The sequence below is a fragment of the Anguilla rostrata genome, chromosome 10, assembly GCF_018555375.3.
Source record: "Anguilla rostrata isolate EN2019 chromosome 10, ASM1855537v3, whole genome shotgun sequence".
In the NCBI taxonomy this organism is placed as follows: domain Eukaryota; kingdom Metazoa; phylum Chordata; class Actinopteri; order Anguilliformes; family Anguillidae; genus Anguilla; species Anguilla rostrata.
In genome coordinates this window covers 37254172-37524335 of record NC_057942.1, presented here as the reverse complement: position 1 = coordinate 37524335, position 270164 = coordinate 37254172, and the positions used below count along the sequence as shown (strand labels likewise).

General features: G+C 46.4%; 5 protein-coding genes and 1 long non-coding RNA gene across 8 annotated transcripts; 2 read left to right on the top strand and 4 right to left on the bottom strand.

Annotated features, from left to right (window-relative positions):
- Positions 1–5383: 5383 nt before the first annotated feature.
- Positions 5384–14889, bottom strand: ptar1 (protein prenyltransferase alpha subunit repeat containing 1). Its single transcript, XM_064353223.1, has 7 exons — positions 14740–14889; positions 12730–12899; positions 10980–11046; positions 9109–9233; positions 7510–7610; positions 6757–7091; positions 5384–6482 (listed from the first exon to the last, which is right to left on the bottom strand). The coding sequence occupies exons 1-7, from the start codon at positions 14823–14825 to the stop codon at positions 6083–6085; spliced, it is 1284 nt and encodes a 427-aa protein (XP_064209293.1). The 5' UTR covers positions 14826–14889; the 3' UTR covers positions 5384–6082.
- A 497-nt stretch (positions 14890–15386) lies between these two features.
- Positions 15387–21253, top strand: LOC135233400 (cilia- and flagella-associated protein 95-like). The gene is made up of 6 exons (XM_064296890.1): positions 15387–15793; positions 15926–16037; positions 16320–16441; positions 16920–16988; positions 20158–20221; positions 20908–21253. Exons 1-6 carry the CDS (start codon positions 15759–15761, stop codon positions 21070–21072), a joined length of 567 nt encoding a protein of 188 aa, XP_064152960.1. The 5' UTR covers positions 15387–15758; the 3' UTR covers positions 21073–21253.
- A 16875-nt stretch (positions 21254–38128) lies between these two features.
- mamdc2a (MAM domain containing 2a) lies at positions 38129–63336 on the top strand. Of its 2 annotated transcripts, XM_064296882.1 has the most exons (14): positions 38129–38418; positions 38721–38834; positions 45632–45864; positions 47791–47875; positions 48367–48504; positions 48777–49033; positions 52045–52138; positions 52234–52380; positions 53114–53379; positions 55556–55652; positions 58052–58207; positions 58919–59187; positions 59682–59766; positions 61116–63336. In XM_064296882.1, exons 1-14 carry the CDS (start codon positions 38388–38390, stop codon positions 61175–61177), a joined length of 2034 nt encoding a protein of 677 aa, XP_064152952.1. In that variant the 5' UTR covers positions 38129–38387; the 3' UTR covers positions 61178–63336. The 2 variants fall into 2 exon arrangements, with proteins under 2 accessions (XP_064152952.1, XP_064152953.1); XM_064296883.1 differs by lacking the exons at positions 59682–59766; positions 61116–63336 and having other exon boundaries at positions 58052–58203; positions 58919–59126.
- A 1729-nt stretch (positions 63337–65065) lies between these two features.
- On the bottom strand, positions 65066–70765 carry klf9 (Kruppel like factor 9). The gene is made up of 2 exons (XM_064296887.1): positions 69880–70765; positions 65066–68544 (listed from the first exon to the last, which is right to left on the bottom strand). The coding sequence occupies exons 1-2, from the start codon at positions 70301–70303 to the stop codon at positions 68264–68266; spliced, it is 705 nt and encodes a 234-aa protein (XP_064152957.1). The 5' UTR covers positions 70304–70765; the 3' UTR covers positions 65066–68263.
- A 6716-nt stretch (positions 70766–77481) lies between these two features.
- Positions 77482–239354, bottom strand: trpm3 (transient receptor potential cation channel, subfamily M, member 3). The gene is made up of 25 exons (XM_064353222.1): positions 239163–239354; positions 144060–144139; positions 141610–141811; positions 140840–141053; positions 139483–139607; positions 136570–136869; positions 126586–126747; positions 113934–114006; positions 111722–111822; positions 110551–110685; positions 109925–109975; positions 105907–105942; positions 105564–105704; positions 104486–104515; positions 102017–102309; positions 101080–101308; positions 98525–98692; positions 95045–95185; positions 94534–94662; positions 92788–93039; positions 92146–92320; positions 89840–89990; positions 87020–87213; positions 86347–86479; positions 77482–85506 (listed from the first exon to the last, which is right to left on the bottom strand). The coding sequence occupies exons 1-25, from the start codon at positions 239337–239339 to the stop codon at positions 83982–83984; spliced, it is 5217 nt and encodes a 1738-aa protein (XP_064209292.1). The 5' UTR covers positions 239340–239354; the 3' UTR covers positions 77482–83981.
- Positions 239355–241560: 2206 nt separating this feature from the next.
- Positions 241561–268047, bottom strand: LOC135233401 (uncharacterized). 2 transcript variants are annotated; one of them, XR_010323822.1, is made up of 4 exons: positions 267623–268047; positions 260926–260986; positions 246915–246977; positions 241561–242673 (listed from the first exon to the last, which is right to left on the bottom strand). It is a non-coding gene; the product is annotated as an uncharacterized LOC135233401 (long non-coding RNA). The 2 variants fall into 2 exon arrangements; XR_010323821.1 differs by lacking the exon at positions 241561–242673 and adding an exon at positions 244824–246159.
- Positions 268048–270164: the final 2117 nt, after the last annotated feature.

Here is a 270164-nt window from a genome sequence, read left to right as displayed (position 1 = left end):
CTAATGAAAACCTCCAAAGGTTTCTCCTCAATTTCTTAAAATCAATTCATAAAATTGCCTGTTCGTGTTAGGGTGAAACCTATAGATAATTGAACTACATGCATATTAAATGTATCATTTAAATAAATAAAAAATGCAATTAGTGGCAACAAATGAACGATAACATGATGCCATCAAATAATATTCCTTAATATTTACCTTGGGAATGTGCACGAGCTTAGAAAAGACTCAACAAGCAGGGGAACCATGGGGACCTCTACTGAATACTAATGGGATGGCATTTCCGTTATTAATGCCACCGCTTCATTGTTACCATCTTTTCATCTTTATATATGCATACATACCTACCGTTTCGCGAGTATTTTTTATAATTATACAATTTGCGGTTTCCGTGTGGTTCCATAACATTATAAGTGCGACATTCGAATAAGACAAGCAAAGTGAAACTAATATATCCAGGAAAGAAACCGAAAATCAAAACTTCTTAATGAGATTCTTAAGGAATAATTTGGGAAAGAGTCTGGCCGAGGTGAACGACAGAGTGAGAAATAGAGAGGGAGCGAGGGACGGAGGGAGATACAGATAAACTACAGAGACATACAGAGCAGAGGGAGAAAGCAAAGGGGAGTTGCACAGTAAAATGTCCCCCGTTAATTCAACTCCAACAGAGTACAAATGAGTCCAATAGGACCCATATGTACTCAGGAAGAGCTGATTTAACACTGAACATTTTTACCGTGTGAGAGGGCGCTTGGGATAACTACCAGTAAGAAACGTACACACACAAGACAGAGAACACACACGATTACTTAATCAGAGCTTTATTTTACTTGTTAGGCAGCTGGTATTTGACAAACTGTAAAGGTGAAAACGGTCTTAAAATTTATTACTCTATAAATAAATACATCATTAATTACAGATGAGATGTTGTGGATAAAACACAAAAAACTGCTGTATCTTCACACTAGATCTGAATAAATAAAAAAAATAAAAATACAACGTAATGTCTACGAGGAAAGACCCCACCAAAGCTACATATTTTAAAAGCTCGTTTGAACCTTCATAAAAAAGTTCTCTGCATAGATTTACAGTTCGTATCGTATTCTAGGACAGTGTGTATTCTACATCTATGGTATGCGCGAAGGCATCCTCGCTCCTCGATGGTATTTGATGGGACACGCTTGAATTAATTCAACAATGTTCAAAGCATTTCTGTTTGCACCTGGAAAACAACCCAATACTGGAAAAATAAATAAAAATGACTTCGTTCTATGATTAAAGACCACCTCTTCACAAAAAAAAAAAAAATGTATGTGCACATGTATGCATGTGTGTGTGTGCGTACATATGTATGTATGTAGGTATATATATGATTCACAAAAATAATCAAATAAAGTGGTTTTAATTATCTCTCCTATATGTTCTAAACAAAGCATCTTATTGTTTTATGTGGAAGCACATGAAACACTAGCGACAGCACAGTGAGCTAGCTGCATTCAAATGAACGGACTAGATAAGACTGCGTCTGAATTGGGCCCTTCTGCCAGACCGTCTCGCCTGCGAATGCCTCTTCCTGAAGGTCAACACTGAGAGCCGGACTGAGTCAGCACCCAGGACCCTGAACACAGTTTCCCAGAGGCCTTTGCTGGAGTCTTGATCTGTATTTAACATCGCCCTATTTTTTAATTGGCCGATAATTCCTTTGTGAAAGAAATGTTTTTGTGTTGTTTGGGGGGTGGGGTGCATTTGTACTGTATAAACATACAAGTACAAAAAAGGTTAATCATATATATATATTTTTTTTTTTCCTAAGAATCAGCTCTATAAACTTTGACTACAGCTGTCCTGGAAAAAAAAGAGTAGTTCTACATCTAGAACAGTTACTTGAATGGCTAATTAATCATATTCAATTAAGCGGAATACAAATCTGTCCTGGTAATTTGTTTAATGGGCACAAACGAGGAAGAAATAAAAGTGGTGGCAGAACACATTCAGGAAGAGCGCAGAGTCAACAGAGGATGCTGCAGTGATGGGACAGGCCTGTGAAAACGATCATCCAAAAACGGAAATCATCATTCAAGTAACAGTTAATCAAACCCTGCTTCGACAAGAAACGGATGAGTCGCCGTAACCAGGGCAGCCAAACGCAAGCTGCCCCATAACCAGGGCAGCCAAACGCAAGCTGCCCCATAACCAGGGCAGCCAAACGCAAGCTGCCCCATAACCAGGGCTGGGAAATGGAAGTTGCCCCATAACCAGGGCTGGGAAACGCAAATTGCCCAACACAGCGGCCCTTGTAACCAGGGCGGGGAAACACAAGCTGCCCGACACAGCGGCAGCTTCACAGCGCTCAACGCCAGCGCTCCTGTGCGCTCCTGACAGCGGGTGCAAACGCGCCCTCTCGACTGTGCTTAGTGTTACGGACGCTAGCGAACGCCTGTGCCGAGGGCTGGCGGGCCTATGCCACTGGTCACGTGGCCTCCCTGCGTAAGACGTGTACGACAGCACCCTTCACTCCTAGTACCGCCTGTATCCCGTTTCTTTGAGTTACGCGTCAGTTTGAGCCTTAATGTTCATCTGGTCAGTGAGCGCTGGTCTCATTACAATCACACAGCACAGTGAAAGAGACAGAAATGTCCGTAGGGATGAAAAGAAGAGAACGAGTGTGAGAAGAGAAGTGGAGAAGCATCAAGCCGGCCTCAGAGGCCCCCCCCCCCCAAACAGAGATCACCACAGGTGGGGAGATGGAAGAGGAAAGAGAGGCCTCTCCACCATTTTAGAATGGGTCACATGACCAGACAGGACAGCACTGTGTGCGCGTGATACTTTACGCAATATGTCGTGTCCTGAGAAAGGTCATAAGGTCATTTTTTCCTGTGGCGTTTTACATTTCAGTGACTTCAAAAATATGTGCCAGCCACCCCTTCCACCCCCCTCCACCCCCCTTCCACCCCCCACCCCCGTTCAAAGTGACACGCGTTTGATTACACACTTAAGAAACAAATCAAAGCTTAATGTCCTGAAACCCGCTTATGAGACAACTCAAAAAGGCCTGCACGCTAGGATAATGTACCATATGGTACTGCTAAACTGCCCCACTCATACTGATTAATCTTCATTACACAGAGTCACTTAGAATGCTAACGAACATACACAGTGTCGGTAGTGTACAGTCACCGCAGACATCGCCGAGAACTGCCAACTCAACAAGCTCCTAAACGCAGGAAGGGCTTGCTTTAGTTCAAGTTAAAACATTTTAGTCTTATTATATACAGATACAGAAAAAAAAATAAACGTCTTAACACATTAGTGGGTGTGGCTGCCATTTCAAGAGTACCTACACGAGCACAGCAACCTCAAGGCCCTGCTTCCTCCTCATTTGTTCATAAAATGGCTGCCCCTCATCTTCAATAAATAGTCATCCAGCTATGTACACGGTGGCGCCTAACATCGGCGAGCCTCGGTGCGACGGAGTGCAAGGTCCCCTGCGGCTCAAACGCACACGCTGACCTCACGACTGCAAATTCGCTTCAGAGCGAGACGAGAAGAGAGACAGTAACAGATGCATGTTCCTTTAAGTGACACCCCCCCCCACCCCTCTTCCCTCAGGCTCAGCTCAGAGCAAAATGCGACCCAAGGTGTCTGTTCTGGGCTCCTAATCAAGAAAACAAAGCATTTAAATATAAATTGCCTTGGCAGGAGACGGGCCCCTCCCTCGAGGCTGTCGGGGTTCGAGCCACTGTGGCCCTGCGACTGGACGAGCGTGGGCTCGGGTCCAGGATCCCTCTCGGGCGGGACACCGACGCTGCTGCCGAAACCGATCAGTGAGAACCGCGAAATGGAGGCCGTCACCAAAGCTCTAAAGCCACGCCCTTCCCTCCTTCCTTTGCCTGTCAAGCACCGAGAGGTAGAAGCACTAATAGAGCACTGACAGGTAGAAGCACTGACAGGAAGAATCACTGACAGGCAGAAGCACTAATAGAATCACTGACAGGTAGAAGCACTAACAGAGCACTGACAGGTGGAAGCCCTGACAGGAAGAATCACTGACAGGTAGAAGCACTAGCAGAATCACTGACAGGTAGAAGCACTGACAGGTGGAAGCACTAATAGAGTGAAACTAGAGCAAATCCAGGTCTGACTCTGTCAGGAGCATCAGTTTGACCAGAAACAACCACCGCTAGGCTAACTCCCCACAGGTTTCACATAGAGACCTGAGAAAACCACCACTATGATGAATAAGAACGCCCCAAACTGATAATACGATACTGTAACAAGAATGAGCACAACGTAGCTTAGCACTTTCTTTTTCTTTTTGAAAGCCAATGCTGGTGATAATCAGCATTACTACAGTAAGACCGCGGAGTGAAATCGGAAAGTAGGCCCTAACGTACACAAGATTCCTATTCCTATTTTTGTTTCCCCAAGGCATGGAACTTTAGCCTAACGCACGGAGAGGGTGTTCCCCGAGCCAGAGGAACAGGGGAACGAAAAGACCTGCTGGAGTAAAATTCACCTGTGATGTGTGTGTGTGTGTGTGTGTGTATGAATAAAGCAGTTAAATACAAGTGCACAGCCAGCAGTGGGGGTAGAAGCTTGGCACTGATAAGTGTGCCACTTGACTGGAAATCGGAAACAAAAGAGTCAAAGGAGATCTGAAGCTCCTAATTTCCCCTTCAAAATGGACCCCCTCCCTACTGGTGAGATGAGATGCCTGGGGGGGGTGGTTTAAATAAATACAGGAAATAAAAAATGACCGTGAAGTACAGACTGTGCTTAAATGTCAAGCTCTTTTCATGAGGTCTTATTACTCCAATCAGTCACACACACTTCCCAAAATCGCCCCTCCCCCTTGGACACCCCGACCCCACCCGCTGCCGCCAAATCAGCAGAGCTTTTACTAGTGTTTTAATTACTTTCCTAACACATTTCATCGCTAAAAGAGTGTGCTTTTAGTCCTCTTACTGTCTTTTAACGGAACACCTGGACGTCGAGCGCTGCTTGCTCGCGGAAACGCCCAAGTTGGCCCTAAAGGATCGAACACGGCAGCTAGGATTTTTACCCTTGTCCTACGGAAGAGGAGAAAGGCTCTCGTTTCCTCCATTTCATGTCACAGGAGGACAAAAAAAAACACTTTGGCAAAAGTTAAAATCACAACGCTAAATAAGTTGTTGTGGTTCATCCGTGTTTTAAGTTTCTGTTTCGATAAGGCCTCATGGCCTGTAATGGATTGTGCTCACTTGTATTTTCATACATTTGTTGGTTTCTAGGTGGTGGTAAGTATCTTTTTCCCCTCCAAACAAACAAAAACAAAAAGTCCATTATTGTGAGACTGACTTTACGAAGACTAAAAAGCTGGTTTCGACCAAGAAGAAATTCGAAGCATGTAGACATACATTTATTTACATGAACACAGAGCTACAGACTCTAGAGTTAAGCAGGACACCTTTTCAGAAAGGCTTTTCGGACGATGCCCGAAGCTGATTGGTTAACACTCGAGGGGGCCCGCAGCCCAGTTAGCGTTAGCGCCGTTCATCTATCACGCAGCGGCTGCGTTTTATGGAAGACTTCAAAAGGAGGAAAAGGGGGGAAAAAAAACCCCCAAAACGAACAGCGAAAGATTTAAAAGCATACTGAAGAACAGACTGAAAATAGGCGGAGAGAAAGCGGGTAAAACTGCTCTTCACAGACAGCGAGAGAGAGAGAGAGAGAGAGAAAAACCTGAGGTATTGAAGTACCTTGTAAAAAGGCCAACTGCCTTTCTCGAGAGGAGAGGGGAAGGGATGTTCCATCGCGGAGGGGAATTTGGCCCCGGCAGACCATCGCTGGCCAATGACAATGGAGGGGTGGGACAGGAGCATTACGGACCTGGCCAATCACAGAGTCTGGCTGTAGGGTTGGGGGGTGGAAGGGTGGGGGGGCAATAAGGACCTGACCTATCAGGGATCCAGCTGCTCACTTTGCAGGCGGGAAAAAACGCCGCTCGTCACTGACCTACCAGGGGTAAGAGTCCAGTCACTTCCTGTTTCCTGCTTCCTGTGTGGAGAAGCTGGATGGGGGGGGGGGTGGAGCGTTTGTTGCGTTACTGACCTATCACGGAGTCCAGCCACTTCCTGTAGGCGGTGGCGAAGCGGCTCTGCTCGGGGGAGCGGCAGCCGCTCAGGGTTTTGGCGACAAAGCTGTACTCGGAGTGCAGGGCCGGGGGGCCGGGCTGGAGGGGGCCCCTCTTCAGCCGCTTGCTGTCCTGTGTGTAGCCCCCGGCCCCGGCCCCGCCCACGCCCCCGACCCCGGCCCCAGCCCCGCCCCCCGACGACGGCCCGTCCACGTCCATCGCCTGGGCGCTCTTGGCCCCGCCCTCCCCGGCTCCTGACCCCGCCCCCGCAGGGCGGAGGGGGGAACGGCCGGGAGACTCGTCGCCGCGGCAACCGCCGGTTTGGGAAAGCTCCGACCGCCAGTGGTGCCAGAGGAAGAAGACGTGTCGTCTGTCACGGGAGGAAAAAAAAAACAACAAAAATTACATTTAGAAAAAAAAAAGGGGGGGCGGAGTCAAAATGTCACCGTGGTAACCTCACTCATGACAACCCCACAGAAATCACAACTTCCACCCCAGGTTTGCCCCTTTTCTGAACTGTGACAGAGGGGAGATTAAAAAACTGCAGGGGGGAGTTCAAATTGCTATAGATCAATGGAAGGATGAAAAAGCAACAGAAAGCCCTGAGCTGGCCTCTGTCCTCGCCCGTCCCAGAGCTGACTCACCGGTGACACCACAGCGTCTCGTGTCCCGGGTACGACTCTATCAGGTCGGTGCAGAGCTCGATCTCCTCCTCGAACAGCTTCTGCACGTCGGCCCTCTGCCGGTCCTCGGCGGCGGTCCCGTTGCCGGTCCCGTTGCCGTTGGGCGCGGCGACCTCGCCGTTGGGCTGGTGGGCGCGGCGCGGGTCGGCGGAGGGGCGGGGCGACGCCCAGTCCGCCGCCTGGCTCAGCTCCCCCACCAGGGCCTTGAGCAGGAACTGGCGGTAGTGGAAGCCGCTGTGGTCCGACACGTGCATGGACACCCAGAGCTTCATGGAGGAGAGCTCGTCATGCAGCACCTGCGGGGGGGGGGGGGATCCCGCGTTTACACCTCAAACAACTCCATGCGTCGGTATACACACTCTACAGTGCATGTGTGTGTGTGTGTATGTATGAGTGAGCATGCGTGTGTGTGTGTGTGTGTATACACGTGTATTATGTGTGTGTGGGATCATGCATGTACATAAATATACATGTGTTTGTGTGTGAGAGCATGTGTGTATGAGCATGTGCATGTGTATATTATGTTACATTTATTTGGCAGACGCTTTTATCGAAAGTGACGGCATGAAACTAACGGTTGATGTGTGTTGTTTTGTGTAGTGTGTATATGAGAGTGTGTGTGTGTGTGTGTGTGTGTGTGTGTGTGTGTGTGAGTGTGTGTATGTGAGAGCGTGTGTGTGCCTCTGTACATGTGTGTGCATTCAGCAGCGGTACCTTCAGGTTGCCCTGGGCCATGTTCTGCAGGACCCATATGCGGTGGGACCAGGCGTTGTAGTTGCTGGGGTAACGGCCAGCGGCCTCGCCCAGATACGCACCTATTGTGCATGTCCTTGATTCGCTCGCCCGGGCGTGGGTAATGAACCAGCTGCCCACCTTCTGTTTAAACTATGTCACAACTGCAGTGCAGCGCTGGAGGACAGACGCCGTTATCATGGTTAGGACTGCAGGGCATTCCATTGTTTACATGTGGCAATCATTAAATATTTCCAAAAGGAATATTTAAATTTTAACATCAGGACCACAGCACATTGTCTTGTGCAGTACTTATTTATTTATTCAGTCATTTCAACTCGCAAAACAAGCAGCAAGTTTATCGGGTGGGTTTCACGGTGGGACTTTGAATTCTCCACAGGAGGAACAGAACCTGTCCACGCCAGAGCGTTAACAAAAGCAGCAAACCAGGGTGTGAAGACACGGAGCGTTAAACGGGGCAAATGAAAGAGAACGGTTTAAAAACAACACAATAAAACTGGAGATGATGATGGTGATGACTGCAGTTCCAGCAGGAGACAGGAGGGGGCAGTAACGCGGACAAAGCGTTTTAAAAAAACGGCTTCAGGGCACGGAAAGGAGGGAAGAAGATAAATATAAATAACAACATGAATGAATAAGTTATGAAAAGGGGTTTTCATGAATAACCAATGAGCAGTTAACAGAGAAAAAGAAAAAAAAAATGCTGAGTGGCAAGTCTGCCTACCCAGCTCAGCTCAGCATCCCCCCCCCCTCGAACCCCCCTGCTCCTGAGAAGGGAAACTAAAGCCTGTTTAAAAAACAATTACTTCAGCCAACAGAGCAGGATTCACAAACAGGCCGGCAACACCATGCCCACGCCAGAGAGAGAGCGAGAGGGAGGGAAAACGAGAGAGAGAGAGAGAGAGAGAGAGAGAGACAGACAAAGAGAGCGAGAGAGAGAGAGTGAGAGAGAGAGAGCGAGAGAGAGACAGACAGAGAGAGAGAGCGAGAGAGAGACAGAGAGAGAGCAAGAGGGAAGGAAAACGAGAGAGTGAGAGAGAGAGACAGACAGAGAGAGAGAGCGAGGGAGAGAAGGAGACAGAAAGAGACAGAGATCCACGTCACCCACTTCAACCGAAAATGGAACGACGCCACCCTCGAACATCCTCTGAAGGGCGAAAGAGGGAGAGGAGAAAAAAAAAAACTCCCCCAACTCCACTCCACCTAGTTAATCTTCAAATCACCCAACTTCATTTCATCATGAATATTTCAGGCGCACTTCCAGCCGGCCTGAATGTAAATGCCAGCGCACTGGCACACAAAGCCGTGGCGGAGAGCACTTTAGAGAGCGTTTACAGCAGCAGCTGAGCTGAAGGCTCTGTTTCACCCGCCCGTACAGGACAGCCCGCAGCCAGGAGGCAGCGGCAACACGGCGCTGCTCTTCCGCATTTAAATCACGTTTCTGGGTGCGTTAGGGCTTTCCGACAAGCGGGTGAAAAATGACCTAGAAGCGGCAGGAAACGGTGAAAGGGTGACAACCTCAAACATCTCTCTTTCGCACTCACACTCACGCACACGCACACGCACACACAGAGACACACCTGTGGATCCACGTCTCCGGGCTTTTGGGAAACTTGGTGAGGGCAAGCTTTCCCAAATACAAATCCCTCTCTGGGTTCAGCACTCCGCATTGGACCAGCTCTTTCCTAACGGGAGACACGAAGAGAGGAAACTACAGTTTATTCCCACACTTCAGACAGAAGACACCAGTTTATCCCACACTTTGAGAAACAGTCAGACAGGAGGCCGCAATTTATCCCACACATCCCAAACAGACAGACAGAAGGACCAACTGCATCACTCCCAAACAGAAACAGACAGGCAGGCAGGCAGGCAGACAGAGATCAGACAGACATACAGGCAGAGAGACAGCACGGACAGCAGGCAGACAGACATACAGGCAGGCAGACAGACATACAGGCAGACAGACAGACAGACAGACAGACAGGCAGGTCCAAGCAGAGCTCTACAGCCAGGTCACTATCTGCCCTACAGAGACCCCGCTGCAGTCTCATGTTTTGGTCCAGGGACCCAGTGTCAGACTGTGGGAATACGACCCCCATCAACGGCCGGCATACACGTGCACCATGGTAACCGGAAAACACTCGATACTTGTTTGTACAAAACAGGCACTGCCTGCATCAAAGGGAACAGCGTTACATCAGCTAGACCCGAACCAGAAACACCACAACACTCAGCCAGGCACTTCCTCTACTTAACACCCAAGCCTGCTTTAAACACAAGTAACTTTCACAGCCCACAGTAATGACTGATGATCTACGGACTAGAGGAACAGGACCATAAAAGATGGCTATTAAACAAAGCCCTCCAGGAAAATGTGAAACCGAACGAAAGGGGAAGTCACGTTTTCTCCCGGAACACCACCTTTAATACACGTGAAACGGCGCTCAGGTGGAGGAGCAGGAGCAGGTTTATAATACCGCACCGCTACGCAGACGACGCAAGAGCGTCGGGAAAAGGGGGGGGGAAGTGGAATTATATTTAGCTTCCGTTTATTAGACCAAAGAGAAAATGTGCAGTGACAATCTGACGACGCTCTACGTGCGGCGTGCGGACGCAGATCGAGCCGCGGCGGCGCGCTAAAGATAGCATCAAAGATGCCCGCCTGTCGTAAGCAGGGGGGGGGAAAAAGCCTTCTCACGAAGAGCAAGACAAAAGCGATCGTGTCTCATCACCCATTTCGGCAAGGTGTTAAGATATCGGAGAAATAAAACCCTAAAATACACACGTGCCTACACGTGTATGTGCGAGCACGCAACGCAAACTACACGCCGTTAGCTATACCGTTAGCTTTTTGGCAGGCTTTGTGGATAGCCGTGTCGTACCTAATGAACTGTGACTGCGGCACGTGTAACTGTGTGTAACTGTTAGCGCCCGAGGCGGACGTAGCCGCAGTTTCGCGCCGATGTCAGGAAGCCATTTTGTTTTACAGTCGCGTGTGTGTGTGTGGAACAGCCTGCCAGGACGAGCGGCAGAGGGAGGAACCCCAGGGGAATTCGAGCCCAGACTTGATGCAGTGCGGGGGACTCTTTAGAGTACAGGTAACTGATGAGCCTGGATGGGCTGAATGTTCAGTTTTTGTCACTATGTGTACACTGTGTGCGCTCAGCTTTAACACTGCACTACTGTCCTTCGCGTCTAGATCTTCCATTGACGATAGCCCCGTAAGAATTCTCACATTTCCCCAAATTTCCACACGGCCTTTTGGACGTTTGCTACAGTTCCGAAAATTGTTAGAACATTCATACAGTTCCCATGTGGTAATTACTGCTTTCAATCAAATACCTCTTTTATGCAAAACTTAAATGATTCCGGTAACGTTTTCCAGAAGCAGAACGCTTCCCTCCAGTGTGAATGGTTCTGTCTCGTACCTGACGTTCCAAGCGGTGGTGAAGTCCGGGTTCAAGAGGAGCAGAGTGCAGGTGATATCCACCAGAGCTGAGAGACGGAGAGAGGCATTAACACAGACTGATTAACATCCCATTTCATCTACCGCATCTCAGCATTTACCAACACGGAAAATGGCTGAACATATATCATAAAGGATTCGGTTACAACCCTGTGTTGAAGGGAACTATAATTCTTCATCTTTGTGGGCAAAGTTCTCTGTGATTCTAATAGGATCTGAGATCCCTTCTCTGTAAAGTTTGTCCACTTGGGCTGGACTCCAATCAGATTCACGCACAGCACAGAAACCCTCTTTAAATGCTAGATTTCGTTCCCCTCCTCCCCCCTCAGTCCCACCATCATCGCTGAGAATTAGAGACAACCGGATGACTGTGAGATGACCCACTTTCACACGCTGCTATTAAACCACCGTCACAGAAACGGAAAAAGGAACGGGCGCGTGGACGGTGACGAGCAGGAAGAGACGGGCGCCGTGGCGGAAGACGAGGAACAAGGGCCTAAATCCCAGAAGCCCTTGGGGGGGGGGGGGCCTGAGGACTGAAGCGGGGCTAACTCATCCAGTTCCCCAGGAGAGCCGTACAGGAACATAACAGCCCATAAAGCGCCGCTCTGCCTCCCCGGTCATCTCGTCCCGTCCCTCGTTCCCTGGCAGCCGTCCCGCCCCGGGCTGCACCTCCTCAGACTGGAGTTATAAAAACACAGAGCGGCGGCTTCCTGTACGGCAGTAACGCGACACGAAAAGCACCGAGGGGCAGCGCCAGCGCGGTGATATTTAGCCTGGCTTTGCTTCCCCAAGTCACAGGACACGGCCCTTTTACTTTAAAATCAGAGCCCGTGGCACCGCTGTAGTACGACTTGGAAGGGTGGAACGCTGACAGGTTCCCGCCCTTTTACACTGTCCACCAGTAGAATCGCGCGTCCTCACCCCATCGACCAATAGAATCGCACTGGGTCATTCTCAGTGTCAAACACACTGCGGAAAAGGAAATAACAGGGCCGTTTATGATCGTGGCCATTGGCTGACAGCAAGGATGCTAGAAAGCAGCGTCGCCACGGAGACGTTGCTGGGACGTCTCCACATGGACCAGACGGAGCACAGTTGAGTGCTCTGCACTCTGAGCTCAAACCCTCGTCTTCTCCTGACACAGGTGCGTGCTCTTTTTGGTGGCTGTGGATTTCAGCTGATCGCTGTGACCTCTGTGGCGACCTCTTCTGTCTGAAACGAGCATCTGCTCACACACACACACACACACACCCACGCTGCCGCCGCCCCAGCCCCCCGCTCAGTGGCAAGCATACACTTCAGACAGCAGAAACCAGCACTGCAACAACACAACGCCACAGTATAATCTCCTGCCCATGGCAGGTCCTTGCCCTTAAAATGACAGGCTAGAGTTTACACCCGTTGGACGCAGCTCTCTCCCAACAGCGGACGAGCGGCTCGAGGACGGGCGATGCGCGCAGGAGGGAACCGCCACAGAACACAGTCTGTCGTCCGTCAAAAACCCGCCTCGCTCCTCTCCTCCACAGTCCAGCCCTCCTCCGTCTATTTCTGTCTCTGCAACCACCCCCCCTCTCCTCACACCGCCCCACCCCACCCATCCATCCACGTCTCTCTTGATCTGTCCCATTTCAGTCTGTTTGTTCAGATGTAATTTTATACCCTCCAGAGCGCAGGATTAATAAGGAAAGCGGTCTCTCTCTCTCTCTCACCCTCCCTGTCCAGCCACTGCTTGCGCTGGCGGTAGAGCAGAAGCTTGTTGTGGACGTAGGGCAGCAGGAACTTCACGCACCAGCTCTCCACCCCGAGGCTGTTCTCCACCAGGACGATGGGGCTGCGGTTGTACCGGGCCTCCGGGCAGGGGATCAGCCCGATCTCGTCACTGCAGGACACACACACACACACACACACACACACACAGCGGGCACGGTTACGTTCGAGAACACGTCCGGTGGACCCTCTCACCCGGGGGCCACTCGCACAGGTTACGCCAGGCGGGGTGACCTTGCTCAAGTGTACCCCACCTGAGAATTAAACCCGCAACTTCAGTCACAAGTCACAACTTCAGTCCCTGCACTGCACATTATGCGCCACAGAAAATCGAGCAGGACTGTCCGATGGCTACTGCAGCTGCTAGCCCTAACACTTCCCCCCCTCCCCATTTAAGTAAGGCACCAAGCAAGATAGAGAACGGCACTCTTTGTGCTTCTGACATTCAAAAAAAACAAAACAAACTGAAGACATGTATAAATACCAGTGAACCACGAGACAGCACGCCTGGCTTGCTCTTGTGGTGAAAACGACACCAACTCACACCTCTGGCAAGCAGAGGAGACCGCCAGAACTGGTTTGTGTTCATTCTGCACTCGCATAAAGTCTCATTTATTTCTCCTTGACCTCTTTGGCAGAACTGAGCACCAACAACACAAAAAGACTTTTGAGGTGCAACACTGACTCTGCAACAACCACAAGACCTCCAGGGTTAAAACTGACAGAACAAACTGAAAAGAGGGTAATAACTCATTGTGGATATATGCTGTCTCTTTGATGTCACAACGCAAAAAAATAAATAAATAAAAATTGAGACTGAAAACACAGTCCCTTTCCAGAGTATAAGCAATCCCGCAAAAGGATTTCATAAGTGGGTAGGGCAGTACAGCAGGACCACCTCGGTCCCAAATTAATTATTGAACCAGACCGGCGCGTGGCTACTGCGTTATTCTGGCGCACTTGAACAGCGTTTAATGGATCGCAAGTAACAGGGGACAAGGCGGTCTGCCCGTTTCAACAAACATACAATGCCCTTATTCTCTATACCCTGGAGTACTCATCTAGACTTTCTCTTGCATCAAGGCGCAAAACACGTCTGCAACCTGAGATTAATTGAAGAATAGCAATGGCTGCGATCACCACAGTAGAACGCTGTCAAACTAGCTCGTCCAGAAGGGGGCTTGGCTAGAAAAAAATGTAGACTGCAGAAGACACTCATCAATAACGTTATAATTTTACTGATCCAGGGTATTCTGACCAAAGATCAACACAAGAAACTAGTTTATATCCGAATACTAAAAGCAGAAATGGGTGTAATTACCAATTCTAGTCGCAGTTAGCTTTGCCAACTAGCAAACGTTAGCTACCCATCCATGACAGAACAACCAAAGCTACACTTACCATTAAGAGTAATAATATTAAACATTCCAAACAGGACAGGACAGTCATTCTGTATCGCAACAAAAGTCAGCTAACCGGCTTACATCAATAAGCAAGTGCTCGACTAGCTGGTATTTTGAGTCCAACTAAAGAAGCAGCTAGTCATCTACTTCAGATCCCTTTGGGAAGCAAAATTAGTTTAGCGGCTTATAAGCACACAGGACGCGGACACTCCAGGCTACGGAGCTCACGGTAGCTAACCCGCTCACTAACGTTTAACGTTTTCCTCCAATGCCGGCAAAATTTTAATTTTTATTACATAGGTAAAGACTGAGCGGGCTGCTAAAAATCAAGCAAGCAGCCTATTCATCTTGCAAAAAGTTGTTTTAACTTTCGATTGATGCGTCCCTATAAAGATGTCTTCGCTAACGTTAGCATTAGCAAGCTATCGTTGATTTGATGTGCTCCGGCTTGTAACCAGCAAGCCCAGGTACCTATAACTCCAAAGCACCACTTATTTGGGTGATGTTCTCAATAAACATGCGTATTTGTCGGTTTAGACTGATACTTACATGTTGGGGTTTTTCTTGAACGCGTTGTTGATGTCTTTCACAACTCTCTGAACCAAGACGTCCACCTCCTCCTCCGATTCTGCCATTTTTCAGAGCGCCAATGACGTGACAACGGTGCATCACATCTGCATCCGGGTAATGTCGAGGAACCGTAACCCCGCCCATTAAAGTGAGCAAGCAGTTCTCCACCAATCAACACACTGGAGGTTGGAGGCCCGTCAAGAGGAAGGAGCCTGTTCTGGCAGAGGGCTGTTTACCCACGAGAAAGAACAGCATTACGTTCAGATCTAGCTCCGAACTGGAATAGTTAATATTGCACGTATGGATTAAATGTTGAATTAATCTGATAAAACTAATAATAGTAGCATATTTATGCATTTATTGATTGATCTTTTGATTGATTATTTCTCATTATTGTGATGGTTATATCTTTGAATTGAGAGAGAGACAGATGAAAATGAATCTCATTCACACGTGCACATTTCCACTGGGCCATTAAATAAGGGGTGGAGGGGGTGTTAATAATTATAATAAACATAACAATAAAAATATTGTTATACATTTTGTGGAAATTTTCCGTATAGACTTCTCTTTTTCCCAAAAAAATATCCGTGACACCCATTTTTATTCGGCTAGGCCTATATTAATCAGCATGTAACCGCTAACATTACATTTAAAACGGACAGGATAAAGTGAACGGCCTTGTGTATCCTCACCATAGTAACAGTCGGGTTCCAGCAACCTAGTGCAGGTTTTAAGTGTCGCAGTTGTCAGGGCCAACGAGCAAGATGATCAGTAGCGTTATTTAGGCTACGCAACTTCGGCTGAATAGATAAAAGAAACCTTTTATGCTTTTATAAAACTAGCATTTCAAATCCGCCATTCGCTCCGTCCATAGTTCACAAAGAGGTTTGGGTAAGTGGAGACAAGGAAAGCCAAGATCTGGAACTAAAAGAAGGTGGAGTAGGCTAGTCTAAATTAATTGCATTAAATAACGGATTAATTCACAAGCTTCCTACATGCCTTACGGAAATGCTACACTTGTTTCGGACTGGTAAGCATTTGCACTACATTTGTATAGGCTACACACAATTGTCGACATGTATTCGTCCTCTCAGTAAGCAAGAGCAATTCCCTCTGTCAAATTCACTTACATTCGCATTCTATTTGTAATTCATTCAAAAAGGCACAAATACAGAGAAGCCGAGCCGAAAGATTATGACTTCAGTGCGTTGCCGGAGGGAAAAAAATCATTACACAAGTCTACCTACAGACATTTTGGAACCAGTGGTAATACCGTGAGTCGGCTATATTGTCTTCCTTTCAAACAGATACAGAGAATAAGTAATTCACGTAGCAGCGCTGCGTGTGTGTGTGTGTGTGTATGTTTTTGTAGCGATTTAATTTTGGTTTATTGTCCAAAGTGGAACAGGAGTAATTATAAGCACATATTCATATCAAAAGGTAATTATATATTATTGTCACCGGTGGATGCGAATCATCCAGAATCCCCTGGGGCAGTGTATGGCATAATCAGCCAATTTTCAAGAGTAAGGAACACGGACAGTCTCTGACTGCAGATTTGGACCACTACGACGGGAGAGCAGTTGTCACAGTGCCTTCTGAAAAAACAGCAAGAGGTCGAGGGCACCCGCATGTCGATGTTGCGGGCGGATCTTTTCCACTCCGCTGTCTTGGACAGGTAGGCACATAATGTCCCGACCTGGACAATACCGCGTAACTACGCGATCACGAAATGGAGAGTAGCTTCAGGCTATGCCTCTGTCTTAGTTCCCGTGTGAACACAATGTGTCTTTGTCGTTTTTGTCTTTATAATAACAATAATAATAATAATAATTATTGTAACAATTATAATAATAATGATGATAACTGCAATAATAACAACAATAATAATACGACTACTGATAATAATAATTATAATTTTATTTTATTGTTATGATTTTTTATTGTTATACTTCCAAAGGGATTCTACATAAGTTCAGAATCAATCACATTTACATAACGTAATGCACATGGAGATATGACAGTAGTTGCAAGGCCCGCATGACAGAGAAAAGACTGACTAAGACTAAAGGGATTAGGGATGAGGCTATTTTTCAAGATCTGTCTCTCACAGAGAGCTAGCCTCATGCTAACCCATTATCCCTGACCGTCTGCAGGGAGACGAATCATCTGAAAGCAGGCCACAATGCCGTCTTGCCGCGTCACCAGCTGGGACATAACCGAATGTAAGGCATGTTCTTTTTAACCTCTGGACAGGCTTAGCGCAGATGTCAGCGCCTGCAGTTTATTAAACCGCTGTTATCGCAAAAGAGTGTTATCTCTCTCTCTCTCTCTCTCTCTCTCTCAAAGACACACATACAGACAGCGGCAGCACTGAATCGAATGTAAACTGATGGTCTTATCTAATGTCAGCATGTTATGTTTTTTTGGATTAATGCCACGCACTGTAATGATGATTGTCAGGTGAATGGCTCATCCCTCTGGTCTGTCCTGAATATGAGCTGGTCTGTTATAGATTAAAGACCACAAAGAGAGAGAGAAATGTCTCATGAACATGCAGGCCACACATTAGAGAAAAAAAACGCATCTGATACTGACAAGTAGGCCTGCAGTTCTCTGTCCCTACCTCAGAGACTGGTACCCCGGGCTTATGACCTCCCCCCCCTCAGTTCATGTTGACCATAGAGTGCCTGTGGTGTGAAATTACAGCTGGCCAATCATTTTCCCCTGACCTTGTGTGCCAGGGGCTGAAGCCAGAAATGGCCCGTCGCTTCAATTATAGCCGGAATCCCACAGAGCCGCCCCACAGTAGTAATGGGCCTGCAGAGTTCACTCCTCCGACCCCAGGACAGAGAGAGAGAGAGAGAGAGGGAGAGAGAGAGGGAGAGGGGGGAGAGAGAGAGAGAGAGAGAGAGAGAGAGAGGGAGAGACATATTGCACATACTGTAAACACATACTGTACTGTATTTTAATTTAGAGTATTCTATAAGAGCTGATTTTTCAGTGAGCATTATGCTTTGACTATCATTTTCCAAATTTTTCATTTTCTGTGATTTGCACAAACTCATTTTTTTTAATGAGTATTGCCCCCATAAATATGCAAATATAAATGATTCATATGCAGCCTTTGTGAGTCACTGTACATAAAGGTGCTTAGGGAATTAATAAATACAACCTACAGCAACATTTCTTTGTGCAAAACATTCTTGCCTTGTTCAGGTGGCTCAGAAAAGTTATTGGTTTTCAAAATGGGTCTGACGTTGTAAGGCAACAGTGACAAAGTGCCTAACATTAGTGGGACTGTGCAGTTATTTTAATAATGTAATTTTTCCTAGAAATTACATATGATGGGTTCTCTGAGTGGGTGATTTTTCAATGTATGTCCAGGTGGGGGCGCTGCTGAGTTACTGAACACTGTCAAACTCAGTCCTCCGTTTCTAAACCACTTTGGCCAGGAGGAGATGGTCCAGCGCTCATTTTAGTTTTATAAAGTGGCTTGATTGGTACAAATTAAATATTAATTATTAATGAATGGCTGAGCATTGTTCAGCGCCCACACAGACTTAAAATGATTCGATTTTTCATTCATAGTTTAAACAAACGGTCGCAAAACAGACAAGTACTTGTTCTATTATTACATCTGCTCTATTTAGTCATATGCCCATGTTTATTTTAAATGCATTACCACTGCATGATGTACTTGTGAGAATGTACTTTATAATTCCTAGACATTGTGTAGCCTATGTGCTGCTGTAGACGAAGTTATTTAAAGTTCTATGTTATTCCATTCTGCAATCATCTGAAACCAAGTAGATTAAGTGAATAGCTGAGGTCAGTTGTGGAGACTGGCCCCAAACTTTAAGTACAGCACTTTAATTTAATTTGAGATTCTGTTAAGAGAAGCAGGCTTGGAAGCAGAATATTGCAGAATCAGACCCAAAGTGTACACCTATGAGCAATGCCCTAAACATCAACAGCTACACAGTTAGGTAAACGGTCACACTGCAAGTTATATAGGATGTGAATAATAAGAAACAACAACAACAAATAATAATAAATCGAATATAGGGTCTACGCTATGGTTGATGAGAAGGGAAAACAGGCCAGGCCATTTTTGGATGTAGGCCCTATTGTTTATTTTTTGCTCACAGACATTACGAGTTTCTTCATGAAAAGCACTGGCTTTTCTGAAGCGGCCTTAAAACCGTGGTTGCATAACATGGAGCGGCCGTGTGGAAAAAGTGAGGTGCTTTTTTCCCCCGCTGGATTTTCAGGAGCCTGTATGCGCTGCGCCGGCAGTGCGCGCGAGGCAAGCTAACCGTTTCCTGCCACAAACACCGTCTGGGTGCAGCCAGACGTCGCGGACGCTGGCAGCGCATTTTACAGCCACCTCGCATTAACCGCGTTGACCGCCGGCGTTTCACATCGTCGGTCCCAGCCCACAGCCCCCGTCTCCCCTCCTGACCTACCGGAAAAGAGCTTTGAGAGCGATAGTGAGAACACCGCCAACCTGTCCGTGCATCGCCGGTGGTTATTCGTGGCCCACCCGCTTCCACTGAGCATGCAGCGGGAAGCGTTTTGGGGTCTCTGAACAGTTTTGATTCGGTTTCCGTAGCGATTCCTTGAAGGACACTCACTCGCAGGACATATGTAAAATCGATTGCTGGAACCTTTTCCATGGTACTGATGTTCACAGCACCATCAAAATCAATCAAACTGTACGTTCAAGTATTTTGACGAAAAGTCTTTTTTTTTATAATCCCAAAGGTTGTCAGAGAGGGCAAGTGACCACATGAATGAACCGAATTACCTACATTTCCCCCTGTGGTTGTGTTCCTATGGTTACCTCCCCTTTCCTGGCCTATTAGTCTGTCATTTCCAGGGATGCCTCTGACACTGTTAGGTAATGCATATGCTTTTTAAAAAACTTTATTATAACCCAGCCCGGACTGAATGACCTACAATTTGTGTGTAGATTTTAGCAAGGAATGCTAAAATCAACCAACTCTCACAACTGGTGCACCACGGGTAAGAACTGGGGCTCATTATATTTTTGAAGTCTGTGAACTTTGTGAAGTTCCAGAATCACAGTTTTAAACTGGGGGCCCTCCAGACTCATAAGGGGCTCCATGAAGAACATGAAAGAGGTTCTGAGAAAAGAAGAAAAAATCAGTGGAAATCATATTAATCACTGTTACAGTATTTAGCCCCACTTGTCCCTGAAATCTCTGATGGTATCATATCACAAAGAGGTTAAGTTAAGTCTGTTTGTTTACGTATGTGTACTTCTGCAGTGTGTATCGTACAGTCCCAAGTTCTGCCCTGGGCTAAGACTAAAAAAAAAAAAACATTCCCAAGGGAGTTTGTTTTTACTGGGTATGTCTTTCATTTCAGTGACTTGAAGACCACATATGTGCAGGATTACCTGCCCCCTTACACTCACGACAAACAGGAAGCTGTAAGTTACAAAATCAAGCACATCATAATTATGAGAGCTTCTCATTATTTACAGAACATAGAAAAGTGCAGAATTAGCTGTGCAAATATATTATTTGGATACTTGCATGATTGCTTATTGAATATGGTCATGATGTATTATGCCACAATATACAGTATATATACATACAAATGTACAAAAGTTTAACTTGTAAAAAAATATCTTTGATGCAAATTGGATCCTATATCTTGATTCTGCCTATGAACGCTGGTATTTTATAGCCAACAGAGTTGACCAAAAATAGAGAGAGATGTGTGTATACGTTCTACGCAAATATATTTGGCGGGTCTGTTTTAGTAAGTGTGAATGGAGGACTCTGAAGGTAAAATATCAACTGTGTGTGCTGTCTGGCTTAGAACCATAGCCAACTGGCTGCTATTTTGGTGGGATGTTGAAACTAGAGAGGCAAATGGGCGTTTCAGGCAGATCCCTTCATCACTTCTGTTTGAATGATAAGGTTTGTTTTAGAGGACTGAGAATTTGCCTGGCAACACAGTATGTTGATATTCAGAACGCGTGAGTAATATTCGGAAGCAAGTCACGCAATGCAAGTGAGCTTTTTTCTTTTGTTAAATATCTATCCTTATTTTTTCCAATTATTAATTTCTTGCTGTTGTTGTCGTCGTTGTTGATTTTTTTTTTTCCAGAAGGTGACACCTGACCAACCGGAGGATTCCAGCCAGTTCAGGAAGCGGATTTCCCAGTTCACCGACGCGGCGGACTACCGTCGGTTGGGCCGGAACACTTGGCAAGACGAAAGGGTGGAATGCAGAACTGAAGCGCTCAAACCCACTGATCCTATGGGCCTGTAGATTTAACCGCCTCACTAGCACCCCCCGGTGGATCAGCGCACACCTGCAGGGAGGAGTGGAACTCTGACATCCAAACCATGGATGTATCAACCCAGAGGATTTGTGGTTGCAGTGGGTATTTTATCATTTACACTCTCCCAATCTTGTTTGGACTCATGCCATAAAGAATGCTATTATTCCACATGCAATAGTCTAATTTATTGTGCAAGATTTTTTCAGCGTACTGGTCCGACACACACCTGGATAAATGGAGCCTCCTGGTCCTGAGGAACGTTCTCCATCCTGGTTTCACAGGAGGCTCAGACAATGATTCTCCCAGAGAAACCAAATCTACATTCAAAGAAAAGTTTAGCAAAAACCTCTGTGATATACGGACTGCAAGTAGCTTCATGGTACTGCCCCAGAGAGAGCTGAAATTCAACACCGCATCTTATTAGTCTTTTCCTGAAATTTCACACATTTTTTTTTCTCTCAAAGTCATGACTCTAATCACAGGTGCATTGCGGGCAGACATTAATAAGTAACCATCAAAAGGCCAGACAATCCATCATGCATGGGAATCCAAACCGTCAGCAGAGCAGAGAGAGAATGAGCTCACAGAGAGGCGTCCAGGTGCAGCGAATCTGAGACCAGGAGGAAGAGCTCTGCCTTGTTAATCTTGTGCCTCAGAAAAAAACCTCACTGTTATGATGTGGGTCTTTCAGATAATTTGCTCTGGCGCTGGAAAGCCTGGCGCTGGATCTCTGCACTCTATAGGCCCGAGTCTGGGCACACACAGACTTACTCCTGTCAAGCGGGGGAAAAAAACTACACACACTGAACAAATACCGGGATTCCTTTTTTTAAAACATGGTCACAGCTTTAAGTCTGCTTTAGATGAAAGTAAGTCCGATGCCTAAGAATGTTTTAAAAAAAAACATTCTAGTGTTACGGTGGGAATGTTCAAAAACCCTCCTTGCATTATAATGGTTCAAAAAAGAGTCAGCGATACCAGGGCAATTTCAACCGTCTTTCCGAGTGACATAATTTTAGCGAGCCTGTTCTTGGGATACATTTTTTTTTTAAATGTCAGCACATAGGACATGACGGCACATCTGTCCACAGCAGCTACGCACAGCTCTCAGGGCCTATTACTCTCCTATGAAAAATGACAGGCTCCTTTCTGAAACTCTGGAAGCTATTAGTAGCGTTCAGCATCATATATCTTATTTCTTTCCCATGGCCAACACTTTGTTCCATGTTTTTAGCCCTTAGTAACTGTGTAGTCCACCAGCACAGGAACTGCACTGCTCAGCAGTTTGACTGCAGAGTGACAAAAAGTACAATAAATTGTTGTATCACCCAAGGAGTGGTGATGGTCATTAGGAATATTTTCCATGTAGTTTTTGCCGTTTAAAAGCTAAAACAACAAACATTGATCACCATGTTGCAACAATGATACAACAAGAGAGACAAGACTCAACTTGTGCGTGTGTGTGTGTGTGAGAGAAAGTATGTGGAAAGGTGTCTTTGAGATGGTCTCCAAATGGGTTCATAGAAGGTTTGTGACAAAAACCAAGGAGTTAGTTGGATTAGGCTGGATTATGCCAATGGTATCCGTCAGAAGAAGAACATTCTGGAAGATAAAACCAAACACTTAATTGATATCCGCAAAATGAAACTGAATGAAACGTAAAGACTTCAAAGCACCTTAATGATTTGCAGTGTGGTAACACAAGGGGGAGGACATCCAGCGACGCCCCCCCCCCCCCAACACCAACGGCCTGCCACTCCAGTGCAGTGAAGACCACGCCCTTCAAAAGCGCACGGAGCGAAACAGCTGTGCCGCCGCCGCCGCCACCGACAGCCTCCCGCCGCTAGCGAAACGGAGACAGGAGGAACAGAAGGAGAAGTGAGACGGCGGGCCGCTGCTGTTTAAGCCATTATGTGATGTGTGGCGGAGCTCCGGGGGAACCGGCAGGGCTGTGCACACGCGATTCGGGGGCCCAGAGGAACGGCAGAACGGCCTGTGACTGGACCCGCTCTCGCTTTGGGAAGCGATCCCCCAGCCTAACATCTCCGTATCAGTGGAGCTCGGAAAGACAATAAATCATCCCTCTGTCTTTCTCTCTCTCTCGCTCGCTCACTCTCTCCCCCTCCAGATCACTTTTTCCTCTCTTTTTCCACATGAAACTGTCAGATAAGTATACATTTTTTCTCAGAAGCATTATTCCCTGTCTTCACACTCACTCAGAAACAGGAGAAGCCCCGTAGGAAACCTGTGGAGTGATCTTACAGTCGTCCAAAAAGTTGAGTGTCCCGTTTAACCTCTTCCACACACGTACACACGCATACACACACACTCACATTCAAACACAGAACACAAATGCAGGCACACACAATGCAAAACCAAACGCATCCAAATAACATACGATGCAACACCCACACACACAGACAGAAATACAAAGATACACTTAACCACCCGCCATCCTTAGATACCTGTGCGCGCACACACACACACACACAAGCTGTGAAAAGTGTTTCAGCAGCACTGTCTGTGAGAAATGCACTGCTGAACCAGCTGTCAGCAGAGGGGCAAAGGACAGAAATCTCACCCTGTTCCTCTCCCTAAATCCCACAGAAAGTGGGTCTGCACTTTCCCCAAGTGTAGACCATGAGCAGACCCCCTGCCCACACACACACACACACACACACACACACACACACATGTCTGCATTACACACAATACTAAAGTCACATTACTCAGCTAACTGCGGTATAGCCAGCAAACTCGTGCGAGAAACGCCAAAAGTCTGGAGTCGTGTGTGAGCCCAGAAGGAGGTCAAATTTTATGCAGAATTCCGGTTTAAAGGGGGAAAAAAGGGACACTGAATTTTTTTCCAAATAGTTTTCGAAATAATGTTCGGAATAATTCAGCACAGAATATATTAACAGAAGAGACAAAGCTTTTCTTTAAAAGGAAGAGAGAAGGTGGGGCTGGAGAAGACTTTAATGACCAAGGGAAGAGCGTTGCGTTTTTATCCAGTGTTCTGTAAAGTGGATGGAGAGACTGAGAACACTAACCCCAAACTACGCTTTTAAAAGAGGATCACCCCCCCCCCCCCCAAAAAAAACACACCAGGTTCTCTTACTTTGTTTTTACACACTCCAAAAAACAAAGCCACTGCAGTATCTGTGTCATAATGCGAGGGTAGCTTTTAAAGCAGTACAGCTCGGGCACTAATAGCATGTCCACGTCAAATGGGAGATTTGCTCAGTTATACTTATTCTGAGGCAGCAACAGTCGCGCTGCGGAGTACACCATCACAAAGACACGCCCGCTGGCCATGTGACGGCACGTGGCCTCCGCGGTAAAGCGCAGCCAGGATTACAGCGCATTAGAGACGATACTGTTAAAAACTCAGAACCCGGCGCCGCCTTGTAATTTCACACAAAGGAAAAATCCCATTTAAAATTACAGCACGGCACACAAGAAACACAAAGACAGAGCAGTGGGAGGGGTGGAGGGAAGCCCAAAGAGAATCCAGAAGATTCTCTGACAGACTCAAGACAGAAGCGAGCTCTATGAGAGATCGTTGTGACATACTGATGCTGCCTATTTGCGTACCCCTGGAGTGAGTTGGCAGTTAGGAGTTATGCTGATGTTCCAGTGGGGGGGAAGGTTTTAGAGAGCGCACGAAGAAGAGCCGCATTGTGCTTCTACTTCTGTGCAACACTAATAAACATCGAGTTACAGATTGGCTCGTAGGTTGTTTTTTTAAAAATAGTTCTACTGAAACACAAGCAGGACTGGCCGTTCCAAGCTGCATTTGGAGCAGCAACAGAGTGATAATTTTCAGGTCCTCTGTTCTGAAGGCACAGCGGGGAGGAGGAGGAGGGTCCTCATTATGACTCACTGAGTGTCAGTTAAACCAAAAACCGACGGCAGCACCACCCCACACGGCGCCAATGCAGTTTCCTGCACACACACACACACACACACACACACAGATGCTACAACCCACAGGGAGAGAGACAAACAGAGATGCCAGAAATATACCCATGCAGGGAATCAAATGGAAATGACATCACAGTGCGTGTGCTGCCACGGAAACCCTGCTGAAGCCCCCCCCCCGGTCACAGTGACCCAGAGAGGGAGATGACTAATGGGTGTGAAAGATGCAGTGGTGTGAGCGGTGGAGGAGGCAAAGGAGACTGATTTTACCAGGATTAACACCACGTGTAAAAGGCCCTGACCTCATCCTCTCATCCTCTCTATCCTTTCTTGTCATCTTTTTCCTTCTTTCCCTCCTTCTCCACTCCTCCGCCGGTCCTTCGTTTTGTCGCGTGCACTCCGGTGGTTTGGTTTGTTGGGCTCAAACAGCTGCTGGCCTTAATGTGGCTGTCAGGTCCTTCTTTACCATAACTGTCCCTAATACTAGTTAAAGTGCACTGTTACAGCAGAGCTAGGAAGAGTGTAACTACAGTTTACGCATAACCTGATGGTTACAGTTATAAAATCCATATCACAACATTTGGCCTAATTGGCTATAGCATCACCCAATTAGGGAGGGATATCAGGCGGTGGAATGTCCTTGTTTCATGGTATAACACTGCACCCCCCCCCCCCCAGACCATGAGAAAATAGGCATGCAATCTCTTTTTAAAGTCATATCTTATAGTGTGTACCCCTCAGTATCCAAGAATCACCAGAGACCCTCTCTGTGTGTCTGTTTCCAGTGTACGTTTCTGTTTCTCCGACAGTTTGTTTCAATTTTGTTGCATTTTGCGTTGTTTGCATTTGTTTGACGCAGGGATTCCGACGTTGCTGGAAACTGACAGGGCTGAACAAAAGAGGTCTTTCATTTCATTGGCTGGGCTGTGGGCCAATAAGTGCCCCTGAGCAAGGTCCCAATCACAGAGGAAGCAGATAAACAAACACCGCGACAACAGCAACAAACCACAACAGCAACTGGGCCGTCTGAGTAGCTACTTTCTGTGGGTAACCACAGCAACCAGTGAAGGAAGGCTTGAAACTCGCCGCCCGCTCTTCACTGTGTGTAAAACCGTGCTGAAATGAATCATATAGAGAAGTGAGCCGTATGGCGTACTGTCCTTAACCATGGTGTACAGGCACGTGCCCTACTGACCTACGCATTGCCGACCCATGCTTGAATATAGTGCCATGCAAAGTCACGCTAGAATGACTCATTTTGTACTGAACCATGCAGAAGAGACATAGGACATAGACTCTGCGTCCTTGTGCTAAACGTTCTGTTGTGCTTCACACATTCACCGTTCCACCATCAATTCTGCTCTCTCTTATTGTCCCAATAGGCATTTCAAGTTTCAGCAAGAAGTGCCGAAGGGAAGGAGAAACGGGACGTTTTAAAATATGACAAAATAATTGTTCCTTTTTTTTGGGGTGGGGCGGGGGTGGTTAATTTCAAGATTACAAAACCGTTGCCTGACACAGTTGCCAGACTAAGAACTGATTTAATTGTTTAAAACACTTAAAACCCTTCAATAACACATGCTCCTTAGGAACTGACTATATTATGTAGTATAGTATACAGTATATGGATTTGTAAATAAGACAATGCATAAAGAAAGTGTGTCTTTTGAATGTGAGACCTATTACAGTTCATATGTTAATTATCTAAAAAAAATATATATTTTTTGAACCATATATACCATGAACCATACCAAGCTACAAACACCCTCCAGCCCTGACAAAAAACAGGTTGTAGTCATTCACAGTGCATTGTGGGATTGACTGTGCTGGGGGCTCTCACTGAGCATGTGCAGAGAAAAGCTCAGAGGTACAGTACTTCCAGCAGGATCACAGTGTACAGCTGCCACATCTGAAAGACATTCGGTATTAAGTCACAACTGCTGCAGTTGCACCAATATGTGCTGCATATGTGTATGTATACTGAGAAACAGCTGTGTAACCAACACGTATGATTGTCATACTTATTTTACAACACAGTCATATGTAATGTCAATAATGCTGCATTTAAATGATTAAAAAATATAAATGTTGAAAGATATCACAAACCCTACTGTCTCTCTCTTTCTCAACTCAATATGCTTTATTGGCATGACATACATACAGTAAATATAGCAAATTCCGGAGCATCATATACAAACGGTCTCTCTCTCTCCCACCACATCAGAGTGAATTTTAGTTATAATAAACAGACATAACGGACAGCTCGGAGGCTTTCAGATACATGGGGTGCATTGAAGAGGTACTGAGTTCTGTCCAGGGAGACGTTTTTTAAAATTTGTTTGCATGTCTCTACATGTATTTATTTACATTTTCATTTAGTTTGTCTTAGGTAAGATGACCTATTTACTGCAATGGTGGTTGTTTTTGGCTTTATTTGTGCATTTTCCTTTGGTTTTCTAGCAATGGTTTCGGTTTCTTTTTTCTGATTTCATTTTATATGATTTTATTTTATTCTACTTTATTTTGTTTTTCTGGGTGTGTGAGACTGGATAACTTAGTAAAGCTTGTGTAGGTCTCACTTTCTTTAAAAAAAAAAAATCTGTGCAATAAAGGAGACCTAGTAAAACCTCTCTCTCTCTCTTAGAAACTCTCTCATATCTTTTCAAAATTTTAACACTGCTTAAGAACCCTGACAAATCTTATCTGAGTACAAAAATCCTCTATACTCTCTCATATGACATTCATGACATAACAGTTCTATAAACCCTTGCTAATTTCCTCCGAATGTACTGCAAAACATCCTTATTGACTCTTCATAAGCCCACTCATACCTTGGCAGGTCCTTCAGTCCATCTTGTGAACCGCAGCTCCTGCAAGGTCTTACGTCAGGGCAAGAAAAGGCAAAAACGGTAAACAAGTCCAGTGGGTCTGAACATAATGGGAAGGGAACATTTCGGACCGTTAGGCAGGAGTCAGCACTTTAATGGGATATGTCTGTCCAGCAAAGCCAGTGGTACAGGAAGTGAGCATGCCTCGCCACTTCCTGTGGTTTGGTTGCCATAGTGCTGTAGAGTAATGGAAAGTGACTGATACAGTTTACATGGTAGCAAAAGGACATTTATTAACATTTCCTACTCAGACAGGCTCAAACGCTAGACTTGGCCTGGAGCTGCTTAGATGGTGAGCCTGACGCTAAGCTGCTAAACCTCCTGCAGCTGTGTTCCAGTCATGAACCTCATACACACACACACACACACATCATGCTCATACTCATGCACACCACAGTCATACACACCCACACAGATGCACTACACTCATACACACACACACACACACACACTCACAGAGAAAGAGAACCATTGGTTTTATGGTCCCCTGAGGCCAGCAAAAGCTCTGTGATCACAGCGGAGTCTATACCACAGACAGTGCAGGCATTACATCACTTCCATACTATGAGTCTACACATGGATCAGTGAGCCTCACTGTCAGCAGTCCTCCGCACCCCTATCACACTTCAAAGCTCTAAAACGGGCATGGGTGTGCCGTGCACTTGGAGAATCCATCAACGACACATTTGGGGGGCGGGGTGGGGGCACAGTGTGTGTAGGGCAACAAGTCCTGCAGGGCTACTCAGACCCTGGTCCTGTAGGGCAACAGGGCCTCACAGGGCTACTCAATCCCTAGTCCTGTAGGGCAACAAGTCCTGCAGGGCTACTCAAACCCTGGTCCTGTAGGGCTATAGGGCTACTCAGACCCTGGTCCTGTAGGACTATAGGCCTCGCAGAACTACTGAAACCCTGGTCCTGTAGGGCTATAGGGCTACTCAAACCCTGGTACTGTAGGGCTATAGGGCCTCACAGGGCTACTCAAAACCTGGTCCTGTAGGACTATTGGGCCCCACAGGGCTACTCAAACCCTGGTCCTCTAGGGCACAGTACCTGTGAAGCTATTCGACTGTCCTTCCTGTCCTAGAGCCTCCATGCCTCTTAGCCTCAGGTCTGGAACGTGCCATACCGCTGTTCCCCTAACCCTAACCCCTTCAAGCCCTGCTGGTGTTTTCCGCGCTGGTGTCACTGATCTGCCTCACTCTGAGGGAGGCTGAGGCGGTTGGAAAGATGGAAAGGCCGCCACACAGGGGAGATAATGAGGTCCCAGCTCATATAAACTCTGCCCCCAAGGAGGCGTGGCCACCTTGGGGCAGGATCCCCATTGGCCGGAAGCATCTATGCTGAGTTTGTTATGCCGGAGGGGGCTGGGGGCCCGGAGGGGGTAAGGCAGCAGGATTGAGGGGTCATTAGACCTGACCTTTCAAGCTCATCACATCAAAGCTGCCTGTGGCTCTTGGCCAGAGAGGGGCCCCTGCAGCACAGTTTGCATTCTGAGCTCAGCGCAGAAACACAAGGACAGCCGTCGCCTTTAAATCCGTCCCTCCTCCCGTCCCGGGGAAGCACACGCAGTCCCAGGAAAATACAGGCGCTGCGTTTCACCTTGGCAGTGACCTCTGACCTTGAGAGTGACCTTAGCAGGATGTGCATAGCTGCCCCCTCAGTGCCCCTCCCCCTCAGGTCAGGCTTCCCCAATATTCTCTCAGTACTGGGGGGGGGTGTAGAACCCACACCCCTCCTACACCAAGTACAGCTGCAGACACAGAATGAGAAACAGTTTTGAGAGGGAGTGTCTTCTTCACCAGGAGGCGCCTTAATTACCCAAACTCTGGCTTGGTGGCTGCAGCTTTAACAGGCTCATTAAAGGACCATAGCCACGAACGCCATCATTAAGACTGACTCACTCACAATCTTTCAGCCACACCTTCCCCCTTTCAGGCTGAGGAACAGCTCCATTACAATTCAGTCAATTTACCAAATGAAATCAGCTTGTGAATTTACAAATATGGCCACAAAAATTCACTGATTGAATTTTAAATTCATCTCCCAAATTTGCTGAACTGAAGTGGAATTGAGCCTCCCCCCTCCACTAAACTCTGAGTCCTGTACAGCTGAATCGCTGGAATGACACAGGGTGGAAATGGTGGGCCGAGTTCCACCAGGCACTCAAACACAGAATGGGACGTCCTCACTGTGCCACTACACTGGACAGCTGCCCCCAAAGGTGGGAGGGTGGGGGGTGAAGAACCAAATGCAGACCCCACCCCCCAGACATTTCCTAGAAATCAGAACAGTTTCCAGGGAGACGCTCATGCTGAGGCTGTGAACAGAGACAGCATAACTCTTTCCATCTAAGGTAATGTTTTCAGAGACTATCTGAGCCCATCTTTAAAAAAATAAAAAAAGAACAAAGACTCAAACCAAAAACAAAGAGCATCTCCATCTCTGCAGCTAAAGGAGAGAGAGACAGACACAGAGAGAGTGAGAGTGAGAGAGAGAGAGGGAGAGAGAGAGAGAGAGAAAGTGAGAGATTGAGAGAGAGAGAGAGAGAGAGAGACAGAGGGAGAGAGAGAAAGAGAGAGAGAGAGAGAAAGTGAGAGATTGAGAGAGAGAGAGAGAGAGAGAGAGAGAGAGAGATTGAGAGAGAGAGAGAGAGAGAGAAAGTGAGAGATTGAGAGAGAGAGAGAGGAACAGCACTCAGAGTCTACGGTCTGGAAGGCCGCTTCAAGAATAAATATTTACACCGGGACAAGAAAATGGGCTTTACACTTTTCAGAGGAAGAAACCAGGAAGCACTGTGTTTGGCGGGAACCAGTACTCGCCTCGATCGGCATAACCAGGTTAAAGCCGTCACCGAAGCATTTCAGTCAGCCACAGAATCTTGTGTTCTAATCCTACAGGACCTTTCCACAGCCAGATGCCTCTCTGATGGGCCTTCTTCTCTCTTCATCTGAGTACACAGACCTATGTTTGATTTCAACTTTGAGGAAGACATTTTGCTAGGCCACCTAGACTCACACAGTCAAGTCTCGCAAGCACACTAGCAATGAATTGCTAGAGCCTACATTGGTGGTGACATGTCTCCCTGCCTCTCCCTAAACATACGCGTCTGTCTGAATGAGACAAAATACCAAACTGAAAAGGAGCACAAAACATTATTTTTTTTCCCGTTGTTTTCTTTCTCCCCCAGCATTTTTCTCCATTTTAGGCATTTTTTTTTTAAAGCTTTGGTGTGCTTGACTAGCTGAATGATGGCCGCGGCGGAGAGCCGGCAGCCTTGAGTGCTCGTTTTATCTCAAGTGCGCTACTTCCCAAACAAGACGTCGCGATGTTTTTTTCTTCTCCGCCCGGGCCACTTGATGAACACGCTGAGCCCACCTTTCAGCAACCCTAATCCCCTCCGTCCCCGGTGACCAAGACGCTCGCTCTGCACCAATAAAACAAGACTGTTTTTTTATGCTGTTCCATGACCTCATTCACTGCTTCTCACACAGATAGACTGGGGGGGTATGGCAACAAAGTGTTTAATCCCACACATGCACACATGCACACACACACACGCAAACTCGTACTGCAAACTCACACACACACTTTACACACACTGCACACAGTCTCCCTCTCAGACACATTCATACTGCACACAGGCTCACACAACACGTACTGCACACTCACAACTACACACACCATCCTTCTCACAAACACACACCACACACACTTTCTCTCACAAACACACAGGGACACACTCACACTTGCACTCCCCCAGATGCACACAGTGCTGGACACAGTGCTACACAGTGTTTGCACATAATTTATGAAATAAATGCAAAAATAAATAAGCAGAGGTAAATTAATGGATGAAAATAACCAGGCCAATGGCATCATTTATTCCTGGGGAAGTACCAACGGCTCAGCGGGCAAGTCATCGGAAACATGGTTCCAGTTTAAAAACCAGAATGAGCCATTACTTGGGTAATAACTCGACTGCCCTAGCTTTAATGCTGACACAGTTGTACTGCATATTACGCACATTTAAAAGCTGTATTAGAGCAATAACCATGTTATTCACACTATTGTGGTATTTTTATTGTTTTACCTTTTTTTTTTTTGCACGGCTTGTTATGGAAACGATCTCTGTGTATTCAGAATCCGTATCATTTATGGTTTATGGTTTGGTTAGCATAGTTAACTTGCATTTATGATGTCACATGTACACAGACCAGTCTGGGAATGTTGTTCGCCAGGTCTGGCAATGATGATCATATTGCTCAGGAGAATTCACGTGTGTTCTCTTGCTTTGCATGAGGACATCTGCTAAATGCATGCAATATGATGTAATGCAACAAAATCTAATTCAGACACTATGTACAGACATGGTATGCATGTATCAATATCAAAGGTGACATGCATCAGGCTAAAAATTGTGCATTACTCAATGTTTAATAAGAAATTCAGATCATGCAGAAAACGAGGGGGGGGGGGGGGTGTTTAAATGGCTACATGACATGTTGATTTATAGCTACACGCCAGTTCCAATAACCACCGCTGCCCACACATTCTCCTCAGCTGGAGTTTGCAGGATCAAGTCCGTGGCAAGGCGCTGTAAATATCACATAGTACAAATGGACAATATGTCAAATCCAAACTGTGTACATTGGTCTGGGAGAGGAAGACTGCCAAGAGCATAAATATAAATAATATTCGTACCCTCCTGGACTTTGCAAGAACACATATCACTGCCTGCAGTCTTAGGCTACGCTGACAAAACACGTTGTGTTTAAAATACTAATCCTGGAGCAATGACTAACCGAGAAATACTGTTGTTGTCATGTTCCGGTGTTCCTGTCTGCGTTTTCCCTGTTGGGCCGCCAGATGGCGGCACTTCTGTTTTGTGTCCTGTTCCCCCCTGTTAATTGTTTTATTGTCTGTCTCGTTATTCTATCATTGTTCTCACCTGTGTCTTGTTATCCCCTCCTTTTGGTTTGATTGCTTTTTGAGTTCACCTGTGTCTTGTTACCCCTGTCTATTTAAGTTCTCTGTTCCCTTGACTCGGGTGCTGGTTCCTTGTGTTTGTTACCTGACATACATGTTCCTGCCTGCTTGTGTTTGTTTCCAATCCTGTTGCAAACTGTATTTACCTGCCTGCGTTTGTTCTGCCTTGTGTTTGTTCCCGACTGGTGTTTGTTTCATGACTTATATGTACCTGCCTGTATTTTGTTCCTGACTGTTTTGTTTGACCTTCCTTTGTGCTCTGCCTTCCCGTGTTCTGCCCTGCTTGTGTTTGTTTCATGACTTATATGTACCTGCCTGTATTTTGTTCCTGACTGTTTTGTTTGACCTTCCTTTGTGCTCTGCCTGCCTGTGTTCTGCCCTGACCGTGTTCTGCCCTGCCTGTAATTGTGAGTCCCTCTTGTTTTCTGCTTTTAGTTATTTTTTGAGTTTGTGGTTTTGCCCATTGTGGCCTTGTTTGTTCCCTGTTTGTTTACCCGTTAGTAAAGTCTTTGTTAATTTTCCCCTTTTTGAGTTTCGTGTTTTTTTCCCACTCTGCGCCTGGGTCCCAGCACCCGAACCGTCACAGAAGGAACCAGCCAGTGTGGGACCCAGCAGAGTTTTTTTTTTTTTTTTTTTTTTTTTTTTTTTGTTTAGTTTAACATGCCATCGGGGTGGTGGGAGCTTGAGCCTCCCAGTGCCCGGGGCGGGCGGTCGCGGAGGCGCCGTGGTCGGGCTGCCTCCCGGTCGGCCAGACCTCCAGCTGCTCAGCAGGCGGATCCTGACCCTTTTGAGGGATCTCGGCTTGCCATTTTTCCGGGGTCCGGCCCGCGGGGGTCCCGCCGGTCCCGTCCGGCTGCCCAGCCGGGTTCCCTACAGCTGTGGTCCGTGTTCCTGTCGCCTGCTCCACCCCAAGTCCCAGAGGGGCCTTCACGGCCTGCTCTACCCCGAGTGCCAGAGGGACCTTCACGGCCTGCTCTGCCCCGAGTGCCGGAGGGACCTTCACGGCCTGCTCTGCCCCGAGTGCCGGAGGGACCTTCACGGCCTGCTCTGCCCCGAGTGCCGGAGGGACCTTCACGGCCTGCTCTGCCCCGAGTGCCGGAGGACCTTCACGGCCTGCTCTGCCCCGAGTGCCGGAGGGACCTTCACGGCCTGCTCTGCCCCGAGTGCCGGAGGGACCTTCACGGCCTGCTCTGCCCCAAGTCCCGGAGGGGCCTTCATGGCCTGCTCTGCCCCGAGTGCCGGAGGGACCTTCACGGCCTGCTCTGCCCCGAGTGCCGGAGGGACCTTCACGGCCTGCTCTGCCCCGAGTGCCGGAGGGACCTTCACGGCCTGCTCTGCCCCGAGTGCCGGAGGGACCTTCACGGCCTGCTCTGCCCCAAGTCCCGGAGCGGCCATCACGGCCTGCTCTGCCCCAAGTCCCGAAGCGGCCTTCACGGCCACCTGGAGCCCCGGAGAGGCTCCCAGATCCGCCTCGAGCCCCGGAGAGGCTCCCAGATCCGCCTCGAGCCCCGGAGAGGCTCCCAGAGCCGCCTCGAGCCCCGGAGAGGCCCCCAGAGCCGCCTCGAGCCCCGGAGAGGCCCCCAGAGCCGCCTCGAGCCCCGGAGAGGCCCCCAGAGCCGCCTCGAGCCCCGGAGAGGCCCCCAGAGCCGCCTCGAGCCCCGGAGAGGCCCCCAGAGCCGCCTCGAGCCCCGGAGAGGCCCCCAGAGCCGCCTCGAGCCCCGGAGAGGCCCCCAGAGCCGCCTCCAGCCCCGGAGAGGCCCCCAGAGCCGCCTCCAGCCCCGGAGAGGTCCCCAGAGCCGCCTCCAGCCCCGGAGGCCTCGCCTGCTCTGACCCTTCCGCGGAGGCCGCCTGCTACACCCAAGTTTCGGGCTGTACTTGTGCCTCGAGCCCCGGGGGGGCCTCCGGAGCCGCCTCAAGCCCCAGGGGAGCCTCCGCAGCCGCCTCGAGTCCCGGGGGGGCCTCCGGAGCCGTCCAGAGCTCCGGAGAGGCCTCCAGAGCCGTCCCGAGCCCCGGAGAGGACAACGGTCCCATCTGTTGTCCCGCAGGGGCCGCCTCAGACTGCTCTGGCCGCCCCGCAGGCTAAGCCGCCTGCCTTGCCCCCTAGCGTTCGTGCTCCCCCTGGCGTTCGTGCTCCCCCTGGCGTTCGCGCTCCCCCTGGTGTTCGTTCTCCCCCTAGCGTTCGTGCTCCCCCTAGTGTTCTCGCGCCCCCCAGTGTCCGTTCTTCCCCTAGTGTTCTTGCTCTCCCTAGTGTCCACTCCTTGCCCCCTGGCGTTCGTGCTCCCCCTGGCGTTCGTGCTTCCCCTGGCGTTCGTGCTTCCCCTAGTGTTCTCGCTCCCCCTAGTGTTCGCCCTTCCCCCAGTGATCGTCTCTCCCCCGGTGTCGTCGCTTCCCCCAGTGGTCGCCCCTCCCCCGGTGTCGTCGCCCCCCCCAGTGGTCGTCTCTCCCCCGGTGTCGGTCCTTCCCCCAGTGATCGTCTCTTCCCCGGAGTCCGTCCTCCCCCCAGTGGTCGTCCCTCCCCCGGTCTCGTCGCTCCCCCCAGTGGTCGTCTTTCCCCCGGTGTCGGTCCTTCCCCCAGTGATCGTCTCTTCCCCGGAGTCCGTCCTCCCCCCAGTGATCGTCTCTTCCCTGGAGTCCGTCCTCCCCCCAGTGGTCGTCCCTCCCCCGGTCTCGTCACTCCCCCTGGTGTCCATTCTCCCTTTGGTGTTCGTCCTCCCAACCGTGTGTCCGTGTGTTCCCCGGCCCCCCTGTCTAATTGTCTGCCTGCCTGTTTGTCTGTTGGTCTACCCGTATGTGTGTCAGCCAGTTTGTTGGCCTGTTTGTCTGCCCCCCAAGCCGTCAGCCCATCGGCCAACGTGTTTGCCCGCCTGTCTGCCTGTCTGTCAGTGTGCCAGTCCGCGTGTGTTTTGTCTTGTTTGCCTGTGTGTCAGTCCCTATGTCAGTTGTTGGGCTCCCCCCTCGCCTTCCCTGTCTGCCTGTCCCTTTGTGTGTCCGTCGGTGTCGCCGTGTGCCTCCCCGCCTGCTTGTCCCTGTGTCTGTCCTTGTAGGTCTCCCGATTGTGCCAGTATCTGGCAGTCTGTTTCCCCCTCAGTCTTGTCCAACCCAGTCCAGTGTTGTCGTGCCCCGTCTCAGTCCTGTCCTGTATGTCTGCTCTGCCCCTGTCCAAGTCCCCCCTGGTTTCCTGAGTCCCCCCTGGTTTCCTGAGTCCCCGTGTCGCCGGAGTGCGGGCCCTGAATTTCCCCATGTCGCCCGGAGTGCGGGCCCTGAATTTCCCCGTGTCGCCCGATGTGCGGGCCCTGAGTCTCCCCCGTGTCGCCCGATGTGCGGGCCCTGAGTCTCCCCCGTGTCGCCCGATGTGCGGGCCCTGAGTCTCCCCCGTGTCGCCCGATGTGCGGGCCCTGAGTCTCCCCCGTGTCGCCCGATGTGCGGGCCCTGAGTCTCCCCGTGTCGCCCGATGTGCGGGCCCTGAGTCTCCCCCGTGTCGCCCGATGTGCGGGCCCTGAGTCTCCCCCGTGTCGCCCGATGTGCGGGCCCTGAGTCTCCCCCGTGTCGCCCGATGTGCGGGCCCTGAGTTTCCCCCGTGTCGCCCGATGTGCGGGCCCTGAGTTTCCCCCGTGTCGCCCGATGTGCGGGCCCTGAGTTTCCCCCGTGTCGCCCGATGTGCGGGCCCTGAATTTCCCCGTGTCGCCCGATGTGCGGGCCCTGAGTTTCCCCGAGTCCTGTTTCCCCCGTCCGAGTCCAGTCCCGAGTCCTGTTCCCCCGTCCGAGTCCAGTCCCGAGTCCTGCGTCCCGTTCCAGTCCCGAGTCCCGTCCTGTTCCTGTCCAGTCCTGTTTCTGCCCCGAGTTCCCGTCCAGCCCCGAGTTCCCCTCCAGCCCCGAGTCTTGTTCTTGTCTTGTTCCTGTCCTGTCCAGCCCAGCCCTGAGTCTTGTCCTGTCCAGTCTTGTTCCTGCCCCAGTCCTGTTCCTGCTCTGGGTCCAGTCCCTGTTCCTGTCAGAGTCCTGTTCCCGTGTTCTGTCCCTGTTCTTGTCTTGTCCTGTCTCCAGCCCCCACCCTCTGTTGACTCCCTCCCCGGGTCGGCCTCCTGGGACGTCAGGAGCCGTCCCTTGGGGGGGGGGTACTGTCATGTTCCGGTGTTCCTGTCTGCGTTTTCCCTGTTGGGCCGCCAGATGGCGGCACTTCTGTTTTGTGTCCTGTTCCCCCCTGTTAATTGTTTTATTGTCTGTCTCGTTATTCTATCATTGTTCTCACCTGTGTCTTGTTATCCCCTCCTTTTGGTTTGATTGCTTTTTGAGTTCACCTGTGTCTTGTTACCCCTGTCTATTTAAGTTCTCTGTTCCCTTGACTCGGGTGCTGGTTCCTTGTGTTTGTTACCTGACATACATGTTCCTGCCTGCTTGTGTTTGTTTCCAATCCTGTTGCAAACTGTATTTACCTGCCTGCGTTTGTTCTGCCTTGTGTTTGTTCCCGACTGGTGTTTGTTTCATGACTTATATGTACCTGCCTGTATTTTGTTCCTGACTGTTTTGTTTGACCTTCCTTTGTGCTCTGCCTTCCCGTGTTCTGCCCTGCTTGTGTTTGTTTCATGACTTATATGTACCTGCCTGTATTTTGTTCCTGACTGTTTTGTTTGACCTTCCTTTGTGCTCTGCCTGCCTGTGTTCTGCCCTGACCGTGTTCTGCCCTGCCTGTAATTGTGAGTCCCTCTTGTTTTCTGCTTTTAGTTATTTTTTGAGTTTGTGGTTTTGCCCATTGTGGCCTTGTTTGTTCCCTGTTTGTTTACCCGTTAGTAAAGTCTTTGTTAATTTTCCCCTTTTTGAGTTTCGTGTTTTTTTTCCCACTCTGCGCCTGGGTCCCAGCACCCGAACCGTCACAGTTGTTGCATACACATATTTTAAATTGATATATGCACCTTTTAAAAAGTGACCTTAATGCCAATGTCCTCATACCTGTATTAATGAAATGAAGGGAAGCATATTTGAGCAGAAATCAGTATTGGCCCTCACTTATGTGAAAGTCCCCAACCAACACACACGCACAATATTGGTACATTAACCCAAATATTAAAATTTTTTACCAGCCAAAAAATAAGTGTTATTTATTAAACTGTGGAAAAGTGGTAAATATATATAGGCTAAAATGTGAGAAATAGGTGCTACTACAGTAGTCCCCCAACAAATCCCCCCCCAGCGAAACGAGTTGGCGCTTTCCCCATCGCGGACTGTCCCTCAAAAAAATCTGGAACGCATTAGTTACCGCCTCCCCGGTCTCCTCCGCTCTCTCGCCGCGTGCAGAACGAGGCTAGCGCCTGAAATTAAACAATGTAACTTCAACGTGACAACTTGGGAGTGGAATCTCATCCCTCTGCGGGCAGATAACTGACTCCGCTCGACAAACACGTATTTTTGGCGTCTGTCTTGTCTTCGCATTCACTTTTAATTAGGAGACGCGCAAAGCTCCGGACGACCCATCCTCCTTTCACACACCGGCTGGTGCCCAGCGCGGCTTTACAATGGTACTCTGGTTTGTCATCGGTGTGCAGGGTAAGTCGTCTAAATTGACACTTTCTACATTCTAGGTATTTATTTTCTCTTTACATTATGAAAACTCACTTGCGTTTGTCATTTCTTACAAAATATCAGCGAACTTTTGCGTTGTAACTGTTAGATAAGCGTCTTTGCATGAAGTGGTTGAATTATGAGTTTTTATTTTTTGCGTTGCACAGTTTGAATGAACACTTTACGCGCTGACAAGTAGATGTTCACCACATTCTGCACGACATTAGCTGTCTTTACTTCAGCATTAATAGCGCTTTGTTCTCATCCAATTCTTTCCATTCGAGCAGTCTTGTTGACTGTCAGAGGGCAGCCTCTACTGCAAGGATCCTGCAGTTTCGAACAGAGTACATGTGGATATTCATCCGATCCTGCCTACGAAAAATGGACCATAAACGAAGAAGGTAAGGGAAATGTCCGTTTGGCCGAGTGGCAGCCGGTGATAGAGCTATTTTTGTCGGCGGAGTGGGCATAGAATTGTCTCACCTAGCACTGTTTGAATTTGGTTCATTGCATTTCTACTCGCGCGCTCAATTATGTAAGCTGCTAACTCAGCTTTGCAGTTGTTCAGTGTGTATACATTTGAACCCACGCAGGCCTACGAGAAAACAAGACAACCGTTATGTCAAGAGACATGTAGCTAACGAGACATGTTTAAAAATATTCTTTAAAAATAAAGCCTATTTGTTAGAAAATAAGTCTTAAATGGATGGAAGTCCACTGTCTTTCTCGATAAAAAAAATCTGGTAGCAACTAGAGAGAATGTCAAAAGTAACGAAATAAAAGATCAGACAAAGTTTGTTCCTCCAGTGAGGAATTCTACTGTTTGAGTCCTGTGCCCAGCAGGAGTCTCGGCTCCGAAAGAAATAGCAGTTGGAACAATAGATGCTTGTGTGAGTCCCAGTCATCGTAAATGCACAACCCACTAATCCTCTAGAGCTTTGCAGTTTTAAAAGTAAAAAAAAATAGCCTATAGGTTTGGCCTTGATTATTAGTAATATTTATGACCCATGCTAGATTAATTACAAGAAGCATCCCCCTTTGTGTAAGCTGGACATGTGGTAACGACAGGTGGTGCAGACCATACCGCTTGATACGGAAACTGAGTAACAAGAAACCGCTACGAAATCCTCCCTGCCATACGGGTAGGAGACAGACATATCCCAGGGAAGTTCCCCACAACGTCTTTATCATCCGGAAGCATAGTAATACTTCCCATAATTTAAAACAGAACTCGGAAAAGTTATGCACAGAGAGTGCAAGAGCGCAGAATGTCCATTGGCATTCAGCTGACTAAGAGGAAAGAAAAAATATATTATATAATATATTTGATTTTCATATTTAAACGTGTCAGATTAAGTTATGCACAGAGAGTGCAAGACCGCAGAATGTCCATTGGCATTCAGCTGACTAAGAGGAAAGAAAAAAAATATTATATAATATATTTGATTTTCATATTTAAACGTGTCAGATTAAGTTTTAATAATGGCCAAGATCGCAGAGAATTTCCTTGCGCGTTAAGTGGGTCATGGGCACTGAAAGTTTGAGCTCCTCTGATGTGTACGCACCAAATGTGCGCCGGGAGAATGCTGGTTAAACCCACAGGAAGGGTAAAAAAAAAACGTTAATTTGGAAAATGGCATCAGGGCCAATACCTCTGTCTGGCGCTCGGGGGAACGGACAAGGGAGGGCGGGGTTGCGAGCCTGTCTGGGTTACTTTTACACTGGATGACCAAGGTCAAGTGAGCCTCAGTCTCACGAGGAATTTTACCGCCTATCCCACCACCTTTGGCATGCTTGGAATGGTTGTGGTTCTCGTCCGTGTGTAGATTTCAGTAACAGGGATTGGGGGAGGGGCAAGGTTGCCGTTATTGGTTCTCTGAACGGTACACGGGTGGCGCTCTTGGGCCGTGGTCATGTGACAGAAGGTAAGGTAAGGACAGCGCGTCGGCCGGTGAAGACGAGAGTGGAGTTGTCATACCAACGCATACGCATACACACACATACAAAGAAAAAAAATGGACCAGCAAGCACTGAGACTGTTCAGCAGCTGGAGCGAGGACTTCGCCAGATGTCTTCGCCTTTTTCCCGCGTATTTTATTTTGCCAGATCTGGCTACAAGGAGTGAGCGAGTGACATTCCTGTTATGGAAGAAGTGGCCAAATTTTCCCTCACAAGGCGTTTTTCCACATTTAGCCGCAGTCTCCTTTGATAAGTAACAACAAAATATACAAATTTTTGCTAGCAGACCTATTGGCAAAGCTCCATAGGGAACGAGAAAGAACCAGATGGTGTTGTATGGCTTTAGCCACAGGTAATATAGGTACAGACATTACATCCTGTATCTATATTAGACATAAACCTCCAGGCCAGCAGAGGTCCATAATCTATGTTCATAAAACTGTACCAGCATCACAAGCCCCTGGAGACCCTGCCTTTAGACAGCTGATTGGTGGGCTAAGTTTTAGCAGAGCAGTCAGGTCTCTGTACTTTGATCTTGCTGATTGATTATTGGCTCTTGTTGATGTGACTGTTTTATACCCTACAGGCCACACACAGTACTACAGGAGAACCAGTGACTATTACCCTACAGACCGCACACAGAACTACATAAGAGCCAGTGACTATTTTACAGCCAACAGGCCACACACAGTACTACAGGGGTGCCAGTGACTATTTTATACTCTAGAGACCATACAGTACTACAGGCGAGACAGCGACTGTTTTACACCCTACAGGCCACACACAGTACTACAGGAGAGTAGGTAACCATTTGACATTCAGCCCATGCAGCAGCGGCACTACTCCGTTTCTGTGTATGGGTGGTGTAGTAGTGTTGCTGGGACCTGAGCACATACCCAGGAGGTTACGGGTTTGAATCTGAAATCTGAAAAAGCCGATAATAACGAGGAAAAACAAGCTAGGTAAGCCACTCAGGATGGGGCATTAGGCCAGGAAATGCATGTGCCCCACTTTACTAGAGTTTATGTGCCAAACCTCCCAGCCTGCTTATTTGGGGTAATCCTTCAGCTAGCGTTTGACATTAGCCGCAGCCGAACCAATAACAGAGATGTGTTTCATCATCAGCCTCTGGAGTTTATATTATGCTCTAAAAATAAGTGTGGCTATTGTAAAGACTCTCTACTGAGGGAAATGTGCCAAACTCTGCAACTGACAGCACAGTAGCTCTACCTGGGAAAACATCATCCCTGTTGGTCGAAACAAAGAACCAGAGAAGAGAAAGAAAGATTTTAAAAACTTTGGAAAAGTAGAAGTGCCAGCACAGCAGCCCCTATGACACAACTTTGCGGGTGTAAAAAGATTAGTTGTACAAGCCTTGACGAGCTGCTGATAAATCAAGTATTTTGAGAGAAAAAAAACAGGACAGAACCCAGACGGTGTTTTCTTTTTAGTTGCCCGGGCAACGCAGGGTTGTTTAGGCACAAAAAGAACTTTGCGGTGGAGACACAGATGACAACCTAAGCTAACGGTTATTTTAGTGAGAGAAAGACATGGAAGCACCAGCAAAAAAAAAAATAGTGGGTAGCTTTTAAAAAAAAAAGAAAAAAAAAGAAGTCTCTTGTATCCTGTGGTCCAGAGCCTGCTAAAGATGTGCCATTTCTTGTCGAAGATTGCGCTGGTATACCTCCCTGGGCTGGCTTTTGCATGCTAAAGCCTGGATTGTTCACATTGAGACAGATATTCTCCTTGGGGCTGTCGCTGGACAGTTTCAGCCTTGTCACACATACTGCAGACAGCCAGGCCTGGGGGGGGTCGGGATCGGGGAGTTCACATCGTCAGGGATTCTTTTTCACAAAAGGCGTCTTGGGTCATGTCCCCCCCACCCCCCCACCCCCCCAGATTCTGTGTGTCCTTTTCAGAGGAGCTGCAGAAATGGCTGGCGAGCATTTCCTGGACATAAACCTGTCCTCCTGCTCTCTGAGGGAGCTGAGAGAAGCACTTATTTTTGTCAGCTTGGCTTAATAAAGGAGGGCTATGCCGGAGGCCTCTGTAGCTCCTCCAAATCTCCAAGTCATTTCTAAACGTGCCTCTCAAATTAGCACCATGGCCGCCACGCCCAGGTGTGTAGGATCCTCCCCTGCAACCCACTGACTCAGATTTAAAGAGAATAGTATTACTTGCTAATGTACTACAGGAGCTACCGCCAATTAGAGGAGGGCTGCATCATTCGCTAATGTGCTACAGCAGCTAGCGCTGATTAGAGGAGAGGTGTGTCACTCACCAATCACACAGTGCTACCAGTGGGCACCTGAGGAAATTGGCAGGGGACCCTGTGCAGTGTTACCTGGAGGAACCCAGGCTCACTGAGACCTACTCCACACCTGGTGGACCAAAGCCAGCTGCCCTCCTGCCCCTGCAGACTCCTGAAAACACACAGTAGCAGAGGCTCAGATCAGTGATCGTGTGTTAAACTGGAACATTAGCATGCACACAGTAGCAGAGGCTCAGACCAGTGACCGTGTGTTAAACTGGAACATTAGCATGCACACAGACACACCCGCCGAGGGTATACGCAATGTAAGGCTTATAAACCGCGGAATCCGAGGAGGCAACAAATCCTGCCTGGCTAATTGAATAAGTGGTCCCTTGGGGGCAGGTTTTAATGAAATTTGGAGTCCTCTTTGAGCTGTGACTGAGGCCTCTGATCCCCCGTGGCATTGGGACCGGGGGGGGGGGCAGCTGTCTGTGACCAGCGCGGCTGTATGTACCCCGTTCATCCCACTCAGGACAGCAAAGGATCATGGTCTTACACATCCCCATTAGGCTGGCATGGCTGGCAAGTCGCCATCAGAGGGGAGAGAGAGAGAGAGAGAGACCTTTTTTATTTTTTTTCATTGTACATCAACCAGTCCTTTATTGGCACAGCCTTTGCAGTTATAAATCAAAATATCCAAGACATTTAAAAAAATAGATGAAACGACAACCCCCACTGTACGTGCAGTATATGCAAGCCTCACCCTGCCAAACATACGCATTCTTTCCCATTCAGTGTACCTGTCATGCATGTGCTGTCGACTGACAGAGAGAGAGAGAGGGAGAGGGAGAGGGAGGGGGAGAGAGAGAGAGAGAGGGCGAGGGAGAGAGAGAGGGAGGGAAACCAGATGTGTGACTATTCTGCCCTGTGGTGGAAGAGGCTCTGCTGACCCGTGTGAAACACAAATAAATACGCACTAATAAACAGGCACTTCCCACTGAGTCAGTGCTGGATAAACAAGCGGGCCTCAGGTTCAGCTGGGCCTCCGCTCCTCCCTGTGATGGTTTCCTACATCTCAGGGTTCGGCAATAAAGTCCAGAAATTTGACCACAAATAAACAAATTAAACGAAACCGAAAACAAAGCGTTTTTTTCATGAATCGCATTATGCCACTGTCACTCTGTCCATGTTGGCAGTATTAGGACTGCTCACGTTTCAATTTATTAATGAAAAATTCACATTGATTCTGCAATGACGTTGATTCTGTGACATCATCACATTAATGCCTGTGCTGAGGATTATTTTATTGTCCCCTGTAAAATGATAAATCTTTAATCAGTCCCATTGTCCTGCTGTACAATGGCATCATCATTTCAATGGCACCTAAGGAATACTTATTGACAAATGATCAATACTGGACCCAACCACCAGCCACATAACCAGTGGCACATGTCTGCCGAAATATTAAGTAAAGCAACAGAAAACTTGATTTTTAGGATTTAACCATGACACAGAGCAGCTTAAACGTAAAACAAATCCTCAGGGGAATGACTCTACCGAGAAAGGAAATGTTTTCAGGATTTAATTCATAATGATTCATGAGTTTCGTAGGCTCAGTTATGAAACCTGTTGTTCAGGGTCACGCAGTTAGAAGGCAGCTGAAACATTTATCAAGGCTGTCCTTTGAAGACAAACATTTTAACGGCAGGGAGGTTTCGCACGCCAGAGTTCCGGGTTTTTGAAACCTTTTTTTGAATCCGGTTCTTTCGTCTGAAAACTGGATGGCGGCCTGTCGTGTGTGACGGGGGCTTTTCCTGTGGTGAGGAAGCATTCGCTCTTTAGCGGGATCCAGGTCTAACGAGCCCAGAAAGAGTAGCGCTAACCGCAGTGGCTGCAGGGATTTGTTATTGTTTCAAGAAGAAGAAGAAGAAGAAGAAGGGGAGGGAAAAGGTCCAAAAAGGTGGCATCTGGAATGAATGATTTTACACAATCGGGCTTCGTCTGCAGGAGGCGAAGAGGACGCTGGAGTGAAGAGTGATGAAATTAAACGACTATACGCTTACAGAATGAAAACAACGGCAGCGCTGGCGTTTCTTCGTCGGTTATCACACAGCTCTGTTTAATCTAACCCCATTAAGCAATGTCAGACGCATTAACGGTCTCTTAAACAGCGAACTCTGGAAGCGCTCTTCTCATTTTTTCCACTGTTTTTTTTTTTTTGCCACGGCCAGGGTCAGGAGGGAAAAAGGGAGGGAGATGGATTTTTCTCTCCTGCAGTCGCCAGTCGCTCGCTCCTTCCAGAAACGTCGCTGCCCGCGGAGACTACCGAGAAAGTAGGCCGGGCCTACCTGCGCCTGTAGCACAGAATCTGGGTTTTTAGAACCCTCTACTTCAGGGGGAGCAAACTTGACTGGACTGAAAGGTGTAAGGGGGTCCGTTCTGGCATTCCGTCCTGTCCCGTCCCATCCCACTGATGGTTACCAGGCCGGTTTTTTCGGGCGCTAAAGGGGCCCAGATTCGTGAGCCCTTGCAAACACCAGGCGCCAGTCCACCGTTGGCGATGCTAAAAGAGGCCGGAGCTCTTCGCCTTTTGAAGTTGACTGTGATGTTATTTCAGGTTCAGCACAGCGGCAAGGGGCTCACTGCATGAAGGTCCCAGCTCTGCAGATGCTGGGGCCTGGAGAACTGACTCACTGTTTAACTGCAGGGTTGTGCATCTACCACCTCCTGCACTGATGCAGGAAAGAACACACGGCCTGCTGTTCCCTGGTGCCTGCTGCAGTTATAATGGTCTGCTGTGGTTATGACTGTCCGCTGTGGTTATGACTGTCTGCTGCGATTATAACTGTCTGCTCGTTTAATGATGATGTATTGTATGTTGTCATGGTGACATGGCCTGTGCCAAGGCATGGTACACTGGGCAAGGTACTTCAGAATTTCTCCTGTATATAGATACCCTAATGTTCCCCGCCCCCCCCCCCCCAGGTCGCTTTATCGCAGTGGACTCGGGACGGGCGGTTCTGGTGAGCCCGGACCTGGAGCTGCTGGACTGGAGCTGCCTGCGGCTGGTGTACCAGATCACCGGGTCGGGATCCGTGAGCCTGCACCTGCGGCCCGAGGACGAGAACTTCGACTACGCCCTGTGGAGCTCCAGCACGCCCTCCGACAGCTGGGTCATCGCCAGCGTGGACCTGCGCAACACGTCCACCTCTTATAAGGCACGTATCCCCAAAACTGTCCGTCGCCTCCCACTTCCACCCCCTTACAACTCCTCTGCCTCATACAAGGTCCCTAAGGACTGTCAACACCCCCCTCTCCTACATTCCCCCCTGCCTCACTCCCTCCCCAACCCAACTTCCTGCCACAAAAACTGTCAGAACACATCATGCAACACTTCCACCTCAAATAGACATACCATCCTGAACACAGGAAAATACCCCCCAGCCCAATACCTCCACTCCCCGCATTGTACCTGTCCCTAAAACTTTAAACACCTGCACTTCCTACAAGGTAATGAAACTGCCAAACAAAAAACCTCTTCCTAGCAGTGATGCCTAGGTTGGATCTATAGTTCAGACAAACTCCCAAGTACGTGTCCAGCATCAGCATTTTCCTTCAGAAACAGGCAGCATGCCCACGGTCTTCATGGTTCCTCCAGCCTAAGCCTGTGGTCGGCGGATCTAAGCTGTGGGGTTTCAGACGGGCCGTTGGACTTGGCACGGGGAAACTCAGCCATACCGGGGTCTTAAAAAAGCTGCTCCCAAAGCAGCACGTGTGAGTCATGGAGCCGGCATGACGGCACGGAGCGGTCAAGTCCCGACAAGACTCAACACGACGCTCATTAATACCCAACAACACGTGTGTACTATCAAACTGGCACAGGGTTGGCTGCCCTGCTGGCTAAACTAAATTAGCACGCGTTTCAGTGCGCCGCAATGTGCGCCTAAATTATATCGTAATCGATGCTCAGGCTCCCCCCCCCCCGGGAGGGTTTTGAGAGACGCGGCAGGTGTTGAGACGCCCGATGTTGGCAAGGGCTGAAGAAGACAGAGACCTGGGCTCCATGGAAACCTGGCCAGCAGGAGAGTTTGGATGCTGCTGTCAGCCTTTCGGACCGTGATCCAAAAGAGGCTCAGCCGAAGGAGGCCTGCGCTCGGGTTGCGGACCGGGAAAGCGATTAGTGCTTTCTAAGAACGGCCCGGCCCAACGGGAATGATAAGCACAGAATTAACGTCGATAAACACCTCTCCCGGCCGAAAGGAAACCCTCGCCGACACGCGCCGCGACATCGTCCGCGTCGTGACCAGCCATTGGCGTGGAGTTCTGGCGGGGAACGCGCGGCGGGGCTGTCGTTTTCGGGACGGGGAACAGGAGGAGGGGGGCCTCCAGGGCCCGTCGCTCCTGCTTAAGCGCTGTAGCACACAGACTTTACATAACGCTCCTCAGACGAAGGGAAACGCAGAAAGCGTCGTAAATAACGGCGGGGTATGACAGTATCAAAAGGGGGGGGGGGGTGGGAACAGTGGGGTGGAAGAAAGAAAGGAAAGTGTATTACACAGGATAAATCTGAGCGTGACGGGAAATTTTTATTGATTTTGACAAGTCTGGTGAGCTATGGATGGAAAGGATCGAAAAAAAAACAAAACTCTGCAGTTAATCAAGATAAACGCGATTAACTGCGTGACAGAAGCGGTTGAAGTGTAGAGGGTTTACCTCAATGTAAGGCTGAAAAATCGGCACCGACGCACCGCGATATTTATTACGCTTTAACAGACAACCGTGGTAACAGAACTACTGCACAGCAGCGGGGGGAAACAGGAACTTCTCCTCGGCACATATTTTCTGCGTGATTCATGTGCCGAACATTCATGGGCCCCAATTATACATGCTATTAGTTCAGAGAGGTAATGAATGGCATGATTGTGGGGGCAATTGTTCCAAGGGTTCCGGACTCTAAGAACCCTTCACTGGCAGGTTGACCCGAGAGGTCGAGGAGGTTTTCTAAAGACAGACCCACATGCGATTTCTTCCCTCTTTCTCTCCTGGGAACTTCTAGGATTTCCACATCTCAGATTTTACAGCTTTTTTCCCTCTCTTGTTTTCTTTAGGCTCTTTATGTATTTATTTATTTTTCACCCCACCAGGTCTTAATGGAAGGCAGACCAGGAAAAGGAGAAGGCAAGAGCGTGGCCATATTTGAAATCCACATCGTGCCCGGATACTGCATAGGTTGGTTTCCTCCCCGGGGTCAGCGGGTCAAGATCTACGCGATTTACGGAGGCTTTGATTCATTTAGCAGACGGCGTAGTCCTGAGAGACTTAAAACGGGGCATGACGTGCTACATGAAAGGCTCGTAAGTCACAGACGGCTATGGCGAGCATAAACAATAAAGCCATCTACGGTGAAGCAGTTCCGAAAGAATGTTCAGGGGACATTCGCTTCCAGACGTTATTGCAGACGGCCATATAGTTAGGTCTGATGTTCTGATTCATGTTTGTCGTTTTATTAGGAACCCTGTTAGCTGACGCCATGTCGACTGCTAGTCTTCCTGGGGTCCCCACGCATAAAAATCATTCACCACAACAATAAAAGCAAAATTGACAATACATAAACACAGAGACTAAACAAAAGAAAAGAGAACGTGACCGTATATCTCATTTATGTTGATGGTGGTATGCGAGCACGTGACTGACGCAGTAGCCTGTGGTGCGTTTGTCAGATTGTAACTTTGAGGAGCACCACCTCTGTGGATACAGCAATCAGTGGAACCCCAACGTGAACTGGTACGTGGGGGGAAGCATCGCCAGAGACCCCCAGTCCAACCTGCCCGATGACCACACCATGAACAATGAGAGAGGTTAGCTGCGTTACCCTCCTTTTCTCCCTCCATCTTTCCATCGCTGTTTTGTCTTCCCATTTTCCCACCCTCTGTCCTCCATCGCCTTCTACCTAATTCCTTCAACCTTTCATTTCCTCCTTCTCCCCTGACTACCACTCCATTCTGTTTCCTTTCATATAATGCGTGTGTAATGTCTACCAGTCATATTTTTCCCCCCATTTTGGACTGAATGATAATTACGATGAGTTTGAGACCAAACTCTTTCGTTCCTCTCCCCTGCCCAAAATCAGGCCACTACATGTACGTGAACTCGGTTTACGCCAAGAAGTTCCAGGAAGTGGCCAAGCTGTCGTCGCCCATGACGACCACGCCGATGGCGGGGTGCTTGACCTTCTACTATCAGCGGGACCAGGAGCGAGGGAACATCTTCTCCGTTTACACCAAGGACCAGCTGGGCCACTACGAGGAGATCTGGAGGCCCGAGGTGTACGCCACCTCCCACTGGAAACTGGTCCAGGTGGACATTAAAGCCCCCCACCCCCTGGAGGTGAGTAGGGCATCGTTTCCAAAGGGGGGGGGGAGGTATCAGTTGATTTAGATGTGGGGAACGTTGTGTGTGGCCTGACACCAATACACCACCATTTTACAGGACGTTTATTTATTTTACGTTGCTGACGTCACCTTGACAATGGAGTGAATTTGTCAAGATGATGCCTAACCCGACCAGTGCCAACACTACAGTTAAAGATCCAATTGTTGATGGTCAATAAACTATTAATAATAGTGTTGTAGTTAAAATACATTATTTTCAAGCTATATTTACATTATTTTTGTAGAAACTTGCACATATGATAGATTAAGAAATCCCTCATAATGTTATGTCTCCTGTTGCTGTATTATACTCTAGTTTCCCCACACGGCATATTATAAATGACTGAGTACCCTTTCATCAATCTGCCAACCCTGGTCCCATCACAGTACCAATATATTAAAACTGTATAACATCATCCTACCACCTGCCAAATGGTTGTCATTTTTTAATGAAGATACAATGTAGTTATTAATTATTGAAGAAATGTTTACAGCTATGCCATAATGAGATGTGTTTAAAAAAACAGGACTGGACAGTTTGTTAGAGCTGCCAAAGAACTGTATTATATTTCCTAATGAATCAAAGTTCTACCTCTCCTTAGCGATGACTCCCCCCCCCCTCACCCCCAAACGCCAACCAATAATGTAGACCACATTGAAAGGCTTTTTGTTTTTCTTCTATGGTACCTTCTTAAATGGCCTGTGCAGATTGATATTTCAGGCTAACGTTACTCTTGCTTTCATCTGAAATTGGATTAGAGAGTGGAATCTTTCGGCCGTTGGAAGGAGAGCAGTTTTTCTTCGCGCGAGCTTCCCTTCTCGGTGACCGAGCCGATTTCATGCCGAAATCCTGAGGGCGCGTGAGATGCAATCTGGGGCGCGGGGGGAGAGCCCAGCGCCAGGAGAGCTCTGACATAAGAGGAAGCACATTTTTAAGTGTTGGTGGCCGGCACAAAGCGGGCCTTTGTAGCTCCCAGCTGGAACCGAGGGCTGGCTGCTGCAGGAATGACTCCAACACATTTACGCTCCCTACGGGGTTAGACTCTACCACACTGTCTGCAGGGTTGGACTCTACCACACTGTCTGCAGAGTTAGACTCTAACACACTGTCTGCAGAGTTAGACTCAACCACACTGTCTGCAGAGTTAGACTCTACCACACTGTCTGCAGGGTTAGACTCTACCACACTGTCTGCAGGGTTAGACTCTACCACACTGTCTGCAGGGTTAGACTCTACCACACTGTCTGCAGGGTTAGACTCTACCACACTGTCTGCAGGGTTAGACTCTACCACACTGTCTGCAGGGTTAGACTCTACCACACTGTCTGCAGGGTTAGACTCTACCACACTGTCTGCAGGGTTGGACTCTACCACACTGTCTGCAGGGTAAGATTCTAACACACTGTCTGCAGGGTAAGATTCTAACACTGTTACATTGTCTGTGTGGTAAGATGCTAAGATTGTTACACTATAGGGTTAGGCTGTATAGTACAGTATAGAACAGTGTAGAAAACAGACTCTGAAACACTGCCATACTCTGCTGGGCCAGACTGTTGAAGAGTGTGGAGATGAAAACAAACACACGTGAAGTATCTTCTTGCGTGGTGTGCATTTTATTCCACGGCACGCGAATCAGCACATTGGTTAAATATTGGCTAAACATGTCCTACTTTTTTCGGGATGAAAGAGCTGGGTGGAAGAGGCCCAGACTGAAAGGCCGCGGGCGGAATTCGGGGCCCAATCCGTGGCAGCTCGCATTCTTCCTGCATCTGTTCCCGAAGAGAGGACACAGATACTGACAGGGCGACCGCGGCCGGACATGCGGCTCGTAAATGCCATCTACGCACGACGAGGCCAAAAGGCGCAGCGGGTCGTATATTTAGCCAGGGGCGGAACCTAGCTTCCATGCTAATTGCACACCGACCCACGATGTCGCGCACACGCACGCGCGGCGAGGGCCCAATTCGGATACCCGCCGGAGAGCGGCCGCCAGACGTTCGCGCGGTGACTATAAATAGCGATTTTTCTGATGCCGGCTAGCGGAAACTTGCGGCGTGTGTGTGTGGTATCAGTCAGCCGTCGGATGACTTTAAAAAGCAGCTGTTTATGCCCCTACTGGCTGTGTGAGGTTACACAGCCCACTGACTATTTATGGGATTTCAGGCGGGGCGTTGAACTGGAGAGAGAGCTGTGGCTTCAGTGCTCGAATGGGATGGTGGTGATACCTCTGCGTTCACTGTAATTGCCCCTACTAAAGTACTGGTGTATAAATGGGTTAGCATAATATGCACGTTTTATTTTTGTACTGAGTTTCAAAATAGCAACTGCTCAGTCCACGATGGGACCTTAATGATAATAATTATTCATCGTTCATTTTTCCTGGCGATGGCCTTTCGAGAGCTAACTGCTGAGGATTTTTTGTTTGCACGTCATACATTTACACAGCTGCGTGCTTTGATGGCTGGGTTCAAACGAAGGACCTTTGCTCAAGGGCACCACGAGATGTGAACTTGTGACCCCTTGAGGTACGAGCTCGGTTCCGGAAGCGCTGCACAGCCATAGTTGCAGAGCAGTACACTGCACTGAGAGCACCGGAGTTAACTTGAATCGGGGAGTATTTCGGGGTACAAACGGACCTGACAGCGAACGCTCCCACCTCCTCACAGCATTCCTGTGATACTGTGGCCACACAACAGCGGACGGAGTCAAAGCGAGAGGAGAGCCTTTGTTTCTTTTGCGGGGGAACATCTGTAGTACTAATATTAGCCTGGCGGTGGGGGCGAGGACGACATGGCAGGTTACTGAAGGTGGTTGACACGCGGCCAGAATACAGAGATCCAGAGATTTTGGCCGCGCATGCACGTACACTCTTTCGCTCTCTCTCTCTTTCCCGCTCGCACACGTGCGGGTACGCGCAAACATGAAGCCTGGAACATGTCTGTCTGTCTGTCTGTCTGTCTGGTCAGGTGGTGTTCGAGGTGGCTTTCAACAGCCCCAGAGGAGGGTACGTGGCCTTGGATGACATCTCCTTCTCGCCGGAGTTCTGTAACACGGAGACAGGTGAGGGCACCTGGACGCACACACCTGCGCCTCGTCAGGGTGGGATGAAAGGAGGACGGGGGGGTGGGGCTGACGTGTGAATCTGTGCGTTACAGAGCCGCCCTTTGACCCGTCCATCGCCAGCTGCGACTTTGAGGAGGGGTTTTGCCGGTACTACCAGGAGCTGGCGGAGGGCTCAGTGTGGAGCAGGGTTTCGGTGAAACCCAACGTCTACAGGATAGGGGACCACACCACGGGCACAGGTGAGCTTACCGACTCTTCCAGCGCCAGGTTACACTCCTACACTGCTCTGCTGTCCTGGGCGAGGGAGTGGTAATCTGCCAACGCCCCTGTGCCAGCAGCTATGAAAAAATGTACCCTTATTTTCTCCCATCATGGAATATCCACTTATATTAGTGAGTCAGGCTCATTGCTGCAACCCCCATTGTCAGTTCTTTTCCAGAACTTTCTTAACCTTTAACTTTCTTAAAGGTGTGGGATCACAAATATGTGATTAGAATCTTCTTCATTGAACATCCTAATGCTGACGTAACAATCGCCACTGGTAACTGAAAGCAATGGTGTTCTGGAACACTGAGTTCATTTTCCTTGAAGAGCCTTGAAGGACCAGTGAACTCAGCCAGAGTGTTTCGTAAGCAAGTTGCTAGGCAACCCAGAATCTTCTGGACAGAAGTGGTGACAAAGATGTGTGACCTGCAATCATCCCTCATTGGAAAGTTGTTTTGGAACTAAAACTGCAGCCTTAGTGGGGAACAGGGGAGGTGTTTTGGGGTGGGACACTGTGCAGTAGGTATTGTATGTAATGCTTCAGATATTAGATAGATTAATTATTCTTGAGATATGGACCAACATATTACATCATGATTTGTGACTGGAGTTCCCCTTTAAAGCCACTTTCAGTGAACCTGAGCTGCTGTTGCAGTAAAAAGTCGTGACGTGCGTCTCCCCCCCACCTCCTCTTCCTCCTCCGCACAGGGTTCTTCCTCCTGGCGAACACGCGGTTCACGTCGCGGCCCGGGTACGTGGGGCGCCTCCACGGGCCCGTCCTGCCGGAGAACCTCCGGTACTGTCTGCGCTTCCACTACGCCCTCCACGGCTTCCGGAAGGTGGACAACGCCCTGGCCGTCTACGTCTACGACGACCACAACGTGGCGCAGGAGAAGGTGTGGTCGCTGTCCGACGCGTCCCGGGACGTCTGGATCGAGGTGGACATCACGTTCCAGAAACCCATGCCCACAAAGGTAAGCCCTGCACCTGTGTGTACAAGGCACGCCCCCTCACTCCAGGCCCAAAGCCCCACCCTGCCCCGCCCTAGAAAACTAAATTAAATGAATTTAGGACAATTAATTCAATTTTGGAATTGAGAAATGCCCATGGCCCATTCCACAAGGATTTTCTTTCCCCAATCACAGTTGAAATGATCCAGAACAGTTCATTTCCTAAATCGACTGGAATTGACCCCAAGTCTGGATGCTCTGCCAGTTGGACTCTTTTGGATTTTTGACCATGTGCTGGTCTCTTCCCCCTTTGAGACTTTGAGTATTCACAATATCTGTGAAATAGTGCACAGTGAAAATCTCAAAGTGTTTTACATGGGAAATGTGTTCAGTAAAACTGCAACTCTGGCTACTGTGCATGCGTGTAACTACAGTGCCACCACAAAATGGAAGGGCGCTCCAGCTAAGGGGTGCTGTAATTGAGTTATTGTGATTCAAAGAATACAGCCTGCATTCATTTCAAATCGGATAAAAACTGTAATCATTTCAAACCATAATTGCATACGCATCACGCGCAGTATTTAAGGAGTCGGCAAATGAATTTGAAATGCCTCTACCGCTAATTAACGAGAATGGAAAGATTGTCTGCTACCCTCGCTTGCAGCTGCGGTTTGGATTTGGCATTTGGGTAAAGGTTTTTTTATTTTATTCAGGTAAGCCAGGTTGAGGCAGTAAGAGAAGGTTTTTTTGGTCCGGACTGGGGCTGGAGTACAGCTCCTGTGAACCTATGGGAGGGAGTTTGGATATCCCAGGGCGAAAAGCTCAGGACTGGGAGACGCTGGATGGGACAGGGATTAGAGAGCAGCTCCAATTTCCTGTTTGGATCCAGGAAAATGAGTGAAAATAGTCCGCTGCAGGGGTTTTGTGAGTAACAGGCTTGCCCCCTGTATAGCCATGAGAAGATACAGCTCCTTTATATTGAGAGTGGCCAGGGAGGATTTGGGGGGAGGGGGGATTGAACTACAGTTTCTATAGAAGCCAGACGTTACCATCAGCCGCGGCGATCCGGTCATGGGTAAACTGAAGAAATCTGCAGAAGGACCCAGGGGAGATTGAGATCGTGGACCCCAGGGGCGAGGGATTGAGATCGCAGACCGGGGGGAACCTCCGATCAAAGGGTGTACCGATCAAAAACTGGGTTTGACTAGGATGGCCAAGGTACAGCGTGCCTCCGCCAGTGTTTATCACTGAACCATAAATCAGAGAGAGTAGGAAAGAGGAAGAAACAGGCCGCCATTTTCACCGTGTCCTTCTCCAGATGCTGTATCAGGGTCAGGAGACCAGAGGACCGCGGTATGGGGGGCAGGTTCATATAGGTCATGTCATGTGACCGCATGCCAAGGTAGCTGGGTATGAGCCATTGGTGGTGGCCATATTTAATTTCCCGCCAAGCCCATCGAAGGGAACATCAGGGGGATGGATGAGTGTCACAGAGAAAGGAAGGAACAGTCTGGGAGGAAGGACTCCCTCGTCAGCTAGGAGCAGAGTAAACCCGCGGTAATCCAGCCGTGACTCTCCGAGCCTCGCCCAGCGTTCTGCCGAAAATCCCGCCAGCCGCCGGGGCGCCACGCGCCCGTGGAGCGGCTTCCTGACCGCCAAGCCCGCCGCGGGCAGCGCAGCTCCAGCTGGCTCACGTCCTCTCGTGATTGGGCTCAGGCGCGCGCTTTGAAGTTTACTGCACGCCGATAATTAGTCTCAGGCCGCCCCTGGATCTTAGAGGGCCCTTACAGACTGGCCCCCCCCTCCCATCTGCCAAACCCCCTCCCACCCCCCGCCCGCCCCTCCTCGATACTGCCCTGGAGAAAACTGTTCCTGTCAGAGAAATGGAGGAAAATCGCTTCTGTAAAATGGGTCAGCGTGGATTTACATGGCTGGGCATGATTATTAAGTGAAGGAATGCCAGGACTGGTAATTAGCTGCAAATCCCTCGCGGTCTCTACCCACTTTGACCTCCAGAGTTTCAGGTTGACCGACCTGATTAAATAAAGTAAAAGTTAAAATAAGTTTTGATTGGGAATTCAAGCACTGGTTTTCTCTACAGGTGGTGGTGTTTGCCAGTACAGGTCTGTTCTACAGGCGGAGTTTGTCTGTACCAATCTGCTATACAGGCTGAGTTTGTCTGTACTGATCTGTTCTACAGGTGGTGTTTGTCAGCATATGCAAGAACTTCTGGGACTGTGGACTGGTGGCCCTCGATGACATCATCGTCAGTCTCGGGGACTGCCGTGTAACTGCAGGTAGGGAACCTCAGACCCCGCCGCCCCCTCCCCCCTCGCTGTGGCCAGAAACCAGATTTTGGAAGGAATCTCAGGCAGCTCGTCTTGCAAAAGTGCTCCTTCTCAGTGCAGTACTGGGTACCCTGGTCTGTTAATGAATCCTGACCATTGAGAGTGGCTAATAGATTACAATGGGGCTATTCAACAGCCAACACATGCAGGGGTCAAATGCAGCCTGACATAAGCATGCTTTTGGTCCTTTTGCTCAAGTCAGCAAATCTCCCACTTTTACAGACACTGTTATCCAGAGCGACTTACACAACTTTTTACAGATAAGATGACAATCAGTGCAGCGATCACTCAGTGGGTACTTTAATGAATGACCCAGATAATTGCTGTGTAGACCTAATGTAATTTAATTGGTTGAAATACAATGTGATTGACAGCGCACGGTAGCCATGGTGATTAGGGGGCTGAGAACCCTCGCTCTCGCGTTAAAAGCGGTGTCCCGGGCCGCGACGCAGACCAGGGCCGAGGCCTCGTTCTCCCGCCAGCTCGAGGGTCGCGGCGTCCCGATTACATCGCCGTTAACGGCACCGCCACCGCGGCGCACGAAGGAGAACCCGGGCCGCAGAAGCCTGTCATTACGCATAAGTACAGAGCCCTTCCTGGCAGTGCGCGAGTCCGAGTCTTCCCTTGGCCTCTCTCTGTGGGTTATGAGGAGACCGGGTGGGGCGTCTGTACGGGGGGGGGGGGGGGGTTACCATAGCTACCCTTCACTGCCATTCCTCCGGAGCTGTGGAAAACATCCGCTTAGCGGCTTTTTCCGCGCGGCGCTCCGTCTCCGGTTTCTGGGACAGATGCGGCAGCTGTGGCCCCGTTGCCCTCTGTGGTCTCCTGACCCATTTCTAGCACACCGGCGCCTGATCTTAGCGCACAGAACAGTCTTAAATTATTCTTACTTTTGTTCTTAAAAATGTTCCTATGAAAAACCGATGTGGGATTTATGACGCACGTGCAGACCTCTGTCTTTTGTGCGTATCCCAGGTGCACGAGGTGATGAATGTTCACTGTTCCTAAATTTTATGCGCAATCCTGTTCACGTGATTAGCATAAGGAAACAGCCAGGAACAAATACAGATTTTTTTTTTAAAATGATGAATGCGGAAATGTTCTTGGAAATGTTCTTGCACGCAGTTTACGATCAAATGCGATCGTATGCGTTTTGTGAACGAGGCCCCAGGACTCTGCTACGACCTGTAAGTGATGTCACGTTGCCACAGCGCCGAAGGAACGTTGTATGTAACAAAGTTCCGCGGTCGCCATGGGACCCAGGATCTCAGCGGAAAGTGACGATGAGAGGTTCTGTCTGGATGCTGTTGAGTGATCTGTACCAGATTTATGGAAGACGTGGGGGACGGCATTTACTTAACAGGAAGAAAATCGTTGAGCTGTAACGGACTTGTTTTCCCTTGTGAAGCAAGACATTTGTGTGTTAAAAATGAGCGCAGTCATGAAATGTGGACTCATATACGGCATTAATAATACCTTGAGCCATTGTGCCGACAGAAAGACCTGTTTTGCTCATTAAGAGTCCCGCCACTTGACGTTTGTGATATACTGTAGTTTAGCATTAAGCTGGAGTTGGCTAGCGTGTTATTGAATCATTAGAGTCCTTATAACAACATTTATATGAACTGCGGACACAAAATCAATCAGCGGTCTCTAGTGGATATCTTTGTTTACACAGAGTCAGACCTGGCAGAGCCAAAATTCACAAGGGGGCAAAGGTCACGGTGATGTCACAGTGGCTCACCAGGTCAGCTGATCTGGCTTCCCAACAGTAGAATGGCAATATTCAATACTGTGCTTGGAGAGGTTTATATACATAGTGCATACGCTGTAATACAGTTCTCACAAACAATGTAGTGATTAATGGAGTCTGTCTTACTTGGCCATGATGGAAAAGGTTCTTAAAAGTGAATGGGAATTCTAATTAGATCTAATTAGCAGCCTCGTCCCATCTATTTCTTTGGATCTCTAGGGATAAAGCAGTCTCTCCTTTGGCAGTGTAACCACAGAGTCTATAAATCCAGCACTGTATTTCTGGTCTTTAAAGTGCTGCTGCCTTTACTGCTGAAGCCAAAACATTCCATTTTGGCACATCATCTGAAAATTTATTAAGGGGCTTGAGCAAGGACTGGGGAAATGGAGGTTCTGCACTACAGTGTAGCACTGCGAAACTGCTGTGACCAACCAGAACCTCCCGTAGTCAAGCAGAGAGGATGGAAGGAACACAGTAGCCGGATATCTGGTTGGTGTGTAGAATCTGTGCTGTGACAGTGGTGTGACCTGTGCGGAGGGCAAAGGTCACAGCGATGTCACAGCGGCTAACGGGGTCAGCTGCTCTGTCTCTCCAGGGATGGCGCGCTCCCTCCCTGGGCAGTGCGACTTCGAGTTCGGCAACTGCGGCTACACCCAGGACAAGAAGGGCGACATGGGCGACTGGGTGCGCATGAGGGGCCACACCCCCACCTCCTACACCGGCCCGAAGGGGGACCACACCACAGGGGTAGGTGAGTCACCGACCAATCCCATCACGCTTCGCTCTGGTCTGCTCCTTGCCATCATTTCTGTCTTTGCCATTCAGGCCACGAACCCTCATAACCCGCGGAAAGTGTTGCATTATGGGATGCGAGTCAAGGAAATCAGAAAGGTTTTCCAGACTGTTCTATTATCATTCATGGTCATGTTGGAGAGGCTGAGGGGGACACTTTCACCATTTGCTAATGTTGGACGCCCATCTGTGATGTAATGAGGGAAGATGTTTCAGTAGTGCAGCGCTGGACAGCTTAGTGAGAGCCAGCTGGAATCTCTCCTTGCTGGCACAGAATGATTGGTTTTCTTAAGAAACAAGCATTTTTTTCTTTTGAATAATGCATCTGAGTTTTCCAGATAAAAAAAAAAAAAAAAAAGAGAGGGTATGACTTTTACTGAAATGGTGTGTGTATTACCAAAAGGGTATGTATGTATTTTACTGAAAGGGTATGTCTTTTACTGAAATGGTGTGTGTATTACCAAAAGGGTATGTATGTATTTTACTGAAAGGGCATGTATGTATTTTACTGAAATGGTGTGTGTGTTTCACTGAAATGGTGTGTGTATCATTGAAAGGGTATGTATGTATTTTACTGAAAGGGCGTGAAAGCGTGTGTTTTACTGAAAGGTGTATATTACTGAAAGGGCATGTATGTATTTTACTGAAATGGTGTGTGTATCACTGAAAGGGTACTTCATGTACACCGAGGCGTCCCACATGTTGCCGGGCCACAGCGCGCGGTTGCTAAGCGCTGAGCTGCGGGGGTCGGCGGTGCCCCAGTGCCTCCTGTTCTACTACCACATGTACGGCTCCGGGACGGGCCAGCTGAGCCTGTACCTGCGGCGGGAGGGGGGCCGCCAGCACGCCCGCGAGGCCCTGCTCTGGAGGCGGCGCGGGGAGCAGAGCGTCTCCTGGATGCTGGGCGCGGTGGACTACACCTGCGAGGACCGCCACCAGGTGAGCGCCGCTAACGCCGCTAACACCCGCGGCTGACCCCAGATCGGCCCAGACGCACTGCTTACCCATTAGTTCCCCTGCAAATGTCTGACCTCAGATCAGTGCAGACGCACTGCTTACCCATTAGTACCCCTGAAAATGGCTGACCTCAGATCAGTGCAGACGCACTGCTTACCCATTAGTACCCCTGAAAATGGCTGACCTCAGGTGAGCAAGCCCAGAATTCATAACTCTACATGGCTGACTTGAGGACAGTATAAAAGAGCACCACACAATTATTACCACTCTACACGGCTGACCTCAGGTCAGTGCAAAAGAGCACCGCACAGTTAATACCACTACATGGCTGACCTCAGGTCAGTGCCCACACCATTAATAATCTGTATGTTCGAGCCCTGCTAATCACAGTATTACAGTGCTGTTGGAGTTACACCCCAAAAAAAACCTCCTAAAAATGCAGATTTCCCCCGCTGACTCTGCGTTTGCTCTTTCAGATTGTATTCGAAGCTATCCGGGGGCCGTCGATAAGAAGCGATATCGCAATCGATGACATCGTGTTTAAAAAGGGACCATGTACAGGTATTTATTTTATTTTAGGTTATTTTTTTGGGGGGTGGGGTAACCCCTAAAAAGGCAAACCCACAGGAAAGCATGTGGTGCAGTCCGTAGGCTGGCCGACTGTCAACCCTTCTGAGAAAAGTCAGTTTGTCTTCAGAGCCTTCATTAGCTCTACAGATGGAAGCCATTAAAATAAGAACACGTCAGGCCTTGAACCCTGAGCTTGCAAAAATTCGACATCTGCTTTTTTACTCTCTTTGACCTGAAGTTTTTTTTTTGTTTTTACTAGACATACATTGTCAGATTTTATTTTTTTTGTTTCGGAATTTCCCAAAAAAAAAAAAAGTTTGGGGAGGAGGGTGGGATGTGGGACTAGGGGTTGTGCGTGTGTGTGTGTGTGTGTGTGTGTGGGTGGGTGGGTGAGTAACACAGGTGCAGCTTCTGCAACTTCACAGTTTCTGTTGATACGGTTTGATTTGTGCTGGCTCAGGAGAAGTGTACTAAACAAAAAAACAGCGGAGGATGTGAGTCAGGAAGTGAGGTGTGTCAGACACGGTGCGTGCACCTCCTGAGTATTATCAGTCCCAGTACTGCAATGCATCCAGCCCAGCGTGACGGTCAGGAACAGTCCGTTCCCTCCACGCTCCACACAGTGTGTGTGTTCTGGGTTCAGTGCTCCAGAAACTACAGCGTCCTTTCACAGAGAGCCGTGAGCCCCTCACACTGACCTCAGGTCAGGCCAGTGGGCCAGTGCAGTAGTGGGCTGCGGTAGCGTGCTGCAGTTGGGCTGCAGAAGCGTACAGAACTGTCTGTAGTACAGAGTCTTGTGTGGTCCCACCTAAGGTATACATGACAGGGCCTTGTGTGGTCCCAGTAAAATCTGTAGTACAGGGTCTTGTGTGGTCCCCATCAGGTCAATAGTGCTGATTCAGCCACCTGATTATCCAATCCTCTGGAGCTCAGGTGTGTGTGAGGTGCAGCTAGGTCTCCATGTTCATCTTGGGTTTTCCTTCTGGTTACACACACTTGCATACATTCATACAGATATACACCACCCTGCGCTCAAAAACATATACATAGAACACATACACACACACACTCACACAGTACTCATTGTTTACATACTGTCCAATCATCACACACACACACACACACAGAGTCTGACCTGTTACACTTTACAGATCTAAGTGTGGTCCTGTCTACAGTAGTTTTTCCTTCATTACTTTTTTAAGTGAAGACTGTACCAGTACCTGTCTCACCACTTGTTTTTGCCTTTTGAAACAATGTTAAAGAACGATACAGATAGTAGCATTTTGATGTGGTTACACGTCCTGTTCGGATACTGATGTTAATTTTTTTCCTGTGCACAGATCCTGGGGACAGCATTCCATACTCCGGCTTTTCAGAAAACTTCAACGAAATCGACTATTGAGTGCGGCACTTGAGTGAGCGTGCGTTGGTCTGTGTGTGTGTGTACGTGTGTGGTGTACGTTTGGGGGAAGGGGTGGGTCGGGGGCTGGAGAGGGGGGGGCGTTACAGAAGAGCAAGACAAATTGTACATAGACTAGCTAAAGTAAAAGCCAACAGCAATTATAACCACAGGGGAGGAGAAGACAGCAGACATGAAGACTCACCATTGTCCTCTTTATGAAGTTGCCTCACGGAAGACTATCCAGACCAGAAGTTCAAACGGTTCAAGGATTTCAAGGAAAATGCACAGGAGAAAAAAAACCTGGTTTGGTGTTTTCGGAACATTCTCAGTGTGGACAGAGCCGTCGACATACATGACACGCGACATCCTCCTCTCCTTCATATTGGCAGCCATCTTTAATCTGCTGACGATGAGCAGCCAGCAGAGCAGAAGCAAAAGGCACCTGCACGCATGAAACGAGGAAAGCATTCAGCATATATTCAAGCTGGAAAACTTTCTACTTTTGGTGAGGCTTTGAGCAGTGAATGTACCAATGATGTATTTTTACACACTGTGATTGTGAGCCCCCCATCTAGTGGTCAGTGTTTGACATTGCAGACACCGAATCTGGAGGATAAAAATGGCAGACAACTTTGAGAGGGTAGTAAGTAACACACTGATCCCCTTTGTTATTTTGATTTTTAATTTTTTTTTAACAATGCATCAATGTTTTCTTATGCAACACCTCGCATTGCATCTTCAAAGACTGAATACAGACCCCTCACTGTGGCTTGGGATTGGCGTCCGCTTTAGGGGCAAATTCCTAGCCAATCGGTGAGCAGAGCGATTTCAAAGACGACTGGGGAGCACATATCACTGTGGGGCTGATGGGAAAAAAAAAACCTCACAAGGACAACTTTGGACATTGGGACCAAGCTATATTGTTGACCAGCTGACCAGCTGCCGATTACTTCCCTGATATATGATGTCACTGCTTCGGTTTCTATGACGACGCATGTAGGCACCCAACGCTCCCCGTATTTAACTTTTAATTTACTTTGCCTCGGAAAGTACCCTCAGCTGGGTTACGGTCAAAAAAGTAACAAACTGTGCCAATTTCTTTCATGCAAGTGTTTATTCCACATAACTGCTTGAGCAGTAGCCCAAGCCAAAGGGCTTCAGACTATGAGTAATACTTTTTTTGGGGGGTTGGCAAAAACAAATATTAAATTAAGACATGCTATCTGGACTTTGTTTGTTCAGCTGCAGCTATTAGCCTGAGTAGTGTGTTTGAAAGTTTGAGGTTGACATTTGTTTAAGGGAAACACCTTTTAATTTTGATTTCAGTATATTTGATTCTTGTTCCCGTGGAAACCCCCAAGCCAAATTCTCATCAGTTTTATTTTAAATCACCTGATATTAATTTTTTCAAATCTGAAAATGTCTCCTGCTTCTATTTAGAACACAATATTAAAACAATACTAATAATGAAATTAAAGTTTAAAAAATTAGTTTGAAATCAGAGATACTGGTTTGATTTTATACTTCAGCAGTCTTAAGATATACTTCACCAGCACTTACGATTGAATTTCTATTTTTGTACCTGAAGCTGGTCTTTCTTAAGTTATAAATGACAATAGTATACGCCTAGTACAAAAAACCTGGATTCAGGATTTTCAGAATATTAGCAATCAGCATAGAAATTCCACGCAGACAATCAACAAGGACAGCAGGTTTTCCCATTTGTCCACATATTGTTCATGTAGAATATATCAGGGATAGCTATTTGTGGGGAAAAGCATGCATAATCGAACCCATACCTCTGTAAAGACTAGTGGAATAACACCAGTCTGTTGGACAGGATTATGGTGTCCATAATGCAAGTGAATAATGCTGCTGTCTGCAGGTAAATGTACGATTTTTTGAATGCAGGAACATTTCATGTCTTCATATGCAGTGGGTCCTATTTCCGGAAGACTATTGAGGTAATAAACCAGTGTATATTTTTATTCTTTTGTTTTATCCCTCTGTTTCAGCTGTGTCAAAACCATACATCAGTGAACCTGTGCTCTTTCCCCTTTCTGTTAAGAATTTTCACCCAAATCTTGGTTTCATCAGCTACATTCTGCAATGTGTAGAAGGTTTTTTTTATCTTCCAATAAATAATTCTTGAGTCTTTTTTTCTGCCCAAAGTGCGTTTCATTTTGACTGCTGTGGCTTTTCGGTGGGATTTTAAAAGGAAAATAAAATTGATGGTGATGACATTGCTCACTCAGCATATAATGAATGTCTTAACAGGGCAGAACAGTGCCTGGCTGCTCACCTTACCCATGACTCTCCTGACCTCTGACCATTCCCAGACTCCTTTGCACACAGTCTGAGAAAGGCTTCCGTTTAGTTGTTCTTGTATATATCGATGAATATATTTGCATGTGGGGTGACCAAATACAGCTAGCCTTTTGGGAATTTGGCCTGGACACCCTGAGCCAATACAACTCCTTTTTCAAAAAGTGTCATTGGCCCTTTAATGACCACGGTGAGTTAGTACCTTGGTTTAAGGTTTCATCGGAAGGACAGCACGGTCCCTCCTGTGTCATTGGATTACTGTTTCTCTTCCATCAGTAACTTAATTTTCGCAAGGAGACCCCCATCCAACTACAAACCAAGCTCGTAACGGCTTAGCTTCAAGCAGTTTGAGAAAACGCGTACTGGACATGACAGCACTGCCCTCTAGCGGAAGAGTAATGCAAATAACATTACCACGTGCAATGGCAGGGATAATAGTGAGTGGACGGACTTTCTTGAAAAAACAATACATAGGAAACATAATTCTGAGAGCCGTTTGACTTCAAGATTATAATGTAATTTGATTTGATCCTCATTTATAATGTTTTTCTGTTCCTGTTAAACCTGACGTTGATACAATATCATGGTACCCAAAAAGCTAACCCCTGCCCTGGATGCAAAACACGATAAATGAATCCACAGATTTGGCACGTGTACCAGATAGAAATCACTTGAAGACAAAAATATTTTGGTGAGTTTGGCCTTTTTAAACGTAGACGCCAGTATTATTTTTTTCTTACGGTATAGAATAATAAGCCTACCCTATCATTTACTCTTAATAAATCGTCGTCATAAAACTTGTTTTCTTGTTCTGTCGAAGGTATTTTGTCCATGGTAGGCTATGTGAATAGGCTGGAGCCTTGTTACTGCAGCCTAGCACGCCTGCAATAACAGCGGAAATACTGCTGTTTCCCGGGGACTATCAGGTGTTAGTCACCGCGGAGGTGTGTCTGCTGCACCTGTGAGGGTGTAGCATGTTCTTTGTTCACTGTTCTAACTTCGTGACGAATTCCACCTCCCCAGAGTTTGTGTGACGACTGCATGAAGGACGTCGCGGCAAACAGAACACTGTTATTTGCTCAAATGGCCTTCCATAACTATAAACACCTGACAAAGCTGCAATAAGAGCGGCGCCCTTCCGTACCTGGAGACGTGCACGCGGACGGACAGGAGACCGCCTACTCCCAGAACACCACTGAGTGGCTCAGGAGCATTTTCCAGGCGCTGCGTTTACGTCAGGTTGACTCACGTGTTACGAGAGCCGCGGACCAGCCTTTTCCGGGTGTACTAATTGCCTGACAGAGGAGGATTGTGGGAAGGGTCTGACCACCTCGTTGGCTTATCCTGACACCATTTCTTTCAGAAAATGATCTACCTCTGTATATTAAAGTGTGTTAACAGTTAACAGTGTGACCACTGAGCCTGACCGTGTTTGTGTAGATGTGACGTGTCCCATACCTGTATATATAGTTTCGAGTGTATGTTCTGCTTTTTGCTTACTTGGTGATACTACTCAAATTAAACCACATCCTTAGTCTGCATGAAAAGGACATCAAACACGCATATGTACAAAAGCTGTGGCTTTTAATGTTTAAAGTAATTGGATAAAACCCAGTTTAAACCAGTCAAACAGTTATGTACATTACCTTATACATTATAAACATGGAACATATAATGATCATAAAAAAACCCGAAACAAAGGCAAGAGGATCTCTTCAGGTACACTGAAAAGCATTGCACTGAAATTGTGTTTGTCCAACAGGACTAAATACAGAACGTGGCAATTATTTAGGGTGTGCCTGTTGCAGGGTAACATTGAGAGAAAACCACATCATTCTGACTGTCATGGCTACATACTACATAACACATTTCAATGAAGAAAACAACCATTTTATAATTGGAGATTTGGGGAGTGCAGTCTGCTATAAATGGATATAAAAAGTATAATCTGCGACACCAGTTATCCACCAACAGGTAAAATGTTGATGAAACATTTGTCCTTGAAAAGAGTTCTTTCCCACAATATTGCGGAGGGTGTTGTTTCTGATGAGGTCATTGACACCATCTCAGCTGATTGGCTATCAGCTAGGAGATTTCTGGGTATTGTGGAAGAGAAGGGGGTGGGAGAGGTGATATTTCAGCCAAAGGGAAGGCAATCCTGGACCTGGAGCTTCAGTCCTATCTGGTTTTTGTTCCATCCAAACTAGCACATACACTTTGGCCGAGATATTAAGTCTGAGTCTGAGCATGAATATTCAGAGTCTGAATAGTGGAACATGGAGAACCTCCAGCACATAGTCACCTACATTCACGATGCCTAATAATTAATCTGATTATGTAGTGAGGTGTTCGGATGGAGCAAAAACCAGGAACATCTCTGCCACTGCACAACCACGGTTGCCTACCCCTGTTTCAGTCACCTCAGAATCCCACGTTTAATTCGGTTGAATCTCTCCCGTCTCCACCTTATGTGACGTGTTGGTCAGCATTATGCAACAAAATGGCTTCCGTGCACCCACCAAAGTGAACGCTACAAAATGGTGGCGGCTGATATGAGCCACCCTCCCACTGAGAAGTGCTTCCAGATCACTGAAATTCCCAATTACTGTGGTAGGAACCATTTTCCATGTCCCCATTCATAGGCCTCTGTCCAAAACCCAGTTAATGAATGTCATTTTATCTCCATTGACAGCATATATCCCAAACCATAACACCGCTAAAGGACGGCAATAAAACAAATCATTACAACTATTTATATTACATAAATGCATACACATGCAAAAAAAAAAAAAATTTGAAAAACACTCTATTAAGGTACATTCTTTCTGATGAAATGACATTCATTTTGGCTCCTAGGGGGCACTAGTGATGACACCAAAGAATTAAAAACAATTTTGTCGCACAACGTCCATCAACTGGTAGAGGTAGACCACACATCTGTTTATTATTATTATTATGAATAATAATAATAATAATAATAATAATAATAATGGAATAGGTACCATTGCCAATTTGGGTTTTCTTACCTTTAGCTACAGTAAAAAGATCTGATGTAAAATGACCTTGTCCCAAATGAAATGTAATAATCTTAACATTTAGGGGAGATTATTATTGATCTTAGCGTAACCAAGCAGAGAAAAATCAAAAAGTGCCACACACACAGATCTTTCGTTATTCCTTAAAAATGACTCAAATGCACAAATAAACTAGCACAGAATACAGAAACCACAGTGAGCGATGCCAGGCCGGGTTTTCAGCCAGATGAATGAGTCCGATCATATCCTCAGTGAGATCGAGTAACAAACCGACGTCGCGAGCCAGATCCGCCCAGTACCCCCGAGACACAAACGGAGCACGTGGGGGAACGACATCGCCGATTGTCCTCTTAAATTCTGTAGAATTCTGCGACTGCTAACGGGGGAGACACCTGGCTGGCAAGGCAAACGGTCAATCGTAATTGTCCTTGTTATAACACCGGCCGTTATCCGTGTTTACAGGATCATAAAGAGCAAGGCTTCCTCTTCCGCCGAGAGCAAAGTCGTCTGTCTGACGCTTGCACGTGCGCGAACTCACAGGCTTCCTAAGAACGCCTTCCGGTTAAACATTAATAAAGAAATGACATGTTTCTTTTTATCGACAGGGGAATCGCAGAGACGGACAAGATATTCCTCCATCTCTATTTGTCCTGTGCATCTCTTTCTCGCTGTTGCTAGTCTCTATATCATTTTGGTTAACATGTTTTCAGTGTATCGCCAGTACAAGTAGTGGTTAAAAAGCACTGAAATGTAAGCATTCTTAATTACTATCTAACACCAAATACACAACTTCCAGTTAAAAAAGGCAGCGTATAGAAGTCCTGAACACTTGACAAATGTACAATGGAGTTTAATGCATCTTCCCCTTCAGTGTGTTTTTGAGTAAAAAGAAAGTCAAATAAAAGCGAATATAAGTTAACCTGATTGTTAGAAAAGATTTACAAAATATTTAAATTATCAGTTTTGCATTATTCATGATACGATTTGACACCAAGACTTAGTCAGGCTCAAGTGTAATCATATCACATCTTAATGCTTTATACAGAACAAAAAACATTTTTTTGCTTAATTAAAAAAATGACTGAGAAACATAGATAACTGAGCAGCTCTACAAATGGGACCCTCAGTTTGCCTCTCGATTAAGGTCTGCAAAACTACCGGTAGCCTACTGATCCTCAAAAGACTCTGAATGCCATCTGCACTTCATTTCATACCAAAAAATAACCCTTATATTTTCCCTTATGAATTCTGTTCCTGTACATTTATATTTACATACTCAATACATTCATCTTTGCTGTTTTAGCGTTTGACAGGGGCGGTGTTCTGAAAGATGTTTGTATAAGATTTTGTTGTGGTGGGGGTGGGGCGGGGGTAAATAAAAAAAATCTGAAAAATTCAACTTTGTGCAACTGTACGGGTAAGAATACCCCCCAGTAAACACACTGAAATCTTTCTCTGTGAGTCTGAATGGGAGCAAAAACAGCAGTGAAGACATGCCAATCCAGACATGCCAGTCTCCAATCCGGGCAGTGCCAGCCAACATCGGTGTTACTCTTCTTGAACGTTCCACAGCGAGCAGTCTATGTGTAAGTCATAGTGGTGGCTGGGAGGGTCAAAGGTCAGGGACCACATGGTGTGGTGAAAGGGCGTGGTATTGCTGGAGTTGGGGGCGGGGTTGTGAAAGGGTGGGGGTGGGTTCTGGGGAGTAGCTGGGGACCACCAGACCTCACATGCTCGCGGACGTCTGGTCCCCGGAATCGGATGACGAGGACACGGAGGATGAAGAGCGCTTCCTCCACCCGGACATCCTCTGGATCATGCTGGGGTGGAAGTTGGCATGGCGACGAGCGTGCTTGGTCAGGTGGTCGCTGCGCATGAAGCACTTGTCGCACAGTGGGCAGGTGAAGCGCTTCTCGCCGGTGTGCGTGCGGTAGTGCCGAGTCAGCTCGTCGGATCGCGAGAACTTCTTGGCGCAGTCAGGCCAGGTGCACTGAAAGGGCCTTTCACCTGCAAGACAAGAAAGAGCCACCAGGAGGCAGCACAGAGTCATTCAAACTCTCTTAAAACACCGCACATCCCAGATAACCCTGAGATGTGCAAAAAAGGGTTGAATTTGCCCACTTCACAAAATAGCCAGCTTTTCCAATAGTAAATAATAATAAGAATAATGAAGGTGGAGATGGTGATTATGATTACTATTATTAATACAATGAATAATGTAATGTAACAATTATATTTTAATTATTTACACTGAGTGTTAATTGATGCTCTTGAGAGTACATTGTCAGTCCATAGATGTCATGCCCATAGATATCTCATTTAAACTTTACACTGAGAGCAAGCAGAAACAATTTCATACGCTAGATAAGCGCGTATGGTAATTTTACATTTAGCGCATGCTACCTCACTAAATCTACCAGTAGATGGAAACATGTCCCGTCATCAAGTAAAAGATGGGCGAGTCATGGTATAGCTATGACGTATTGAAAAAAAAATGGCGCAGAGTTATATGAGGACAACATAGTGCTGTGCAATGCATCGGGAAACGCGCCAGGCAACATATGTAGATATACACTTGCTACTTTTAAAGATAGTGCAGCAAGACCTAGATACAGTTGAAGAGCGCGAGATGTATATCTCTTCTATCTTTACAGGAATATGAATGTCAAAAAAATAAAAACCCCACAGACAGTGACACACGGAGCCTTAATATATGGTGGCAGTGGTGTTTCAGGTTATGCATTAAGAAAAAAAAATTCATTGCAGAACTGCGCAATGACCCAGCACATGCTGTTCTCAGCCTGGGGAGTCACACTCCCTCCTGTCAACAGGGCGTCACGGTACCGCCCCCTCAGCGCGCGCACACCAATCTCGGTCCCTCTGGCAGTCTCACACCTCCGCGTGCTGGGGGGGGGCGATTCTTGTGATTCCTCTTTTTTCGGAACACGGCGTGCTGTAGCGAGACCAGTTGACCGCGGCACACTTGAGTCGTGCGTAGTGTTTACTCATCAAGAGCATGATGGTTTCTTCGGAAAGCCTATTTCGCAACCTCGTGTGCTCAGGGCGGATTCGTTTTACCACCAGACTTGGCAGGCCATATGTATCGAGAGCTGATTCAGGGAGTTTGGCTGTTGTCATTAGTTTCACCCAACAAATTTTTACTAGGTCACGGTCTATTGTAATTAATGGCTTTATTCGGAATAATAACTGAATCATAGCCTGCGATCCGTTCCAAGCAGACCCAATATCTGCACGCCACAGCGACTGCGTACATTTTATTCCAAGAAGGTTTATAAGGCATGTATATAGTAATAAAACAGTAGTTGCGCATTTCACACTTACCGGTGTGTACCCTGAAGTGCGCTTTGAGATGAGACGATTTTCCATACACTTTGCCACAACCGGAAAAGGGACACCAGTGTCTCTTCTCGGGGGGCGCGCGCAGTCTCCCAGTTCTCCTTTCACGCGTCTGCATCGCTGCCACTCCGCTCGGTTTCCGCTCTGGCTCCCCGCTCACCCGGCTCCCACGGACACCCTGCTGGTTACCCGCATCACTCTCGCCCAAACATTTCGTTCCGCTGCCACTACGGTTGGCCGGGTTACATTTGTTCAGGTCGAGCAGAATCATTGCGACCATGTGCAACGTCCTGTTCTCTTGACTATCCTTCGAGACATCTTCCGCCTGGATCATTTCAGGACAGCGGTCCCTCACCGCCTGGTTAGAAATCGAGACCAAACATTCTGCTGCAAAGTCGACATCCGACATAGCTAGTCCCACTGAATGAGAAAACGAAATATACGAACCCCAAAGATATACGTGCGGAATTTAGCAAGAGCTTTTTGAGAAATTGGACGACATTATTCCCTTTGAAAGATCAGACGTTAATGAACGCAAAACACACTCAAAGATAACCGAATTTAAAAAAAAATCGTTCCCAAAACATGTGGTTTGACCACCGCACACACGTGTCCACCACAACGTGACTTTTGATAATATTACCGGTTAAAAAAATTATATATTCCAACTTATCCAAAGACAGTTGGTTCAAATATAGTAACCCTCGCTGCCTGCTAAAAGAATTCAGAAATATTTATATATATAATCCAGGAAGTCTTCAAACAGCACAGCACATGCTTTGCTAGCCACTCTTGACCAGATCTCACATGCGTCAACTCGTATTCCTGTACGGCTTTTCAGTGTCCTCTTCTCTGAGTAACAATTTCGCGGAATCCCAGGGTGTCATAATAAAGACGGGCTCCGATTGGCTAAAAGTAACAGTGACGCAACTTTTGTATACACTGTGCTGAATCATCGCAGACCGGTTGTATTGACAGTGCTGAGACCCAATAGCTTGAAGGAGACAAAAAAACTGGGCGTCAACAAAAGAGAAACCAGGAACTAATATAAGATATTGTTTACTGGGGTATGCTGCACGTGTTTTTTTTTTTTTTTTCCGAAGAAACGTAACCATTTGTCCTACTTGAGAGAACACTGGTATATGTTTATGCTTTAGCTCAATTTTGATCTACTTCCAAAGACTTCCCAGAAACTTATTTTCAGCTAGTTCGAATAACAATGTCAGAGTGGCTAAACAAGGTGAACTACAGCGAAGTTTGCCAAACGAAAACTGATTTATCGTGTTATGTGCTTTATCTGGCAAAACAAACACAGGACAAAGGCAGCCAGTTTGAACGAGGGAAATGCGGCGTTGTTTTCTTGTATATTTCTTTCTCATTAGAAAACTCGGATGTTGCGAACGTGACGCTTATTAATGTATTGTCCTTTGACGTCCACTGTGCTTAACTTCGAGGTGCTTGTTTGCTTGTATGGGGGAGTGTGATGGCTCTGCCACAGCAACAAAATATAAGACCTGCATACCTTTTAATTCAGTAATGTTATTTGCATATCAAGTTTGGTCAAGGAACCCTTTACAGTACCTTCAAGTACCCCCAGAGGTCTGCAGACACCCCTGTTGAAAACCCAGGCTTCACTATTTCTTCCAGAAGAATAAAGAAACCTGTGACAAAGCAACAGTAATCCTGACCTGAAATCAGTGATGCCAATCAACAGAGCAGGTCCTTTGGCAGTTTCTTCCTGGGAGGCAGATTCTTCTTAAAAATGCAGCATGTGAGCCAAATATTTTTCATGTCATAACGAATGAACAAGTTGTACTGTACATGTATAAAACAAAGCAGGTAACTTATGTGTAAAACAAAGCAGATGCCTTATTAAAATATAGCTATTTCTTATATTGTTCAGTTACTGCTGCGATGGATGTTCTCAGACACTGTACAGACACGGGCGTAGACAGTCACAAGTTTTGATACACCTGTAGAATAAAAATATTTACTTTCCCAGTTCCCTGACCATTATGCGACTCTGCCAGTGAACCTGAAAACGCAAATGGGAACTGAACCAAGCTCACGATACTTGTCCCACCCTTCCCCAGCCTTCAAAAGGATGTTTTTTTTCCTGTCCAGAGGAACCCTCCCGGGAGGAAAGGTTCAAATACTAAACATGTGAACGTTGCCATGCTGAATGTCAACATACAATTAAGACAATGTGGGAAAATATGAAGATGTGGTCGAGGATGAAGTTTCCATGGCAACTTTTTTTTACTTTTATGTGTGTTGGGAAAGTGGTTTCACGCTACCTGGGCCCAGTTTCATTACACTGGGGGGATCTTAGTTTAGTCATATTCTACACAAAATTATGGGGAATGAAAAACAGGTTTAACCGCAGTGCGTAGTATGCAGCACTCATCCCTGCCAAAGAGTATCGCCCTACCAATGTTACTCACCCACAGGTGATGCACCCTTTTCATTAATTTAATGCATCTAAAACCTGTCATTTTATAACCTTTCATATTATTTTAACCAAAAAATGTTGTAATGTGCACCTGTCAGAACACAATTCTGTAATTGCTGAGTAATGAAATTGCAAAAAACGATTAATAAGTAACTTGTCTGTCCCCAGTTTGCCTCGCTGAAATGAGTTTAGACCTTTAGCTGTGGGCGGTGTCTTCCAGCTGTTCTCGCTGCTTCACTGCAGTCCTGCACGGTGAAAAATCCAGGGAGTCACAGTTTTGGTTTTCATGAAGGATTTGAACGTTAAAATACACGACAGGCGAAGCACATATTGTTTTAATGCAGTCACGCTTCGTATTGCTCATCGTACTGTAAAAAAAGACATATAACAACCCCGCAGACCGAAAAACATTGCGGGGTGCCATCGTACTGCGAAATGAGACAGGCGGGGTGAGCGCATATACATTTCTATGGGTGCGCGCGCTTTTCAGGACAGACCCGCGGCGCGCTGCAGTTCATTCCAGGACACGATTCGAGGAAAATGTTTGAGCGCGCGCGGAGCATTTCCTGTTGTTCTGCGCCAGCATTTAAGGAGAAGACACATCAAAATGATGATCCGCATTAAACCTCTATGTTTTTCCCAAAAAGTTACGCATAATACAACCCACACCCATCATTATAATATGTATATTATAGATAATTGTTCTCGGGGACGGTAAAATACGCAGCAAAAATTAACTGCGCAATACCCTTATTGCAAACATCACATGCTCTACAGTGGTGTCTTGACTCATAATAACAAGGTATTATTGCCGTAACTCACAGATGGCTTAGAATCAATTCTGTCACGCCCCTCCACAACGTGTCTCAAAGACCACAAGTGGGTATTCCACTGATACGGGGCAACAGATGCTAATGTTATTTATTTCGGAGAGATAGAGGCATGTAGGCAGCCTACAGGGTTGATGCTGACAACGTATTCCGTTTCACAGGTAGGTTGACCTAAACTGTGTGGGACGAACCGTGCGACCACACACAGACGCGCACACACACACGTTTTGAGTTTTAGGAGTTCATATTAGTTGCCCCTTGTTCCTTTTAACATCCCTCTGGCTAATTGTCGAATGAATACATCTCAGGCTCATTTCGACACTTCATTTCACACGTCGCAGACAAAGAAGAACGCCACTTGTTGGGGATGCTCTAATCAGTCACATCGCGTTGTTCAACTCGCTGTTGACATGCTGTTCTAAAAACCCGTATTCCCCCCACCCCCACCTCCACCCACCCCCTACGCCTACCCCATCCTCCTCTTGTGCGAAGAACAGAATGTTCTCGTCCGTGAACTGAAAGTGAACTCGCGAACAGCAGCACAACACATTTCCAGGGACAGCTTATGCCGTATCCAAAACTTTATATCTTATTTAAAAGATCGTCTTATCATTTTGAGGAACATGTCTACCGGCGCAATTGTGTGTCCCAGTCAGTGGGCGGTTCCACGCTAATCACGTTAGAAATGACAGCACAAAGCGTATCGAAGTCAAACGCATCTTAACAGCTTGGCAAGCATTTAGGTAACGTCTGTTGTCGCCTGGTAACGAACGGTTATTGATGATTTTGGTCTTAGTCCTGGTCCAAAGTGGGCTATCCGCTGTGACAGCAGATTCATTTCCAGGAAAAACGTACCTCATTAAATTCATAGGGTAGTTCGAGGATCCTGAAAATGCGACTCAATATTTACTGAAATGTGCTTGTTTCTAACTATCGTATGGTTCATTGAGTGACGTCACTAAAATGCTGTGATTTTACCATGACGTCATCAATGCAATAATGTAGTCCCATCCGTTTTTAGAACAGGGACATTATGTTCGTTAGGGAACCACACTGGATAGGCAGGATGTAGCCTTCTGTGCTCTTCAGCAAGGTACTTAACCTGAATTGCTTCAGGTAAAACCCAGCTGCGAATATCAGTGCCTTCCCATCAACCCTTCCATCTCTTCCTACCTCATTTGTTTAGCAGATAACTAGAACGCCATGGTTGCTTTCTATCGAGCCATTCATGCAGATGCAGAGAGTGCTAGGAGATCATACTGAGATATCAGTCCCATAGGTATAAAGTCGGAAGCCTGTCTGCTCATCCATCGCATCATGCTGCTTTTCCTCATGTGATATGTGCCTTTATTCATTCATTCGGCCTTTTACATTGTTTAATTTTATCCTGTCTTCGGTATAAAGCTCGTAGTAATTCAGGCAGGCGAAGCACCACAGACATTTCATTTTGGCTGTCAAAGTCTAGAAAGCCAAAGCTGGCAGAAATGACTGCGCTCATGCTATAGCTCCAAAAGCAATGCATTGAACCTCACACCAGATCACTGCGCACCTTGTGCAGTCTGCAATCTCAACCTCTTTAAACTGCACCTAGACTCAGTGAACCTTGAACTCGTGTGAGCACTTGTCCTGGGTCAGACTCCTCCAGAACATATCAGGAGCCACGCTGCACATAACATTATATCCTCAAATCCACTTGCTACTTATAGCACTGCGCCTGACCTCAGTCTCCCTCCTGTGCTCACCATGGCACCTAATGTTCTGTTACAGACTTATGTAATGACTCCTGAAAACTCGTGTGTCCTCTTTTTTTTTTTTTTTTGTTGCTTTGCCTAACCATTTAGTATGCAGCACAAATAAGGGTGTTCTTTTAATAACCGAGTGTAATGTAATGTAAACTGCCTCGCTCGCAGGGTTGGGCAGGAGCCAGCGGGCTGCCAACGCTGCCAACATTTTAAAATGTACGAAGGATTTTACGGTTCGTGCCCAACGAGTCAAAACTCACGTTTGCTGCTGAACCTACCCCCAGCCTGACAATGTGAAGCTGTCGGTGCGGGACACTTTCTTTTTTGTTTCTTTTTTTTCTCTTTCGTAGTGAAATATCACACTCAGGTCCTGGCTTGCCATCGCTTCCTGTGTCAGTCACTCTTTTCAGCGGAAACATAGCTGTGAACGTACAAGGAGAGGAATGAACGGCCAATCGCCTTGTTTTAAAAGATCAGCCCACGGGCAGAGCCCTTTAAAAAAAAAAAACAAAAACAAAACAACAACAAAAAAAAAAAAACGCTTATCGGAAGGATATTCTGACATTTTCCAGTCTTGGCGTGGCCCTCACAATATGGGCATTCATCCAGAATGAAAGGGAAGAATGGGCAGCGCTCACGAGAATATTATAAACCATTGTTTTATGTATGAAGGCATGACATGCACAAACGTTTCAGCCTACATGGGTGCAATAAAACAATAGTTTGTAATCATCTGGCGAGGGCTGTCTGTTTTTATCTTTCATTAATAGTTTGCGGGATTGAACACCAAATTATTGATTAATAAGGTTGAGCTGAGCACATTTATCCCTTTCATTCATCTGGAATACCATGCTTTTTTAAATGAATGGCATTCACTGCTTATTGTAGTGTTGATGCATGTGGTGAAGGGTGGCACAGCCAGGAAGAACATTGTGCCAAGGGAAATGTGGCAGGGGCTGGAAAAATGGACTGAGAAAATGCAAAAGCATCAGCCTGTAGTCTAATGCTATGGCCAGAGTAGACCAATTTTCACCTATAATAATGTTATGGTGCAAAGCATAGTATACCTTCCCCTCTGTTCACTCAAATATATGCCTGACTGCCTTTTTCCCTCTGCCCCCCCCCCCCCCAAGTCTGTCTGTCTGCTTTCCCATATCAAAGGGGCAGAGTATCAGTGGTCAGCTATGCCACAAAGGGCCTGTATCTTTTTAACAATCATTAATTATCATATCGTGAAAATGATTAATGCATCATAGTGCTAATGTAGTGTACTGTTGGTCAAGCAGCTCATTTGCTACACGCAGCACTAAAGCATCAACCTGAATGTCCTGAAGTAATACCCATAATTCTTCATGAAAGATCACAAAGAACATCGATTTCCACGGATATGGGTTGCCTCCAATGCAAAGCTAAGTTCATTGAATAAACAAATATTCCATTATGCAGAATTTGACTCCTATGAAAAGCTACTGTCTAGAATTTTCTGTCCAAATCCACCTGCGGATTAGTTCACTGTAGCCACCCAGCGGTTCACTGGGGTATTGCTGGTAGGTGTCACATGCTGCTGTTACACAACAACCCAGAACCGTCAACAGGATATCATTTATAATTCGTAGCAGAGTTGTGAACGATTCTTATTCAGTAAATAGTAATGCACAAAAGAGTTCTACGTAATGCATCGGTGAGCTAATTATCTTCTCCTTTGTTTAAAAGAAAAAATGAGATACTACATAAAGAATATACAATAAAATAAGAATACACGTTAAAAATAATACATTGACTGTAGAAAAATGTAACCGTGTTATACAGCTGGTATAATAACGTAAGTTGGCAGAATTGAATTAGTCAATCCCGCGAAACTATATTTTATTTATTTAATTTTTTTACGGTGTCTGTCTACTTTCTGTTGTCCGTTCTGACGTGTAAAAAATAAATACTATGAAAAGCACAAGAGCACCAGTTTTCACCATCAATACTAGCGTTCGAATTCTAGACTAGGAAAGATTGTTCATCAGACGTTTCCATGGCACCAGTAAACTAAATTTCAGAGATCTTTCATAGTTCTGTTGCAGTGGGCCCACGATTTCATTTCAACCATCCTCAGCTAAAAACAATGTAAAAGAAGTGATTCTGCGAAAGCACATTTTCCATGCAATGGCCAGGATCACGTCACGTAGAAGATCTGATAGGAAGAGTGCACCCTCTACTGGTAAAATAATGTTTGGACGTTCAAATGTATCTCAGTGAAAAAATGTAATTGAATAGAACATGTAATTTATAGGAAAGACTGACGTCAAATCGACCCATACATTAACAACAACAACAACAACAATAATAATAATGTATCATCATCGTGTTCTTTTTTACAGTCGTGTCACATGCAGTGTGAATCTCACCTAGTCACACACTAAGACCCCCTGTTTTTAGTGCATTTGATTTTAAATCAAGTCCTTTGCATTGATGGTCTGCAGTATGAAACGTCTTCAGTGCCTTCTGCCAGGCGTTTGCAGGAAAACGCAGCTGTTTGGGCAACGTGGAAGATGAAGAGATGGAAACACTGTGCACTTATTCATGTACTTATGTATTTATTTAAAAATGCATGCCAAAACAATAGCCTATTCACATTAAGGAATACATATTTGCATTTGTCTCCAAATACTACCATGATCATTTTGGAATTAACCATTTTGTCCTCCCATCTTTCTATCGATCTCATCCTCTCGTTCTCTCTCTCTCTCACTCTCACTCTCTCTCTCCTTGCATTATTGTACAGAATGCATTACAACTCAGATGGAAGAACTGCATGCATTAATAGACATTAAAAACTTCCGGGAACCTCTGGAAGATAATTTGTTTTAAGGTTAACTACACTATTATTATTGCAAAAAATGTGTGCTTCAACTCCTTGGTAGCATACAAGTGCTCACTGACAAAAAAGACAATAGTGGTATAATAATTCACAAACCTTTATACTACAGTATAGGAAAATATTTATAAAATACTGTACAGTAAGTATCATCAAGTGTATTGGCACACAGTTCTACAGGTGATTGGTCAGTACTAGGGATCTGAAGATGACAGCTGAACCAAATGTGACCTGAAAAAAAGTCTGCTCACCTGCTGTTCCTTCTCACACACAAACACGCACACACACGCACGCACACACACACAAACTTTTAAAATCTTCTATGATAGAAACGGCCTTTGTTTATGTACAGGTTACAGATGAGGAAGACCTCTTGCAAAAACGGTGTCGTACTCCTTTCTAACCGAGCCAGCGACAGAAAGAGCCAAACTAACATCTGCCAGGCGAAAGAAAATACATGGATTTTTATCTGTGGATTAATTGTCAAAAAAAAACAAAGGTCACTGGCCAACAACATGACAGAAGAAAGTCATGGTCAGTGTGAATTATGAAGTTAAATAACATCTACTGATGGCTCTGCTGTAGCCTCGTCTCCAAGATTCAAAAACATCAAATCCTGAATTCAGAGTGTAAAGATGGATGCCCTCAGCAAACGTGTAGCTTGCTGTTTAATTTGAATTAATAGCCATTTAAATCACATCTGTGGTGGTTTTGAGCTGAGCTGGGCTTAACCAGTTACCACCTGCACCTGGAGCTACCGGGAGCTAAAACACACCTGAATAAATGATAAAGAATTCCTGTGGCTGGTTCCCCAGCTGTTAGGTTATCTTGACCTCTGACCGCCATTGCCCTGATCTCCTACTTACATGGAATATTTTTGTCTGCAAAAAATGTATATATATATATTTTACTTATTTAATTTTCATGGGGATTACACACAGGCTACACTAGTGGTATTCACCATAAGCAAATTATATCCTTCTTTTATTTATTTTCTTTCCTCGCTATTAAAACACCTCTAAGTACAGGCCTCTAAAACACAGGAACAACATTAGATTAGACCTGGAAAGTTGACAGGAAGGGGCAGCAGGTAAAAATGCATTAAAACCACTCTGTGGCGGTCCCCAAAAGGCCTATTGCACATCAACAATTCAAACGAAACATTCCAGCACCGACCGTGGGAGGAAGGCATAACTAGAACGTGTGCACCAGTACGGAGGGGTGAATGTGGAAGGGTAACCAGTTATAACCGGATGATAAAATAGGAGATGGATAGCACACAGTCATATTTACACGAGACATGTTTCCCTTTAATGTTTTTTTTTTTTTTTTTTGGAAGCAGCCCTCTTTTGTGCAACCATAAAATGTACAGAACTGCCGCTCGTCAGCCTGGCTGGTTCAGTTCAGTGAATCGGGGGCTAATCAATCAAAGTGCAGTTGGCCAACCAATCGAATTGCAGTGTGGGATGACAAATCAACTGGGATAATTACTGCTTAGAGATGTCCACATTTGGGAATGCTCCATACTGTCATTAACTGTCAAAATGCTACGAGGTTGCATGTTGATGAATGAAAACAGGCGACTTTTTAAAGACTATCTCAGAAGAAAATGCTGAATGACAGGACAGAAGACAGAAATCAAAGTTCCCCGCAAAACTCTGGTCTTCACTTTCAACACTTAATTTTGACACTACCTTCAATCTTGAAAATTAAGGCATGCCAGCTTTGCGCTTTGATTGAACAGCTCCATCTTTGTGGATAATGCATGCAGAACAGCTATGTATTGCAGAGTGAATGTTATTCTAGAAGTGCATAAAGCAACTCAACAATAATTAGCATATAATTTATATACGTTATAATTTACTACTCAATTTAGGAAATATAATAAATACTGTTTGTGTGATTCAAATATACAATATATTTCTGCAATAAAATATATAATACATAGATATGTGTTTTAAATGTTTATAATTGCCACATTTTATTTACCTTTAAAACCTCTCATCATAAATAATTTCTAAAATGCTCCTAAATAAATAAAATGGCATATATTACAAAATTAAAATATGAATCACTCTTCAAAAAAGTAAAAACAGCTGATTAAGGTAATGATTTACAACCCAGAAAAGCTATTGGTCTTACATATATCTAATCAATCATAGCATTTATATGTTGGAAATAATCCATTTATGAAAACAAATTTAAGAAGAAATTTTTAATCAATATATTTAAAAAATAAATTCAAAAATAAGCAAGGCCTCAAAATAGAGGCTTCCCACATTATAATAAATGATCCCCGATACTATCTGTAAAGCACACGGTTCCATCCAACAAATTTTTTTTCTCAAATTAATATTTTCATCTTGGTTAAATCAAGCAATGTCCACTAGATGCTCATCTAAAATTAATGTGATGTAAATAAATAATAAGCTCTCAGTACAAGCTTTTGGTGTCTTTGCCAGGCCTACAACATAATCAAAATGTTGATCCATCTCTAGAGCAGAGAATTCAAGACTGTACTGTTGGTTGCTGGTTGCTCTGTGATTGGTTAAAAGCTGACCCCTGCTTCCTTAAACTCCCGTGTCACTGGCTGATGCTAATGAGATACAGATGTGGGTTTTTTTTTTGGCCTTTGAACTCCCCTTGACTCGCTATAACTACCATGTGACTGCAGGTAGGTGTCGGGATGACCAAAAACCATTAATACGCGAGAGAGATCCAATCGCAGCCCAGAGGATGGCGTGTTCCAAACATTCGACCGCACCTGTGCGGTCCTGCTGGTGTCGTGGTTACAACGCAAACCTGGCTGACCGAGTTGCACACCTTTCCAACGGCCAGTAGGCTAACATTGGAAAACGCATTTCACAGAGGTGGTCTTTGGAATTTGACGCCATGCTAAACTCTTTTCCGCGAACCCCAAGAGGTCTGAAGAAAGAGGCAATGCCTTGCTGACCGAAACTCAACCTGGTCTCAGGTTCCCCCTCCAGTGACACAAATCTCACGATCGCATTAACACGCCCCCTGAAGGCCACACCCACAAACTCCCTGAAAATGAATCTGTGACACAATCAACTAACCCTTGACATGAAATGTGCATATTTAAAGCATTCCTTGTTTTAAAGTGCATGATTCCTCATATTCAACGTTTCCCCCTCTCCCTAAAACTTGCATAGCAAGTATTATAATTTTTTATAGATTTTTTTTACACAATATGCACAGCCTCTGATGGAATCATTTGCACAACTGTGAGCAACTTGAAATAAACCCACTCTCTGTGATTTAAAAAAAAAATTATCCTTCCTTTTCACAAGTAACAGAGTCAGTATGCACTTCCTGTAGCTTGTGTGAGAGAAGAAAAACAGCATTGCATCAACCAACAAAGCCAATCATTTAAATAAAAGAGAAATATGATACGATATGTTACAGTCTGACATACTGTACTAAACCCTCAATACCTATTTATGTTTTATCCTGGGTTACAGTGATTGGCTGGGTGACTACCCTTAAACTACTGTAGTTTTTAAAACAAAGATCCAGGAGAGAAGTTTTCAGACAACACCTCACACTATAACTTGGTAAACCGACGCCTCTACCCCTTCCTGTCACATGTTTCCGGCAGTCCCTCCCCCCTCTGCAGCTCAATCCCCATTTTAAGTTTTATTCTGTGTTTTGAATTAATCTTCTCTCCCTCTACCACTGATGTCCAGGGAGGAATAAAGAACCAGAGGGGCCAGATGTGACCCAGCCCCCAGACTCCTAGCCCAAGATCAAATGTTCCTAATACAATGTTCAGCACACCACAATAAAACTCACTTTCCCTCAAATCAGTTGCAATAAAAATGTATTCTATCAAATGCATGTTTAATCTTAAAATGAGTAACTGTATGTTTACAGCCTGTTATTTAGTTTATTATGAGTCCTATGCATTACTCCTAAATATGAGATGCTTTCCCAAAAAGTATGACTTCAAGGAAGAACGTTATGTCACATGACCCCAAGCGGCGCTTTATTAACGGTGAAAGAAAAGCCTTGTGGACAGACAGCTCACCGAAAGCGGACACGCCTGATCGAGGTCACAGCACCCCCTGGTGGTCATGCGTTTCACAGTGACGAGAAGTCTGGCGTGAAAAAGCAGTCGGCGCTGGTTCTGAACGTTCCGGAACAGCGCTATTATTTCAGTACAGACCGTGCTCTCAGAGTCTATATTAAGAGAGTAGTGTTGCTATGGCAACCGCGGTTTGATGCCGACGGTGTTTTTGAAGCGCGCACAGAACTGCAGCAGAACTTCAGAACCTCCAGCCTCCTTTTTACACTGAAATATAAATGTGTAGAAATAAAGAGTTTCATTTCCAAAAAAACAAAGCTTGTGTCAGGTCACATCAGTAAGTAGTGAAAAGTGAAACTCCAGGAAGAGACTTGACCCCCCCCAAGCAAGCCTGACTCTGTACTGGTGACCTCTTTACCTGGAAACAAGTGATGAGAGGGACTAGCACATGGTGCAATGCTACATGACAAACTAAAGGTGATTCCTTATTTTGAACGTGCTCCATTTTCTGAAAGCTCTGGTTGGCTGCCAGTTTGAGGGCTCTCTATGTGGGTGCATTGCCACTGCAGTATTCCATCCATGTGGGAAAAAAGAGGTAAAATCTCAACTTAAGTTAGGTTGTTTTAAAAAAAAAAATCCCCTTTAAATATCCACCTTCACAACAAATCTGGCTACTTCAGAGTTAAATGTATGGTTTTGTTGAAGAGAGCGCACCTTATGCTGATGATTCCCCATAGAACAATACTATTATAGTCAGAATTACTGGCATTAAATTCTACTCTTCATAGATAAATGGCTATAAAATGAGATGGTAAGAGAAGTGACAAAAAAATGAATTACATATTTTATAAACTGGTCAGCTGGGGCAGGATAATGAGATGATATAGAGAGGTTTTATAAACGCACAGGGCAAACCAACTCCCGTGTTTGGCATGCGCACTTGAGCTAAATGTTGCTAACTCCTTTACTTCCCCCACTTCCTGAAGTGTTTTTTCCCCCAAAACTGCTCGTCAATATTCAGCCTTTCAGCGTTTTGGTGACCATTTCTGTAGCTGGAGCCCTGTCTTCCACCGCAAAATGGATTCAGAGAAGAGAGGACTCTCTCAGTATCAGCTGCCTTGACCTGGGCACTCGTTGGATTATTATTATTATTTTTGTTTGCTCTGTTTTTAAGTGACTCTTTGCAACTTCAAAAAAAAGAAAAAAAAAAATCAAAAACAGCAGTGTCCAAACGGTTCAGTTGCTAGGGTCAAAGGTCAAGTTATCCACATGGGGGAAAAAAAAAAAGATTTAGGACATGATTTCAAGATAAAGTTATTCATAAACCAATCAGTCAAGCAATGAGTATAGATTTGTGTCTCTTGAAGAAAGACAGTTTTTTTTGTCTGATTCATGAGAAGGATTCTTATTAATTATTTTGTCTGCTTCACATTCAAAACTACAGGACAAGACCCGAAGGCGATCCAAGCCAAAACAAGCCTAATACTGCGAGCATGTCAGCTGCTTTAATACCGAGTGTGAGAGAACTGGTGAAACAACCAATAAGAAGGCAATTAGAAGAGCAGCGCGTGCTCTGTGATTAACACATGACATTCTCTAGATCAAGCTAACGGCATGCAGACGAAGGAACATTCCTCAAACACAAACCGCATTGATTGTCTTACGATATTCTCTCTTCTTCCGTCCTCCGTGAATCATCTATTTTTTTTTCATTGTTTGGCGATGACACCTTCTCTCACACAACTCTGTAATACGATGCCCTTTTTTTCTCTTTTTTTGTCGTTTACATTTTTTGCTCTCTTTCTCTTCTCTTTTACTCGTAAATGAAAGAAAAGGACACGAAACAATTTCCCCTAACGATGACAGACGGGAGACAGAAATGGCTTTGTTTGTGTGCTAAAAAAGGAAAAAAAAAAAGAAAAGAAAAAGAAACAGGACAGAGTGGAACAAATTGAGAGATCCAGGGGTGGGTGGGTGGGGATGTGGAGGTAAGGGGGGGGAGGACGGGTAGGGCAGCAGAGCGATATCCCTCTCGCACCACCCCGGATTTGGACAGGGGTCGTCCGACTTCACTAGCCTTTGGACGAGCGTCCCGTGAGAGCAGGGGGTGTGGTCTGGGGGGCGGGGTCCAGGGAGGGGGGGGGCGGGCCCATCACGTGAAGTTGTGGCGGCTGTCGAAGCTGCGGAAGGCGGAGGGCTTGGACAGTCTCCTCATGGACAGGCTGTCCATCTTGGGCTCGGGCTTGGCGCTGGACTTGCTCCTCTGGAAGGGGTTGCGCGAGTTCCTCTGCCGCCCGTCCATCCGCTCGCCCACCGAGAAGCTCTTGCGGGCGTTGCTGGCGTGGGAGTCCTCCGACGAGCAGCTGTTGGCCCGCTCCAGCCTGGCCAGCGGCGTGCAGAAGGCCCCGCCCAGGTAGGCCCCGCCCCTCCGCGACTCGGGCAGGGCCTCGGGGTCCTCGGGGTCGGAGTCGGCGTGGCTGAGCTCCGCCTCCCTCTCCGGGTGGCAGGCGCCCAGGTCCTGGGCCTTCTCGAAGAAGGACACGCCGGGCGAGTCGGAGCGCTCGGGCGGGGCGTTGGGGGTGGAGACGCAGCGCGTGTCGATGCAGTCGGTGATGCTGGTGTACTCGGCCGCCTTCACCTGGACGCCCATGCCGCCGTAGTAGCCGCCGCCGGCCCCGCCCCCGCCGCGCGGCGTGAACATCAGGCTGTGCGACTTGACCAGCGGCGCGTCGTCCAGGAACAGCGGCCCCGCCGCCGACAGGAAGCGGCTGCTCTTGGAACGCTCCAGGGTCTGGGGCGGCTCCAGGTCCCAGGGGGTCAGGCTGTCGGGCAGCAGGGCGGAGGGGCAGAGCGCCATGTCCGCCACGGCCAGGGCGCTGTCCTCGAAGACGGCCGCCGCGTCCGAGGGCCCCGCCCCCAGCCCCGCCCCCGCGCCGCCGTACGCCCCCCGGGTCAGGACCGCCTCCATGATCTCGGAGTGGAGGGAGGCGTCGCGGGGGAAGGCGGGCATGTGCAGGGGGTCGGCCTCGCACCCCTCCAGGGGCTGCTGGCCCTCCTCGGACGCCGACACGTAGATGTCGATGCAGGAGGAGGGGCGGTGCTGCTGCGAGACGGACAGCGTGTTGAGGGGGAGGGGCCTGGCGTCCCTGGGCGCGGCCGAGGACACTGACTGCGAGCTGTTGGCCCGGTGGAGGCTGAGCGAGCGCTCCTTGAAGAAGCCCTCGACCCTCTCCGAGCACCCGGCCCCGCCCCCGGCCCCGCACCCGGCCCCGCCCCCGCACCCGGCCCCGCCCCCGCCGCCCCTGTCCCGGGACCCGGCCACGTAGAAGGAGTGGCTGCGGGGGCGGGGGGCGAGGATGGTGGGCGAGGTGGGGGAGATGGAGCCCTCGCCCGTCTGCTCTAGCGCCTCCTGGATTCGGTAGGCGGAGTTGCCCTCCTGGCTGTTGAAGCTGCTCTGCCGCAGGATGTAGGCGGCGTCGGTGCAGTCGGAGGAGGTGCGCGAGCGCGCCTTCTGCACCTCGCCCCGGTCCACGCCCGTCACCCGCTCCAGCGCCACGGCGACCCGCCCGATGAGCTCCTCCATCTGCGCCAGGCGGATGTCCACCGTCTGCAGCGACGCCTTCATGAAGTGCTCCCGCTCGTTCACCTCCTCCAGGCGCATCGCCATGTTCTCCACCCTGAGGGGGGGAGAGAGGGAGAGAGAGAGAGAGAGAGAGAGAGAGGGGGAGAGAGAGAGAGAGGGAGAGAGAGACAGAGAGACAGAGGGAGAGAGAGACAGGGAGAGAGGGGGTGAGTGAGAGAGAGGGAGAGAGAGACAGGGAGAGAGAGGGGGTGAGAAAGACAGAGAGACAGAGAGAGAGAGAGGGAGAGAGAGCAAGAAAGAGACAGAGAGAGAGGGAGAGAGAGAGGGAGTGAGAGAAAGAGAGGGACAGACACAAAAAGAGAGAGACAGGGGAGAGAGAGAGAGAGAGAGAGGAGAGGGATGGAGAAGAAGGACAGGAGAGTGTGGGAGAGAGATAAAGTGAAAGTCCATAAAGGAATAAAACAGAGATTCACTCCACTGCTCTGTGTGTGCAAGGTGTTACAGCAGAGAACGGACAGGGTGGTTGGTTTTTGTTTTCAGCATAAAAAAGCAAACAGAAATGTTCAGTAACCAGGAAATAATGCACGTCCCGCAGCTCTCCAACAGAAACAACATCATAAAATAATAAAAATTCAATAATAAAAACAGAATAGAGAGTTAATAAAATAAGGATGGGGCATCGGCCTAATCACATTTTTCCTATTAAACCAGAGGAGCTCCACCAAGATACTTCCAAGATCTATAGCCAGAAGGTATCCACCAATTAACATGGTCTTTGTTCTGTTTGTTGCTCCCAAAGTACTCTGTGATTGGTGGAGAGCTCCTCTCTGGTCTCTCAGCGAAAAATGATGATGGCAGATTGTCCTGTCCTAATTTTATTAGGGGATAACACGGCCTCCCCGTCTGTCGCTCTAACTCCGAAAGCGGGGCTCACCTCTCCGAGGTGACCCGGATCCTCTCGTCGTTGGAGGAGTTGAAGCGGTCGTCCTTCTCCCGGAAGTACTCCTCGATGCACTGCTCCTCGAAGTCGTGCACCTTCTTCAGCTCGTCCTCGGTGATGAACAGCTCTGTAACGTCGCGCCACAGATGCTCTTTTTTATTACCAAGGAGAGCATTTGCTTTTCAATACGGCACTTACGTGCGACAGTATGTCTGCTGCAGCCCAGTTTATGTACAATGATGCTCATGTTATGATCGCGTTAGTCGTTTTTTGCGTCTGTGCCCGTGTGCTTCTTTCATCTAACGTTACTCTAACATTACTCCCTGTTTTAAGTCTCACGGGAAAAGAGCATCTGATAAATTAATACTTAAACAGAAAAAATAAAGCTAAATATAAAAGTCCTGTTTTCCCACTCCAATGCTATATTTTCTCCAACTATTTATCCTCTATGACAGGATTTCTGGGCTTGAAACAGAAAAGATTAAAAGGACTTCATAGAGGCAGTGGGAGGAACATGGCATTACACTAAATTGATGCCTGGGCTCAGATGTTTCTGTCTGCACAATGACGAATGCTATTTTATGTTTGTGTTTCCTAGGCCTCTGATTGGCTTTAATTTGCTGCGGTCCAGTTGCTGTCCAATCACGGTCCGGTCGCGGTCACTCACTGAGGCCGTAGTCGTGCTCATCGTCGTCGTGCTTGCGCCAGCGGCAACACAGGTGCTTCAGGACCATGGTCATGTGACTGAAGATGATGAGGGGCGGAGGAAGGACCGGGCGCTCGTGGAAGGTCATGATCAGCTGGTACCTCTGGAACTTCCACACCTGGTTAGAGATGGACTTGACCTCGAAGAAGGTGTTACTGCAGTAATGAAATAGAGAGGGAGATAGAAAGAGTGAGAGAGAGACAGAGGGAAAGAGAAAGGGAGTGAGAGTGAGGGAAATAGATGGTGTAAGAAACAGACAGAGACAACGTGCAACAGCAGCCCAAACAGCATATACTGCACCAGAGTTTTATGCCAGCTTTTCAGCCAAAACAAGCTAAAGAGGGATTTCATCATTTTTATTTTCTGTGTTTGTGTTGGCTTAATCCTTAACCAACATCTAGAATGTTCCTCACAGTTCCTTCCTGAAATAAGCAATAAGCAGATTCAGCAGAGGCCAGGATTAAGGGAGAATGGAATGCACATGGTCAACCCAAAACCAGCCCCCATCCCACGGTCACCGTGACACCAGCCCAGACCCCCCCACCCCCCCAACCGAGTCACCCCGACACCAGTCCACCCCCACGCTCATTTCCCTGGTCCCTCCATCCTGTTAGGCTGTCAGTATCAACAGCTGTTCCACAGTTGTATTATTATTAATGGGCTATATCTAACACCTCCCCCCTCCCCTTTCCCCCTAAAATAGCACTGATGTGGGGGTGTAAGGCTGTTCCCGTCCACAGCAGCACTTTGATCTCCCAAAATGTGTTTGGACGCACACATCCACACACCACCACCTTTTACAGACAGCTACAGCAAGCTTAGCATTGTAATACGATCCTTTTTGGGGGGAAAGTGGCAGCATGAAGGTCTTTTCATGTGTGTGTTTGTGGGGGGGGGGGGGGGTAGCATTAGGGGAGCGAATAGGGAATGCTTCTGCCTGCCAGACACAGGCTCCTCCTTCAATGGCACGTCGTTTACACGCACATGTAAATCAGCCTATTGTCTATCTCCAAGTGGGCGGGGCCGGAACCCAGCAGGGACCAATGGCTTGAAAGCCGGCCGTTGCCTTTCCTCAGCCGAAACCTCACCAAAAATAGAATAAAGCCGCACCTTTTATTCTACTGTGAGACAGGTGAGGTACCATCACAGTACTGTGCATCACTCTGACACGCACACAGGAACGTGTTCACAATGCACACGCGATGATAACTGCACTGAAAGCAGGTACGATCAGTGGAATTTGCAGAAGTTAGCTTAATTTTAAAAAAGTATATATTTTTGGGGATACTGCTTTGAGGCAAGCCTACCAGAGTGAGAACTACGGAAACCCCAGTGTTATTCTAAAATATTCTAAAATAAGAGTCATTTTAACATTTTGCTATGTTTCTTGATTTTTATTTGATATGACTTTGTTCTATTACTTTTCATCATAATTGTCACTTCGATTTTATTGTAATTTTGTTTTAGATTTTCTTCTTCTGTGCTTTGGCTTCTGGATAAACATGAACAAAGCCAGCTTTGAATTCATGAGTCCTTATGAATCATGAGACCATATTCATCAAAAGGACGTGTTAACATGAGAAGATAAATATTGGCCTATGCTTGTAATCATCTTGTGTGGAATTGCTGTAATCTGTTACATTTTCATGAAGGACGGGAAGAATAATTAGACTTAAGGACATAGATGTAGAGTGGAACAGAAATTACAATATTCATGTGACAAATTGCAGGTAGTTAATCACCTTCACTTCATCTTAATCAAGTGGAGTTTGTTTTGTGTGCGTGTGTGTGTGTGTATGTATGCGTCTGTATGGAGCACTGAGTTATGTACATATTGACAAGACTACCGTATATATTATGCAAGAAAAACCGCATCCGTTATGTAATTATGCATCTAATTGCGACCAAACAATGTAATCTTATTGAAACTTCATGAAAAACTAAGAATGTCCATACAGAATGTCTTCAGCCATCCCCATCCCAGCACTGCTGATTCAAAAGCACTTACCCTGGTCCAGCCAAGCAAAGCATTTCCACCCAGGCACAAGGCTATGTTTTATTCATTTAAAGGACGTTCTATCAGACAGGCGTTTCAGAGCAGGTCATGTTGTGTTCATTCCTCATCTTTGGATTATCAACGGCTGACTTATCCTCAAAAACGGTCTTTGCAAGCACAGTGGAGAAAGTTCATTTGAACTGAAATTAAAGCCTCAACGAACACACCCCACACTCGATCCATCACTGTATCTTACGAAGACAGCCCTACATCAAGTGTTGGCTCGACATTCGAAGCCAAGTTTAGGCAGAGCATGACAGACGTACATCGTTCCTGCTGCTTTCAAAGCGCTAACGATCCTTTAACCCCTCCGTGAGCTCATATGGGCTGGGTATTATCAGTAGCGCACAGCACAAGAATACAATTTCCATTCATTCATCATGCAAAAAGCGTTCGATGTCACAGGCACAAGCTACGGTAAATCATGCATGCACACATGAATTCATTCATTGTCATGAAAGGGGGTGAACTGATGTTTCCCTCAAAATTCTTAACATTTTAAGATAACATTATGATGAATTAATTAGTAGCATTGCAATTAGTTGAATTCAATCATTCATTCAGTCATTCATTCATTCATATGTAGTCCCTCCACATTTTCTGAGTAAATAAAGGATTAATTTGTATTCATTCATTATTCAACTACTAATTTAAAAAAATCATTCATTTATTCATTCATTCATTCATTCATTCATTCATGTAGAGGTACAGAGAGCGGGTCCTACTTGAACACGGCTATCAGCAGGTTGACCAGCAGGATGTTGGCCACCAGGAGGTAGCAGGCCATGATGGCAGGCACGATCCAGGCCCCGGTCTTACAGGGGGGGAGGACCACCACGGTGCCGTCCTCCGCCGTCACGTTCTGGCCACAGGGAGCTGCGAGACGGGACAGGGAACAGCGTGAGACCCCCCCCTACCAGAACATTCCGGGCGGCGTCCCCACCACTCAATGCCATGTCCGAAATCAATGAGAGGAGCGTATGCGCTGAAATGTACAGTCTCAAAAAAAAAAAACAAACAAACAAAAAAAACAATCATCACGTCACAACTCGCATCCCAATATATTTAAACATGCGGCCGTATGTTTAAAATATATTGACGCCGCACGTGCCAAAAGGAAAACCCTTGCCAATGTTCGTGTTGCAAACGCATACGCGATGTAAAAAAAAAAAGAGAAATAAGTAACAAAAAAAAATAAAAATGTATTGAAAATACATCATACGTGTTTTTCATCTGAGATGGTTCAGTTGCTGTGGTTTGCAGAGAAGTAGTGGTTCGGTTTATGGATAGCAGGTTTGGAAGAGCACGTTATGCATATTTGCGCTTATTAATTGTGTTTTTGTCGCGGTACAGAGACACCCAGGAAGCCCAAAGTCAGAGAACTGAAAAAACCGGAGTTGTCATTGTGGAATTTAAATTTTATTTATTTTAAATTTATTTTTCCTTCTTAGTTTTTTGAGATTGAGAAAACTTTTTTTTACGGTCAACCCAACTCTGACAACTGAACCAGGTGAAAAAAACATGTCAGTGTGATGGTAAGTGGTGCCGTTGCGGTCGGATGCTGTTGGTGAAGGGGTGGGTCGGGCGATGATGGGGTGGGGGGGAGAGGGGGCATAGCCCCATGCCAAGCATTTTTCCCCATGCTACATTGTGGTGGTGGGGGGGGGGGTCTGTTGGGGGTAACGTTACAGTGACGCTCCTGTCACATGTTACAGTGATGAGGTGGGGGGGGAAGGGGACAGGGGGTCAGAAGGTGAATATGGCTATGATGTAGGCTTGGAGTTTCCGGAGCAAGTGTTTCTTTCGGCTCAGCTACTACCCCTGGTGTGGATAAGTGAGGTGGAAACCTTTCCTTAAAACAAGTTCCCTGAAGTTTGGGCCTGAAGGGGGATTTCCTGCCCTTTTTAAACCTCTGACAGCAGAGGTAGAAAGTCCTAGGGTCAGAAAGTAAAAGTACTGCCATGTGTTTCGTCCACCCATGAACTCCAGCCAGCTGATTTCACTGATTAGTTCTATCTCCCGGCTGAAGAACTGCGCTAATTAGCAAATCCAGGTAATTGGAACAAAACACTGGGGAGGACTTTTACTATCTGAACCTGGATTTTCCACCTCTGCCTGACAGGAGGAGGCAGGCGTAGACTGAAGACATAAATGCCTCTTTGCACTGGAAACTCCAGTGGGCTCTCACAACGCGCCATGCAAGATGGCTGCTCATAACTCTCTGCTGACCCCTAGTGGTGGGTAGCGAGATGACAATGGGGGGTGAGGTGGGGGGGGGAGTGAGTGAGCTGGGATGGCGGGAATGTTTTGTGCCGTAATCGCGATTCGGGATGGACCGTTGTTACGCCAGGTTCCGTGAGTTCGAAAGTAATTTTCGACCAGCCAGAGTTTCTCATTCAGCTTTCGCTGCTTCCTATTTTTGACATCTGAAACGAAAGAACGAAAAGCGTTATTTCAGTTCTCCGCCGTTTGGGCCGCCTGTGAACGCTCACGCACACACAGACACGCGCGCACACGCGTCTCACGCAGTCCGCAGCGCCATGGGAACCCTCCCTCCTGCACTGGAGGGGTGTCTCAAAACCCTCCCCCCTTACCTCAAAACAAAGCCTTAGAGGGGACCGTTTCAATCAAAGCACAAAGGGTTTAAAATTCAGCCTGTCAGCCAATTGCGGGCAATGTTACTGTTCATCGAACAGCACATCTTCTGGTTCTTTCCAACCAAACAAAAATACACCGTTTAAAATGCTGTGGAAGGGACTCAATCAAACAGTTAAAAAAAACCTCAAAAGCCAAATCTCATAGATAGACAGAGAGGTTCACAAGAATATGAGACCTGGGCTTGGGTTGGAGGAAAGCCAGGAGCTGCAAAAGGCAAAAAAAAAAATTCAGCCGACAGGCCAGAAGCCCGGGAACAGTGACAGGTTTGTTGTTATTGGCTGACGTGGGCCAGAGTGGGCGGGGTTTGGTTTTGGGGGCGGAGCCGACTTAAGGAGCGGCGGTGTGCGACTTGGTCTCCAGGGAGATGCCTTACGGTCGATCTGGTCCGCAAACACCTCCCCATAGATCATCCAGTAGGGCATGAAGAAGATGTTGCGAGCCAGCATCCAGGACGGGTCCTCATTGGGGTTTAGGATGGCCTGCCGAGCCACCCCGAAACTCATCAGCACCACCAGCATGATGATAACGAAGTACATCATGTCAATCATCTGCGGAGGGGGTGGGGAAATGGAAAGGGGGGCGGGGTCAGGAAAGAGAGTGGGAGAGTTCAGCTTGACTCTCTAACTGTCCAGCTATAGCTAACCTTAATACAAGAGGAAATATGGGACTGGAGAAATGTAATGTTATAATTGGACGGTTGTCTTGTGGGCATAATTATCTTTAAGGGAAATAACCAAGTTCTTTTAAAACAATCATTAAAATTCTTAAAACGCCGCTCACATTTTAGCTACTTCAAGCTTCATAATTACGGTGCTGCTTTGAGACATACAGGCAGTGGAGCAGGGAATCAGCTCGAGGAAGCAAATGCAGGCAACAATTCCAACCGGTTCTGACAATTTCTTGTTAACTATCTACCATAGAAGTTGTAAGACAAAAACGCAATGGATTGCTTCAACTACAATAAAAACAGGCCCAGTACGGTCAGGTACAGCCGTACGGCTGCAGGGTCGCTCACCATCTTGCCAATCATCATGACGTAGGGCCCCAGGTACTTGTTGACGCCGAAGATGTCGAGCAGCCGGATGTACCAGTAGATGATGTTGACGCAGTAGATGACGCGGCCGTAGCTCATGAAGGGCGGGTCCTGCAGACGCAGCACCATGCCCACGGAGAAGATGAGGATGGCCATCAGGTCTGTGATGTTCCAGTACTCCTGCAGCCAGACCTTCACCTTCTGCAGCAGCTTCCCCGGCTCCGACATCAGGATCTGAGAGAGAGTGAGAGAGGGGGGAGACAGAGAGAGAGGGGGAAGAGGGAGAGAGAGAGAGGGAAAGGGAAGAGGGAGAGAGGGAGAAGGGACAGAGGGAGAGGGTGAAAGAGAGAAAAGGATCACAGAATTCTCCAGCCAGTAATGTTCCATGCAGGAGCAACCAGGCAGCAGACTCCACAGGGTTAAATTACCACGGGTAATATTACCCAAAACATTTTTTTTAAATTGAACTGTGAATGGGGAAAAAAAATTAAATTTGATCATGGTAGTAAAAACGAGTGGCCGGAGGATTGTGTATGGAACTGTGCCCAACTCCACCAGCAGAGGGCAGTAGAAGGTTGTCGAACAGGCAGCTGGAGTCGGTGCTAATGTACGCGATCCGGGGAGATGAAGAGCGCGGTGAAGCCAGGAGAGATCAGTGGCCCGTTACTTAATGGCCTGTATTACATCTCGGCTGTCGGATGTGAGCGTAAACCTCAAACGTAATGCCTGTTTTAAATCCAGGGGACAGGTGGCTTTGCCCAAAAAACTGTGAAAGACTCTTCTGCTGAAAATGAGATTCCCCATCAGTCACAGTTGATAAATCACAGGTTTATCCATCATTAGATAGAGCCTTTTTAATTAGCTTTCTTTTGTTTTATCACTCTTTTTTTATTCTTTTATTGTATTTTAGCTTTCAAATGCTTGCAAATGTTTACGATGTAGGATATCCCGTTTTATTGTGCAGTCCTGCTTATTTAAATTATTTTTTACGTAAACAATTTTTTTTTCAGGTTTGTGCACTTTGTGTAACAGACAGACAATCGCTCCATAAATAAAGTTCAGAGTTTCAAAATGCCGTAAGCCCATGTTTTTTAATATATAAAATCGAAACAGTTTATGCATTTGCTCGGCGGTAGTAACAGCTGCCTATGTCAGAGCTGTTTACGCAACGGACGCCGTGTTGGGCTCCGCCCACTGAGGTTTCAGCCGGGGCTCCTCCTGCCCTGAGGCGATGTCCCAGAGGATTGTGGGTAATCACCATGGTGTGTGTGGGGAAGACGCTGCATGTTAATGAGATGCTCTGCACGGGCCGTGTGTGCAACAGAAAGAAGCGCAGCCCGGCTCGTGCCGTCTGAACACGCAATAACACCGGGACTCCTGCAGCGTCGGCCGTCCTGTCCGATCTCCTCTGATCACGGCTGACTCCGTGTGCAGCCAGAGCATCGCCTGCTTTCTGTGTGGGAAGAGGCCCCCCCCTTTCAACGCGCCCTCCTGAGAAAGGTCTCCTAGAAACGCCTTCCTTGAGCGCCATCCCAGAATAGTCTCACCGGAGTGGTCTCACCGGAGCAGGCTCACAGGAACTGGAGTGCATCGCTTGAGCCCGGTCAGCCACTTCAGACCTCTTTCTCGAACATCCCAAAAGCACCTGCAGCCACACCTACACGTGTTTCTACGGCTACCCGTTTCTCTGTACACGCTGTGTTAGCGCAGGCGCTAACGGTAACCCACCTCTCTCATCTTCTCGATGCCGTTGGTGAAGATGTAGGCGATGACGATCCACTCCTGCGGGGATGGCCAAAGCTCCATCTTCACCAGAACTATGTAGTTAAAGAGCATCAGGTACCCCACGTAGGCCAGCTGTAGCACACACACAACCGCACACAGTGAGACTCGAACCCACGTTACATACAAGCATGCACGCACACACACATACACACACACAGGCACACACATTCATACACATGGACACACACAGGCACACACATGCACACACACACGCACACACACACACAGACACACAGGTAAACATACACACACACTGTCACACACATTCATACACATGGACACACACATGCACGCACACACGCACACACACACACACACAGGCACACGCACACACACAGGTAAACATACACACACACACTGTCACACACACACACACAACATGGACACACACTAGGGAATACATACACATACCACACACATAAACAGCACCCTCCCGATGTGACCTGTCACTCACAGTGTGGAACCAGAACTTGACGATGGGCGCGTTGTAGAACTCGTAGATCTTGCGGCCGAACGGGATGAGCCTGTGCCGGCTCTGCACCTCCTCCACGTCCTTCTTCCGCGACGTCTCCGTGGCTACCTTTCCCAGCATGGCCTGGGAAGCGCGCGAGGAGGAACCGAGAGAGCGAAAAACAAAAATAAGAGAAAAGCAAGAAGGAAGGAAGAGGAGGGAAGGAGAGAAAGAGAAGAAGGGCGTCAGGTTTCTTCCGCTTGGCAGCCGCGGACGGCGCTGGCAGGACAGGGCAGCGAGGCGATGGGACAGGACACATGGAGACGACGACACACACGTTGCAGGCTCTGTGGTTTCCCGGGTGACAGGCCGCCTCCCAAATTACATTTGGGGGGGGGGGTGGTGGAGGGGCAGCGGGAAACCGCTCGACACAGAGCGCCCTGACTATGATGCGGTGGAATCTGCAGGTACAGGCGTGCATGCACATCCAATGTAATCCTTGGAGTGGTGCACCAGGTCCTGCCTAATGGAAATTAGCAGCATGCTCTGGGGAAATCACTTAATTGTATTGCAAGGAACGCGCTCTCCTGTAACACAACCCCAGCCATGCCACTGCGAACACAGCCGGGGTGGGGGTGGGGGGATTCACTGGAGGTTCTTTTATTTCAAGGTCTCACCCCCCCCAAGGCAGAAATAAAGGACTTTTCTTAGTCAAATGGGTGAAAGGTGAACGAATGTCATGCCGCACGTTCGTTTAGAAACGCTCGAAGCGGCGATGACTGCTCCTGCGTCGCGCGGCACAGCTCGTGAGCGCGTTGCACACAGCGAGGCGGACTCCTGAGAGAGAACAGCCGGCTCGGAGAGGGGCGAAGACAAGCATTCCCATAATGCATTTATGAACATACGCATTGTGGGATAAATAAATAATACACACGAGCAGATGCATAATCTCCGCTCGTGATATATTAATGTAGCCGGGGTTCGTGCTCGCTGATAAATTCCCGCTCGTGGCGCTGGGCGGAACTTTAGCGTCCTTCGCCGTGCTAATGCAGCGAACGCCGCTCGCGTCGGTTGCTATGTGACCTCACCGCCACCCTCTCGTGAGGCCTGTTCTCATTTCATATTCTTTTACTTCAAGGTGTAATTGGCAGAATAATGAGAAACAAAATAAACTGACGATCCACCCTCACTGAAAAAAAAGAGTCTTAACAAGTGTTTAAGTCTTGCAATGAGACCTTTCTCTCAAGTAGAAGATCATCTTGTTTCAATTACTTTTTTCTTGTCAAGTTAAATTTTCTTACCACTTAGGCAAATCTTGAAATTAGTCAAACTGTCTCATCTAATTGGCAATATTTAGCAAAAAGGTGATTGAAATCTGATTTTAAGTAAAAAGAAAAAAAAGAGACTAAAATACTTGTTAAGATTGTCTTATGTTTTGGGTTTTACAGTGCTGAAACGTCCCTGGGAACTATGGAGAGAACTGGTCACCTTGGAAGACTGAACCCAAGTGTTTGACCCTAATCCTAACCATAACTTTGGCCAATCTGCTCCAAGCTTCACTGCTGAAGAGGTAATGAAGCTACAGTTACCCTTACCATTGAGTGCTAGGTCTGATTGTGGAACACGTAAATAACCAGGATGATGCAGCTAACGACTTGGTTTATTTCAGAACAACAAGATCTGCACCTTTAGTATGATGAGTGATTTGTCTTATCCAACACCGAACAGGTTGCTCCACAGTTCCTTGAAGACTTTGGGAGGGTTTGGCTTTTTTCATGCATACACCCATTGTCACTAAGCTCCCCCGAAAACACTGGTGATCAGAGGGCCTGTTACTGATCTGGGATCAGTTCTAGCCCCCTGGGGACTTGGGAATGACGGTACGGAAGCATCGTCTTAATCAGATCTGAGGTCAGTCCTAAGACTGGACCCCATTCAATTAAGCCTCTTTGAAGTGAAGTGAGTTTTCCCGTGAGATTCTTTTACAGCTGTGTGATAGAGAGAGGGAGAAAGAGTGAGAGAGACGTACAGAAGGGAGGAATGGGAGAGAAAGAGAGGAGTATGGGTGGAAAGGAAGAGGAAAGTAAATTTAGAGAAAGATGAACCAAGAGAGAAAGAGACTGATAGACAAAGAGAAAGGAAGCGAGAAGGATTGTGCAAGAGAGAGAAAGAGTGAGAAAAAGAGATATTGAATGTGTGTGAGAGAGAGAGGTTGAGATTGAGTGACAGAGAGAATTTGAATTTGACAGATACTGAGCAAGAGAGAGACACTAAGAGTGAGAGAGAAAGATATTGAGTGACAGATACATTGAGAGAGAAGCTGAGAGAGAGACAGACAGAGAGAGAGAAAGCAAGAGACTGACTGGCCAACACCTTGGCTGTGTGTCAGAGCTGTTTTGCAATACAATTTCCCCCAGGCACAGACCTGTATGAATGGATATGGAAGCATGTGTGTCTGCTTTTTAGTCTGTGCAGATGGACTTTGGCCTGCGCAGATGGACTTTGGCCTGCGCAGATGGGCTTAGGCCTGCGCAGATGGGCTTAGGCCTGCGCAGATGGACGTAGGCCTGCAGAGATGGACGTAGGGCTGCGCAGATGGGCTTAGGCCTGCATAGATGGACGTAGGCCTGCATAGATGGACATACACCTGCACAGATGGACGTAGACCTGCGCAGATGAGCATGTTTGTGACTGGTTTGGAGTGCGGGAGGCAACTGCACAGGGATGCGGCAGTTGCGAGCATGCGTTTACTGTACCTCGGGCAAAAAAAACCGCTCTCACTAGAAACGGCCGCGAGACAGAGAGACAGACAAACGGACCGAACGCTGAGCAAACAGACGGAGACTTCACGGTTCCATTGACCACACCGTTGCTGAGACCACAACACGGGGGAAGACAGAGGGGCAGGCCGCTGGGGTACAGCTGGGGGGGGGAGGGAGGGGGAGGGCGGTCTGTGTGGATCAAGGGAATCTGGGGTGAATATGTAGATTGTTGCGGGTTGGTCAAGTGGAAAACCATGTTGAATTTAGATGGTGAATGTGGATATGCGTTTGCATAATCTGCTTTGGTAAAATGGTTGGTATTCAACATGAATATGGTGAGATCTGTTTTTTTTTGTACAGGTATAAGATGCATTTGAACTGGAATTACCTGTGTAGAGAAGGGGGTGGGGTCTGTGGAGTGGGGGGCATGGCTTCCCAGAGGAAAAAAAGGCTGTGAGTGTTCTAATTGGGAGGGGCGGACCTGCAGGTGAGTTGGTCTGACGGTACTGGTGGGCCTGAAGACAAGGATTGAGCAAGAGGGGCGGGGGGGTGTCCTGTTGATTTGGGGTGGTGCGGGGCAGGGTCAGGAGGGGAGGGGGTATCCTGACAGTCCAAGGCGGGGGGGTCGGGTAGGAGGAGGGAGGGGCCCAGGTGCAGGAGGGGGGGCTGATGTGGGTGCTCTCACCACGGAGTTGTACTGCGTTCCACAGTAGGATCTTACTGTGAACTCCATGTCTTCGTCGTCCTTGTCCTTGGCGGGCTTCTCGGGCTCCTCCACCTCCTTCTCCTGCAGGTAGGTGTCCTGCTCCTGCGGCATGTAGCTCATCTCGTCCTTGTTCTTAAACTCCAGGCTCAGGATGGAGGGCGGCAGCAGCAGGCCCAGGATCACCTGCGGGGAATCAGACAGTTACACACACTAATACACACTTACACACTAATCCACACACTTACACACACGTACACACTTATACACACACCTATACACAGTTATGCACACACTTACAAACTTATACACTTTAATACACACACTTATACACCCACTAATACACACGCACACACACATGCATGTACCTGCAATGCATGCTTGAACACATACACACACACACACACGTGCAGGAACATGTCCCTGTAAAGTATGCCTGAACACACACAAGCACACTCATACTAATCGCTGATAGGGTTCGTAATAAAATGTTCCAACAGCCAGTCAGCCCGTTATTAAAGCAGCCCACAGAGGCCCTTTTATTCACTCAGATAAAAGTTGACCGAGCTTCTCTGACCCTGTCTGCTCCAGACGCAGCTCAGAGGAGCAGGGAACGGCGCGGTTAGGAGCCCGGAGGAACACCGCTCCTCCGCCTAGAAACCCGAACGAAACGCGTGCGGCTCGAATAGATGTGGGGGCACATCAAAGACCAAAGCAATCGCAACAAACTTTGTGAGGAACTGCCTGTACCCATCACCCAGCATCTTTCATTTAGTTAATGCCGCTCGGGATGATTTCTTAAAGGGAAATGATTAAAAAATGATTAGACGTTCAGATGTTTTTTAAAAACAGTGTTAAACAGCACAGATTCAGCCCTGGGACAGCTGCTGGGCACATTCTGTGTTTGGCTGGAAAAAAAAGGAGGAGGAAATGTTTTTTTTTTTTTTTTTTGCATTCGCGAACTTCCTTCCCAGTCCTCCGTTTTTTATTAGCGTGGCAATTTAATTTCGTCGGAGGAAGAGGAAGACCCGCAATCTCCGGGGAGCCGTTATTTACACTGAGAACATCCCTGCCAAGAGCGCCCGCTCTCGCTCTCTCCACTCCCCCTCCCGACAGAGCCGGCGCACCGTCCGACCCCCCCCAAGGCGCGTGCGGAGAGCAGATACGGACCCAACAATAAATCGCGGGAAGAGCGAACCGTGGTGTGAGCCCCCCCAGGGGGGTCTAGCATCCAGGAACCGCACGGCACCAGTTCGAGACCCGGACCTCGGCTAGCGCTCCCCAGCTCTGTACACAATGGGGCCGGCGGCGGTTTGGACCCGGGCTGAACGGGTCTCACCGGTACGCCCTACTCGCTCACCGTATTAAACAGTCTCCGTACCGCTGAGCGTTTTAATGTCATTTTGGACATTATTTAAACGGGAAGGCCTGAAACACCGGGCCTAATCACAGGGAAATGACAGCCGGCGTGCGAATAACTGAGCAAATAATCCCAGACCTTCGTTCACCGACAAGCACCCTGTGAAAACTGAAATGGGGAGAAAAATAAAACACTAATGATTTTTAAATTATACTTTGAGACATTGCCTGCTGTGTATTATATATATATATATATAATATTAAAGCAAAAGAGTAAAACGCACAACCGAAATATCACCGCTTCTACTGCCTGAACCAGAGAAATCTTGACGGCACTTCAAGATACACAAGACTGCTTTACTGCACCCCAGATAAAGAAGCAACGACTGTGACCTCAGAAACCCTCTCCTGCGTAGAATCTGTGTAGCGCAGCGATGTGCTTCAGTGAGCCTAATACACTGATGCAGAAGCTGAGCGAATGACAGAGGCAGGGGGCCAGGGGGGCGAGAAAGTTCAAAGGTCATCTGGTACTGAAATCCACAACATTGCATTTTCCCCTTCTTCCTCCTTCTTCATCTTATTTCTCTCTCTCGCTCTCTCTCTATCTCACAAACAAACAGATGCACACCCTTTTCTGTCATAATTTTCTTTATAACATTTATAACATGCAGTGCAAATGTTAAAAATAACAACAGATGAGAGCATTATGCATATTGCTAAATTGGGGGTGATTTTTTAAAAACTCTTCCCTCCTCTGTCTTATACCTCCTCTCTCTCCCTCTGTCTCCCCCTCTCTCTCACTCCCTCTCTCCCTCCCTCCTTCTGTCTCTCTCCTGTTTGCCTAAATGAGTGCTGAAGAGATCAGTAACACCGGCACAGGTATCAGAAGCAGATATGTGCTAAGACCTGAGCTGGGAGCACAAGCTCACATCAAAGAGAAATGCCTGCAGCTATCACCTCTGAATGTGAAAGGAACAAAGCCTCTGTAAAAAAAACACCACACTATCTCTTTATCAGTTAACCACGTCTTGTTGCACTCCCGAAAGTGTTTTAATGTTTAATGCTCACCGTGAGAAAGCAATCAGAAAGAACCGGAGTGTTACAGTGCAGAAGATCTGGCTCAGCGATCAGGAATGGACAGTTCAACGTCCATACTGAGGAGAACGTGAAGACCCCCTGACAGAAGAGAGCTACAGGGCGGAATGACCTCTGACCTTCAGTCCGGAGTTCTTGCGCATGCGCAGTCGGCCCATCCACATGTCCGTCAGCAGCATCTGGCTGCAGGTGTGCGCGATGAAGTCGCGGTGCTTGGCCGCTACCGCCAGCTGCAGGCAGGTGGCGTTGCTCCAGTTCTTCAGCTCGTAGGTCAGGAGCTTCATGGCCATCTGCTCGTCCTGCTTGTAGGACTGATCCAGGAGCTCCACCGCCAACTGCGCAAACTCCCTACAGGACATCACACGCACACGCACACGCACACGCACGCATGTACACGCACACACACACACACACACACACACGCACACACACACGCACGCATGTACACGCACACGCGCGCGCGCACACACACACACGCACACACGCACGCATGTACACGCACACACGCAAACACACACGCACACGCACGCATGTACACGCACACGCACGCATGTACACGCACACGCGCGCGCGCACACACACACACACACACACGCACACATACACACACAAACAAACCACATATGTGTTAAAGTCACCGTTGAGGTACACCACCCCCTTCTCTCTCTGAAGTTTCACTGTTTAAACAATATTCACAGTATTACACATATCCTATGGGAATAGATGGAAGGGGGTGGGGGTAGGGGATAGGGTGTAGGAGATGGGGGGGGGGGGGTATGGGACTGGGTGCAGGGGACAAGGTTAGAAGATGGGGGGTGAAGGGATTGGGGGTAGGAGGCAGATTGTAGGGGACAGGGGGAAGTGGACAGGGGATAGGGGACATGATGTAGGGGGGACAGGGTGAAAGTGATGGGGGTAGGGGCCAGGGGGAAGGGGACAGGATATAAGGGACAGGGTGCAGGGGACAGCGGTTAGGGGACATGATGTAGGGGACAGGGGGCAGGGAACAGGGTTGAGGGTGTCGGAGCGAATGGAACAGGGAGGGCCAGGGAGGACCTGGAGTTGTGGTTGAGCTCCTGCGAGATGTCGTCCACCATGTCGTTCTCTGAGGCCTCGTGGGCCATGGCCTTGCAGAGCTTGCAGGCCACCAGCGCCTTGGCCATGGCCTCCTCGCCGTGCTGCCAGAAGAACAGCGCCATCTTCTGGCGCTTCATCAGCACCGCCCACACCATCAGCTCGTGGAAGGGGAACGGGAAGTGGTTGATCTCCGGGTCGTCCAGGTCGATGTCCACCTCCTCCTCCCGCTTCCTGGTGGTCTTCTGTCGGCCCCGCCGGATCGGCATGTCGTCCTGAGGCAGGGGAGACGAGTCGAGACCAGAGCCCACCGTTCAGTCCTGCTCAATGTCTGGGCGGTATTTAATTTCTAACAGGTTTTTTTTGGGGGGGGGGGTCTCATTCCAATTCAGTCAATTCAGGAAGAGGCTGTAAAATTCAATGAAGGAATTCAAAAAAGCACCCGCAATGCTCTATTTTATATTCTATTTTTCAATTAATTTGAATTTCAATTAACTTCCCGAACTGCCTGAAATTGAAATGGAACTAACCCCAACTGTGTAGTGTCAAGAAAAAGCACAGGCCCACCTAACTGCTAATACGATGCTGTAGGTACATTGGCCCTGATTTGAAACAAGGCTGCAGTTTGCTGCGATACATTATTAGACTTGCAGATTCTGAACTTGGACCTTGCGGCTTCTACCGCTCCTTCTAATTTTGTGCATCAGGTCCTTCTTCAGCCTGAAGGATTTTGGCGGAAATTGCTATTTGGGAGCTTTTGCAGCGATAAGCACTTTTCATGGATCTCTGCGATTTCACATTTGTACGGTTCCGTGAGCGGTCACCCCACACTTCAGGGAAGCCCCCCCCCCCCCCCCCCCCCACACCGAATGCTCATTAGTAAGCAGCGTACCAGAAACATCCCCCAACCCCTCGGCCTAAACAGAATGCCATGCAATTAGCTAAAAATGGTGAGAGAAAGCCTTAAGTGCCTCAGGTTCTCCTCAGTACTTCAAGAATTTTAGAGAAAAACTGTCCTTGGTTAACCTTTTTTTTCCAAAAAAAAAAAAACTTCCACTGTTATGTAAGGTTTCACCGTAACTGAACTGCCACGGATACTGTGTCTCTGACTAGAAAATACTGAATGAGTTCAGGATAATTTCAAAAATAATATAATTATTTTTCTACAGGAAACAAATCTTCCCAACCCTTACGGATTGGAATATATCACAATATATTGTAAATATGTGGACTTACTTGGAAAAGGAAATATTTCAAAGCGGTAATAATTTGGATATGTCTTCATATACTGTGAAGTGTTGCAGTACCTTGATAATATATTTTATTCCAAAATATTTTCAGTATATTTCATTTCTGCAAGGGACTCCATGCTATATATACTGTGTAGCTAAATTGCTTGACCCTTTGGCGGAATGGATATTCTGCTTTTAAAAAAATTATCTTTGTGATGTCACAATGCTTTTTTAAATTCATTGGCCACATTTTATGCTGAAGAGTTCCATCACCTACCAAGAGCTGGACATGACAGCCAAGTCCCCAAGGTAACTATGGTTTAATAGAAAGGAATCTTCTTTATCTGAAAGCTCTTTGGATCTCCTAAGAGACACAGAGGCACATGACCCAACGAGCAAGCCTCATTTCTTCCTGCACCTTGTAATTCACTTCTTAACACATCCATCAGCGATAACATGTTTTGAGGAGGAGAAAAACGGTCTCCAGGGGCCAGAGACACAGCCGTATGCTGCTTTTATTAGTATTTAAATGCTGCATTTACACTCTTGAGACACACTGGGCACCGGTGCTGAGGACTGACAGAGAAATCTCAATCAATACGCACGCGATGCGCTTAGTGTTTTCTGCAGATGGTTGTAAAACGTATAATTAAGGGCTGCAACGCAGGGACTTGGTTTATGGGTGTAAATAAAACAAATCCTTTCAAGAAGCTGTGATTCTCCAAATTGCCTTCCCCTTCAAGAATGGGCGGTGGCCACCGTAACTTGTGTGGAGTACAGTGTAACACGCTCTAATCGGGGGTGTTGTGATGCTCAAATGGGCGGGGCTCCAGCCAGAGTGCTGTGAACGCCGGTGATGCTTCAGGCCAACTCAAGCATCGGCCAATAACGTAGCGCTCTGTTAAAATCAGTCAAATAGCAGGAAACCAATCTCAGACGGTGACACATCCGCGGCTGATTTGGAGAGCTGCGGGGTGCACAGGTGCTCCTCATTACTCAGCGCTTAATTAACCAATCATAGCAGCTGGATGGCACAGTTAACTCCCGTCACCTGGCTTTGTGGCTCTGAACTGAAGCGAAAAACAAAACCAGGACACGGTGTGCCCCTTCAAGGGCCAGGCTGAACACCACTGCGCTAGAAAGAAAGTGTCCAAGGGCCCAGGGCCCAGGGCCAATTACGGCATGAGTTTTAGTTAAACTCCACCAGATCGGGGCTTACCTCCATTCCCAAGAGCTTAAGGGCCTTCGGCTGCCAAAAAAAGAATTGGGGGGAAAAAAAACAGAAAACACTCGAAATTATCCACAGTGGAGGAGCATTTTTAGATCAACATTTCAGAGCAATAATAACTATTCAAAAATACAGATCAGGCAAGGGTATTGTTTTTTTTTTTTTAAAGGCAAATAGTAACAACTATAAAAAAAAAAATCAAAACATTTGGAAAAAAGTCTGAATAAGAATGGCTCTGATACTAAAATGAAAGGTTCTCTGCTCTCTTGTTTGTGTTTTTTTTTCTTTTTCTTTTAAAAGAAGCCATCTGTTATTTATGTATTAAGTCGGTGCTCGGAAGCTCATAGCAGCACTGTGTGCCAGATATATAAATAGAACGCGTCTGCGGCGGAACATGATGAAATCTGAAATCTGGTTCAGGGTTTGTCCCTGACAGGTCCGGTGTGTCACAGCTTCTGTTTCTTCCCCTATCTGATGAAAAACCATCAGGTGCCCGAATCCCGTCAGGTCAGATACCGCTTGTTTCTTAAGCGGTTTCGAGACCGAGGAAGAGGAAGCCTGTTGCCGGGGTATTTCGAGTCGGTCAGACCGCGTGCGATCTCTGTGGCTCGTGCTAAGCTGCTGCAATTAAGCGCATTACTGTATGATAGCTGCCTTGGGTTTCACGCCACGGCTCGATACTTAGCCGGCGTTTTAGCTACTTAGCCCCACCTCCTCCTTAACATAGCAAATAAGGGTACTGAAGATGGCGGGTAATTTGTAGTTTTCTGAAATTTTCTGAAATATTTGTAGTTTTCTGAAAATTCTGTCTGGCTGTGTCTGTCATAACATCAGATAACTAAGAAAGTGTCTTCATTTGGATTTACAGTTTCTGTCACCTGAAGGATATGAAATGTCAGAAGATAACATCACTTCTATCACAATCTACATTGTTATTTTCCATTGATATATTCAATACACTTGCAAACCCAAGATTAATTCTGACTGTTGTTCCCCCATTCATAGTTATAGCTCCCCTCTTAAAAATAAACTTAAAAAACCTTAAATAAAGAAGGTGGAGTTCACTCACTCTTTTAGGGCCGAAGAGATTGTGGTAAAGGGTTCGAAACCTTTTCCTGGTGTAATTGCAACGGTAAGCCCCGCCCATCAAGTACTCAATGACCAGGCCGATGTCAATCAGACTGATTCTGTAATCCGGCGGGAGGTTGCCCTGGAAACCAACAGAAGGTTGTTTCAGAGGTAATGGAGACTCACAGAAACAAAATGCGTAAAAAGAAACAGGATAGGGAAGATAGAAAAAAGTACAAGCACACACACCGCACACACGCACGCACGCACACACGCACGCGCACACAAACTTTTTTTATTTTTTGCTAAGCCGAGAAAAAAAAAAAGGTTGTTATTTGATTCACCTTGAAATAGATCCAGCTGAACCCTGGATACTCTTGCTTGGAAAGAACACACAAGGTCAGTGAGAAACATCACATGAGGAAAGGAGCCCGGAGACGCTGAAACCCCGCTAAGACCCCCGCCGGGGGGGCGCGGCAGGCGCTAACCGCGATAGCCGCTACGCGCTAGCTCGTCTGCGTTTGTACTTCGGGATCCGATCTTATCGGGGTTTCAGCACTCAGAAGCCAGGAAGAGAGAAGAATGCACGAGACAAGAGGGGTTATTTTATTCGTTTTTTTTTTTTTTTGGGGTTTTTTTTGTTCGCTGAATCTGAGCTGATCAGGAATTTCCCGCCGAGGCCAAACTGAATTTGTAGCACTCACTTTAATCAGAAGTCAGTCAATCAGTCACAGTGACTTATTAATCAGCACGCTTTGATTCGAAACCTCTGGTGTGGTTTTTAGCTACGTTAGCCATTTCTTATCAGTGGGTGCTTTTCACTTTTTTTTTTTCCCCTTTGGAATCGGCAGTCGCGCCTCTCGAGTTAGCGCTACGCTAAGCACACCTGCAAGCACAGCAGGTGAGGTGTGTGCAGTCTTCCAGGACACCTACCTGCAAGCCACTGATTTTACACCCTACAGGCCACACACAGTACTACAGGAGAGCCAGTGAATACTTTACACTGTACAGGCCACACACAGTACTACAAGAGAGCCAGAGACTAGATTACATCCTACAGGCTACACAGTACCACAGGTGAGCCAATGACTATTTAACACTGTACAGGCCACACAGTACTACAGGAGAGCCAGTGACTATTTTAAACCCTGCAGGCTACACACAGTACTATAGGAGAGCCAGTGACTATTTCATATTCTACAGACTACAAAGCACTACAGGAGAACCAGTGACTGTTTTACATCCAACAGGCCATATGCAGTACAACAGGTAAGCCAGTGTAAGCCAGTGACAATTTTACACCCTACAGGCCATACGCAGTACCTACAGGAGAGCCAGTGATTATTTCATATTCTACAGACAACACAGCACTACAGGAGAGCCAGTGACTATTTTACATCCGACAGGCTACAGTCGAGTCAGTGACTACAGGGTGGGTTTAAACCCTGACTGATTTAAACACACCCTATTCTGGGGGAGGGGGAAGGGGCGGCAGGAGATTTGACACTAACACCAATCCTGCAGAATCCTTATGAAGATCAACGGATGAAAACTAGAAAAATCAGCCTGCAATCCTAAGGGCTTTCACTGGTCATAGGCCAATTAGCTGGCTGGTTTTTTGAATTATATAACTGGCTGACTCCTAAAAGCAATATGCTTAAGGAAAACGTGTTTTTTAAAAAAAACGCATTAATGGCTGTCCAAACAGAATTATGCACAAAAATGTTTGTTGTATTCTGTGATAGAAAAGTGTTTGGCATTTAATTGGGCATTTTTTTTCTTCCTGTTTATATCCTTCCTAGAGTAGCACCAAGAGTACTACAACAAAGATAAATTTGGAATATCTCATTTCTGTCAACACATTCTCATTGAACCACAAGATTGAATTTGAATATAAATTATTTTATTGTTCTGTTTGCATGTCCGTAACTGGCAGATAATTCTATTGTAAATTAAAAGACTTTTGGGGTAAGACATGATTTAGTGTGCATGTGATTTTTGGGCTGCTGTGTGTGTGTGTTTGTTTATGTGTGTGTATGTGTGTGTGTGTGCATGTGTGTGCGTATGTATGCATATGTGTATGTGTGTTTGTGTGCGCATGCATGTGTGTGTGTGTGTGGGCATGCAAGTGTATGTGTGTGTGGTTGTGTGAGTGTGCATGTGCGTGCAGGGACGTACTATATGCCGTGCAGCAGTCTATGTGCACATCAGCCCAAAAATATGCAGCAAAGTGGCAGCAGAGCTAATGCTAGCCAGGGTGACTGAGCTCTGTTAGCATGGACACACACAGTATGTGACTGACAGGTCCAGGATCTCCACTCTCAAACGGATGCTGCTCTCCACTTGGGTGACTTTAAAGCTCGGGATCAGCTGTTCTTTTAACTAAAACTGTTTATCATAGCCAAACACTCTGAACTAAGGAGGATGCAGTCATTTGTAAGTAGAAAAAAACTTAAAAACAAAAAAACTAAAGTAAAGCTATCTGCATGTTAATTTTTTAAAGGATAGATGGATGTACAGTGAGTTCCATAATGATTGGAACAAAAACATCTTTTTCTTGATTTGCCTCTGCAGTACACAGTTTAAGGTTTGTAACCATATATCACAAGTGGTTAAAGAGCAGATTCTCAGCTTTTAGAAAGGGCATTTTTATACACTCTGGTTTCGCCATGTAGAAATTCTATTCTATGTATAAAAAGTGCTGTAATTTCCAAATGATAAAAAACCATGTATATAAAAATACCCTTAAATAAAAGCTGAGAGTGTGCTCTTTATCCACAAGTAAATTGTTCGATCTGCAAATCTAAAATTGTTGAGTACAGAGCCAAATCAAGAAAAATATGTATTTGTCCAAAACATTATGGAGCTCACTGTATATACATATTTATGTATGCACATTGATGTGTATGTGTATACATCACATAGTACTGGGAGCTATATTACAATGCATAGCTGCACAGCAAGACAGGTGTTTGAACTGTTAGACAGGTGTAAGGTCCAGGGCCTGTATTCACAGAGCATCTCACTCGCAGGAGTATTGCTGATCTCAGATAAGGGTTCCTAATCTTTTTCCATTACGAGCCGCAAGGCCAAACAGATCCTAGATCAGTGCTCCCACTCTTTGAGTTGCTTCGTGAATACCGACGCTGGTCACGGCTGTTATCTACGATGCCAGGCCGAGTCAGCGTTCGCCGTGAGGTCAGAAACCACATGCAGCAGCACACCAGTCGCTCGCGGACAGACGGACGGACGGACGGACGGACGCACACGCAGACGGGGCGCAGACAGGCAGTCTCTACGAAATCAGCTCTACGAAATCGCTCTACACACCACCACCCCCCACCCCCCCACAGCATGCAGCCGTGGCAACCAGACAACCAGAGCGCTACAGCGAGTCTGACAGCCCGATGAGACGGGGAAGCGGGTTTCTCGGAGACGGCCGGCGGAAGCTGTCAGGCTGCGACGGCGGTGGTGAGCGGGTTGGTTTGGGACGGGGGGGTGGGGGGGTGGGGGTTATGACAGGGTTATTTAGACCAATCAGAGCATGAGACGGGTGATAAGACAGCTGATGAAACCTCAAGAAAACCCTGGAGCCCCGTCCCTGCAGGTTAGAGAAAGGCAAGAGGGGTTGGAGCTGGAGAAGGTAGGCTCCCTGCGCTTTGACTGACAGCTGCTCGGAGGAAAGTGGCACGTCTCTCCCATGTGACATGTGACAGAACTTGAAGGGACTTCACAGACTACGACTGAATCAGAGGGAATAATGCTTGGAGCTGAGTGTGTGTGTGTGTGTGTGTGTGTGTGTGTGTGTAACTGTCGGCAGGCAGTTTACTGTTGAAATACGACCACATTACAGATATAAATACAGCAAAATCAGGCTTGGGGATAAGAGGCTACAGGTAAGGCCAACCCTCTATTCCAGGAAGCAGCCATACCACAAGGTGAACACATGTAATACCTACAGAGCAGATGTTATTTGTTATGATGTAATTGCATTGAGGGAAATAATATGGGATTTTCAGTGAGATAGACTCTCGGCTCCCAGTACAACCTCCTCAGTCTAAGCTCAGGCCTGTATCAAACCTCACAGGCCCTGCAGGGCATCCAAAGTTTTGCTGAAGTCGGAAAAACAGCGGACTGAAACAAAGCCTTTTTTACGGTTTCACTCAGACCGGGGGAAGGGGTATGGCGTAACCACGACACATTCCCAAGCCGTCCTTGCAGAGGCCCAAACACCGGTCGCCACTGAAACGAGGAAGCAGGAAGCGGCGTCTACCACACACTAACCGAGGGTTATTCCACACAGAAGCAGCACAAACCAAGAAACACGACTGACCTTCCACCGAGCACAAAAGACAATCGTACCTTTTTGACGTCTCTGACCAGGTGGTACAACGTGTTTGATGGTCCGTGTCTCTGGAAAGACACAGATTAACAATAATAATAATAATTAGACATAACTCAACATTTGAGCTGGAAGAATTGTGTTGTTTAAAGTATGCTCAAGAGGTGGAGAAATAGCAGGAAATAGCAGGAAACAGCAGGATTTTGTTTCTTTTTTTTGCTACCAGTGATGCCACAAGTACTACTACTATAACTACCACTGCTACTACACCTACTAATACTGCTCCTGCTATTTATACAACCTGATATAATGATTGAATCACAGCCATCCTTTGAATTTTCAGGAGCTGAAAATGTGTGCTTGTCTTATGAATAAAATGTTACTCATTGTGGTGCATTGTGGGACATGTAGTACAATCACCCTTCTTTGGGATGATGACATGTCAGAAGGCTGGTTTTGGAATGAGCTCACCCCTCATATATTGAACACAATATATATCACACACACACACACACAGTACTGCTCCCCACTGAATTAACACTAATGGAGAGAGGGAGGGAGGGAGACAGAGAGAGAGATAGGTGGGGGGACAGAGCTCCTGTGCTGGGACAGAATCACACAGGTGCACACGTGCGGGAGAGATTACCGTGTTGTAGAGCTCCTCTAGTCTGGAGAGGGTAAGGAACCGATGCATGCTGACACCATTCTCAATCAGCAGTTTCACAAAGTCCACTCTGTCCAGCACCAGCGCGTCCAGCATGGACTGCTCCAGGGACCCCACCTGGAGACAGGTAACCACAGGAAGGGTTAAATCACTAACTCCACCTGGAGACAGGTAACCACAGGAAGGATTAAATCACTAACTCCACCTGGAGACAGGTAACCACAGGAAGGATTAAATCACTAACTCCACCTGGAGACAGTGATTTAATCCTTCCTGTGGTTACCTAACTCCACCTGGAGATAGGTAACCACAGGAAGGATTAAATCACTAACTCCACCTGGAGACAGGTAACCACAGGAAGGGTTGTATCTCTCATAACTGCACCTACAGTATGTTAACCTCAGGAAGGATTCAATTATTAATGAGTCTATTGGGAGAGAGGTAGCTACAGATTTATTCTCACATAATGGGCTACATGACTAAAGCACCTGGAGACCAGTAATCACAGGTTCACCTGATTGGAAAAGACTTAAGCAACAGTGACAGTATGCGTTGTGTGTTTGGAGAATAGATTCACTCCAGTTCTTGAAAGACAGGGTAATTAGGTATAATGAATTGTGCTAACAATGTATCACAAATTGTTTATTTTCTTTGCTTTTCTATGACCGTGTTTTATTTTGCTTCCATTCCAAAATTTTCGGGGTGATATCTGTTGATATTGCGACAGGTACCAGCTGAAATGACTTTCAAACCGACAGGAAGGACAGACGCATCGCACGGCAAACACCAGTCTCGTCAAGGCCAAAAAAGACGTGAACAGATGGATTTCTTCTCTCTCTCTTCTGTGGAGGCATTCACGCATAAAACATGCAAATGGAAAAAAAAGGCATTAACAGCTGCCCAAAAAGACTGCCTCTGTCGGAGCCGCGTTAGCATGCGATGCTAAATCTGCGGGACCACCAACCGAGAAGGATGCAGATTCAGTGAATTAAACCTGACTGAGAAAAAGAATGCTGGACCGCAGCGATGACATCACTCTAAATAAGCCTGGTTTCTCCTGAAGCCAGGTTGCTGTGGGTTGTTATGGGTACCCCATCCATTGTGCCATGTTGCGTGAAAGGTCTGAAACAGGGGCGTTCCTCCCGTGCATTACCGGCCACTGCTGCCCGTAGATGAAGATCTGGCTGCGGGCGATGTCCACCCTGTTCCACGCCAACGCCAAGCTCAGCTGGTCCGGCGCGGACGCATTGGCCCCTGGGTAAAACAGAAAGGCAAGGGGTTGATCAGACAGATACGGACACTGAACGTTTTGCTCCTTTCACGTCTCAGTGAAAAGTCAAACCACATCCGTGCCGGCTTTGTACCGTCTACCGTCCTGCCACCAACCGTTCCCCCACTTAAGTTTAAATGTCCGGAAAGTTCCAAAAGCGCAATTTATGGGCTGTTTACCCAGCCGAGAGACCAGCTTTCAGTGCCTCGCACCCAGAGGCCACAGGGCTCTTCCCTGGGGCGTGCCGAAATGTGATGCTCACGGCGTTCATTCTTCAGCTTTACACATCAATCATTTTCCAGCAGGTCGTTTTTTAAGAGAACTGGTCTCCCTTCTCCCGCTGCTGCCGAGAAACATCAATTACAGGCAGCCGCTCCTGGCTATGTATTAAAGCGCATTCATGTACACTGTTTAACAGCCACTCCTGAGACGGACTGCTATTATAATCCTTTAGTCTGAATTACTATTGTCCAGGGGAGAGGAGAGGCTTTTGTGCAGAGAGGGACATGAATTATGGAAGAGAGTGTGATGCCTTTATGAATGTTGTCACTGGAACTCAGAGGAGAAAACCCCTAGCCATGCACACACACACACACACACGCACACGCACACACACACACGCACACACCTGCATGCATACACACACCCACCCACACACACACACACACACAGACACGCATACACACACACACACACACCTGCATGCATACACACACCCACACCCACACACACACACACAAGCATATACACACAGATACACACATATGTACAGACGCACACACACAACTATTGAAAATCAATAATTTGAGCTATGTGCGCTCAGGTGAGCCGATATTGTCCAAATCAGCAATCAACTCTGAATGAACTGTTGGCCAGGCACATCTCCTTTTTTTTGCTCTAAATCAATCATTGAGAATGAAGATCCACTGAATCAATTTAGACTGAATAATTTACGAAAGTTCTGTTGTTTTGGGGGGGTCTGTGGAGGATCTTCTTGAAGTGAAAAACTGAATAGAGATGGCCACTGAGTGGCTTTATGGGGCTTATAAAGCTCTGTCTGCCAGAAGAGGGAGGGGTGGAGGATCACTCACAATCCACACATCTCTCAGAGGGAGGAAGAGAGAGAGAGAAAGAGGATGAGAGTCTGCATTATTTCACTCTCACCCTCCCACTGCAGTGGACAAAAGCTACAGCACATAGCACCCCTCTGGTCTCTCTGGAAAACTGTGTGTGTGTGTGCATGAGTGCATGCATGCGTGCAGGTGTGTGTATATGAGTGTGTTTATGTGTATGCATGCATGCTTGCCCATGTGTGTGCGTATGTTTGCAAGTGAGAGAGTAAGAGGCTGAGGGGGAAAGACTTCTCTGGAAATTGTTCATAATTGAACTCTTGTCTGCCCAGTCACACCAGGAGGGAATGAGGGTGTTTGGGACAGGATAAACAGGGGGGAGCACTGGAAGATGAATGGGTTTGGGATGAGTGTGACAAAGTGTGAGAGAGACAGAGAGGAAGAGATGGAGCGCATCTTCTCTTCCCTTTTCCCTCCATTTTCTCTCTTACATTTTCACACAGTTGAGATGCTTTAAGCAGCAACAACAAAAAAATTCTACAGGGGATTGAGAGCACTCAGAAAAGCTGAAAAAAAGCTAGAAAAAAACCTCTGCTTTCAGCCACCCAGAAACAACACAGCCTCAACGGACACCCACATGACATAAATCTCACATAAATACTGAGAAACACTTCACACATAAAAACACACACATACATATAGACACACACACATACACACAGACATAAATGCATGCGTGCACACACACATGCGCGCACAAATATGCACGCACGCACGCACACACACACACACACACACACACACAAAGCGTGCGGGCACGCGCACACACACACACACACACACATACACACAGACATAAATGCATGCGTGCACACACACAGACACGTGCACACAAATATGCACGCACGCACGCACACACACACACACACAAAGCGTGCGGGCACGCACACACACACACACACACACACACATACACACATACCCTCAGTGCGAATGTGCTGTTTGGTCCTTGGGACTGACATTACCTTTCAGGAGAGCGGTGAGGATGGCCAAGTCAATGTCCTGGTGGCCTTCCGATCCCATTCGGAACACAGTTATCTGAAAAACACACAAACACACACCCGTGTTTATTATAAGGCTGGGATACAATCACAGTTCTCACCGTGACCACAGAAAGTCACATGACTGTACAATTTCACTCGGTGATTGTGCTTGTGCATTCAATCCTCAGTATAGACTTCCTTCAAAGAAACATGGTAACACCTGTGTTACGCTCTCCAATCAGCTTCAAGGTCAAGAGGAGGAGTCAACCAAACAGTGCCTCATAATAGGCTGTTCTCAGACCCTCCACCCAATAATATTCCAGATAACTACAATGTCTAGTGAGTGACTGGTGACCTGCAGAGCTTTCTTGTCTCTTGGGAATGCGGTGTAGAGGCCAAGGATCTGAGCCAATTTCAGAGGTTGCAAGTTTGATTCCCAAGTGGGGGGCACTGCTTGCTTGATTGAGCAAGCTACACATCCATAGCTCATAGAGAAGCTTATTTTGACACCGTGTGTGCCTGCGATAAATAAATGATGAAAACCCCTCTCACTCCCACCCACACCCCCTCTCCCAAGATGGGCAGGTGGTTGATCCTATAGGTCATCTCTGTCTGCATCTGTCATCTCTTCTTCACGAATAAACTTCTCATGAGGAAGAAAATGTCATGTAGTCACATCATCACGTGATGTGCACAAAATCATTCCTAAAACAATGACCTTTCCCCACCAAGACACAAACAAGGATATGTGCAACCGGAAAAAAGCTTCCAATTTGTGTCCGCCTTGTTCGTGGGACTGTGTGTGGGTGTATGAGTGTGTCTGTGTGCGTGAGTGTGTGTGTAGGTGAGTGTGTGTGTGTTTGTGTGTGTGCGCGCGCATGTGTGAGTGTATGAGTGTGTGTCCGATGACCATTTACAGGACTGTTGCTGCAGGCCTCTCCTTACTGTTTCAGCTTTACACCGGCAACCAGCCAGTGTAGTGCCATCTTACAGTGTCCTTTCACTGCAGTCTGTGATAACAGAGACTAACGGCAACCTGCAGCCCTTCAGTCAGGGGTGGAGAGATACAGGCCTGGAGATATACAGGGTCCTTCTGGAGAGCCACAGAGTCCTGCTGGCACCATTAAGATTTGATTGTTCCTTTCTTTACTTATCGCTCTGGCGCGACCAACAGATAGATAGGCCCTCTGGCTCTCTCTAATGTGACTTTCCAAATAAATGGTGTCCATTCCCCAGTGGAATAAAAAAACATATAACAAAAGCAGCACTCTTGAGACGTCCTACCCAGCAGGAGCATCAGCTGTGGGAGCATTAGCGTTAGCACGAGGCGCTAACCGCGCTTCAAGGTCGCCCCGCGCGGTGGCCGTGACTGCCGAGGCGTGCTGGGAATGGGGGCCCGGGACGCGAGGGGTGCGTTTATTACGCTATTAATCTCTCCCTCTTTTCATCCCCCCAACTGCTCTCAACCCCCCCCCCCCACCCCTCCACCCCTCCACCATGGCTCTGCCTGGCATTGGGTCATGTTTGTGGATTTATTTGCACATGCGGCATGAAAATGCAGTTAGGGGTTTTTTTCAAACCCAGCCACAAACGGCCTTCACCCTAGAATCTGTGTAGAAGCAAGTTCGCCGTGTTCTCTCTCTCTGTCTCTCACTCTTTCTCTTGCTCTCTCTATCTCTCTCTCTCTCCATACGCTTCCATACCGTTGTGTGGGTCTGCGATACAGATGAATGCCTGCGGCTGGTAGATAACTGGGGTTATCTACAAGCGTTGGGAGTACTGATGGATCATGTGATGCCACAAGGGGGAGGAGCTGAGGGAAACAGCAGAGTAGTCGGGAGATCTGGTGTTACTGACCAGGCGGGGTGCTTAGCTCTGCTGCTAGCTCACCCAGGAGGAGACGGAGGGGGGAATTACCAGCAGTCTTATTTATACAAGCCCACTCCCTCATGCACTCCTTCACAACCCCCCACCACCCCCCCCGAAACAAGACTAATGCACACCATTAAATCTACACTGCTCAACCCTGTAATCCCACAAACAGGGCTATTCATCTCTGATGGGAGTGAAGACTAAAGACTGCTCCTGCTTAAGACCCACACTGCTGCACGCGGGACTAAAGAAGAAGAAGGGAAAGAAAAAAATAATAGCCGTTTGATGAAGTCAAAGGCAGTGTAGCGTAACGGTTAAAGACCTGAGGTTGCCAGTTCTAATCCCAGGTGAAGGCACAGCCGTTGTACCCTTGAGCAAAGGTACTTAGCCAAACATTGCTTCAATGTACAGCCAGCTGTACAGCCAGCATGTGAGTCACTCTGCATAAAGGGGGTCTGCTTATCATATGAATAATATACTCCAAAGAGTGCCTAGTCAACATTTAGGCATTCAGCAGATGTTCTTATTCCTGGTGACTAAGAAAAGAGTCCATCTAGCAATGCTAGAAGAGCAGCGCTTCCATAGGAGATTTGCTGACTGTGGCCTGGACTGGACGCCATGATCTCCGTACTACAGACAGGACAAATATGGAACCGGCAGTTTGGCTCCAGCCGAGATTTGGGCAGAGCTCCCAGGCCAGACCGGGCCAAAGACAAGCCGCGGCCAACGGGCTCTACGTGAGCCCCGCGCCAGGCTTGGATCACTCGCTCGTCTCTTCCGGCTTCCGTTTCTGTTTTTTAACGTTTTTTTTCTTCTCTTTGTTTTGTTTGTTTTTTTTGTCACCTGTGGAAAACAACCAGGCGGCAGGCAGGGGGCGCTGGAGAGCGGGAACAGATGGACCCCCCCCCCCCACAGTCAGATTCTTGCTTTTGTTCTATGCAGCCGTGAGACCCGTTTTCTACCCCTTGGCGGGAGGGTGGTGGGGGGGGGGCAAATTTTCTTAACCGTGCAAAAAAGCAGCCATGAGGGACGTTTTCCATTTCAACATCCTGCCCACCTCAAACGGCCATCTTAATTACGTAGCGCTCTCCCTCTCTCACCCTCCATCTCATTCTCTCTATCTCTCTTTCTCCGCCAGCCGCCAGGAGAGTGCCTTCACATTAAAGGAGTCGGGGGCGTGGGGAGGGAGAGGTTTTGAGGGGTGCGGTGGCGGTGGGGGTGGTGGGGGAGGAAGGGGGTGTGGCAAGGGTATAACAGGATTGGTTCTGACACACGGTAGCCCTGCTACATATTACAGACCACCTCTGTGACGCGAGTTATTTGGATGGCAGGCGTGAGAAAGGGTTTTTGGCATGGCGGCGCTCTGAAATCAACCATCGACCTCAACAGAAACACTCTCGTGATGAATCAAAATCAACAATTAAAAAAAACAACAAGAACAGAACTGATCAATAATAAATGCTAATACACAAATGTGAAACCCGAAGGCTAGACGTATAAAATATATAATAAAAAAAAGAAATAAAAACAACTATTTTTCATGGCGTTTGATGCAGGGCCTGCTCCCAGTGCCTCAGACATATTCATAAGCCCCCTGTTTGGGATGCTTGAAAGGGCTGCATGGTTGGCTTGGCCCGGGGAAGAGCCATTCATCTTAATTTAACGGGCGAGAATGCCCCCTCGCCGCTTCCCCCCGCCCCTCCCGCCCACCCCCACCCCCCCCGCCCCTCCGTGCGGCTCTGGCGCCCGGCACGCGACCCAATTTGCAGATTATGTGGCGGCGGCTGCTTCCCCATAGCCTAACAGTGTCAATATTCTTTCCTCCCCCTCTCTCTCTCGCTCTAATTTTTATCTATACCACTCTTCCTCTCAACCATTCTATTGCTTATTCTCTCACTCCATCCCACTCTGTCTCACCTTTAAATTCTCTATCCATCCATCCATCCATCCATCTATAGTCATATCAGGAAGTACTCAGATATTTAGAGCTGAAACTGTACTGGTGGTGATTGTGTTAGTGCTGGTGTTGGTGGGAGCAGTTGTGGAGTAGCCGGTGTTAGTGTTGTTGTTGTTGTTAGTGGTGTTAGTGTTAGTTGCTGGTATTCACTGTCTGGCTTTGCCTTGCTTCTCATCAGATTCAATGTGATTCCATACACCCTTGAGACATCACGTGACACGCCAGGACAGACCACAGATCTTGTTGATACAGCTGCAGTCCACACAATTTCGCTTCTCGCGCGTTTCACATGACGTGCGTGGAGTACGGCATCGTGGCCACGCGTGATTCATGACCTCTGAAATCCATCACCTTCAGAAAAAAATAAAATAAATCATAGAGAGAGGCTCAGAAAGGCAAGGTGGATATCAGAAAAGAAATGAGCTGCCTTTTGAACTGCGAGGAGCGAACACTCATCGATTTTACAATCAGCGGCGAAGCTGAGGACCGCGCCACACTCTGTGAATCTCAAAAGCCTGCGGAGTGTTGGCGGCCGAACTCATGTTCGCTTGAAAACATATGTCTTCGGACTGGACAGGGGCCAAACCAAAGGACTAAATACAGAAATGGCCTGTCCCAGGGGCCACTACGGGGCACGCGAAAAGAGCACAGAGGGACCGGAACCACCCCTCCACGCATCCCGCAGAGCGACACGTCGCCATGGCAGCATCAGATGGCGCGGCAACGCTCCTTTTGATCTCGGGCCCAGGGAAAAGGGGCGGAAGTCTCGTTCGAACAGGAGGGTTCGTGGGCGACGGTCCAATCCTGGGCGGGGGGGGGGTGGGGGGGGAAGCTACTTCACCAGACGCTGCCCCTCCCTGCCGGACAAGAGGCGCCATTTGGAGGCCCGTTGCCATAGCGTTTCTGCGATGTAGCAGGGGTGAATGGGAGGATGTGGGCTGTTTTCAGGGTAGTGGGAGGGGCCAGCTTTTAGCAGGGAAGTGAACCGTTCGCCCTCCGGTCCAGAGGGGCCGCAGTCAACCGGGAACCACGACTCTTTTAAAGTGGCAAACGAGGCTAATCCTTCTGAAGTGGGCAGGCAAGGTTAAACCAGGTCAATCAAGATGACGGCCGGGGGAATTGAGTGGTCTACATGCCTGGCTGTAACATGAGCGCAGATCATCTTATTTTCGCCTGCCTTAGCCAGGGCTGTGTTCTCAATACTGAACGTTCATGTCTTCTTGTTTTTTTCTTGAGTTCCTTTGTTGGCTTACTTCAACCATTTATGATCCATAGCTATTCCCAATCACAGCCACACATTCTAGACACAATAGATTCTCAACCCCATATTCTTCAGAGTGAACGTTCAGTCTGTGCTATTGAAGTTGTAAGGATCTAACTGAATATTCATTCATGAATATTCTTTAAAGGGTCGTGGCCCAGGACAAGACCAGAGGCAAAGGATGTCCTTGCGCACACATTTGCATGAACATTCATGAACGGCAACAACATCGCATAGAAAACGAAGATTGAGAGGACACAAAGCAACCCTGGAGCTTACCATCTGGTGCACACAGAACAGTGAGGAAATCTAGACACACACACAAAGGACATCCAGGACCAAGTCTGGGCAACACAACGCTAACCATAAGGCCCCCAATCATGTGCTAAAGAGAGCTGCTGAACTAGCACACTGACCGCATTGCCAGAGAGCCATCATCGTAATCAAATCAGCGATGGGGAAAAAGAGGCTTAGGAACCTCACAAGCCAATGATGCGTCTTAATCATTAATAAGAATTAAGCATGTGGGGGGGAGGGGGTTGATCCTCGTAAATTATTGATTGGAGAAAGTTAAGGCTGCACTTATCCTTGAATTATTCAGAGGGGCACTTGGAGAGGATCTGTGTTCATTAGCATCAGTTTTCCAAGCTACACCGACAGGAAATAAAAAAAATATCTTGCAGCTGTCACACACAGTGCATTATGGGAAACGTTGACCCCTGAAATTGGAAGGGTTTCTTACTGTTTGCTGCACAGGGATTCGGTTCTTTTCCGGGCATATTAAAAAACCTCCCAGAACACACTGGTGGCAGTGACAGAGGAATTTTAAATGAAGAGGGATTTTGGGTATTTTTCTAGCAGTAGAACCTGTTAATTTCATTATTTAACTTGTCTTAAGGGGGTTGCGATGCATATTAATTGGGATTAAATTCAGTTATCTGTTGAAAATCAAATACACAAAACACACAAGTGTGTTTACTATAGGAAGTTTTAAACATCTTTTTAATAATTTAGCCATTTTTTCCCCTCTGTGATTTGTGACATGCACCTGTACCTCTCTAGTTGCCATGGTGCCACCTGCTCCCAACTGCAGCTGCTGGATCTGTGTGCCATGTACCATGCAAACATGGGCCAGGTCTGTTCTGTCCAGCGTACGTGTACGGGCACTAAGACTAAACCAGGAGTTACAGAGAGAACACAGACCCTCTAAAACTGCATTTGGGACCAGAAATGTGTAATGAATGCATGAAGTGGCTTGGGTTGGTATAACTGGGTATTTCATTAGTAAAAAATGAAACATTCATGTTTTAGTCCTGGCAACCATTAGCTGAAATCGTCAGAAATATCTGCGTGGCTCAGCCATTGGAGTGTGGAGAGGAAAATGGCTTGTCCTGCCAGTAATGTCCCAAACCAGAAGAATACTGAAGCAAAGACTGACGAAAACTCCTGAGCATAATAGGGGTTAGAAACTGATAATAAAAGTAAAAGCCATAGTTAATTTGCCTTGAAACACACTCCAGCTTCATCAAAGCGTTGGTTTACCAAAACTTCAGGGTCAAATATTTTCTATTTTCTTGGATTCAGGAAGACTTCATTTGCATGAACATGGACCCAATTTTCAAACTCCAGACAAGACACAGCTGAGGGTCAAATGAATAATCCACACTATCGAGCCCCGCCCTGTTCTCCCAAACCTGATGACATTCAAACCGGCAAGATGGCACTTTGGGGTTAAAAACAGCCTCTGTCTCTGATATAACCGACTCTGACACTCACCAGGCTCACTTTTTTTCCTTCAAATGGAACATTGTGAAAATGAATTATGAAATGAATCGGGAAAGCCTTTGACACTATCAAGATAAAAGATCAGATAAGTACTGCGCATTAAATTATACAGGTGTTCCTGAAATCAGAGAGAGACCCGACCACATCTTTTTTTAAATCAAAATTAGAACAGTTTGGCCCAGCACTCCTCTGAGATGAACTGCTGATTTCCAAACGTCAGAGCAGGAACAATGTTTTTTTCCAAGAAGTATTTGCTCAGCACGGACACTCAGTTCTAAAAACAATACTGCCATTACAGATAAAACAAGCCATTAAGTTTGAGTGAGCTTTGTCTAAAGCATTGTCTTACAAACACAAATGCTCACATTATTATTTCAGGAGGAAAAAAAATCTCACGACAGGGCCAGAGACTGTTCATGCATTACATTTTATGTACATGCGTACATATTCACCTGTCTATCAGTCTGTCAGTCGGTCAATCAAGCAGTCTTATGTTATCATTAAAATGATTGACAATTACAAATGCTAAGAACAAATCAACTAAAAGACACAAAACACTTGCCTAAATTCACTAGTGAAACACGAAGGGAGAAGCACATTGCGGATAGACTGAATCTGGTCCCTAACTGGCATTGGGTCCTCAGATCGCTGTGTGTTATCAGGTGGCAGTGAGACAAATATCTCCCTCCATAAAGAAGGGTAATAGAGCACGATCTTCCGGCAGATTCCATGCGGGATTGCGGTAGGCACTGAGCCCCCCCCGCCCCTCCCCCCCCTTCCCATTAAACCCCCCCACCTGCCATCACTCAGCCCCCCCGTCACCGAGGTGTCTCTTAAAGGGCTCTCCCTCAGCATCCTCACACATTCTGGGATGTCGCTGCATGACTCCCTGTTGCCCTTCAGTTCGATTAATGAAACTGTCTTTCCCGGTTGAGGACGAACGTGGGCTACCACACAGAGGTGGTGCTTGGGAGATTTGTATTTTTTTTTTTTTTTAAACGTATGTAGTTAAAAATCAAATGATTGCATTATCTGACGAGGAGTCGTCCCCATATATAATTCATCTTTATAGCGCCTTTCATATTCCGGCCCCTGAGGCCTCCGCCGGGCGCGCTAGCAACCGAAGCGCGCTAGCGACCGTAGCGGCGCTACTGAATCCGTGTCGCCTCCTCTCCGCGTTCATTTCCTCCCCGCGGCGGGCGTAGCGGGGTCGGCGGGTTCGCAGAGCACGCTGTGATCAGTAATTAACGCCGCCGCGAGGTGGGAAGCCCCGCCGCTGCACAGATAACCGCCGCACGGGAGGCGGAGCCCCGAGCGGAACCCACGCCGCGATCCGGCGGCCATTTTGCCACCTCGCTCTCCGCCACACCTCCTCCATTAACCCTGCTCATTCATTAGTCAGTCACCCTTATCCAGAGACAACAACATGGAGAAATGTAACATTTTCAAATCATGATATCTATAATAAATAAAAATTACATAACGCATGTCATCACCGGACATGACAGGTACATTGCAGGTTATGACAAATGTCATAACACTGTCTTCATGCGATCAGCAGTAATTTTGGATGAGAAACTTTTAATTCATTGTTCTGTCAAACTTTTCAGTGGTTATACTGACAGTGTTATAAAACTTGTGATGAGCTGTAGCACACTGCCTTGACAGGTCATAACATGGCATAACCTGGGATATCATATTTATCACTGTTTTGAGGCTCTATGACAGATAGTTAAAGTTGTCTGAACTATCATTCCATGTGACCCATTTATATAACTGGCTGTTTGCTGAATAAATCCAGGTTAAGTAACTTGACAGAGGTCGAACAGCTGTGCACCACCTGGGACAGAAGCCTGCAACCTTTTTGAGGGGAGTAACATAACTGTCTTCTCGATATTTAAAATTCAGCGAGCTGCGCTTTCACCAAAACAAGCGTTATTTTCAGCCTCCTGCAAAAACGCAGGTCAAAGCGCAGGTCGTCCTCCGCAAGGACATCATTAGTCAAGCGTCTGCGACTGACGCTCCAGCATTCTGAACACGAGCAGAAAAAAAGACAAAGCCAGGTGTGAATATGGGGCTGGGGGGGTGTTGGGGGGACACTAAGAATCTACCTTCCATTTTCAAGGTCGGATGATTTTTTTTTCCCTTTCAATTTTCAGCAAGCCCACATGTTTATGTGTTCTGATTACAAAATCCAGACAAGTGGAGGAGCCATTTTAAGGAGAATACTCCCTGGAACGTGGAAAAGCTCTCCAAGGTGATTTGTGATTGGCCACCTCTTTGGACTGCCAATGAGAGACTTTTAGTAGAGCCCCCCACCATTCTCTTCCATTCTCCCTGTTAGTTTTTCTCTTTTTTTGAAATAAATTTGAAAAAATTGCTCAAGATAAAATAAAACTATTACAGACACAAGCTTCCTAGATAATTGAACCCCGTTCCTGTTAAAACATGTTCAAACCCCTGTTTATGATTAAAGGCAAAATGGATACACCAAAACAACCTCATAGGGAGGAAAAAAAAAAAACTCGGAATGCCGCTTGTCCTGTGATTCAGATTATGCAAATGGTTGAGGACATCTCTAAACTGAAGAACAAAGATTTTTTCAAAATCACTGTCAGAACATGTCAGACTCGAAGCCTGGACCACCTTGGGCGACGCCTGCACGAAAAATAAGAAAGTAAAAAAAGGGAATTTGGTAGAGCCATCCTAAATCTGCACACCCCCTCTGTCGTCAAATACAAGAAAACACCCCAAGGGTCCAATCTGTCTGGAGAACTAGCATTTGATATGGGCCAAACTGAAGCACATCACTTACTTTCAACATCTGCCAATGAGGATGCAATCCCTGCCCATGCTTACTGTGTGAACTAGGCTTGATGTTCATGGCTATGGATAACTGAGACTTAATGAGAATGATACCTTATTAGACCTGCGTTCTGTAGTTGCTCCTTCGGTGTGCACTTACTGTAAATCGCTTTGAATAAAAGCGTCCGCCAAATAAAATCTATTGAAATGTAAAGACGCCCAGAATTAGTGTTCACAACTAATTATCATAGATTTGTAGTATTCTTTGAGGATCTCTCTAAATAACAGGAAATATACCGTACAAATACACAAGCAGCAGCTACGCATGGTACAACAGCTATATCACTGTACAACATATACTGTAGATATGGCTGGGTGACTTGGCACATTTATGAAGGGGACAAGCCCACATATCTTCATTTTCTCCAGTTATCACATTAACTGGTTTTTCTTTGAAAACAGTACTTGTTGTGGTCAGGTCTCGAGTCCGAGATTTCACCGCCTGTAACCCAGTCACACTGCAGTGGTGGTGAAAGCCTCCAACCTTCCTCCTCTCCCCCTCCCTCGCGGGGTATCACATCGCGCCCCTAAAGTGGATCGATATTAGGCAATTCTGCGGGACCTTTGAGTCACTCACGTGAGACGCCACAGAGTAATGATTTATGTTAAATTCGGCGGGACCCCCACTCGGACGCCATTGGACGCACTGTATTAGCCACTCCCGTTATCGACCCCGGCTCCAGATTGGTAAATTAATCCTGCTCATGTGACAACAGGGGATTGGGATTCTGTTAGCCACATAATTCACCGAATAAATAAGAAATTGCACTAGCACACTAGCACGGGCAAATTGGTACTTGTGATCCTACGGCATGTCTTTTTTTTGTCTCCAAACAATTACCTTTTCAGAAAAAAAAAACAAAAAAAATAAAAAATATAATTAATTTACAAAGGTTCCTGCCTCTAGCCCAGTGCATGCTGGGATAGGCTCCAGCATCCCCCACGACCCTGACCAGGATAAGCGGGGATAGATAATGAATGGATCGATGGATTTTTGAAGGAAACTATTCTTTATCATTCCAGTGAGGTATCATCCATGATATGTTTTGCTCCGAGGCTTTTGCAAATATTCATAATACATACTGACATTAATTAGCCTGTGTTACCGCGGTAGCCGATAGCCTCTACTCCGGTAAGAGCCCGGTACTAAAGGAAGAGGCAGACTCAGAGACGGTTCAGCGCTGAAGCGGTACCGCTAGGAACAGCCCTGGTTCTGTGAGAGGATTTCCGTCAGCAGAAACGGCGACTTCTTCGGTCGCTGAGTGAGGGGAGGACTGGCTTTACGGCTCCACTGCTCTGCTCAGGGATTAGAGCAGTGAGAAAGCACCGCCTGACGCCGCGTGCGTGCGTGTGTGTGTGTGTGTGCGTGTGTGTGTGTGTGTGTGTGTACGTGTGTGTGTGTGTGTGTTTAGTGAGTCTGTGTGTGTGTGTGTGTGTGTTTATGAGTCTGTGTGTGTGTGTGTGTTTATGGGTCTGTGTGTTTGTGTCTGTGTGTTTGAGTGTGTGTTTTTGTGTGTGTGTGTGTGTGTGTGTGTGTTTATGAGTCTGTGCGTGTGTGTACGTGTGTGTGTTTATGAGTCTGTGTGTGTGTGCGCGCACCTATGTGTATATAGGGGAGCTCCTCACTGATATGGAAATGAACAGGACACACTGTATATGAGCGTCTCTGTGTGCGCACTCAGCAGGAACTCCCCAGCCCCTGGTGAAAGCCAGCACCTTGCATCTTTCACAAGACGGAGCAGAGCGCTGAACTCGCAGATGCGAGCATCAGTCACCGTGACACCGGTGGCTTCCGGAGTTCTCCGTCCACGTGACTGAAGGTTTCACTGTATTGTGAAGTCATATCTCAGCGAGCTGAGGAGTTCTTAGACAGCTAGGGGGAAATGGAAGTCCTCCATCATAGCATGAGATTCCACAGAACCATCAGTCTTTTTTTTTTACCACCATTAAGGGCTGTTCTCCACTATAAATCCCAGTGCTAAAGATATGGGTCTCTTGGCTGCAGAGATTCGTTGTGGAGGATGCAGCCTTTTAAGTAGTTCTAAAGAAAGTTTGTTCTTTTGGAAGAGGTGAACATACTTTATTTAAAAAAACAAAACAAACAAAAAAAAACAACTGATAAAGCAACAACCATGACAACAACCATGCCAAAAACAAACACAATAATATATTTATTCAAATGAGCCTTTAAATCATGAATTAAACATGATGAATAAAGTGGACGCACAACAAGAATGAACAACACATCATTCCACAAAAATAAAGTTGATTGATTTAATTGAAAAAATTAACATTTAAAAAAAAAAAAAAACAGACAATAACAACAACAAAAAACAAAAAAACAACACAAAACAAAAAATAAAAATAAACTATTTCTGGCCTAATAATGTGCTTGCCATACAACAGTGTGCACTGCCGTGAGTGAGAGGGCTTTAAACACAAAACAACCAATCACTTTTTCTTTACACGGTAGGCTTCAGCCAATAACATTCCTTGCTTGAGGACACCTTGGATGGTGGTGGTGTGGCATTAAACAGTGCAAGGGGTTCAACATTGGTCTTGGGAAACCACATGGGGTGCTTATTTTTCGATTTATATTCAGCATTTAATTGGTCGATTAAAGCCGTTGGTTATGTTATTAACTCAACACCTGGTACAAAATCATCTGTTGATTTTATGGAGAAAACAAAAACCAGTGAACACTGTGGCTCACCTGGCCACCTCTGAAATAGTTTGTGTGTGTGTGTGTGTGTGTGTGTGTGTGGTGTTGTAGGTAGGTACAGCGTCTCAGATGGATATCAGCACCATGTTCTGGCTCTGAGTGAGGGGGCGTGGCTTGGGTTAAGGGGGCGGGGAAAGAGGCGGGGTGTTCTGGCAGGGCATGCCTCACTCACCAGCTCCTTCTTCTTCATGCACTCCATGAGGATGATGAAGAGGTGCTGGGCCTGTGTGCGGCTGTAGTTAAAGGTCTTCTGGATGGTGACCAGCAGCTGGTCCCGTAAAGACTCGTTTATGATCCTGAGAGAGAAAGAGAGAGGGGAGGGGGAGAAAGAGAGAGAGGGATGCCATTAAAATCAGTGAAAGGAGGGAAAAGAGAAAGAAAGAGAGAATGACAGTGGAGACAAGGGAACAAGGGAGAGAGAATGAGACAAAAGATTAAAATACATTTTGACATTTAGTGAATGAGATGGAGGGAAAATGAGGCAGGAAGAGAGAGAGAAAGGTAATAGGAGAAACAAACAGAAAACAAACAGAATACGGGAATGGGAAGAAAACCAGGAAGGAGAGAAGAAAGCAGAAGAAAGGGGACGAGAGGAGGAGGTGGATACATTTACAGAAAAGGGGAAAAGAAGTGGGCTTAAAGGGGAGAGGAAGAGAGAGAGAGAGAGAAAGAGAGAGCGAGAGAATGGCGATTGGGTACAGAGGGAATGAAACACATGGATATTAATCAGATCTTTATTTCTCTCTCCACCTCTGGCAGAGTCTACAAGCTACAACACATCCAATGTGGAATATCGTGCGTATATAACCCCGCTGTGGAAATTAAATTATGCAAATGAGGAAAAGGTGACGCATCATCAAGGATTTGTGTACCCCAAACTGATTCACACACTAAATTTGGTAAATGCCATTTACACAACCCATAATCTGCCTATGAAGTATATGGCAGAACTGCAGTGCCCAAGCGTCTCCGTGGCGATGGTAACCAGGCCACCAGCACTTACCCTTTATTTTTAGGATTATTACAATAAGAGGTCTTATTAATCTATAGTAAAGCCTAATTAAGCCCTCCTGGTGGTAGTGACCCGTACGATCACTCCTCACAATTTCTTGGAAGCTCTTGTAGCGACATTGGCCCCTGTAATTTAGCAATCGCCATGGTAACCATGTACCACGATCACCTGGTCGTGACGGCGATGAAACCCACCCTACATCCACGAACTATCGCAGCATAATAGCTCATAGAATAATAGCGGTACAATAGCGATCATGTGGTCATGCTAGGGGTTATACGCTCATGCTTGAGGTCATGTGATCATGATTGTGGCCATGTAGTAATGCTTGTGGTCATGCAGTCATGCTAGTGGTCATACGGTTATGCTAGGGGTCATGTGGTCATGCTTGTGGTCATGTAGTCATGCTAGTGGTCATGCGGATGTGCTTGTGGGGAGGCTGCATAATAGCAATGGCACAAGGCGATCATGTGGTCATGCTTGAGGTCATGTGGTCATGCAGCCATGCTTGAAGTCATGTGGTCATGCTTGTGGTCATGTGGTCGTGCTTGTGGTCAGGCTAGGTGTCATGTGATCATGCTTGTGCAGTGCATGCGCTAGACTTTGCGCAGGCTCGGGGTGGCCAGCACTCCTCCTCGGGTACTGTGCCCGAACGCCAGAGTCGAGGCCGCCCGTGCCATCACCACCACCACCGGGACGGGGCGTGTCCTCGGTACTCCAGCACGATGAGATCGAGCTCCGCCCGCCCCACATCAGACCACTACGGGCACACTCCTGGACCGATCGATGGAGAGAGAGGGAAATGGAGCAAGGGAGGGAGGATGAGAGAGAGAGAGGAGAGAGGGAGGGGGGGAGGAGAGAGAGAGAGAGGAGAGAGGGAGGGAAGGAGGGAGGAGAGAGGGAGAGACAGAGTGAGGGAAAGGGAGAGAGAGAGGGGGAGGGACATCAACAGAAAGGGTGAGAGGGGAAGGGATAGAAAGAGAGAGGAAAAAGGAATAATTGAGAAAGAGAGGAAAAGAAAGCAGAGAAGAGACAGAGGGATGGAAAGTATCATTCATAGAAACTTTATTTTTAAAAGCTCTTTAATTGGCAGCGTCACAAAGGGTATAAATGCACTGAAGAAAACTAAAAATCGAAAAGACCACCCTGCAAAATCCACGCAGCCAATCGGAATAAGCTTCTTTCACAGTCTAAAATTCTCACGATAGTCAAACCCTCACAATATTTAATCCAAAATCCCTGTATTCATTAACAACGCACACCAACAACTTTTGCTTCAAATCTTTCAAACTGTTCTTCAGTTTTTAACAGGGAGACAGAAAGTGTGTGTGAGAGAGAAAAAAAGACAGAAGTTTCAAGAAAGATGTGGCCTCATGACAATCTTGCCACATGACAGCCTTATGACACACACACATGCACACACGCACACATGGATGCACACACACACACACACACACCAGGCCAGATAATCTCCCTGGATGCTGAGTTTGCACCTCAGGGGTGGGCTATGTATCTATTTCCACCCAACCAGTATCTAATCTGCTTATTCCTGGTCAGGGTCGCGGAGGGTGTGCTGAAGCTTATCCCAGCATGCATAGGGTGAGAGGCAGGAATACACCCTGTACAGTTTGCCAGTCCATCACAGGGCATGTGTATCTATTTGAAATATTTATTTACATTTATGTATATTTATACATAACATAAAGGGCTGGTTGCCTTCCTATTTTATAATATTTTATTTTATAAAATGTATTTAGTACATTTTTGCCTGTTCCTGCCCTGTACTGATCCCTTAAATTCACCACTGAAGAAGCTCTCTCTTATCACAGTCGGCAGTTAGCCTCCGGTAATGCTGTATCCTGGAGGGTACGGACAGACAACTCTCTGACACAAAATGGCTGCCGTGTTTTCCTCTCTACTAATTCAGAAAGATTTTTAATCACAGCTCCCAAAGAACATGCAGTCCTCGAATCAGGGAGCCAGGAATTCCCCCTGGGGTTGGAGAGAGCGAGAGAGAGAGAGAGAGATTGGCCTAAGTGTCAGTAATTAAGGGGAAATAACAGCTATTAACAGTAATTAAAAGTAATTAATAGCTGCGACTGGTGTTCGGGGGGCATTAGGGAAGTCAGGGATGTGACGGGGTGTGAGGGGGGAGGGGGGGAGGGGGGTTGCCTTCAAAAGCTGCGTCACATTCTTCTACAAATTATCACATTTCTGAGGCCTGGTTGGTGTGTGCGACACAATAAGCTCCAAAAAAAAAAAAAAAACAATTATTAAAATGGCCTTCAAGAGCTTCCTCAGCCATGAACACTCTCCACAGGCTTTTCAATTAAACTTTTCTTTACAACCAATTAAACTTTGTAGGAGATAATTTTTTGGCTGGCTCGCAACAGCGGGGCCAGCACCATAAATGCGAATGTCTGTGAGTGAGTGACCGAGTGAGTGATGAAGTTACACCATTGGTCATACAGACACTACCACTGACTATCCCTGTAACAAATTGGCCACAATTTCGCACACCCATACATGGTCCAGCCATATACTAGGTTTTGACCTGGTCTTGTTTTTGTTGGAGAGGAAGTACAGTATGCTGTCATCTAAAAACATGATGCCCTCTCCGATCAGGCGTCTCACTGCTGTGATTGAGATGAAACCATCACACAGTTACAAGCCTCCATTTCCACAGCACTATATGCTGTGAGCACTAATGCCAGAGCAGCTACTATAGCAGGGCTCTCAAACTCAAATCCTGGTGGGTTTTTGATGTGTTCCTGCACATAGGTGCTTAATTGAAGTCACTGATTGGCTAAAGGGTCTGCACACCTAGTTTCCAAGGCCTAAATTGTCTGCCGGTTGAAAGGAAATCACAAACACCAGCAGTGACTGCGGCCCTCCAGGACTGGAGTTTGGGACCCCTGTAGTATAGGGATGCAGAATTCCGGGCCTTTGGGACTGATCTGTGTGCTGGTTCTTGTTCCAACCGATTGCCTTTGTTTGAGCTCTCTGACGGCTCTGTGAACTACGCTAGTTCACTCCGGCACTTGAGCGACAGTAAAATCTTTAGGGTACACTCGCAGTCTGCAGCTCTAGCTGGTGCTTGTACAAATGTCAGATCAAGGTACAGTACGATAGAGTCAATATTAAATAATTAAGAGCAGAAGTTGGCACAAAGTCCTGAAACAGATCAGCTCTTTTTTTGGGCACCCCTGAGGACTTCCTGTTCTTTCACCGCCTCTTCTGGGCTTCCGCGGAGCTCTGGTCACACCTTATCAGTGCCGCAAACCCACATCGTTGCCCCTTCTAATTCCATTGGTCCTCAACGGGTCATCCGGGGCAAAGGTCCGGGATCAGGGGCGGGGTTAGCGCAGGTAGCTCGGTGCCAAAATATGGATGCCAGTGACCATCTTTCAACAGGAAGTGTTTTGTTTACGAGATTTAGAGTAATGTTGGAACCACCGAGGCCCAGCGGTGGACAAGCAAACAGGTGGACAGTCTGAGTCTTTGGGACGAAGCTTGAGGCATAAACTCACTCAAGCTTTCAGCCCTCCCAGGCTGTTTAAAAGCAGCTGTGGACCGATGGTAACGGTCTTGTCATCTCCAGGGGGTGCTAGTGAACACACAGGTAGCGTTAAATGGCCTTCACTAGCTTTTGTTGTAAACCCACAGTTTGAAACTGGGGTGAAAAGGACCCTTTGGACCCTTGCGGTGTCATTGGAGTAATTTTAGGACTGTCTTTGCGAATTCCACACCTTCTGAAGGTCAAGCTCTAAACCCTGAAAAGGAGGCTCACGAGATGGAGAGAGACAGGACAGTTGTGGGTGTTGTCCTGTCACCCTTCGTTCGCCCTGCCAGCGCACAGATGGTCCCGCTTCGGAGATTGTAAGCCCCAAATTAGCAGTCACACGTTTATACTGTCTGTGTGCACTCGGGCACAATGACAGTTATGTGTGGAGAAAGGAAGCGGCCCGCCACGCCCAGCATGGCAACTGGAGGTCCCCAGCCACGGTCAATTATTCAAGCTCAACTGTGTGTAATTGTTCAGGGCTTCTTTCAGGAGTTCTAGTAAATAAATAATAATAAAAAACTTCAAGTTATTTCTGTCACCACCCCCCCCCCCCCCCCCAGTGACTAATCACATGGTCCTGAGTTTGGACTGCCGCCCAAACAAACATGGACGCACCCAATGAAGCTGTCAACGAAAACAAATGTTGTTCTTAACATGTCCCAGTCTGCCTTTCAAAACAGCATCGATCAGAGTGAAATTCTGCTCTGAGAAATTTTATTTTCATCCTCCAAATACCGTTACATAACAGAGAAGCTGGGGAACAAGCAACGAGTAAAGAGTGTTTTTATTTCTTCTTGTGGTTGTAAGCATTGGGTATCATTTTGTCGTAGCTGTCCCCAGGTCACCAAGCGGAGAATATTCATGTTGTTGTGTTTTTACGACTAACTATCCAAAATAATCACAGGAAAAAAAAAAACACACTGCAGCTGAAAGTCCTTAATCTTCTGCAGATGTTAAATTCCACCAGACAATAGAATGAAAAACGGATGTTGGAGCGAGATCTCCGTTTGGGAGAGAGGGGTACAGCGAGACGTCAGGCTTAGGCCCGGAAGGCGGAGCGGATTTGTAGCGATATTTTTTGACGTGCTGACGTGAGCACATCTCTCGCGCGTTGCAATCCTCCCACATCAAAAAAATAAAATTGTGAATATGTTACAGTGTTTCACATCAGCGTTTCAGCTTTGATTTGTGCATGTTTCCAAATTTAAGTGCCAATATTACAGCAGTCTAACCCGATAGGTGAAGCTGGCTTTCCTTCTGCTCTCCGGAAGGAGACTTTGTTTGACAGCAGGAGTTTCGGGTACCGTATTTATGAGAAGGTGTATGATTTTTTACTGTTGCTACTGTTAACAGAAGGGAGAAGTATCAATGTTGGGAATACAGAATCGACCATCTGGTTAGTCCATGCTAATATCTGTGGCCCCATATGGTCTCATAATCAAGCCTTGAGAGAAAGACAGAGAGAGAGAGAGAGAGAGAGAGAGAGAGATATGAGATGAGAGATGAGAAGCTGCACAGAAGAGGATCAAACAAACCTCTGTTCTGTCATCACTGCACAAAAATAACTCATTCTGTTCAGACCTTCGGGCTGCTTCAGGACTGAACTTGCGATGACTGCTTTTACACACCATCACACGACTGGTGCATGTTGCCGTGTGACTGCCATGCTCTTAGCTAGACTATGATGTTTCATCAAAACAGGTTCATGGGCGCTTTCCAACCACACTGTGTCAGGAACTCGGTTTAATGCCACATCCCAGAGTCTATCTTCGGTCAAGGATGAGTTTAAAATTAGAACTGGGGTCAAATAAAATAACTGACAGACCCCCCTAACAAGAAAATTCCAGATATTGTACAAACATGCCCAGACACCGTTGTTGGATGAAGAATTGCTTTGTGGACAGGTTAAGGTTTTAATTTTACTCCGGAAGCTACAACGTCGCTGCGTGTAATTAGATCCCCTTGCGATGCTAGCATTGATTTCTGTGTTTGTGGGGTTCAGAGAACAGCACCTCCCTGGACGGGAAAAGGCAGCGGTGGCGGAAAAGCCAAAAAGCTGAACTGTAACTGTGTTAAATGTCGAGGGGGGTTTGAGGGAGCGAGGGTTTGGCAGCGAGAAAAAACAACACTTTTTCTTCACTGGTCAGGCAGGCCGTTCATAAACAAGAAAAACCTCCAATCTTTCCCAGCAGGAGAAAAAACGCACTACTACCCCCTTATTTTCCCAGTCTGTCTGGCACAACTGCAATTACTGGAGACAAGGTTACGGTGGACAGCCTCAGTGGGGCCACAGTGTGGATGCCGGGTTCGTAGAGCACTCATAAACCGGTCTGCATTATTGCTTACGCTGACAGATTAGCAGAAGCCCACACCGCTGGGGGCCAATGGTGCTCCCGGAGACAGGGAGGATAAGAACTGCGTTTGTTTACAAAAGAACCTGGCAGAGGGCATGACGTTTTTTGGGGCTACTGAGAACAGGCAGGTCCCACGCAAGGTTAAACTCGCTTAAGACGTTCTACACACCGGCAGACAGGCCTAAGGTTAATGGCCTAAGGTTAATTTTGTTTTATGCTAGTGTTACCCGGGCCAAAACAGGCCAAAACAGACAGAATATATGGTCACCATGCAAAAACAAACATAGGTTTTCAGTCTTCCAATGGTAAGTTAAATATCTGTTTTTGGCTGGACCGCAACGGCGGGGCCAGCCCTACAAACGCAAATATCTGTGACTGAGTGAGTGAGTGACGAAGTTACACCATTGGTCAGCTGGATCACGTGTGTTAGGTCCAGCCATATACTAGGTTTTAACCTGGTCTTGTTTCTTTAATTGGGGGCAAGAGACAGGGACTATCCCCAGTGAGTACGCTGGCCCTAAGTCATGTGACAGAGCACCACACACAGGTTGATTATTCTAATTAAACAGAAAGTTGATTAGAGCACCAGACTAATCAGAGAGCCAGATTTGGAAATTAGCCAGGATCTGACAGGTTCATTAACAGCCGCTGTGAAACAGAACCTTGGTTAAACGTTTCACATCTCCAAAAAACAAATGACCAGAACACAGAAATGCGACACACCTTTACAGGAATGGAATATTCTGCAGTATACTTGAATATTCTATCAAGATATTGTAACCGTTCACAATACACCAGCAAATATAAAAATGAATGTCCCATGCCATGCAATTCTGCACTATTTAAAAAAATAATAAAAGCAAAATTAGCCAGCAGCTAAAGGTCTGTGCTGGCATAATTGCATCAAACACCTGGGACCTCCTGAAATGTATGAAGAAAAGAACAGAACAGTCCTAAGTTAACTGAGGTGTGTGTGTGTGCATGTGTGTGCGTGTGTCTGTCTGTGCGCACGTGTGTGTGTGTGGGAGGAAGGGAGAGAGAGAGAAAGAGACAGAAGTAGCGTAAGTGCATAAATTCCAGATTTGAACAGAGGAAGAGGAGGAGGAGGCCAGGAGAGAGATGCTCATGCAGGTTTCTTCAGGATGGGGGGATGATCTGGTCAGTGGAGGATAAGAGGAGGGAGGACGGGAGGGAGGCGGGGTAGATGCTGGAGATGACGACTGAACGTCCCTTTGCCTTCCCAGCCCCCTTCATTCATTCTCAGGCATAGGATGACAAAGGGAAGCCCACAGGTCACATGACCAGATGGGGGGGGAGGGGGGTGAAGGGGCGGAGTCAGACCGCCGGCTGCTCCTTGTCGGTTTCCCACAATCCCTTTTTCGTTTTTTTGGCCTGCGGTTAAACCGTTAAAAAAAAAGCGCCTCCCAACGCTGTGTACGGAACATTCGTCCCCAAACGCAAAATCGGTCACCCCTGCAGGATTTTCAGACAATAGTGATTCGTTCTCAGGGCCCGTGGAGCAGGCGGAACGCAGGCTGCCTACCCTGGCGGTCGTACCGTCAAAACCGCCACCTTTCCGACAGCGGGTGGGCGGCGGCGGCGAGATGGCTCATGCATGCGACTCACAGCCGCATATAGCATGTGGCCGTACGCATGGGCGGCGGCGGGGAAATGACAATGTTACATCTCTCTCGGTGAAAAAGGCCGGGTGGGCTTTCACAATGGGAGAATCAGAGAGGGGTTTTCACCCAGAGTCCTGAAATATTGGGACAGGAGCCCCCACCCCCCCCCCCCCCCCGGAAAAAGATACAAAACAACATACTGTGCCCTGCATCCATTATACGGTGGGGGGATATATCATCATTGAGATGTAAATTATATATATATACATATATATATATACACACACACACACATATATATATATACTTCTGTATTTATATATAATACATGTAATTGACATACATGCAAATGCACACAGGCACACAAGCACACACTTCATTCCATGATGTATTCCATCTGCAAACGGCCTGGAAAGCTGAATGGAAGGCAGTTGATGGCCGAATTCAGAATGGACAGCTGCAATCAATCACTGCCTAACTTACTTGGTCCTACTTTCATATAAGAATCCAAATATTATTTTCCCCGCTCATTCAATTTCTGTGGGAGAACGCTATTCAAATACAAGCACGCTGTTACATAAATCTATTTTGGGACTGTACAGAGAAAACCCTCAAGGGGGGTTTGGTGTGTGTGTGTGTGTGTGTGTGTGTGTGTGTGGGGAGGGGGGCGGGGGGTAAGGGGGAAAAAAATTCTGTTTCATTCAAATCTGTCTGATTCCTGCACTTCAGTAATAAACAGAAATTGAAGATGACAAGAGGCGTGTGACAGGTTCCAAATAAGAGGTGGGTGTAAACACACACGGTCGCAATCATAATTATGCCCACACATTTTTCATGCCTGAGCAGCGAGCTGAGGATTTGTCAGTCAGCCGTGCTTTTCTGCGGACCTGTTTAAGAGCTATTTCAGGTAGCGCAGATCAGCTGCTAGCCTGTCAGCCTGATGAAATCTCCCTCAGAGGTGTAGAACATTCTCTGTGAACCTTTGGGGGCGGGGGGTGTTGAGGAGAAGGGGGAGGATGGGGTCCCACAGATTTGCTGACAAGGCCACAGGGAAACATCCCTGAAAGCCAGGAGCTGTCCCCCTTATTGTATGAGACTGCACTGATACTGACTTGTGATTGGCCCTGGTTGTCCTAGTGAGGGCTTGTGATTGGAGCTTAGTGTGTTTTAATGGGCCAGTGTCATTCTCTGTTGCACTCATCTTAACTTGTGCTGGAGATTGGCACAAAATGTATGTGTCATTTTCATACCAGCTTGTGATTGGACCATACTGTGTTTGTTGTTTCGGTGTCGGCATGTGATTGGACCATAGTGCACTTGTTGGTTCAGTGTTGGCGTGTAACTGGACCATACTGTGTTTATGTCATGTCAGTGCTGGCACGTGATTGGGCCCTACTGTGATTGTCGTTTCAGTGAGAGGGCATATGATTGGACCATACTGTGCTTGCTGCCTGAGTGACGGCGTGTGATTGGACCGTACTGTGCTTGCTGCCTGAGTGACGGCGTGTGATTGGACCGTACTGTGCTTGCAGTCTCAGTGAGGGCATGTGATTGGACCATACTGTGTTTGCTGCCTGAGTGACAGCGTGTGATTGGACCGTACTGCGCTTGCAGTCTCAGTGAGGGCATGTGATTGGATCATACTGTGCTTGCTGCCGTAGTGACGGCGTGTGATTGGACCGTACTGCACTCGCTGCCTTAGTGACGGCGTGTGATTGGTGCCGCACTCACTGGTGTTGATCTTCTGCAGGGAGATGTGCTTCTCCAGCTGGCGGCGGAGCTTGACCTCGGCGCCGTACTTCCCCGTGGTCCCGTTGTCGGCCAGGATGAAGTGGGAGTGCAGGCTGTTCAGGACGGTCAGCTTGCTCAGGGGGTTGGACATGGTCTGGTACGGCCTGACCACCTGCGCAGGTAACACGGAGACGGTGAACAAAACACGACCGTGTTCCGCAGCCCGAGCACCGGTTTCACAGGTAACCCACACGGCACCGAGCGCACGGTCGTCTTGTGGGTGTGACCGTCTCATAACCTGGTCAACAGGTAACACAGCACCGCAACCAACACACGGTCATCCTGGGGAGGAGGGGCATAGTGTGAATAATAACCCCCCCCCCCCCCACAAAAATCAAGCTTGCTTCTTTCAGATTTATTTATTGCTGATTTACTTTCAGTGTTAAAGAAACTGAAAAATGTGCCCGGTGGTATTATTCACTGCGACCTTTAACAGAGTTTTCTGAGGCACAGTGTGTGATCATATCGTTTTCTAAAACCGTTCATTTATCTTCCCTTCTCCTGTGGTTAACCACTGTTAGATTATCCATTTTAAAGCCAAATAACTCCTTCCATTATCCAGTCGCAAGGTAAATCCATTCACAGCACCGGCTGGGTGAGATGAAAGTCAGAGAGAGAGAGAGAAAAGAATATGGCGCATATCTTTTTGACACATCGTATACAGCATGGTAATTGAATTTGTTTGAATAAAAGGGGCATTGGCCTACATGTACGGTATAGCACTGGAATATTCCTGGTTGAAGGGGAGGGGGGAGAGTGGAGGGTGGGGGGGGTGATAGATACACACAAACCACCCTCCTAATTAAGAAACCTGGTTGGGTGGGTGAGAATCCCTGGTCCACTTTACTGAAGCTATAAATACTCGGTTTCCCTCCCTGTCCTACTTCAAAACTGCTGAATTATTAACGGCCTCTGTTTAATACAGTGAGCTTCCAGCCGGGCTTTTTAAGCTGTAATTTTCTGATCTTTAACCGTCTGTCTCAGTGCAGGAAGCAGCATCTTTTCTTTTATTTAAAGCAAGAAAGAGCAGCTTTTTCATTCTCCTTGCTGTAAATTTTAAAAAGCTGATCATCCGCACGAGGACCAATCACTATACTGGAGCTATAAGTATCGGCTGTAATATAGTGGGCAAAAACATTTATGATGGAAATATCAAAAACTGACCAGCTGAGCTGGGCAGCCATGCGCAGCCGGAACAGGCAGAACTGCAGACACCCGATTAAAGAGAGGAGGCCCTTTTGTGCAATCAGGTGAGGCCAAACTAGCTGATCAAAGCCCCTCCCTCCCTGGGTGCCCATATCCAATCATATTGAGAGTCTGGATCTCAATCCTGGATCATAGGCTGTGTACTGGACCCAGAAAGGATCACAAACTCTAGCCCTGGATGACTGGAAACATGGTGTGTGCACCCATTAGGCAATCAATTACTCATTGGCCAATCAACTAAGCACTCAAGTGCCAAAACACTCCAAAAGAAACAAGCAGGCACCGTGGCTGTCCAGGCCTGGAGTTTGCTGTCCCTGTTCTAGAGCATGCAGGAGCCCTCCAATAGCCAGGCTGAATAGCCCTGCAGGAGTCAGAGACCCCCGGTTTCAGCCGGGCCTTCTCTGAGCACTCGTTTCCTGGTGAGATGGAAAGGGAGTGACACCCGCAAAGAGCAGCAGCGCATGGGGCTTGATGCATTATTCACCGAACTCTCCCGCGTGCGCGCTTCAAACACTTCCTGCTGGAAACAGTGTCTAAAATGCTCCAGTTATATCCTGTTACATCACCAATCCCCTGAAAGAATGATGTGTGTGTGTGTGTGTGTGCGAAAGAGAGAGAGAGGACTTAGAGTGAGAGAAAGATAGAGAGAAAGAGGCTCAGACACTGTAAGGTGTAGTGTAATGATTGTGTCCCAGAGTCTATTGCAATAAAGTCTTTTTGGAAATAAAACTCTCTACCGACAGAGTATATTGATCAGCAGACACAACTCATTATCTTGCACGAATAATACTGCCTGGGAAATAAGCCCGAACAAGTGCAACTCTTCTACAGCACTTTCTTTTAAATGTGATTTATAAGCAGGTTCTGATTCTAGCTTGGGGGCACGGAATGCTCAATATTCTCAAAGGTGCCACTGGAAAAACAAGAACAGTAATGCTATACTGGCCATGTTTAACGGGAGCTTGTATTTAAAAAAAAAAAATGGGGGTCCGCCCCATTGCAAATTCATTCGGTAAGAATTAAAACCAGCTTCGGCGTTCGCTAAAACGAGTAAAGATGCGAGCACAATGAAGTGAAGTTTCGGGCTTTTTGTCCATGTTGGCTTTCCGTCTGAGATGAAGATGGGAAGAAGGTGCCACACACACACACTGAGGATGACTCAATAAAGGAGCTGGGTACATCTCCCTGAACTCATTCATCAGGAAGGACAACAATGACGGCTTCAGAAGCACTTCTACATTATGCAGGACAAAACCCATTGTTCTCTCTTTCTGTCCTTCCGTACACATATAAATAGAGTGCACATGCACACACACGCACACGCACGCACACACACAAAGGGACTGAACGAATGCAGTTAATCTTTTTGCACGTCCAGACAATGAGCTGCTGAAGTCTATTTTCACTGCTGTGATGTACCTGCCTCCCCCCCGCACCCTCTGCCCCACACATACACACACAAAAACACACACACACAAAGCCCCTGAATATTCCCCGGGTATCCCCCCCGGAGACGTACGTCTTTGCCGATGAGGTCCTCCTGGTTCTCGACGATCCCCCAGGGGGCGATGCCGATGGTGCAGATCTTCCCCCGCGATTTGGAGGCGTGGTCCTTCAGCGCGTCCCCTACGTGACGGATGACCCCTGTGACAGATTCGGGGAGGGTTGGGAGAGGGTCTGATCAGCGCGTGCTTTCCTAATGGTCTGATACTTATCCACACAGCTTCTCCCTGTCAGACCCCCCTCCAGGCTAAAGGAGTTAAGCCAGTGTGTCTGCTCCTCTGAACCTTATCAGTTCTGCTAAGAGAGCTTGTGAAAACGATTCTAATGGGTTTACTGCAGGAAAAAAATACACAGGGCCTAACAGCTCAGGGATGGGCCTTGGAATTCTAATCAAATTCACGCACAAAGACATTTTTGAGTGCTCTGCCCAAGGAATTTGTGACTGTGGATCTGTGGGTATAAATTTATACATATAATCATTTAATGATGATAATGCATTTGTGGTAACTACTACTATTATTGCTGCTACTATTACTACTACTACTACTACTAATAATAATAATAATAATTATTATTATTATTATTATTGACATCCTCCTCAGGCTCAGCCAGGCCACGCCCCTCTGCACCTCCCTGCATTGGCTACTCAAATTAGTTCCCATCAAATTAAAAAAAACCATGGTGCAGGTCCATTGGGAAGCTAAATGGACCACTCCATGATATCTGTGTGCCTGATAACCTTTTGAGATAATAATGTTACGCTATACTGTAAAAAAACGTTAGCTGTGTAGCGGCATTTGCTTTCGTTTACAATATCAATTGTCGGTTTGTTTGATTAGCTTAAATGGCCCTTCAGTGCCTTCTTGGTGAAATCGCACTTTTGTATTCCTGACACACTGAGGCTCTTCTCGGCTGTTCTCCAAGCCAGTCTAGATAAGAGGGCCTGCTAAGTGAGCGTAATATTATGTAATGTAATGGGTTTCCAGGGTCCCAGTCAAAGTCAGGATTCAGCTCTCTCAATTCCGCCTCAGTCTAAATTTTCCCCAGAATCCCAAGGGGCTGACGCCGCCACGCCCCACCTCCCATCCCCCACCGCTGTGTGTTCTTTTTTGTGTTGTCTTCTCTGCAGATCTCTTAGATCTTCTTTTTTGTCTTTCGAGTGAATAAAAATAGAAAATAATGTTCACGAAAGACAAAGCAACCGCAATCTTATTCTTATTACATTTAAAGGTAAACCTCTGAAGCTTTGAATTACATCTCTTCGCATTTTCATTGAAAAACAAAAAAAAATCACACACTCTGCACTGCTGGTGCACAGTTGCCGTTCTTGACCTCTGACCTTCCACGCTTCCCCCTCACTGCGGCTCTCTCACCTGTGTTGACCCCGCCGGTGAAGATCCAGGCCCCCGTCGTCATGGCAGCCTTGATCAGGCCTTTGCCGAAGACCTGCTTGAGTTTGGGCTGCAGCTCGAAGTTCTGCAGGCCTCCGTGGACGGAGATGAGCAGCTTGGGGAGCTCCAGCTGCCACTCTTTGGTCATCAGGTGCAGCAGGAGGTCGGGTTTGGTGTCGTAGGAGACGCGGACATACTGCAGCAGCCACGGAAAGAGAGAGAGAGAGAAAGGGAGGGAGAGAGCAGAGAGAGAGACAGAGAAAGAGAGACCGGGGAGAGAGAGAGAGAGAGAGACCCAGAAAGACATCATTACATAAGAGGGGGCTGCCTCCCCATGACCTTCTACCACTGACCACTGCAGTGCAAATTTACACCTGAAGTCTGTCGTGGACATTGAAACACAACATAATACGGTAGTGCATTTTTACTCATATTTCATATCCTCCTAAGACACAGCCATTCATTTTTGTCCCCTGTAGGGGACGTGAGTCTATGGCCCTCATCTCAAGGGCCAAATATTCTACCATATACTCCACTATGCTGCCACCTACATAAGGGACATTCAATAAAAGCTAAATAAATATGTTTGCAAACAGTTTCAGTGCAATATATATTTTTTGTCAGTCAAGATACTTGTATTATGTAAAAAAATAAAAATAAATTTCTGCCAGCTCTGAGGAGGCTGTTGTACAGAAAGGCAGCTAGCCCTAAATCATTCACCGACGCAGGAAAAGGAGCGTGGCAAACGTCACCATTGCTTTGTTGGAATGGCCGCCCCCCTGGAACTCGATGGTGCCGAAGGCGTCGGTGGGACTGAGCTGCGTGTGTTTGCTGATGGACCATTTCTCCGACAGGCTGTCGTTCTTCGCCAGACGTTCGTTCTTGTCATTCTGACTGGAGGAAATGCTGGGGGGAAGGCCGACGTGCTGGCCAATCAGGCGACCGCAGCAGCACCTGTCAGAGCAGGAGGCCGAACGTTAGACTCCTCCCCTACCCCCCGTGGGAAATGAGAAGTGGCCGTAAACTCCTTGACTCCTCCCACTGAGAAACAGGAAATGAGTCTAATCTCCTCCCACAGAGGAACAGGAAGTGACTTCCCCCCCTCTTTCCCAGGCATGCCCAGTGGTTAGACGTTGCTGTTTGTGTTATGGTCAGGGCTAAGGTTAGAAGCTAGTGACCAACAGGGTTATGTGGCAGGGTTTACAGTTAAGTACGCCGCAGACTTCTAGAATTTTCCAGAATCTAAAAAGTTAAAAACATTACTGTTAAAAATGATTTGTGCTTGGCTGGCACTTTATATCATATCACTCTTCATTACATTACATTACATTACAGGCATTTAGCAGACGCTCTTATCCAGAGCGACGTACAACAAGTGCATAGGTTTCATGATGTAGAGGCGCAAAAGAAACACTAGTTCACTCTTCAGTTCAGTAAAAGGTTTATTTGTTTGTTCACTCAGCTTTATATCTTTTTATATCCCCCTCTAATATTTGAAGGGTCCTTGTCAGCAATTTGATGATTTATTACCTCCAACAAACACACACACACACACACACACACACACACACACACACACAAACCAAATCACCTTTTTCCAATTCCTCATACCCATCCCGTTTTAACTTCACTCATTCTCATTCACTTATTCTGTTTTCAAGGTTGTCCGGAGCTGAAATTGAGTTATTCCATTCATGTCCGTATCCGTACCGAGTGCATTTCTCAGAATTTACATAATGCCGCTGTAACGCACATGAGAAATAGGGCGGGTAATGGAATTCTGCATTATACCAGATTACTCCCAGCCACTCTTTTGGAGTAGGGGGTGTGCATTCATCACGGGACAGTCGCCGTTAACCCCACAACGGCTCATTCTCATTAGTTAAATTACTACCTCGCTGAGCATGCTGGGAAATAAATTCATGTTTCAAAAAATTCTAATTTCCCTGTAAAAAAAAAAAAGCATAAATTACATTCTTCGCCCAGCTCAGTGTTTTAACTACATTATGGGTCATTAAACTTAAAACACTGACTTGCAGGGAAGCTAAAATGAAATGGACTGCTGCAGTGTTGACCGTCCCAATGCCATTTTCCCCATTTTGCGCTGTCCTTTTCATGCCCGCTGAGTCGTAAGCTACTGAGAAAACGAAAGCCGCGTTTGTCTTGCGGTTTACTGCTCCCCTAATTTGTCGTTTCGCTAACAACGCAACGGCACTTTCGCCAGAAGCTAAAGCCGACCCCGTGGCAGCACATCTGCGAACGAAAGCCCAGACATCGTCGTTCCTCGAAAAAAAGAAAAATCCCTGTCAGAGAGAAAGACACACAGGGAATTTGGGGGGTATTTCCACTTCAAAAGTCAAGCAGTGGTAATGGGGCTTAATTCCGATGGCGGTACTGTACGAGCTAGCTGTACGAGCCTCGAATCAAAGCTCTCGGCCGCAGATTCGCGGATTATGTGACTCGGCGCGTGACATTTCGCTAAACCCACAGCGGAAAAGGCTTTGGCCCGCTTTGGAGACGACGGGAAACGTTGGCGTAAGCGCTTCCGCGGTTATCTCCGTTAACGCACGTTCCTTTGCCACGAGCTAGCGCAATTCTGTCTGTCTGTCGATTTACATTACGGAGAAAAATGCTGGAGAGCTATGCACTGTTAGTAACAGTGTGCAGGTCCCCCAGATTTCTCTACTTGGCTATTTATATTTTATTTATATCACCCCTGTTCTCACACTCAAAGACGAGCTATTTCCACCGTTTCTTTAAATGAAGTTCAATTGATTTTATTCATTTTCGTAGAAAAATGTCCCGCAGAATTTCCTACCCACCCACAGCACCTCCGCTAATACCACCCCCCCCTTAAACTATCACATCCCAATCACACCTAAATCATGGTCACTCAGTGGATGTGAAAATGCTTTCAGTGATAATACAGTAGTAACCCTCACTCTTGGTCCTGGAGAGCTGCAGGATCTGCTAGCATTTGTTGCTACTCAGAACTGGAGTAGCACAGCAATTGACCAGTTAAAGCAGTTCATTACACAGCTACCTGGTCACTTGGTTTCTTGGGTTTGAATCGGTTGCTGATTTTAAGGCAGAAACAGAAACTAGCAGTCTCTGGCTCTCCATAACTCACAAACAGCATAGCACTGCATGGGCACTGTTGCATCTTCGGTGTCTGATGCTAAGGTGCACAGGTATGACTTACCTATGGTGGTCTTTTGCGCTCACTATTATATGAACACATTCTCGCTTGCTGAAGGCTCTCTCTATCCAGGATTTCTGTGCCTGCGGAGAGAAGGGAAGAATAAAACGCTCGGTAAATTCACACGGTGAAAAGCGAAGATGATGAACCGCATTCTTCGTCATTTAGCACAGCCAAACTGAAACCTGGAGTGAGGGGTGCAGGAGGCGGGGGAAAAACACCTCATTAAGCAAACTTTAGATTTACAGATCTGTCCATTTTTCTTTGTTTGTTAAATGGATGCTGGCTGAATTTTTTATTATTTTTTGATGAATGCAAACCCATTACTTTATAAAGGCGATGAAAATCACACAATATGATCCATTTGATCAATACGAGCAGGGGGTGCCCCCCCCACCCCATCCAATGTACCAAGTGAACCAGCACAGACAAGTGTCTGTTCAATTACACATAAATGCAGATTGTCACTTCTACTCAGAATTTATATACCACACAATGCTTAACATGATTGAACCTTTTTCCGTTATGGGTTTTACTGGAGATTGTAATGTAATGGAGGCCATTTGTTTCCTGTTAATATCCTGGACCAATCGAAAGACATATCTCCATACTGTAGTCATGGCGACGGCTGGGCGCGAAAAGAGCCCAGGTGGGCGGATCCCAGAAAGTAAGGTGTGACAGGTAGAGTGATTAGCTCAGGTCAGCCCACACACACGCACACACACACACAGGCACGCACGCACGCACGCACACACGCACATATAGACAAAGAACAAAAACCTCCACACTCCCTCTGGCTTCGTGGTGGGTGTCACATCACGGCAAGCCAGCACACAGACGCCCAGGATACCTCCACCATGCTCATCTGGCAGCTTCAACGCCACACACTTACCCTAACATCCGACTTCCCTCGAAAAACCATTACTCTCTAAAAGAACACCAAAAAACAAAGAGCCGGTTCTACTTTTTTTTTAGGGTAATCCGATCACAATGACTCAGCTTGCCAAAGCGCCACCTTCCCGCAGGGCATTCTAGTATCAATGCGCCAGTGCACAAACAAAGTAGTTCCTTTAGACAAGATCCAATGTGGCAAGCATGACCAGGCTGTCCCTCTCTGAACCTACTGCTACAGTACGGGAAAACCCGCAGTGCTAATAAAGCAAACTTTTATTCTTTTTATTTAATACAAAGATCAAATATTCAAGCCAGATTTTTTTGCGCTTCTGAATCGAAAACATTTTCTGAAATTGATCACTGACCTGGGGGTACTTTTGAAACCATTCTAAATTTCACATGCAGTTATTCTTCAAAGAATGAACACCTGCTACATGCCGGCAATACAGAAACGCCAGTGAACACACAATCTGGTAATAAAACATAAAAGTAAGTCAAATGAACCTCTATGCACGCATGCACACACACACACACACACACACACACACACACGTGATTCGTTTTAATAGGGAAGCCAGTGAAAGTGGAGTGTGTTCTAACATGCTAGGAGTGGAAGGGGCGAAGGGGTAGGGGCAAACAGTCCTCTCCGCCATCTGTAATGTATTCTTAATTAATGATCTGCCGCAGAGCCGTGTAATTACGAGCTCAGCGTATCGCGGCACATCTGCGGCACGCACCGGCCCCCGGGCCCCCGGCCCGTTGGGCGGTACGGCACGAGCGCCGAGGCGCCAGAACGCCAAAACACCGCCGCGCCGGAATGCCAAAACCCCGAGGCTCCGGAACACGGAAACACCGGGGAACCGGAACGCCAAAAACAACAGGGCTCCGGAATGCTGAATCACCGAGGCACCGGAACGCCAAGACACCAGGGTACTGGGAGGTCTGAACATCAGGGCTCTTGAATGCCAAAACACCGGGACTCCAGAATGCCAGAACACCAGAGCTTTGGAATTTTAAAGCACTGGAGCTCCGGAATACCAAAACAACAGGGCTCCATAACCCCAGAACACCGGTGCTTTGGAATTCAAAAACACAGGAGCTCGGAACGCCAAAAACAACAGGGCGCCAGAACCCCAGAACACCGGTGCTTTGGAATTCAAAAACACAGGAGCTCGGAACGCCAAAAACAACAGGGCGCCAGAATGCCAAAAAAATTATTTTTGTCACCAGCATTTAGCAGCCATGGAGCAGAAGAGTGAGCGAGAGCGCGCGTTTGAGAGGACAAGGAGACGCCAAAGTTTGCTCCTCTTTTTCTCTCTCTCTCTCTCTCCCATTAAGTCTTCCTGATGAGGCCTGACAGGGCTTGATGGCGCTGTTACCGCCGCGTGCCTCCGACAGGCCGGCGGTGTAATTAAGATTTATTCGGCGGAGGTCGCCGGCGCTGCCCGGCGCGGGCCCCGTCTCCGCGCCGGAAGAACCCGCCGGCTTTTTCGGAGCAGCTGTTCCTCAGAGAAAATGGCGTTCCATATTTCAAAAGCCGCCGTTGCCCTTTCTGTGTGTCTGAATGAGGAAATGATTGAGCCATTGAAGCGACACCTTTTTTGTTACACTTATTGTCTATGTACTGCGTGTGTGTGTGTGTGTGTGTGTGCTTGCGCGCGTGTGTGTGTATGTGTGTCTGTATTATGTACAGTATATACAGAATACAAAATAAAAATACAAAGATATGTCATAACTAATGTAATACCATGATGGATAATGTAATTTCACCTGAATAATGGAAATAGCCATTAAAAACACTGCTGATAAAATGGATAAAATATTTAAGACAGCAATAGACGTGCCCATGATGTTCATTAAAAATAAATAAAAATATAAATAAAAGATGATGGTCCCAAGAAAAAAGAAATCTTAAAATACCAGGATATAATCTTGCCATATTTATAAATACTAAATAAGAACAACCTCATTGAAACAAAAAAGTTTGAGCAGCCTTCCAAGAAATGTAGATGACAAAATTACTGCAAGTTAAATAAAAAATTACAAATAAGAAACATTCAATATTATGCATGCAGTAGAACGACCGAATGCCTTAACGCACCTGATAAATGACACAACATAGGGTCTAATCAAAGCAACATGGAAAACCAACAACAGAGCATTCCAACAACATCCAGTCCCCTGATACAAGTCCAACCACAAGCCCTCCTAAGTGCATTTTAAGATGCTAACGGTCCTCTTAATGAGAGATTAAGCACACAGAACGCGAGCGGGGTTGGCGGTTGGCTGCCCGGGGCAGGCTCTCTCTCTCTATACCTTGTCTCCTGCGTCGCCGAGGGAAACGTCAGCAGCGTTAACAAGCGGCGGGACGAGCCCGCGCAGGACGGACTTCGCTCGCGACCGGACCGCTCGACGGCTGGACTGCCTGACGACTCGCCCGTCCGCGCGCCAGACCTGCAGTTTAAAGCTCGCCGGCCGGCCCGACGCTCGGGCCCCATTAGCTACCTGGAATGCGGCGCTGGAGGATTAAGTCTCATTAGACGACCCGCGCGCATTCTGCGTGAGAGAGCTGCAGGCCAAAAAAGAGCTGGGGTCTGCCTGACCCCCCCCCCCCACCCCTCTGTAATCCACCACCTCAACTACAACAAATCCCCTCGGACAGGGTGCCATACTTGCACCCAGGCGCTGGCCAACACAACTTTCTGTCCTAAGTTTTTTATTTTATGGCTAGCACACGCATACACAAACACACACGCCCTCACAATCAGTGGGACCCTGTTACAGGTGCAGATTCTGAGGAGGTGAAGGCATGCATGAACTCACAGATACAGGTACACACTCACGTGCACACACACACACACACACACTTTTTGGTCCCAACAAGGTTTGAGGTCCCTCTATGGTATGTGTGTAATCAGGTGAAATAAAAGGAGAACCAACACGCACACACACAAAGTAGAAATACACGACTGGTTCCTCAGCCACATTAGCCGCTTTCCAGCTTCTACCACATTAGCACTGCAAAGGAGGAGTAGACACAGCATAGCAACAGCAGCAAATATCTCCCCTCTCCACTGCAGCTCCCCCTCTCCACCCTCCATTAAATATACACTCGATCTGTTCGTAATCCAAGCATTTTTAATATAATGGAAGCAGGCCCTTTCAGAGGGGAAACCACTGCACGTGCCGCAGATGCTCTGTCGGCGTGGTCCACATCCTTACAGTACGCCTGCAGCAACACCATCATTCTTGTGCTTGCACAGATAACACCGGATAGTATTCCACCAAATCAGCCTCGCTTTACTGGAAACACATAAAAGATTACGGCTGAGGTGTAGTCTTCTTATGAAGAACAAATACAGGGAATACTAAAGAGGCAGTGATGGTTTCTGGCATCTGTGTTTTTTTTTTTTTGTCAAACATTCCCCTAAAAGCAGACACCTGGAACACGAGCTGTTCATCAGACCCATTCCAGGTTATGAAAGAGGGGGATGATGGAGAGAGAGAGAGAGAGAGGGGGGGGTAAATCTAGCTGGGGGGGCTTGCGGCTGCCACTGCTTCAGTCTGACAGTGCGGTAATCACTAGCGCGGCTAATGCTTGTGCGCAGCACCGACCCGCTCTGAATATTGGAGGGAAACGCGCTCTCCAAACTGCCATCCAACCCTCCCCCCCAGACTCCAGATACTGAGAGAGGGGTGGATGGGAGAGGCTCTGAGCCCGATTATAAACCCCCCCATCCCTGCCTCCCTCGCTCCCTCCCTCCCTCCAAACACGGTGAGAACGCCCGGGCTGGGATAAAGAACTGCGCTCGGACTCGTTTCCACAATGTGGTAAACAAACACAGCGCCACGCGAGCCGCGAAAGAGAGAGAGAGGGGGAGAGAGAGAGAGAGAGAGGGAGGGAGGGAGAGAGAGAGAGGGAGGAACGCGGCGCGCACGGAATGTTCCGGAAGCCCAGGAGGTGGCGATTCAGCCAGGGCACATTCTGCGCCAGAATCTCCTCTGCTTTTCATTATTGCTGGAGAAAAATGACGGAAAGTCATTTCACACACAAAAAAAAACTCGAATTAAGCTTGCAAACCGAAGAATAATAAACTGTAAAGACCGTCAGCCACAATTTTACCACGTTAGATCTGTACTAAAGCTGTCTGTTTATATATAGATTAGAACTTCTACATTCACAGAAATGTTCTCACACTACAATCTACAACAGCAGCCAAAAAACGGGAGGTGTCACCCCGCCTAAAGGCTTTACCTGGATGGTCACAGACAGTCTCAGTCAAAGCTGGGGCCCAATGTTAGGCTGGAGTCAGTGTGGACTCAAGGCCATCTAGCCTGGGGTACACCACCTCCCTGCCAGCCCCAAATCTCCCTCCCACCCCTCCGCTCCTCAACCTCCCTGCTCTGTATGGTCAGCACGTGAGGAGGCTGATAGTGGGAGGGGGAGGGAGGGGGTGAAAGGTTTTCGTTACATCTAATTTAATTTGGCTTGATTCAATTATCCCACCTCCCATCCACTCCCTCCCACCCCCCCACAGCATTCGGAATCCTGAGAGAGAAGTGTAACGAGCTGTACGAGATCAACACCCCCCCCCCCCCCCCACCCATCCCCCCCCCCCTCCGAACCACCAACCCCCCATAACAGATCAAAATTTAATGGCTTCCAAGGGCTCCCATGCATCTTAATTACTCAACACACGCACGCCTGTTATTTTATCACAGTTTCGAGTAATCGAATTTAAAAAACCAACAACTGTGCAACCCTCCCAAAAATAAATGACATCAGTCACAGAACAGAGGCGGTAAGGACACCGATGATGTCATGGCGGTGAGCATTCAGAAGCCGCTACTACGGAAAAGCATCAAATTATTTCTTTCTGCGTGTTAGCAATTGTTAGCGCATTAGCGAAGGAGTACTACTTATCAGTCTTTTCGTACCACGGTAATCGTGAGCACCAGAAAGGTCGATTCTGCTCGCGTGACCGCTATGGCGTTTCATGCATGCGGTGGCGTGAACCGTGTCCCAAGATTTTGACGGTTCACGTGTTCCTTGCTACTTGACATGAAAATGAGACAGATTTATCTCTTGTCTGAGTGTGATAATTAGACACTGTAATGTTGTCATTCATTTTCAGTGCTTCCATATTCTTCTCTCACCGATAGCATTGACATGGAGGCAGAAATAACTTTCTGTAGGTCTGAAAGAGCATGACTTGACCTCATAAAGTTTACATCTGCAGTATCCCTGCACTCTATTAAGTATTCATTTTCTTAGAAATCCATATACAGCACTGGAGTCATGTTGGTCTACTTTAGCCTTCTGGTAAAATGCAACATTAATAAAGCTATCTAAAGAGAAATTACACACACACACTCACCGACTTGTGCACACACACACAAACAAAACTTCTAAATAAAGTTCCAATGTCTTTTTAATATTAAAGAAAGTTGCTTGTTAAAGTAACAAGCTACCATGAGAAATTTAAATTTGCAGCCAGCAAATTAGACCAAAAAAAAATAACTCGGCAAATAAAAAGTTTAAACGTATAAAAATATCTGGGGAAGTCATTATTTTTCATAAAAAAGTGAATTTGTTTCTTCAGTAGACCTATTCTTATGCCACTCTGATTACATCACATACACTTTACCTTTTATAAGCTTCTGTCATAAGTAATTTTTCATGATTTGGGAAAAACAAATTTTTAGAAACCTGGTGCTGACAGACTAACCATGTGACCAGAATGATTGATAGACTGACAATGTGACTGCAGTGATTGACAGACTGACCGTGTGACCAGAGTGATCGACAGACTGACCCACGTGACTGCAGTGAGTGACAGACTGACCGTGTGACCAGGCTATGGTACAGTGAGACTGGGAGACTTTCAGACCTAATTTGGAACGTCACAGGACCCCTGCGGTCGTAGAGCTTGTCTGCGTATGTCTGGGCAAGACCAACCGACTGAGACGCAGTCACTGCGGAGAACTGCGGGGAACTGCGGCCGGTTGGGAGGGGGTCTGGCGGAATGAGCGGGGAGGGGGGAGGGGGTGACTGCATTCCTCTGCAGTGGCACCAGCGCAGGAGCTCCAGCGCAGTGACAGCAGTGCGGATGGGGGGGGGGGAGGAGTGGGTTGTGGGACCCCTGGCGCTTTGCTTTTCACTGCTGACGCATTTTCCCGCAGATTTAATTTTAGGCAGCTTACTAAGTTTTTTTTTGTTTGTGGTTCTTTTTCTTTACTTTTTTTGTTTCCCCTACAGCTCGGGATAATTAAAGCCTCTAAGATGTTAAAGACTGTTTATCCGAGTGGATTAATGCCCCCCCCCCCCAAAAAAAAGAGAAAAACACAGGGGTGACTTCACTAGGAATAACAAAGCAGATCTTTACTCAGCAACAAAGTCTGTCTGTGGGTACTGAACGGGGGGAGAGGACCGAGGGGTGGAGATTTTGAGTAAAGAACAACTTTGATCACAAGGAGAAATTACAGGGAAAGTATCACACACAAGCCTCTGCTTACTTCACTGTGGAACCCACAGATGCATTTAAGTCATCAGGATGACCCAACTCTCTCTGCTGTTCGCCTAGCATCGGGTGGGGGAAAGCAGTAGGGTGAGGGGAGTCTGAATCACAATCAGGAGGTTGCAGGTTCAAATCCTGGCATGGGGGCTCAGTTCCGTTCAAACCCAGGGCACAGAGCTGGAGAAGAAATCTTATGAGGTCTCAACTCAGCTGATGTGTGGCAAACGATCTGGCGCGAAATGGCCGCCACGCGTGTTCTGGTGCAAAATGGCCGCCGTGCATGACCCAGGTGAGCACTGCACACTGACGGTGATTGTAGCGAGGTACCTTCCCCCCTTTCACTGTAATTCAGATCAGAAGACCATTCCCAAGGTTCACTGAGAGAGAGCTAGCGGGCGTTCTGACGGTCACGGCTGTCTGCTTCCCAAAGCAGTTTGCAATTTGCCAGAGCTAGAGAGGCAGATGCTCAGGAGGCTTGTCCAATCATTTCTATGGTGACATTACCAGCAAGGCGTCACCAGGAGCCGATCACGGAAACAGCAACGATGGTGAGAGAACTGAAGCCCTTGCAGGTGCATTAGGTTAGTTGTGTACTGTTACAGAAACTCAGCAAAACTTTTATGAAACCATTCAGTTACAAAGTTAGTGGTTCATCTTGATTTCTTCTTGCGATCACTGCACTACTAGAAAATCCATCATTATCCACCAGGACAAGAAAGAAGTATATAGTTATATACTCTTCATTTGCCATGGAGCAACAACCCCTCGATTCAATTAAAGAGTTAAGTAGGTTCAGTGAGTTAACTTCAGGTGATTGTGTATTGAAAGAGGATAACAGTGTCTTTGTGTGTATTATAAAAGGTAATGAGCAACCCAGGCCGTTCCCTGCTTGCACAAAACAGTAATACTCTGATGAATTAGGCATTTACAGTTGGTCACACTCGAACATTACGAATAAACACAACGTACAATTTCAAAGGTCCTAAAATGATTATTAAATGCCACTCATGACGGATGTTTTCAAGGTATTTGGGAAGGAGTCACAATTCATGTAGAAAGGTTCCATTTGTGATTACTGCACACCCTTACGGCCATTGTTTCCTGCAATACATTTCCCTCGTTGTTTTTAACATTTATAGAAAGCCGTCCTGATTAATCCACGCCCGGGGGGTGGCGGGAGTGTGAGGCAGGGGGTTGCCTTTTTAAATGATTAAAAAGGTCAAGGTACGTTTTTCCACTAAAGTGTAAATATCAGAACGGAGAGAATCCATTCCATTCCGCTTATTTTTGCAGAGGCAGCTTCAGGAATCGCGCTGAAGGGCGGCGGGGGTTGAATTTTATGCCACCAATCAATTTAAGAGCGGGAAGCGAGGGAGGGCGAAGGGCCGATAACGCGGGTTAACGCGGGACGAAAATAAAAAATTAAAAAACGTCGGGAGGACCCGCGCGCTCGCGAAGCCGGCGGACATTTTAACGCGTCTCGGCGGACCTCTCCGGTCGTAATTCGGCCGTTAAAACCGAAAAATCAAAAAACGAAAAAAAAAAAAACCCGCTCCGCCAATAATCCGCTCCGCCTGGCTTTTCCGCCGAACCTTTAACGGGGGCGTCCGAAGAAACCCAGGGCTCAGATTTCTGTCAATCTGTTATTGTAAACGGGTTATGCACGTGCCATAACCTGTCAAAAAAAAGCTTCTCTGGGTTTCATTTGCAAATATATAATGACTTCTTTTTTTTCTTCAGTGAACTACATTAATTTCAGGCTCCAGTAAGCAAGATGAAGTGATCTGCTCATAATTATTTAGATCCGTGGTGCCCTTGATAACTGGGGACTGCTTGGAAAAGCCTCCCCTAATACCCCCCCCCCTCTGCCCCACCACAATATTTGAGCAATTGAATCTAAAATGGAAGTAGATGAGGATATAGCCCCTCTAACTGAAAAAAGACACACAGCCTCGTTGTTATTGCACAACATAGTTGGGAGCACTGAGTGGTTCAAAACAAAGCCGTTGCTACAACGTTCTCGCTACCTGCCCCAAGGTGGCCTAATCAGGTTACAGCAGCGGCACCAGAAATCCAGCTCACGCTTATGAAGAGAATTAGCCCCTCCTCGCTGGAATTCAACCTGCACAGTTTGATCAGATTAAGGGGGGGGGGGGGGTATTTGGATGCCAGCAAGCGGCCCACGTGACTGACTCTGTGGCCCTCTGAGCATCTTATCAACAATGCAGGGAAAACGGGAGCCAAAATTATTTTTCAAGGCTTCATATCCATCTCCTGCTGTTCTTTGATGGACCCTTGCAAATTAAAGCCTGTACTGACTGTTTATTCACTCGTTTGACCGCTTAAAACCCTTGCTATGAGCAACTTGACAAGCTGACAATGAAGTATGTTATGCGATGAATACCATGCAAATACAAATGAAGTTTCTGTATTAGCACTAAAGTGTCTTGTCCCAGTAACACAATGGGTGCATCCCATCCCCGTCTTGGTAAACAGGAAGTACCCTCCGTCATAATGTGACTAAGCCTGCCGTGGCGCTAAGCACTTCCATTACCGCCATTTCACTCTTGTTGTTTTCCTCAGGGTTACTCGTACAAACAATAATGATGGAAAATTACAGTGAAACTAATCTTCTTGCAACTGAAAAGCAAATGATCTAATCAAATCCACTTTAGCTAATGGACAGGATTCTTGAGTTGATTTTAGGACAGTTTATTAATGGAAAAATGAATAAATAAATACCCCAGGGCTGCCATCTCCAGACCCTTTCATACAAGCTGTCCTGAACTGATAAAATGGACCGGAAACTGACTTGACCATGTTGACCGTTGGTCCCTACGAAACCACACCCTGAGCTGGCTAGAGGAGGATGGGCTCCCCCCGCTAAAGTTGGTTCCTCCCATGGTTTCTTCTTATGTGCCAACTGTGGAGTTTCCTTTACTCTGGGAGGGGGGGAGGGGGGGGACTGATTAGGGATGGTACTGCAAAGCATAGTGTGACAACAAATTCTTTGTAAAATACACAGTATGAATAAAGTATGATTGATTTAAATAATTAAAATAAAGTGCACAGCAACAAACACACTGTTATGTTGGCAGAGTGACTACAGTGGGAGTTGCTGAGGCTGACTTGCGCTGTAACGTTGACTTTTTAAAATGGCACAAAAGTACTTTACGAGCGGGTCTTTAATGGAGTCTCCTCTCTCCCTTTTACCTTTTTATACCGACTGGTACAGGGGCTTTTTTCCAGAGTTAAATACAGGCCGTGGTGCCATGCTGCTCACAGGACAGCCCTTAAAATGGGCTCTGAGACTCAGTGGGGCGGCCGCTAGCACTGAGAGTCTCTACAGTGGGAGGGCTGCTGTTGCTATGCCACTGTTCTGCGCCGTTCTGCTTTGCTGATGTCTATGTGTGTGGGTCTATGTGTATGGGAGTGTGTGCCTAGCTGTATGAGTGTGTGTGTGTGTGTGCGTGTGTGTGTGTGTGCCTGCATGTGTGTGTGTAGGAGTGTGTGTGTCCGTGTGTGTGTATGTATGTACAGTCTGAGAAGCTGCACTCATTTGCCATCTGAACCCATAAGGGAAAGAGGGATTCTCTTTCCTCTTTCTCAGGTGAAATGACAGGAAGAGAGGGCAGCAGAGACAGTGGCAGCACTTCTCTTGGGCCAAAACTCCCCTCCAGAAAAAAAACCCCCCAATACCCCATGAATATTACATGGACTGAGCGATATTACACAAAACACTGATTCCCCCATCATACGCCTCTGATCCCCCAGCTCAGCGCAGCTAAACCAGACTCCAGAAAGGACTCCTCAATGTCACAGAGCAATGGTGCAGAGAGTCTATGAAAGAGGGGAGAGCTCCACAGTGGTGGAAGCCCCCCCGCCCCCCACCCCATCCCCCCCAGCCTGCATTAGCGATGGTGGTGGGGGGTGGGGAGGGTTCATGTGCACTGCTTGTCTCAGCACAGCACAGATTAACAGAGATTTGTGCTTGAAAAGAGAGAGAAAGAGAGAGAGAGAGAGAGAGAAAGAGAGACAGAGACAGAGAGAGAGAGATTTTGAGTTTTAAAGACTTCTTTATTGTACAAAATGAAAACATAAATCAAATAAGACCAACATATTTCCATATTACAAGCTAAGCAAAGGTATCCACGTACGCACACCCAGAGAAAGGAAATAAACTGGGATAAAACTGACATATTAAACTCACAAGGGGGGGGGGGGAGGCAGAATACATTGCAACAACAGGAAAATGAACACCAGAACATGTTTGAAAAGGCAAAGAGAGAGAGAGAGAGAGTGAGAAGGGGAGAAAAGGTGAGAAAAGAGAAGGAAAGAAAAAGGGAGAGGGGAGGGGTGGGGGAGAAAAAGAGTGGCGAACAAATAGATGAAACTACATCTTAACTGAACAAATGACAAATGCAAGAGAGAGAGATCAGAGAGAGGAGAGAAATGCAGGGATAGACAGAAACAGGTTCTGAGAGAATTATAAATATGAAACCAAATCTTAACTGTACGGACAGAGGGAGGGAGATGGAGAAACAAAATATACGTTTGAATGGCCATTTCCCCTCCTGAAAAGGGTAGAGAAAGAGTACCCGTGATATGGAGGTTGGGGATGGCAACCACTTTGTTTCCATAACAAATATCAACAAAAGACTGGTTCTCTACATCTAGCCACCCAATCACAACGGCCCATGTCTGACCACAGTTCCTCCCCTGCGACTCACCAGGTCAACACTGCCAATTAGAGTCCAGTTCTTGGCTGACCTACCTGGTCAAACAAAGGTAAATCCAAGCTACCTGCTGACCACCGAACCCCATGGCTTCTAAGCTGCAATGTGTGACAGCAAGAGGATGCGGGCTGTAGAGAGTCTGATTGGTTGGTGTGACCCAATCATCTTCCAGCAGAGCCAAAGTCAATTCAAAAGACTATTTAATGGAGTAGAAACTTACTCCGGCATTTACGACACAAGACTTAAAGAACGAAATCAGAAAATAAATAAATAAACTGTTCTGTCCCAAGACCTACAGTCTCTCACAAGCCCATAGCGCTGTAGGGAAAGGCGTTACAGGCAGTTACATCATGATCATTACCAGGATGTATGGCAAATTTAAATGAATAAGCTTTTGCTTCCATCACAAGCCCTGGAAAAAAAAAAAAAAAAAAACATCACCCAATTAAAACTAATTGGTACCAGTGAGGGTTCGGTTCCAATGCAGTTCTCACACCAGGAGTTTGAAGGCTTGATTCTATACGTTGGCCACGTTCCATAACCTCTCAGTGTTACAAAAGAGAAGAGAAACAACACACATGAACCAAATACACGTTTATCAGTTCCCACAAATCCACCCAGTTCCAAACAGACAGCACAAGACATCTAGTACTGCCCAACTATTTGTCTTTTTGTACCTACGGAACCTATTGGCGACAGCTGGCCATTAAAGTACTAAATGTAAGTTATCTTGTGCCAAACTAGAACTATACTGTAAAACAAAAACAAGCAATAATGCCATGATACACATAAAACAGACGTAATAAACAGAAAAATGTTTATTTTGTCATAACATCAAAATAAAACAATAAAGCCAGCTGAAGCATTTTGAAAGCAAAAACAATCGTTTTTCACCTCAGGCTAGGATAAGCACAGGGAAGACCTGATCGTAGAGCAGCTGCACCACACTGTGAAAGTTCAGAAACGCAAGCTCAGTCCACAACACCACACACCTGACCGAGCCTTGAAACGACAACCCCATCTTTTATTATTTGCCCGCAGGATTCTGCTCTATTGATCACAACACAAAATAGCCATCTCAGAGGGTGCTTGTTAGCCATCTTTGTAAACACATGATATTACACCGTCTGCAGTAGGCCATTGCTGTCTCTCAAGCAGTTGTTGTGTATAAGAGAACAATTTAAAACAAAAAGAATAATCAATTTGACCAATTCTGCACTAGTGCTTGTGAAGTTTGGCCTTAGGTTTGGAGACTCCATTTACTTGACTTGACTTTTTTTTCCGTTTGTTTCCACAGAAACATTTCACAGCCCTTCAAAAGAAAATATAAAACATCTCACCAAGTAAATGACTCACAGTACGCCGAACACACAAACAGAATTCGTACAGAAACACCTCATTTCTTACAATCTGGGGAAATCACTTGAACGGTTACTCTTCCATGAATACCACCTCGAATTGGCACTTCTCCCACCATTCTGACACCAGTCATTAATTTCCTAATGATTCATCTCGAACTGTGTCATCACAAGCAGGAGCGTGATGACAGGGATAAAATGGAGCTATTGTTCCAGACAAACACAAACAGTAATTGCCATTAACCTTCCCTTCACCTTGCGGTACCTGTTTGAAATGCCATATGGCCCTGCGTCTCTTGCGCATCTGCGCCATTGATTGGTTTGAAGATGTCGTTCTATTTGTCAAAGTCGGTTTGCCTAACCGAGTGCCAGAATGATTTCTGAGCGCCGAGATACTTCCCCCCCCCCCCCCTTCATTGTCTTGCTGCCAAAAGAAAAATCATAGCAGCCAGAAGCACACCTCTGTTAAAATCAACGCAAGGCATGCGTTGGTGACATGCTGTCCTTTCATTGCTCCTCGAAACAGCCCTTGGGGTTTACTGTGTTTTTTGTCCTTTTAAAATAGTGACAAACAAATAAGGCTACAAACTGTGAATGTCCCAAAGACATTCCAATTATTCTGCTTAAAAAAAAATAAACAGAAGAAGGAAGCGGTGCCGGGAGGGGGGGGGGGTTGGTTGGGGATAACAACTAGGCTACTTTACACGAAAAAGAAATCCCTAGCAACAAGTGATTGGCCAAGGTTTTAATCATCTTATTAGGGGCCACTCTGCATGAAATGGCGGGAGAGGGAGGGAGAAAGAGAGAGAGAGAGGGGGGGGGAGAACGACAGACAGAAAACGGGGGGAAAGAATGCACGGCTATTAAAAGCGGCGCGAAATTCTGCTGACTCACGACGAGACGGTGTTTTAAGGGTGAATAACACTCGGCTCCCCCTGCTAGCTCCGGTTGCGCTTCGTTCAGACGGCAACCAGGGGACTGCCATAGGGCCGACACAGCTGGAGAATCACCCCCCCCAACCGCCAACCCAACCTCCCCCCCGGCTGTTATCAGCGCTGGGGGATGCGCTAACAATGGGCCGATCGTCTAAATCGGCCCGCTGGACCGGAAAGGGGAGCTTGTTTTAGCCGCGTCGCTCCCGGCGCGGCTCGGCCCCCGCAGAATAAGCAGGCGGCCCGTTTCCCACGCGCCCCTTCAAAGCCGCGCGCGGAGCCCCCTCGACCGTTCCGTAATCGCTTGTGGCACGGGCCGGCCGCGGCGTGAAAGCCGGCGAGCCACTTTTTGAAAACGTCAGACAGGCTTAATCCCGACTTCGCTTTCCGCGAGAAAGAAAAGGGAAGGAAAAAAAAAAAAAGCGCAAAACTTTTCACAACACGGCTTATTTACTCAGCCATTGTTTGTCAGGAAACAAGCGTCAAAGCGGACGCATCGAAAGAGAATTCTCCCCGTGCGAAAATCTGAGAGCAGAAGGACAACCCGCCACGGGCAGCTATACGATCCATTTACGATGTCGCTTCTCAATAATGCACTCGAAAATGAACAAGAGCACCAAGCAGAAAAGCGACTCGCGCGCATCGCCGTCTGTGATAAGCGACAGCCCCCGAATGTTTACGGACAGCGGAAACAGGCGGGGGGGCGACACTGATCGACTCCGACAATGACGGCTACTTATGAGATTCCGTGGCGGGCATTTTTTTTTTTTTTTTTTTTGAAGCCTGTCCCAAAAGACGCGCGCTCGCTCGCAGTCTGTCACGTGGGAGCCACCGAGCTCACCGGGGGGGGCATGGGGGAGGGGGGGGGGGTGATTTGCAAAGTTCACCGTCGTGTACTGCACCGTAACTTGGATACGGTTGCCGGGCTAGCGGAAGGAGCAGATTAGCGCTTCCGTGCCGCGGCGTGCGGTTTTAACGGGCCCCCTGCTGGAACGCCGCTCATGTTTTATTCGGGCGCGACCGTCCGACCGTGCGGAGCGGGGCGAGGCGTCAGCTGCTGTCGCCGGCGTGCGACCGAGCCGCAACATCGCAACCGCACCGTCACCACGGTTACGAAACTCGACCGATCATAACTCATAGCGCTCATCTCAGAGTGCGCCCGTTAGCTGTGCGCTAACAAAAAAATGATCTACGCGGTCCAATTACGCCGTCAACAGCAGGCTCTCTTTTTTGTCTCTGTTTAATAGTATTTTTTTTTTTTTTACTTTTCAATTTGTTTTCTTGGTGTGACAAACATGCATATATATGTGCAGCCAATGCAGATACAAGCCACATTGTCACGTGTGTTACTTGTATCGGCTCTGGCGGTCGAGATACAATATCACACAACAGAAGACGTACTGTGTGTGTCATGCACGTATTTACAGTCTCGAAAATAGAATGTCTATCTCTCCGTGTCATCCTCTCTTTCTCTTTATGTGCACATGTGCGTGTGTGTGTATATATGTGTGTGTGTGTGCGCGCGTGTGTGTGTATTTGTGTATCGATGTGTAATGCTCAATTAAATTATCAGGGAGAGTGTACAATTATATTAATTATATTAATATTCAGGACACGTTTTGATCACTAAATGCCCCAGCTAGCTGTGAAGTGCACATGGTTGGTTGGAGACTCTTTCAAAAAAGCCTTTAGCCTTTAGCCTTTAGCCTTGAACGTATCCAAAAATATGTCCTCATAATGTCAGCATGTATTTGAGTATACTAAACCATGAACTGTACAAATCGCCCCAACCAACAGAATGCATCCTTTTGCGTCAAAATCTATGAGCGACACAGTACTGCTTATCAAATCTGCCACCACAGATTAAAGAGGACAGATATACCCTTAAAAAATTACTAGCCTAAACATGTCCTCAACAAAAGAAGAACTCAGCAAATCATGTTGCGAGCATATCTTGGATTAAATACGGAAAAGCGTTCACTACACAATCGATGTTCTGGGTTTGGTCTACAGCTCTGTTGTTACCCTATGATTTGCTTGAGGGACTATGTTGATTTTACAGACTTGTGAAACTTAAACCTTTTTCACTGACAGCAGCGAAGTTCTTCAAAAAGAACCAGGATTGCATTGAGTATCCAAAAAAAGTAATTAGCATATTGACAGAAGCGTGTCCAAATCACCCAAATATTGTAGGGGGCTGCTGTCCATGATTATTTTCATAGATTTTACCATGGGATGATAACCCCCCCCCCCCCCCACACACACACACACACCTAAAAAAGAAAAAAAAACTAAACAACATAGAAGGAAAGGCTATCAATTCTCCCTGCGCGCGTTTATTTCCAATTAGCGGTGGCAGGGTGATGTTCTAGGGGGTGACTTGCCCTGACAGAGGCTTTGATTGACAGCTGCCTGTCAACCACTGATGGGGTATTTCCAGTGCAAGTCCGACACGATGGATCAGAAGACAAGCCGAAGATTCATTTCACTTTGAGACAAGATGCGCTGGAAACGTTGTCTCCTTTCTCTTTGTGAGAAACGTTTCCGGACAGTTCTATCAGAGCCAAGTCAGGTACACATGAATGTCCAACATGATCATACGGGTGGACTGGAGGGTTGCACGCATTGCTGTGTGGGAAACAGAATCATATTCAGGGCCAAGCTTCAGCAAAAAAAGAGATGTCCATGCTCAGAAATGAACAGCTTACCACCGGTGTGGGCCAGGTCTTTTATGTCAAAAGGACTGAGCTTCATGTATGTCATTAAGGTGGATAAATATGAAGGCACTTTTTCAGCATGTTGATCTAAAGCAACGACTCTGCTCTCCCATAAACTGTTTCTGTGCAAACACACATGCATTTTTCATGCTTGGACATGTTGCCGGGGTTACCTGGCAGGGATACATTTTACATTTTTTACATGTATATTTTAGGCACTTAACAGGCACTCTCATCCAGAAGTGACTGACACAGTAAAATATTTAGCGATTTAAGTTGAGTGAAGCAATTAAGCTTGGGTACTTTTCTTAAGGGTACAGCGGTAGTGCCCCCACATCCAGAGTAAGATGTCAAGTTCTCTAACCATTCTTTTATGGATGGCTCTAATACTGCCACAATTCAGTTGCAGTTGGACAAAATCAGTTTGAATCCAGGCTACTGGCACAGACAGGCGTCTGTGATTATGTAATTAACATATGGCATTTTCTGGGTGGCAGCAAGGTGTAGGGGTGTGAGGTGGAGGGGTTGGAAAACAGACTGTGTGACCCAAATGTAGCAAATTTCATTCAGAGTGCTGTCTAGGTACACCTGAGTCAGGTACCTACTTTGAACTGCTTCAGTAAATATCCAGCCGTGTAACATGGGCAATATATAACAAAGCAATATAATAGTGCCAACTAAGCATATAGACAATGCAATGTACGCATTCAACGAAATGCAGTGTCTCGCAGGTGAGCTTTCACTGCTGGATGAAATGAATTATTTACAGTCGTTCAAAATTTCCATCCAAGTCACCTCCACAGACTTCATTCAATTCCCTCGCAGTCAGCAAAACTGCGGGAAAATAATAATCGCGCCCAAATTCGGTGTCGAATAATGTAAATCACATCAGCGAGTCTCTTCAGCGGAACCTCGTCTGCCTCCCCGTGTTATGTAACAGCTGTTATCCTCGCGAAACAAGCGCTTTTGTTTTTCCTTAATTAATCGTCAATTCACGTTTCTCTGCATCGAAGCCTGCCACTGAGAATGCTTAATCAGCTTGTCAGCGAATTTGCTCTGGCAAAAAGGCATCCACGTCTGCTCTCACAGCACCGAGCACTCCTTCCACAAACTGTATGGCTTAGCCTATTAATTTATTCATCTATTTATTTATTATTCAGTCAGTCATATGGGAAATGTGACATGCACAAAGTAGTCATCTGCTGAATACCAAGCTGGGTAATTTGAAACCTCTGCTGGAGCTTTTTGATTGGAAAACTCCGACCATCAAGGTGGCAAACACCCACCACCCCTGTATCTACAGATACCAAGCTTGTTTTTTTCAGTCATGGACTGGGCTACCAAAAACAGTCAAAACCAAAACCATCACCACTTTCTGAAAACCAGCCATACTTTGGTGTATCTACAGATACTTTCTTTTAAGGGTACAATAATTCTGCAGGAGCACCAATTTCATACATTTATATTTAGCAACCTATATGTGCGTTCATACCTATTTGGTAGCTCACTGATAAATCAATCAGTCAGTCCATCCATAATGTGTATTACTCTATTTACAAACAGGGCTTCACTCAGTGCCTCGAAGTGGCCTTTTCCCCAGGCAGGGAGAAACACAATAAACAGGTAAAAACCCTCAATTGAGTCAACCGGTCTCACTGTTTCTGTAATTATATATTTCACTGTGAATCAGGGTGTCCGGCAAGGAAATAAATAAACTCCTATTCCTCCTATTCCTACAATGGGTGAGTAAAGGAGGAGACACTCATATTTCTGAGCATTTTGTAGCCCATGGAGGGAACTACAGTGCGGTTACTGCTCTCCGAGCCATAGCCGGCCTTCACCAGGGATTAGGAGCAGAGCCTGTGCACACCGAGTCCTATCCCCCGCAGGCTGGATCTCTAATGTCTCCAAGCGGATTCCTCTAAAGGCCGCTTCACCGTGGGCAAAGCGGTCATTTATATTCACAGCAACGTCCGTCCGCCCCCCCTCCCCCGCTTTAGGAGATTTACGACCGCGCGCGTTAACCTTGAGAAACGGTCATGTTTCCTGGTGGGGACGGGCGATCCACACGCCGCTCGGCTCGTAAGCGGCGGCTGATTGGACTACTGGAGGCCAATCCCACGCCGTGCCGTCCAGGTAAATGGTAAATGGTAAATGGTAAATGGACTGCATTTATATAGCGCTTTTATCCAAAGCGCTTTACAATTGATGCCTCTCATTTGCCAGAGCAGTTAGGGGTTAGAGGTAAGGTGTCTTGCTCAAGGACACTTCGACATGCCCAGGGCGGGGTTTGAACCGGCAACCCTCCGACTGCCAGACAATCGGTCTTACCTCCTGAGCTATGTCGCTATGTCGCTATGGATTACAAAACACAAGTAAATAAATAAATGAATGAAAGAAGAAATAAAGAAATTTTAAAAATGTAATTAAATTAAAAATAAATAAATAAAACACCACGCTCCAGAAAGCTGCCAGGTATCACGTTGTTTCCTGTGGGTCACCTCAGTGAGGATCGGGTCTCAGAACACCGCGGTATTTTCTTCTCGTTTTCTCGGTCGACAGTAAATGTATTTTTTGTTTCTGTAAATAAATCCAATAAAAGAAAGTTTCCCGGTTGAGAGTGAAGGTAGCTGAAGGAATGGTATTAAATTAGTGGTTTACCGCAGGTGAAGGTGAGCTGTCTTAATGGAAAAAAAAACGGTCGGAGTGTTAATATAATTGAAGCATTCTTCAGTAGATGCGAATAAACACCATCATGCAAATGGCACAGCCAGCTTACAGGCGAGTTTTTAATGTCTTCCAATTTAATTTTCCATTCTTTCCATCATAATCCCCCCCCCCTTTCATGTCTAAAGTACACTGCTCAGATATTTGGAAAGATTGATCTGATTACACAATGGAAATGCCTCTGGGATTAAGCGTGGGTTAGCACTCAGCTAATTTCCTTCCTCTGCAATGAATAGGTGGGGAAAAAAACCCCCCAGCATGACTCTGGGTAAAGAGTGAAACTAAGGGTTGAATTTGACTAGGCCAAGGGAGGGTTCATCTCCCCCGCAATGCCCAATGGGGCGGGGGGGGGGGGTTATTTAGTCCCTGCTCGAGGGTGTAAAGGTCAGGTCCTGACCTGGCTCAGAACAGAGCCCGGGGGTTAAGTCTAGCACAGGAATATGCTTTCAGGAAATAACTACAGGTTACATTGTCAAACCCACTCCTCCCATCACCCTGAACATGTTCATGTGTAGACAGACAGGGGATCTCCAGCGGGGAGGAGATGGGGGGGGGGGGGGTGTTTGTGAAAAAAGGTCCTTTCAAGGTTTACAAAAGACTACAGCCTTGGAGGTGAATCTCTCTCTCTCTCTCTCTCTCATTACTTCTCTTTGCCTCTCTCTCTCTCACACACACACACATACACACCCATCCCTCCATCCCCCCCTCCCTCCCACACACACACACACACACACACACACAGTGATCCTGCTCCCCTGGGAGTGCTGGCGTACACACATGCAGACGGCAGCACTGTGAAAGGTGGGCTTTTATTACAGGGACACCAGAGCTGCTCGGCGGCTTGGCGGCAGAGGCGGCGGGGCGGAGCCCCACGGTGGGCCTCGCGGTGACAGACGCCGCCGTGGAAACGCCAGGCTCCCGGGTGGGCTTCTGCTCATTTATTTCCCAGCGAGCACAGGGGCTCTGGAAATTCATTAAAGAGGCTGTCTCACCTCCCTTGCTCTCTCGTCTTGCCCATCTCTCTCACTCTCTTCTTCCCCATCTCTCTCTCTCTCTTTCGATCTTGCGCTCTCTCTCCTTCCCTCTCTCTCTCTCTCTTTCGATCTTGCTCTCTCTCCCTCTCCCCCTCCCTCTCTCTCTCTCAGTAGGAGCAGCTGCTGACAGGTTCCCTCACCTGGCACACAATCAATGAGCTTGAGATGCAATTCTGTTCGGGAGGGGATCAGTGGACACACACAAACACATTCAAACACACACATACACACACATGCACACACAAGGAAAAACACATGTACACACGTACACATAAAATACACATAAATGCACGTGAACACACGCAAAACAACATGCGAGACACCCAATATTCCAGACTCCCTGGATCAAATGAAGTAAAATCGAACGCTTAGCAAAATACAAAATGAGTTTTGCTCACAATTTCGGGCAAATCTTTAATATTATGAATGACACTAATGCCTTCAAACTGCAGCGAAATTGTCTTATCAACATACACCTGTACGTCCAGATAATACCTGGCTCAATGAACATCGGTCTAACATCATTATCATTCAGCGATACAATCAGATCTCATTAGGGCCACAGACAGGGGCCCACAGAGAGCCGGAAAGGTTGACCAATCAGCCGTCTTTGGCACTGCGTCCGCTTGACGGCGGATTTGGGGGGGAGTGGGGGGGGGGTATCCTGATTTCGGCAGCCCAAAGCAGCTTAACGTCCAGGAAACCCACCCCCCTTCCTTCCAACCGAACCCTCCAGGAGAGGAAGATGACCCCCGGCTGTATCATCCAAGCCTATCCCGGACATAATGAGAGGGAAAAAGGGGAACCACTTTCAGCACTGTGGAACTGTGGGAATTGAACCGGCAACCCCAGGCTTTCCTGGCTGGCTACGGTGTGTGGAGGCAGGCAGGCGTCCTCACAGGGCTGTGTGACGTGACATGATGGATGTATCTGCTTAGCCAAAGTCTTTATGCAGAGGGACGACTCCCTGAGGAGAGACTGGGCTGAGCCACTCTAATTATCCCACTCACTACCTGCTCGGCTGTGTTCCAGCCTGCGTGCACGCATACGCACACGCACACACACCCACACATGCACAGCATACACACACACACCCCCACGCACACACGCACAGCATACACACACACACACACCCCCACGTACGCACGCACAGCATACACACACACACACGCACACACCCCCACGTACGCACGCACAGCATACACACACACACACGCACATGCACAAACATGAACGCACACACACACACACACAGCATACATACACACACACATGAACGCACACACACACACCCGCACACACACAGCACACAGGACACACAGGCTGGTATACATGCACACACATGCACATGTGTAGGCACATACATACATGCTATAGCCTATACACACAGAACAATTCGGGTTTTTTATGGACTGTATGTGTAGGTGTGTGTTACAGTACTGTGCGTGTTTATGTATGTGTGCTCGTGTGTGCTACGTGTTTGTGTTTTATGTGTGCGCTTGTGTGTGTGACCTCTGCGTTCACATATGCGACAGTGTGCGTATGTGTTATTTATGTAAGGTTCATTATTGATGATGAATTCATCACATTCGTACAGTGCTTTCATCGCTTTATCTCAATCTCTGGAGAAAGAGAGATAAAAATATCTCCGAAAATGAAAATGTCAAAATATAAAAAAAACAAATATGCCAGCTGATGTTATTTCTAATTTAAAGGTCCACACAGAGATGTTATTTCTAATTCAAATGTCTCCTTTATAGCAGTGTTGTTTTATAAATGGAGTTATTAATTTAGTCACATCTGTGACTCATTCTCCTGTGGTTTAAATTGCATACATCATAGTCCGACTGGATTCATAGTTTAAATATCTGTTATATTTTTATTCCTTGTAACTTCTTCAAGCATTTAACTTTCAACCAGTCATGAGCCACAATACTGAGAAATAAATAAACCGTTCCTTTACTATCTCTAGAAAGGCCATGTTGATAATGCTGTTATGCGCTAACATTTAACAGATTGACATGGTCATTATATCGGCAGTCAAGGTTTTGCGTGTGTGTAACTCCATGGTGAAATAGGGGGTCTGGGAATTTAGTGATTGGGGATGAGCACACTGAAAGTGTTTGTGTGTGCACGTGCGTGAATTCCTTTGGGAAAACCGCTCACCTAACGGCATCGGAGTCCGTTTCGGGAGGGGCGCGTGACCCGTTGCCATGGAAACGAACATCAGCCCCATCTGAGGCTTTGCCGTCCCCCTCACGCTAGCCCCCCCCTCCTCCCCCCGCACGCATGTCACCCCCCACACACTCCTCATGATTCATTTTGCAATGGGAGGGGGGTTGGCGGTGGGCGTTACGTAACGATGCTATGATCTCCGATTGACGCCATGAGGAGGTTGAAGTCGATCTCGTTAGTTCCCCCCTGTACCCCCCCCCTCCCGTGCCGCCCCTCCCCCCCACCCCCCAAACTCATCTTATGCAATACTTGCGCATCTCATCTCACCGTCTCATAAAGAGGCGCTCGCTCCTGTCAGTTTGCTGTCAGCCATGCCAGAAGTTGCCATGGATACTTAAAAAAAAAAAATATATATATATATTTTTTTAAGAGCTGAATTTGGAGTCGGTGCTAAGCGGAGGGGGGGAATGGGTTACCCTCTCTCCAGGGCACCACAAACCTTATTATCTTGTTCGCAGCGCATGGTTACACAGCTGCCTGTTCTGGGCGGGGCTGCACGCAGGTCTTCTGCTGGCTAGGAATCGGCAAAAATAGACAGGTCCCAGAAAACTTCACTTACCCGAAATATACGGCACATTTTTCTCACAAATATCTGCTTGTCCCTTGTTGCATTGGATAAAAACCACCGTTGTGTTCATTTCAATTCACTATGCTGTGGCTAGTCAATAATATGTAATAATAATCAGTTCATTTACCAGGATATCATTGTTTCAGTAGTCAGTAGTAAACAAATAAGCCGATTTTCTGTTTGCCAAGAAGGAAAATGGTTGTTTCTAAACCAGGGGATTATGGGTAGGAAAGAACACAGAGGCTCAGGGCTGCCCGGTACATTTCAGTCCCATGGACACATCATCGAAGAGGCATCCAGGTACGATCCGTCACCTCTCGACGCCCGCCGCCAGCCTTTTAATAAAGCTGTCAATCATCGCCCGCGGTAGAGGCCCTGGCGGGGACGCGCTGTCCGCCCGTTCACCGCCCGCGCCGTTTTCCCGCGCGCGGCGAGATCACGCTGGAGCGCGTTCTCCACTGGCGGCGCGTCTCCATGCCAAAACCTCACCGGGCAGACCTGCGTCTGTACGGCAAGAGTTCCCCCAGGCCTCGCCGTTCGGTCTCATAAGCTTACAGTGCTGACCAGCCGGACCAATCCAACCACACCAGAGACAGTGTCCAGACCAACGATAGGCCCCAGACTAATATGTCAAATAAACAACTGAAACACCAACTCTTCTCTGAAGGCTTAAACAGAAACATGTGTTTTCACAAATACGGACATACAACTTGTGCGATGTGATTAGTTTGAACATGTTTCTTCGAACATTCTCGGGTGCTTGAAGGAGTATTTCGAAAAGTAACCAGCACCTAAAGAGTCTATAGAATAAGCATTTCACGCATGTATTTCATCCAGGTCTGCTACCCAGGGCCTATGTGCTGTTTCCTTGAATGAGGACTAAAGACATGCATGTTAGGTGCACTCCTGCAGTTGCCCTTGACCAAGGCACTGGCTTCAGAACTGGGGTTGGTCCCCGGGCGCTGCACTGTGGCTGCCCGCTGCTCCTAAGTAACTAGGATGGGTCAAATGCAGAGGACAAGTTACCCCACGGGGTACAATAAAAAATATACCGCACAGAGAGTAGTGTATGTCAAGCGACTCATCCTAGTCCATCAACCTGAAAGTCAAAACCACCATTTTTATAAGGTGAATGGATGATTAATTTGAGCATTAGTTGAGTCTATTAGACTGGTATTTTTTTTGTGTGAAAATGGCAGAAAGAAAGAGAGCCTGGGTTGATATTTTAAAAATTCAGAATATTTGGCCCCACTCTTTCAATAAGCTCTTATGTCTGAATAGCGCTCTCCACAATAATTGCAGTATCAAGTGACAAACTGATAAAAGCTTTTGAAATGGTGTCAATTGGAAAATTGTCAACAATAGCATGTGTTGAGTGCTCCTCTGTGAAACTGCAGTCTCTTTTCATCGTGGAGAAAAAAATTCCTGTTTAAAATAATTTTATGAAGGCCTCTGAACAAACATTCTTACAGAGGAATCTTATTTCTATTTCTATCTTACAATTGTTATTTTAAGAACTCAGAGGGATTCTGCATTGCCCCTCATAATGCAGTCTGTAATACAAATAAAGAAAAACATATTTTTTTTAAACTGTAAAAAAAAAAAAGTACTTGGTATTCTGCAACTCTTTCATAAACCTTCCTTCCCTTTGAACAGAAATTTAACTGCATTAGAAGTCTGCAGGGAAAATTTCTTTTCTGAAGTGCTCTTACATACTATAAGCTCAGAACTGCACAGCAAGAGAAATTTAGTTCTGCCTGACATTCTGAATCTGACTAAACTTATTATTTTAACTCAGGTTAAACACTAACCCGATCAAAACTGAATCTGAGTTTAACTACTTCCTGATTTTAAATACAGGAAACAAGAATCAAAATACACATTACAAGCATTTTTCTCTGACCATCTGCCAGGACGCACACACTGAACAAGTACTGGGCCCTCTGAAGTATGCAAACGCTACTTTCATTAAGACGCAATCTTTCCGTTAAAGCCTTTTAGACAGGCACATCAGAGGCTTAAAAAAAATCCAAATGCAAATGACCTCTTCAGATATAGCTCTTTTTTGAGTTAGATATGTTTTTGATTTATTAAATAGACTTTAAATATTTGATACGTTATTATTAATTAATCACTCAACTCACTGCTCTTCCATGAAATCACTTAAACCCCAATCTAGTACAAATCTTATGACACTGCCAACCCCCTCCCACCGCAACCGAAACCTTCATAAATAACAGCATTCACTTATGAATGATTCGTAAGGGAGAGATACATCATGTTCATAAAGGTGCTGTACATAATTAATGAAGTCTTTGTGATTACATGCTTCGTCTTTTGAGTGTGACCAAAAAACAAACAAATGCACCAGTTACATGCACAGATGCATATATAATCACTGTTTGTGTGCATGTAATCCCCCACTGCCAAACAAGCACCAGAATGACATTAACAAAAACAAAAAAAACTTACAGCAGCAAGCCAGGTGAGTAAACTTCAAATAGCTCAGAACGAGCAAATATCAGATAGAAGCGAATTGAATATAGCGTAGCGGTGGCTAGCAGTTTAAGGGTGTACAGTTTAAGGGCCACAAACAACTTCCTGGTGTTAAAATGTAACTAGTCCAGGATTGGACAGAGAAATAGCCAGATTCTGTGCCTCTGTTGCATATCGGCTGCAAGTTGGGTATAAAAGGAGAGTACTGCTGCATTTTTTGTTTTCGTTAACAAATAATTGAGTGCGAGGGCTCAAAAAAAGTGATTTGCCTGGCTTGTTTCTCGCTGAAAATACTTTCACCGCAACCTGAATTACGAAAACACAAAAATGCATAATGAGGAGAACGAGCCGTTCGGCCAATCGCAGCTGTTCGTTCACCTGCAGACTAGAAATGCACCGTCGGGGCTAATGAATGGGCGGATAACATTGGGATAATCAAAATTTGAGGTTGTCTGGAAAAAGCTCAGAATGTTTCCGTTGGCCGTGTAATTATCCTCTGGCAGCATTAAGCACACAGTGGGAACTTTAATTAAGCACACAGCCGGAACTGCTACTGAACAGAAACCCAAAATGGGCTCCCATTGCGGATCGGTCTGTGGCCGCCATGCTGACAGGCTGGGTCCTGTAGTCTGGACATTACAGGCCACATGATGACCTCGGCTTGTAGGCTATCTTAAGAGGTTGCAGGTTTGAAATTCCGATGGGTCATTTCTGTTGTACTCTTAAGCAACGTGCTTCACCAAAACTGCTTCAAACGTACTTCACCTAAAAGCCAACTTTTTCAGATGGATTATCCTTATCTTTGACTGAACGGTAAACATAACTGCTAAACTCTCCCCTGACAAAGTCAGTTTGGCAAATTAGTCTTAGAACTGAACTCGGCAAACTGTGCACGTGAAGAAAAAAGTATATTTCTTGCCTGTAATCATTAGTAAAATGGAAGGCTAATCACTGACTGTGTTCCAGCCTTCACTGCTGTTATTTTCACATTCTATATTTAAATTTGAGGCAATTCCTAATGCTGTTTCTATTTAACAACTTCAGAGCCTTAACAACACCCTCCCACTCTTCTTATAGATCGCTGCTTCTTTCCAAAGAACACGATAATGAATCAACAATGGCACATTATCCACTGAACTGACAGCGCAGTCCGTTCTCTCATCCTGGGCTTTCTCTCTGCTTGTGTCAAGTGTAGGCGTTGACATTATTTATTCATTTCCCCCAATTACGCAAGGCTCAAATCCTCGCCTGAATTAAAGCAACGGAAAGCGACGTCAGTGAAGGCAGAAAATTATCAGAGGGCATTTATCCGATATAATTATTACGGGGCCACGAAATACGTTTGAAGGACAGGACATGGCAGTAAGCTTTTATACAGTGGACACACAGACATATTTCTTGTTCATAAATCAGCCATTACCAGACTTTATTACCCTCTACCATTTCTCTTTCCTTGAGTCACAAGTTACGTGCGCCACATGAAATGGTTCCAACTGAAAATAATTTAAAAAAATATATTTTTGAAGATTGATCAGGAAGAGTTACATTCACAAGCACTATATCTGGAGGCACAACGTCACTGTACAGGCATTTTTTAAAGGTTTCTTGCTTGACACCAGGATGGTCATCTTCACAAATGATTTTTCAATGTGGATACATTGTTCACATTCGCCTTCTGTTATGTGTGTGTTTTCAACAGTCTGCTTGCATTGTTTTATCTTACTTATGATTATGCAGCGAACTACTCTAATTTCCTGCAGGATTTAAGAGCCAAGATGAAAAAAGAAACATTAGGAAAGACTTACTGCAACTGGCAAGGACTTCTGTGCTGTTGGGATTCTAATTTCCATGACAACTCTGACCTCAGTAGTCTTAGAACATTCAAGGGAAGCAGTTAAACAGCATCTAATGTGTTTCAACCCACATGTTGTTGGGCACTTCTTTTAAATTGCATTAAATTCATACGAGTTTTTTGATGTTTAAATTACTGCTTTGTCTGAAGGCGTTACTGTAGGTGTCCTTTTGCAAATTCAAAACAAAAAGTAGTTTTTATTGTCATGGGGGAAGACTAAAAACACGAAGATGATTACAAGCCAGAAAACACCCGCGCTTTGTTAACAACCTCAGTGAAACTTGGAAGAAGTGAAGAAGCGCAAGTATTTCGAGCGCACCTACACTGTGTCTGACAGCAGCCAATTTAGAAACTAATAAACAAAAACCGGAACACAACAAAGAACGGCGAATCCCACCATGGGTTAAAAAAAGGTTATAGTGGGAGGTAGGAACGATGGAGCTAATAGCCATAAAAGCCGTGATGTTCCCGCCCACGCTTACAGAACACCGACTGAAAGGCTTTTTAATAAGCGCGTGATTAGGCTAACCGTGGCTCAGCCGCTAACAATTCATGAGACATTGCGCAGTGCCGCCATTAGACAAAGTTACGCGGTCGGCTTACCCGCTGGCCGCACGAAAGCTGTTACAGTAAGGCTGAAAGGACTTGGTCAATATTTAACTAATAATCACCTATACAAGGTATGCTCCATCATTACTCATATTTATATAAAATTGAATTATTTGAGTATGGTTCCGTTTTTATAAGCAGAAAAGATAGGTGCGCTATGCCCCAAACGTAACAGTTGCCATTTCTATTTGCAGAAAATGGAACCAATTCAGTGTGCGGTTCGACTGAGCATGCTTGAATTCGCTCAGCTGAAAAAAGAATTGCGGTAGGCCCACACAGGCAAAAGCATGTTTAAACAGTTGTATAAGGAAACTGGGCTTGTAAGTGAAGAGTTTGCAGGTTTAGTTCCCAGGAGGGGCACAGCCATTGTACCCTTGAGCAAGGCACTTAACCTGAATTGCTTCATTAAACCTTCCAGCTGTACAAATGGTTTGCATGTAGAAAACGCAAGGTTGCTCTGAATGCGAGTGTGTGCCATATGCATACATGTAAATGTATTATTCTGTGTGCATGAGATTTCACTGTTTATTATTCCAATTACTAATCTTCATGCTTTTGCCTCATAATTAGAGCATTCAAAAGCCTTCTACATTTACATTTTGGCATTTAGCCAAAGGTTCTTAACCAAAGGAACTTAACATTCAATTCACTCATTCTACTGGATGTTTTAACTGAATACTTTTTTTTTTTTACACCATTATTATTTTTAAAAAAAAAGTAATTAACCAGTCATTTTAACAAAGTATGTTGCTCATGGGCAAATGCCCCAGCTACATGTCAAAAACACATTTGATTAACAAGCTCAGGTCCCTAACCATTACACTACACTACCAGCCCTATTACCACGCAATGCTCTCAGCCCAAAACTGTTATGGTTATGGAGTGAGCATGGAATATGCTAGGTCTCTATCATATTACTGAAGAAGATTGAAGTGTAAAATAAAAGGTTGGGCTTCATTAAACTGTTTGCCTAGGATCAAATAAAACTCCCCCTGCACTCTGAAACGCTCACACCTACAAAGTCGAACTCAAGCTCTTTTATTCTCCAGTGATGTAGACTTTTGGTGGAAGGACCCCTAGTGGTGGTGCAAGGTTATAGACATGGTTGGGGCACAGAATGATCTGCTCTTCCTGTGTTTCAAAGGACCAGTGGATTCAGTTAACATCCCTCCTTAACTTTGACTCACAATTAAACTGGGAGTTCTTCCCAATACTGTGAGTGAACTTCACCAAACCGTGTTTGTGAAGAACGCTTGTGCTTAGCTTTGGGAGCCAGCCAATGACAAATCTTGACTGAATGGCTCTTCAACTGAAAGCTTACTTCAACTGAAGCTGTATTAACATGTTAATCAGTTACTTCGAGTGTTTCTGGAGCTGTCGAAAATTACCCAAGCTGCGAAGGTGCTCCTTGCCAATTTATGTCAGCATTAATAATAAACACATTCAAAAATACTTCAAATGTACGGAGTGGAACAAATAGAAACCTGCAATGCTAATTTTCCTGAGATGGAACGACAGACTGGCTTAGTCTTCTCTCGTACATTTCCTTTCCAAAATCATGTTTTGTTTCACCTCACATGGCCTTCACAGTCACCTTGGCGATGCCAGCCGCCATCACATCACTTTGTGTACTCAAAGTGCATTTGCTTACAAACAGCCCATCGGGGGGAAGGACAGATTATCTCCCACTCGTTAAAGACAGTGTGTGCCCAAATACGGGGTGCGTCATGCATTGCGATGAAGAACGTTGGTTAACACAGAGATGGATGGAGCAGGGGTTGACCCCCCCAAAATCTACCCCCTGAAACACCCTGAATGACAGATGCTGCCGCCCTTTTTGCAAAACTACTGCAAAGCCCCCTTCCACGCCCCTTCCCCAGCCTCACATTGACCCAGCCCTCTAAGCGTCATATCTACAGGGATGAAGACTTTTGGTGGAAGGACCCCTAGTGGTGGTATGTGGTTATAGAAAAAGTTATCAGCTTGGGTCTGGATTCAATCAACATTTTTCCTTAACTTTGACTTACAAATACTCTGCCATTTTGTTCAAAGTTTGGTGCTGTACTTTAGAAAACTGCTCAACACACCAATCTGTGTTTGGTAGCAAGAGTTTAAGTTAAGAACACACTTTGATTGAATCGAGGCCTTTCCCAAACTCTTTTTTAATGTGAAACGAACTCCCCCAGAGGACCAGAGGGATATCTGAAAACAGGCCGGTCCGGACTCCTGGATCGATACCGTCGAAACCGCGTTTATTAATTCACGCGTTCCATCATTGCCCGTCAGCGCAGAGGGAACACACTCCCTCGGCTGTTCTCCACTGACGGAGAGTTTGAGACGCTTGCTGCGAACAACCCGCGTCAGACACCAGGGGGAGTCCTGATTCGACTCGGACCGCCATTGGCGGCACACACGCCCTTTCACCGAACTGCGCATTTACAGGTACTGTGGAGGAATCATTATCAGAGACAGATATGTAAGAGGTTACAAATCGCTTCTGCTTTTAATGACGTAGGTGAGATTTGTCGGAGTCATCTCTTGTTTGGCATTTGCTCCTGATTATTATGTATGTGTGTGCTTTAGCATTATGTACCTATTGTATGCAATACAAAGTAAAGCACTTCACCTAAAATTAGAGAGGGAGAGAGGGAGGGCGAGAGAAAGGGGTAGAGAGAGAGAACACTTTTGGTTATTTTAAGGCATATTGTATTTTGTGTGTAAAGTTTTTGAACTGAATTGAATTGAGAATGAGAGAGATAGAAAGAGATAGACAGATAGAGAGATAGATAGAGAGATATAGACAGAGAGAGAGAGATAAAGAGAGAGAGAGAGAGACAGACAGATAGTGAGAGAGAGAGAGAGATATATAGACAGAGAGAGAGAGAGAGAGAGAGAGAGATCACATTTGATACAGCTCCTCCTGTCACAGTTCTCGATGGTCCTGCTAAGCAGACATGTCAGCGTTACGACCCGGACTCACGGGACTGGGGGGGAACTATGATTAAAATCAATAAAGTCAACTGTTGTTCGCAATTAGGCCCCTGGATTTACTCAGAGGCGGCAGCGCGCCATCTGTCCCGGTCGGGCCGCGGGTTTCGCGCCTTCCCTTCTTTCACGGCCCATTGCGCCCAACAGGTCCTCCCCAGGCAGCCCCAGTGAGGAAACGCCACGGTCATTTGCTTACGCATAGCAAGAGGAAGAGGAAAAAGAAGGGAGGGCAGCTATTCTATTAGCCTCGCTCACTTCCTCTACGCTCGTCGGCTGTTTTGTGTGTTTGTTGGTTTTAGCGCTTTCTGGTCTGCATGCAAGGCTCCTAGTTTTCTGGTCTGCCTACAAGGCCACTAGTTTTTTGGTACAGCTGCAAGACCACTAGTTTTCTGGTCTACATGCAAGGGCACTAGTTTTCTGGTCTACCTGCAAGGCCACTAGTTTTCTGGTCTACCTGCAAGGCCACTAGTTTTCTGGTCTGCAAGCAAGGCCACTAGTTTTGTGGTCGGCCAGCAAGGATTCCGTTTTCTGTCTCTCTTATGTTATCTCCAGTCCTCCTCATGTGTAACGACAGTCCGTGTTTCTCGCGTTTGGGCATTTCCTGTGCCCTGGCTCTCCCGCGGAGATATTTCACAGCTCACTGACTAACGTTCCCTGCCTCAAAGCACCGTCAAATGGAAGCTTCACCGCAGTCACAGGATCACACACAGTCAAAGATGCCAATGTAAACAATGTCATCCAGGGACATGGAGATTCACAGTCCTACCTGGGGATTCACAGTTCAGCCTAGACATTCACTGAAGAGGCACACCGCTTTTTTGTCACCTTGCTTTACCCTTTCCGTGGACAGATGATCTCAGCATGACCAAAGGCGGCAATTACTTCCTTTGTGTGGACTTTATTTGTGTAGATTATATTGCTGAGGTTAGCCGAGGAAAGGCATAAACCCTACTGAAATGTTAGGTAACCTCAGAAATAAAGCCTACACCATAGAGATAAGTCCTCTTTATTGTGGGAGTACTCCAACTTTATTCTCCAATGAACAGCCATGAAAGTTTTCATCTGTATATATATATTTTTTTTATGGTTTCACCTGTATATATTTTTTATTTTTTATGTTTTATTGAATCTGTAGTTGTTTTTGTTGTGATTAAGTGCAGAAGACACGTACTGTACAGAATGACTAAAGACAGCCCAGCGTGTCTGAATTAAGACACGAATGCATCTGCTGGCTTAGAGGGAAGCATGATCTCAACACGCAAGGAGACAACTCCCTTATGCCCCTTTAATTCTCTCTCAAAGTATGCTAATCGTCAAAGCACTACATGAAAAATGCAATCAATACTTTAGCCTTTATTGCATCAGCTCTCTTGGTAACTCTGAGTATCTCATTTGAGTAAGATTAACTGAAAGCCAATTGTTCATTCCCAACACCCCAGGCCCTGAAAATTCCCTGGAAATAGCTTTTGTGTTTTATAATTACCCCACTGACATTTCCATGCTACCTGGCCCTTTCTGAGGTTGCTTTGCTGTATAAGAACTGGGGGGCGGGGGTCATCTGAATGCTGAAGACCCAGGAGAACAGCAGCAAACAGCAGCTATTGACTTTACAGGTCAGAGGTCAGGGTTCATAGGTTAAAGTTCGCACTGGAGCTGTTTTAAAAATGACACATTATCTCGCAGCTTCGAGTTCAGTGTTAAAGATTATGAGTCTGGCTAATGATCCTGATCCACAAGCACAGACCTTCAAAAATGTGAAGGTCTATGTTTGCACAAATTGGGGCAGAGTTTAAAGGAAAAAAAAAAACATAAAAGAAAGAAAGGTGAAGAACCTGACTACTGACTACAGTTACAACTTCATTTGATGCCTGACCCTTTGGTCAAAACAAATCACAACACATAACAATCAGTAACTGAAGGTTGATGGGTATTTTTCTGGTTTGCCTTTGGACGTTGATATTAATGTCATTTCAGTTGAGAAAAAAAAAATCAAAAGCAAAATGTGCAAATATGCTCTGGCATAAAGGAACGTGAAACAAGCAGGTAGACGTCCCTGCGAAGAACAACTTACTCCATGAAATCACAGCCATCCAATCTGAGAGCAAGCAATCGATAACCCAATAAAATGCGTGTAAATAATACTAATGAACCACACTGCATTACTCAGGCAGAACATAAGGAATAGAAGTACTGGGCAGAATGGCTTCACAGAGAGGTAAAATGAGCAAGATAAAACAAATCCAAAGCTTCGTTTGTCCCAAATTGCCTCTTAAATATAACTGAGGATTCACTGTGGGTGCAAATAGGATGCCTAGTGCCAAGAAGCATCTGGCTACTAATTATCACTGCCGGTCCTTGGGTGTGGAGAGGAGCGTGTTGGCAATAATATTGAAAGTTATTACTTGTGTGTGTGTGTATTTTACATATGTTACCATAACTTTACAAAACAATATGCCAAAAGGGACAATATACATTTAGTGATTTATTGAGTAATTGTCTTTTTTGTCTGCTTGATTGATTGGTTGCTTAATTGGTTGACTGGTGCATTATTAATTTCCCAGTTACTCATTTCTCACTTCTCAGTGTGCTATGCAATATAACATAAGTCTAAATATATGACATGAAGACCCAAGTCCACTTAACATGAACAGAGAATTTAAACGGATAAATAAATAAATGGATTGGTAAATTGTTGGCCGATAAATAGATCCTTGCGTTCTGAATGCATGGCTTCAGAAAGACACTGTTTCTCCCTCACATAGAGAGCCATATCACATTTTCTATATCCAATCCGCATCCTGATCTGTCAGCAATCTGCTACACTTCAAACAGTGTCCCTGTCTTATCTGGAATAAAGACACCGGTACAAACCAGACTTGAATAAAAAGATGCGGCCATTTTATTTGTATATGGCAGTGCTTTTTTTTGCTCACCTCCCTCTCTTCTTTATAATTTGATCATTGGTAATCCACTTTCTCAGGTTGATCATTCATAGTGGCTATCTTCAGATGATAGATGCAGGAGATTAGCTGTTTGCACTTGTGCATTATTGTCTTTACGTTTTAACACAAAATAATAAAGTAAATTATCAATATAAGAAAACAGGCCACCAGAGACCATGATAAATTACCCCAGTGTGCAGGCATCTGCATTTCTTTATCATTCTGTTTTACTTCACTGTTTTACATTCTGAGCTCATACTTCTTCTAGTGAACTTAAGTTAATTATTGGTACACAAAGAGAGGTTGGTTTCCTGTGAAAAAATGCAATTGAAGATGAAATGAATTCAGCCTGGCATTCTGTAGGTGTTCTTCGGGAATTAAGAACTGTTTGTTCAGGAGATTGCTACAATATTAGGGTCAGAAATTTGTTCTGTTTATTATTTTGCACACTGAAATGCCACTTTGAGTTCCTGTGTGAAGTGTTTGCCCCTGTTCCACTCAATCAGAGGCAAATTCTAATGCAGCATTACTTTACAACTACTACTTGACACACACACAGGGGCCAAAAGTACCATATATTTATAAAGCAACAAATAAATGAGACTTATGGCACACAAAGCTGAAGCCTTATTAAAATATGCACAGCTGTTATTTATTATTCTGTCATTAGTGGGATGTGCGCTGATACTGTGCAGATGGAGGCATAATCAGTCATGATTTGTGATGCTTCCAAATAATGTTTTTTTTTTAATTTATTTGTAATGATCATGGACCTGGGGGTTGCAGGGGTGGGGGGGGGGGTGGGGTTGTTATGTTGGGCTAAATTTAGCCCCAGGATTATCAGATGAACACCCCTTTTACAGCATGGATACCCAAAACTCATGGGAACCCCCTTTCCCAACCTCCTCTATCCCACTACAGGGTGCAATGCAGCAGCTATTTAACCCACCAACACAGGTAAAGGTAAACGTCTCAATGCTGAGTTCATCAAATGCTCAAAGACATGCGTCATTTACTATAATATACATTTGTAATAACTACAATACTAGCAACATTATCAAGGAAATGTATAAACCAATCATATCTGACTCTGGGATTGCACATCTGAAATGCATGCCGCACCTGTTCTTGTAATCTGCCTTGCCGGAATTGGGAAAATTTAATGAAGCCTTGCAACAGAGAGCAATGGGCCATCAATCAAAGCAAAATCAGTCCTTACTGTCGACTCACAAATAAATGCACGTGTTGATTTTTATCCCTCCAATGCTAACACAATTAGAAGTGATTTTCAGAGCCTGCCTGAATGAATTACTGAACAAACGAATGAACGAACGAATGAATGAACAACCAAACAAACGAATGAATGAACAGACAAACAAACAAATAAATAAATACATAAATCACACTTGAGATTCAAAATTAAGAACCGATGTAGACTGGATCCAGGCCTTTGGTTTTTTTCCATTTCCTCATAATCATATTCAAAACGGCGGTTCGGCTTGGCCGGATGGTTGGTTTTTGGTGATTGTCTGTGTGTCTCTCGTCACCAAACGCTGATTAGGCAGTGCGAGCAGCTTCCTACATGCCAGTAATTTCCGACTGCATTTGAGCCTCTGCCAAGCCTGGAAGGGGGGGTGGGGGGGGTGGGGGTGGGCGCGTGTTTTTGGGTGGGAGGGGCTCCATTGGACGGCAACAAGTGCCTGCTTGCCAGGAACGGCCGAACTCAAATTAAGAACGCGGCTCGATTTGCGGAGATTAGCCTCACGTCCAGATCGGCTGCGTTCCAACGATCAACTGTCAGGCTCAGCGAGAGAAGCTGTCCAAGATGACAGGCCAACTCTGGCATGCTAATGAGTCACAAAGGCCATCCTGTACCCCAGCGTATCTGGCCTGAAAATTTACCTCGAGCATCACATCACACATTACATGTGCCAGTTATTAGCCCTGACGTGGATACATCAATGAGCTAGTAGTTTATGATTATACAAAATGGCCCCTAACCCTTCCTCCCCCAAGAAGATGGATGGTAGGCTAATAATTATTAAAATATTATTTCAGTTGTACTAGCTGATGTCAGCTGCAGATAATAAGCAAAAGGGCAAATATCATTTCAGTTTTATTTGCCAAACTGACTGTAAGGAGGATGCCAACTTCTGATAAGAAACAGAAAAGTAAATATCGGTTCAGTTTTACAACAGAACTGATTGTAATAAGATGGAATTTTCAGCTAGCAAATGGAAATGATCTTCAACTGGAGTATTCATTGCATATCAAACTAGCCATATTAAATTGAAAACACAAGCACAAACATTTAAAAGGGATTATGGGAAAACCTATGCCCAGGACAGATAAGCATACACTCTCAAGCATCCAGCATAATGCAAATAAAGCACAAGATAAAGTAATAAAATAGATTACTGTGTTGTATTTTTTTACATACAAATTTAATTGCTATGTTGATGCAGCCGCAGTACCATAGAGTAACACGGGAGGGATTGTTTTTTTAAATGAGGAGCATCAAAGCGGCTTTTGAACGTCGTCTCTGCTAGCCATGGCGTTGCCTTTTCAGCCTGGTGGGAGGTCACTTAGCGAGATGTTTGCGCTGCTATAAAAGAAATAAAAAACGAACGCGTTATCGCGTTTGATGTCGTCCCACCCCCCCCACCCCACCCCCATCACGGCAAACGAAGACGGCAAAGATTAATGCAATATTCCATTAGAATTTTTCAAAGGCCGTTGATATAATTGCATCTCGTAGGGAGTCGGGCCGTGTGCGGTCTGTGGTGCATCTGTTTCAGCAGGAATACACTGCGAGGGAGGAAAACTATAATAAACGAAAATGAATATGAATATGAATGAAGGCTATAACAGCAATTTTGAAAATGCCAATAGATGAAGAAGACTCAGGAGAATCAAAGCATAAATCAGCAATCACAGACGACAGATACACCAACAAAGAACAATAAACGGGTAAAACCTTGCGCTCACACTACAATGCACCCAAGATAGATTAATTTTCCGCACCAGATTGATAGTCTGTTTGGCCAGGTTTTTCTCAGCTGATGGGCAATAAATGTTAGCAAATGTGTCAGTAAATATGATGATAGACTGAGAGAATTCCACAATATGGTTACCATATGGGGTGTTGAAATTGGAAAGATATATAAATAACAGTCCTTGAATACAGCATCTCTGTTTGAAAACCCTGGTCGCTGCCTTTATATCGCAATTACGTATTAACAAAATGCTGATCAGGACTTTAGCAAGAACTTTAGGAATTCTTAGTATATGCAACGCAGTCATTGCTGTTTAATTTAGCATGAACAGCAGCTCGTACAGCAAGGAAGCACCGCAAGCTTCTGTCAAACTGGCTTCTTAATGAGATTGTTGGCTGAGGCTTGTGATGTCACCGTGTCACTGTTAAGGCTTCAGCTTCGCACCCGAACCTCTGCAGCCTGTGACAAGATAAGACAACCACACACAGGAGAGCCTGGAGATAACGGCTCAATCAAACGGATACATTCCAGAGAGCCAACATATTTTTTGCCAGTGGTTCTAACATTTGTCCTAATCGACTTTTCTGTAATGGCATGTACTTTTAACTAATAAAGCTACACACAATTACACTTTTATGCAGTTTTACCATAGCACAAAATATTAATTTAAGACCGGAGGTTTTCTGTGCTTCTCGCCCTGTCTCAGTTCCAGGCTGGGGTGAATGTGAGAGGGGGGGGGGATGTTCAGTCCTGAACATCAACAGCCTAACAAAGAGTCACGAACATCAGATTGTGAACTATACATATCCTGCTTAGCATGTTTCTGTCTGTACTTACCAAAGTGAACATTCAGTGACAAGACAGTAAGAGACAACTGTACACTGCGACCAGTGACTTTTCTCTATTACAAATTCTGGGGGGGAAAAAATGTATTTAATTCTTAATCAAACTCACAGTAACTCAAATGTTGATTGAACCGAGGCCACTGCTGGGTGGAAAAGCCTGCTCTAAAAGTCAAAATTACGGCCGTGAATCATCCCAAGACCGTACTTAAAAAGCGCTTTTATCGTCTGGCGTGTTCATTTCGGTCGTAGCTGAACGCTCACATTAAAAGGATATTAGGGACAAATGTTGTTGAATTAAAGTCTAAGTCGTATAAAAAAAAAAAGCAGACTGCGTGATGACACGTGTTGGTACGCTGGGTATTGGTTATGTCAGCTCCTCACGAACGGCGCATTTCCTAACGCGCCTGAGCGTGCCCGTTTTTATTATCTCTGTCGTACGAGGGCCGGGGTTCCACGCATAAATCAGACGTACTGCAGATGTACCTGTCTGGAGCGTATTACCGCTCGTCGTTTGGACCAGGGCTGCTTTCGCCCGCATTCGTTTACAAATCAAACGGGGTCTTTTTTTTTTGTTCGCGACAAATCACTTCGCTGTGATGGACGGCGCGTCTCGGGCGAGACCGCGCGCGTGGTTTACGCGTGTTCCTCCGCCGTCCTCATGCATAATTCGCCACTGAATTACCGCCACGCCGATGCGCCGCCATAAATAATCAAAAAAGCAAGGCGTGAGCGCGCGGTGGGGAAAGGTGAGCGCCGAGCTGCTCACAAAGGTGGCAAAATTGCGTGTTTTATGCAAATGGGGTGAGGTAATTAAACGGGGAATTGTATCTCTCTCTCTCTCTCTCTCTCTCCACAGCTGCTCTTATTTCACTGAGTGATAATTTGCATGGATGTTTAATTACTTTTAAAAAAAATTAAAAAATGAAATAATTTATTTGAATTCAGAAGGATGCTCATACGTACAGCTGAAGAGACCAGGGGGCTGTTATGGAGAGAGGAGAGTGCTTTTACGCACCAATCTGCTCTCCATAAAACACCATTACATACACCTGCTGTACTCATGCAAAGGAACGCCTAGATAAGCACTAAACGCACATTTCCGCATGTTCTTACTGGAGGGTGCATCCCATATGGAGCAGCAGCGGCAGACAACTGTATATTTCGCTGAACCCTGTTTACTTGTGTCAGGGAAAATATATTGCGTAGCGAAACAGAGCTGGCAGCCCAGGCAGGAGACCAGTGTGTGCGATTGGCTGCTCAGCTGAAGAATGACCAGTCCGGAGAAAATGACAGAGTAGTTCCTTTTATCCCTGTTGTTTTTAACCCAACTGTATTTGTGGGCTTGCCTTATTACTGAAATGTCCTCACTACATGACATATTATCCAGAACAACTTGCATCGTTTTGGCATTTTCACACAGTATACATTTATGCAGCTGGACGTTTGCTGAGGTGGTTCAGGTTGGGTGCCCTGCCTGGGAATAGAGCCTGCAGCTTTTAGGTTACAAGCTCAGGTCCCTGACCGCTATACTACATTGCCGCCTCCCTCCCCCATCATCTCAGGAGAGTGTGAACAGGCACGTGCTCACCTCTGAACTGTGTGCTGCCTGTCATCATCTCTTTTCACTGAGTCACAGGAGTACACGACAACCTCAGCTCACACAGGAGGCCTGCAGTCCCCTGACTGTCCAGAGGGGGCATTGCTGCACAAGAACAGTCCTGCTGACTAAACAATTCACTCCTTGGGTGAGGCTATGCCCATTGAAAGATCAACTACACCCAGCCACGGTTAGCACTGACACGGGAGGGCTATACCTGACTATGGGGGGCTGTTTGTTCACTGGAACAAGGTTTTTAAAGGATGAAATGCTGAGCAGCCCCCAAAAGAAACCACAGACCTATATCTACCTGTCTACCTACTTATCTATATACCTGTCTATCAATCAGGACAGTACCACACAGGATCAGTGGCCAGCATGAACAAGAATAGTCTTGAAGGCTTACCCGTCTAGAAAGGTGAACTTTGCAGCCACTGCAAAGGCCAAACGCATCAGTGCGCTATAGTGCCACTTTGTTCAAAAGTCATCTTGGGCGCGACAGCACATTTTTGGTTAAGCCTCTTCGTCTCCCTAAACAGACAGGCTGCCACCGTTTCAGAGAATGACATTACAAAGACTGCCACAGGGGCTTTGACTCGAATCAACGATAGGAATGTTGCCTGGAGCTCGGAATTCTGGGACGAAAAGGAAAAAAAAAAAAAAAAAGGCAACGATGGCTTGTAAGTGAAACCCAAGCGGCTTGTGTTTGTTTTGATATACGGCACCGCGGACATGCCGAGCACCCGCTGCAAACAGGATTAGCAACCGCGAGCTTATCGAACAGTGACTGGGGGCCGGCTCCACGGTCAGTGCGTAAAAAATGGCGGCTGCCTCATCCCTCTCCAGACAATGCCCTGTTTACCATTGGGGAAGTGGCCCAAGAGCCTCCAGACTGTGCTTGCGCAGATGAAACACGCTAATCTCCCCTTTTATGTGTAACCGCATAATCCTACTCCTGTCCCACCCCCAACCACCCCCCCCCCCTTTTCCCAAACATGCACTCAGTCTTCGTCAATAGAGACCTGCGACACAATAGCAAAATGGCCCCCATGGGTTTCTTTCTCTCTCCTTCTCTCTCCTATCACTTTTTCATTTTCTCACTTTCTCCCCCTCTCTTTCTCTCTCGCTACAGTATTCTCCTAGTTATTCTCCCGTACCTCTCACGCTTTTCCTCTCGCTCTCACACCCTCCCGGGTCGCGCGCATTAATATTTCATCCCCACCCGAGCCCCGATAACAGCCCCCATGAGCTCTGAACAGTTCCCGCTGCAACCCAAGAGCATTCGAGCAGAAGCCTTCAGATAGCATGCTAAGGTGCGTCAGGTGAACCCGCAAGCGTCAAAACATGAGCTGCACACTAATATTTGGCCCTGGAATCGCATTAGGCATCAGGCTTCTGAGCACTTGCAGTAAAGGGTGGCCGAGAAGGACACAAACTGGGCCTGGGACTCTGCAGGTTTGATAATGGTCTTTCATCATTAGCCAACTCTGAACTATCATACTCCTGTGGCCTTATACTGCACCATCAGCCTTATCCCAACAACCCACAGGCATCAGTAGGTTTAACTCCCAACACTCCATGAGTTTCAGTAGGTTTAACTACCAATGACCCGTGATTTTCAGTAGGTTTAATTACCAATGACCCATGAGTTTCAGTAGGTTTAACTCCCAATGACCCATGAGTTTCAGTAGGTTTAACTCCCAATGACCCATGAGTTTCAGTAGGTTTAAGCCTGAACACCCCATGAGTTTCAGTAGGTTTAATTTCTCTCATTTCTAGAAAGCTAAGTTTATGAGAAAGACGATCCGACGACCACCAAAATAACAACAGCCCTGAGCGAAGCTCTGGAATCTGTCTCTGGCGGAAAGCGGCCCGGCTATCAAGCGGACTGCGGCCCATTAGCGGCCCGCCAACGGAGCAGCTGTCGGCCCGCTGGCGTTTGGCAATTCGGCACCGCGGCAGGCCGCCGAAGGACCGTCCAGGCCGGGCAGCCGAGGAGAGGACCGGCCGTTAAAGGAATCCGAAATAGCCCGGCGAACAGCACCCGCCGTTAACGGGGAACCGCCGCGGCGCCGATTTGAAAAGCGCTGGCGGGCTGTCAGCTGGCGCCGACGCCGGCCCGATAGGTGCATGCTGGGAAGGAGGGAGCGGCGGAGGAATGTGCAATGGCGGCCAAGCGCGCAGGTTCCATGGCGACCGGGGCACATGGGACAGAGAGAGCCGATAGGTGAAGAGCTCCCCGCTCGGCGCCCAGGACAGAAGAGGCTATTTTATCCGGCTACGGATGACCGGGCAGCCAGCGGGAGTGCAGTGACCCGGGGGAGCCAGCCCGCCCACGGTCTGGTACGTACGGCCGGGGAGTTCCCCACAGAGCCTGATGCTGCTCTTAACTCCCTGAGCCAAACAGGCAGGAAGAGGTAACCAGCCGAGCTTGCGAAAACTCACAGAGTAGGTCCCCCTGAGGCGGCGGGAAGTGCGCCAGGAATTCCCGGGTTTCCGAACCCCGTGAGATGAGTCAGGCCGGGATTCCAGTGGTTAGGCATCTGCGCGCCAGACCCACCTGCTAAAGTAGTTATGCTCCTGGTAAACTCCTATCTTTGAAGAGCTCCCTGATTCCCTGTTACGTGATGCACAAAAAAAGGTCCCGTCTTTAAAAAGCTTTGCTGCCTGAGCAGGAAGGACAGACCCAGTTGGAGAGCGCCTCATTTTTTGGCGGTGGAGAGAGTAACCGGATCTGGCGAGCGGCGGATTGGCACAGGCAAGCGGGTCCTGGGCGGGTTTGGGAGCCCCCCGCTGCGGGCAAGCGATAAAGGGGCTCCTCCTATCGCCTCTGAACCGGCACGAACACGCTCATTCAGAAACTACACGCGCCGAGCGCAGATTTAAAAACATGTCAAGAGCCTCGCTCGCAAACATATCCAACACGAGGCAGATTTCCACATCTTGAAATATCATGAATACAATAATACAAATGCAAAATAACATGTTTGAGGTCAATTAAAAACCTAAATGTTTTCCCTAAACAAATATGCATTTATTACACATTTTGTATGGTCATACATACACATGCTACTATATACATTTTTTGGTTCATAGAAAATTGTTAACAAACCCATGTCCTAACCTTTCTTCAAGCTGCTGAACACAACCGTAAACTTGCCTCAACCCTCAGACTTACCGTTTTCCTAACCCTAACCCTAACCCTAACCGAACCCTAGTTTGAGCCCTAAACCCTAATTGAAGCCATTGGTACCTTTGAAAACATCAGAAAATCAATTTACAACTGATGGAAAACAAGGTAAATATCATGAAGACAATAATACAAATGCAAAATAATATGTTTGAGGTCAATTAAAAAACAAAAATGTTTCCCCTAAAAGAATAGGCATATATTACACATTTTGTATGGTCATATATACACAGGCTACTATACAAATATTTTGGATCATTCAAAATCATTAACAAACCCATGTCCTAACCTTTCTTCAAGCTGCTGAACACAACCGTAAACTTGCCTCAACCCTCAGACTTACCGTTTTCCTAACCCTAACCCTAACCCTAGCCCTAGCTGAACCCTAGTTTGAGCCCTAAACCCTAATTGAAGCCATTGGTACCTTTGAAAACATCAGAAAATCAATTTACAATTGCTGGAAAACAAGGTAAATATCATGAAGACAATAATACAAATGAAAAATAATATGTTTGAGGTCAATTAAAAAACCAAAATGTTTTCCCTAAAAGAATAGGCATATATTACACATTTTGTATGGTCATACATACACATGCTACTATACAAATTTTTTGGTTCATTCAAAATCGTTAACAAACCCATGTCCTAACCTTTCTTCAAGCTGCTGAACACAACCGTAAACTTGCCTCAACCCTCAGACTTACCGTTTTCCTAACCCTAACCCTAACCCTAGCCCTAGCCCTAGCTGAACCCTAGTTTGAGCCCTAAACCCATTTTTTGGTTCATTCAAAATCATTAACAAACCCATGTCCTAACCTTTCTTCAAGCTGCTGAACACAACCGTAAACTTGCCTCAACCCTCAGACTTACCGTTTTCCTAACCCTAACCCTAACCCTAGCCCTAGCCCTAGCTGAACCCTAGTTTGAGCCCTAAACCCATTTTTTGGTTCATTCAAAATTGTTAACAAACCCATGTCCTAACCTTTCTTCAAGCTGCTGAACACAACCGTAAACTTGCCTCAACCCTCAGACTTACCGTTTTCCTAACCCTAACCCTAACCCTAGCCCTAGCTGAACCCTAGTTTGAGCCCTAAACCCTAATTGAAGCCATTGGTACCTTTGAAAACATCAGAAAATCAATTTACAATTGCTGGAAAACAAGGTAAATATCATGAAGACAATAATACAAATGAAAAATAATATGTTTGAGGTCAATTAAAAAACCAAAATGTTTTCCCTAAAAGAATAGGCATATATTACACATTTTGTATGGTCATATATACACAGGCTACTATACAAATATTTTGGATCATTCAAAATCATTAACAAACCCATGTCCTAACCTTTCTTCAAGCTGCTGAACACAACCGTAAACTTGCCTCAACCCTCAGACTTACCGTTTTCCTAACCCTAACCCTAACCCTAGCCCTAGTTGAACCCTAGTTTGAGCCCTAAACCCTAATTGAAGCCATTAGGTACCCTTTGAACAACCATCGAGAAAATCAGAATCAATTTACAATTGATGGAAAACAAGGTAAATATCATGAAGACAATAATACAAATGAAAAATAATATGTTTGAGGTCAATTAAAAAACCAAAATGTTTTCCCTAAAAAAATATGCATTTATTACACATTTTGTATGGTCATACATACACATGCTACTATACACATTTTTTGGTTCATTCAAAATCGTTAACAAACCCATGTCCTAACCTTTCTTCAAGCTGCTGAACACAACCATAAACTTGCCTCAACCCTCAGACTTACCGTTTTCCTAACCCTAACCCTAGCCCTAGCTGAACCCTAGTTTGAGCCCTAAACCCATTTTTTGGTTCATTCAAAATCATTAACAAACCCATGTCCTAACCTTTCTTCAAGCTGCTGAACACAACCGTAAACTTGCCTCAACCCTCAGACTTATCGTTTTCCTAACCCTAACCCTAACCCTAGCCCTAGCTGAACCCTAGTTTCAGCCCTAAACCCTAATTGAAGCCATTGGTACCTTTGAAAACATCAGAAAACCCATTTAAAATTGATGGAAAACAAGGTAAATATAGTGAATACAACAATACAAATGCAAAATAATATGTTTGAGGTAAAAGAAAAATGTTTTCCCTAAAAAAATACGCATTTATTACGCATTTTGTATGGTCATAGGTACACATGCTACCAGATAATTTTTTTGGTTAATTCAAAATCATTAATATTGATTATATAATTATCATTATAATTATAATAATAATTATTAGACTGTGGTCACACCCCTGAGCAGCCTGCTTAACTTAGCCATTCAGTGGCTGGAAGGTGTAGCGTGCATCTCTACAGAGGAAAACGTGAGCATCGGAATGTAGGTCGCTGTGTGAAGCAGCGTCTTCTAAATAAATAAGGCGGTGAAGATGCTGCTCGCTTTCCTGTCTTACATGTACCTTTGGATGTGTGCCATAAGGAGCACGGCTCATCGCACCCCCAAAAACGACCAAACCGCCCCCCCTCTGTTATGACCCTCCTGACACTCGCTTACCACAGTATCTCTATCCCCCCGAGCCCCTCCCCCTGGACCTGTCCCACATCCACGGCCCTCGCACCTAGCCATTCCTGCGCTCCTGCGTTTCCGCGGCGATGCGCCTGGCTACATCAGTGAGATCGGGGCGGAGCTGTCAGCGCGGATGACAAGGCGTTTCAAAGCCCCCATTCTCTTCAGCTGATTGGGCAACGGAGAGAACACAGGGAGGATCAAAGTCCATTTATAGAGAGTGAGAGAGAGGGGGGAGAGAGAGTGAAGGAAAGAGTGAGAGAGGGATAGACAGAGAGGGAGGAGGGTAGAGAGAGTGAGAAAGAAGAGAGAGCAGGAGAGAGAAAATATTTTTCCTATAAAATTCCTGTAAAAGTCTCCAGACATGGATATTGAGTGTATTTAATACCGGTTATTAGCAAATGGAAATCATATTACTCCACTACGACTTCAAAGAGCACAGTAATTTTCTCTTTCATAACGAGTGGAATACACCATGGACCTGATTCCAGATCCACCATTTTGCGAGAAAACGGTGATAGATTGCGCTCCCTTTCCAACGTGCTATGTATAGCCCGCCAGCTCCTCTGAGAAAATGACTTTGCATTTGAAAATATGAAAGGGGCAGGACTCCTGATGGATGCTTCTGGAATACACAAGCCTCAAGAAGGCGAAATAATCTGAAATAAAGGGAGTGATTTAAAATTAAGTGACTGAACGATGCTTCTCTTCCCTGAAAAGTTTGGAGTTTTTTGTGTTTTTTATTATGATTTGCCAGAACAACATCTGTGTGGGAACATGAAACAAGAAAGGAAAAATACTGAACAAACAGAAAAGCAATCCTTTTCTTTTCCAAAAGGAGCTTCTCCTCATTCCTTTTAGAAATGAAAAATATTGTAACATTGAAATAACACAATATACGGACAAATACTGTAATTGCAGGCACTTTCAGACAGAAAGTATACTATACTATTGGAAAAAAAACACCTATTCTATTTCCCCAAAACTCATATTTGGCAGGACATTGCAGTCTGTCCCATTTAAGTGAGGGCCCTGTGTAAAGCGGGATTTCTCGGGGTAGCCGGATAGGCGGTAATTCGGCGACGAGCCCCTGCTCACCGCGAGGGAGAATTCATTAGACCTGCCGCGGCAAAGTGACGCGCGAGATTACGCTGTCACCACCAGCCATTCACAGCCATTACCGGTCCTGTCTGTTAGCCGCAGACACGCTAGCGTTTAGGCAGCTCGCCCGCTTTCAAAAAAAAAGCAGTGCAGATATAGAGTTTGCCACTCTATGTGTTTCTAAAAAAAAAAAATCTGTATTCCGAATTTTAATCGTTTCCCGATTGGCGTAACAGTGGTAACCAACTCTGTTCTGGGAGATCTATTGTCCTGTAGGTCTTCACTCCAACCCTAACAAAGCACACCTCCATTCAACAGCTAGAGATCTTGTTGAGCAACTAGATGGTAGAATCGGGTATGCCAAATAAGGGTTGAAATGAAAACTTTCAGCATGGTAACTCTCCAGGAACAAGGTATGTCATGTCACCACTGGCAAAATGACAGGTGACCATAAGCCTGTACCGCCTTTACAGAACACGCTGGTTGTTTGGGAGGACCGCTGCTTCTAAACTTTCCACAACCCAGACAGAGCCATGTGGTCATTGTACCAGAGCTCTGTGCAGCTTCTCAGAGCTGGCCCTTGGGCTTCAGTGGCCAGTGCACCAGTGGCCCCAAAGTCCCCCAACATAAATCACACCCAATACTTCAACTTGAATTGTGTGGCCCAGGGATGATTGTGCCCCAAATGACTGCATGGAGTGTTTACGCCTGTGGCTGGCTCTGCAGCGGCGGGGGGGGGCAAGCAGACCGTAAGCACCCTGCTGACCAGAGGGGGCGCTCTTGCACGGTGATAACGGCTGACAATAATTCCGCCTGCCTACGTGATGCCGAGGGCAACTGTGTGGGAGTCGGCACTGCCCTGACCGGGGTTCTCATATCTTTACCTAAATATGGGTGAACACCTGCTGGGGTATACAGGGGAAAGGTGTTCATTATTAACGCAACGTGAAGACTGTCCACATACTTTACAGGCCACCAGATAAGGTAGCACGTGCATAAAAGTGTTAAGATTAATGCCTTGCTTTCGTTTCACTGTTACTCATAATTTGGCAAGCGGCAGCGATTACATCGGCAAGGTTAAACAAACAATTTATGACTGTGTCCCTCACACTGGAGGACAGGACATTTCCCTGCTGAACATTACACTGCATTACAGAGGGGAAATATCGCACATCTTCTCCAGGAAGCCGCGCTTGTGATTTTCGAGAATCGATAAGTAGCGGCTTATGTCCTGGACCGGGTGAGATTTCATTTGCCCGGGAAAACTCAATACCAATCTGGCTACGACACCGCAGAGAGAGAGAGAGAGAGAGAGAGAGACAGATAGAGAAAACAAGATTGATTGGGAGAGAAAAAAAGGGAGAAGGACTGAGAGAGGGGGGGGAGAGAGAGAGATCAGGAAAGAAATTACATTTCAAGAAAAACAAAAAACAAAAAAAAAACAAACTGACCAGAGCGGAAAAAAAGAGCCAGACGAAAAGCGAAAGAACATTCCGTAGCAGCGGCGGCGGCGGCGGCGGCGGTGTGGGGCGGGATTTAAATTTGGCCCCGGTGATTTATTTAAACAGACAAACATTAGGAGGGAAAAGAACACCCAGGCCCGGCCAGCCTCAGGAGCACGGTCTCCTCAATCTCCCGCAGAGCAGAGCAGAGCAGACGACAGGCCCGACCCAGAGGCGGGAGGATTGCGACCAATGAAAACGCAGCAACGCTCCCGCCCCCCCTCCCCCCCACCTGGGGCCTACGGGCCACACCTGGCCTGGTCCAATTTACACATGAATAAGGAACCTTAATGCTTCAATGTGAAGACAAGCATGTGAGATGGACCCACCCCCCCGATGACACCATCAGGGTCATTTTCCCCTTTTTACTGTTTGCATTGTCAGGACAATTGAACAGATGTTATCAGTAAGGCCACCCACATATTCAAATCTGGGGGTTGAGAACTACTGACATAAAGCAGCAAAGCTGCTGTGTGTGGGTGCGTGTGTACACATGCATGTAGATGTGTGTGTATGCACGTGCATGTGCATGTGTGTGTGTGCTTGCAAATGTTCTCGCATGTGAATTTGTGTGTGAACAGCATGTGAACGTATCTGCGATACATGTGCACGTGCATGAGAGTGTGCATGTGTGAATGTGTGTGAGCTTGAGTGAGACTTTGTGTGTGTGTTTGTTTGTAGGCGAGTGTTTTCTATAAGGGCGTGTGTGTGTGTGTGTGTGTGTGTGTGAGAATGTGTGTGTGTGTGTGTGTATTTGTATTATTACTCTGGCTGTGTTTCTGCCTCTGTAGGGGTTGAATGAGGGATGCCAGTTCTGTATTATTGCAGGTGATGAGGGAATTGAAGGTAGTTATAACACAAATAAAATAACGGGCCTTCTGTCTCATTCAGGAGCTTGGTGTTTATTGCTAATGGGCTGCAGAAATCCGTTTTTCTGCATCTAGGAAATACTACACTGCAGGAGAGAAAAGATGGAGAGCAAGCCCGCTGTGTTTGCATGTCTGTGTGTGTGTATGTGGTGAGTGTGAGCATGTGGAATGTGGAGTGTGTGTGTGTATGTGAATTATGCGGTGCATGTGGTGTGTGTGTGTGTGTGTGAGGAGTGTGTGCGCATGTGTGTGCATATGAGGTCTGTGTATGTGGTGTGTGTGGTGTGTATACGTGTGTGTGTGAATGTGTATGTGAGTGGTGGTGGTGTGTATGTGTGTGTCGTGTGTTGTGTGTCTGTGTGTGTGTGTGCATGTATTAGTAAAAGCTCTTGGCTCTTTCGTGCTTCTCCATCCCTTTCATCCACTGTGCTTCTCTCTCTCTCTTCCTCCTCCCCAGCAGCTCCATTGTTCAGTTCAGCCTGCTCCGTTCTGTTCTACCTCGTCCTGGGAAAATGTGCTCGGATTTCATTTGCGAGCAAAGCGACGGAAGCACATGAAGGAGAATTAAGAAGTTCAGCCGCACGGAGCAGACAGGCTCTCGCACGGGAGGAGCGCGCTGGGCGAGCAGCGCCGAAACCCAAGCGACAAACGCAACAGCCGCAGACGAAGAGGTTCAGAACAGGGGCCTCACTACTGCCTCCTGGTGGCGAGTCCATTGCAAAGCACCAGGAATTGCCGCAGTGAAATGTCCCACGGGTGCACACGCGCCAGCTGGTGTAATCCGGCAACGGAACGCGCGACGGTTTTCCCCGCGCGGAACTGACGGAAGGATGCTGCAGGGATTGGACACCCCCATAAACCAGATTCTGAAGGCACGTGCAGACCAGGTCCATTAAACATTAAAAGAACATAAAGCCTGGCTTAAAAAAAACATTTAACGTGAAGATGCATACGTGCTGCACGATGGGAACAGCAAGGATTTTTAAAAAAATGAAAAAACAAATGAGGATGTTAGGTGCAGTGCACTGTGGGTAATTATGGTGGAATGGTGCACTACACTGTGGGTAGTGGTAGTTGGATGATGCACTGCATTGTGGGTAATGATGGTATGACAGTGCATTGTGTTGTAGGTACAAGTGATGGAATGCTGTACTGCACTGTGGGTAGTGGGAGTTGGATGATGCACTGCATTGCGGGTAATGATGGTGGAATGGTGCATTACACTGTGGGTAGTGGTAGTTGGATGATGCATTGTATTGTGGGTAATGATGGTATGACAGTACATTGTGTTGTAGGTACAAGTGATAGAATGCTGCACTACACTGTGGGTAGTGGCAGTATGAGTGTGCATTGTGTTGTAGATAATGGAGGCTTGTGACAGTACAATGAATTTTACCTGCGAACATTAAAGTTCTTAACAGAAGTCATACTGATTGCCCTGACACCCAGGGTGCTCAACAGCTTAGCAACAGCAATGGGGGGTGGGGAGTGCTCTGCGTGAGTCACTCCTCCCAGAATGCACTGCCCTCATTACCGAAGAGCACTTCCCCTCAGGTCCACACGCTGGTTATGACTGAATCCAGGAGGGCTACAGAGACAATACAACTCCATTAACTTAGGACACAAAACGCGAGCCCAAAGCATTTCTTATAGACAATCTATTTCAACAGGCCATAGTTTTCTCACCCCATTAAAGACGACCACTGTAAACCTGAATCCCAAACGGAATTATACATTTAAAAAAGAACACTGGTTCTCTTCCACTGCACCCCATCGTCTTCAAAAAAACAAAGAGAACCGGGTAAAGATTTGTTTTTCTGTCGCTCGGCTCGAGTTAATAAAAAGTGCCCTGACCTTTATTCGGTTCAGAAAGGGCAAACTAGCTCAATCTCCCTGCTTCCATTCCATTCCATTCCATCCTATTCTCTGAGCACAACGCACAACACAAAAAGAAAGGAAAACACAGCTGCATCGCAGTAGCTTTCAATACCGAGGCGCTCCGAGGTACAGTGTAGAGACGTTTCGATTTAAGAGCCCGGCTAATATAGCTTTTGTGCATCATGTACATTTCATTAGCGAGACTCATATATACTTCATCAAAGACGGCGGCGGCTGAATCCAAGAAGCCCTGATCAAAGGGCGTCTCTGAGAGCTCTCCACCAATCAGGCCGCGCGATGCTATTTCCGGTGCGGCGTTCCGCCGGACGGCGGGGAAATCTCATTAGCTCGGGCCGTCCGAAGCGCTCCCCGGCTCAAAGCGCTCGGCGTATCGAGGCGTGTCTGAAAGGGGGGATGCAAAAGCACGAGAGGGGAAATTACGAGACCCCGGCGGAGGGAGCGCTCGCACGGATTAATAACCTTTCAACCGCGCGCCGCGAGCCAAAGGGGTTTTCTGAAAGGGGAAAACATGACAGTTCTTATCTCTCGCCTCAGAAGGCACGGGGGGAACCGAAAGAGGCTCGCCGAGCTGACTGGCCACGCGTTCGCAGAATTACCATTACTGCCGAACGGACGCGGAACGGCAATTTCACCGCGTTTAGCGACGTAGCGCCCGCAGTATAATTAGCAGGCGAGTTTCCGCACGCCGATAGGTGCAAGCTTGCGTGGCTGCAAGGGTGAAAGAGTGGGTGGGGCGGGCAGGCACGCGCGCATGGGGAGGGCTGGGGGAGGGTTTATACACAGAGCACCTGACCCTTCATCCGCAGCAAATAAGATGAATGAGCAGATAGAGCGTTCAAACATTTGTGCAATGAATGCATCATGTTTTAAGAACTTAAAATTCATATGAAGAAACATGCAAAAGGAACTGTTGGGGGGGGGGGAACAAAATCATTTTAAAAATACAGGAGAGGGGCCTGGGCCAACATTCCATCAGAAGAACCCCAATCTTTCCCTCTATCTCTGTCCCATCCGTCACATCCTTTTACTGGTTTAGAATGATTGAAGTTGCCATGGCGTCATTAATCACATCCGCTACCGCACCGTACCGAGGCACTCCATCAATAAAACCGCTGAACGAACTGCAGGATGCGAGAACAATCGCAAACCTCCTTCTGCTATAAGGACAGCCAACGTCTGCATGTCATATCACCAAAGCCTGAACGCTCTACACCAGGGCTACCCAACCCGGCTCCTGACAGATCTATCAGCCTGTAGGTTTTCATTTCAACCCGAATTCGGCACACCTGATTCTACTAATCAGCAGCCGAACAAGGTCTCTTGCTGTTGAATGGAGGTGTGCTTTATTTGGGTTGGAGTGAAAACCCACAGGACGGTAGATCTCCAGGAATAGGGTTGGGCAGCCCTGGTGTAGAGCAAGTAGGCCAAAATATGCAGGCTTTGGTAACAAAATCACACAACATGCAGATGGGGAGGGCGTCATTATAACAGAAGGGGGTTTATGATTGTTCTCGTGTCCCACAGTTCCACAGCTGCTCTAAGTGGGGTAGGGTTGGAGCGAAAACCTACAGGGCGGTAGGTCTGCAGGTCTGAAGGAAACGGATATCCGCACACTGGATTACAGCTCCCAATACTTTATTGACTAAAGAGCAACGTTTCAACCCAACAGGGTCTCCATCAGGCAAAATCAGCAGGTCCGCAGGAACAGGGTTTGGGGGCAGCCCCGCTCGATGCAGTGTAGGGTTGGAGTGAAAACCTACAGGGCGGTAGGTCTGCAGGTCTGAAGGAAACGGATATCCGCACACTGGATTACAGCTCCCAATACTTTATTGATTAAAGAGCAACGTTTCAACCCAACAGGGCCTCCATCAGGCAAAATCAGTAGGTCTGCAGGAACAGGGTTTGGGGGCAGCCCCGCTCGACGCGGCGTAGAGTTCTTCCGACCGCGCCTTGTTCCCCCGCGCCTCACCTGCGGCGCATTTTCCCGAAAGGTCGCGGGATCGAGCGATTCTGATACGAGCGACGGCGAGGCCTCCCGTCCGTCCCGTCCCATCCCGTCCCGTCCCCCTGAGGTCCTTTCATGTACGAAAGCGGCGCGCGAATCGGAGTTACGCAACCCGCAGGGGAGCCGTGGCCATTTATCCCGCAGCTCCCGGCTTAAAAACAAGACGGGAGAAAGAAACGGAGGAGAGGGGGAGCGAGAGAGAAAGAGAGGAGCGAGGCGTACGCGTGCTTAAGCCTCCGGGGATGTGGGACCTGCCACCACATCCCTACATCCCTCACATCTCTCCTTTTCATGGCGTCTGTCGTGCCGCGCAATGCAGATCAGGTTACCCGAGTTCGCTCGCATTCATCTCGCTCCGGGATTATTTCCCATCAAAAAAAAAGGAGACCGTACAATCAATAGAAACCTCTCCCTGGTTAACCTTGAGCGGTTTTACAGGGAACCGAGCCCAGGAGACTGTCACAGCCAATTCTTAAGGGGGGGAAAAAAAGACTCTTTGCCGCATTATAGTCCAGGACTGTATTATCCTTAGAGATAATCTTTTTCCCCATGCAAGTTTTTTTGTAAAGTCTAATTTTAAGCATTAGTAGCCCAGCTCCCTGCTAAAAATATCATCAACAATCTACTATCTGCATAAAATCTGCTCCAAAATGCGTTGGCTCCGAAATGCGTTTGAAATTGCTTTCGGTGCCATTAGCTGGGAAACGCGGCCTAGCGCGGTAATGAAGTAAGGCTCGCCGCGGCGTGCAGGCGCGGCTCCGCAAGCCCTGTGTTCTGGGCAGGCATTCTCAACGAACCGCACCGCACGGCACCGGCTGCCAGTCACCAATTAGCACCTGTCCGGCTCACCGCTAATTACACCTTTCGCAGATGGAGAGCCTCTTTTTTCTCCTCCTCTCGGGGAGCCGTCTTCCCACGAAAAGAAGCCGGGCTTTCGTACTTCCACACGCGGCGGAGTATTCAAGTATTCAAGCGACTTCTGATTACTCTGAGACGAGCACCGACTGTCCGCTGAGACTCGAAGCACAGAAGGCGTGCAGCTATATCCATGGGAAAGCAGGTTTATCGATCTGATATTGATTGATGCTGATGTCGATATTGGCGGTTGACTTGATCTCTGTTCGATTGCTCCTTACGAGGCAAATACACAGTAAAATGTTCAGTGTTAAATCGGCTCTTAGAAAGTACAGATGGTCCCAGCTGGACTCGTGTGTACTCTTAGAGTTGATATAACATTGGACGTTTGCTATGTACCTTTGAGGTCATTTTCTGTTGTGACTGTTCATTGTGAATGTAAACAGCACATGCAAATACACCAAAGGAGACTAAATTATTCACGAGCGCTTCAGTTCTGCCATGTTCCTCAGGCAGAACTGATCTCTCTTCCAGTTGACTGCCATGTCACACACACTGAATTTTATTTACTGAGGTTTGACAGAGAATTGATGGCAGTGACAGAACACTCTGTTTTCACCTTGTACTAGAGGAAACCATCTTGAAACCCTCTCTGTGTTCCCATATCAACCAACTGCACAACAACAATAACAGTTTCTAGCGCAAGTTTTGCAAAAGCGTATAAGCGTATAAGACGATTGGCCTCTTTCTTTTGCTTGATTTATATTAATTTTCCTTCCATAAAAACCCTTTATCAAAGTTTTTATATGGGCGATAAAAATGTACTCACACTGCTCGCGTACCAACCACAGAGTGTGGGGAATATAGTACAGTGGTTCATTCTGTTTGCCGATGAAATGTATTAACTATAAAATTGTATGTCTGTTTGTATGTGACAAATGGAAGATTTGTCAGCTATTTTGTTTTAATCCAGCATAACATAAAGCCATAAAACTATTATAAAATGTATATCAGATGGGTAGGCACAGCATGCGAAGTGCTTAATTTAATTTGATAATTACTCATGTCCAAAACATCTTTTAATTTAAATGGTCCTTGTCACAATCTCTACAGTTAATCTAAATCTGTAATAAAGCATTGCATATTATGAAAGTGGCATTAGATTTTTCTCTGGAAGATTTCTTAAGGAAGATTGCCTGTCTAACTTGCAGTCATGGCATATCAGAGCAGCCAGAGTTGATGATCTGTGGCAGTTTGTCAACAACATCTTTCCTAGGGCCAGATTCTTTCTTTAAAATGGTGCATTATGAGACACACATTTCTATGTACCATTAATAAATCATCACATGAATAACACATATTTTACGTGTTTAAACAGAGTAGATGCCCTCTGACAGTATGCACAGCTAGTTATTATTCAGGAGTAGGAGGTAAGCCCACATTGCACACATGCAGAACTTAGTCACGGTTTATGATGCATCTGCACAGGGGCATGTACAATGGGGTGGCAGGGGTGGCACTGGCCATCTCTGGGATTTGATTGGCCGCCCCTGTTGCCGCCCCTATTTTTACACCTAAAACAACACATTATCATTGGCCAATAATAGCTGTTGGCGATGGTGTTACCTTCCTGGCCACCCTATGAAGAAAATCCTGGTAACCCCCCAGCATATGAATAAGTCTTAATGGTCAAAGGACTGAGAGAGCGACTGTGGTGGATCACACCGCTCCCTGAGCTTAGTCACATGGGTTTAGTCTGTTATCTGAGATGAATGGTCGGCTACTTCCTCACCTGACAAAGACCGGAGTCTGCATTACCCCAAAATGCATCTCTTCAATTACGTGAATTGTGATCTTGGCAACAGGGTTGAAGTCAATTCCATTTCCAATTAAGCACATTTAATTGCAGTCCAATTAATGAATTTAAAATAATCTATTAAGGGTATGTTCCAATTAACTGATTAAATTTTCCACTTAATTTGCTGAACTGAAAGGAGTTCAGAAAATTAAGGGCATTGAGTGTTGGCTATTTAGCCTATAGCAAGGACAATGTCATTGTTCTTTAAGGCACAGGTTTGATTAAAGACAAGAACGAGTTCTCCCAATAACTGTTTAAGGGAGGCATTCAAACAATATCGAGTGTCTCAATTCTACAAGCCTGTAGTGAGCATGTCCGTTCTACAGCACTTGATCGATTGTTCGACATCAATCAACTGCTGATATCTGCTAGTGATTATTACAGTGCTCCATGACACTATAACCATCACACATGGTAACCTTATACAGAGGCAAGGGACTGCACGTGAAGAGTATAGTTTGTAAAATGAGAACACACCTAAAGTTTAATTTACCGAAGTGCAGATTTGGGACAAGTAACTCTCAGGTTCGGGGGGAGACATTTTCAGAGTAGTTTCCATATTTGTCGGCATTGGGTTCCTCTGTGGTTACCCCCGGTGACCCTGACTAGGAGTAAGTGATTCAGAAAATTAATGGAGTTTTCCGTTTGTTTTATGTTTGTTTCGTTCGCTCTTGTGTCTGCAATTTTGCATGACGGTGGCAGTTAATAATGCATATCCGCAGATAATTATATTTGGATCTAATGATTTGTGATTGTATCACAAATCTCAGTGTCAACACTTTCTCAATGGTCCAAAAAGTCCCTAATGATGAAATGTGTGTTCGTGTTCACCCCATCGTGTAATGTCTCTCATGCATTTTGAGGGGGGGTGGGGGGTGGGGGGGGGGGAACGCATTATCTCCCTCTTGAACGGCATTTGCGATGCAGACAGATATGTTTCACATTGCTCCAGGCATGTGTATAACAATCCTGAAAGGATTAAAGCACCCTGACTTCAAAAGACTGTGTGTTACATGTGTGCACGTGTGTGTGTGCGTGTGTGTGTGTGGCGTGTGCGTGTGTGTAAGGGGGGAGGGGGGCTTAACATGTGAACTCTAACTTCTGTAGGTGAGTATAATTATGAAAGTTAATGCTTTAAATGCGCGTTCCATATCCATCGCAGGGGTTCCACTGTATTCCCACGGCTCAGCACCTCTGCTGTAAACGGTCATAAATGAGTCTGCTGTCAGGCGATAGGCTCAAAGGGATAAATCTGCGTCGCCACCTCTCACACCCCAGAATTTGGCAGCGAGCACGGAACAATCGTCGGTTTACCCTGTTCTTCGTTTAATTTCTTTTCTTTTCAAACACCGTTTTCTTCAGCGAGATTCCAAGCTTCAATACCTTACTTGTTTCTGAGTGCTTGAGTGCTTTAAGATTTACTGCTTTTCGTTTTTTTGTTTTTTTTTTCCCGCTTTGTCAATTGGGCCAATTGAAAAAAAGCATTGTGCGGGATTTGCGATCGCATGCCCTGTCAGCAACATGAGTTATCCAATGAAATTACTGTTGGCGTGCGATAAACACCTTTTAGGATGTGAAACAAGTTGTTTACCTATTTAAACTGAAAGGGCCCATTGGGGCTGTAAACCCAGCAGTACCTTGGTATTTCATTGCTTTTCGCAAGCATTGCAATGCAGTTTAGCCAGCCCGCCTTTTAAACAGACAAGTGACAGATTGCCTATCATTTCAAAGGTCAGAAAGGAGACATTCAGGCATAATTGAGAATTTAATGACTCATTAAAAACATGTCTAAGAATTCGACTCATTGTCATATTAATCACTGCGCAGCGAGACTGAATTCAATTACAATTCCACGGGCTTACCTTCAAAGACATTTGCAACCATCAAACCTACAGAAGCCTTCCTTTTTTAATAGCGGAAGCAAATTACTCATCCCGTTGCCAGGTGACGTGCTACCCCTACATCAAGGGTCTCTAGCACTTGCAACGGAATGAATTCTAACTCTGTCTCTGACTCATGACATCATCAGCATGCGCCCTCCAGGGACCCATTAGCGGGCTCAGCAGGGGAACCCGAGCCCTTGGGGGTCCAATGAGGAGCCCTGCTTTGCCGTGAAACGACACTGAAGTGGCATGTGTCACACCAGCCTTCTGCAAGAATCCCACCATCTTAAAAAAAAACGCCCTTTGGTGTTCAACAAATAATATGGCCTGCTTTTATGTTCGAGATTCAGCTTGGCGCATTAACACATTGTGCCAAATTTCCTCAGAAGCTCGCTTGGCAGTCAAAGTAAGACCTTAATAGTATTAGCCAGACTGAAAATAATTGCTCTGCAGATGTACAAAGAACTAGTACAGACTTTTCTCTGATCTGCAGTCTGTCTTCCCCCCATCTTGCTGTAGGATTACATTGGATTGAGGAGCGACCAATGACATTTTCGGAGTAAAGTTCTACCATAGCTTCTATGAAAACCATGCTCTAATTTACATTTTATCAATCTTGGGAATCATATTTTCAGAACCTCATTATTTACCTGTTGTTCACTATTTGTCTCAAAATCAACACTACCACACACCACTTAATCAATCTCTGTCGAGCACATATGTGTGTGTGTGTATTGGGGGGTTGGAGTGCATACGTGGGAGTGTGTGTGCATGTGGTTTAGTTTTTTTCCCACATGTCCTTGAATAAGTCATTTTTTTGGTCATGAAGGAAGCACTCTCTTTGAAAGAGCTCTCCGACTCAGTGTCAGAGGACAGATCACAGGCTCAACATCTCCAGCCCCGCTTCGGTTGAAAGTGGCGGAATCCCAGAAAGCCGCTAATCCCACACCCTGTCAAACGGGCTTAGAAAGGGTTGCTGGGTGGTGTGTCCCGTTAAGGCACCAGTCCAGTGTGTGATAGGGCCCCACGGTCTGGTACTGAACTCAGACTGTGTCCGCTTTAGCTGTGGCTGACGGCCTTGCAGGGCAGGACGCAATTGGCTAAGAAGTCACCTGAGTAAAGAGGAATTCTCACTGGCGGGATGTTTGAATGACATCACGAATCAGGAGCCAATCAGATGGCTGCCATGCAAGCCAGTGTTGCTCCTCTAACTCACGACCTGGCAGTGGGAATTGCAGTAATGACCGCAAACACACAAACTGGGCAATTCCAAATGTGAGAACATGGTAAACAAGTAAACACTGCCAGGGAAAATGTTATTTCCTCTGCAAATTCATATTCAACTACAGATCTGAGATATCTGGAGCAATTTTGCCAGGCACTCGACCTTTTATGTAAGGACATTCAAAGTCTAAATGTGTGCTGCTTTTTAAATTGGGCTCAAAAATCATGTGACTGTCTATGGGGAATGAATGTCCATTAGCACGTTCTGAACCTGAGGCAAAAACCATGGTGACAGCTGGATGGAAACAGCCAGCCCTCCCCTCCATTCCACCCCCCCCCCCCCCACTCCTCTGCAAAGGATCATAAATGAGGGGGGTAGAGCAGACAGGGGCTTTTCCACAAAAACTTTACATCATGGTTTCACGCTCAGTGACCATCAACACATGCTAAGGCTCTGAAGGGCAAAATCTATATGAAGACGGTGTACAGATGAGGATTCAGAACCTCCACACTGGATTTGTTTGCCTGCGAGCGGCTCAGTCCCCACTGACTGCCAGTCATTTCGCTGCTGCATATCTGGCGCCAAATCGGGTCAGAGACCAAAGGGAGTAGCTGGAGCCACTACTCGAAAGCACTCCTCTCCACTACTAACGACACGCACTCTTTAAAAAATAAGAGGAAAAAATTGTGGAGTATCACTTTAATTAAGCAGATCATTCCGTCCGTAAGGCCCAACAGGACATAACTCTCTCTATCCCTCTCTCTCCCTCCCTCTCTTTTTCCCTCTCTCCCTCACTCTCCTTCTCTCGCCTCTGTACCCAGCGCCTCCCTGAAACTGGTTCACCGATAGCAGAATCTGTCTCCCTCTCTCTCTCCCTCTCCTCTGGCAGTCTTTCCCTAACGCACTCTCCCACTTTATCTGTCACTCCCAGCGTCTCTCTCTCTGTCCCTCTGCTTCTCTCTCACTCTGCTTCGCTCCTTTACGCTTCCTTGCTCTCCCACTCTATCCCTCTCTCTCCATCTCCCACCTTTCTTTCCCCCGACCTGTGCTGTCCCCATTTGAGAAAATAAGACTGAGAGTTTCTTGATACGTCACCAAGCAAAAAAAAAAAAAAAAAGACAAACAAAACAAAAATAAAAAATATTGTAAATCTGTTTGAGGATGGAAATTAAATCATCCTCATCCTCATCATCATCACCCTCAGATGTGCTTCAGGAAGTGCGGCCCCATCGGTGTGGTCCTGAGCAGAGCGCAGGAGACTGAGCTCCACAGAAACAGCTGTGAGGCGTCTTTCCGAACGGCTGCTGCCCGCCCTCTTTCATCGGTGCGAGCCGCGTGATCCCCCTCTCCATCCTCCCTGACACAGGGAGAGGAATACCCGCTAAAACAGGCAGCCCTCCAACGTACCCGCCCCCCTGGCACCCGCCCCCCTCCGTCCCCTGCTCCACGCACAAGTTTAAGTGCCGTTTGCAACGCAGGGAGCCTGCCAAGGGGGATAACCACCTCTCCTCCTGTCTATGAGATCCAAAAACTGCAGTCCCCTCAGTTCTAGAGCCCAGCATCATGACCACCACACACCAGTGAGAGAGAGAGAAAGAGAGAGAGAGAGAGAGACTGCAGGAGAAAGAGAGAGACTTCCACAGACACAGCTTTGTAGGCTAAGTGGGTCCCTGCGCTGCGCTCTCCAGTGTCTCAGGCTTCTCTGATTCTGTGCAGAAGCAGCGCGAGCGCAGGCAGAGGAGGGAGATGCAGGAGAGGGGAAGAAGCGCTCGATGTAGAGCAGAGCAGAGGGAGAGCTATGGCTCTCATACGCACTACGGGCCCCTCTCTCTCTCTCTCTCTCTCTCTCTCTTTCAATCCTTCTCTCTCTCTGTCACACACACACACATGCACACACAAGCCCAACACCCCCAGCTTTCCTTAAACACACACACCCACAAGCCCAACATCCCGACCTCACCTTGGGAATGTGTGATATCAGATATCTAACCAAAGAAACAACAAGAGTAACAGCAGCACAAATAAAAACAATGTTTAAAATCCCTGAGATGCAAAACTCCAAAAACAACAACAAGAGCATCCACCCAGCTGCTCAATCCTACACAATCTGCTTTCACTCTTTTTCTTTTAAAACAAAAATCCCTTTCAAACTGACACCCAGCCACAGGAGTACGTTCCAACCATGTGACACTAAAGGTTCCAAACAACAAGCGCAAAGAGAACTTGAGTCCTTTCTTTCCTGCGTCCCAGCCCCCCCCCCCCACACACACACAACTGCCCCCCCCCCGTACCTTGAGCAGTCGGACGGAGGGCAGGAAGGCAGCGTGGCAGAGCTTCCTGATGGTCCAGTTGATGGGACGCGGGGTGTCCAGCTGATTCATTTCCCCTCCCTATTTCCTCCCGCCAAAAAAATCCCACAATTCCCGCTTCCCGGAGCCCGAGAGCAGGCGCGCCGATGGGGGCGAAGGAATCTCTCCGGCCAAAACCCGCCAGCTTCCCGAAGCATGACCCCCCCCCCTCCCCTGCCCGCACCGCCCCCCTCTCCGCAGACCCCCTCACCACCTCTACACCTCTCCTCCTCCCTTCCCGTCGCCGCCGCCGCTGCTGCTGCTGCCGTTCGCTCCCTCTCTCACTCTCCCTCTCTCCCTCCCTCCCTCCTTTCCCGACGAGGGGTAATCCGGCTAGTTGGCGGGCGTCCGGAGCGGGGAGCCGATGCCGATCCCGGTGGAGGAAGCGCGGGGGGAAGAGCATAAGATCCGAGCCGCGAGAAACCCGCCACGCTCCTGCATTCCAAACCAGCAGGACCAAGGATCAGCTGAGAAACGGGGGAGGGCTACGCTGTCTTCAAGACGAGTGAGCACGAGAGAGAGGGAGAGGGAGAGGGAGAGAGAGAGAGAGAGAGAGAAAGGGTGGGAGAGAGAGAGAGCGAGGAAGGGACAGGGAGCGAGAGAGAGAGAGAGGGAAAGAGGGAGAAGGATAGATGGAGGGTGAGAAAAGAACGAATGACAAAGAATGATAGCACGCTGATAGCAGGCAGGAAAAAGTTGGAATGCTATGGAATGAAGGGAGAGGGATGGAGAGGGATGGAGGGACAGAATGAATAGAAGAATGAAACAAAACCATGAGGGAGAGAAAAGAATAACAGGAGAGAAAGAGAAAGGAGAGAGACCGAGTAAATCAGGAGGAGAAGGATGGAGAGAAAGGGAGAGGGGAAGAGAGATAGGAGTGAGAAAAAAAGAGGACAAGAATGGTAAAGACTGACAAAAAATGAGGAGCGGAGACAGATGAAGAGAGGGAGGAAGAGAGAGGGAGAGACAGACAGGAGATAAACAGAGTAGAGAGGAAGGGAGATAATTATGGAACAAGAGAGGTGGGTAGAGTGTAGGAAAGGAGGGCGGATTGGGTGAGTAAAACAAAGGAAAAAAGAAAGAATGGAGGATGGAGAGAGAGGGGGAGAGAGAGAGAGAAAACTGTTCTATCACCAGGTCCCTAGGTCAGACTCTTCTCAGATACTCTCCAAATAAAAAAAGGATTCAATCTGCAGCCAGAATTTCTCACCCCACCTCCTTTCTCTCTTTCTCTCCATCTCTCCCTCTGTCTCCCTCTCCCTCTCTCTCTCCCTCACTGTGTCCCTCAATGCCTGCTTCCCTCTCATTTTATCATTTGTTTATTCCTTCTCTTTTTTAATCACTCATTTTCCCCAGTTGTATTCCTGCAACTTTATGTGCCTGGCAAGATTACAATACAGTTCATGGGAGAGAGAGAGAGAGAGAGATAGAGAGAGAGAGACTATAGTAGTGCCATGACTAGCACCCGTTCCTACAGAAGATGAGAGAGAGAGTGTGTGTGCGTGCGTGCATGCGTTTATGTGTGTGTGCTTCTGTGTCTGTGCGCGTGTCAGGGGAGATTCCTCGACATTAGAAGACTCTCAACTCTTTGATCAGCATGGACATCCAAAATCTGACCAGATGAACTGAAGTCAAATCTATGCAGCTACAAAGAGAACACCTCTCTGCTCACACGGAAATGCAAACAAAAATGATTTATCATCTATTCGTTATATGACGGCGTTTTATCTGAGAACTCACAGCTTCAATACGGGTCAATATGTTTGTTTTCTTTGGCTCATCCAAACAGTAATGCAATAATTACAAAATGGAGGATGCCTGACCTGATCCCATGCATGATTCTTGGTTATTACCTTCTACATATTTGGTATGATGATATTCTACACTGGCAGGTCGTAAACTTTTCAATGTTAAATTTGAGAAGTTTCTGCAAAGGAATTTCACACAGGGTAATAATCCGAGATGTTTCTGCAGCCTTTTGTTCAATAGTCAGCTGACACCAATTTCAATTTGGTAATCCATAAGCGAATACTCCGCTAAGAAATATACCGTAGCTTCAGGAATCTCATTATCATTATCGCTCCCCCCAGGAAAATAAATATATGGAAAAGATGTCAAATACTGCTTGTTGTGCAAAAGCTGAACAGCAGCAAGCACATTCTGAACAACCACCCTGAGGGTAGTGTTCAGTTCACCGAAATCAAATCTGGAGAAAGAAAAAAATGCAGTTCACTCCCCCTGCAGATTATATTAGAATAAAATGGAATAAAGATAATTTTACACCCATAACTCAGGAAGCCTGTGTGCCTTAGTGTGACAGCCACAGTATTGACAGTCACCACGCCACCCCCTCCCTCCTCCACTCTGCAGATTACATTATAATAAAGATCATTTTACCTCTATAATTTAGGAGAGCCCGAGAGAGTTTGAGTGACAGCGAGGGTATAGACGCAGGCGCCACCCCTCACGTCCGCGTTACTTTTCCCAGTTCCCCGCTGATTATAACTTGTCAGGTGTAGCCGCCGCACAAAAAGCCTTTCGGCTTGTAAAGGAAATTATATAACTCATCGGATGAATGTACGCAACCATGGCAACCCTCTGATTACTGTACATCGCCTCTTCTGCGGCGTACAGAATGTGCAGGAGCCTGCTGGCTTGATCACGAGGTGAGACGCGGTTGGAGGGTCGCACACTGAGCTCAGGTGGGGCATACGGTCATTCACCTGGTGGACCGTCCCACCGGAGCCTCGAAGGTCCTGTTATTTAACAAAAAAAACAAAACAGAAGGTTACTTGCCCCTTTTCGTGTGAGAATCAAAGCAGCCAATCGAAAGTGGAACACGGCTGTTCTCTTTGATCACCAATAAGAAAAATGAAATAAAAGACTAATGCATATTTATTCAGCTGCTAATGCAGTCGACTCCTCTGGGATTTCTCCTCTGATTGTACATACCACAGCAGCGGAAATTGGCTCTGTAGAGCTCTTCTGTGCCTGCTTGCTGAATTTATTGCCTTCCTGTACACTGCACACATACAGTACACACAAACACTCTCTCTCACACACGCACATGCACACACGAATACAGGCACGTACGCGTGTGCAGACACACATACACACTATCTCTCTCTCTCTCACACATACATGTATACAGGCAAGTGTGTGCGTGCATGCACACAAAAACATTTTACGAAACTGCCAAAAACACATATTTAAAAATACAATTTCAGGAACACACACACACACACACACACACACACACATGCACGCATACACACATGCGCACACCCAAAAATATAAATACACCAGCACAGGACAGCTGTCTGCCACTTCTGCAATCACGAAACAGGCTGTAAAAGGAGCATTTTTGATTAACGCATTCTGAAGAACATGGCTATATGCTACGCACTGCCTCATCTCCCGGACACGTGTACAGAGGGCCATACAGAAACGGGGGACTTTATTCCTACACTGCAGTTTGCAAAAGTTGAGTCAATTCAATAACCTCTTCACAAACGGGCTAACGTCCCAAAGCACTTTACACAAATCCAGTCGCCGGGACCCAATATGTGAGCCCAGGGGCACTAGGGGAAAACTCAAGGCGGTCAGAGTAATTAAATCAGCGACCAGAGAGACGGATAGATTTTGGTTGAAGCAAAACGACATTTCACAAAACGAGCTATTCCTTGGTTCAATGTAGCAAAGTGGTGTACAGTCCTCTGAGAGGATTCACCACTGTCTGTGAATGTGGAAATGTGTTCCAAATCCCCGGGAGAGATGCTTAAAAAACACATTTGTGAAAATGAGCTGTCTTCCGATAAAAAAAGCAGACTTCTCTCAAATAAGTGTTGCTCGTCTCCAGAATAAAAGCTACCCATTGTGATGTAACTTTGGTCTTTTTTAAATTATTAAATCCTGTGGTTAATTAGTATTGATCCACCCCACTCCCCCTACCTCCCATAACACATTCACATTCTGTGATTATCCACACATACACTGGAGTCAGAGGTCATAGGTCAAAGGTCCTATGACTCTTTGATCCAATGAGACGCTTGGGGATTGAATGTAAAATTATTTGGCCGGGTAAACTCTCATCAATTGCTAGAATCAGCGTTCGAACGCCGCTTCATTAAAGCATGCAAAAATCCATATTCATCAATATTAATCATGGAGAGGAAAAGAAGTCTGAATTAAAGTAACCAATAAATTAAAGAAGCTAATTCATTTACATAAGTGAACTCAGTGAGTTATTATCTGCAGAGAAGTGGGGTCTGTTGAAGGTATGGAGAGGTTGATCATATGAATATTCAATTTTGAGCGTTACAAAATATAGAGTTGGCCGTGGGCATGAACACCAAGCAGTTTTTGGGGTCATAACCACCCTTTCAACTGCTATAAGCATGTAAATGAGGTAACTCTGTTAAGAGGTGGGTGTGTTTTATGTTGGGGCACTTTGGGACTGCAGTAGCATTCTTGCTCAAGGCCACCAAAACCCAAGGGCCAGTTCTGACAGAATACTGAAAAAACATTTAGTTAAAACTGCGATAGAGTACATTTTATTATGACAGAATACAGAGTTCCTATTTGAGTCAGATCAACTCTTCTAGAGTTGAATTAATGCTAAACCTTTTACTGTGTGCACAGAGGCATACATGCATAGCCCAGTGGGATGATGTATTTCAAATGCAGGGGCTGTATTAATTATAGACCGACCCATTTTTAGGGTTATCATAGTTGGATATGAAACATCTACAGTAAGCAGGTTGTTCCACATCAGTTGTTCTAAAGCAATGCATTAGCATACAGACTTCTTACAAATTCTATCCGTATAATTGCTGCATTAGGTATATACGTGTGTGTGTATCTATCTATCTATCTATGTTACCATATATATATATATACACATATATATGGTAACAATGGTATATGTATTTGTGTGTTTGTTTGGGACAATTGCATTCATTTTCTTGATTTAGCTCTGTACTGTACAATTTTAGATTTGTAATCAACTAACATAAGGATTTTTTGGCTATTATTAATAGGTGGTTTTATACATTTTAGTTTCACTATTTAGGAATTACAGCACTTTTTATACACAGTCCCTCCATTTCAGGGCTCCATAATGCGTGGGACAAATGGCTTCACAGGTGATTCTGATTAGTCAGGTGTGTTCAATTACTTCCTTAGTGCAGGCATAAGAGAGCTCTCATTATCTAGTCTTGGTCTTGAGTCGAGGCTTTTGACTGCCTTTGAAGTCTATTATTGGCATTTGCCAGCATGAGGACCTGATCTGCGACAATGAAAGTCATGAAAGCCATTATGAGGCTGAGAAACAAAATAAAAAACAGAGATATAGGCAAAAACTATGGCTTAAAGAAATCAACTGCTTGGAACATCGTTAAGAAGAAAGAGACCACTGGTGAGCTCAGTAATTGTAATGGGCCTAGTAAGCCAAGGAAGACCTCTATTGTTGATGACTGAAGAATTTCACTATAATGAAGAAACCCCCCCCCCCCCCCAAACACCAGCCTGACAGATCAGAAACATTCTTCAGGAGGCAGGCGTGGATGTGAACAGAACTAGAGGCAACACTGCAAGATGGAAACCATTAGTTAGCAGCAAAAACAGGATGGCCAGATTACAGTTTGCTAAGACATACCTAAAATAGCCTGCAGAGTTCTGGAAAAAAAGGTCTTGTCGATAGATGAGTCCAAGACTGACTTGTATCAGAGTGATGCACAAGAGCAAAGTGTGAAGGCCAAAAGGAACTTCCCAAGATCCACTGGTTTTTAATCAGAGAAAACGCGGTGGCCCAGTGTATTCAGTAGCAGAGCCAGCCACTGGCACAGCTTAAACTCCGTGCAGTCGCTTGAGTCACCTCTGTCCTGGGGGTCTGTTCTGTGGATCAATGGTCCGGAGTCAGTTCCCTGGCCTCCGCCTGTTGGGAGATATCGCGAATGTTCTGACTGAAGTCACTCGTCTGGACAGGCGGCGACGCGCTCAATCGCATCCACTTTAGGAAAACAACAAGAAGACGTGAAGTACCGGTTCTGATCGCTTCCAGGTATCAGAGGACAACAGCTACTTTCATCGCAGAATATATTATTTATTTAATAAGGCTAGAAAAAAACGCATTCAGAATAAATTTACAAAATATCCCATATTCCTTTTCATTCATTCAAATAACAACAATGTTATTATTTATTTTTTTCATTTTTTATTACGCATCAACAGATTTCAAAACGTGTTATGGGCTTTGTCAAAAGTAAAACTTTTTTTTGTTTGTTTATGGATTAATATATGCGCATATATTTGAAGAGAATCTCGGAGGGCTTTGCGCTGTAAAACACCACAACACGGGAACAAAAGGATACACGGAATTGAACCGAACAGAATAGAAAACGGCACTACCCTTAAAAGACGAGCTGGTCTTGCGCGCAGGGACTCGCGCTTTCTTGCTTCCGCATAGATGCGAATCCAGTGCTAGAGAACACCGGAGAAAATAAGCGACTTACCGACGTCAGCGTGCGGAGTTTTAAAATAGCATACCCTACATAATAGACTGTTGGTAAGTCAGTCGTTAAATAAATCAAACAGGCTTTCTCATTTCTCTCCACTTTCTAGCTACTCCGTTTGTAGCCTATGTGATGTGACGGCAGTTCTACAGGAAAGGAGGTGATGTTGGAGACGCCGCGATTCCTCGAGAGTCCATCGTGTGTTCAGATATTTCATACATTTTCTTTCGCATGTATTGTTCCTCTAGCGGAGGAAGACACATAAGGGTCTAGCTACTGAAAAACAGAAGGCTTTATCTGTGGTCCTGTTTAATTCTTTTTGATCCTAAAACATACCAACGAATCTGTTCATGACAGAGTACACTTGAGCTCTCTTAAAGCCGCCTGGGGGATAGTGAATTCCACAAGCTTTTCACACGGCAGCCTACATCTCTGAGGCCAGAGCGTTTTTTAAAAAGAACGAGAGCACACTGCCCCTGTCTGTTCGTTGGGCAGTCCAAATTAAGACCACCCATCTTACTGCCATGGGGGCTTGTGGGCTGTTGGCCCAGTCTTTCCCTAGACTTGGACCAGGTTATGACCCCCGATATCTACCTGACAATGTATCTGCTTTAGAATGGGCTTGACTTCTGTGTTGTAGTCGTACATTTTTTACAGAGAAAATCCAACCGGCTCACTGCATTGATATCTACTTTAATTCTCTGACTGCATTAAACAGGGACTGATATCAAATCAGTTCACCGCATTAGAGAGGGGGATTGGTATTGACTATAAGAGCCTCAGTGTATTACGGAGGGATTTATATGCAGTTGGTTCCCCGCAGTCCAGAGAGGCGTCGAGATACTGTCGCCGTCTGGCATAAGCTTCACACAAATACTCCCCGTGACCTCACAGTCACGTGACATCGGCACGGTTACGGAGGGGCTATCGATGGATCCCGTGACTCCCGGGCTGCAGTCTGGTCACGTATTAAGGCTCATGCGAGGGGGGGGGAGTTTGCAGATTCCTCCGTGTAAACATCTCGCCGCCGCAGGGTCAGGGCGGAGCCGCAGACGCGGGCCGGTCTCTGCGCTGACGGAGAGGCCCGGGGGGAGCGGTTTGGACCCGGAAGCGTCTACGGGCCAGCCAAAGGGAAGCTCTGATTAGAGAGAGAGAGGGGGCTGTGGCACAGCAGAGCAAGCCAACCGTACGGTACCGTACCATACATGCACACGTGTTCCATCACAAATCACGTGCGCGTACGCTCTTTTTACACCCCCGAGCGTGACCATTTATCAGCGTGAGGGGGCCTGTAAAATCCACAGGCGATTGACACCGGGCGCCTGCGAACGCCCCCCCCCCCCCCAGGCCTCCCGTCCGCAAGGGCGCGAGCAGCGCTCCCTTTCCGCGCGTGATTGGTGAACGCAGGCCTGGGTCGGGGGAAATCGATAATCCCATCCCGCTTTCCCGAACCCGCCTACGGCGGAGGCGCACGCCATCGCCCCGGCAACCAACGCGGGGCTGCCGGCTGGGTTCTGGAAGTGTGGGCGGGGTCGGGGGGTGGGGGCACATCTACACAAGGTGTTGCATAAATGTTGAAGCTCTGTCACTCTCAGCTGTACCAAATGCACACACACACACACACACACAAACACATGCGCAAACACCCGCACACTCAAATATACACATGTGCGCATGTGCACACGCCCATACACGCACACAGAAACACACACACACACACACACACACACACACACACACACACACACACACACACACACACACACACACACACAAACACAAACAGATCTCCCTCCCACACTCCTAGTTCAGCCCCACAGGAGAATACCTCCCCAGTGAATCCGTAAGGGTGAATCACACTGCAGTTAGCACAGACAACACCTAAAAGCAACAATCACTTTTCACCAATTCATATTTTATTAGTGTCACAGAATGATATGGGTCACCAACCCGCCATTTTGTACAACTTCCTCTTCCCGCGGCCTCAGATCATTATAAAAATGCTGCGTATGAGCCAGATACTTTCAACATACTATGTATAAATGTAAGAATCAGTGCCTTTTAAAATATACACAACTATTACTTAACTATAACTGTTATTACGAGTGGGGTTTCTGCTGACGTTGTTCAGACGCAGACCCAGGGCACAGGCACAATTTTTGCATGCGTCTGAATAATCCCATTTTTCTCCTCGGTAAATAAAGGAGGGGCCCGGAGCTCTTCTGAGACTCCCAGGCCTCGCGCGCGGGCGCTGCTGTGTAACACGGGGCTAGCGGTTCAGCGCAGCCTTTCATTTCCAGCATATTTCCAGCGGGGGCTCTTATTGCGGTGCTGCAGTGCAGCGAGGAGAGCAGCGGGAAAGCCGTTAAATGCGCGTCGTTGCGGGGGCGGGGGGGGGGGGGGGGGGGGGGGGGGTGGGGATGCACAGGACCCCACGAGAGGGGGAAGCAGCAAAGAGCACTAGCAGAGCCTGAATTCAAAACGCGCACCTTTAGAACACTTCCCTTTAGAGCACACCCTTCTAGAACACACACCTTTAGAACACTTCCCTTCAGAGCATGCCCTTCTGGAACACACCTTTAGAACACTTCCCTTTAGAGCATCCCCTTCTAGGACACGTCTCTTTTGCAAAAAATAACCCAAAAGTAAATGACAAATAAGTAAAGGAGAGTTGATATGGATCCCCCCGGGACTGTGTGCGATGTGGCGAGCCTTTGGAATCTAGGCGCGGTTGCATCAGGCAACTGTGTCGCCTTGGCGACTGAAGCGTGATGGACATCACACGTTAGTACTGTGTGAAAGCACCCACACATTCCTTTCACCCCCCTAACCCTACCCCCCCCCCCAACCGGCGCGGTCACTCAGTGTGTGGGGGGACGGAGTCGGGGGTGGGGAACAAGCGATCCCCGGCCCTGCCGGCGGTGCGGACAGCAGACAGAAACACCGACGCGTTACCGTGGCGATAATCGCTCAGAGAAGCGGACTTCCTGCGCTGCTTTAACTCTGGGCCGACGGAGCCGCCTCGAGCTGCCTCAGTCAACATCCTGGCGCACAGTCGCGTTTATTTATGCAGCTGTTTATTTCTGCATTATTAATGCGCTCGTGGCTTGCCTTTATCCCTCCCACCTTGCGGCACATTACCGATCTTCATATTTTACTCATAACCCATTTACACATTACGGATGTTTACCAACGCAGTTTTGGGTTAAGCACTTTGCTCAACGGCACGGAAGCTGTGCCCCGCTTTGGAATCGAACACGCAGCTCTCTTCTAAAAGCGTTATCGCACCAACACACCATCCCGGGCCCAAGGGTAAAATATGACAGTGAGGTGAAAGCTATGAACAAAATATTAGCCAGATAAAGCCAGAGCCAAAACAGTTTACATTAATTAGTTAAAATGCCGTAATTTCGGTGGCCGGTTCAAAATGACCCAAGTATAGTAAGGTTATAGCTAGAAGCACCTTCATCGGGACAGGGTGTAAAAAAAAAAACAAATAAGTAAATACTGTAAGTATTTTTCTCCATATTAGGACATGCCTTGCCTGTCTCTGTCCTAATGTGTATAAAATGACTCGTTTACTCTTAACATGGCTCTAAAATAAAGGTATTTCAGATAATATTCAAAAACAGCATGACTGTGCCTTGGTACTCTTGCTGAATGCTCCCGTCCACAAACAGCTTTCCGAAATTGGTCGTTCTCGCCAGCGCACAAGTGCGGCGTTCCCGACCATGCGGAATGCGCGTGGATGCTACAGCGCGTGTATCCAGAGCAGCATGCATCACGCCCGTGCATGATGGGGAGATGCGCCCCAGGGCTGCGCCAAATCACGACCTGAAAAAATGCGGTGTCGCAGAAAAGGAAGCGATCTGCATTTCAGGAATGACAGGGGGAAATGTATGGTTCATTTTAAAGTGCAGTGCAGTGCAGATACAGATAGAAGGGGGGGGGGGGGGGTATGCGCTTTGTTATGTGAAACTGGCTCTTTTTCAATGTCTCCAGAGACAGAGAAAGGGTTCGGATTGTCAGGCGGCTGATAGTTCGCTGTATTTTCCCATGTTTGATTGCTATGTATTCTTTCCATAATTTATGCCGTTTACGATTTACATTGTGAAACAGAAAGCCAGTGACTCACTGGAATGTCGGCGATATTCGTAAATACTGGCAGATACAAGCGCTGACCCCAGTGTTTAAACAGCCCTAGACATTTTATTTTTTAAACCAAGAACGTGAGTTCTCTTGCTGGTATTGATCCTAACTGAAGAATTGTCCCTAGTGGCATTATTTGTTGATGCAAAATCAATAAAACTGTGTTTGAGCCATCACCTGCTCAAAAGCCCAGATTAGAATTTGAATCTTTAATATAGTTGGCTGACCTGGTCTGTAATAGCCCATGGTTTTCTGATTGGTGCTCTGATTTTCCTCCTTCAACAGAGCGGCGCGGTATTTGCAAATAGACCGGCAAATAGCATATTAAAGGCGCGGTCAAAAGCAAATTACAACTCATATCTCGGGTTTTGGTCGTCATTACCCCACTTAACAACCTTATCTGCAACGCAGCGTCGCTACCGTGATGTAAGAAGGTAGAAACAGGGCCGATTCTTTTCTCGGGAGAATAGAGGTGCGCGCGGATGAGAGAGGTCGCGGGAAGCAATTTCCTTCATTTTTAGACCGACGATTGCATTCTCAGTCACAGTCCTGTAGGTCCGCCCCGACTGTCTCTCCTGGTTTTAAATCAAAACAGGAGGGAGAAAACGGGTTCCCCGCTAACTCGAGGCATCAAGAGGGAGTGGTGTTAGGATCACTAAATTATACAACATCACTCACGTGCATTTACATTTTCGTCAACGTAAATAATCTTAAATTTATTACAAAATCTCTCTCTCTCTAATATGGACTTCTGATTCTACTGCTGTGTCTTGTTTTGGAAACAATACAGGATATTTAACGGTTTCAATAGGCCTCCTACATGTACCGTCATCACGAAGAACGAGTAAGAAACGTCAAGCCTGAGTAAGAACAGTCAATGCTGTGCATCAAATTTTGTTCTGGGGGGGGAAAAATCAATCAACAAAGGACGGTTATTCGACAATTCACATTTCAAAGCATACGAAAGAGCACTTGCAATTTCTTGCAGGTTTAAATCTAAACGTACTATCGTCGGTTCAACACTAGATGGCGCTCGACTGATACAATTTACCCGCTCCAATTAAAAGGCGTTAGCTTCAACGCAAACGGTTTCACTCTCAATTATTCAAATAATTTCCGTGGTTGCCATTTGTGATTACATCATCAGTCTCCCCGTTCAATGCAGTTGCAGCTGGTGAATCATGTATGTGTCTGTAATACGACTTAACATATTTCAACACATCACTACATTCAACATATCCTTACAGTAGCCTACGTACTCAGAAGACATTCCCTTGATATATTTTTTAAATCTCACAACGCAAGAATAAATCCATCACAGTAAATAAAATGGAAAAACCTTCTTGGATATGATCGTGCGTGTACTTAAAAGATACCACTCCTGCCTCCGCAGACAGCTTTAATTGGCTTCTGTGCCTGATGACACGCCAGTGAAATATTTTTTCTGGTAGCAAGCGGTTATGCAGAAGCGTCGTGACAGATTAAGGCAGCCACAGAGGTGTTCGAGGCGCAGCAATTTAAGAAGCGACTCCTTTGTACCCACGACACGGTGACAGGCAGAAGTAATTTATGGGCTGCGCTTTTTTTTCATCCACTAGAGGGCACCAGTTCAGCAACCACAACCGAGGATCAAATTCTTACCAACGGCAAGTGTGGGGGACCAACAGTCTCCACCCTGGACTTGCATCCCTGACCGCTGACTACCTATTGTTAAGATAACAATGCAAATCTCTTAAGTATTTTACACCACAGCCGCACATCGCTTTGGATAAAAGTACCTGCCAAATAAATATAATGTAATGCAACAGCCATTTCCGACCTCCTACCCCCCCCCCCCCCCCACCTTAAATAACTCCTAATACAAATGAAGCGGATTTGAGGGCAGTGAGTGAGAAAGTGGACAAGACCAGACACCAAACAGAAAAAAAATTAAAAATGCTCTCGTCTGTGGGTTTCTCTGTGGAATAAGTCGATTCACAGTGAAGAGAAACATAACCATAAATCGATTCACAGTGCATTACTTAGCATTTATGAAAACCCAGCAGTCTTTCCCATCAGAAGAAAATCCCTTTTCCTTTCTGATGGAACCTTTTAAAGGAGAACATGCAGGGACATGAACTGCATGTCTGTTACTCTGCATATAAAATCGAAACAGCATCTTACCCGTTGAAGCACTAGCAATATCTGAAAAATTACACGTTAGATATATGAGGTGTTTTATCTGGTTCGATTTTTTAAATGGTCTCTGCAGTTCCCTCTGAGATAAAGATGCCTTTATGAGGGAAATTATGTTACAGCTGGGTTGAGCAGTCATTCAAATGCAGAAATTATGATGCATAAATTAAGCAGCGTTCGCTACATAAATGTCACACAAATCACTAAATTTCAAAAGGCCTTTCAAAGTTAAGCAGAATGCCTTATTCTCTGACAGTCTTGGGACCCTGAAAGGCTCTCTCGCACCTGTTCCGTTCCACCTGGCTTTCATGTTTCCTGTTCGGTCCCCATCCCGTCTCCTTCAAAATGTGGGAGTTCTCAGAAGAAATTCAATTTCCACCTGTCAATCATGACCTGCCACCTTTCCAAAGCATCACAGAACCATTGTATAAAGATTTTTGTTTAAAAAAAAATGATGTGCTGGTCAAAAAAAAAAAAAGATAAAAAAATCAAAGACACACATTTATAAAGATGAACTGAGATCTGAAGGATATATCACTCAAGACCCACGCACGTTTTTCCCCCCTTTCCCATTAAGTTCCACCATTTTTGTCGTTGTTTCTCATTTCAAGAGGAAATTGGAGGTTTCACTTTCAATTAAGTGAGCCATTCATTTTAACCTTTCCCGGAACCAAATGGATGTCAAATCAAATTTGAGGCAAATCTGTAGCGCAAAAAAAGCTCTTTTCAGGAGGCTGTTGAGGTATAGAAAGAGTCATGGTATAAAAGCTAAAACTAAAGAGTGAGGTTAGCTAGGTTAACTTCATCAGAAAAAAAGTAAACATCACTTATTGGGCCTCATTCACAAAACTTTTCTTAAATTATTCTTACTTCTGTTCGTAAAAATGTTCCTACGAAGAACCTACATGGGATTCTTGACGCATGTGCAGACCTTTGTTTTTGTTGGTGCATATCCCAGGTATATGAGATGATGAATGCTGACTGTTATAAATCTTAGGCGTAATCCTGTTCATGGGATTAGCATAAGGAAACAGCCATGAACAAATACAGATAAGAAAAAAATGCCAAAATGTTGTTGGAAACGTTCTTATACACAGTTTACGAATAAGGTCCAATGTAGCATTCAAAAAACATATTAAGAGCATCTATTCGTACATTGCAGCGCACACATGCGTGTGTGTGTGTGTGTTTATAAGTGTGTGTCTGTGGGAGTCCTACAAATCACAAGTAACATGCCAGTGTTCCATTAGAGCTATATTATCGCCATAAATGTGCAGCCGTGAGACCTATCGGACAGTTTCCAACAAAAGCAACCCACCAACAGCTGACTGTGTCCAAAGCCAGCTCTCAAGGCCATTGGCTGCTCCGCATGGTAACAGCAGGAGGGATCACCAGAGGGCTCCACCTCCAGTTCCGCCAGGTCACGTGACAGAATGCAGCCAATAGCAGCCGGCCCACGGCTAACATTCCAATAAGGGCTGTCCCTGGGGTTGCCATGGAGACGAGGCCGACACATTAAACGCGGCGTCGTTACCCTCCCAGCTTTGGCACTATGCCCTGAATCCCCCCCCTCCCCCCCCCCAAACAGAGAGAATGCATCCCCGCTGTTATCACAGATACCTTTCAACCCGCCGGCCCAAACAAACTACCGAGACCACTCCGACGCGAGGAGCGTCTCGAAACCAGCAGAGAGAAACCGAGGCAGAATCCAGGAGCGGGGACGGACCTTCTGCCCCCGAGGGTTTTAGGCCAGACGAGAAGCCAGAAATCCTGCTGTGCTGTGCATTGCTTCGGCGTTAATAGAGCGGTGTAAACTTGCGCATGTATTACACTGTCCTATCCTAGCACAGCTGTAGAACTATGCTAAATCATAGTGCCATATTAAACCAAAGAACTACTGGTAAACCGTAACAAAACTGTGCTAAAAAACAGTATTCATGGCGATATGTTAAAGCACAGCAAAATTGTGTGTGTGTGTGCCTGTGTGTGCGTGTGCGTGTGCGTGTGAGTGTGTGCGTGCGTATGTGTGTGTGAAAGTGTGTGTGAGAGTGTGTGTGTGCGTCTGTGTGTGTGAAAGTGTGTGTGAGAGTGTGTGTGTGTGTCTGTGTGCGTGTGTGCGTGTGCGTGTGTGTGCGTGTGTAGGTGTGTGTGTGTGTGTGCGTGCGTGTGTACGTGTCTGTGTGTGTGTGTGCGTGTGTATGTGTGTGTGTGCGTGTGTGTGTGTGTGTGCGCGTGTGCATAACGTGTGTGTGTGCGTGTGTGTTTGTGTGTGAGAGGATATAGGGGGGTGCTGGCGTACCACGGGGACCATCAGCAAGAGGCCCCCTCTGCAATCTGTCAACGCTAAACTGGCGCTAATCTGATCGGGTGAGAGTGGCAGGGCCTGGCGGCTCAGCCTGGGCGGGAAGCGGGTTCACGCTGGCCTTTCATCCTTCAGCTGGCTGGCATATGCCCATCTGGAGGGATAAACCCGAGCCCCAACAGTCCTGCAGCTCGAATAAACTCTGAGAGATTCAAACGGGTGCACAAATAACACCCTCCACCTACCTTCCCACCCTGTGTGTGTGTAGGTGTGTGTGTGTGTGTGTGTTTGTGTGTGTGCATAAGGTGTGTTATGTGAGTGCATATGGTGTGTGTGTGTGCATACGGTGTGTGTGTATTGTGTGCGTATATGATGTGTGTGTCCTGTGTGTGTGCATGTGCATATGGTGTGTGTGCGTGTGCTTGTGTGTGCATACAGTGTGTGTGTGTGTGTGTGTGTGCAAATGGTGTGTGCTAGTGTGCGTGTGAGTGTGTATGTGTGTGTGCACGTGCGCATGTGAGCGTGTTTGTGCGTGGAGGGAGCGAGGGAGGGTGGTGGAGTTATTTGTAGATCCATATGAATCACTCGAGTTTATTCAAACTGTGGGCGTTTATTTTGATCATGTGGACGCTCTCGACACTGATGGCAAATATTTGCATAACCGATTCCCCTCTCTCCACAAAGCACTTTAGCAAAGTGCAGTTGATTCTGTGAGAATAGAGACTCACCGGCTTAAAGAGAGATTTATTCCTTGGCACATTGAGGCATAAAGTAAATTCAGCGCAATGTAAATATCATTTCCCATGCCGGGTTATCTTAATTGGCTACTCATAAAGCAAAACACAGCCCCGGAATTTCTGAATACATATTTCTAAAATAGAATATACCTCCAGGTGAAGTATTGCTTCAGAATAAAGTCTTCAAATCAGATCTATGGCTTTCTATGCGGTTACAGAGATTCCATATTCCCTGTTCTTTATGGATACGGTCACATCCTGACCCCTCACACTCAATGCACCTCCATTCATTACACATTGGACTGGCCTTTTGGCTTCTGCCTGAAAGGGTTGGACCATGGTCTCAGAGGTTCAGTGAGGGGGTGGGGGGTGGGGGGTGGGGGGGTTGGGTGGGCCATAGAAAATGACCAGTGTGTTTTTAAAATAAGTTTTCTATAGTTACTCCCCAACCTTTGGCATTTAAGCGGTCCTCACAATGCAGGAGAGAATGGCAGGTTTGCCCACTGTAGCAGCATGGTGGCGTTCGTGCAAGCCAGTCACCATGGCAACCGGCCAAGATGTATTTATTTAGATACTTACTTTTTGTGAACACCTCATTTTTTGCAAACATCGAATTTAAAAAAGAGGAAACTATTTACATACACACAGACAATAAAAAATTAACATAGAAATCACTTTTTCAGTCCAGCCTTTAACACCTCCAGACCTGTAGGGGGCAGTGTACATGCTGGATTTCATTCCAACCAACTACTCTGGGCTTCATTTAAAAAACGGCTGGATACATCAGTGCCGGTTCGCTCCTGTCGTACCACAGTAAAAATATTTCACCAACGACGCATTGTGCAGTCTGTCACTGCAGCTCGTGATTCTGTCAACAGCATCAGTTTAAATAAATGATTGGACTAATTAAAGAACTAAGAGAATCATTTTTTTTTTTTTAATGGCCACAAAGCGCTCTCCTACTTTAATTGATCTTTCCGTACATTTCCGCTACACTGTCAGTTTTAGGGATCTTATAAATCTACAGTGTACAGTACATGTGGCAAAAAAACAGTAGCGCCATCAATCAAAGCTGTGTGATATAGTGTCCCACGCATAACCCCCCGCCCACGCCCCCCCCTCCCCCATTTCCTCAGTGTTAACACAGTAGTAGTTTGGGGGGTGTTAAATTATGCTTTGAATTCCCAGGCGACGACAGGCACTTTGCTCCACTCTGTTGTGGGGCCGATGTGAAATAAGGGCCTGGTATTCGGTTTAAAAACACAGCTATTCGGCTGAGTAAGAGGGAATTTCCCTTCAGGCAGATGGAAAGACTTGACAGCTGCATTGATATCCTGATGGGTGTTAATAGCCCTCTACGAATGTAATGAAAACTCTTCCGGGTAAGAGGGGAAAAAAAGCATCACTTTCACAGAGAACCCATCAGAACTCCGTATGTGAGTGTGTGTGTGTGCGCAAATAAGCCAAAACAATTATATTAAATTCATTTGTATCGTGCTTTATAAAGACACGTAGAAGAAAATACGCAATTAAGTGAAACACTTGCAGTAGGAAGCTTTTCTCTAGATCTTACAGCACAGGGATTTCTTGGTTCGTTGACATTTTGATGAAATAATACTCTGGGCTGATGCCCTCAAAGGTCACTGCTAAAGGTTCATCGAGTCAGTCAAATTGCACTGTTAAACACAATGTGAACAACTCAAAAAATATATATAATAAAAGGTCAAAAACAATGATGACAGGGGATAAAGTTCTTTTGTTTTCTCAAACGGTGCCGTGGCACTCAGATGACGCCACGGTGGCTAATCCTGCTAAGACGCTTGTTTCCAGTGTTGGACGAGCCCCCCTGCGTGGTGCTTAATCGTGGCTATGCCAGTGCTCGCTGGGGTCAGCAGCTAAGCAAGGCGGTGCATCACTGGCTTAGTGATGCCAAGCAGGGAGAGCTCCCATTAGCGGTACTGCCCTAGTACTGTACCTTCATGCGATAGCAAACTAATTGGCCTCTTCCTGCCTGGCCTAGCAGCTCAGGATAGGTATGCAGACACCTCAATGACCGCGCAGCTCAATGGTGGACTGTGCGGTAAAAAGATCTATGCAATGGCTGCTTGTGCACAAGCGAATTGGCAGAGACCGGCCAGACCTCTCTGTTCTGCAACTTCTGGGCACCTCACACCATTCAGTTGTGTCCTCTCTTCTTTTATTTTTCATTTCCTTCTGGGATCGTAATCTTGGGGTGATTAGATGTAGCGGCGCTAGACGATAGCACCAGAGTAAACCACAGCAGAAGCCCGGGAAGTGCAGTTTGTGGGTGCTACCATGCTACAAAAACCTGAGCCAGAGCCTGCAAAGTACGCAAAAGCAGGACACTTGTATGGACACAGTTTGTTCACTAAGTACGTGAGAATCAGTGACTTGGCAGTGATACAAACTGCCCCTGATTCATCCATAAAATATTAGCCTGGTCCAAATAACACAATAACTTAACAAATCGGCACATGGGGAGACATTAGACAAAAGAAAAACACCTACTGTGACTACATTTTCTTGTGGGAAAATTACTGTCTTTATATTTTGCCCATATTATTACCATTTACATTGAAACTTACATTGAAACAAGTAGCTAAAACACTTATACAGGAGCCAACCACACTGGCGCTAGTGAGCAACATCTCTCATCAAGACCAGGAAGTGAACTTCAAAAAGGAAGCCCAGTTTTGGCTGCTTGGTCCAGCCCTGTTAAATGAAAAGACATATAGTCGACATATGCTAATCCATAGCACTATGCTAACCAAGATGACAATGCTAAACCATGTCAAATACGCCAAATGCAGACTAATCTGGCCTGCCACTAACTCAGTTACAGTAGAGTTTATATTTCTAATATTTCAAACTCGAACAATGCAAGTAGAGGAGCCACTGAATTAGTAAACACATCTGTTCTTTATTTATTAATAAGTCCAATGAGTCAGACTGCAACAAGAATAAAACAAATCCATAGGGCCAGCAGTGAACAGTGGGTGTTGGACCTAAAGCATTCCACCCTGTACAACAAATCAAGTTTAAAGAAAGAAAGAAAAAAATAACTCCGCAGAAACTAAAATCCTTCATGCATAACAAGTGAAACACAGGGGCCCTGTGTATCAACAGAACTACCTAATTGTTTTTTTGAATAATGCACCAGCTCGTGAGTCTTAATTGAGTCAAAGCTGACTTCATTGCAAGAGAAGAGAAACGCAGGGCACTTTACAAACTGCTACAACTGAGAATCCATTTCAAACACAGCATTCGCGTCTGATCTTAGCTGCCTGTTTACAAGGCCAAGAACTAGCACCAACAGCTGCATTTTATCACTAACAGGGGAAATGGAGGTAAACTGAATATCTACACATAAAACCAGTACAAACAGAGGCCTTTTACCACAGTACACAACTGTGCCCAGAATAGACTCTGTATCTCCATTTTTTTTGGTCATTCTGGTGTTTAACACATTGAAAGTTCTCAGCAGGCTCTATGTACAATCAAAGCTTCATATCATAATTTAACAGCAACAAAAGTTGGTTAAAAACCAACATTAAAAAAAATGATGAAATCATAATGCATATATGTAAATGGAAAAATAGAAGCAGTTTTTTTGCTTATTGAGAATTCCATTTTTTTGTATAATTTTCAGAGATAGGAGGTTTGTGGGAAAATAGTTTGGACGCCACTGGAATTTTGGATAAGCAGGAAAGTATGAATTGAGGCCTGTCAGACTAATAAGGGATTCCATGTTGCAGTAGTGCTGTAGTGTATATGCAGGTTTGAAACCTTTGTATTTGAGCTGCGATGCCTTATTCCTCTGAAAAATGAGCAGTCTACACACGTGAAGAGGTAAGAGGAACGGCGGGAACCGGGGAGCGTCCTTAATTAACGCGCGCTTGGCCCCGGAGAAACCCGCAAATTAATGTGACATTTACTCCTGATGGCAGGAGTTCCCCCCCCCTCTCCCCCCGCTCTGCTCCTCATCTCGCTACCGCTCCCTCATCTTGCTGGGGTGGCGCCAGAGGGGCGTTTACGGTTTTTACCGGCATTTCTTTGTCTGGACCCAGGAGAACAGAGAAGTTAATTAATTTAGCTTCGTTGTGTCTCTTTATTATTATTTTTTTTTTTAGTTTTTAAAGGCTCCCTTCGTCTGTAATGGGTTTGCTACGGGTGAGAAGCAGCGCTATTCGAAAAAAGGAAAGAGGGAGAGAGGGAGGGAGGGAGGAGGGGGAGGGAGAGAAGAAAGCCGCGCTGATCCATCGCTGCTGTTGCCGTGGCGGCATCTGTCGCAGACCGGCGGGTGACACCCGGTCGGGCGAAGCTGCGAAAGCGGAGCGGAAGCGAGGGAGCTTATCGCGCGGGAGAATGTCACCCGTCATCTGGCGCGGCGGGGGGGTGCGGGGGGGCGCACGGGGGGTGGGGGGGTCGATCACCGAACCTGTCTGCGCGGGGCGGACTGCCACTTCACTGTTCACCCCCCCCCTCCCTCTTCCCCAAAGGCTAATAGCGAAACGGCAAATTGAGCCGTTAAGTTTTTTTTCTTTAATGTCTGCTCCAGTAGATGGCATTCCGGTTACGCTTGACCTAACATTTAATAATGAGGCAGACAGTAAGCCCTGCGGCTCGAGGACCTGCGTCATGCTAGCGCACGCTAGCACAGACATACCCCTGTTTCCATCACCTGCGCTGTCTGTAACACTGACTAATAAACCTTTACTGAATATGCCTGCTCAAAAACTTTGCCCTTCTTGAAATGTTGTATTTCCTGTGGGCACAGGTTCCAGCCTAAGCCTAATTGGACACTAAATGAATTCATTTTTGTTCTTGCTGTTCTACAGCCGGGCATCAGACGTTTTATTTGATCTATTCCCCCGTCTGCGTGAAAACAACTACAAAAAGAAAAACTACAAAGCAAAAGAGAGTGTAGGCCCAGAACAGTTCTGAAACAGGCGTCGAATAAATGCAGCAGATTATCCGAGGGTTGAAAACAAAACAAAAATTCACAGACGTCTAAGCAACTCCTAAGACGTTTAAACCTCCTGCTTATAAATACTTGCTTGCTTTTTAACTTTTAAAGGTTTCTAACTGTGTACTGTATGTATTTATATGGTTACTTCCTCTTATTCAGAAAGCAGGTTTAGTGCCCTCTATACATAGTAGTAGTACTAGTACTAGTACTAGAACTAGTAGCATTCAAAGCCCACAATCCAGTGCTCAATCTCCTTCCTTCAGTAAAATGACTTCTGTGAATCACACTGTTACTGCCTCTTTAAAATAAACCTTCATCGTTTACGGATCGTACAGATGACTGTTACATAACATAGAAACTGGCTCTACATCAATTTTAGCAGATTTTCAGCCACACATTAAAAGGGAAAAAAAGGGTCACGACCTGATTTGCATTGCATTCTGGGAGACAGAAGTCTTACCATCCATTTTAAATTAAAACAGGACATAATCTTAATAAAACATTACAGCTTAATTGGGTCTGGACGAAAACCTGTGCATTCTAAACTCTCCCAATGGGGACCCTAGCCATCTTCCATCACAGACCGAAGACCTTCAATACAACCACTTACAACATTCCAATTACATTCTATTTATTAAACGACCTGCTCCTCATTAATATGGAACCGGAGGGAGGGTGTTTTACAGATAAGCCCAGTCAATTACTCTCCTCAGCGGGACTAGCGACAGCTCTGAAAGTTTCGCGTAACGGCTCTATTTAAAAATCACCCGCTGTGCTAGCCGAACCTTTCGTAAGCTAATGGCACTAGCAGGATCAATCACTGCTGAACACGGGGGTTTACGGCATACAGAATGGACTTACTACGGGCCATAAAAACCAAACAAGGGAGAGAGGGAAGGGGAGAATGAAAGAATGAGTGATATATAGAGAGGGCGAGGAGGAGAGGTATTTCTAGGCAACGCAACCAAGCGTGTGTTTCAGAGACAGGCGGGACTCACGAGGAAGAGAACCAACGCAAAGCTGAAGGACCACGCCCGCTCGTCACAGAGCTGTCCGTTCGTCCCCTTCTGGAGAGACGAGCTCCAAGCCCGTCTCGGAAACATGCCAACGTTTCTAAGAACCCTCCTTGTGGACTGCTTTTCAAATAAAAGAACAACGCTCACATCATCCCTCTTTTTTTCTCCACCTCCCCCCATCGAAGACATCTAGGAAATTGTGTAGAGTAAATTCCTTTGGCGCCGGTTATGAATATTCTCTAGACCTGCGACACCTGTTCCCCGTTTTGTCTTCACTCAAAAGGAGAGTCAAGGAGGGAAGAAAGTTTTAACTTCTTTTCCAGATCAGGGGCTTGGAAAAAGTACCGTCTAGTTAAACGCGGTTCGTTTATGGTAAACGTCCTATGTGTTCTGTGGGGGCCCTCATGATATTAGTGCCGCCCAAATGGTAAATGGACTGCATTTATAAAGCGCTTTTATCCAAAGCGCTTTACAATTGATGCCTCTCATTCACCAGAGCAGTTAGGGGTTATGTGTCTTTGTCAGGGACACTTCGACACGCCCAGGGCGGGGATCGAACCGGCAGACAACCACACTCTTACCTCCTGAGCTATGTCTCCCCGTCAGAGGGAACTGTGAACTGCAACAAAGCAAGCAGGCCAAAGCCTGTTCTCTCTTCAAGCAATAGTATCCCCCCCGCCCCCCCGCTCCGCCCCCCTTCTATTTTTTACGACTTGCAAATACGTCCCTCCACGATCAACATCAGCGCCGCACTTAAAGCCAAGCTGGCTCGTAACACTTAAAATTCCCGTCTTAATGCTCCTGAAGCCCAGAACGTAGCTATAGTAACCCCGGAATTTACATCCATAGAATCCCGTGTTGAAAGAAGAAGAAAAAAAACCCTGATACGTTTGTCTTAAATAATGCCACTAATGGCAACAAACATTTCTGCTACCGAAGGGGGGGGGGGGGGGGTGCATTAGTTCATTGATAACGTCAGTGCAAACACACTCACCAGAGCAGCTTCCAGAGATGCCAACTGCTTCGGTGGCATCGGTGTACGGGGCAATATTCGGGCTAATGCCACTGTCACACTTCAGAGCAGATTGCTTAATACTCAAGGACCGGAATAAAAACAGTATGCAAGGTTCTGGGATCAAACTCAGATGAAATCTTGCCACGCTCACAGAGGGGAAAAGAGAGTCCGAATCACCACTGTTTGAAACTTCTCTGATAACCAACATGTAGCTTAATGTTAGCCCCCTTGTGTCAACAGTGCATATAAATGACTACTGACTGAATGTTACAATTTTCTGGATCAAGGACTCTCATGTACCATGTGCCATAGCGCAACACCTGCGGAGTCGTCATCGATCTCGGGACAATCATCTTGAGATAGAATTTGTACGTGAAGATGCCTCTTGACAACGCAGTGGTTTAATCAAACTCTGCACAGAACATGAATCCCATATCAGCTATTGTAAGTCTCAGGTGAACCTTTGCCTCACCCCTAATTGCATTTCTATTTCCAACACTCCCAGGTAAATTGAACGTGCAGTTGAATACATTTACATAAATATATTGATTTTTGTTGTCAAATTTTGCACAGGGCATCTGTTATATCAATCCCCTGGTTACCCCTGCATAGCATTATCACTGCATTTGCAATGTTCTAGCCAGTAAATCTCAGCTTCCTAATCCAGGTTTGGAGTGTGATCTTTTTTTTTTTTGCCTCAGTAATTAGCAATGTGTCATGAACAGCGAGCCCAGAAAACACAGTCAAGACTAGCTTTTAATGTCTGACACAGCATTGGTGAAACAGAGATTACCATGCATACAGACATGCCACATCAGAACCCTCATTACTAGCGGAGAGATTGTTTTTACATTTCAGCTTGGCACAGAGGGGGGGCCGCACTGTGTGTGAAACAGAGAATAACTCCCTGGGCAGACAGCTCCACCGTGGAGGCAACAACAACAACAACCACCAAACGCACACGAAACCGCAAAGAGAAGACAATGGCGGTGTCTGAAATAACAATGGACGCTCGCGGTGTAGGAAGATGGTGTAAAAACTCTGAACTCCGCAAGAAATATTCCTGCCACCCACACCTCCGGGAGCTGCCAGAGCCCCTCGGATATACGTCCTCTGCTCAAACGACAAGCTGGAGACGAAGAGGCAGAGGCGCGCGAGCGTGTGTGTGTGTGTGTGTGTGTGTGTGTGTGTGCATGCATGTGCACGTGCCTGTTCATTCGCGCGTGTATGCTTGCAGAATTTTTGGCGGGGACAAGGGGGTTCACTTCGAAGAAAATGCTGAAACAAAAACGAGCAAAATGCAATAGTGATACGTACTGGAGAGAGAGAGTGAGGCTTCAGTGATACCCAAAAGTGGGCGGAGCAACCACATGCCTCCAGTGACACAGTGACTTCACATCATATGAAGAGCAGAAGTCTTTTGATTGGTCGAATTCAGTCAATGACTGACAAGCTCACAATAGCCTCACCTATTCTGGGGCTATGCTGCATTGACAGGCAAATTCAATTAGGTGTTGCAATCCCTGGAAATACCAGTACCCAATACCTGGGTTAAAAATCACCAAATCGCATGCAAATCATTAAATTCCCACACTTAACAAATAATGATGAAATCCATGTACAAGTGTCCCTACCATTAGCCGACGTTCACGTCTGCAACATTCTGCGAGCCACAAGGATCGTGCTCTTGCAATCAGACTCATTTTAATACCCCCCCCCGCCCCTCCACTTCAAAAATAAAATCCCTCCTGGGGCTTGCAGGTGAGGAGGCTTTAGCCCTTATCCTTGTCAGTCAGAATTAATATCAGAGTTATATATGTGAGGATAGGAAGAAGGAGAAGAAGAAGAAGGATAAAAAAAAAAAGTGGTCTAAGAACTGAACATGGTTGAATTGCTAATGAGGAAGACTGTAAGTCGCAGGGAAGAAGGCTGGATGCGATTGGGGCCCGTTACAATTTCCCCCGCCACGGCCGCAGCCGTCGCCATTGCGGACGCTGTAGAACAACGCGGGGTTCCTCATTCCGCATGCACCCTGAGATTCTCTGTGAAAGGGTCTGGCGGATAAAAAAAGAGGCCAAGGCTAATTACTATGCACCAGCGCACAGCAGTGACACAGAAAACAGTAAACAGCCCCATTCTGAAACAGCAGAAAGGAGACGGGGGGGGGGGAGAGGGGTGGCTGAGTTTCGCTCAGTGAGCACTGGCACGGGAAAAAGGAGAAGGCCACCACACCCCCCTCCTCCTCCTCCTCCTGCTGTAAGGGTAAAAAGTGTGAAGGTTCATGAACACCAGTGCTGTCAATCACTGACTTGCTCGAGCCAATCATAATGCCGTGTTCTTTATTTTGAGCCACTGGTCAGTGTGAGCCCGCGAGTCATCGATGATGCATAGGCTCCGCTCGTTTTTAGGAGTTCATGAATCCACACCGTCCTGTCAAGAGCTTACCCTTGAGTGGACTTTGAAGAACAATTTGGAATCGGAAGAAATCCAACACGGGAACAAGCAAGCAAACAAACGAATACACAACACGCCCGCCCCTGCAGTTAAAACACAACCATAGGTGGGTTGCGAACCACAGACCACGGTTGCCACGGCACCAAGGGTAAGGCTGCCACTCTGTCATAATCCTCTTCCGCACTGAAAATAAAAGGGAAATTCTCTCAGATCTCCAGCAACCGAAAGGCCTCCCAACTAATGCTTTAATCCCATTTTGGACCATTAGACCTCCTGATTGTGACGTGTGGACCACAGAGCCAATCTAAATGCTATTATAAATCCAGGCACAACCTGGTACATTTTAACAAAGCAACTCACTCTCCAGACTCTGTCTAAAACCCAAGAATGGCCTGCACCATTGTGCCAACTAGGAGCCAAAAAAATAACTTGCAGATCACTTAATGTGAAATGGACTGAGGTCAAAACGTTTAAAAAAGCATAAAAAGAAATGGCATTTGGTGACAGAGAGAGATAGAGAAAGAATGAGAGATGGTGATGAAAGGGACAAAATGAGAAAGGAGAGATGGTGACAGCACGGAGGGAAAAAGAGAGAAGGTCAGAAAAAAACTGACAGAAAGGAAAGAGGGAGACATGAAAAGGTAACGGATCAGTGACAGAGGATCACACCATCCGCCAAATCCTGAAGCGGATTACCAATCCCATGTGTCACCTGTTCATTATAGCCGCAGAGGTCTATCCGCTGAAACCTACCCCAGGGATCAGAACATGCCCCATCTCCACACAAAGCTCCACACAGATCCACTAACTCCATCCCGCAAACCAGCAAACTCAAACGGGTGCATTCTGGGTACATGTTCCTCATTTTAAGCCCCCAGTCTACATCCTGACAGAATACCTTCCCTGAGATTTCCCCACTGACAGGTACATGCAACAGCATGTGGTCAATGCGCAGGCGAGACCAGGCAATCGCTCCCCAAGCCATCTCGGGCAGCCATCTTGGTTTCCCTCCTCTTGGATGAGTTCAAACTTCCAGGTGTACTAAAAATTTCCAGTCACCTTCAGTAAACCACAAAAATTGTAATCTGGTTTTTTGGCAACTCTGCACAAGTGAGGGCCCACAACCTCCCCCCCCCCCCCCCCAAATTCCGTTTTGTGGATGTGCTGGATGGATACGAAGTTGAAGCCAAGGCCAAGAGACTGTCCGCTTTCAAATGCATTGTGTTCAGGCCTCAGGCGTGTAACTGAGCTTCAGGGGACTACTTCACACTTTACACTACTTTACACCCAAAGGATGGAGATAGCGACTTCATACAGGCAAGACAATCTCCAGCAATTCTGACAATGAAAGGGCTCATTTGTTTCCACAGACACATGATGATTTTCTCACAAGAAAAGACGACCAAATAATAGTTTTTTGCGAGAGAGAGAGAGATGAGAAGATGCATAACAGGATCAAACAAAAAGAGAGAGAGAGACATTTGGTCTGCAGGGGAAAGAGTTGTGCAGCTTGCACAGAAGTGAGCCAGAAAGGCACAGAGCAGAGTGTATTCTATTCCCCTTAATCATCTACAGCACAAGAGAAACACTGGCCCCAACTCCACAACCCCTTAAAACCTCCTGGAGGAGCAGCTGTCCATCTCGCATACTCCATGGAGTTGCTTCTCTAAGCAGCAATAAGCAACGCTAAGAGCAATAAGGTGTGCATTCAAAAATCTTCTCCAAGGTCTTCTCCAAGGAATGATATATTTTACAGCGAGACGCGCACTGAAAGAGGCAGCTTGTGTGTGTGTGTGTGTGTGTGTGTGTCCACTCTGTAAAGCAGTGAATATTCTAGAGTATGGAAAGTATTTTTGAAATGATTCAGAGTCAAGCTAAATGGAATGACCATTGACCTATTTAGGTTTCAGTGGCTAATTCAAAAAGCTATACTGGATTTGTCTTTAAAAAAAAAAAACTGAACAGGCTGGAGTCCCATTTACAAAATCCCTTTGGGCAAATTACTGTTCCAGCAGCCAGAAATATCCAGTTGCTTTAGATAGCGATATAATCTTAACACTTCCCACTGTTGTCATGTCAATAACAAAAAAAAAAAAAAAAACATGTATTGGATAAATAACTAATTCTGTATCCAAGTAACTGTTGCCAAGGGTGCCAGTTAAAATCATGCGGTGCGGTAACAGAGAGGCTTTTCTGTTGATAAAACGGTTGCGGCGTTTGAGCATAGCTGTGTTGGCTCGCTCGCGGACGAGGTGTGGAGAGCTCGGCTCATTAAGCAGCGTTTGCGCTTCTGCGATGCCCCGCCCCGCCCGCCTGTCTCCCCGAGTGTGAAATCGAACAGGCTCGATCCCGTCTGCGGAGCCGCGGCTGGCAAAACTGAAGAGTGCGCCTTCGCCGGGATCGACAAACCAACCCCCACGCCACCCCCCTAAACCCCCCACCCCATCTTCAAATATTCTTTTTATTGCTGTCATCCTCTGGTTACTGGGATAACTGCTTACAAACGACCATTTATTCTGGGTGGGGGGGGGGATCTTTGCTGCTTCAAGGTTTCCTTGGAGATAGATGCTGAATGCTGCCAAATTCAATATATTCCCAGACCCTGATGCAAATTCGATCAGAATGGTTGTTTTTTTTCTCTCTCCTTGTTTGTTCCCTGTAATACTTTTTTTGGTAAAGATTAATGTGTCAGATTATACCTGAGAAGGAGTACAATTTACTCTGCGTGGGGGGAAATGCGACTAATTTCCCTGCAGAAAAACAAACTCTGATCTGGACTTGTTTACAACGTAGCGGGAAAGTGCTATTTGGAGGGTGTTAAAAAAGTTAAATGAAATAAAAACTTTTTTTTAAAAGTTGCTAAAACATTGGTAATTCACCTCGCCCTTGTAACACTGCAACATACTGTAAAAAGTGCAGTTTGTCCTAGCTGGTTTCTCATGGCTTTATAGCATTTCTCTTTTATTGTTATATATTGTTATGTAAGTTATAATAATTTATTGTTAAGATAATATGCAAATCTGAGTGAATAATAATGCATGCATTTTCACCTACTATTAGTTAAACCAACTTCAATCAGTAAGACTTTATTTGACAGCGGTTGTCATGACATATAAATGACAGTATCATTACCATGACATAGTACCTGTCATTATAAGTCCAGTATGTAAGTTTTTAAGAACACTTTTATTCATATTTGATTAAATTTCCTTCAAATTCCAAGAGATACCAATTAATTATAAGATCTAAGAAAAAAATCCAGTCTCTCTAGCTGCCCCAGACATTGAAATCAGCCACTCTAAATTTCACAGTGCCTGAATCTTAACAACCAACCAGGACAGCTCTCAGCCTGTCAATCATGTCGCGAGTCTATAGCACTGTCAGAGCAGGCTACACAGCTAAAGGTCCAGGAACCTGAAGTCTGTGAATTCTTTGCTGATGTGTTTTTTTAATACTTTTTTCCCCATTCACAAATGGTAGAGGGATATTTTTAAATGGTTCTTGCAAAAAAAAAAAAAAAGGTATAAAAGCTTGTGGCAAAATTGGCTTGTTTTCCCTCTTGGCCAAACGGCAGGTTTTCAGTGGGCAGGGTTAACTGGGTGGCTAAAAACCGTGAGTCCTGTGAAATCTCTTTTCTATATATATGTACATGACATGCTTGCCGCTTCTGTGCGGGTATGACTAGCCAAGTAGAAAATGCCTAAGCATTGCTTCTTCTCTGTATGTGGAGAAAGCAATACACATATTTGGAATTGCCAACATACATTCGGAATTCCCAGTCATATTCGGACCCTGCAGCCAAATTTTCAGGCCTTATCGTTGCGTCTCCCTCAATAAATCTGGTGGAGAGTGAATAAGCGTGCTCGTTCTCCACCACTTCCTTTCGCTGTGCAGTCCACCACCCGAGGAGCAGGAGATCTTAGGCTTCGAGTGCCGACGGCCTGCGCACCGCACCGTCCTCGTGGGGGAGTCAGGAGAGTCGGTCATGTGACCCAGGTGAGGTCAGTCCAGTCCCGCCCCGCCCACTGCAAATTCGCCCTCCCTTGTCAAGTTAGGGGCTCTCCGAGAGCTACCGGCATGAGTCACTGCTCCCCTGCCCCAGTGCAAAGCACGTCACTGATCTAATCTACTGCCGTCAGTGGTGCAGATAATTATCTAGTTTAGCCAGGATAATTGGAGGAAACACATCTACGAATACGCACTCAGACCAACTGGTGTGCTGACAGTTTGACCTACCCTCTCAGGCCGAGACTAGTCTGAATAATGATGGTGCCGTGACTTCAGAAACCTAACGAGCAAAAACACCAGGATACACCAATTCAGACGACACCTCCATGCACTTCAGCGATGATAACAAGGGGAGGAGTTATGTCCCAATGACGTCATCAATTCAAGCAGTCTTTTGGTAGACACTGGTAAATGATTTGGCTTTGCAAGAAACAAGGTACTCTGAGCTTGGTCAGTTTTCTTTTTTGCTAGTTCCCTTTCAAACTTCTACCTTGAATTGCCTTTCAGCTAGGTTCTCATGGTTTCCCCAACTGAAATATTATACTTTGAAATGACATATTTTTACATTTTATATATTTTATGTATGTATATGTATATACACATATATATGAATTTATTTTATTGTTTTGTAAATATTAATTCACATCATGGGAATTTTTATATATATATTTATTTTATTGTTACTGGTCTTGTTAACATCAAGCCACAGCATGAGAGTCTTCAACATGGAACCCGTCACTCACAGTCAGGAATCTGAGACCCTGTGCCTGAGCTCTGAAACACCAAATTAACAGTCCGAGTGGCTTCTATGGCAACCATTTCCATCTGACATTAAGATTCATAATGATAAATGTGATTTCATACGTGTTCACTTGTATGACACAAAGCTGAATGAAAAAACCACACAATACTGAGGCAAATTTTTGTTTTGAATGAGTGAAAACTTGGTATTTCATGTCTGTGAAACAAATCTAAATTTTCTATACTGGAATGGATAAATGAAATACAATGGAAAAAACATATAAATACAGACTACCCCCCCTTCCCTCACCTTTAGCGATACATTTATAGAATCTGACTCATGGGAGAATAGAAACATAAACTAAACTAAGAATTATCCCCACATTTTTCCAGATAATGACCTTTAATTTGGCCCCTATCAAAAAAAAAAAACCTTTGAGAAAAGCTTACTGCAAACAGTTGATCCTTTTCATTTTCATTATAATGAATCACACAGAGGTGCCAAATTACATTCCAAGGACCTTAATGAGCTATTAGTGTACGAAGCCGCGTATGAAAGCTGAGACGTTTCAAATCTCTCGCTTTCTCTCTCCCTTTCTCGAAGACTCTCCCTTTTGTCTTTTTGACCCCTATTGCACATGTATACACAGACACACACACACACACACACACACACAAATATCAATCAGTATGTTCTGGGCTAGCTACGTATGGCTAGCAGAATTCTGGCGTAGCCCATTGATATGATACTGTTATCTGAAATACTGTAACTGCAACCATTAAGAAGTCTGTGCTAGGAGGCTGAATGTTGTAGCTGTGTGTCCGAACATGTCTGAAAAATGAATCAAACAATCGAGCAGGACCCCATCGAATCAACAGCTATTGATTATGAACCCATTACATTCCAGGCATTATCCAGAGTGACTTACAAAACTATTTTTTTACATAGCATTTACATTGCCTCCATTCAAACCGAAGCAATCAATGCTCAAGGGCACAATGGCAGTGTCCTTCCCAGGAATCGAACCTGTGATCTTTAGGTTACAAGACCAGTTCCTTACCCATTATACTGCACTGCCACCCTTACTCTGCCCAGCCCCCAATACTCTGCCCCGCCCTTTACCCTGGGGACTGTTACTGCAGGTTCTCTATTCAACGGGACTTTGAAATTCCATTTGATCCGACCCGTTTCAGGATGTGAGAGAACACACCCCCTTCATGCCCCGTACCCGCTCACAGGGGCTGTCACCGTTGCCATGGCTGCCAGGAAGGCATGGACTCTAGAAATACATGATATCTACGGCCAGGGTTATTTGGGCAGTTTTTAAGAAAAATTATTTCACGCGGGTGTCTTGTACCAGCTTAAAGCCCACATGTGGAAGAATCACAGCCTGTCTTCACCCAATTTTAAGGACTCAGACCAGATTGGATGATGCAACAGTTACAGCTGAACTTTCCCGACCTCTTTCGATTCCGCTGCAAAGTTCTGCATCGTGTGACATGATAATGGACAAAAAAAGTCTTCTGATTCCACTTGAGTGCACTAGATTGCATGAAAAATCTATACACGTAAAAGTTCTCTGTGTGCCCTCAGAACGGTCCAGAAGCAGACCTTAAGAACACGGGAGATTTATGAAACTCCCTCTAGCCACCGACACTACCAAAAACCCCCCAGGATTTACACCCTACCGCGTCACTCGACCTGGAGAGAGCATCAGCCAATCGCGATGCTCCATTACCAAACGAGCAAGAACCTACACCGGAAGTAATAAAAATGAAGTATGACATCACCGTTCGAGTGTGACTACAACAGTGGCGGCGCCGCATCTAGGAAAGATGAAACCGAAAACAAAACAGACAGAGGGAATTGAAATAAACAGATGGGTCTCACACACACACAGTCAAAAAAAAGGGTGACAGCGTGAAGGCTTCCCCAGAGCTGCCCGAGCTTCCCGTTGAATAGTCTGTGTAAATGGCGCTCCACTTTTTGAGGATTAGGCTAATGGAATGGCACTGGTGAAACGAACTGATAAGGAATTAAAAGGAGACAGATGGCCTCTGTAATTTTTTTTTCTCCCCCTCCTTCTCATTTTCTTTTCTAATTAAGCGGAGGCAGCCGCGTGGAAAGCGTGGACTGTAACACGGCACGCGTGCGGTAATGGCACGGAGGAGAGCGTGTCAGAGTAACACGCCAAGCGCGGTGATGTAACACATCTCCCGATGAGTCGCCCCGGGGCACTGGGGGCCGCGAACTGCGGCCGATACCGTGGCAACCGGTCCCCCCGGTACACCTGGCACCTGAACCGCAGTTTAACCCCCCCATCCTCCCCCTCCCCCCCCCCTCTCCCTCGGTCTCTCTGTATGTCTCTTCCCTTTCTCTCCTGGCCAACATTTTCTTTATCTCTGTTTGCACTCTCCATGTTTTTATTACTTTCATCATCTCTTTCCTCTTCCTCCTCTCTCTCTCTCCCTCTTCTCTCTTTTTCTCAACCTCTCTCCCCCCACTCTCTCTCTCTCCCTCCCTCTCTCTATTCAGTTAGATTTATTAGGCAATGTTAACTTGAAGACTTTCTACAGTACACCTGCACCGCATCAACATAAAGGAAGCATCGAGTTGTAACCCATCCATCTTGTTTATTTGGGTGGGTTTGTTTCGGGGTTACACACTGTATTGTATCTCAGATTGTGGTCAGTGGTACCTGTACCCTCCTTCCTCTCCCTCAGGCTAATGGACAACCTCTCTACCCTCAAGGGGTCTCAAATTCAGGGTAGATTTTCCTGATCTTTGGGTTAAACACAGAACTCTTACCACACAATTTCCACGTTTAGGTACAAAGTGCAGCTTTGTCTCTGCTGCTTGATAAAGAGCACAGCCTGACTGGGGGAACTTCAAATCTCTCAAATTCAAATATCAAAAATGTGGCCTTACCATGACAAGCGACCCCACCCCAAACAAATCTCCCCATAAAATAAACGCATCTAACAGTCCTGCCTCTCCTCACACACACACACACACACACACACACACACATGCACACACGCACACACACACACAACTCAACACTCTCTGCAGAAATGGAAAATAGAAGACATTTTTTAAAACTCTTTCCCTAGCTGTCTCTTTCACGCTCTGTAGCTCTCGTTCTCTTTCTGTCTCTATGCTACTCTAAATGGGCTGGAGTTGCTGTCCACACTCACCCTTAGCATAGCCTCAGCTGTCACGGGATTGGCTCAGTCTAAGCCACAAACGGATTAGACATGCAAATGGGGGACACGCGCAATCGCAAATAATCAACGCGTACCGCAGTGACTAAGACTCTGATCTGTAAGACGTCTGTGTTAGCTAGCCTTCACAGAAAACTGCACAGTCACACATTCCCTGACAGCAATACAACAATACCTGTTGATCAATTACTTGATTCGATGAATCAAAAAAGTGACCGTTTAACGAGCCCAGCTTAACCCCTCGTCGTTCACACGGTTCTATGTCACCACCGCGAGACGCATTCTGCGAACTTCACTGTAAACTAACACGACTCCACAGCGCGGAGATGGACGTAAGTTTTGGCTGAACATTCTGCACCTTAGCACAAGCGAGCGGAGAGACATGCGCATGCTGCCCCACCCCCCACCCCTCCCCCATGCACCCCAGGCAGGCAGCGGCAGAGGAAGTGAGTCTCTTCCATGGCTTACCAGGGGCTGCTGGGAGGCCAGGCCGGATCTCTTAGTGGACCCCTGCCTGGAGCTAAGCCTCTTCCAGGACTCGGAGAAGCGCCCTCGGGTGGTGCCGCGCCCCGGCCCCTGGGGGTCGTCCCGGGTGGAGCAGCCCCTCGACGCCTGCCTCCGCTCGCTCCACGTCTTCTTCCCCATCTGGCCTCCGCCCCCCGCGTCCCCCAGGGTGGCGCCACTCCTCCCCCACCCAAAAAAAAAGTAACAGCGCTGCTCCTCAAAGCTTTCAGATCAGCTGGGTCATCTCACTCTCCAAATCTCTTACAAGCTTCTCAGGACTCTGGGATTTATCCAGCTCTCTTTCAGAAAGTTCCGGAGGAGAGAAAGCGAGTGTGCAAGTGCGTGAGTGTGCGAGTGCGTGAGTGAGTGAGTGAGTAAGTCAGAGAGCGAGTGAGTGTATGAATGTCTGGGAGAGTGAATGCGTGTTTCTGAGTAAGTGAATGTGTGGATGTTTGAGAGAGTGAATGAATGTGTGAATGTCCGAAAATGAGTGAGTGAGTGTATGTGAATATCTAATGGTGATTTTGTGTGTGTGAATGAGTGAGAGAGTGAGTGTGAGTGAGTGAATGTGTGAGTGAGTGTGTGTGAATCTGACAGTGAGTTTGTGCGTGTGAATGTGAGAGAGTGAGTGAGAGAGTGAGTGTGAGAGAGAGAGTGAGTGAGTGAGTGTGTGTGTGTGTGTGTGAGAGAGTGAGTGAGTGTGTGTGAGTGTGAGAGAGTGAGTGAGTGTGTGTGAGTGTGTGTGAATGTGAGAGAGTGAGTGTGTGTGTGTGAGAGAGAGAGCGAGCGTGCGAGAGAGCGTTCTCAGGCAGCCTGTTGCATCAGGAGCGTGCGCGGCGGCCGCTGTTGTTGTTCTTCCCCGGCCTCTCCAGAGGTGGCGGCTTCAGAACGGGAGGCTTTGAAGGCGGTGACGCCTGGCGGGCGCGGAGAGGAGCGATCCAGGTCTGCCGGCACTCGCCCGATCGCGGAGAAACACAGGCGAACGGCGTGCTCGCTAAGTCACTCACATTCCGAATACACCACCCCCCTCCTCTTTCCCACTCTCTCTCTCTCTCTCTCCCTCTCCCCTCCTTCTCTCCGTGCTGTAGATCGCAGCCTGTGAGATGCCGCTGTCTCTCTCTGGCTTTGCTCTTAGAGCCCTTTGTGTTTGCGAAGATTAAAGTGGAGAGCAGAGCTAGGCCAGCCAGTTTGTTCTGAATCTGTTCCCTCCCTCTCTCTCTCTCCCTCTCTATTGCTCTCTCTTCCTATCTCCCTCTTTCGGTGTCTATTTCTCTCTCCTGCTCTCTCTCTCTCCCCCTGTCTCTTTCTCTTCCTCTATCTCTCTCCCTCTCTTTCTCTCTCTCTCCTAAGATGCAGTTGGCTACGGGCGCCCACACACCGCTGGGAGCTTCGCCTCTCAACTTTGCGTCGCGGTGGGGCTCAATTTAAATCACCGAAAAACGTCTCTCTCCTTCCTCCACCTCCGCTCTGGGGCCCGGGGGCCGTGGGGCTGTGGGGCTGTGGGGCTCCGGGACCCCAGGCAGGGGGCAGGCACGGCCCTCCACGTCTGGGTATCGCACACCTGATGGCAGAACGGGGCACTGCCAAAGGGGCACCAGCAGCAGGTGCTCTGGTCTCCGATGGCAACGCTGCTCCCTGCGGCTCCCCCTCCCTCATTTCCCCTGTCACTGCCGGGAACCAGAGCCCATTCATCACCTTTATACAGACCCAGGGAGAACCCACACACACATAAGCGCACGCGCACGCGCACGCGCACGCGCAGCGCACGCACCGCACACCACGCACACGCACACGCACACGCACACGACACGCACACGCACACGCACACTCACACGCAACGCACACCCACCACACACACACACACACACACACAAGCCACACACACACACACACACACACACACACACACACACACACACAAAGACATGCTCGTGTTTGTGCACTGAGACCAGCTCTCCTCCCTTTATCTGGGTCTTATTCCTTCCTTCTTCCCTCTCTCACTGCCAAGAATTCCACAGGATGGCACCACTAGACACTGTTCACAAATACAGCTCACAGACACTGTGTACAGACATAGCCCAGAGACAGTGTGTGCAGACACTATGCACAGTCAATGTGTACAGACACAGCCCATGGACACTGTACAGACACAGCTCACAGAAGCTGTGTACAGACACAGCTCAGACACTATGTGCAGACACTACGCACAGTCAATGTGTACAGACACAGCCCATAGACACTGTGTACAGACATAGCTCACAGAAACTGTGTACAGACACAGCTCACAGACACTGTGTACTGACACAGCTCACAGGCACTGTGTACAGACACAGCCCAGAGACTGTGCACAGACGCTGTGTACTGACACAGCTCACAGAAAAACAGTGCGGACACCTTAAATACCTTCTCCTACCCCCGCTCACCCAGTCATCAATTCACCTTTTTTTCAGTCATCCAGCTCACAGCCAGATAAACTGACAGGGGGCTTATCACACACCTTCAACCCACTCGTCGGATTATGTGCTAAAGTCCTTTTCACATGTAACAGAGGGTCAGTCTGTCATTGATTTCAAACCACGGGTCCAGGCACAAAAGAGGCTAGCCCACTAAGCTAAAGACCACAGGCCCCATGGAGCCAGTGGAGCCACTCACGACATTGTATAAACTCTGGGAGTGACGCCACCTTCTGCAGTGGGGCTCAATGATGTCTGTGAACCCCCGTACGCGTGAAGAGATGCCCATCTTCTACGCAACTAGCGCAGCTAGTTAGCCTGGCTACAATCTCTGCCTGAATCTGGTACCCACATAAGCATGCATTGTGAAGTTGCAGGCTACTGGTGAGCTCATTTGGTTAAGTCACAACACAGTGGTGTAAGGATGAGCCCCACAGTCTCGGATCAAATCTAAACCATGACATCGCCAACCAGGGCCGGGAGCTCTATAGGGCGATGTGCAATTGGTGGTTGCATTGCCCAGGGTTCAGTTTGTTAGCAGTCTGCATTTCATAATTCTCTAGTGACCCCTGCAGGTCGACCTGGGCTGCACGTCAAAGTCGCGTATGAAAGGTCTTCCTCCGACTCCACTCCGTGTGTGCTTAGGTGCAGTCTATGGTTGTGAGAAGCAGCAGGTTGGTGACACCGTGTATTTCGGTGGCGGTCTGGGGAGGTTTACGTTCTCCCGAATTAACCTCCGTTCGCGCACGAGCGCGGCGGCGGAGGCAGATAAGTGGACGCTCCGGATCAGAGCGGGAACAGGACACGATCGGCCCCACGTGAGGCCGCGCCGAAACGCTCCGGGGAGAACGCACACATCGCAGGGCTTATGAACCGTCACTGTCGCACTGTAGCAGAATGCCCCAACAGAGCGACCGCTTCCAGAACGTTCTCAGATGGTCGGCACGTGGACTGTGGAGGCAACAGACGCAGTGACTGGTGGGAAACGCTTTCAGAGGAGAGCCTTGACCCCGCCATAGGGACTGAGGAACCCGCAGTGAAGGGAGGAGGCCGACATGCGTAACACGGGCATTCCAAACGGAGAGGGGAAAAGAAAGAGATGATTTTATTTTTTATTTATGTCCCGGTTGCTACCAGATTTAAATTATGCACTCAAATCATTGCTTTTGGGTCAGCTCACTGCACCCATATCACTGAATTGTTTAAAGCAGCAGGATAGCTAACATCCCCGCCCCCCTGCCAACCCCCCCCCCCCCCCCCCCCCCCCACGCTCACGAAGTTTCGAACGGGGGCCGCGTGTTGCTCCGTCATTTTCACAGAAAAACAGTTCCCGCCCAAGTCACAGGTGCAAACGCACATGAAACGTTAGAAAAAAAAGCCTTTATCAGGTCCCTATAATCACCAACATCAGCAGCAAAAATAAACAGGTTGTAGTTGCTGGAATTAAAGGGAGAACTCACACACTACAGTTCTGTAGCCATTTGACACGTACTTATATTTTACAAAATTCAGAATAGGTTCATGTTTTAATTTTGTACCGCGTTTATATCACTGTAAGACTAACATGCTAATTAATGTGCATTTACCCTGTAAAAATAATTAAATAAAAGAAAATAAATTACAATATGACTAATTCATCATTTTTTTTAACATTTTCTAAATAGTTTATGCAGTGGAACAGAAACTATGGTCACAGAATGGGCACAGGAAAGGTAGAATCAGGACCAACAGGATTTCAGTTTTTGCCAATAAATCCTGATAAAATGAAAGCCATGATACACTTACAGCTTTCTGCAAGCACCAGTCTAAAATATCACTGGGGCTCTGCTTGAGTACCGACTGGCCACGGCAAACAGAAAAGATTGCATTTTAAAAAGCCCGATGAAGATTTAAACAGCACACTCCAAGCGATGCGAGTCTGAATAATGTTTTTCAGGTGACTGCTCTCTCGCTTTATTCGCGTTTAGTGTCCCTCCCTCAATTTCCTCGATTTGAGAGCTCGTTACCGTCCACCGCCACGCTGAGAGAATAATTCTCCAATCCCAACAGCCAATGCTCAGAATCAGTCAGAACACGACCAGGTCCTGGGCTCTTCTGATTACCCGGCGATGTTCTCTAAGTGCATTTGCAGGATACCGCCCTCATTACTTTTCATAGCGTTATTATATCATATTACCATATATGCTGATATCAATAATGTATTATTGCATTGCTGGGTTCAGTCAATGTGGAAATATTAAAGCCCGTATCCATTTTGGGGAAGCGTCATTTTCCCCTGTAATATTTCTTACTGTATTCAGTTCCTTCGCTGCAGTTTTTTTTTTTTCTCTTCCATCAATCGATTGCTGTGAAAAAAGCACTCAGTTATCACTGACTATTAATGAAAACGGTCTCTCTGGGAGGCTGAAGTTTAAAGGCAGGCGGCGATTGTAGCAATAATACACATTTTGCCGAACCAAAGATGCCTGCCTGAAAAAACTGAAATTCCAAGTACAGAGATTAGCAAGCCATCCTCTTCAAAAGAAATACAAAACTAAAACCACAACACCCCCTCTCTATAATATTGGTTTAAAAATGCTTTGATTATGCAGTACATGAACTATAGAATGATCTCATGGAATGTTCTTATACAATATAAGCCCAGGAACGTGAATGAATTCAAGAATTTTAAGAATGCCAGCTAAAGTACAGCTAAAGTACAAAATATAATATCATGGGATGAAACAAGAGATCTGTACAAATCCAATCCCCCAGGAAAGCAGAACCAGGGACCATGGTAGAGAGTGGGAGCAGACAAACTCAATTCAGGCTTTGTAAAGCTGAATGCTAAGATGACGGCAAAGGATCCATTCTTTTTTTAAAAAGGTTGTTGGGAACAATGTGGACAGAGATGGAGGCTTGGAGAACGCACAGTCTCTCAGAAGTGGATAACCCTAATCTTTCTCTTTTCTTCAAATCTCTTCTCTATGCGCCGAGCATGCAGACACACAATGATGCCGGAACTTCCAGCTCAGGTTCCGGAACATTCTAAAGACTGGAACTTTTTTCTTTTTTTCACCATCTTTTTTTTTGACTGTTTGAATTGTAAAGCCCTGATTTCTTGATTTGCTTGCTCTGGTTGCTCTGAGAAATTTCTCTTTGGTATTGCAGTTCCTTCATGACATTGCAAGGAGAAACGATTCTCTCTCACCAAATGCAGATGAAACAAAAACAACAGCAACATTTTCTTTGAATTCTATGCAATGAAGCGTCCATAATGCTACCATACACATGACATAACACCTGACATAACCAGCTATGGCTATGTACTACAGTTCATGGCAAGTGTCATTACAGTACCATAGTGTATGCAGCAAATTTTACAAAATATTTTTAAAAACCGACAAAACAAATCGTTGAATATATTGTAACGGTCTGTCAAAAGCCCTAATATGTTGTCATGACTGGTAATGACCGTTCTTATTCCATTCTTATGATTTGATGTAACCATTATGGAGTTCAAAAGTTACTAAATAAAATACTGTCATATTAACAACCTCTCAATTTTTATTCTTCATTTGTGACTGCATATATACAAGCATGTTCCCTAACATTGAATTTTATCATCCTTTATCAACTGTACACATGAATGTGGAATTAATTTACACTTCTGTAAAACATCCAACATCAGTATTCTACTATGCATTAAAGAGAACTCTTTACTAATTGGCTCGATAATCTCACAGTGCCAGGATTTCCAATCATCGTTAAGGCCAGAAAGCCATTATAAAATAACTATCTATGCTTGGCTTGTTAAGATAAAATGGTCAGCGCTGTTTATCTATGACAGTATATGCAAGAATATTCGGGTGTTGTTTATTTCATGATATAAACTGGTCAACAGCACAATTTTTCAACAGCATTCACCAGCACAATACATTCTTGCTCATACTTAGGTCCTAAATCACGTTTTTTTCCCCCAGAAGCGATTTTGTAAGTTAGAATGTGGCCAAAAATGAAAAAATAAGTTCATACTGTTTTCAGTAAGCTACCACGAACCACAAAATCCACCCATGCCCTCTTTTTTTTTTTTTGGAGACAGAGCTTTTACACACAATGAATGTTCTCATAGATCCAGTCAAAGGCCCTCCACCAACCTGTCATTCAGCCTCTTAAGCTGCAACAGCAGGTACATGTTCCTGTGCCAGTCACCCTAATTTAAAGGCAATTACCCGCACACTCCTTCGGATCAAAACCTGGGGACCACACGGGGCCTTCGTTCCTGTCGCAAATCAACAAAACGCCGCAGTTCTGAAAACCCCGCGCGGGAGAGGGAGAGGGAGAGAGAGAGAGAGAGAAAAGAAAGAGAGAGAGAGAGAGAGAGAGAGAGAGAGAGAGAGAGAGAGAGAGAGAGAGAGAGAGATCGCCGCAGGTGGGGAAAGCGAGCCGCTCACTGAACCAACGGGAGGACATTTTGGCATCTCCGACTGCGGCAGAGAAGGTCCAAAGCTGTCAACATCACCACAGTCCTGGGTTTAAAAAAAAAAAAAATTCTGAAACAGCAGGCCGGGTGTATTTTTTAATTTTTTTCTCCCACAATCACTTCCCTTTAGTCTCAACATCTAACTGGGACTGATTTCCGATGAGGCTAAGTAACCGCACCATCTGGAAGGTGTATTTCAAAGCCTTCTTACCACTTTTATTGCCATCTTAGGCTGAGCAGTGCTAATGCATTCGTAATTACACTGTAATTATTCTCTGGACATTACCACCAAAGCCATACTGCCCGGACTGCTACCATATGCCACAAGCTGACCAGCCAAAACATTCCTTGACAGCATTTAATGCGTAACAGTATACACTCTTAAAAATACATTGTTCTGAAAGGGTTCTTTGGCTAGTTTTCATAGGGAAACCCTTTTTAGCTCTTTATGGAAGCCTCTATGGTAGGTATGAAAAGAGAGTGAAAGCTCCCAGATTGAACCAATTTGCCTGACAAAGAACCCTTGAACTAGATAGAGTTCCTCTATGGGGGACACTTCTGGAACAATTTCTTCTGAGAGTGCACGATATATAAAATCTCAAAAAAAGTGTGCAATGCAAGACTGATGACAGACCACTTAAATGTGACATACTCACACATAATGCAGATGTGTAAAGCATATCATAAGACACCGCGCCATGTGTATTCGCGGTGAGAAGTACCAGGAATACGCCAGACAAACCCACCGCTGAGAGAGAGAGAGAGAGAGTGAAGGTTTGGAGAGACTGGGAGCGTGCCTACCTTCATCTCTGTGACTAGCGGCACTAGAGCTCTCCTGGTGCAGGGTCTCTTCCTCATACGGAGCTGTCAATAAGAACGAGAATCACAGGAATTGATACAGTGCAAAGCAGATGTCATGTAAAAAAAAAAAACTAAAAAAAAAACAGTACATTCACGACTACAATTCAACACCTGTGCTGCGCAATGTTTTTTTGCACGTGTTTATTTATTTTATATATTTTGTCTGTATTATTCTGTATACAACCAACAGGGAATGGAAATGAGACAGAGGGACAGAATTTGAGATCACAGTTGGGGTAGGGGGGGGGGGATGGGGGGGTGGGGGTGCACAGGCCAGTTTTCAGCTAGCGCCAGTTTTATAGAGCGGGCACAATCCCAGCATGCTAACCCAAACAAACTGGCACAGAGCTTCATTAAAAATCCTCTCCCGTGTTTGTATTTCCCAGCTGTGCTTCTCAAAACACCATTACGCCCCCTGGAGGAGAACTGATGTTGAAATGTGTGCGCTCACCCACCATGAGCCAGTAACTACTTTACATGATACAGGCCACACACAATACTACAGGAGAGCCAATGATTATTTTACACCCAACAGGCCACACGCAATACTACAGGAGAGCCAATGATTATTTTACACCCTACAGGTCACACGCAGTACTAAAGGAGAGCCAATGACAGGAGAGCCTGAATCACCCTGCAGTTTACAAGTCAGGCTCACACAGACATGGACCTGAGGAAGACACCAGGAGTCGCTTGCGCATGACAAATCTCTGTCATCCCAGCCGAGTGAACCCACCTATCCCTGCAGCCAATTGTGCATCATCCTGCAGGGCTGGAGTTCCAGTACCACAGTAGTTGGTACCGGAACTTTCCGGGTTTGATGCCAGACCGTGGGGCCCATAACAGGAAGCGCTACCAAGCAGCACCCTCTCCAGGCATCGGGACAGAGTCTTAACAGGATGGTCCACCGAGCAGCACCCTGAGCTCAAAGTTTTCCTCCATTTCCTCAGCTGCACACATCTCCTGGTTTGGGAGCCAGCTGCTCCAAGACTTAATTTTTTTTTTCCCCAAAATTTTATTTGTCTGATATGCTGTGGCACTGGCCTTAATTACCAGGAGATGCTTCTGAAGATGCAATTTATTTTAATGCTAGATTACACAGCAAGGAGCTGTTATTTATTGACATGATATTTCATTGTAAATAAAAATATATTAGAATGTGTGTGCATGTGCCATTATTACATGGAGGCAATCACGTTTTACCCTTTTTTGCCCTTTCTTCAAGAGTATCAAGTAAACAGTTCAGATAATGATGTGATTATCTGTCATTTAGCTCAGTTATCACAACACCAAACACTCGCATTGCACTTAATTACCAAGGTTAATGACCATAAATAAACCCAATTTAATTAGTGCAGCACTTACAGCAGTACATCTGTGAACTGATTTTTCAGTCACAGTTGATGAAATATTTTACCATACCCTTGCAAATCATTACAGATCTAAAGGTGGTTCTTTTTTGCCAACAGGAATAAAAACTGGCAAGCTATCAGAAACAAGCCTTCATAAGGCAACGTGCTGATGCGTAGAAATTGGGACTGCCTTCAAGGTGGCGGCCATTTTACTTCTGGGTCCATCTAAAGGGGAAATAGCCAGTGATGACAGGAAGGAGGGACTGTGGTTGTTTATTTCATCAATTTTTTTGCCTAAACGACTACAGCAAGATCTGTACTTCAGCAACATTGGTTATGAACTTAATCTTTGAAAACCGGGTCATATAGAAAATTTGAATTTTCAAATGTACGCATTAGAATGCACAACACCAATTTGTAAGAGGGCAGAAGTGGCCTTCTCCAAGTACACTTCTGCACATCCAGTGTGCTCATGGCAAGGGTGGTGAACCAGGATCTCAAACAAGGGCAAGCCTGGAGGTCAGGATGACACATGACAAGTCCTGAACTTTAGACCTCAGCCATTGGCAGATACAAAAAGTGAGATCACTTGAGACCAATCAGCAGTTTGGGTAACGGCACTAGGAATTTGCGCCTAGCAACAGCTGAGATATCTCCACGCTCGTATGCACCTATTAATGTCTCAGACATAGCCATAATTGATCTCCAGTTCGCCCACTAATGTTCCTCCACCGAGCTCCTTTCTACAGACGTGAGGAGACAGCCCCCTCTGGTTCACCGGCCTGCCACAGACCCTCAGTTCGGCTCACCGCCGGCTGGAGAAGGTAAACAATATTTGCCCTTTACAACATTTATTTAATCACGACTTTTATCCCATTTCTGTGGGGAGGGACGGCGCGAGCCTCATCAAAATGCCACGTCGTTCGATGGGATGTTAATCGAGATCCTGGAAGCCCAAACAGGAATCAACATTAAGCCTGAATAAGGGAGAATTGGTTAGCGGCTGGCTTTCCCAGTCGCTAAGCAAAGCCATTAAATCTCAGCCCTTTCTTCATTACTGGGGTGCGAGGAGGGCAATCCATTTCACAAACTGCACGTACAAAAAAACACACCAATCAAGCTGGGAGGCGTTTGCTGTGATAAAAAGGTAAATTTGAAAATGAAATCACAAAAAAACCCTTAAGTTCTGCAGAGGTCTACCTCAGGCATGACACCAGAACTTACAGATGTGAAATTTCAGACAGCAACACAAAAGGAGAAGAATTATTTTCCATGTTATTCATTCATTCATTTTGAACAGCAGCGTATGCTATGTATTATTAATAACAATGTGAAAGCATGGAGTTATTCCAGTTGAGAAGGGGTATAACTCAGAAGCAAGAGACTGTCAATACCATGGCAACACTACGTCACATGACCACGTCACTTCAGATTTCATTACGTTCAGAAACTTTGCAATCGCAATCTGCAGCAACCTTCTCGGGCCTTCTGGACGAGATGGCTGCAGAGCTCTGGCTGGCTGGTGAGACAGCCATCTCAGAGGTGGCTGCTGCCGCAGGATTGTGATAAATATTTGGTGTGGTTGCCAGGCTCGAAAAAAAAAATCCCCCGCAGAGAAGACGTCCAGATGTGATCTGGCAAAGGCCACCGAGACATTCATCTTCCTTATTTTTCATGGCAGCGGACATTAGCAAACTGAAAAGCATCTGTTGTATTCTATAAACCTGAGAGAATCTCATCTCAAGGGTTCTTGGAACCAGCTGATTGTATTGTTTGGCATAATTATACCGCGGGCAGCGCAATAAGTGTTTCTGTGGAGCCTTTTCAATGTCACGGTGCTCCCTCATCCAAAACTACTGACGCGTCTACAGTACTGATAAAAAACAGACCCGGTCTGCCTGCAATAAACGAAACTTAACCACGACAATGAAGATACGTTTTTTTTTTTTTTTTTTTTTAAACTTAGATTTTTTTTTCCGAGGCTCAAGCACCCAGCGAAAGCGAGGAGCTGTTGCCACCTCCAGCGCCCTGTGACTGCATCGGCGGGGCGAATCGAAAGCGGTGCGATTTCCCGGCGTCTTCTTCACTCGTCCGCACGCGTTACGATCGCATTAGCGGCCGGCGATCAGCGAGTCAGCGCGGTGTGGAGCGGCGGCGGCGGCGGCGGCAGCTGCAGGGACATCAGCCCGCGCCCGGCGGACGGAGAGAGAGAGAGAGAGAGAGACGGGCGGGGTGGCAGACGGAGAGGCCCTCCCGGTGACGTGCCACCGTAACAGGCCCCCCGACAGCCTGTCACCCGCGGGCAAAATGAGAAGCGCCATTCGCTTCATATTCGAGCAGCGATGGGGAGCGGGTGGGTGGGTGGGTGGGGGGGGGGAGGGGGGGAAGAAAAAAACAAAAGCAAAAAGGGAGAATGAGTTTCAGAGCCTACGTGTCAATCAGAGATCACAGAGGGTTTATTTATTCCACATTAGGCCGTCAGCCCTGTGTCATAGCACCGTCAGTCAGATGCTAAAGAGGGTGGACTTGCGTCATGTTGTTTTTAATATACTGATGTGAAAATGGAGGGTTTGTATGGAGGTGTGTGTGTGTGCGGGGGGGGGGTCACGTTCATTCTTCTCACCCTTTTAATTTTGTTCATTTTTCCACATCTTTTACATTCTCTGCTGACTTCAAACTAATTTGTTTACCTTGTTTGGAGTGGTTGCACCTTGCACACGTACCGTGTGCGAGAAACCCTTGCTAACTGTATAAAACGCCAATCAATGAGTTCTCATGCTACGTCTTTCATATAGCAAGCAGGACAGCAAACACAAGGATAACTTTTGTGAATACTAGTCCTGATAGGATGTGTTAGCATTTCGGCTTCCAATACAATTGCCACTATGGCATTCCTAGCATAGAAAGAATATTTGGGCATGAAGCCTTTGTATTTGCCCTTGTAAATGAGTGTATAAAATATTGAACTTGGATAGTTGACACATTGAAAGTTTGAGATGACACATTTTGATAAATAAAAACCACACTGACATAGCTCAGTCTTCATCAATATTTTTTCTCAATATTCGATAGCTGGTGTGTTCAAGCATTGATGTAGGTAACCCCACCCACCCCACACACCACCCACATGGCTCCCTCCCTCTCTCTTTCTCTCTGTCTGTCTCTCTCAGTTTATAAATCAATAAACCCATAAATCAACCAAACAGTCCATGTGCCCATATGCTGCAGCTGGCTGTAATAAACTATCTTGTCGTCTTCATTAGTTTACTGCCGGCCAAAAAAAAACCCAACCCAACCCAGCATCCTCTGAATATCCGTCAGCCCGTTTAAAAGGGACGGTTTTGTGCCAGGATTTAAGATGCCACGTCTATTTACTTGCGGATAATTATCGCCTGGCCTTTTTTCCCCGAGCCGCAACGCTAATTGGCACTTCCCTTCAGTGAATGATAAAAAGGTTGTGGGTGCATTTTAAAGCAGGCTGGCCTATCTATTATTCATGACGCGTGGCTACAGACTGCTTGCGACTGTTCTCCCTTCATTTTGGGCAAAAAATAAAGTAAAATAAAAATCATCTCCAAAATTTGGACCTGTCGCGATTATCTTTCATTCCAGTGCCTACTGTGGGAGAGTCTTTATGGAGGTGCAGTATTATTCACAAACTTATTCAGAAACAAGGACTAAAGATGATCCCAAAATGAATGAAAGAAGGAATAAATAAACAAAAAAATGTGTTTTATATAAATCTTTTTCTGCTCATGTAATATTTACATATTTTCTTGCCATTGATTCTCTGCTTTCATAAACAAAACTGTTTCATATTTCAACTTTTCTATTTTTTTTTTTTTATTGGTGTCAATAGATACTTCAAATTTACTGAGATAATACATGCGTTGAACAGGAAAACAGCTCTGTTTTAAACAATATGCTCCATTTTACTGTGTAGAACTGGAGGCAGTATTACCAGTACAATGCGTGTGTGTGCATGCCTGTGTGCGAGTGTGTGTGTGTGCGTGTGTGGGTTGCGTGTGTGTGTGTGTGGTGCGTGTGTGCTCACTAAACAAGTTTTTTTAGGAAATTATTACACAATTGAAGTACTGACATTGACAATTGGCTGTCATGTCGTCATGTGACAGCGCTGGAATACGTCACAATGGCCACATGTCACCAAGTGCCTTGTGACAGGTAGTTTGATTCTCAAAGGATCTGCTGTGATCTGCATTTAGCTCAAACACACAACTGAGCATTTTTTTACTATACCCTAAAATCCATTAGCTACTTACAGCGGAACAGTACAACCTGTTCCCTTATTTGCACCAACAATTGGAGCATCTGTTAAATTCCTAAATGTAAATACAGTCCTTTAATGGTCTGCGTGAAAAAAACCTGACACAAGCCAGTTGGAGAAAAATCCAGTGAATTCACACACGCAGCCAACACAGCCAATAATACTATTACTATTATTTATTAGCTGAGATATCAATCTGAGTGTCATAGCAACCCACCACTTGAGTATTTAAATACTTTGCAGGGGGGGGGGAAACAGCAAACAGATAGAAAAAACATTCTGAAAAACTATTTTGTGCTGTCTATTCTCTGAAACAGTACCGCTGATTGTTAGACACAATGATATGTCACACATTGAACAGAAACAAACTTACAACTTATTTTTTAAAGTTTTTTCTACTCAAAAAAAGTTTTTGAGGTTTTTTTTTTTAAGGATCCATTCAGAGCATCCCAGGCAAGGCAGTCGGGGGATATTAAGAGTGGAAAACACACTTCGGTTTTGTCACGATCGCAAATCACAGCCAGGGGATAAAAGCAAAACACACCTGCCACCGATTCCCTACTTCAGCATCTCACTCCCCCTAAACCAGCGAGGGAAACGGCGACCCTAACCGAGGCGGCGGCCCGCTGCGTCAGAAAGGACATTCGAAGGGAGAAGGATTATTAATGTCCCCTGGGAAAATAAACCGATTTTTCTCTCTCTCCCCCCCCACACCTCTCCCCACACCACCCCCACCCCCTTCCGTCCTCCTACAACAGGATGTTGGATTTGCAAAGGGCAGGGAGACGGGGAGGGGAATGCCAAGACGTGCTAAATCTATGCAGTTTGAAAACAGTGAGTTTTTTTTCCTCCCTCCTCCTGTCCAGTATCAAATGCGAACCGGTTTAAGGTTCGGTAGTAAATATTCACCGTTGTTTATTTACCAGTTTATACTGTATATCCTAATAAAGGAAAAATGATTGAGAGATTTTCCCCAGATTTCACAGAAATATTGACAGCTTTTCTTGCCCGAGTCACAGAGAGAGGTCTCTGAATCATTTATTGGGAGCCCATATGGTGACAAACCCCTTCAGACTTCAGCTTTGTCCAAGCATGAACAGATGGCGGGTGAGTTATCGATATTACTTATTTAAAATACCACAAGTCGAAAATGACTTTGTGAACAGTGATGCTACTGATCAATCTACACTTCGACAACAGCGTGAAAACACTGCCATTTTGGCTCAAGATTTTAAAACTCCTTAAAAAAATTCTTAAGCAGGCTAATTCATACTCAGTGTTGACACTGACAATGTTCTCAAAGTGACTAACTATTCTTATTTTCTTAAGGTTCATCAGCTTCAATCATTATTCATTTTGACTACTTCAATTGCACATTTACTGCTTTTTTTTTTTTTTTTTTGCAGGTGGGGAAAAAGAATCCAAATTAAAAAATGTAAAAAAAAAAAAAAGATTGTGAGTCTCTTACCAGTTTGATGAGCTTTCCCTCTCTTTTTTTAATATTAGAATTTCCCTTGAAGGCAACGTAGCTGGAGAGGTCTTCTAGAGGAGAGGAGAGACGACAGAAATGACCGGGTCACGACAGAAGCCGGCTCTCGGTGTTTAAAAAAAAGAAAAAAAAAAAAAAAGAGAGCACGCGATCAGGCGGAAGAGGAAGAGTGTGGTACGACGGCTCCTTCCTTGCGGGCGACGGGTCGGAGGCTGTCTAAGCGGGCACGCGGCGTACCTGGTGAGTTCAGGAGCGAGCCTCCCCGGTTCGGCGTCCTCCTTCGGCGCTCATGGCATCACGCTGGGGCTTACAACCGCTGACGCCGCTGGCAAATGCCAGCCCGGCTTAATTACCGCCCAAAACCGAGGAAGACGACGACGACGCGACGAGGAAGACAGTTTCGGTGACGCCGATGAAGACGATGTCGTCAACCATAACAAAATGTTAAAACATATTTTTTCCTTCATGAATTTAAAAAAAAAAAATTGGTGTCCAAAACAGGGTAAAGGGGCCTGGACCAGGTTGCAACAAAAAAAAAAAAAAAAAATTTTAAGTGGAAAAGGAGGCCCTAAGAAATGCCCCTATGGCAGATAACAGAGAGACAGGCGATAACCGGTGGGAGAGACATCGAACTCAAAAAGCAGCTGGCTTATTTGCTAACTAGTTGAGAGGGGGGTCCTGAGGGGTTGGTATCTGTTGCATTTGAATACGTGGCTGTGCCCCTCCTAGGCGCTAGGTTGCTAGGTGAGACTGTAGCCCCCCCTCCCCCCCATTCCCTTCCCTTCCCATCACCCCCCAACCCCCCCGGCCCCCACCCCAATCGGGGCTAATGATGTCAAATAAAATAAAGCAAACAGTTGGAGGCTAACGAGCGCTAATGTAGCATCCTCTCCTCCATGAATAAATGAGGAGAGAGCGGGCGCCCGGCACGCTGGGGCGCTGGAGTCGCCCGTCGCCCCCGGTGACGTCAGGCCGGGGGTGTCTCTGTCTCATCTGGATACGGAGGTATGACAATACCTCGCGCTCTCTCTCTCGCTCCATCTTTTGCTCTCCATCTGCCACTCTCTGTCCTTCTCTCTCTCTCTCTCTCACATCATCTCTGCGTCTCCCTCTTCCTGCCTCTGTTCTAGGCCCTTTCTCCATCCCTCTTTCGCTCCCGTTCAGTTTCTCTCTCGCTCACATCCCCTCTTTCTCTCCGTCTCCCTCACCTACCCTCCCGTTAATCCATCCTTCCCTCACCTGCCATTTTATGTAGGCTCTTTCTCTTACCCTCTCTCTCTCCCTCTTACTCTCTCTTCCAATGTTCCATCTCTCTGTTCTTACCTTTCCCCTTCTTTCTCCATCCTTCTCATCCCCACCCTTTTGGACTATCTCTCCCCCCCCCATCTCCCATCTCCCTCACTGATTATTTTTCGCTCACTCTTTCCCTGTCTGTCTCTTACTCTTCTCCTGTGTCCTCTCACCTCTTTCTCTGTCCCTCTCTCATTCCACTGCTTTTCTTTCCTCCTGTATCGCTCTCTCTCTCCCTCCTCCCACGGTCCCCAAGTGTTTTCAGGGTCGGTAAGTCGTCTGTGGACAGAAACGGCACGTAGCTTAGTGGTTGGATTTTTCTAGTCTTAAATTCTGCCAGGAGAGGTTGTGAGTCTGGGAGATTGGGGAGAGCCAGTGAACCCACACTGCCAGCAGTGAAGAGCTCAAATATAATCCAAAAATCCATTTTTTCCCTTAACGGGAGACAGGGTTTTTACACAGACTTTCATCCACAAGCTTCTTTATTTGCGCATTCACAGCAAGCTACGAGATGTACCTTTTATGTACATGCACTGTCCATTTAGACAGCTGGATATTTACGGCAACAATTCAGGGTAAAGAATCCTGCCCAGTGGTATGATGGAAGTGCACCAACCAGGATTTGAACCCACAAACTCTAATTCAGGGACACTCAAATCTGCCCATTGAGGCCGGTAGTACGGCTTGTTTTCACTCCTCTCCTCCAATCAGGGCTGATTTAAAGCAGGTGAGCTGAATCTCTGACCAATCAGTGGCATTTATCAACAAGTGCGAATCTGCAATAGCTGCGACCCGCACACGCGCATGCATCCATGTGTGCATGCATCCACGCACACACGTGACCTCTTCTTTGGCTCGTGACCAACCTTTCCACAAAATCTGTAAATCTGTGAATCATTCGGATATCGCCTTGTGATAGGCCACGCCATCGCACGCCCCTCTTGGTCAATCGGCCTGAAAGTAACTCTACCTTTGGCCATGACCAACCTCCATGCCAAATTTCAGCCTCCTGGGGAGAAAACTGTGGCCGCTACGGGGTAGGACACTTTTGTGGACCAACCTACCAAAGGACCAACCAACCAACCAACCGACTGACAGACAGAGCTATAGAGCTGCGGTCGCAGCTAATAAATTAACTATCAGGTGGAAAAGCAAAACTAGCAGCACTAGGCCTCCAGGGTCAGATTTGAGTATCCCCAACTCTAATTGACACACCCAGTTTGGAAGCCATAATAATAAGCTGCCACAACGTATCTGGAATCTTCCACCCTCCCGCTGTAGGCATCATTGTGACTTGTAAAACTGAGCAATAAAGTTACGTTTCTGCTCTGTACGGGGTTGGTGCATCTGAGAGTCCTAGTTTCACACCTTAACGCACAGCGGTGTTAAAACGAGTCGATGCGGCGTTCAGCGCTTAGACTCCCTCCACGTTCGGAGCGCCGTGAAAAAAAAAAAAAAAACTAGCGGACGGCGGAGACGAGAAAATCCACTCGAAGGAAAGACCCGAAACTCAAGCGTGCCGGAATGGGAGAGAAGCCAGCTGGCTCGCCCAGAAAGAGCTTTTTTTTTTTTTTTTGTAATTAATAAGCGGAAAAGCAGAAAAAGCAAATTACCGATCGCAAAGAGAGGGGCGTTAAACAGCCAAGCACTTACAAAAGCAAAGAAATAAATTACACGTCGCGTGACAGTGATGCAATTAGCGTCCAATTATGCACAAATTAACAGAGCCTGGTAGCTTTTTGATTAATAGCATGATTATATTCATGCATAAATCATTAAAGTATAATAATAACAGTGCCGGTAACTGCAATAAGAACCACATGGGCGCAAGCAATTTTACCTTTAAAAGAGAAAGTGAGTTTTGAGGGGGAAGACTAGCCCCCAGGAGAGAAATATGCAGCATGGCTGCAGTGGGTTCTGATTGATGGGGTTGGATGGGGAGAGGTCAGAAACAGACAAGAGGTGGGAGGATCCATCAGACACAAGCTTTCCCCCCATTGCCTCATGGGATAGGTATCCTCCTCCCAGCGACACACACACACATACACAGAGTTTTGACTAATAGCCCTACTCTGATATGTGTGAACAGTCAAGCAAAAAAAAAGAGATAGACATGATCAGCTAAGCCAGGTTCAAATCTTAAAAAATTTTTGTCCTCTTTCTTCAGCAACAGAATACCGTTACCGGAGAAGTATGACGTTTACGTGACTACGGATCCCCGCAGTGTGAGAAGTCTTTATTTACAGTATTAGCCCACTCCTTCTCTGATTGGACATCAGAGCCGTCACTCCAGAGATGGGCATGGGAGAGAAGGTAGGCAATTAGCTTGCATGGTAATGGAGCCGGACAGGGGAGGGAGGTTGTCATTCGAGCAATTAGAGGCACAGTCAGGTGGAATGGGCAGCGACGCATGGAGCAGAAATGAAATATGAAATATATAATTGAACTTGAGTCTGAGTTCTCGCTACGCTTCGGTCTCTCTCTAGGGCAGTGGTTTCCAATCCTGGTCCTGGAGAGCTACAGGGTCTGCTGGTTTTCGTGGTGACTCTGCACTTCATGAATCAATTAGAGCAGTTGATTACACAGTTAACTCACCTGGTGTCTTGGGTCTCAATTTGGCACTGATTTTAAGGTGAGAACAAAAAACCAGCCAGGACCAGGGTTGGAGACCACTGCTCCAACCCAGAGGGACACAAAGACAAATGTAAGCGGCCAGTGGCCACTTGCGTAGGGCCCTGGTCAGCCCTGGAGCCTAGGCAACGCGCTTTAGAGGTCAACCGACTGCTGTTAACGGTAATCGGCTCTGAAGCCAAGGCACATGGCAAAATTTGCCGGTAGGTACGGCAGCCGTTAGGTACCGGGGCGACAACTGCGACCACCTCAAAAACGGTTCTGCGAATCCGACCCCAACCATTCGTCGGTCCCCAGAGACAACATTGCCTACAAGAAGTACGGAGATAATAAAATGTGACAAAAATCAGAGAGGACCACATAGTGGGTATAAGGAAATTAATTAAATTAAACCATGTTGAAAAAAATTACTACTGGTCACATTTGTGGGCAAAAAGTGCCTATCTGCATTGCCTTGTGTATCATGGCCTTTAGATCTGCTTTTTGAAAAATGGTTAATGGTGTTGTGGAGAGGACTGGCTGGGCTGAGGAGCAGGCTTCCAGCGTTACTCTGGAGGGGGAGAGCGGCCGGACGCTTTAATCGCTCCCGAAGAGCAGCCGGGCGGAAGCCGTCCCAAACCCAACAGGTGGGGCGGGACTGATAAGGTGGAGGATTATCAGCTGGTGGCTGAGAAGGAGTGAGAACATTTCCAGTTGTGAGAGAGGGGTGGGAGGGGAGAGGGAGAGAGAACAGGACAGCCCAAGATATGAGATGAAATATGGTATATGGATATTTATAAAAAAAGGAACATATTCTGTATATGCTTTGCCAATGCTGCCCTAGATATCCAGCCAAAAAAGTATCATTAAAAATTGAGGGTAGATAGACAGACAGACAGACAGATAGTTAGCAACACCCACTGTTTATTAATGATACGCATTAAATATTTTATGTCGTCTGTTAACACAGGGGGTTAAAAACAATTTGTTTTGCATGAGTGTGTGTGAGTTGGGGGCAGGGTGGGTGGGGGGGACATTTTACAGAAGGCACAATGACAAAGCAAAACAAAAGAAGTGAGAGAGAGAGGCTGGGGGAAAGAATGCCAGAAAGGAAAGAAAGCAGAGAAAGATGAATTATGAGGTGAATAAAGGTAGAGAGAATGAAAGAGAGACACACACACACACACACACACACACACACACACACACACACACACACACACACACACAGCACACACACACACACACACACACACACACACACACACACACACACACACACACCACACACACACACACACACACACACACACACACACACACACACACACACACCACACACACACACACACACACACACACACACACACACACACACACGTCCCCTGGCTAGACTCATGATATATCCATTCCTATCACACATAATAATGATGTGCTTTAAAGAGGAGAAATATAAATGTCATACACAGAAATGTTATTATTTTTTATTTTTTATGGAGAATTCTTACATTGTTGTCTGTGTGGAGGAGACACGTTGCACGGGAGGCTGGCGAAAGAGTGGCGGCGATTAGCTTGCGGCTGGATCGCTCTCCCGGACGCTCGGCCTGATGGGAAAGCGATAAGGAGGCCCGAGAGAGCGGCGGCGAGGCGCTGAACGCGCGGCCGACGGGGGCGCTCGCATGACTGACGCCGCGACCCGATCCTCCTCGCCGTTTCGCCGCTTCGGAAAAATCCATAACTCATCAGCAGAGCCCAGAGACCTGAGATAAGGGCGGCTCTGATTACGAGGGGGGGGGGGGAGCGGGGAGGCCGAGGGGCCACTTCAAACCGGCGGACCCCCGCGGGAAACGGCGACAGATCGAACGCGTTCAAATCACCCCGGCCGCGATTAGCATACCACGCGCGCGATCGCAGGTGTCCGTAATCACGGGGAGAGGCTCTCAGCGCGTCCTGCTATCGGCGTGAGGGCACCGCTGCGCGGATCCGCTCGCGGGAACATCGCCCCACCCGCCCCACCCCCGAGACACCTCACTTTGCACTGCATGAACTGGAACAATCTCTGTGTAAGACATTCGCGCGCGCCGCATAAATAAATCCGCATGCAAAGTACCCAGACTGCAACGTGTTTTGTCATCGATTTAATACGCCATAGATTTTCTACCCGTTTCTGGGTCCTGGATGAAGCCATTCTTGAAGCAATGCATCTATTTTGCCCAAAGACTAAAAACCTTTTCTAAATATAAATGGTATTTTTCCATTGCTTTTTGTATGTTGAAAATCCCCCTTGGCAAAGAGCACAAGTGTGGGATTTATAAACCATAAAGAAGCTAAAAGGCACTTTTGCTTTTAAAAAGAAAAAAGAAGTAAAATCTTAAATGAAGACTGGTGCATTTTGGAGCTCTTCAGTCCTTAATTATTTTAATTAATTTTATTTTAAGCCATTCCCCTGCGAGACACGAACGTGTGCTAGAGAAAGCCTTTTATTTCAGGCCAGCCACCGGCATTGTTTCAGCCGATTCAGTGGTTTAAAATGATGGGCAGCCAGGGCTGCTGGGTGGCCTGTACTGTTAAAGCACTGTTCTGATGCATGTGTGGTTGAGCATCACCCAGGGATGATGGTTTCGCATTGCTCTCCAGTGACCCCTGCTGGTAGATCAGAGACCTGCCACCCCCACATTGTTAAGCTGCATGTCACGTCTTCGTCCGCTTCCATCTCTGTGAGTCCATCTTTCTAACTGCGGTGTGATAAGCAGCACCCGTCCTGATTGGTCCTGGTTTTACACTGGATCACTTGGGCCTGTTACTTCTTACCAAGGATTCTCCTACCCGCCACGGTAGCTAATGAAATCAAATTTCTCTAATTTGGTCCCTATGATACACAGATGCATATTACAGTTAGCCATGAGAGGATCATTACTGACCCACCTGTAGATGGAAAAAACAGAAGACGCATCGTCTGAAGCTCTCTAGGACAGGACAGGAATATCTGTAAAAAAAAAAAAAAAAAAAAAAAAAAAAAGATATGTTAATGGCCATCTCAATACTCATAAAATACAGGCTGGCAACTCAGGCTATGTGGTCTGCCCATGTGTGTGCATGTACCGTGTGTATGTATTGTGTGTGTGTGTGTGTGTGTGTATTTATTGCCAGTATACAAAGTATGCTTAAAAACACAGACCTAAACTGCATATATTTAACATTAATTTTAAAGAATATAAACTTTAAAAATCATCCTCATAGCTTGGTGTAAAATTGCACTTGCCTCTGCAGAGACTTGTATGTATATCTTATGCATTTATTCCACCAGAAAATCTCATTTGGTTCAAGGAACAGGCATCTGTCTGCATATTTACTAAATGACTAACTTTTTTCTTTTTTTTCTGTTGGTTATGCATAACTCGGTTTCTGGGGAACCATTTATTAGCTTGCCATTTATAGTTTCATCTTACGCTCAGAGGAAAGGCTTTAAAGATGTAAACTGTGACAAAGATTTTAGAAATCTTTTCTTAAATATATTTTTTTTTTTAAACTGACATCTGAATAATGAAGCAACCAGACACCAGAAATTTAAGTTCTGCCTAAACTTCTGCTCTGTGTAACTATGACAACCTTCATCTGTAAAAAAAGAAAGAAAAAAAAAAAGAAGCTTTGCATATTTATTCAAGCTGGTTTTCCCCCTCAGTAGATGAAATGTACATATGACTCCCTGCAACATGACCTTAAACACTTCAAGAAATTGATGCTGATTGAAATAGCACGGTTACGGCCTACACACTCGACGTGCTAGCGGCTCTGAAGGATGTATGCAGGCTTCTGTCATCGCTGGAGCGTGTGAAGTGAAGCGACAGCATCAATAACACGCATGTACATACTGCTCTTTAACTCACACACACACACACACACAGACATACAAACACACGCACGCACGCATACACAAACACACGGTATGTTTCACATAAAGCTGTAGCCGTTTAGGAACACATAATACGGTGAAGATTTTTTTTTTCTGTGATGGGCAAAGTAAAATCAATTTAATTGGTTCAAACACTGCTTCATTTGACTGGCAGCCCACCTATTAGGGGGAGGTGGGGGGGTGAGCAGCCTCTGGTTAATCGGAGGTCATCCACAGATTTCAAAAAAAGAGGGGGGGCCGCACCCAGGTGCTGTCACAGCAATGGTGGCGGTAGGATACCAGAACATTTTTTTACTTGCCTGGAACTACATTTCCCAAAGGGCCACATGTGTGTATGTGTGCATTTCCCATCATACAGATGTTTCTTGAAAGCTGAATTCAAGATGTCGACTCAATCCATGCTTTTCTGTGGCTTGGAAAGTTGAAAGCTTCTGGAAGTAGCCTCCTACACCCAAGCAAGTGAGCACATGCATGCAAACGTGCACACACACACACTCAAATCACTCACACACACACAAACATCTGCCACAACTGAGCAGAAGATGCCCCACATTTTAAACACGGCGTTCACAGCATCTCCGAAAAAACCGGGCAGGTCCCGCCTTCTGGCTCTCCGCACCCTGTGCACCAGCAGCAGCGCTTCTGACATTAACTGGAGACGAGGTGTACATTACCCCACTGCGAACCCGTCCGGCGGGGGGCCGACTGCACCATGGAAACGCACACCCGCCCGGCTGGCGGCTGCTAGCCCTATTTAATTATTCACAATGAAGTTCTCCTATTGAAAAATACCACGGCCCCTTCTATATTTACAACGCGGGCACACAAACTTGGGGCGGTGGGGGTGGGGGGTTATTTTTAACGAACGCTAATGGAATGGATGCTGGAAGTGCAGCAAGGGGGGGTGGGGGGGGTCAGGCGTTTGATGACCGCTCCCATCAGTTTAAAGATATCATGAAAAAAAAGAGATTATGAAAGCAAACCTTCAGTAATTTGTGCTGTCATCCTCAATACACGTCTGTTTAACATCCCTCATTTGGTCAATAACTGGTTGATTATATCCTATATTCCTGTATTTTATATGACACAAACACACACGAGCGCACGCACACACACACACACACACACACAAACACAAACACAGCTTGCATGATCAATTGTGTACTGCAAATGTTTAATTGCTCCAAGGTAAATACAAACACTATATAAATAAAACTTATCTAATGTAAGAAACCAATTTCTGATTCCCTAGAATGTTCTGGGCATCACACCTATAATGTACCGGTATAGATATTTCTGTGTGCTAATTCTGAACTGTGATCATACCCTTGCCACGCCACAATGACCATGGTTAGCGACCAATTCGACTCCTAAGTAACATTAAAAGATATGCGGGTAGCATAAAACAGCCAGGCTATTAGGAAGCAGCCAAGGGAACAAAGAGCTCATTGAAAACCCGAGCAGTAACCATGCGAGAAACAGAAAGACGTGTACGTCTCGACTGAAAATTAAATGTTAATTGAGACTTCGGTTATGTGCTATCATACTTCTTGGCCAAAGACAATTCATGAGATAGACGTAGACGTGCGTATGAAAATCCCCGATGCAGTTCAGAAACGCTGTTTCCGAGTGCCGGCTGTAATTACATCGCAGATGAAAAGATAATTACTTTGTATTTAGCATTCTTTTCCCCCCCTCTTCTCTTCCAATGGGAACACTGTCAAATTTTTTTTAGAAATTTAAATACATTTTTTAAAAACTCTACCTGTACCGCATCTTGAAGCTGCAAGTGACCAAATTTGGTACAAGCACTTGATGCAAATAATGATTCAATTTGAATAAACTACACCGTCCTTCACGCAGAGGATTGGACATTTCTTGGGTATTTATTTAAATTGTTACGTTGGGACAGTGTAAATTTGTGAACATAATTCCTGATTTCTCCAAAGTAACTCCATAAAAGCTATCTGCATAGTTCATACTGTGATGCAGAAATGCAATGTTTCGGTAAACATAGACAGAAAGTAAGGTAAAGAGTACTTGACCCAATCCTGCCTGTGCCGATTGGTCAGGTGTCGCACACGGCGATGTATAATTGGCCACAGTGGTGCCCAGAGAGGGAGGGGCTTTAGTAGGCAGGGTAGTCCCTGCTCAGGGCACAACAGCGATGTATTTCTGTTCACAAGAATTGGACGGGTTATTCATTGCGATATGGCAAAAAGCATTCGTTGGGCTCCAGAACTTTTGTGATAGGATGTGGCCCCGGGGCCTAACTGCCTGACAGCCAAGCTCTGGTCCAGAAACCTCTCGATCTGGTTTGTGTCCAAGGGCTCGTAACCCTGACACAGAGGGTTTTCGGATGCTCCATCCTTGTCACGCCAATGTGTGGAGGCACCCGGTTTCCATAGAAACTGCACATGGATACCAATGAAAAGAAGGAGGAGAAAAAAAAGATATCGTCTCACAGAAGATGACCAAAATGGTGGCACTAAGCGTGAAGAAACACAGAAACTGAAGATTTATCCTGTATCCTGTATCTCACTCTCTCTCTGTTTCAATCTCTCCCTGCCACTCTCTCTCTCTCCCACTCTCTGCATATCTCTCTCTCCAACATTGATATTCTTGTTACGTTACTACAGTCCTTCTGTGAGGAGGAGAGGAGAGATATCCACTGGGAATGGTCACATGGTCTGCCTGCACACTCGTTCTCTGAAACACATCCACTCTGACCCGCCTCTGGCGCCTATGCGGGGTCACCTGGAAACCACCAAGCTTTCGCCTCCAGCTGCTGTTTATTGCCCCCCTCCCGTCACCTTTGTGTGGGCTGAGGTCATCCAGCTATCAGAGCCTTGGAGCCAATTATCCCTTCGACAGGGGAGGCCTGTGGGGCCCCAAATCTCCCCCTCCCCCTCCCATGCACCCCTTCACTGCCCCCTGCAAAACACCATCAGGACGCTCCTGTCTGGTATGACAGGTTATGTACATACCTGGAAAGTTTCTGAGGAATATCAGAATAAAATGAAATGATGTTCGGACGCAGTTAAAGCTTCCATTTTTCCTTCTGAAGGCGGGCCAGTCACCCTTCATTGATCCGCCTTCGAGATTAAGCCTGTAAATTCGTGGAACCGCCTACGACTTCCTCATGGACGACTTCTTGACTCCCTCGCGGGGAAACCGAACACCTGCGGCACTGAGCACTGCGCGCGAGTGAAGTGGAGAGGGGAACGAAAGTCGGCCAAATTATGCCGTGTTAAAAAGGCGCGATATTTCAGAAATGTATATGGGCGCAATCTACATCGGACAGATTGCACAGCCACACACAGGGACACTGCCAAGGGTGTTGTTCCATCATCTATCCCATTTCCTCCTCAGGAAGCCTGATGTTATTCACCAGTCATGCTTATCGCTGTAACCTCTCCTATAAATTTGAAAGAGCACAGGCAAGCATACGGTCCCTTCTGAAACAGATTTGGTGCCAGACCGAGGGGTCCACGCACACGCACACATAATGACTCTCCCAGCAGTCCAAACAAATAAAAAAAATTTTTTTTAATGAATGTTATTTTTTTATTTATTGCTGTTTCAACGCTGGACCCAGCTATTCGCCATCCTGATATAAACAGATAAACAGTTCCAGTAAAGAGAGAAAAAGGTTTCGTTCTCTAAAATGTGACTGATCAAAAAATATATACACACAGCTATTATCATTTAAATTGTGTAAGAGCATGAATTTTATCATTTAAAAAAAGGAGTAAAAAGTCCTTTGTGTGAAAAGTGTTGTGAAGATGAAAGGGAGCTTCTTTTGAAGCGCGCTTAATGGAAGGGATAAAAATGGGATGATGTCATCGCTTTGCAACCCGTGCACCAACCGGTGCAAGTCCCTCGCTCGGTCAAGCATCGAGGTCCTCGGTGTAACAAGCACCAGACTTCAGAAAAAAATTCTCCACTGAATTTAACAAGCTGGCCAAAATTCTCTTCTCCCCCATCCTGATTTAAATGTTTGGTGTGTAAGAATCCCCTCAGATACAAGTATCTGAGTGGCGAAGGAACACAGGTTTAATTTAATGTTATCTCGATTATCTTACTGTAACCACAATCTAGAGTAGGGCTAACAGTTACGCATAGAAGGAGCAAACTGCTTTCTGCCAGCAGTGTGGCTCTATACGGATCGCTATCTATCTTGGTAGATGCTAACGTGCCTCTGGCTTTTGTAGCCTACACCAGGTTCAACTATGTAGCCAACCACACCACCAAAGACACCAATTTAAGGTTTACATAATGCCGATCCAGTAGAATGCTTAGCAACTGCCATCGTCTTTTCATCAAACCCTGCCGACTCCCAGTCAACTCAGTAAACATAGTCCATTTTTTTTTTTGGGGGGTCTGATAAAGGATACACTTCTTTAAACTGCCCTGCAGGTATCTCAGTGGAAATAGACTGAGATACCTGTTGGAATGGAGTCCATTCATTGGGCTTATTTAGCATAGATACGAAGCCAAAAATCAAAAACTGGATTTAAAAATACTGAACAAAAACAAACAAACAAAAAAAAAAGCACAAAACTGGCTCGCATCAAAGAATTTCAGTCTTTTTACTCCACAACAGGGTTCGGGCCTTTGTGAGGGTGAAATCTGTGTAACTGTGTGCAGCCTGGTTACCATGACCGCCTACACTGCATTTTGCACAAAACACGTTGCTTTGTTGTTGGCAGTCTCCAATTAATTGTTATTTGTTGACCGAATGCCTAGGGATTGAATAAAAGGAATAAAAGGGAAAAACAGAAGTGGCGTATTATTTGGAAGCAACAGCACCGTGTGCACACACGCACACCTATTCATGCAGTGAGGAAGGATGTGTCTTTTATCCCATATCTATATTTTACAGCATATGTTTTAATATTCTTTTAATGTTATTTAAATGAGCAAGGGTGGACACCTGGGGAGTGGATGAAATATTAATGTGGTTATGTAGACAGCCGAGAGAGAGAGATAGAGAGAGAAAGAGAGAGAGACCCTTCATCACAGTTACAAGACAGAGGGACAGTTAGTTTTAGCCAGCTCAAATTACATGCTGGACCAAAGCTCTGGATTTGTCACATGAAAGAAGCTGAACTTAGCCTACTGATATTTGGGTATGAAGCAACATATTCCATTTTTAATTTTCTGCCAGAATCTTTTCTGATGCGTTTTCTTTAAAACTGCCAAATTGGAAATAACCTCAGTTTATATGGGAGACATTTCCATAATGAGATATTGTGCAGACCTTTTTTTTTTTCATTGACATTTTTTTTGGCATTTAGCAGCACTCGTATCCAGTGCGACTTCCATCTTTACATACAAGTGGATGTTTCACTGAAGCAATTCGAGTACGTTCCTCGAGGGTACAACGGGAGCGACCTAACTGGGAATCAGACCTACAACCTTTAAATTAGAAGCCCAGTTCTCCGCTAGTTACACTACACTGCCATACCAAAGGGACCGCTTTATTCTCCTGGTTTCTTCAAGGTCCATTCTCGCTCTTCAATACGTGCAACATGTTGTTTGGCTGTAGATGACCGCATTCTTGAGCACTGAAGTGCAAGTAGGGAAACTGTGGGCGCTCGCGCGAACATTCCGTTGCACGCAGGTTGCTTAAGCAGCGGAGCGCGTTTTTCTCCCCTCCCGCTACAGGGATAATCACGGTTATTAAAAAAATAAAAAATAACACACCTTACTGGGAAGACGTGGGTGGTTCGCTTCTGTCGTCCTTTTTGTTGTATTTTCTGTTCGCTGGGAGAACCGTTCGACCGAGCTCGGGCGAAGCTGGCAGTTCTGCGCCGAGGTGGCAGTTGCGTAGGCGTGGATCTGAAAAGTTTTTGGTCGTGACAATATGTTCGGCGTTTCAAAGTGCAGTTGGCATCAAAAGTGGCCACATGCGGCATCCACATCTGTCAACGCTTTCATCAAACTGATGCACATTGTCTAATGCATGACTTGTGGGTCTACAGTGCCTTTAATGACAATTCCTCTGTGTACACAAATTCAATTCTAGAAGCACGAGCAGTTTGTTCCTATATTTCTATCCTGTCAGTCAAAACAGCTAGGTCAAATGGCGAAATCACTCAGTGCACGAAAACAGTTATTTCAGTGCCTTTTTTTTACCTAAAAGGTACAACAGGACCGCGTGCGTTTTGCATATTATCAATTAAGATAGCTGGATACTAAAGCGATTCAAGGAGAAATACTTTTCTCTAAGGCACGGTGGCTACACTCGTTAATCCAACCTGCAATTGCAAACAGGATTGATTGACTTCAGCCGGAAAGAAAACCATCAAACCCAGCTATTCTCAGGGAACAGGAGCCAGTACATAGGTTGTTAGAAAATACTGGCCTGCGGTACGTGGAACATGCACGAGGGAGAGAGAAAACTAGTCAACCTTTCAAGCAATTTGGATAGTTTGTGATATAAATTGGGCAGTGCAGCGTGTGTTGACATAAAGCAGCACCTGGTCTGATTTAATTGAAAATATGATTGAACTAATTTAGGGTAAATAATTCTAGCCTATCGCATCCCACCTCACAGCATGATTTATATTACAGAGCGCTACCCTGACAATGTAACTACGCAGGTTTATTACTCAATCGTATTCGTGTTACCCTCAATAAAACCTGCTGTTTGCCGTGCTGAAAGGGATATGTGCTACAGCGCTTTGAACATTGAAAAAACTGTCAGCTTTATATTTGCGCATTATCTGTGACATGCCACATGCTTCTCTTTAAAAATGACATCTCCAAGTCCGCTAAATTTGAATCGTAAGCGTTGCATATTAACGGTAACTGTAACCGACATGGCGATGTGTGGCAACGCACCCATTGTCAAGGCAAATAAATTGTGCGCTAATTCTACTCTAAAAAAGTTTTTTTTTTTTTTTAAACCGACCGTTTATATAACACATGCAAGGAAATAATTACACTTTTTTTTGCAGTTTCTTCGCGATTTCTAGACTAGAGTATCGATTGACATCCAGGTGAAACTTCACACAATAATTTGCATCCGCATTTTAAATGAGAACGCTAACTTCAACCAAACATGCCAACAATGTGATAGTTCCTATACAATGTTGCTTAAAGCCAACTGTGGAGTAAGGTATCTGTTTTCCTTCTGGTTTTAGCAAGTTTATGAGGATGCTGTTTAAAATCCCAGGAGCTTTACATTGCATTTCCCCAAGTCTCGTCATAATGCAGATTTCATGTAATGTAATTTTAATGTAGGCTAACAAACAGATTATTCTCATTTAAGCTTGCGTTCAAAATTAAAAAGGACATTTTCATGTTAATCAAATTAACTTATTTGACGAATCCCAACTTTATTTACCATATTTCAATCCCACACTAGCCTACAACATTCCCGTTCACGGAACCAATATCCAGGAGGAAAAATAGCTTTTGTGGTCATTATTTCAGACACTTTCCCCCACGTCCTGCCAAATAGAATTCATTTTCAGCTCACAGATGGCGAGAACAGAATAAGCAAAGATCAATTATAGGAACTGAGAGAAACAAGGCAGCGTTCACACAGCTGGGTTCTCCCACTGGACTCTGAATATTATCCCAGAAATTGGATTGTCTTTTGTTACAAATATAACAGTGACCACCAATTCCCCCGTTTTGGTTCATTTTTCATATTGTTAATGAGATATGACATAAAAAAACTCGATTTATTCAGACTGATTGTTAGATTTTGCAACATACTGAATGTCACGCCCGGAAAGTTAGTTATATGCATAACTTAGTTTTATTTATAGAGCCTGTCGTTTCTACCTCTTCCATTGTGTGAATAAATGCAAATCTTGCTATCCAGTAGCAACATTAAAGTACTGTGACTGAGGTTTGATTTGGCGTGCGTGTAGGCTACTGACATCATAAGACGTGTTCCATCTCAAAAGATCCTAATTAAAGTGGATAAAATAAAAAGGAACACATTTCCACCGGCCAAGTTTAATTTATTGCACCTGAATTCCACGTAAAAGTCCACACGTTATCTGTAGCCAAGCCTGCAAATTAGTGGTGGGGGGGTAGGTGATCATTGGAAGAAATTGGTATGCTGAGTCGTGTCAATTAGTAAACAGTAGGTGTGGTTTCTTCACAGCAGTTGACGTTTTCAATGACGTCGTTAAGGGGACGACACGTTCTGCTGTCAGAGCAGGAGTCCATTTCCTTTTGGGTTTGTGACAGCTTGATCGTTTGTGTAGGCGTTTACACCCACCCGGAA

Excerpts from the sequence above, each read along its gene's own strand:
- ptar1 (XM_064353223.1), bottom strand. The coding sequence starts at position 14,825 with ATGGCAGAATCGGAGGAGGAGGTGGACGTCTTGGTTCAGAGAGTTGTG. Across the intron at positions 11,047-12,729 it reads GCAGTGGCTGGACAGGGAGG|CTCTGGTGGATATCACCTGC; the intron begins GTGAGAGAGAGA and ends TCCGTCTCTCAG. Across the intron at positions 7,092-7,509 it reads TGGCCCAGGGCAACCTGAAG|GTGCTGCATGACGAGCTCTC; the intron begins GTACCGCTGCTG and ends CCCCCCCCGCAG.
- LOC135233400 (XM_064296890.1), top strand. The coding sequence starts at position 15,759 with ATGCCTTACGGAAATGCTACACTTGTTTCGGACTG. Across the intron at positions 15,794-15,925 it reads GCTACACTTGTTTCGGACTG|GCACAAATACAGAGAAGCCG; the intron begins GTAAGCATTTGC and ends TCATTCAAAAAG. Across the intron at positions 16,989-20,157 it reads CAGCTGGGACATAACCGAAT|TGACTTGAAGACCACATATG; the intron begins GTAAGGCATGTT and ends CTTTCATTTCAG.
- mamdc2a (XM_064296882.1), top strand. The coding sequence starts at position 38,388 with ATGGTACTCTGGTTTGTCATCGGTGTGCAGG. Across the intron at positions 38,835-45,631 it reads ATGGACCATAAACGAAGAAG|GTCGCTTTATCGCAGTGGAC; the intron begins GTAAGGGAAATG and ends CCCCCCCCCCAG. Across the intron at positions 45,865-47,790 it reads ACACGTCCACCTCTTATAAG|GTCTTAATGGAAGGCAGACC; the intron begins GCACGTATCCCC and ends TCACCCCACCAG.
- klf9 (XM_064296887.1), bottom strand. The coding sequence starts at position 70,303 with ATGTCGGATGTCGACTTTGCAGCAGAATGTTTGGTCTCGATTTCTAAC. Across the intron at positions 68,545-69,879 it reads GCACTTCAGGGTACACACCG|GTGAAAGGCCCTTTCAGTGC; the intron begins GTAAGTGTGAAA and ends CTTGTCTTGCAG.
- trpm3 (XM_064353222.1), bottom strand. The coding sequence starts at position 239,339 with ATGGGGAAGAAGACGTGGAGCGAGCGGAGGCAGGCGTCGAGGGGCTGC. Across the intron at positions 114,007-126,585 it reads GCATGAAGAAGAAGGAGCTG|ATAACTGTGTTCCGAATGGG; the intron begins GTGAGTGAGGCA and ends TGTGTTTTTCAG. Across the intron at positions 93,040-94,533 it reads GCATCGAGAAGATGAGAGAG|ATCCTGATGTCGGAGCCGGG; the intron begins GTGGGTTACCGT and ends ACTCTCTCTCAG.